The 288,358-nt window shown below is 44.6% G+C and overlaps 1 protein-coding gene and 1 pseudogene across 1 annotated transcript; both read right to left on the bottom strand.

Annotated features, from left to right (window-relative positions):
* Window positions 1–102,388: 102,388 nt before the first annotated feature.
* LOC144825145 (uromodulin-like) lies at window positions 102,389–237,828 on the bottom strand. The gene is made up of 8 exons (XM_078684014.1): window positions 237,704–237,828; window positions 203,563–203,664; window positions 203,085–203,290; window positions 188,665–188,807; window positions 173,014–173,259; window positions 150,314–150,464; window positions 149,068–149,117; window positions 102,389–102,743 (listed from the first exon to the last, which is right to left on the bottom strand). Exons 1-7 carry the CDS (start codon window positions 237,750–237,752, stop codon window positions 149,097–149,099), a joined length of 918 nt encoding a protein of 305 aa, XP_078540140.1. The 5' UTR covers window positions 237,753–237,828; the 3' UTR covers window positions 102,389–102,743; window positions 149,068–149,096.
* Window positions 237,829–260,829: 23,001 nt separating this feature from the next.
* LOC144824314 (GPALPP motifs-containing protein 1 pseudogene) lies at window positions 260,830–261,817 on the bottom strand (annotated as a pseudogene).
* Window positions 261,818–288,358: the final 26,541 nt, after the last annotated feature.

Below are 288,358 nucleotides of genomic sequence, written 5' to 3'. Positions count from 1 at the left end.
TCGCTGAGGAGCGATACAGCCCCCACCTGTATCCTCGACCCTTCACTTACTTCCTGCCTCGCAGTGCCCGGTCCAGCCTGGCTCAGTCTCTGAGTCTGCCAAGAATATGTTATGATTCCAGTTATCAGTTCAGTCCTCCTTCTCTGCATTCCTAAGCTACTGAACTGCATCAATAGTTTCCGTCATTGTCTAGCCTTCACGTCTCCACGTTAGAGAAATACTGCATTTAATGGTCATTTAATATTCTTCATCACGTACTACATGTAGAATAATGCATGGTCCAGTCTTAGAATCAAGTTAGCCTTTCCCCTCCTAACTTCTAGTTTATATCAACATGTTCTCTAAACATCAGATACTAGATACTGTTTAGGTACATGTCGCCCTGACTCTCCAGACTTCAGTCTCTGCTCCTAGCACAGAGTTCATAGCCCCCAGCTTCTCCTAGTGATACGTCATTGCCAGTTTGCGCGCACCATCAGGTTAGAGGTCCCGGCTCCTTAGGTAGCCCCCTCCATGGTTTCCGCCCCATTCATGACATATTCTGTTATGTTTGCATCACATGTCCATGTATACGCCCAGTTACACCTACTTTCGCCCTTATCTTTCGCGACTGCTACGCGTCACGCCTTCTGCTCCACCCACTGCTACGCCTACTGCAATGTAATGCTATGTGTTTGCGTTATGTATATATGCTCATGTATTGTTATTAAAAGTCAGCGCGCTCATCCCAGATCCAGCCCCAGCAGCTGCTGGGCCCTGTCATCCTATTCCTATGCAGGTTGTCCTGTTCCTGTCCTTATGCTGTATTAAACCTGCAAAACTCCTACTACCTCGAATCTTGACTCTTATTTATTGAGCTATCTGTTATGATATATGTCTAGTCAAAAAGAGAGGTATTATTTATTTATTTACCACAGCCTGCAAGGTCATCTGCCTCCGGACCTGCACCGCACCCGCCAAGCCGAGCACCAGCAGCAACCACCTCAAGTGCATCCTGCTCAACACACGCTCCGTCCACAGACACGCCGTGGAACTCTGGAACCTGCTCGACACAACATCTCCAGACGTCGCCTTCCTCACGGAAATCTGGATGAACGCCTCCTCAGCTCCCGACATCGCCACAGCCATCCCGGATGGATACAAGATCACCCGGAGGGACCGCACCAACCAGACTGGAGGAGGCATCGTCATCATACACAAGGACACCATCCGCATCTCGACCAACTCCAACGACACCTTCACCGCCGCCGAACAACTCCACTTCCAGATACACACCGACCCCAAGACGACCCTCAGAGGCACCCCCATCTACAGACCCCCGGGACCACGCACACAATTGAGCGAAGACATCACAGACTTCATCAGCCCGCACGCCCTCGCCTCCTCTGACTACATCCTCCTAGAGCTATCTGAGAGATATCCCCACACTAAGAACCGTTATGCGTGTTTTAGGTAGCGATATAGGAAGACAACCTATCCTACCTGGTACTCTCCGGAACCATTAATCAATCGAGAATACTTCCTGAGTGACCACCCTTGCTGGACCAATATAAAAGTGAATGCCATATTACCCATATATACCCAGTAAGTAGATCTATGGTATTGCTTGAACCCTTGTTGTTCAATTAAATGTATTGGACCTTTATGTAAAATAGGTAGTTCCTCCGCCCATACAATGGTGTTTAGGATTTCATTTCCTGTATTGGCCCACTCGACTGACAAGAAGAGAGATGAGGGAAACCATGGTGGCCTATACTATCCTCTCTTGCCCCTCCTTTACCTGATGAATTCTCAGAAATGCGAGGTTTAGTTGCCCCCCATAGTTTATATTAAGTCCAATGGATGATATATCCAAATACAATACAGGAAGCCTCAGATGACGCCCGTATAAATGGTGAAAAGCATCATATAAGACGATGGATGAATGCGTGAATGAGTGAATGTGAAGATATCCACCCTAACCCTGGTCTAACCCGGTAGATCGTTGTCTTCCCCATTCTTGGGAAGCCCTACACTTTGGGAGTGACGCTGCTACATCAGAGCCTTGACTAATTGATTTAAAGTGATGAATAAACTCTAATGAAAGAAATGTTATGTATAAATATATATATGTATGGTAACTCAATGAACTTCCGAACGCTATAATGAAAAAGTGTTTTTATTCACAGCTTGTTTGTTCCCCTCTCTGGTTGTATACATCCCTGCCCTGAAGAAGGTGTGGCCTACTCTGGCACCTAACACCGAAACGCGTGTCGGCGTGAACTTTTTGGACAGCAGTTACCTAGTCCCTGTGGACTATATTTTTTCATCTACCCTGCATCCATAATTCGCACCCCTGTCCAAGCAAACCATTATTCCACTCTATGGCAGCAGTGGGTGTTCCCCTGTATGTCACTGTATGAATGAATGAGAAAGTGAATGAGTTAGCGAGTTCTGGATTGATTGTGAGTTGCCCCTGTGTATATGGGAGTGTGAGGAACATTTGTGTGTATTTTATCTATATTTTCTATATATCCACCTATTGTTTTCTGTTTTATCAGATTTGAAAAATGTATATATACGGAATGTGTTTCTTAAAAACAATGAACTTGAAAAAATCACAAAATCACAAAAAAATTAATAAAAGGATTATGTTTCCAAAATACCAGTAAAGTCTATGGCTCAGATGGTTTGTTGATGTCACCCCATATATAATCTTGTGGATCCCTATTGGTACCGTTGATATCTATTTTGGCAGGGTGTGCTGTTTTCTATTTTGCTACATCCTCCTAGGGGACCTCAACTTCCACCTGGAGAACAACAAGGACAGCAACACCACCACCCTGCTGGACAACCTCGCCAACCTCAGACTCAAGCAACTGGTGAACACCCCCACCCACCACGCCGGTCACACGCTTGACCCCGTCTTCTCCTCCAGCAAGCACATTTCCTTCAGCCACTCCACCGGACTTCACTGGACTGATCACAGCTGCGTCCACTTCAGCTTCAGGAGGAACACGACCCACCACCACCCACAACAGGCTCCTCGCCGGAGCTGGAGCAAGATCACCGCCGAGCAGCTCAGCACATCCCTCCACAAGAACCCTCCGGCCAGCACTACGGACCCTAACGAAGCAGCCAGCAACCTCACACAGTGGCTGACCGCCTGCGCCGATGACCTCGCACCACTAAATAACCCTCCCAGCAGGCCCGGCAGCAAGAAAGCCCCCTGGTTCACCGACGAACTCAAGGACTCCAAGAAGGACTGCCGCACCCTCGAGAAAGCCTGGACCCACAACCAGACCCCAGACAACATGACCGCCCTCAAGCACGCCACCCGCAAGCACCACCAGCTGATCCACACCACCAAGAAGACAGCATTCAAAGAACGACTGGACAACAACGCCCACGACAGCAAGGAACTCTTCAGCAATGCCAAAGAGCTCTCCAACCCCAGCGCCGGAAACAACAACATCACTCCCTCGTTCTTCCATCGCAAGATCGCCGACATACACAACAGCTTCAGCGCATCAACCACGCACCCAACCGCCGAACCAACGCCCCCCACCACCACCCTCTGCAACTGGACCCCGGTCAGCACCGAATACACCACCCGCACGATGAACACCATCCACTCCGGATCACCAACCGACCCCTGCCCCCACCACGTCTTCAACAAGGCCGACTCCATCATCGCACCCCAACTGCGGGACATCATCAACACATCCTTCCACACCGCCACCTTCCCGGAGAGCTGGAAGCATGCCGAGATCAGCACCCTCCTGAAGAAACCAATAGCGGACCCCACCGACCTCAAGAACTTCCGCCCCATCTCGCTCCTCCCTTTTCCTGCCAAAGTCATCGAGAAGACCGTCAACAGACAGCTCGCCGCCTTCCTCGAGACGAATGGATCCCTCGACCCCTCGCAGTCCGGCTTCCGAGCCAACCACAGCACCGAGACCGCCCTGATCGCAGCCACTTATGACATCAGATCCCTGCTCGACAACGGGCAAATAGCAGCCCTCATCCTCCTGGACCTCTCCGCAGCGTTCGACACTGTCTGCCACCGCACCCTAGTACTGCGCCTCAGCAACATCGGAATCCAAGAGAAGGCACTGGAGTGGATCATCTCGTTCCTCGCCGGAAGAACCCAGAGAGTCCGCCTCCCCCCGTTAAGATCCGAGGCCACCGAAGTCATTTGCGGTGTACCACAAGGATCATCACTCAGCCCAACCCTCTTCAACGTCTACATGAGCCCCCTAGCAGCCATCGCACGCCAACACAACCTCAACATCATCTCCTACGCCGACGATACCCAGCTGATCCTCTCCCTCACCAACAACCCCGCCACCGCCAGTACCAGCCTACACGAAGGGATGAAAGACGTCGCCGAGTGGATGAAGAACAGCCGCCTGAAACTGAACTCAGACAAGACGGAAGTCCTCATCCTGGGATCATCGCCCTTCGCCTGGGACGACTCCTGGTGGCCCCATGCCCTGGGCACCACTCCCAAGCCAACGGACCACGCGCGCAACCTGGGCTTCATCCTGAACTCATCCCTCTCGATGACCAGACAAGTCAACGCCGTCTCCTCATCGTGCTTCAACACCCTGCGTATGCTCCGTAAGATCTTCCGATGGATCCCCACCGAGACCAGGAAGACCGTCACCCAGGCACTCGTCACCAGCCGACTGGACTACGGGAACACCCTCTACGCCGGAACCACAGCCAAACTTCAGAAAAGACTCCAACGCATCCAGACCGCCTCCGCACGACTCATCCTGGGCATCCCCCGACACAGCCACATCTCCAGTCACCTGAGAGACCTGCACTGGCTCCCCGTCAGCAAGAGGATCACATTCAGGCTCCTCACCCATGCACACAAGGCTCTCCACGACCTGGGCCCCAAGTACCTCAACGCCCACCCGCCAGCTACGATCGACCAGCCTCGCCCTCACCGCCATACCACGCATCCCCAGAGCCACCGCCGGAGGAAGATCCTTCTCCTACCTGGCAGCCAAGACTTGGAACTCCCTCCCCATCCACCTTCGGCTGACCCAGGACCATCTCTCCTTCAGGAAACAACTCAAGACCTGACTGTTAGAGCAGTAACGTACCCCTCTCCCCCAGCGCCTTGAGACCCTCCCGGGTGAGTAGCGCGCTATACAAATGTCATGATTGATTGATGGTCTGGTTGGCATATCCCAGAGGAACTTTACATGAATGAGTCAGTAGGCTGCATTCCTTTGAGCAATCCTGGCTCGCAATACTCGCTGGGAGCATGGGGTTTGTTCAGGGGGAAAAGGGTGGGGTTAAAAGACAAAATAAAACTTACCTGACCGGGTCCTGCACCGCCTCTTCTCCTGGGCTGAGTCCCACAGAGCAACAGGAACAAGAACAGGCATGCTCCCTTCCCTCCCGTAAGCCAATCACAACGCTGCAATGGCAGCATTGTGATTGGTACAGACAGCATCCAGCTGGGCACCTGTAGGGAGGCCATTTTCTCTTTGTAGGTAGAGTGCGCATGACTACTATGGTCGGCCCCAGAAGGCCGACTAATCAGTCAGTGTACTCAGAGTGGTGCAAGCCACTCCTCTCAGACCCGCACCCCCAACCAGGCATACCCTACCTTCTGCTTTCTCGCAGCATGAGGAGCAGACACATAAAATGGTATTAAAATATAATTTTATGTTTCTGCATCAGGCACTGCGAGAAATCAGTGGTGAGACCCTCCTTCGCCCTAATGGAGGAGCCACCCCTACCTCTGAATAAGACAAAGAGACATGGTTACAAGGAGTTAATGCCACTAGAACATGATTTTTTTCGATGTTCTGGTGGCGTTAACTCCTTCGCTTTATTTATAAAGTGGAGTTAAGCCACTTAAACTGGCTTACCACTGTCTTGTAATTAGTTTTCCTATTCACTGCAGCACTTAGCGTGAAAGTGGTGTTGTTAGATTTGGGGGTCTTTAGTTGGCAGAGGAAGGTACCTTTCACCAAATAGGGACACTTGCGTCTAGTCAGGGTAAGGGGGTACACTACTAAAATAACCCCTGCTCACCCCCTTGGTAGCTTGGCACGAGCAGGCAGGTTTATCTCAGAGGCAGTGTGTAAAGCATTTGTGAACACATACAGTAATCCAGTGACAAAACTACAGATGGACACCACACAGGATTTATATAAAAAATAAGTATTCTTTATATAGGTTTAACACAAGACCACATATGACAAAAATCCACAATACTGTACTTTAAAAATGGTAGGAACAGCTTTGTTCTCTTATATGGTAAGTGCGACACTTTAAGTTCAATGTGCCTTAGGATGCGTAATGCTACACAATGAAAGTGTTGCAGGGAAGGTGATGCGTCGGTTCCTTACACGCAAGAATGGTAATGCGTCGGTTCCCTACTGCTGTGTAGGGGACGGTGAGGCGTCGGTTTTTTTCGGCGTGGGGAGGTTTCTTATTACGCTTCTGTGGCGATGCGACCAGCAGCACCGTGATGCGATGAAGATTTGATGCAATGAAACAAAATGGCGTCTTCTTCTTGATTTAACAACAATGAGTGCATGCCCAATGGCCGTGCGGCGGCTCAACGAACCTTCTGAGCCGCGGTAGGCCCGCTGACACACTTCTCGGGTGATGCAATGGCATCTGCTGCAACGGCAAAACTTTTGTCGAGGGCTGTGGGGCGCCTCGGTGATGGGATGTGACAGCGGTTGGGGCAGCGGCACTTTTCTCCGGGGATGCGATGGCATCTGCTGCGATGGCAACACTCTTCTCCAGTGATGCGAGGCGGCAGCGGTGGTATGCTTCTCCGATGATGCGACGACAACAGCTGTGGCAGCGACACGCTTCTTCATCTTGAGTTGCGCTCCCAGCGACACGCAGTCTCTCAGAAATCCCAGCTCAACAGCAGCCACTTCAATTCCCAGCATGGGAAGGCAGGGGAGCATGTTGGTGAAGTCTGTTGTCCCTGAGACTTCAGCAGGAGGCAAGCTCTATCTCAAGCCATTGGAGATCCCTTACACATTGACTTGAAAGTAGCACAAAGTTCCTTTCTCCTTTCTTTGGCAGTCAGGCAACCACTGCAGTCCAATCTCCAAACAGCCCTCAGCTTAGGGATAGTCTCCTCTCCAGATTCTCTGGTTCCTCTCCTCAGCAAAGGTTCCTCTTATTTCCCAAAGTGATCCGACATTCTGGGGTCTGGGTTCCACCTTTTATACTCAATTTCTCTTTGTTCTCTGAAGGCAGAGAGGTATTTGCCTAGTCCAAACCAGTTCTGGTCAGTCCTGGAGCACTCTGTCTACATGACTCCTTCTTTCCTTTTACAGTGTAGGCCAGGGACATCAGACACACCACAGGAGGTGGTGCCAGCATTGTGGAGGGAATGCACAAACCTATTCAGGTCCCATGTGCAACTCCTCCTACCCATATACATGCAGATCTCTCTATTCAGCCTTGTGCTGACTCACCCTGTCTTCTGGAATCTCACAGCCCCTGTCACTCAAACCCCAGACAAGGAATACACAACCCAGCAGAGGCAGGCTTGGATAGTTAGGCAAGAAATTACCTACTTTCTAAAAGTAGTATTTTCAAACACAGAATATTGAAACTAACTTCGCTAAAAGATGTATTTTATCATTCTGAGTTCAGGCTTAGTCGAATTCCTACCTAGTTCCCTGAGTCAGTTAGGATTATAAGATGGTATAATCAAACTGCCCATTCTGGCCTATGGGGAACAGGTAGCCTTGCAATAGTGACAAACAAAAGTGGCTGTAATTCACAATTAGGACATGCCACACACATCAGGGCTTGTCCTACCTTTTACCTTTTTTTATTAAATTCTTTATTCATGAATGTAGATACAAGGCATAACATACCTATAATCATCATATATTTAACATTCACGGTTTTCTATTTTCACCCCAACAATAAGCAACACAGTGGTAATCCCCTTCAGTAGTCACGGATCTATGTAACTTCTATACCTTCAACATGGCCCCTTGGCGTGTGACAGCACACATCTATCTATGGGAAGGTTGATACGGAACGTCTATATTCATACATATGTCTGAAGAAGAAGACCCATCCCCTCCCACTCCCACCCCATCTATCCCGCCCCCAACCCCCCTTTCTCCTGGGCACGAGGGTCTCACATTAGTACAATTCTCCGGTCAACAGTACCGACTACTATATTACTGTGTTCACACTAAAACATAAACTCCAAATCTGGCATTGGTGTGATCTGTCCCCAGACCTCTCTACTTAGTGTGTATCCTGTGGTCTATCTTCCTGGGATGGTGCCGGGTCCCGTCTATCTAAGTCCAGTAGCATGACTTCCCAATCCATGGCCATGGGATTTTTCCATCTCCCAGTGTCCTCCTCTCTCTTAAGGGTGACGCTCTCTATCTGGCCCCATTTTACTACATCCCTCCTCCATGTCGCCACACTAGGCGCTCTTTGGGATTTCCACCTCATTGTGATCACTCTGATAGCCAAGAGAAGCGCTTGATCTAGAAATCTCAGTTTGGCTTTCAGTGTTTTAGGGCGGTGGTGGGCTCCCACTAGGCAATACAAGGCGGTCTCCTCTATCCGCACGTGTGTAACCTCTCTTAGTGTCTGGCATACCTCCCCCCAATAGCTCCTCAGTTGTGGACATGTCCAAAGCATGTGGCGGAGGCCTGCCTCGTCTGCTCTACACCGAGGGCAACAGTGGGGAGAGTCTGGAAACATCTGGTGGATCCTCTCCGGGGTTAGATACGCCCTCTGAAGAACCATGGTCTGAATAAATTTAAATTTCACATTCCGTGAGACTCTTTTAGGGTGTTCAAGTACTGTCTGCCATATATTATCTGGTAGTTCTTCCCCGTTGTCCTGTGCCCAAGTGTCCCGTAATGTGGTGAGGGATATCGCTGCGTGTGTTCTGATCCCGGTATATAACTAATGCACCAAGTGACCCCCAGTCCCCATGTAATGCAGCAGGTGTACTAGCTCGTGTCTAGGTGGTTGGGTCCGTTGTGGCGCCCAAGTTGTCCGAATATAGTGGGACACTGTGGCATGCAACAAGTACTGTCTGTCAGAGGTCCCTGTAACTTGTACAAAGGTGTCGTGGTCCAGAAGTGTGTCATCCCCGAAGAAGCTCCCTCTCTCCTCAATCCCATTCTCTGTCCAGTGGCGCAGTGTCTGCCTTGTGAGTCTCCCCTGTGGCGTTGAGATGCCCAGTAAGGGGATATTCCCCACATATGGTGTTACTGACGCAGTGTACGCTAGTGCATTCTTTTAGCAATTGAGGGCCGTGCGAAGCAATGGGTGACATGTCTGTGGTATCTTACCTTTTGGCAGCAGTAAACTATGTAGTTCTCCCCGATCTAATCGGTCCGTCGCTAGTCCAATCTCGTGGAGGTTCCTACCTGCCAACCAGAATGACAACCACTGGAGCTGGCTGGCGTAATAGTAGCCTTGGAAGTCTGGGACTCCTAGGCCTCCCAGTCTGGTGCCAAGCTGGAGTTTGCGTAAACTTATCCACCGTCTGCCCATCCCCCATATGAGAGTAATCAGCAGAGTGTTTATCGTGTTAAATACCTGTTGTGGGAGACATACCGGCAGGTTAATGAAGGTTAAAGAAAAAATACAATAGGCGAGGGAGCATGACCATCTTGGCTATTGCAACGCGACCCATGACGGACAGGGGTAATGAGGTCCAGAACCCAATGCTGCTGCGGAGACCAGTAATGGCCTTAGAGATATTGCCATCAATCTGGTCCTCCATTGTCCTATATATTCGAATCCCCAGGTATCTAAAGGTGGACTGTGCCACGGGAATCTGATAGGCCCCGAAGGGTATGGAAAGGGGTGAGGCGCGTCACAGAAATAAAAGCCGACTGATTTATATGGGTTTATGGTCAATCCCGACACTATTCCGAACCTGCGGAATGTGTCGCACAATAGTGTATGGTCCGCGCCACTGGAATGCCCAACTGTTCGGTGTGCATCCGGATGGCAATATCCAGTGGCTCAAGCGCCAGAACAAACAGCATTGGGGATAGGGGGCAGCCCTGCCGGGTACCCCTATGCACTAAGTATTCGGCCGACACATACCGCCCCGTTCTTGCCCGGGCGGTGGGATCGGTGTACAGCAACCAAATCCATTGCAATAAAGAAGCAGGGAAACCAAAGCGTTTCAAAGCTCCGAACATAAAGGGCCAGGAAAGGGAATCAAACGCCTGCTTTAGGTCCAGTGCAATGCACCCCACTCGGTCCAATTCTTTTGGCGATGCAGCCATCAGTGCGTGCAGGCGTCTCGTATTCAGGGAGGTATTACGCCCAGGGAGGAATCCACATTGGTCCCGGTGTATAAGAGCGGGCAGGTGGGGTTAAATCCGCAGGGCAATAGCTTTGCTCAATATTTTATATTCTGTAGACAGCATGGATAGAGGTCTATAGTTTGCCAGTTCTAAGACATCCCTGTCCGGCTTAGGTATGGAGATTACCAGGGCTTGCATGGTTGACTTCGGCAAGTGTCCCTCCTCAAACGCTGTCCTGTAAATCTTTTCCAGGACCGGTACCAGAATCTCAGCATAGGTCGAGTAAAACTCCACCGGGAGCCCATCCATGCCCGGCGTCCTATTTCTGTTTAAGTGTTTAATCGCAGCGCGTATCTCATGTTGTGTGATAGGCCCCTCAATCGCCTTTTGTGCGTCTGCTGCTAAGGATGGGAAGGGGAGATCACGCATAAACTCAGCTATCTGCGTAGAGTCCTCTAAGCCTATAAGAGCATAAAGTGCCTTCAGGTGGTCGTGAAATGCCAGGTTAATGTCGGATTGAGTGTGTACTAGGGCGCCCATCGGGTTAAGTATTTGTGTAATTGTCGGTGGGTCCGGTCTATCCCACACCAAATGGGCCAGAAGAGCACTGGAACGGTCAGCTTCAGTGTGTTGTCTCCGCTGGTATGCCTTAAAATCTACGTTTCGCAAGGACTCTAACATTTCTGCGTGATCAATGTATACTTCTTGTAATTCCTTTTTTTCCGCCGGATCTACGCTCGCCTCTCGCTCAAGCCCCTTTAGTCGTTCCTCCACCTCGCACAATTTCTTGTGAATTTCTTGTCTGGCCCCCACGAATTGACCTATCGCTACCCCCGTACTACTACTTTCATTGCATCCCACACCTCCAAATTAGAGGAAGCGGAATCCCAATTGTCCTCCAAGTAGTGTCTTAGGGCGTCCGACAGGGTCGCCCGAAATGGCCCGTCCTCCAGGAGATGTGGGTTTAAGTCTCCAGGTTGATACCGGGGTCAATACTCTGCCCCAGTGGAGAGTGAACGCTAGGGGCCTATGGTCCGAAAAGGTTTTCGCCAGGTACTCCGAGGAGCCTACCGACGTGACCAGAGTGCGGGAACACGGGAAGCGGTCCATGCGGGTGTGTAAATCATGCACCGGGGAATAAAAGGAGTATTCTTTATAGGAGGGGTGTAGTGTTCGCCAGCTATCAGTCAGTCCCCAGCCGTCTGCCCATGCAATAAATGTGTCAGTCAGCTTCGTAGCACAGGACGCTTGAAGGGGGTGGGTGTGACCTGTCTAGGTCCAGATCCAACACGGCATTCCAGTCCCCCCCCCCGAGTACCCAGGGGATTTCGGCCCAGTCTGATAATGCCATCCCCACCTTGTGCAGGAATTTGTCCTGTTCATAGTTTGGGGCATATATACTACCCAGGATTATCAGTGTGCCATCTAGGGTGCCCTTAACTAGGATATACCTGCCCTGATCGTCCGCCCTCCGTTCCAGTTCTACGAAAGGTGTCCCGTGGCAAACCCAAATAGTTGCCCCTCTAGAAAAAGCAGAGTATGACGTGGAATAAATAGTGCCCCTCCACTTTTTTCTCAGCTTGTGCACTTCTGATGTCGTGAGGTGTGATTCTTGTATGAAGGCTGTTTGTGTCTACTGTCTGAGGAGGAAAGAGTGGACTCTGTGCCGTTTCTGCACCCCTCCCAGACCCCGCACATTCCAAGTAATAAGTTTGTACGATCCAGCCTTCTCAGCCATGATCATCCGTTGTCAGATCTATCAGTGTCAGTAGTCTTTTACTAGGATCCCAACAGATAAGCGCCCAGGAGAATGCATACCCCAAAGTGTCTAACAAAAACAGAACCAACTCGGCACAGCGGTGCAACCCAGCTGAGCCCAACATAAACAATCGTAACATAAAAATCCGGAGTCTTGTGCATTCGCCACTGGGGGGGCGGCCAAGCACACACAAGTTCATGGTGTTGTTGTCATCAGGCGCTGTCGGCTCAACGGTAGTCCAGCCAGAGAGTCTATCTTACAAAGAATACCAAAGCATAATTCGAAACGGTTGCCGCAGGGCACTCAATGGGTCTCTCTCAGCACCTCGTGGGAGTGTCCCCTGTATACACCCTCTGTAAACAAGGTGGGCTCTTGGTAGAGCTACCCAGGTGTTACTAATTCCTGTGGCCACCTCCCACCTCACAATCATATAGCCACTCAGAACTATTACAGGGTCAACACTGTACAATATAAGAAAAAGGATACGGTGAAGTGCATTCGAGGGAGACAGTTCTAAGATGCCTCAGCCATTCAGTCAATTATCCATTAACTCATCTGCAGCTCAGGGTGTGACCGTGGGGAATAGGACCACACTGTTCTCCGAGTCTGATTGTAGCGTGCTGTTCTCTGAATCCGTAGTTATTTTCGCTACATCTTCTCTAAAGTTGCCAGCCATTGACAGCGCCTCTAGCTGGTCCTTCTGCTGTTGTGCCCGGGACAGGCTTTGTCGATTCCTCTCCTTCCCGGCTCCTGGGGACCGTCGGTCGTCGTGGCCCGAATCTTCTTTCGAATTGTCGGTAGCAGCCATTTGGGAGCTGTCCTGGCTGCCATCAATGCCCATTACTTCCAGCCACTCATCTGCGTCAGAGGGGCTCTCAAAGAAATGAGTTTTCCGCCCATGTATGACTTTCAGGCGGGCGGGGAAAAGTAGAGCATATTTCAGCTGTGCCTTCCTAAGTTTCTTTTTGACCTCCAGGTACGACGCCCGTCGTTTTTGCACCACGTATGTATAGTCTGGGTAGAGGGACACCCTCTGGTTCTCGAAGTGAATGGTAGACTTCTCTCTGGCTCTCTGTAGAAGGACATCTCTATCCCGGTAATTTAGGATACGGACTATCAAAGGACGCGGTGCGCGTCACGATCCAGGCTGACCGGATGGGATCCTGTGCGCACGTTCCACGCAGAAGTGTGGGGATAGTCCTTCGGTCGTAATCTGGTCGCGGAACCAGTTTTCCATAAACTCCGCAGCCTTCGTCCCTTTGCATTTTTCCAGCAGGCCAATCACCCTTATGTTGTTGCTGCGATTTCGCCCTTCTGCGTCCTCCACTCTATCCATCAGGGAAGTGACCTGGGTCTGCAGCTCCTGTATAGAGGTAGTGTGTTCCGCCACCGTTGGTGTAAGGTCTGCAACCGCTAGTACTTGGTCCTTGACCCTCTCCGCCAGTTTGGCGTGATCTGCCTTCAGAAGAGAAAAGTTAGTGGTGAGGGTCCCCAGTTGTTGTTACATCGCTATCCTAGAGTCTCTGATTTCCTGAAGGATAAGGTCAAGCTTGTCCATTTGTTGTGCACCCGGTTGGACCATCTCAGCTGTCCCCGGAACGCCTCCGCCATCTCCCGCCCCAGTCTGCTGGTGGGGCACATCCAGAACTCCCTGTCCTTCCATAGTTTTCGGGCCTCTGCGCACCATGTCCTCTGTGTACCAGGGTCTCCTCACTTCAGGGTGCAGTCTCAGTGTCGGTCCCACTCCCGTAGGATAGGTGCCACGACCCGGTAAGTGTAGGTGTCAGTCCCCCGTAGCGTTCAGCCATGTGGCAATGCGGGGGCAAGGGGGGAGGCCCCAGTGCCTCCCTCACCAGGCCGAGCTGAGAGAAGAGCGCCCGGTGTAGGCACCTACTTCTCCGGTGTCTCCTCAATCCAGAGGCGCCCTCTCCGGAACCCACTCAGCACACGATCCGTTGAGGGTAGCTGACAGATCCACAGCGATCCTCGGGTGCCACCCCGCCGCACGTCCGGCGATGTCAGGGAACGTATTCTCCACACTGAGCACTAGTGTCCTTCCGTTGCAGTTGGGCTCCTCTCACCTCCAGGGCCTGTGGCTCCTACATTACACTCTCCGTGCACCTTGCTGTCCCTGCACACCCACCGCGGCGCGATGGGTGATTCTCCAACTGCCCCTCAGGGCCGTCAGTAGGAGGGAGGGGGAAGAGGGGGTGGGAGAAAGGCTACGCCACCTCGAGCTCGCATTGTGTCCCTCCGATAGCGCCGCCTCACCCCCGGACGTCTGGGTCCCAGTCCCCGGCTGTCCGCTATGCGTTTAAAATGGCGCCGGTGGGGGCCCTCCGCCGTCCTCCAGTGCGGTCCCAATCCACGCGGCGTGCCTTCGCCGCGCTGCCGCTCCTCGCCTCCTCAGTCTGGTCGGGGACTTGTGCGGGAGGAGAAACGCCTACACCAGTTATCACCACCGTGGCTACCAGGTCCCAACACACGGCCGTCTACCGCACAGCAGAAATGTCGCCGACAGGGTGACTCAAGCGCCCTTCAGGGCGGCCGTGATCAGCGCGTCTCTCCCTCTTCCGGCAGCCCGTCTCCCACACACCGGGTCTCATCCAAGTTCCAAGCAGGGGGGGAGCTCCAACAGTATTTTATGTTTCGCTGCCGAGGGAGGCCCACAGCCCGTCCTCGGCGATCCCCGGTCTAGTCTCAGAGGTCCTCACCCGACCGCACTGCAGGCCGGCCGGGCGCCGCCACCACGCCACTCCCCGGCTCCGATAACTCTCGCCGCCTAGGAGGCCCCGTCCTCTTCCGGGCGGAATGAAGCTCGGCTATTCTCGGGACCGGGCCCAGAGCGGCAGCCCAGCTCCGTCCGCAGCTGCCGGTCCGTTTGCACTTCGGACAGCCCCTGCAGCCCCGCGTCAACAGGATCTAGCTCTCGGCCGGGCCCTGAGCTCTAACAGTCGCCGCCCGCCATTGTGGCTGCTCGGCCACGCCCCCTCGTCCTTCCTTTTACCTACAATGGACCTTGCCAATGGGCCTACCATAGGGATGACTAACATGCAGAAAAGGGAAGGTTTAGGGACATGCAAGTGGGTGCACTTGCCCAGTCTGCATGGCAGTACCAGACTGCACTCAGGCTCTGCAATGGCAGAACTGAGACATAATTTTACAGCCTGCTTCTGTGGGTGGCACAACCAGTGCTGCAAGCCCACCTGCAGCACTTGATTTACAAGCCCTGTGCCCACTCAGTGCACTGTACTAGGGTCTGATAAGTAAACCAAATCAGCCAATCATGGAGTCACTAATCCATACATCAATTTACAATAGGGAGAGCATATGCATTGGTAAAGTGCCCAGAGTCATAAAACAGGTCAGACAAAATACAGGAGGAAGGCAAAAGGTTCAGGGATGACCCTGCAAAAAGGGCCAAGTCCAACAGGTGTGCAATGGGTTTTGCAGTGGTGTTCCGCCGTAACACCCATTGCTTTTTGATGATGCCCCATATTTACAAGGTATGGGGCAGCGCCAAATATTGCCAGGGTATACCTGCAGGTGCATACATCATCACGTCATGCACTATTTGAGCATCACTGAAAGTCAATATGAACTTTCCACAAATGAATATGGGTGATACAGTAATGCAGCCATGTGTAATGGCAAGCCTTGTGCGAGATTTTAATTATGATTGCATGACTCCCAAAAGTCCTGAATTTTGCACTTCATAAAATTCAAGACATCTTGAAATTACGTATTAAAGGGATATATTTATCAATCTTTCATGCAGTGCAATGCTGCAAACCACCTTGCCGCACTGCGTGAAAGGGAAATGCAGGAATGTGCTGGATTTAACATTATACGGTGCATTTCTGTCCTTTCCTAGCACTAGCCCACTTTTGGATACCCTACGCCAATTCAGGCACCCTTACGTCATGGTGCAATGGTGCCTACATTGTAGGCAGGATTGTTTTTATGCAGGCCTGCACAAAAATAATCCTGAGAGCCATTTTCCTCTTTAACATGTAGAAAGAGAAAAAACAAGGAGAAACAAGGATATTTCTCCGCATTGCTCATCACTTGGGAAGAGTAGCATTTTTAAGCATTCCCAGGTCCACACTAATGTGAAATCTGGGAATGCACCAAAATCCATGAGTGGATGTGTGGGATCATCCATGCTGCACCCATGGAACGCCTCCCTGCCGCAGAGTAACACAAGGCAGCGATTTGCTTTGCCTTATGTTACTTGATTTATCAAGCCATGCAGGGTCACGCACGGTGGCCTGCCTTGCGTGGCATGATAAATCTCAGTTAAGGTTTAGCATCTCTCTTACGCCCCCTTGCAAAGGCAACGCAGAACCTTGATAAATATTCCCCAAAGATGTTTTGGGTGAACTTTTTAGAGTATGCATGAACCTAGCATGAAACATTCTCGCACGATTGCAGCGGGAGACTTGTTCACAGGAAAAATGTTTCACGGAGGCATTTCTGCTCAAACTGTTCTTCTGCTGGTATCTCGAGTTTTTTTTATTTTTATATGCGAGGTGTCCGATCGGTTCGGGGAAAAAAAGTCATAAATGTTCTCTAATTGTATTACTTTTGTGTAGTTTTGTAAAGAATATATGAAATTTCGTGAAATTTTGTGATAGAAAATGGCACGATTGCTCACACATTTGAATGTTCAAGGCAGTAAATCTGAGTCCATTCATAGATACACAACCTGTGGCATTGCAAGTCATTGCAAATGCGTCTCGCATTTTGACAATGCAAGGCACACTGACTATAATGCACATACACACATTCAAAACATGCCATTTTTATGCATCCTCAAATTAACATCTGTGCACTTCCTGAATGTGTCTTTTGCACACATCTTGAATTCTTAAAAGTATTGTAAATGGGTTATCCTGAATCCTGGATGCGACTTCCATGAGAAGCCCAATTTCACATACCATCATGTGTGCTGGATGTGACATTGCCATACATCCTAAAAGTATAATTCCACCCTGAATATATTATTCACAACCATGTGTAATGAGACATTTCCTCCTGAAGTGAATATGGCATCCTTGATCATTCTAGTACGTAATTTCGAGTCTCATATTCTATGCCATCCTGCATGCAAGATTCCTACACGTACCTTGCAAACGCACATTCCCCCACTGTCAAACTCTGACCCATTCCCAGGTTTCTTGAGTGGAACATTCTGAGCAAATAAAATGGGACATTCCATTCCTCCTGATTGTAAAATTCCTTGGCAATCTCATGAATACCGACTATGGCATGTGTAGATAAGCTCAATATGTCATTTCCCCTCATTCTGACTATAACATTACAAGGCAAAGAAGAGCCCAATGTGTGGTTGACCTGTGCCTACAAGAGCTCTTTAAAGCTGGCATCTGTTCATTAAGGCAATCGCTTCATCTGTGATGGGCGGGCTTATAAGCAGGCAGGTTCACCGCTGAAATGACCCCTCACAGACCACTGACTATTAGACCAACTAAGCCCGCAATCCCCCTACCAACCTCTAGCTATCTTGTGTTACCAAGCATCTTGCAGAACCCTCGCCATGGCTTCCATCCACCTCAGGCAGTTTTTTATTCACTGCTTTGAAGGTAAACATAGTCCCGTAAAATTAATAAAGATTTGGGGCAACAGTTTATTGATTTTTATGTCAAAATTTTGTAAAATGCCAAGAGGTGCTTTCGGTTTTGAGAGAAATAGAATGCTGGTGGAAATTCCACTTCTGGCATCCCGTCCACATTTTGAGCTTCTGCAAGTCACTGGAGTTTTTTTCCAGGACCGCTTGTGCTTTACCAGAACCTCTTTCATCCAATTTGAAACCAGGCTCTCATGTGTATGGTGTGCAGTGCAGAAAGTCCTTGCATAAGGCAGTGTTGAATGCACCCCCCACGAGGTGACGGACACAGGTCAGTTCACATTTACTGGAAGAACAGGTTCTCTGGCATTTGCTGACGTGAGCCATGTATCTACTTACTGGAAAGAATGCTTTCCATCTGTGCTTTGTTGTTCCTAACACCGGCCTTAACTGTCTGAAACTCTCAATGTGTCCATAGCTACACGGAGGCCCCTGCTTCACACTTCACCTATTCTCTAACACACAAGTTCATACACCATGGGAAACATTGTACATCCTTTCTAAAGGTATCACGTCTAGGGCTTGGTACATGAGTTAAATGACACCTTTAATCTTTAACCAAACACATGGCATGAGTAGGATGACATGTGCACTCAGTTCCTGTAGATGCCCCTAGGTTTCCTTTCAGCTTGTATTCTCAACCATGTTGAACCCCTCACCACTCACCTGCTCTTCAACTAAAGATTTCCTAATCTAGGGCGGATGTACCAAAGGGGTTCCTGGTTCTGGGCTTAATTCACAAAGGTAAACGAACACTTCTGTGTATGGTTACGTTTTTTTACTATTTACAAATGACTTTTATAAGTATTATATTTCTGAATGTGGAATCTCAGCATAAGGGCAGAGGGGCATATTATCAAGACATGAGATAAAATTATCGCCGCTTTATCAGCAGTTTTCTGCGATAAAGCGGCGATAAGTTTATCTCCTGTCTTGATAATATGCCCCCTAGTCTCTTCACTCGGGCTAAGTCTCTGCACTCGGGGGTAAGAGTTCACATTTGGGACTGACAGCCCGCTCCCGGGGTGGAGGAGTCAGCATGGCGGAGAAGGTGAGAACTACACATGGTAAACTAACGAGTAAGTTCATACACCTAAAAATCAATTGATTACGTCGGAAAATCATGAATTCAAACTACATAAAAGCTGGTCACAACCAAGCCAATGTTTCTTCACACCTTATCTTGCTACCTCGCTGCTCCCCTGACATTGATCCACAACGAATGCTGCCTGTGCTGAGGAGGACGAGAAATGCTTCAGGGTAGAATTGTGTCTCATTTGTAGTAGCTCACTAAATAAAGGCCAAGGGTTGCCTCTGTATTTTGTTATTGTTTTTTTCGTTCCTTTCTATCACACTACAAGTCCCAGAAATCTTTGCAAAGCAAAAACAAAGGGGCATATTATCAAGGGGGTTTATCTCCGCTTTTTTGGCTTTAAAAGCCAAGAAAGCGGAGATAAAATTATCTCACTATTACCTAGCTGTCGCTAACACCAGTTAGCGACAGCTAGTAGGAGATAGCGACCATCTTGGGCCCCACTTTGCATGTCAGTGATATTTATCACTAATGACATGCAAAGTGGGCGTGCCAAGATGTCAGCGACTGGAAACAGTCGCTAACATCGCTATCTCCTATTACCAACTTTTGGAGATATTCGCGCTAAGCGCGAATATCTCCAAAAGCTAACACCTTCCCTGAGCAGTTCTTAGCCATGTTATCCAATGGGAGGTGGATAACATGGCTAAAAGCATTAGCTCAGTAATGCATGAATATCGCTGACTTTTCAGCGATATTCATGCATTGCGGCCGTTTTTTATCGCATTTGCGATAAACCTTGGTAATACCAAGGTTTATCTGCGATAAAAATCGCCGCAGCTCAGCGGTAAAAGTTTGTCTCTAACCAAGCAATAGCGATAATTATCGCTATTGCTTGGTAATATGACCCAAAGTTTCTTGTTTATCATGTGTAGATGGTGTCACTGTTCTACTTATCACATGACTTATTAAGAAATAATGGCTTATGTTTTTCCATATTTGTGTTTCTATCATATCACCATTGTTTAGTGTTCTACAAACATATGTTTATTTATAAAATTAAACATATGTTTCGAAAAATAAATCCGTATTTTTTATAAATTGCTCATGTAAGGCCACAGTGAATCCTTCCACTAGGGCAGACGTCCATGCACCTGCTGGAGCTTGACATAAAGGGCCTGTTCACCAACAACAACCAGCAAGAACTTCTAAGTACATATGCTAACAAGAACTGTTTCACGTGTTGTCCCGAAATGTTATTCATTCATTAAATATGTTTTGCCATGTCAATTACTTGGTTTTGAACGCAACATATACTAGTATATATGTGTTTGACCTGCTGAATGTTGAATTTATTGGAAATGCACTCATATTCTTATAGACCCTGTGATGTTGGCCCAGGCCCCACCGCGGCAAGAGTGATTCCTGTTCCTCACATTGAAATCACACCTCGCACCACACAGCTAGCTAATGGTACACAACATTAAGTTCACCTACATATTACTTCACAAATGACCAATCCTCTGATATAATGTTTGACATGTTGGCAGTATGTGTTTTGTGACACATTCCTGTTGTCACCAAGCTCAATATGCATGATAATGGTTCAAAAATTATGAACCCTTTTAAAAATGTTCTCCTATGTGCGTGTATTTCAATTATAATTTTAATTCTGTTTTCAAAGTAAGTAATATTGTGTTTTCAAAAGAGGAATTTCTCAAACTTTTTCAGAGTGTTTTCTAATATAGCCTTAGAGACCGCTGTGGCAGGCTCAACCGGCCCTTAACGGACCAATCCAGTGTTTCGGCGAGGGTGGTTAACAAGAGAGTGGGCCTTTAATGGCCAGTAGAGCCCTCTATGGAAGGCTCTAAGGTTATTAGAACATTTCACCCCTAGAGGGCAGAATGCTCTAATTTGTAAAACAAAGGCCTCACAGAGGCCCGAGGGGATTAAAATCCCCACGGGCTCAGTGAGGTCTTTTGTTCACAGCAACAGCTGTGAACAAACATTGGACTGTTGGGGCTCCGGGCTTCTACTGGCCATTAGAATTTAATGGAGTGCTCAACAGTCCAGTGTTCTAATAGCACATACACTTCATTTAACCCTAGGCCTGGGAGGAGTTTGTGGGGTTCTGCTATGTGGAACTCCATGAAGTGACCCAAAAACTCTGCTGCGCTACTTGTAGTTCCCCAAGCGGTGGAGTGCGTTTGGTCACGCCGTTTGCCTTGATTTTCAGTGCTGGGTGTTTGTCCTGCCTTGTAAAATCAGTGGAAATGGTACCATCCACAAGTCAAGAGGGTGCTGCTCCTTTTCTGTGGCTTGAGTAGAGGCAGCTTTCTCAACGTGAATGGAAAGTTTCTCAATGCGAGCGGTCTCAACCATCCTCAACTGCCCGCGATGAGAAATCCAACCACACGCGTCAAGAAATCTAACTGAGAGATTAATCTTTCTCGTTAGCGCTTGCTCACTTGATGTTGGCGAGTGAGGAAAAATCCCTCTGGGAAGTGGATTTTCCACACTTGTGCATGCAAACTTGACGTTGACGAGCAAGGAAAAAACTCTGCTCCGTGAGTTTTTTGAAATTCCACATGCTCCGCGGAGCGCGGAATGCAGAAAACTCCGCAAACTCTGCAAAGAGAGCGGATTTCACTGCCCAGACCTATTTAAAACTTACACTAAAGGCCTGATTTAGATCTTGTTTGGTGTGACACCTGGTGGTGTGCGAGACAGTCCTTCACTTTTTGTGAGATGCCAGCATCTTCACTTAGGATTTAAGGGAGTTTTCGGTCAAAGCCTTAGGAGCAGCTTCTGATGTGTATTCATATTAGCTTGGAGGCCAGGTCGCTCCAAGTGGCCCGCACCTCTAGTTCCTCCCCCTAGGAGTTCCCTTGGGTTAGTGTCTTGTTGCATGATATGTTATTCTGGCACAATGTTGAAGAATATCCCATCTGACAAAATATTAATCCCATAGGACATAATGGGATTTATATTTTGGTGGATTGGATATTTGTCACCTTTGAGATGGAGTAACCCATCTGCCAATATCTAAATCAGGCTCTAAGTTGCTCAAATATGTTTGGGCTGCCTTCATTACAGATGCTGTTAGGACCAAGGCAGTGATGATAACCACAGAAAAAGCTAATCTCTAGGATCAGAAGACATACTTGCAGCAGCAGTTAGGCCCTCTACCATCTGCCCATCACGTAAGTTTGTAATTTCTTGTATTTTATTTAAAAATTACATATTTTACACAATATCTTTCTCTTGTAGCAAGGATTTTACAGTGTTTGCAATTGTTTCAAATCATGCTATGGTGATTTGTAATTTCCACTAATGCCTTGTGTAATGTCTCTGCTTTTGTATTCATGTTGGTACAAAAGGGGGTGGAGATGGACGGAGCATCTGAATCAATCAAACACTCACACCCAGTCAAAAGATCTGGGTTTAATCCATCACCGTTCTTTAGCCCACTCCGCCACCCCAGTTCAGACATGGCTATATGCAAATCAGTCGGACCCTGTGCCTCATGGGAACAGTCCAGCCCGAACTGCCAAGCCATGTCTTCCCTGGACCGGAAACAAGCTTCCGAAGACCAGTTTCTGGCATTCCAGCCGTCTTCAGCCCGGCTTGCTTGAATCCAGTGGCAAAGTGAGCAAGGGACTCACGTCTGAGCATACCCTGCCACACTAACGGCGGCCAAAAGCGGTACAAAAGGGGGTGGTGGTGGACGGAGCATCAGAATCAATCAAACACTCACACCCAGTCAAAAGATCTGGGTTTAATCCATCACCGTTCTTTAGCCCACTCCGCCACCCCAGTTCAGACATGGCTATATGCAAATCAGTCTGACCCTGTGCCTCATGGGAACAGTCCAGCCCGAACTGCCAAGCCATGTCTTCCCTGGACCGGAAACAAGCTTCCGAGGACCGGTTTCTGGCATTCCAGCCGTCTTCAGTCCGGCTTGCTTGAATCCAGTGGCAAAGTGAGCAAGGGACTCACGTCTGAGCATACCCTGCCACACTTATTGCAGCCAAAAGTGGTACAAAAGGGGGTGGTGATGGACGGAGCATCTGAATCAATCAAACACTCACACCCAGTCAAAAGATCTGGGTTTAATCCATCACCGTTCTTTAGCCCACTCCGCCACCCCAGTTCAGACATGGCTATATGCAAATCAGTCTGACCCTGTGCCTCATGGGAACAGTCCAGCCCGAACTGCCAAGCCATGTCTTCCATGGACTGGGAACAAGCTTCTGAGGACCGTTTTCTGGCATTCCAGCCGTCTTCAGTCCGGCTTGCTTGAATCCAGTGGCAAAGTGAGCAAGGGACTCACGTCTGAGCATACCCTGCCACACTTATGGCTGCCAAAAGCGGTACAAAAGGGGGTGGTGATTTACGGAGCATCTGAATCAATCAAACACTCATACCCAGTCAAAAGATCTGGGTTCAATCCATCACCGTTCTTTAGCCCACTCCGCCACCCCAGTTCAGACATGGCGACATGGCTATATGCAAATCAGTCTGACCATGTGCCTCATGGGAACAGTCCAGCCCGAACTGCCAAGCCATGTCTTCCCTGGACCGGAAACAAGCTTCCGAGGACCGGTTTCTGGCATTCCAGCCGTTTTCAGCCCGGCTTGCTTGAATCCAGTGGCAAAGTGAGCAAGGGACTCACGTCTGAGCATACCCTGCCACACTTATGGCGGCCAAAAGTGGTACAAAAGGGGTTGGTGATGGACGGAGCATCTGAATCAATCAAACACTCACACCCAGTCAAAAGATCTGGGTTTAATCCATCACTGTTCTTTAGCCCACTCCGCCACCCCAGTTCAGACATGGCTATATGCAAATCAGTCTGACCCTGTGCCTCATGGGAACAGTCCAGCCCGAACTGCCAAGCCATGTCTTCCCTGGACCGGAAACAAGCTTCCGAGGACCGGTTTCTGGCATTCCAGCCGTCTTCAGCCCGGCTTGCTTGAATCCAGTGGCAAAGTGAGCAAGGGACTCACGTCTGAGCATACCCTGCCACACTTATGGAAGGTGATGGATTAAACCCAGATCTTTTGACTAGGTGTGAATGTTTGATTGATTCAGATGCTCCGTCCATCACCTCCCCCTTTTGTTCCGCTTTTGTATTCATGTTGACATAAATAAATCAGAAAATGAATAAGCTTTAAACTTGATTTTCTAGCTGCTGGATCAAGGAACTCTTTGTCTGTTCCAAACTCAAGGACCCACGTTCAGCAGCTGACCTCACGGGGGATATCCAAACAGGCCTAGGTGATACGTGGAGATTCACTCTGTGTAATTCTACAGACAAACAAACTCTGAGAGATTCCACAGAAATCTGCAAACAAACAGAATTAGGCATGTTGCGCTGCTCGTACTGTAATTTAGCGTGGGAGCTCATTCCGCACTAAAAAATCGGTACAAACAGTACCACGCAGCATGCCAGAGGGCGCATCTTCTTGAGTTGATTTTACTGCTGCTCAAGTAGATGTTCTACTCGAGTGGCAGATTTCTGACTGCGAACGGCAGCGACTGCCTGTGACAGCTCGTGTTGGGAAAATCTTTGTCGGGTGCCTTCCTAGCAACTGAAAATCATGCTAGTGCATGCAAAATCTCACTCGCGCTTGCTTTTTTTATTTTTTGCGCATTTTACATTTCCATTCTTATCATGTTTTAGCTGCAAGATTGTCAGCCAGATAAGCAGGGGTGCCAGTCTTGATAACTTTGTTCATGAAGTAGCTGGTGTTGCCCATGGTGTGTACAGGAAAGAGTCAGTGGAGTTCCATCAGCGTTAAGAGGGCATATTTCTTCAGGAACTTGATGAGGGGTGCTGTGGCATAGGAGATGCCATAAAGGGAGGACATTGCGGAGGTTGGGAGAACTTTTGGCAGTAGAGATCTAGTATTAGGCCTGTAGTGTCCTGCTGAACACGTTCTAGTGTCTCAGCAGGTACTTGTTTATCAGCCACTCCTTCAAGAGCTGTCCATACACCCACCCTACACCCATCCGACATAGGCATCACGAGTGATGTGTGTCTGTTAATAAACTGGCCCGAGCACTTGAACTAGTGGCTAGTTCAGTAAGCATGCACACTGTGTCTGTGTCATGATTTACTAAGTATGTAGCCTAGAGCTCACAACTTTAAAATGGCAACGAGGAGTCTGAACACCAATGCTGTGCCACCTCTCGCATCAACTGGAGTGAAGGAGGAGGGGACATGTCCACAGGCACTGTGACCTACCGGCAGCCCGGGGAAGTGGTTATGTCGCCCCTGGAGGAGGGCTTTACGTTTTTTGGTTTTGTTGTATTTCTATCTAGGACCCTAATTCGATATTCACGATTTATGTCCTTATATGGCTATAACAAACAATATCATTATAAAGGCATAAGAATTCTATCCATATTTAGTAATAGCCCATGCAGTCCAAATTAGGCAAGGCTACTTCCCTAGACTCCTAGAAAATACAACGAGTTCTTTAAACAAACCAAACCTCCAGCAACCTGGGAATTCCCCATGCTTTTGTTTTGATTTGTCCTAGAACTCCTGCGAACACTGAAAGAACGGCCAGTTCTTAGTGACATCTTTTATTGACGTCTTATGTCCAACCTTACGTCAAACCCGGCACCTTTCAGGTATAAATATACCAACGTTGCCTTAAGCAAACACACGGTGGTTTGGAGCAGAGCGGCTATCTACTTGCCCAAGAGCCCAGCTGATGCGAGAGCCCACGGACGCCGCCCCTCCCTTTTGACGCACTGAGAAAGACGCTGTCTTTTTCTCCAGCCGAGAAAATCCAGCTCCGGTGTTTCCAGCCACCCTTGCGGGTTGCTGGGAGATCAAGTCCTGAAGAGAGAGATACAAGACCTCCCACATTCTATTACCAAGGTACAGAGCTGACTATAACCCTTAAGAGAATTCTTGATTCAGATTCTTGGCAAAACCAACTTAACTTAAACTGCTACTTACTTACTCCTTCCCACGTATTAGGCTTAGGTCAGGTACACCGGGGTAGTCGTATTTAGAAGCACCAGTTGAGTACGTTAGTCAATGTTTTTATGTATGTATATATTTTATCTATTTTAAAGTATCATATGGCTAAGAAACCATATCAATGCTTTTACAGTATTATTTCATAATACTACTTTTACTGTACGCACTTTACTTCATGTCAAGTATTGCAATTGTGCCAATTCATTTCTCTTGCATGAGAAAGAAGACTGCTCAATAAATAACACCTTTTATTGAAAACGCCCGTCTCTCTATTTCTCTGTACTCTGGTGAAACTAAGTATGCACGATTGACTGAGTAAAATAGCTGTTTATTGTTTTTACACGACTCTAGAGATACACTCTTATTCTGAGGGAGCAAAGTTGTCATGTTTATGCGGTTGTCAGAAGCTAATCCCTTCTTGTCTAAATCAGGAGAGTTCACTCTTTTCTGAACATTCGAGAAACTTTCTAGTGACCTCTGAGCTACCTGGCGAAACTAATTAAGTCTAATATAGTCAGTAGAGACCTAGTCGACCTCAGTCCTACGTCTACTCTACTGTTTATATTATTCCAATGCGCCTATTGGGAATATAGGAACTACACTACATGGCGCCCAACGTTTGGTAAGGCGATAATGTAACGCAAGACACTAGAGTAACTCAGTCGTGCTTTTTCACACAGAACCCTTTTCCCGTAAAAAACTCCAAAAGACGTCTGGAGTGGGTAAAAGGTTAAAAACCCACCAGAACTTAGTAGGAAGAGATTCCTAAGTTTAGTTTTTGGTTTAGTCAACGTTGAAGGATACAGTGTTCCAAAATATTGTGCACCTAATCTTTGTTTCCTTGAAACTTGATCTGCAACAAAACTTTCTGCTAGTAAAATGGTGGAAAGTGACGATGAAACGGAGAGAGCAAGAATAGCAGCTCAACTCCTAGCGGATGACACAACTCTCCAACAGAATGACCCGGATGCTATTATCATCCCGGCAAATATAAGAAGAACTATAACTCTTAAACTTATAGAAAATGGACTGACATCACGAGGTGGTACAGTCATATTCGTGGTAAAGGCCCATGAATATCGGCAGACAGAGGTATTCTATTCATGAATAAACTTTCCAGCAGCAAACGCTGTAACACACAAATTCCACTATTACAAAATAGAGGAACCTCCGGATGAATACACTCCTTTCGAAGACGTTGAAACCCCACTAAATTACCAAGAGCACCTGCTCTGGTTTAAAGGCGCCCTAAAACATCAAAATCACATCACCAGGCTAGGTCCACTAGGTAGACCAGGAGCCACGTGGCCGGTTCTAGCCAGCTACACACCACATCCAGACATTGATAAAATGTCAAGCGAAGAATCTTAGTTAAAATAAAAAAATTAACAAAGGCATATAGAGAGTTAGTTCAATTGGCAATGGAGGATATAACTGACCTCCAGACATTGAAAGAAACAGATATAGCAGAACAACCATTTGAACTTGCCAGAATCATAGAAAAATCCTATGCATAACTAGGTAGAGATAGTTTGGGTGGGAAACCAGTAAAACCCCAACTAACTGAAAAACCTGAAAAAACATTTATTAAAAACATTCTAAATACTCCAAAAAAGAGTTGGGATGGTAATAAACTATCCACTCCCAGAGAAAAATGATTCCAGTCAGAGAAATGTCTCCTCAACGGAGAGAAAGATCTCCGGACTGAGGAAACAAGTCTCCCCAGAGGGAGCCCTCTGAGAAAAGATACAACCTTAGAAATAGGGATCATTTGAAAAAACCTGATAGATATCAAGATATTGATACACGTCCCTCTCGATCTTTTCAGACTTCCTCACAGAAATTGGAAAGAAGAGACGGTCAGAACACAAAGAGAGCACGTCAAGTCCAAAGACAAGGAACCTGCTCATCAAAGTAAAAAATTACAATTTCCAAGAAAGAAGGTAGCCAGCATTAAAATTAGACATGCCGAGGATACTGAGGACACAACTGAAAAACGGAGAGTGGGCCCAGACAATGCTAGACAGCGCAGCAGAAGTGACCATAGCTCGCAAGATCCTGATGAATCTTCTGGAGACAGTGGACACGAATGAATACATTCAAGTAGAAACTGCAGATACCAGAGTTAGCAAACCTCATAAAATATACGAAATAACATTGCGTATAGAGGGGGACAAGACTAGGAAAGTAAGGGGTCTCTTTTTGGATAACCTTTCGAAAGGCTATGACATCCTGTTAGCTGAGAAAGACTGGCCACCAGAGTTTGTCAGGGAGTGCCCTCATGGCGAAGAAATGATTATGCCTGCCTTCTCAAATCATATTTCAACTCATAAAAAATCCATATATGCAAGAAAATGGGCAGTGGCCCAAGCTCCTGCATTATATAAAAATCATGTAGGATGGGATGAGGATTCTCCTCACCATAAAATCCAGTTAAAAAATCAGCCCACTGCACAAAGGCAGTACCCAGTTAAACAAGAAGCTAAAAAGCAAATCAGGGAGATCTTAGATCAACGTGAATACCAGAGGGTGATTGAAACATGCACCTCACAAATGAACAATCCTTTGTTTCCTGTCTCCAAGCCAGACGATTCATATCGTCTAGTTTTGGACTACAGACACCTAAACTCCTGTTGCAAAACATTTGCAGTACAAAACTCACACAGTGCAGCACTAATGAATAACATCGTGCGCAAAAAATACAAAACGACATTAGATGTCTCTAATGGATTCTTTTGTCAAAACATTGCACTTTTACTTTGTACTGCTGCCTTTAGTTTTTACGCAGCCTGTTTATTTACTTGTATTAGTGTACCGCTTAGGTACAGAGTTATACCTTTCTAACTATTTAGACCATTTATGACGCTGCCATGACCTATATTGTCTACAACAATTAGATAAACATTTGCTAGCAGTAACAATTAGTTACTTCTTTACTAACATAACTAGCCCACTTTACCAGATAGTTGTCTTACCACAACCAAGATGGCCGATTAGATGTAATCCAACAAGGGCTCCACTACCTGTCGAGTGCAAAGTCTATGCATGGCAATGTGATTCAACTGTTCTCATGGCCAGACAAGTGGCATATGAGAGATAGAGTTGGGGAGGCACTGCCTGGGCAGCGTGATTGCTCCTTGGGATAGCAAGATGGCACCAGATTTCATTTGTCCCAGGAACTAAGTGGCGTTGGAGAGAAGACCAAACACCGGGGGCTGGCACCAATGGCACCTTCACGTAACTGACTGGCCCTGGCCCCCCTCCGATGACAGCGAAGTGCAGGAACAAATTGCTGACCCAACAGAAACAGACCCCCAGGCAAACCTTATGGTTCGGGATCAGAGGAGCTGACTGGTGCTAGTTTGCAGGAGGGGAAAACCTACTAAGGGGTACACCTGTAATCAACTAGGGGGCAACAGGTGCTGCTGAAGACTGGCAGGCTGGTGATGCTGACTCGGACTAATGGGAGTGGTCAAAAGAAGTGACTGCCTGACCCTAAGACTAGTGGAGCAGGGCCAAACGGGGTCAGCCTGGACTTCAATGAGCAGAGAGTTAAACCCGAGCCCGACCGACAGCCTCCGAGTGATGAAGGAAAGGAGAGACCCCTGGCGTCCACGACAATGCCTGACTCCAACATGGTGGTACCACATGACAACACACAGATAGATGAGGAGTGAAAGCACACTCCATGCGAGCACCCTAGGCCCCACGAGTGACTACTACCCAGCTGAGGAGCAGGCACTGCCTCAAATTGGCAACAGATGCTGACTGACTTGCTGAGATCTGGCCCCTGTCGGGACGCCTTAGTTGGTTTCTGAGAGTGGAGTCCCATAGCACCCAATATAGCTCTCTCCTGAGCTGCAAACCCGTGGGGCTCTGAGGTCTTTCTATGTGGAAAGCCAAGGACTTGACCCTTCAGGAAGACAAAGGGCAATGCCTAGAGTGGTCGATGGTGCTTGAACTGGGAGAGACCCTTCCTAAGACTGCACATAATGGGCCTGGGTGGTACACTTGCAGGGATAAATGCTGAATTCTCCGCAGTACAGAGCCTAGCCCATGAATAAACACTTCTTTTCTAGGCATATGGTGATGGCTCAAAGGGGGCCTGAGCATCGGTTTCACCCATTTTAACCCAGCAAGTACTGCTTCCTCAGAGCAGCCAGGGGAAGCCTGTGAACCTCTGAGTGGGAACACCCATGTGCGCATGTGGACCTCCATGGTAAAGGAGCAGAACCTGTGCCATGCGACGCCATCTTGCTTTGAACTTACTGTGTGGTAAGAAAACACGTCCACTGTACCCATGCTATTTGAGCGAAGTCCAACATTAGCATAGTGCCACTCCTGGGGGTTGTGCCTGTTGACTTTATGCTGCCTAAAACATCACAAGCAAATAGAATCTCCAGCTGCATTTTACCCACAGAGGCATGAGGGCGGCTCCTGCAGTAGGTTCAGAAGGTAAAATGGAGCTTACAAAAGAGGACCTTCTTGCCTCCTTGTGGGATTTCACGTGGGAGCTATGGGAGCAACTCAAATATGATCTGAACACTTTCCTGGAGGCTCTTCAATCAGATATCCAGGGCAAACTAACATCACACCATCAAGATGTTGACTCAGTAGGCACACGCACACTGGAATTCAAAGCTAAGATTCAGGAGCAGGACACCATGAAACTCCTCCATACACAATTCCAGGCTTCCATCCTGAAATGTGAAGACCTCGAAAACAGGTCTCGGAGAGATAATATTGGACTCTGCAACCTAGAGGATGGAGCGGGAGGTCCAGACTTAGAGGCATTTGTTACAGGCCTGTTGTTGGAGCTGCTGGGATCCACCGGTATGAAAGCCAAAATTGATAGAGTTGATAGAGTGGGCCCCACGACTCCTGGGGAAAGAAAATGACCACAGGAAATCTTTGCAAAGCTTCACTCCTTTAAAAAGAGGGGATTCTCCAGGCTACATGGAAAAAGGAGAATGCTGTTTGTTCTCTTTTGGAAGATGCTGCTCCCACTACTTCGACATGCTGCCAACAGTTCAGTCCCATATTTGTCTTACCTGAATATAGATGAAGCAATAACAGGGAAGGTATCATAACTTCACACGCAAGGTCCCACTTCCAACCAGGTGATCTCCAATTTTAGGATTACTTGGAAGGATTATTCATCTCCGGCAACTAAATGGAAATAAAAACACTGAGTAAGTAGATCATAAAATATCTAAGCTTTAAAAAGAATTGAGACCAGACTACAACATGATGACACAATAAGAATTCCTGCTAGTGATAAAATAACAAAAAAATAGCAATGGCTGTAACTTGAGCAACGGGGAGCTACTAGTAACTTACAAATTCCTAGAGTCATAAAAACGGGACTCAGAGTCTGGAGTGGACAAGTGTTAGAAATGGGATTTCTGTTTGGCTAAGGTTTGCACCAAAGCCAGGCAAACACCACCACCCTAGTCAGGATAAGGGAGTTACACTCCTAAAATAACCTCTGCTCACCCCCATGGGAGCTTGGCACGAGCAGTCAGGCTTATCTCAGAGGCAGTGAATAAATTATTTGCACATAACCAACAGTAACACAATGTAAGCACTACAAAAGGACACCACACCAGTTTAGAAAAGTATGCAATATTTTTATATACAAAAAAAACCCAATTACGATAAAAATCCACAATACAGCACTTTAAAAATAGTTGCTTCACCAGATGTCTTTTAAATGTCAAAATTGCGTTGAAAGCACAATTAGTACGAGTCGGTAACTCGGTCCGAGTCTACCGCGATGCTGAAAACAACAGAGTCTCACAGTTCTAGCTGACCGCGTCGGTACGGGCCAGCAACAGCGGGACAGACTTGTTTACAGTACCTTTCTTAGGGCTGCCCACAAGGAGGTGCTAGTCGGTCTTGGCATCCGTCGCGGTTGCAATACAAAGTGGCAGTGGTGCGGTGTCCCTCGATGCAGGGCGAGCAGCGGCTCGGTGACGATCATCCAGATGACGTCAGGGAGACCAAGGCGGGCGGTGCAGGGCAAGACGGTGCTCGATGTGGTGCTGGCAAGTTGTGATGCAGGTGACAGAGCCAGTTGTGGCGTCCATCGCGGGTACGGTGCAAAGTGGAAGCAGTGAACGGTGTGGTGTCCCATGATGCGGTGCGAGCAGTAGCTCAGTGACGATCATCCAGACAGCGTCGGTGAGACCAAGGCGGGCGGTGCAGGGCGAGACGGTGCTAGAAGCAGTGCAGGCAAGTTGCAATGCAGCTACAGAGCCGGTTGGCGTGAATCGGTGCTGGCCGAGCCGGACAGCTGTACGTGACGAGGCGGTCACGGGTGTCCAGCCAGCTGCGAGCGTGTCGGTGATCCCAGGCCAACAAAGTGAAGCGAGGCGATGCAGGATGCGGTGCCCGTCGATGCGGTGCGAGCAACGACTCGGTGGCGATAGTCCAGGACGACGTCAGTGAGATCGAGGCGGGTGGTGCAGGGCAAGACAGTGCCTCGTTGCGGTGCCTTCAGGACACAAAACCAGTGTCGGAGTCGGATGATAGAGTCGGTTGTGGTTCCCTCTCCTCTGTGGCAACTGAAACAACGGTTCCAGAGGCGGTACCCAGAGGTTGGTGAAGTCTTTGCAGTCCCTGAGACTTCTTAACAGGAGGCCAGCTCAGTTTCAGGCCCTTGGAGAAATGGGCACTTATATCTAACAGGTGCTCGAGCGACTATATGATGCTGATTATAGAGACCGCCCGCGAGGTCTTGGACACTTTAGCCAAAGAGATTGAGGAGCTAGAGGAGAAGCTAAGGAAAGAAAATCAGGTAGATCTAGGCAAGCAAAAACTAGAGGAGATTAGTCTTGAGATTGACTCGTTTACAGAATATCTCCTTAAACGGAAGATGGAAAAATTAAAAAAAGATGTCAGGTTATTTTCGCAAGAAAAGGCATACCCCTATCTAGCACCCCAGTTTTACACCAATGCTGATAGTGGAGACCGTTATCAGGGGAACCCTCGAGGTGGGAATACGAGAGTTCAAACCTTTTCTGATACTACGGACTCTGACGGTGAAGGTGGCATAAACAGTGATCCTAACTATAATGGAGGATTCCACCAGCGCCTAGATTCATTTGATAGATCCAATGGTCAAGATCATTTTTTATCCAACCGCAGAGGCAACCCCAGATCACGGAATCAGACATCTCAAGCACCGAACTTTCATCAAGACCAAGGCCAGGGCTGTCCTCAAAGGTATATTCAGACCCGGAACACGCAGTATTGGAGAAGGTGAGTGATATTCCTGTATTTAATCTGTCTGAGAACCATATATCGGATGATTCTATGGCTCTTCTATCTCACGGCCTCTCTTTTGTTCCCTCAGTTAGTCTTAATTGGTTTGAACTTCTGAAGGACATCCATGCATTCTTCAGGAAAATTTGTTTAAAAAAATTCTTTTTTTCTAGACTGAGAAGACCCTACAGGACCGGTTCCACTTGTCACTCTGGAACTACATAGAGGATGTTGGATGAGTGTTTAGCTTGGTGTTTGAGTGTATGTGTTCTTTGACTGAATGATTGACTTTGAATGTGTGAGGAGCATGGTACCAGGGGCTAGGTTAGAGATTTTATGAAATTCTATTGTGTATTAGATATTACTTTTTAATTGTTTTTTTGTAAAGCAAAAAATGATAACAGTGATTCGCAATTTAAATACAAAAAATAAATAAAATGAAAATAAAAATATGTTGTGTCTATGACTGCCGCATGGCTGATTCTGTGTTTTGGTCCTAGAATATGGTGAGCTCAATTTTGCTAAATATATCCTAATGGACTCTTAGTGAGCCAGCTTTATTAATCCTGCTGGGTAGACACTATCTGTGTTTGGTTTGCCATGATGCGGTGCGAGCAGTGGCTCAGTGACGATCGTCCAGACAGCGTCGGTGAGACTAAGGCGGGCGGTGCAGGGCGAGACGGTGCTAGAAGCACTGCAGGCAAGTTGCAATGCAGCTACAGAGCCGGTTGGCGTGAATCGGTGCTGGCCGAGCCGGACAGCTGTATGTGACGAGGCGGTCACAGGTGTCCAGCCAGCGGCGAGCGTGTCGGTGATCCCAGGCCAACGAAGTGAAGCGAGGCAATGCAGGATGTGGTGCCCCTCGATGCGGTGCGAGCAACGACTCAGTGGCGATAGTCCAGGATGACGTCAGTGAGATCGAGGCGTGTGGTGCAGGGCAAGACAGTGCTTTGTTGCGGTGCCTTCAGGACACAAGACCAGTGTTGGAGTCGGATGATAGAGTCGGTTGTTGTTCCCTCTCCTCTGTGGCAACTGAAACAACGGTTCCAGAGGCGGTACCCAGAGGTTGGTGAAGTCTTTGCAGTCCCTGAGACTTCTTAACAGGAGGCCAGCTCAGTTTCAGGCCCTTGGAGATACTCAGCACAAGTAGAGAAAGTTTAGTCCAGCCCTTTCACTGCCCAAGGCTGAAGCAGCAGCTGCAGGCCAACCCAACAAAGCAACAACACAGCAATGGGGCAGTACTCCTCCTGGCAGCTCTTCCAGCTCTTCTTCTTGGCAGGTTCCTTGATTCCAGCGAGATCTTTGAAGTCTTTTCTATCCTTGAGACTTCCAAGAGGAGGCAAGCGCTACTTCAAGCCCTTGGAGAAAATTCTAACAGCAGGATGATGAAAGCACAGTCCAGTCCTTTCCCTGCCCAAGACAGAAGCAACCACTGCAGGCAAACCCCTCAACATGCAGCATAGGGGCAGTACTCCTCCGTCAGCTTTCCCGGTCCTTCTTCCTGGCAGGTTCCTTAGTTCAGAAATAATCTAAATCTCTGGGGTCTGGGCCCCAATATTTATACCAAAAAACACAGTTGATGGACAGAATGTAGAACAATGTCATACATTCACCCCAGTACAAGGATCTGGGCCTAAATCCATCATTTTTTTACACTCCACACCACCCTGGGTTAGACACTGGCTATATGCAAATCAGCTCTGACCCTGTGTCTCATGGGAACAGTCCAGTCCGAACTACCAAGCCATGTCTTTCCCAGACCGGAATCAAGCATCCAAGGACCGGTTTCTGGCTATCAGCCTTCCTTCAGCCTGGATAGCTTGACTCCAGTGGTGTGGAGAGCCTGGGACTCACGTCTGAGCATGAAAACAATGGATTTAGGCCCAGATCTCTGTACTGGGGTGAATGTATGACACTGTTCTGCATTCTGTCCATCACCTGTTGTTTTGCATTTGTCACCCCGAGTGGGACGGGTGTGCTCAGACGTGAGTCCTGTGCTCTCCATGCCACTGGAATCAAGCTATCCAGGCTGAAGAGGGCTGAAAGCCCGAAACCGGTCCTTGGATGCTTGTTTCCAGTCCAGGAAGGACCTGGCTTAGCAGTTCGGGCTGGACTGTTCCTATGGGGCACAGGGTCAAGACTGTTTTGCATATAGCTGGGTTCAAACTGGAAAGGCATGGTGAGCTAAAAAACGATGGATTTAGGCCCAGATCTCTGTACTGGGGTGAATGTATGACACTGTTCTGCATTCTGTCCATCACCTGTTGTTTTGCATTTGTCACCCCGAGTGGGACGGGTATGCTCAGACGTGAGTCCCGTGCTCTCCATGCCACTGGAATCAAGCTATCCAGGCTGAAGAGGGCTGAAAGCCCGAAACCGGTCCTTGGATGCTTGTTTCCTGTCCAGGGAGGACCTGGTTTAGCAGTTCGGGCTGGACTGTTCCCATGGGGCACAGGGTCAAGACTGATTTGCATATAGCTGGGTTCAAACTGGAAAGGCATGGTGAGCTAAAAAACGATGGATTTAGGCCCAGATCTCTGTACTGGGATAAATGTATGACACTGTTCTGCATTTTGTCCATCACCTGTTGTTTTGCATTTGTCACTCCGAGTGGGACGGGTGTGCTCAGACGTGAGTCCAGTGCTCTCCATGCCACTGGAATCAAGCTATCCAGGCGAAGAGGGCTGAAAGCCCGAAACCGGTCCTTGGATGCTTGTTTCCAGTCCAGGGAGGACCTGGCTTAGCAGTTCGGGCTGGACTGTTCCCATGGGGCACAGGGTCAAGACTGTTTTGCATATAGCTGGGTTCAAACTGGAAAGGCATGGTGAGCTAAAAACGATGGATTTAGGCCCAGATCTCTGTACTGGGATGAATGTATGACACTGTTCTGCATTCTGTCCATCACCTGTTGTTTTGCATTTGTCACCCCGAGTGGGACGGGTGTGCTCAGACGTGAGTCCTGTGCTCTCCATGCCACTGGAATCAAGCTATCCAGGCTGAAGAGGGCTGAAATCCCGAAACCGGTCCTTGGATGCTTGTTTCCAGTCCAGGGAGGACCTGGCTTAGCAGTTCGGGCTGGACTGTTCCCATGGGGCACAGGGTCAAGACTGTTTTGCATATAGCTGGGTTCAAACTGGAAAGGCATGGTGAGCTAAAAAACGATGTATTTAGGCCCAGATCTCTGTACTGGGGTGAATGTATGACACTGTTCTGCATTCTGTCCATCACCTGTTGTTTTGCATTTGTCACCCCGAGTGGGAAGGGTATGCTCAGACGTGAGTCCTGTGCTCTCCATGCCACTGGAATCAAGCTATCCAGGCTGAAGAGGGCTGAAAGCCCGAAACCTGTCCTTGGATGCTTGTTTCCAGTCCAGGGAGGACCTGGCTTAGCAGTTCAGGCTGGACTGTTCCCATGGGGCACAGGGTCTAGACTGATTTGCATATAGCTGGGTTCAAACTGGAAAGGCATGGTGAGCTAAAAAACGATGTATTAAGGCCCAGATCTCTGTACTGGGGTGAATGTATGACACTGTTCTGCATTCTGTCCATCACCTGTTGTTTTGCATTTGTCACCCCGAGTGGGACGGGTATGCTCAGACGTGAGTCCCGTGCTCTCCATGCCACTGGAATCAAGCTATCCAGGCTGAAGAGGGCTGAAAGCCCGAAACCTGTCCTTGGATGCTTGTTTCCAGTCCAGGGAGGACCTGGCTTAGCAGTTCGGGCTGGACTGTTCCCATGGGGCACAGGGTCAAGACTGATTTGCATATAGCTGGGTTCAAACTGGAAAGGCATGGTGAGCTAAAAAACGATGGATTTAGGCCCAGATCTCTGTACTGGGATGAATGTATGACACTGTTCTGCATTCTGTCCATCACCTGTTGTTTTGCATTTGTCACCCCGAGTGGGACGGGTATGCTCAGACGTGAGTCCCGTGCTCTCAATGCCACTGGAATCAAGCTATCCAGGCTGAAGAGGGCTGAAAGCCCGAAACCGGTCCTTGGATGCTTGTTTCCAGTCCAGGGAGGACCTGGCTTAGCAGTTCGGGCTGGACTGTTCCCATGGGGCAAAGGGTCAAGACTGATTTGCATATAGCTGGGTTCAAACTGGAAAGGCATGGTGAGCAAAAAAAAACGATGGATTTAGGCCCAGATCTCTGTACTGGGGTGAATGTATGACACTGTTCTGCATTCTGTCCATCACCTGTTGTTTTCCAATATTTATACCAGCAAATCCTTTGTCCTCTGAAGGCAGAGGGGCCTGTACCTAGTTCAAACCAGTTTTGGGTGCATTCTGCCAGGGTGCACCTTCTTCCTTTGTCAGTGTGGGCCAGGGTGCTCAGAAGCACCACAGGAGGTGAAGCCAGCATTGTGGAAGGCGAGCCCAGCCCTATTCAGACCCAGGTGCTACTCCTCCCACCCATCTAAGTGTAGATTTGCCTATTCAGCCCTGCTGACTCACCTTGTCTCCCCCAGCCCCAGTCACTCCCAAACCAGACAGCTAATACTCAATCTTGGAGAGGCAGACTGGATGGTTAGGCAAGCAAATACCTACTTTCTAAAAGTGGTATTTTCAAACACAGAAGGTTACAACCAACTTCACTAAAAGATGTATTTTAACATTCTGAGTTCCTATCATGTTCCCTGGGTCAGTTAGGATCATAGGCTTTAACAATCAAACTGCCCATTCTGGCCTATTGAGAACAGGTAGCCTGTCAATAGTGAAACATGAAGTAGGCTGTAATTCACTATCAGGACATGCCACACACACACACCAGGGCATGTCCTGCCTTTCACATACAATGTACCCTGCCCATGGGGAACCCTTGGTCCTACCTTAGGGGTTACTCACATATAGAAAAGGGAAGGTTTTGGGACTTGCAAGTGTGTGCACTTGACAAGTCGACATGGCAGCCCCAGGCTGCGCACAGGCTCTGCAATGGTAGGCCAGAGTTACACTTTACGGGCTGTTTGCATGGGTGGCACAATCCAGTGCTGCAGCCCACCAACAGCATTTGATTTATAGGCCCTGGCACACACAGTGAACTTTAGTAGGGACTGACACATAAATCAAATAGGCCAATCATGTAGATACCAATCCATAACACAGTTTACACTTAGAGCATATGCACTTTAGCACTGATAAGCAGTGGTAAAGTGCCCAGAGTCCTACAATCAACACACACAGGTCAGGAAAGAATAGGAGGAAAAAGCAAAACGTTTAGGGATAGCCCTCCAAAAAGGGCCATTTCCAACACCAAGCTTACTGTTACACAATTCAAGGCCTGAATGAAGATGCTTACGACTGATGTTCTTCATTCTATATCTAAGATATCGATCACTTTTATGTGCTGGTGGGCATCGGGCCATGTGTGTTATTGCTTAGAAGAACCTGCAATTAGTTGGTGTTGCTTTCACCACACTCGCCCCCAAGTGTGTGATCCATTGATGATGTAAGTTAAGCCACACCTCAATAAATCACACTGCTCCGGGGAAGATGGTTACCACTTTGATGAATAGACGGGAAAGGGGATTTGGGGAAAGGTTATACAAAGACAAACACTACACAAGGAGAACATTAACCTGGTCAATGAGCAGCAGATCTTTTGTCATCAATCTGTTGTGGGAGGAAACAAAGGAATGAGTATTACATAGTACAGTTAAATGCATTGCAAACATTCCTTATACCCCAAGACCCAAGGTATCAGATATCAAAATGTTCTGTATTATAGGTTTGAAGTATACACACCCACCTAGTTCTCCAAATATGATTGTTAAAATAAAAATGATACTGTATTTCTAAATTATGAAGCGCATCTGCATTCTGCTTAGGAATGTTCATCACTCTTGGGTGCCTGTTTGGCTGAATTGGTCCAATAGGTAAGAGAATTGTTGAGCTCAGATTTCACCTGTTGCTCATGCAGGAGACTAGAAGGCCTGAGGATTGTAAAAGAGAAACTGCAATTTAGAGTCAGGGAGAGGGACAGCAGGAAGTTAAGCTTCATGAGGAGTGTATCAAGAAGACTCAGAGACAGAGCAAAACAAGCATTTACAATGCAATGGTCTCAGCATTATTAAAGGTAGAGCTATTGGCATTGCTTAAGATTTTTTTTTTTACATCATAAATAAATGGCATTGTCATTTACATTGCCAATAGCTTAATCGTTAAATAAATGGCATTGTCATTTAAAATGCCAATAGCTTAATCGCTCGCAAATGCATGATCTATTGCATTTACACCCACACAGAGCCACCCAACAAAGTCACCCACACACATACAGAGCCACCCACACAGAGCCACAGAGCCACAGAGCCACCCACACAGAGCCGCAGACAGAGCCACGCACACAGACAGAGCCACGCACACAGACAGAGCCACACAGCCAGACAGAGCCACGCACACACCCAGACACGGCCACGCACACACACAGACAGAGCCACACACACACACACAGACAGAGCCACACACACACACAGACAGAGCCACACACACAGACAGAGCCACGCACACACACAGAGCCACGCACACACACAGACTGTGGTAGGATGGCGCAGTGGTGCTGTGGAAGGATGGCGCGGTGGTGCTGTGGAAGGATGGCGCAGTGGTGCTGTGGAAGGATGGAGCAGTGGTGCTGTGGAAGGATGGCGCAGTGGTGCTGTGGAAGGATGGCGAAGTGGTGCTGTGGAAGGATGGTGCTGTGGAAGGGTGGTGCAGTGGTGCTGTGGAAGGGTGGTGCAGTGGTGCTGTGGAAGGATGGCGCAGTGGTGCTGTGGAAGGATGGCGCAGTGGTGCTGTGGAAGGATGGCGCAGTGGTGTGTGGAAGGATGGCGCAGTGGTGCTGTGGAAGGATGGCGCAGTGGTGCTGTGGAAGGATGGCGCAGTGGTGCTGTGGAAGGATGGCGCAGTGGTGCTGTGGAAGGATGGCATAGTGGTGCTGTGGAAGGATGGCGCAGTGGTGCTGTGGAAGGATATCGCAGTGGTGCTGTGGAAGGATATCGCAGTGGTGCTGTGGAAGGATATCGCAGTGGTGGTGTGGAAGGATGGCGCAGTGGTGCTGTGGAAGGATGGCGCAGTGGTGCTGTGGAAGGATGGCGGAGTGGTGCTGTGGAAGGATGGCGCAGTGGTGCTGTGGAAGGATGGCGCAGTGGTGCTGTGGAAGGATATCGCAGTGGTGCTGTGGAAGGAGGGCGCAGTGGTGCTGTGGAAGGATGGCGCAGTGGTGCTGTGAAAGGATGGCGCAGTGGTGCTGTGGAAGGATGGCACAGTGGTGCTGTGGAAGGATGGTGCAGTGGTGCTGTGGTGGGAGCTACACTAGAAGATTATTCCCATGTGCTCATTCATTAACAACAAGCACAACTATATGTCAGTACTTCAAAAGCTAAGCAGCATGCACCTGTATCTGCAAAGGGACGGCGCTCCACACCCCGATACCATGGAACACCTTTGGCTCCGGGCGCCTCAGAAACATAGGTCCAAGCCTCGGGGTGCCCTGAGAGGTGGAATATATATACCCCTGCCTCCTGGTGCCCCCAAAAGCTGAATATGCCCCCGTGTTTCCTGGCGTCCTGTGCGGGGTGGGGATGAGGGCTGGCTCCGCTTATCTCTCGCTTCTTAGTTCCCTTGCAAGAGGGGGGCGCTGCTGCAGCGCTGCTCTGCCCCCTCGGTTCCTAGAGCCCTGAGAGGGGAGAGGCTTCAAGGCGCTGTGGGGGCGCACCTGGCTCCGCTTACCTCTGCGCTTCCTAGTTCTCTTGGAAGGGCTGGGCATGGGGTGGAAGGAAGTGGGGGATAGTACACATTGAGACCCGGGGAGAAGGGGGCTGCAGGTACGTCGGCTCCCTGTTGAAAGCCCTGCTCCCAGCCCTTACTCACCCGCACCAGTCAAGTGTCCAATTCCGTTAAGCCGCAATCCGCTCCCGGGTGCAGATGGAGAACAGTGCATCACGGGAGCTCCAACGTCTGTGCCACGGATCCGTGCAAGGTCGCCTCATTCACAGGAGACACGGAGGGCAGCGCACTCTACCTTGGACCGCCACTCCGCCGTGGCCCAAATTGTGAATCCGGCATCTCTGCTGTCCGAGCCTGTGAGATCCCTATAGCCCGCGGGGAAGCTCTGCTGCATTCTGGGGCAGCGTGTGACTTTCTCTCTGCAGCAGTGACTGGGGCAGGCGGGTGTTAGCAGGAGTGCTACAGGACGAGGCCCCGGGCACTACGGACTCAATAGCGAGTGAACAAATTAAACAAGCATTTACACTTCAAAAGAAAGCAAAGCGTTGCATGCCAGCTCCATATTTCAAGTCACGATCCTGGAACTGCTGAAGGGCAGAAGTGCACTGATGTATCTTAGAAGCAGGGTCATTGATGTGCCTGAGAGGACGACTTCAGCTGAACATGCCCCCGTGTTTCCTGGTGTCCTGTGCGGCGGGGGGGGAATAAGGGGTGGCTCCGCTCATCTCTTGCTTCCTAGTTCCCTTGCAGGGGGGGGGGGGGGGGCTGCTGCATGGCAGCATTTACTAATGAAGAGGCCGGGGAGTGTAACGAAATAAATGCGCGAGCGCTTATACAGTAGCCAAACAAAAGGGAATATAGAACATGAGAAGCAGAAGGGGAAACAGGATTAAACTAGAATTACCGGCACTGCAGAGTTTTGGGAAAGCCTGTCAAAGTGGCAAATCCCACTGGGGCATAGTCGGGTGCCATAGGCCATAATGCGATCAAAGAAAATGGCTACCGTGCTGTCCTGTTATCGAGTATACTCGGCGAGAGGTCTGGATCCGGGTCTTGGAGAGAAGCACTTCCGGGTCGCCGCGGGCAGAGCGGCGGCCCCTTCAGGTCACTGCAGGTGGTGTCAGAGCACTTCACAATAGGAACAGAAATTATCCATGAGACGAGTGAACACCTTAAAAAAGCAGACGTTAAGTTACATTAGGCAAAAGTGACAATTGTGAGCAAACAAAATACAAGTGGTAGCAAAGGGTACATTACAGGAGAAATAGACTGGGGCCTCGGCGAGAGGGAGGGTGTAACGCCCATCACTAGAAAAGGGGTGGGGCTTAAAAAAAGAGAGAAAAACGCCCCCGAATCGCGTTAAGACGGGGCATAAACTGAGTGACGCCCCTCTCCTCCAATGGCTGGCCAGCATTTACGAGGCCAGCCAATGGAGAAGAGGGGCGGGGTCAAGCCCCCATACTAGACAACATAAAATCTCGGACTCCGCCCACTGCGTGGGACGCTAGTCCAAGACCTAAAAACAATAGGGGAACTCAGAGTTTACTTTAGCCACCAGTGCAACACACACACAGACACACACACAGCAGCATTTCACAAATCAATGTACCTCTCTCCATTCCACATAGCTGAGCACTAGGCCTCAGAATCACCTTTGAAGCCAATAATTTCTTGCTTCTACCTGTTAATAAGGTAGTCCCGTTGCTCCCGCCATGAGTTCTGACATCCTCCACCTGACTCCGAGTAACTCCGTCTCAGCCCAGTCATGACCCAAGCAAGATAGACCAGTAGTGCTCTGCTGTTGAATAACAAGTAGAGAATTGCAGTATTTTGTATATGTTTTTGTTTGTTAACTAAAGTGACTGTTCTGGTCTCTGAAGAACCAGAACAAAGGAAAGAACCCTCCAAGTAAGTATTGTAAGTATTATAAGTGTGAAAGAGCCAATCACCTCTAATAAAAAATAATCACCCATCATTCAGGCCTGAAACATTGCAAATCATCTCAAGCAAGTTCCCAAATTACAATTCAATACCCTCCCTCACTAAATAATATCAAATGAATCATCAATCATCATTCACCATCACTCAATAATCAGATCACTTGTTGGTGCATTGGTTACCTGTTCCGATCCAAGCACAGTGGTAAGTACAGTATCTCACCTTTGATGCAAGCACCAGATTCGAATTTGGCAGTCCTGCAAATCAAACTATCTATGGAGCAGTCAAGTCAAGTCAAGTCAAGTATTTCTTTATTCGGTTTTTTCTCGTAAACAAAACCATAAAAGCATTACACAGATAAATTTCATTTTCACATTTTACAATTAAAAAAGAAATACCGCTAAGATAAAACTGTTATTTACAATTCATACTATATATTTTGTGCAAGATTTGTTTTACAAAATTCATGCTGTGTACATGGAGTCTCATAAAGGAACATCATCTTACATTTTAAATGCATGATAGGACTCATCAACTCATATTGCATGCAGAAATTATTGTAGGTTTGGTCGATGTCGAAAAAAAAATTTAAGAAATTTGACGATGTGTTTGATATCCACTCCTCGCCCAAATACTGTAAGTAGAGCAAGGCCGGACGGCATCTTCTGATTCCCATAAGTTTTAATATTGTAATCAGCCAAATCTTTCTATGTTCACTGTAATAATTACAGAAAAAGATGGTATGAATGGTAGCCTGAATAGAAATGTCATCATATGGACATGGTGGTAAAACTAAGTCCCAGTTATTTCTCGTAGGAAAGGCGACCAGACGGTGAAACATTTTTGCCTAAACCTAATCAACAGAAATCTCTCAAAGGTAGTAAAGTCGTGAGTTAAATAAGGCTGGATAGAAAAAGTAGTTTGTACGGCCATACAGTGTTGTACAGATGGTTTAAAGGCCTCTTTGGTCAGTCGTATTTCTTCTAGGTGTGTAAGGCACAGAGTCTGGAATGCCTTCCTTGACAGTGTCTGGATTGAGGATGGTACAAGATAGTATTTTTCCAGCCCAAGATCTTTAAAAAACATTTTATGTATGATAACCAACCAATTTTATGTGCATTTTCCAACATCATACAATCTGAGATGATTCCCTGTGAAAATAGATTTCTATCAGAGGACCAGATTCAATGCCACAAGAGGAGTGGTTGTATTTTGGCTAAATCAGCTAAATGTGAAATCCCCAATTCCATATGGCATGAAAGTGTGGCTGTGCTCCTAGGTACAGCTAAAAAGAACCTCAGAAAGGAACTTTCGACCACTTGTAGGGTGTTGGTATTTGGGTACCCCCACACGCCAGCAACGTACAGTGCTACTGTTTGACATTTAGCCTTGTATATCTGTAAAAGCTCTAACGGAGGCCTCTTTCCCAGTTTTTTTGAAAAATTAACGAGGGCCGTGGTGGCTCTCATGAGGTGTAGTTTCCTAGACTCAATTGCAGGTTTCCAATTAAGTTTACGATCTATAATGATTCCTAAGTATGGATATTGTTCTGTGGTTGGCAATTTCTCTTTTTCTAAATAGATGTCCTTTAACCTTTTAATACCCGACCCTGCTGTCATGACAAAAGTTTTTTTGATATTAATGTGCAAGTCCAGCTTACCCATGAATTGGGAGTATCTGTTTAATGCCTTCTGTAATTCTAAGAGAGTCCAGGCCAGTATCACTGCGTCGTCGGTGTAGAGTAAAACTGGAATCGGACGATTGTTTATTAAAGGGAGGTCCTGGCTCCCGTTCACCATGTCCCTCTCCCAGCCTTTGGTGTAGAGTGAGAAGAGGAAGGGAGCCAGGACCAACCTTGTCTAACTCCTCTGTCTACTCTGAACGATGCGGTTAACTCGCCCTTTACCCCAAACCTCACCCTAGCTGTGGCGTCGGTGTATAATTCTCACAAGAAATTAACCAGAGGCAACTCCACCCCCATTTCCAATAGGATGGACCAAAGTTTGGCATGGGAAACGCAGTCAAAAGCTGCTGACAGATCTACGTATACCATGTACATGGGACCTGCCTTCGCACTTACGTATTTGCCTAGCAGCATTGTCAGGTTTAGGGCTTGTTCAACTGTCCCCAGGCCCTCCCGGAACCCAAATTGAAGGTCTGAGAGGATCCTGCCATCGTCCGCCCACTGCTGGAGGCGTTCAAGAATGACTCTGCCTGCCACTTTGCCCAAAGAGTCCAGCAGTGATATTGGGGGATAGCAGGAAACCTCCTGACGGTCCCCTTTTTTAAAAATTGGTACCATAATTGATTTGGACCATGAGTCCAGTAGCCCCACCTCGCATGTTGCCTTGAGCACCCTAGTCAGGAGCGGGGCCCATAAATCTGGATTTGATTTAAATAGATCTATTGGGACCCCGTCGGGGCCGGGGGCCTTGCTGTTTTTGCTAGATTTCAGGGCCTGCAGTACCTCGTCAATATTAATGTCTAGAGCTATTGGATATGACGGCGGGGGTTGGGCAAAAATTGTATTTTCTTGCTCACCGTCATCGACTGGACCCCTTGCAAAGATCTTTGGAAAGTGCTCCACCCAAACCCTTTCGTCAATAGCCACGTCAATGGTAGGTGAGTCTTTGTTATCATATAAATATGGGGATTTAACCACAGCCCAATAGGCAGAGCTATTTTTTGTGTACAACTTTTATGAAGTTGATCCCAAAGTGCCTGTTTTAATTCGGATTTCCTGTCCTTAATCGCTGTGTAGTATTCCCTCCTAAGGATTGCTATTTCTTGAGAGTCCCTGTTTGATTTTTGTAAGGCTCTTTTCAGTTTAGAGTGTGCTGCTGTGCACCTATGATTTAACCAACCCCTCTTATTTACTTGGATGTTTTTTAGTTTTACAAATAGTGCTTCATTTATTGCATTTAGGACCACACTGAAATTACTTAGTACTTCCTCATCTGCCATAGACAAATCTAGGCATTTAGGAATTGGAAGGTATGCTGTAGTTATACCTCTCCTGGTGATCTCTGGAGGATCGACTTTCTCCCATTTTATGAAAAATCCATTAGATCCATCCAGGAGTAGAGTATTTTGCTTCAAAGCGCTGACTATGCTTTGCGTGCTATGTTTGTAAAGAGATCGGAATGTTATGCTGAGCAGACAATGGTCGCTTAGTGCGTTAATATGTGTTACAAAATTGGTGACACGTTTATCAGGTGTATTGGATATGAGGATAAAGTCTATAGTGCTCTGCCTGCCCCTTCCATAAAAGGTTGGGTCAAGCAACAAAGAAGAAGCATTTTTTTCGTTTGCGACTACAAGGTCCAATTTGAAAAGTGTTTTGTTTAAATAATTTCCTATTCTGGAGTGGGAAAAATGAACTATTGGGTCGTCCTTTTCATCTGTTATACCGCAAGAATTTTGATTACTATGTTGGCATGGATGCTGGTTTAAATCGCCGCCCCAGATGATTGTGGCACCTTTTACTAGTCCCCTTGTCGAGTGGGACAGTTGGAGATGCAACTGTCGCAATACGATCAGCAGTTCTCCATCTGGAAGATTGTTATAAAAATTTACCAAGAGGAGTGTGTCCACTTTGTTGAAACGAAGACTAAGTATCTGGAAATTAGGTTCAAGTTTTATTGGAATTATTTCCAATCCCCCTATCAGATTGGAAACGTATACGATTAGACCACCTTTTGCTCTACCGGATACTGAAGGTAATGCAGCAGAAAAATAAGTTTTATAACCTACCAAGTGGATTTCAGTGGTGGTCCATGTCTCCTGGAGACATAATATGCCAAAGTTCTGAATGAAATTCAGCCAGGTGCTATTATCTACCTTGGGGCGAAGTCCAGCAATATTCCAAAAGTGTAACGTAATTAAAGAGTTGTCTTTATCTGGGTTGTTTTACCGGTGCCACTATGGCCAGTTCTGCTAGAGAATCGGCAATCAATCTCAGGTCCACGACCTCTTCATGAAGAGGAAGGGCCAGCTCTGTTTCTACTGTCCGGATGCCTGTAACAGATTGCACACTCACTAGTGTTTTACCATGATTTGACAACGCTTCGGGGTGATCAGGTGTAAAGTTGTGAGGGTTTTGATCCCTTCTAGCTCCCTCTAAATTCCCCGTACTAGATTCTGATAGAGCTGGAAGTCAATCTTGGTTTGCCGGGGTAGATAGTGCCTCAAATCTATTATATGTTGTGAACTTGGATAGAGTGTTATAGGATGGACGATTGGTCTCCCTCCTTTGTTTATTCTGCATGCCCATGGGAGGACAGTGAAAAAAGCCTAGAGGGAGTACATTTATTTCATCCTTCGTTATACTTTGACTCCCTCTAAGTTGGAGTATCCTTCTAACCTGTTGGGGCGATCCAAAGGTCAGAACGATTGTATCACCTTCGAAAAGCCCCCCGCGTGGGCCCAGTGTTTTAACCGGTCTGGCCATTTTAAATTCAGTAAACAGTGGTTTTGTTATGCCAGTTCTATTGCCTAACCAATGGAGAGATTTATTTCTCAATGCTTCCCAGCTTTCCTCCTGTGGAAATTCCGTCTTTGGGACATTTGCCAAAACTATGACAAACGGTGTGGCCGCAGGAGGAAGTTCGAGATGGTCTCTAAAGGTAGGCGTTAATGGCAGGGGGTTAGATTTTATATTGTTTGCATTATGGCTAGTGCACAAATCTCTATGCAGATTTACTGATGAATCCTTTACAACTGTATTATGACGGAACCCTGCCCCACGGACTGTTGGATTATCCAACGTACGAGAGTCCACATCTGACCTTGAAGTTTTATTTTGTCAAGTATGGGGATTATACATAGGATGAGATAATGACCTGCTATCCGTGTCATGCAATCTAGAGGGATGTTAGTTTATTGTGTCTTGGGGTCTAAGGGCTGCCATCTGAGCCAGCATTGATAGGCCTGTATCTGGTGGCATAGAGGCCACTTTCAAACTAGTGGGAGTTACAACTCTATTTATATGTTCCTCTATTGCTGTTAGTCTCTGGTCCAATTTGTCAAGCCTAACTCTCGGGCCTCTTCTCTTTGTAATATTCGGCATGAAATAATACTTCCGTACATGCGTTTCATTGCTTTTTTCTAAGTTTGACTGGGACGTTTTATTTAGAACAGGCAGAGAAGTGGTCTGAATTTCATGAGGCAATTGGAGTGCTGGTTCTGGATCGTTTGGTGCTATTTCATCTAAAGTATACTGTATGCACCTGTTAACAGGTTTCTTAAACAATTTGGCCTGACCGGAAGAATCCAATACCCTAAAATGGGCCCCTCCCCCTCTTCTCTTGAAGGTGAGGTGGAGACTTCGAGCGATTCCACAACCGAGTTTATCTGTTTATCGAGTTCCCCCATAGCCCCGATTAAATAGCTTAAAAGTGATTGCTGCGAATCGGTGTGAGCCCTTTTTCCTGCAATTACTTTAGGGCTAGTTAGCTTCCTCCTTCCCATGTTTTACTTTGTTTTACTTTGACATTTCAGAGGTGGGTTTGGGTCAAAACTGTGAACGACATTGAGTAGCACAGAGCAATAGGAGAAAATAAAAGTTTAACAAAACAGATTATGTAGATATTCACAAATTGACAGTTGCACAGTATAATACTAATTGGTAGTGAATGCCATTACATTCTGTTATTTAACCAACAATGAGCTCTAATGGACGAAGTGCAGTCTTACCACTGTTTATGAAATGAAAGGGGGAAGGGCCGAGCCCAGCCACATCCAGGCCCAGACGGGCATGGACGGGCCCGCCCTTGTCCTGGGCTTAGCCCGGCGTCGCCCGCGCGCGTCCCGCGACGCGAGAGGACGGGCTGGAATTTAAGCGTCACCGGACGCGTAAGGGGGCGTGTTCCTGCACTGCAAGCTCTTCTGGGCAATGTGGTCTCTCTGCTCGGCGGCCGCGCCTGTGATGTTTGTAGGCGGCGGCAGCGGGGAAGATGACAGTCAGCAAACAGGTGTCCAGGGCAGGAGTCGGGCTGTAACAACCAGGGGGAGTGCTTGAGTCACTTGTGTTTGTAAGGCTGTAAGGAGCAGTCATCATAGGACATGAAAAATTAGAAGTAATATAGGAATGGCCCATTCAGGTCCATTCATTTTCGCTAAGTACGTTTGTAAAGGCCTGGGGGGCGGAGCTAGATCGCAACCGAGATGACTGCTTGAGCCGAGAGCTCCACTGTCTCACCTCCTCTCCGACCAGAATCCTGCGTGTTGCATAGTGCTTCACGACTTTGCCCCAAAGAAAGGCGCTGAGAGTCTGTTGTGGCCTGCTATCTGGCAGAGTGTGGCCCCCTGACACCCCCAGTTCGCATGGATCACAACGTGCGGCCCGGGCTTGCTGGAGGCAGTGCGAGCCGTGGGACTGTGCAGGCCGTCGGGGCCGGGGACACGGACCAGATCATTGCCCTGGTGCTTCCCCGACGTTGGAAGAGGCACGAGTGATAGGCGGAGAATAGCAAGAGGAACAATGCCTGGACGCTGCCGGTACCCCGGTGAGGAGCAGGTTGAAGGGCTGCCCGGGGACCGCCGAGCAGCGTGGTGCATAGAGCGTGGCTCGGCTGGGCCTGAAGTGCGGTCGCCGGCGGATACCGGGCCCTGAGTTGTGGGTCTCCCTTGCTCCGTCTGCGGAAGACGTCGCTCGGGGCTTGGGAATCCCGCGCCTATTGCTGGGCCCTGGTGGCGAGAGGGATCGGACGTGGCTCGGGGGCGTCCTCTGGACCCCCTTACCCCCGGCGGCAGGCGAGCTCGGAGACACGCTCCTGAAGTTCAGAGGCCCAGCGGTGAAGCTGGCCTGGCCTGCGGCAGCTGAAAGGGAGATCGGGGCGGCTGAGTAAGACGACCTGCATGCTTTGAGGCACTGGGACTCCTACAGACCTACAGGGGCCTACCCCACTGCCAGAGTGACACACTGAAACGCTGCTCGAAGTGGTGAGGTGCGCGAGAGCACTGCTGCTGAGTGCCATAGGAGTTGTGACACAGTCCAATAGGCATCACGAACCTGGAAGTCGCCAAGTGCCCAGCAATACCACTACAGGGGCACATTAAGGGGCTCATCTTGATCTATAGTGAAGCTTGGAAGCCTGGGGGCCATATTGAGGTACTTGTTGACGGAGGAGACCTGCTGGTAGCCCTGACGCTACGTTCTTCTATACATGCCTTCAAGGGACGAAGCTTGATATATCAGCAGGCAGTCTGCTGCTTGCGGTAATTGCCAGCACCCCCCTCTTGGCAGGGGGTTTGTCCTTGGACAGGATCAGCTGCAACCGCCGCCACTAGACACTGTTATCTGGGTCGCTGCTGAGATTGGGGGACGCTCAGCGACAATACGATGGGTCGGACGGACAGGACCCAGTCAAAGCTCTCGTTTGACCCGAAGAGGCCCAGCCCTGGCGAATCTGCACCAGAAGGCGGGTCTGGGGAGACGGAGAAAGCCGTAGAACACCCGCAGCAAGACGTCCGCAGCATATTACTCATTATGGAGTAGAGCTTACAGGGTGGAATCGCCTCCCTGGGGTCCAAGATGGACGCGCTCACCTACCGCATGGACCGAATAGCGGAGAGGCTCGATAAGCAGGCAGAGCGCATCGATATGTCCGAATGATGCCTAACAGAGGTGGAAGGGGCACATACATCCCTGGACTCGGAACAAAAGCAGCTGGGCAGGGTGATGAAGATATTACAGGACAAAACAGAGGATTTGGAGGCCTGTTCTCACAGATGCAACCTGCCTATCACGGGCCTTCCGGATACCACACAAACCGGTAATATGGAGCTATTTATTGAACATCTGCTAAAAAAGCTACTAGGGGACACAGCCTTCTCCGGAATGTTCGTGGCCAAGGGGGCACACCGATCCCTGGGCCCGAAACCTGGGGCGCCCCCACGGCCTATAATAGCGAAGCTGTTAAGCTACAGAGAACGGGATAAGGCACTCAAACTGGCCAGGAGAAGCAGCCGCTACAATACGAGGGTCCGGAGATCTCATTATTCCCAGATTTTACGGCTATAGTGCAGGAGGCAAGGCGGCAATTCGTACCAATGAAGAGACAGCTTCGTGAAATGGGCATGGACTACGCGATGCTGTACCCCGCGAAACTGAGGGTCAACAGGCAAGGGAAGTCCATGATCTTCACTGACCCTAAGGTGCTGCAGAAGGCCATTAGGGAATGGCTTAAGGACTCGCGCTCCTCCCCGAACAGAGCTGTTCTGAATGAGGCGGTGGGAGGCGCCCTCGATGAACAGGACTAACTACAACGCATGGCTACGGATGGCTGAGTATATGTTTTGCCTGTTGCGTGGTGCGGGCGGTTACATTACAGTCTAATAATGTGCCAGGGCTGCGGTGGCGCCATCTGCACTGTTGTCCACGAAATACTCAGCTCTGCGAAACGGGAGTGGGCTGGGGGAGGAGAGAGGGTGACGGTCTGTTTTCTTTTTCCTTTGGATCTAATGTTCATGTTATTTTGAAGTTTTGATATGCCACTTTCGGCGGGTCCCACTATGTGCGTCTATATCACTTGCAACGCTGGGGGGTGGGGGGGCCACCAGTTGGGGGGGCAGAAGCGACTGCAGACTAAGGGGCTATGTTGGAAGATGCATAATATTGACTTTGGTCTGAGGTACACTCAGACACAGCACTGTTGCACTCGAGCTAGCATTGCTGTGAGATGGGGGTGTGGGTGACCACGTGGAATAGGAACGAATTGTGTTTTTTCTGTCGGCTACTTCCACCCCGCGGGAATCACACTTCTCTTTCTTTTGTGTTCAGACTTATTGGAGAATGGGGAAGGGAGAGTTCAGGATGTAGAGGAGGAGGGGGGATTTTCGTGGCCGAGTTGGGGTTGGGCAGGCGTGGGAGGGTGTTGGGAGGGGGGGGGTTGAGAACATTGCAAGAGGCAATTGAATTGCGATGAGGAATTGTGTTGGGTTTTTCTTGCCAGGAGGGGGGTTCTCATTGTTGGTTTTTTGGCACAGATGCGACAGGGCATGACATGATTGTAAAAGCATACGATATATCGCCACAGCCCATATACAGATAGTTAACCCAGGAATGACGGCTGACGGGGGTCCCTGGACACATTGACGCTGATGACCTGGAACGTTAGGGGTCTTAACGACCACCGAAAGGTCAGGAAGATCTTGCAATACCTCTCCAGACATGGAATAGACGTTGCTCTCTTACAGGAGACGAACCTCCACCCAGACAGCCATATTTTACGCACCAGGGGACTGCAGGGTAATGTGGGTTTCACATCATATGCGAGAGGTGTGCTGACATGGGTCGACCCTAAGGCCTCTCTGACGCTGACGCCATTAGAGACAGACGGGGAGGGACGATACACCATATCGAAATGTTGTGGGAAAGGCATGGAGGTCTGTATCGTGAACACTTATGGCCCTAACTACGACTACCCCGCTTTTTTTGCAGCTTTGACAAATAAAATTCTAACACACTCGGAGGGTTCTGTCCTCTGGGGGGATGATTTTAATATGGTACGACAGCCCAGTATAGATAGATCGGACGGCCCTGACAGATGACCCTCGGCCTCAGCAACGGCACTAGAGATATCAATGACACAACTGGATCTGAGAGATTTATGGAAACACAGACACCCTTCCCAGGGAGGCTCTACTCATTATTCTGCACCATACAATATACACACTAGGATTGACTATTGGCTGACCTCTACTCACTTAACTCACAATGTGCAAGCTTGGTCGATATTGCCTCGCACCTACTCAGACCATTCACCACTGCTGCTGACGATTGCCGCACCCTAGAGGGGATCCCTCCGTTTGCTTGGCGTTTCCCACCCTATTCCTTACTGGATAACTTCAAGGAGGAATTAGCCACCTCTATCGAGATGTTCTTTGACACAAATATGGGGTCTGTTGACTCATTTCAGACGGCCTGGGAAAGTACGCTATTGCTAGAGTCTACGGTGAGGGAGAGCACCCGGGGGCGGTTCTCGCACGGTTGGCCAAGCAGCGCAGGGATGGAGTGGTGGTTCCAGATATAAGGGCCTCGCCCTCGGACACACCACTACCAGAGGACCAGGTAGCTGAAAGGTTTAGTGAATACTACGCAGCTCTGTATGCCTCTCGTGGCACGGCCCCAGACGGACGCATACTTGACTACCTTTCTCACATCAAACTACCCTGGTTGTCTAATCTCCATCAGGAATTTTTAGTACGACCGATAGAACGGGAGGAAGTCATATGGGCATTGTCGGCTATGCGAGCTGGGAGCGCGCCGGGAAGTGATGGCCTAACCCACGATTACTTACACTGTTTAAGGACATAGCTAACTCGGGAGTTATGCCACCCACTATACGTGAGGCAATACTGGTTGCCATACTTAAACCGGGGAAACCGCCGGGAGACTGCACCTCGTACCAAACTTTATTGTTGCTAAATGTTGACGCGAAAATATTCACCAAACTGATAGCTAACCGACTCAGCCCCATGGTCACCACAATGGTCGCGCCCGAACAGGCTGGCTTTGTGCCCAGTCGTAACCTCACCTATAATCTTAGGACGGTTTTTGCAGCTCTACAGCACACGCGCCCAGAGGTCCCCGCAGTCGCAGTCTTTTTAGATATGGAAAAGGCCTTTGACTCTGTTGAGTGGCCTTTCATGAGACAAGTCTTAAGCCGAATGGGGGTGGGAGAGTTATTCTTACAGCTCTTAGCGACCCTGTACAATGCTCCCACAGCTCTCATTCGGATTGGCTCTTTGACCACTGACCCCATCCAAATCAGCAGGGGTACGAGGCAAGGCTGTCCCCTATCTCCCATACTATATGCACTCATGGGCACAGGGGCATACGATTCCCCACATACAACCTGATAGTGTCCACGTATGCGGATGATACGCTATTATATATTCGCGACCCCGAAACCCACCTGTCTGCCGTGCTGCGCGAGGTGGTCAAGTTCAGCTCCCTCTCAGGCATCCAGGTGAACTGGAGCAAATCGCTTATGTTTCCGATCACACCTGCCACAAGGAGGGTGGTTCCGGAATACCCACCTCAGTGGACCACAGAGGCGGTGCGGTACCTTGGGGTCCGCCTGCATACGGACTCGGAGACTGTATTGCGGGAGAATTACGGTGTGGCCATCTCAAATTGGAAGATGACATAGACAGGTGGATTGCTCTGCCGTTGTCGCTGGTGGGGCGAATCTCTCTCATGAAAATCTTCGTGCTGCTCCGCTTCCTGTTCCTGTTTAGTAATATACCCATGGTGCTGTGTAAATCCTTCTTCCTACAGCTACACTCGATGATGATTCGGTTGGCCTGGGCCGGCAAGCAGCCGAGGGTTGCATGGAAAATTCTTACTCGCCTGTATCAGGAGGGTGGCTTGAGTGCTCCTGACATTGAACTTTATTATCAGGTGGCACAAGGCTCGCACTCCTACCACTGGATCCATGGTCCGGCGGATGCCCCGCATGTGCGTATAGAATCCATTGTCGCGGCACCTGTCCCTCTACCTGCGTTGCTATCTAGGCCTCAAGATCGCCGTACCGGAATCCTAGACTCGTTGACTATGGTCACGCACCCGTGGCACTACATGAAGGACGTACAGGCTTGCAGCTTGCTCTATGCACCGACTGCCCCCCTAGCTTGGTGTACCTGGTTGGCGCCGTGCAGAGACAGGGGGATGCTGGCTGCGTTGGAGTCCCTGGGCATACGAAATATGGGAGATCTTTTCTCGGACTGCGCTGTACGCTTATGGGAGGAGATTGCTGACACATTTTCAGTACCACAGGGTGCGGCATGCCCTCTGGGACCTTCTCGGGGAGGACATGATGGAACCCCTGAGGTTACGGCTTTCACTTACATTATTAACGATAAGTCACCCGCCAAGCTGGTAACCAACCTGTATCGTATTGCCCTCTCAGAAAAGACGGCGGAATATACTAAACCCCGCCTGGAATGGCAGAGAGACTTGGCGGTCGATCTGACCAAAGAGAAGTGGAAATATTGCTGCTTAAGCACAAAGCGAATATCTCTCAATGGACGTCACCGACTGATACATTTTAAATTCCTGAACAGGGTCTATTATACCCCGGAAAGACTCCACAGATACGGTCTCCGAGAGAGTCCCCACTGTGGAAGATGCAGAGCGCAGGTGGCTGATTTCCTGCATGTAGCCTGGTCCTGCCCGGGGATTGCAACCTTTTGGAGCGGGGTTTATGAGGACTACTGACTTAGCGCTAACTCTGGACCCTCTGTTGGCTATTCTGGGTTATTCCAAACCCCTCCGGAAGGATCTTAGAAGGCTTATCGATATGGCCGTCCTCCTAGCTAGAAGGTGCGTGGCTCTCTCCTGGATGCGCAGACCCGTGCCAACGCTGGTGCAGTGGAATAACAAAATGCTATATTGTAGCACCCAGACTGAATTATATAGCGAATTGCTGCCCCTACGCAACAGACCTAAGAACTATTGGTTGTTATTCAAAAGGCCACACCAGACACACTGGAGGTGGAGAGTACGGATACACATACACAGGTGGATGATTTACTGGGAACACATAATTGCCCCCTGGATGGGTCCACACCATAGACTAAGGACGGTCTCTGGATGGGTTGCACACATGGGGTGGAGCAATGTGACCTCAGATGGGGCCTCTTGCCTTAGCGTGAAGGGAGGTGCACGCAGGGAGTGTAATTCGGGACATGTGTCCCTCTGTGGGTTGATGGAGGTCAAATTAGGTTGTACTACTCTTGTACTGTGTTTATGGACCATGGGTCAGCTGCCGAATGTTAGCTCTGAAACACAAACTGTATATGTATCTTCTATGCCACGAACTCTTGCCTTTGTTTTCTGTGTCTGTATTTCTTCTTAGCAATACCAATAAATACGTTAAAAAGAAGTTTTTAAAGGCCAGTCACCTCCATGGAAAAAATGATTCTCCAACGTTCAGGCCCAAAACATTGCAAATCATCTCAGGTAAGTTCCCAAATCAGAGTTTAACATCCTCCCTCACTGTCTGACACCACAAGAATCATCAATCATCACTCACACAATCACTCATTCACTGCTGCAATAGTTGTAGTAACCTCTTCTAATCCAAGCACGGATAGGTTAGGTATTAGGTATTCATCTTTGATGTGGCAACACATTGGAATTTGGTATTGCCACTGTTGTAAATCTTCTCCGGCAGCCCTGATAGTGCTAAGTGATGCAGGATAGGATAGGCATGTTGGGGGGGGGGATAGGCATTGTCTCCAATGTCATGAAGGAATTGTGAAGGCTTCTTCAATGCACACTGATCACAGCAATATCAGTGACTAAAAAATAGTGGGGCAAAATAAATCTGACACAAAAAATAATGTTCCACCAGCTACTTTTTGTTTTTTTACAAAGACAGAAGTTCAATAAGAAAAGTTTTCTATGGGGCACTGGCATACTCAGTTCAGGAAGTAGCGATAGTTCTTAAACTCAGGTGGTTCACCCAGAAGTTGGTCAGTTTACACACATGATTCTGACCAATCATCCTCCTCCTGTGCTGTTTCAGGAACTGTGTATTTGTGTGATATGAAATGTTGGCTCATTTTGATCATACTTGTATCAACAAGAGAGGAAGGGAACAGTCATAAACACTCATACTAACCTTGAGATAAATCAAAAAATCAACAAAGGAGTGTATCTAAGAAATAAAAGAAAAACAAGCATGTTTGAAAAATCACCCAACTAGGGGGCCGATTAGGATCGCGGTTTTCCCGCATCCTCCGGGCCGGCGGAAGCCACCGCCGGCCCGGAGGATGCGTGAAAACCGCTGGGGAGGCACAAAAGACCCACCGCCGAATTAGGATGGCGGTGGGTCTCAAAATCGGTCCGCAGCTTTTCCGCCGCGGTCGCCTTCCGACTGCGGCGGAAAAGCTCTAACATGGCTGGCGGTGTCTATCAGACACTGCCAGCCATATTAGGATGGGGGTCAACAGATGCCATTCCGCGGCGGATTCTCCGCCGTGGAAAGGCATACGGTGATTTCTTTGGGGGCCCGTTGCGGGCCCCCAGGTTGAGTGGGGGGTGGTGGGTGCACATGGGGGTATCTATGGTACCCCCCTGCATTTGCGTGCACAGAGCGGCAGGCACCGCGCGGTGCCTGCCGCTTTGTGCATGCAAATGCACTGTCATTTTTTACATTGCGGCGGGTGCTGCTTCAAGCAGCACCCGCCGCAATGTAAAAAATACAGGATGTGACCGCCAGGGTGGCGGTCACATCCTAATTGCCATGGAGGTACCGCCGCTGCCCATGCGGACGGTCCCTCATACTCAGTGGAGGCGGACCGACGCAAGTACGAACGCCATCATAATCGACCCCATGGTTGGTGAGCGAGGGCCTTATAAAAAACTTAACTGGTTCTCTTCACAGGAAAATCTCACAGTGATTTGCAAACATGCTTGCCCTTCTTTTATTTCATAGATACACTCCTTTGTTGTTTTTTTCATTTTGATCATAGTCAATCTCTCCATGTTTTGAGGCAAGGGACTGGTCCTTCTCACTGTAACAACTACAGCAGCTGCACTGAACACATGCTCAGCAGACACTCTGTCTACAGGATAAGATAGATACTTTATTGCCAGCCTGCTGAGCTCTGCCCAATGGTGCGTCTTCCCATGCCAATACATCAATGGGTTTTGATTCCCATAGACCATTTTTTGGATCATCTAGATAGTCTTGGAACATTCTGTGGATGGTCACTGTTGCTACTACTTGGTCAATCTCTTAAACCATTGCCTCTGCATTGGACTTAAGCACTGCCAATTGAAACCAATAAAATGCAGAGGTTGGGTCCCGTCCTTTAGTTGCTGTTCTTGCTGGTGTTCTAGTTGATGTTGTTGACAGCTGTGAGACAAGACTGCCTTCTCTTGAAGTTGAAGGCAGAACCCCAGAACTGTGGAGTGGGACTCCAAGTTCCAGCCATTCTTCTTCCAGGTGTCTGGCTTGATCAACAATCAACCTCTTGTATTTTGAAACATCCCTTTCAGAAAAATGAATGAAAGTAGGCAGATTTTGTTTGTACCATGGATCAAGTTGAGTGGCACTGATGTTCTCCTTGGACACAATGATGTCATGTTGCAGCCTTGTATTACAAGTCAAACTAAGGATTAAGCTCTCAAACAAGGCATGTGCTTCTGTGTTTTCATTAAAACATGTGGGTGGCAAACCTTTCAGACACCTTTTTTACCTGGTCCTGTACCAGATGCAACAACGGGATAGCCTGGCCCATCGTGCTGTCTTCCTTGCTAACTTCCCGTGTGAAAATGGTTCACTGACAGAATATCGACACATAACATTTCCCCATACCACAATATTTAGTTTTAAATATCGATGTCAAAAATATCTACATCCTATGTTTTGTAAGTACAAAAGTATTGTGAAAAAATGTATCAATGTCAAAAATATACTTAAACAAAATATTGTTTTTTAAATATATATATATATATATATATATATAAACCCCACGCTCACCCTCAAAAGAAAGAATGAGCCCGACATGTGCTGGCTCCCACCAGGATTTATTCCGTGTAAAATAACAGCAAAGTCCAGGAAACGCCAGGCAGACGCGTTTCTAGCGAGTGTCTTAGCTTTCATCAGTGCCGGTTCTCGTTTCCTCATAGTTCCTCACACCTGGGGATAATCAGGGTCCGGAGCATAACTCTGGTCACTCCTTTTGTAGATGTAGATCCCCCACCTCCGCTTTCAGCAGTAATGCCTCCTGTGACGATGTCGAGACCAAACGCATGCTGGTATTTCGAGTCCTCGGTTACAGCTCATACAGTGATGGCTGGCCAAAGCCCAGTGGCTTGACTCGAAGTTTCACACACCCCCGACCTCGTCTTCAGGGATAATTTTTGCGGTACCAGGTGGGGCCCCTGCAGACACGCTGCAGCCTCTTTCCCCAAAGCAGTAAGTCCCAGCCAAATACTGTGAGACCTATATATATATATATATATATAATAAAACATTTTATATAATATATTCGAATAACATAAAATCTATAAAAAAATTCTATTATAAATCAAAACATTAAACTATTTAAAAATCTTTAAACTTACATTTCCCACTCCAGTCAGTGCAAGGGTAGGGAAAGTGTTGAATAACGGACGGGTAAAAATTGCTATTCCCACTCCAATGAGTGCTACATTAGGGTAAGTGTTGGCTAGCAGAGGGGTAAAAATGACTATTCCCTCTCTAATGAGAGCAACAGTAGGAAAAGTGTTGGATAGCAAAGGGGTAAAATTGCTATTCCGACTCCAATGAGTGCAACGGTAGGGAAAGTGTTGGATAGCGGACGGGTAAACTTACTATTCCCACTCCAGTGAGTGCAACAGTAGGGAAGGTGTTGGATAGTGTAGGGTTAAGATTTACGATTCCCACTTCAGGGAGTGCAACAGTAGGGAATGTGTTGGATAGCGGACATTTAAGATTTACTATTCCCACTCCAGGCAGTGCAACAGCAAGGAAAGTATTAGAAAGCTGAGGGGTAAAAATTACTATTCTCACTCCAATGAGTACAAAAGTAGGGAAAGTGTTGTACAGTAGAGGGGTAAAAATTACTATTCCCACTCCAATGAGTGCACAGTAGGGAGAGTGTTTGTTAGCGGAGGGGTAAAAATTAGTATTCCTCCTCCAATGAGTGCAACAGTAGGGAAAGTGCTGGATAGCGGAGGGGTAAAACATACTATTCAGTGTTGGATAGTGGAGGCATAAAGTTTACTATTCCCACTCCAGGCAGTGCAACAGTAGGGAACGTGTTGGATTGTGGAGGGGTAAAAATTAGTATTCTCACTCCAGTCAGTTCAAAATTAAAAACAAACAAAATATCAACAACATAAAATATTTAAATATATATATATATTCACTGAAAAAACCATAGGTTTCACACCAGTTATAGTGATGTCACTGACCATGTCATGAGTGATGTAATATGTGACGTCATCAGCAGTGCATTGCACGCGCAAGTTATAGTGAGTCCAACTAACTATAACGTGGGAATTTCATTGGTTTTATGCCAGTAAAATTTCCAGCTAACTATAACTGGTGTGAAACCTATGGTTTTTTCAGTGAATTTAATAGGTTTTTTAAATGCTAATTCATAACTATAACTGGTGTGAAAACTATGGTTTTTTCAGTAAATTTCAATGGTTTTTAATAGTAAATCTCTATAGGTATGAAAAGTAATATTTTTTATAACAAATTTTATATTGTATAATTATGTAATAGTATTTTTTTTTTTCGCCCCGGAGCGCTCCCGGGGCGCATACCGATGCACTCACCGGTAAGCTCAGTGCTTCGGCGTGCCCCGGGGCGCGTACCGGTGAGCGTCCCGTTAGCGCTATTGCCGCAAACGAAAACATCGTGACTTATCGCGTAGCCGCGTGATGCCTCATATGACGCACTACGTAAGCGCACCCGGAAGCAACCGAGCGCATACGATTGCGCAACGTAAGCGCAGCCGGACGCGCCCCGGGGCACGACTACGTGCGCGCCCCGGGGCGCGTAGTGTAAGCGCGTCGGGTCATGTGACCTGAAAATAACACTTTTCATTGGTTCAGAACACTTTTGGTTTCCAAATGATGAGAAGGCCCAGGTCACGAGACCTGAAAATAACACTTTTGATTGGTTCACAACAGTTTTGTTTTCTAAATGATGAAAGACCCCACCTTTTTTCCTCATTTTCACTTTGTTGTTTGAGTGAAGAAGACCTGCATTCATTCTGTGAGAAATGGCTTCACTAGTACCAGCTGCAGGTGCATCTGCACCACCACCACCTCCACCACCACCACAAGGACCACCACAAGACCACATTGGTGGTCAACAAGAAGAGGAGGACGAAGAGGAGGAGGTGGAGAGGGACTTTCTGCCTGAGGACAATCCCCCATACAGACCCAAGGAACATTTTATTTGGAACTTTTACAAGATGCCAAGGGGTGCAAAAAAGGTGAATGCAGCTAAGGTGACTTGCCTCATCTGTGGCCAAGAACTGTCAAGAGGGAACCCAAAGAAGAAGTATTCTTTTGGGAACCACACGATGATTCGACATATGCAGAGGAAGCACCCGAACAATTATTCGGCAGCAGAGGTCAGGGAACTGACCAAGAACCCTTCCCATCCTTCTTCAAGCGCCTCCAATCAACCCACTCTATTGGATGCAGAGGCTAGGGAGATGGTCCCTAATGTACAAACCAGGTTTGGAGATTTTAAATTTGTTTGCAAATATTGCAACAAAACAATTTCATATGGTGAGCAAAGCATCACTTTACTCAATCGAGCTGCAGACAACCATCACTGCAGCCGGATGCATCGCAATCGCTCGGTCAGACTCCCCGGATCCGAGGCGTTCGAAAAGCATTCCAAGATTAATTTGGTCGGATTGCTTTCTGGACGAGATCGTAATCGGACCCTAATTATTAATTAATAAAATTAATTACTTCCTACCATTTACCATGATAACCCCACAACCCGCACCTAAAATTAATGAAACACTTTCTATATTTATTTCTCAATTAATTAATTATTATTAATAAACAATTAAATATTAATTAATGAAAATGTATTACTGACCACCCTTTACCCCAATACATCCAACAACCCACACCTAAAACAAATAAAAAAAATACCATAATTAATTACCAATTAATTAATTAACAACAAATTATTAATTGATTAAAAATAAAGTAATTCCCACAAGTTACACTATAAAATCTCAATTAAATAAATATTAATTCATAAAAAATAATCAATAATTTATTATTATTAAATTACTTCCCATTCTTTTCCCCTATAAACCCACTACCCACTATGGAACTAAAAAACACAAACTGTAATTAATATAAAACTGATATGCTACTAAAAATCTAACACATATATTTAAAAAACATAAATAATACTTATTCAAAAAATACCTCACATACAATTAAAATATATACTAAAATGCATAACACTAATTAAAAAATCGATATTTTAAACAACTATATTTTTGCAAACAATATTAATGACTTCTATATTTTTAAAAACAATATTTCTTACCTTAAAATCGACATTTTTAACCACAATATTCTTGCTATCGATATTTTTGTGTCACAATGTTAGCAACTCAATATTAGTGTAAATCGACATTTCTAGCTCAATATTTTGTCTAAATACCTGTGAAAACCTCAAAAGGAAGTAACATCTGCGTCAGGCCCATTTGTCCACATCCATGGTCATACCGTTCCCAACTGCATCCCCTCCTCTTAGGATGCCATGGTCATTGATATGTTTGTACTGCTCAAACAGATGTTGCCAAATGTAATAGGTCGAATTACAACATGTTGACACCTCCTGTATCAGGGCTTTAACTAGTTCTCAATTAGTCTACTGAATAATTTGCAATTGTTTCTGGGCTTTAAAAGAATGGCTGAAATAAGTACAGTTCTGCAGCAACCACGGCCAGTGGTAGGTGTAACTGCAGGGCGGTGACATAGGGAGGGGGAGGGGCAGGATGGGGGGTTGTAATGTATGGATTACGGACTTTAACAGGTAAGTAAACATATAAATAAATAAAACGAATTACGTTTTATTTATTTATATGTTTACTTACCTGTTAAAGTCTGTAATCCATACATTACAACCCCCCACCCTGCCCCTCCTCCTCCCTACGTCACCGCCCTGCAGTTACACCTACCACTGGCCGTGGCTGTTCTGCAGCTGGTCAGTATGTTGCTGACTATGGGGCTCATTATGATCGCGGGCAGACATAAGTCCGCCCGCGATTGTTGCGGTGCTGGGACCACCCGACAGATGTGTGGCAGTCCACCACACATATTAGGATGCTGGGCTTTTAACATTGCGGAAGGTGCTGCTGGCTGCAGCACTGTGTGCAATGTTAAAACTGCTTGCACTGAATTTTCCTGCACTATGTGGCAGGCACCACACGGTGCCTGCCACTTGGAGCATGGAAATGCAGGGGGTACCATGGGTACCCTCCCAGTGCAAAGACACCTCCCAAACAAGGGGGGCCTGCAACGGGCCTTTCAGTGGCAGCATCACCACCATGGAAAGGCATTTCTAAACCTACATCCTTATTTGGTGGTCGGTGCCTGCTAGTCACGGCCACCATTTTAGCAGCCCTGAACCGTACACCAGGCAATCGGTGCGTTTGCTGTTGGCGGTGACGCGGCGGACGGACTTTGTGTCCGCTGCGGTACCCACCGCTCTCCTAATTTGGCAGTGGGTAATAGGCTTGGTGATGGTGGCATGACCGCCACCGCCGGACTGGCCGTGGTGGTCCTTCCGCCATCATAAGGACCCCCCTATGACTTCTTTTTTGAGAAAGTCTTGCACCACCAAGTTGCTGCAATGGGCCAAATACAGGACCCTGAAATAGCCTCTGTCTGATATGGCCCTGACAATGTTACTGCCAATGTCTGTGGCAGCAAATCCAAATCTGAGACCTCTGGGTCGCAGACATTCATACACCTTGCTGCTAAATTCATCCAAGATGTTAACAGCTGTATGTGAATTCTCCATGGTGAACATGGCCACTGTTGTATGCCACTGGATGCTCTTAAAACTTTCTTCAGGGCCAAGAGATGCAGATATTTTTTGCTTTACCCCTGCAAAAGAGATCAAGTGTGCAGTGATGCACATGTAATCAGTCCCATGACAACTGGTTCACATGTCTGTTGTCAGGTGGATAGTGTGAACAACAGTTTGTTGCAAAACGTGTCCAACAAACTGCAGCACATCATTATGAAGTGCAGGAACAGCAACTTTTGCAAAAAAGGTTTGACTTGGTTTCTTTCATTTTGGGCGCAGATGGCTGCCACAAATTCTAACAATCCCACTCCTTTCACAAAAGAAAAAGAGAGAAGTTACAGCGCTAACATTTCGCCAGCTTCACACTGTTGGTTGGTTGGGTCATTCCGTTCATACAACCCCTCCCGCCTAAACATGCCCATATTAGAAGTCTGGATTTTCTTATTTTCAGGGGCTACTGACAGAGGCATATTTTGAGAAACAGATGGCAGTGGTAGACTCAATGTGCATCGTGGAGGGGAGTCGCTGTATGCTGTGGTGTCTCCATCTCCCTCCGAGTCTTTAGCCGTTGTGAAGTCATGAGGTGGGTTATTCTGCTGGCACACTGCTGAGGACAGGGCAGATTTGCATGAAGATGTCACCCTCCTCTACCTCATCATCATGTTTCCCACCTCTCCTCACCACCACAATTACATCCAGCAATATATTTAAAGTGCTAATCCCACGTTATTGTGGTTTTTTTTTTCACATGGGTCGTTTGGCCTCCAGTACCATAATTTTTTACCAGGCAAATGTTGCATACTGCAATGTGCTCCCCCTCTTTGCAATCTGTAAAACAGTCCCAAACTTTGGAGAAGTACTTTTATCCTGTGCCACTGCCAATGCTAAAAGAACTGGAGGTAGGTGGGTGTGTCATTGATTGCCTCTCTGCTTCTCCTGAGGTAGGTATGGTGGAGGTCTCAGCTAGGGCTTTGTAAATATGGGAGTTGGCAGTGCTACCTGTGCCATATCCCTCGGAGCAGGTTGAATAGCAATGTCAGACTCCCCTGTGTCACCTCCCACAATGACTGCCTCATCATCATCATCCTCCTCAACATCATCCCCTTTCATAAGCCTAAGTCTTTCAGAAACTTTTCTTTTTCCTTGCCTCTCCTGGACTCAGCTGGGGTCTACTCCATGCCCCTGTCATCATCATCATCAGAAGTGGTGCTTGGAGAAGATGGTTGAGTAGTGTCCTTCCTTTCCTTGTTTGCGATCTGGGAGCCAATGATTCTAAAACAGAAGGTTCTTGCTTGGAAGGAAGCTCAAACTCCTGATCTGCTCCAACATCAGGAAAACATACTATTACTGGTTGCGGCTGCTGTCCACTTTGCTCTGTTTCCTGAAATGACGGTGTACTACTTTGTCAAAGGGATAAAACCAATTGAACATCACTTCTCATCGGCGTCACCATGATTGCAGTGGCTGTCTCACTGAAATACACTGTCCTGGTTGGTTTGGGTGGTGCTATTGATGCAGGAGTGATGTTTTCAGCTTATTTACCAGAGGCCAGTGCAGCAGGCACATGACATGGTGGTCCAAAAAAGGTTTGGGGCAACACGCCACTGGTGGGAAGCTGTTTCTTACCACTGACCACTGTCTTGGAAACATCTTTCTTAGGGCCCATCTTAAAGCCCTCAGTTGGCAGCGGCACTAAGCTGCACAAGTGGAAGAGATTGGAGGACTGACATGTGACTACCAGGCCTTCTGTATGGCAGTACTGATGGTGATGTCTCTTCTCTTGTGTATCTAAAAGCAAACAAGCAAGAAATTACAATGTCAGTCAGAAAGCATTCTGACCGAATCGGTCATGGAATGATTTCCGACTGACCCGGATCCCGGGAGTCCGACCGACCGATTACGATGCATCCGGATGCTTCCAGGTACGATTCGGTCGGACTCCCATTGAATTCAAAGGGAGCCTGTATTCTGACCGAATACGCAGGCTCCCTTTGAAGAAAGGGGTGGCTGGGAAAAATCGTGCACCCTGTGGCAGGCACCCCATGGTGCCTGCCACACCATGCATGGTCTAAAAGGAGGATCCTTGGGTACCCCCACGGGCCCGAATCGGAAGGGGGCCATTACAAAATAATGGGGTGACCCATACTAGTACAATGACCTGGGTAATGCTCGGTATAGAAAACAATGGTCCTGTACTAATTGCCTCAGGAAGGTATTCATTAAGTCAAAATCTATGAATATGATCCACATAGAACTAAAGTTACATCAAAAGTGTACCCCAGTAGTTTCTCAATTCAATTAAGTATATCCTCAAAAAGACACACCATCACCATAAATAGCTTCAATAGTGACTGTTTAATCTCACAGTTATTAGAACAGAACACTGAAGGGAACGTTTCAAATAAAAAAAACAGAAAAGAGGGTTGCTTCAGAGGGAGTGTGGAAAAAGGATTGTGCTCGTGAGAATAGAACAGATGTATTGGGAGGGAAATCAGAGAGTAGTTAAAACAATCAATTACACATTGGTAATGTGCTTAGTAAACTGGTTGTGGTTTACAGTAGCACCAATTTTACAATGGGGCCTGTCTCTCATGGATACGAAAGTATTGTCTGGTTCTTGATGTTGCACAGAGTATAATCTTCTGTAAAAAGGTAGGGATGGGGTTAAGTAGGGTATAGGCTCCCTAGGGGGAAGTGTCGACGTTTCGAACCTGGCGCATAGAGGGTGGTTTGTATCCTCTGCAGGTGGATCTTCCTCAGGATGGGGAGGGTGGAACAACCTGCATCAAGCCGAAGTCTGGGTTCCAGCCCCTCAGGTGGTGGTCCGCATAGTTGTAGCGGTGATTTAGAATATGTATTGAAATACAATGTGCGGTTTTCAGGACAGCAGTTTCGATTGAATCCTAACACTAGTGGATTAAGGCATCTTAGTAAGCCTCCATAGCGCAGTCCCGGTGATCAGCGCTGCACTCCTCCAGTCAAGGACAATCCACCAGTGTTAGCCACGTCCGGACCTAGTATTAGGTAGGATGCGGAGTAATCCCTTCAATGACATGGGTGATCTGAGTTGAGGGTGGTCCATTGGACCTAATACTAGGTCCGGACGTGGCTCAGGGTCACGCATGGAATGCCCATCCCTCATTACGCACTGCTCCGCTCCCTGCTCTTAACGCAAGTTAGTTACAGGCAAAATGTTTTCAGGTTCTATATTCTGAAAGTCCTGATGATGATCCAATATCTATGTTAAGGATTGAAACGCCGTCAACAAAGTTGTCAACCTTATACACTGTGATTTATGTGCTACATTATGTGTAGAGGTGACCTCCCACATTTGTTGTCTGTTCCATTGTCATGATTCCATACAGACAACCACATGCTGCCTGAGCCTTCTCTAGTTTTCTCTTGAAATGTGAGTTTATGGATACAGGCTTGTGTCCCACTGTGATTAATTCACATGTTTTGTATATTCTATATAATTGCATATCAAACTGCCTTTTTATGGCTAGATCAAAGGCTCAAATATAGTACTGATTGGGGGCTATATTTATTTGATTTCTAATCTAATCATTGTTTACTCAGGGACCACTGTCTCTCGAAAGGATTTCCAAATTGGGTGCATGCTTCTTACACCAGGAGAGTGAGAAAGTCGTCTGAAAGAAGAGCAGCAGTGGTTATACCATCACAAGCTGAACCTCAGTAAAGAGCAATGATCCAAGATCACAACGGCAAGGAGAAAAGAAAGGTGAAGACTGCAAACTGTTGCACAGAATCAAGTGCCTGTTATTTCATAAAGTGACATTGAAGTTGTTGATAAAGAAAAAGAGAATGAAAATCAACTCAAGAGAACAAAGTGTGGGAATTAGTAGCTGTGAACATACATTTTAGTTAATGGGAGGAAAATGGCAAATTTTGCAGGGTAAAGAAAACACATTTCCAGAACTTTGAGTATGGACAAGACGCTTACTTCCAGTTACCTGTTGATTGGGTTGGCATATGCTACTTAGCTACATTGTTTCCTAAGATGTATAATGTATATAGTACTGATGCATTAATAATGAAACCTTCACACAGACACACCTGCAGTACAGAAAATGGAAACCTATTAGTAGGAGACATTTGTGGAGCAGATATTCCACCTGTAGGCGTCATAATTAATGATGGAAACATTAGAGAACTGTCAACAGATGTTGACAAACTGGCAATTAGCACTTTCAGAGCTTTATTAATTGTAAACACTGAGCTTGTAGCAATCAGATCAATGATTTTGCAAACTCGTCTAGCATTAGACATTTTACATGCAGGAAATTTGGAGTCTGTCGGATGCTTAAAACTCAGCATTGCTGCTCTTACATACCTAGTAAAAGTTGGAAAATACAGGAATTGCAAATAACATTTCAGACCTGAAACCATAATTAGAAGAATTAGAGACACTTAGGAAACTTTGGAAAAGGAATACGCACAACTGGAAACTGATCTGAAAATACAGTGGGAGGAATTCTGAAAGCTAACGTTCTGCCCATACTAATTTTAAGACTTTGTTTACTTACCTCATTTGTATTATTCAAAGGCTTTAGAAATTGCATTAGCAGATGAAGGAGCAGAGAAATGAGCAAGAGAACTACAAAATAATTTGAGTTAAATGACCATATACAAAACAAATGTAGAAAATCATTGAAATGATGTAAAGTTGTAAATGAAAGAGTCAAGTCTCAACTGATGATGAGAGTGCCCAATGAACGGACATTACATGTGAAGGGTGGTGGTTAAGATAACCATCAGATGGGATACTGAAAATATTTTTTTTATTAAAAATGTTAAAGTAATAGTTAAAGACCAGCATGCAATGTTAATATACAAAATATTTTGTAATGACAGACCATTAAAATGTGCAATTTCGTAGAACCCAGTCATACTTATTAATGAAAGACCTCCAAAATACTAAAGCAAGCTTCATTATATTAATAGCAAAACTGAATGTGCTGGGACGTGCATAAAATGCTTTATAGTTGACCATATCCTGATTTTTTTTTTTTTAAGCATCACACCACACTGCATTAGAGAATATATCTACATAATAATGTTTTGCTAGAAACAAGTTATCATTGAATAGAATAACTTCATACTATGTACAAATTTAATACAATGCATCAAAAGAAAATGTTCATAGTTTAACCTATTTCTTTTCCAATTTATAAAGAAGAAATGTGGTGCTGAATAATATTCATTGCTGCAAATGTTATGTTTACATAAGTATATTGTTTAGTTTACTGTACAATTTACTTTATGAGAAACATATAATGTGCTAATTTACATGGGAAAGGAGGTTTAAGAATTGAAAGGCCTCATATATATTCCCTGCTTGCAGGTCAGGCCCCTCCCCACGCCACACAGCACCCCCTGTGTGTCCTTGCCTCTCCCCCGCTGCTGCCGTAAGTTTGCTGCTCCTCCACATCATTTCTGTGCATGTGACTGTTGTACATGTAATTGTGGTAATTGTTGCCTGCTTCTCTCCACTTTCCTTGCTGTGCCCCTTTTGTGCCCCTTTACTGTATTACTTGTATTTGTGCTGACCCCGCTTTTGCCTTCTGTATCCTGTTTTTTCCTCCATTCCCATTCCCGCTGCTGCTTCCCCGCAGCTCCACCCCTTCACTCATCCCCGCCTCCCAGCTGCTCCTCCCTCCCACCTCCCCTTATAAGGAGGCCGCTGCGCGGCTGCGCAGCTGTCGCGCCCAAGGTGTGCCTAAGGCAACCCTGTCTGCCCCCGTCTGCACCTGGACCGCGCCTTAACCCCTGGCCCTCGAATATGCCACGATGCACGACGCCGCTACAATGCCAGCACCATCCATGCACTCAACACCGGACGAAAACACACCTGCTACAGTGCTACCCTGAAGCGCACCCAAGGACCCTTCACATGCCCGACCTGCAGCTTCACCAGCATCTGCCCCGCCAAGCCACCGCTCAGGAAAGAACCAAACTACCTCAGATGCTTCCTCCTCAACACCCACTCCGCCCGCAAACACGCCATTGAACTCTGGGACCTACTCAACTCTGCCTCCCCAGATGTCGCCTTTCCTGACGGAGACCTGACTAAATCCAGCCTCAGCACCCGACATCGCCATAGCCATCCCGGAAGGCTACAACATCACCCGCAGGGGTCGCACCAAGGGAGTAGGAGGAGGAATCCCCATCGTCCACAGGAACACCCTCAGAGTCTCGACCAACACCAACGATACCCTCGACAACACCAAACACCTGCACTTCCAGATCCACACCGACCCTAACACCACCGTCCGAGAAACCCTCGTCTTCAGACCCCCCGGATCCCGACCACAGTTCAGCGACTCCATCACCGACTTCATCAGCACACATGCCCTCGCCTCCACAGACTACATCCTCTTAGGGGGCATGAACTTCCACCTCGGGAACAACAGCGACAACAACTCTACCACCCTGATCGACAACCTTGCCAACCTCGGACTCAGACAACTCGTCACAACACTCACCCACACTGCCGGCCACATACTCGACCCCATCTTCTCCGCAAGCCCCCACGTCTTCTTCAACCACACCACGAACTCCAATGGACCGACCATCGCTGCATCTACTTCACCTTCAGGAAGCCCACCACGCACCACCGCACCCAACAGATGCCTCACCGTGGCTGGATCAAAGTCACCGATGACCAGCTAACCACCACCCTCGCCCAGAGCCCACCTGCCGACCCCACCGACCCCTACACTGCTGCAAGCAACCTAAGAGAATGAATCCACGACTGCGCCAACACCCTCGCCCCGCTCAAGAAACCCTCCAACAGTCACATCAGCAAGAAAGCCAGCTGGTTCACCGAAGACCTCCAGGCTTCCAAACGAAAATGCCAAAAACTGGAGAAGAACTGGCTCCGCGAACGAACACCGGACAGCTATGCAGCCCACAAATACGCCACCTGCAGACACCACCACCTCATCAGAGCCGTCAAAAGGACCTCATTCAAAGACAGCCTAGTCAACAATGCACACAAGAGCAAAGAACTCTTCTACATCATGAAGGAACTCTCAAACCCCAGCTCCAATACCAACGACATCCCACCCTCACAAGACCTGTGTGACTCGTTGGCCAATTCTTCCACTGCAAGATCGCCGACATCCACGACAGCTTCAACGCCACGACCACCTCGACAACCACTGAGACCGCCACCCCCGTGACCAACACCTGCACCAACCGCCTACTCTCCTGGACCAACATCAACGAAACAAAACCTGAAAGATCATGAACTCCATCCACTCCGGATCACAGTCAGACCCATGCCCACACCACATCTTCAACAAAGCCAGCACAGCCATCGTACCCCATCTCCGGAAAGTTATCAACATCTCCTTCAAGACAGCAACCTTCCCGGAAAGCTGGAAGAACACCTTACTCAAGAAACCCGAACAGACCCCAAGGACCTCAAGAACGTCCGACCCATCTCCCTGCTCCCGTTCCCGGTCAAGGTCATCGAGAAAACCATCAACAAAGAGCTGACCCGCTGCCTCGAGGAGAACAGCATCCTGGACCCGTTCCAGTTCGGGTTCCGCAGCAAGCACAGCACCAAAACCACCTTCATCGCCGCCCCCGACGACATCAGGTCCCTGCTGGATAACAGAGAAACAGCGGCCTTCATCCTCCTGTATCTGTCAGCCGCCTTCGACACGGTCTGCCATCGCACACTATGAGCACGCCTCCACAACGCCAGGATCCAAGAGATGACCCTGGACTGGACCACCTCCTTCCTCTCTGGCAGAACACAGAGCGTCTGCCTCCCCCCATTCTGCTCTGAGGCCACCCAGATCATCTGCGGCGTACCCCAGGGCTCATCCCTCTGCCCAACGCTGTTCAACATCTACATGGCACCTCTCGCCCACATCGCCTGACAGCATGACCTCAACATTATCTCATACGCCGATGACACCCAACTAGTCCTCTTGCTCACCAAAGACCCCACACCGCCAAAACCAACCTACACAAAGGAATGAAGGTCGTCGCTGAATGGATGAGGAACAGCAGGTTGAAGTTGAAGTCGGACAAGACAGAGGTCCTCATCCTCGGATCAACATCTTCGGCCTGGGACGACTCCTGGTGGCCGGCCGCACTGGGAACAGCTCCAACACCCACCGACCACGCACGCAACCTAGGGGTCCTCCTCGACTTTACCCTCTCCATGTCTAAGCAGGTCAAATATGTCTCCTCCTCCAGCTTCAACACCCTCTGAATGCTCCACAGGATCTACAAGTGGATCTCCACTGCAACAAGAAGAACGGTCCCTCAGGCCCTCGTCAGCAGCAGGTTGGACTACGGAAACCCACTCTACGCAGGAGCCTCGGCCATACTTCTAAGACGACTGCAACGCATCCAAAATGCCTCTGCATGTCTGATCCTCGACACCCCCCACCGCAGCCATATCACACCCCACCTGAGAGACCTGCACTGGCTCCCCGTCACCAAAAGGATAACCTTCAAGCTCCTCACCCATGCACACAAAGCACTCCACAACACCGGACCAGCGTACCTCAACGGACGACTCAGCTTCTACACCCCCACCCGCCAGCTCCGCTCTGCCAGCCTAGCCACAGTCCCCCACATCCAAAGAGTGACCTCAGGCAGTAGATCTTTCTCCCACCTCACCGCCAAGACCTGGAACACCCTCCCCACCTATGGCAGAACCAAGACCTGCTGGCCTTCAGAAGACTCCTCAAGACCTGGCTCTTCGAGCAGTAGCAGCACCCCCCACAACCAGCGCCTTTAGACCCTCATGGGTAAGTATTGCACTTTACAAATGCTATGATTGATTGATTGATATCATTTTAGTGGTCTCACATCCCTCGCTGGTTGTCCAACTCGAGATCAAGATGGGTCCTTCATTCTCTCACATCAGGTAATGTGGTTGGCTCTATCCTAGGGGGGTTCTTGGCTATACACCTACAAACATTCTAGGTACATCTAGTTAGGGTTAGCATGGTAGGAGTGCACATTATTACTGTCATGTACCTATGTACCTGCATATATCTATTGTATTAGCACTATGGTAGAATTTTACCATCTTTTTACTTTGTTGGTGCTTATAACGTTATATATTTGTGTCTGTCTTATGGTTGTTGTAGCACACGTATTTTAGCATCTATTTACTCTGTTGGTGCTTATAACCGTATATATCTGTGTTTATCTTATGGTTGTTGTAGCACACATATTTTACACTACAACAACGCTGATTCAATTAATGATTATTGAAAACGTCCCCATTGTTTGTTCTGTGTACCTCCCTGGGACGAAGTGAGCATGAGTGACTGAGCGAAAAATACTGTATTGTTTCCACAATTTCTGAGTGGCCAGGGTTGTCATGAACTATAGTTGCCAGAAGCTATTTTCTCCTCGGTAAGAGGGGTTCATAGTGACACTGTGAGCTAGCTGGTATACAGGCGAACATTTCCGGTGGTGGTGTCTGCAATCAATCTGGACACCAATCCCATAGTTTAGGTTGTCTAAACGCGCAGATCCTATATAGATTATATGAATATTCATTGCTGCAAATGTTTTGTTTACATGTATATTGTTTAGTTTACCATATAATTTATTTCATTAGAAAGTTAGAATGTTCTCATATCCATGGGAAAGGAGGGCTAAGAATTGAAAGTCCTCATACATAATTTTAGTTTTCATTATTGTTTCATAATTTAAGGTAATCCTTTGTAAGCATAGTGAGAAAGATCCTTAGAAAGAACAAGACGGTGTTATGATTTCCAATGTACCCCAATATAGGCCTGGGTAGTCATCTAACCTTTCACCTACATTTACCCTGCCATGGTACTACATAACGGTTTTGGTGCTGACCTTTTACCTAGTTGGTGCTGCATAAATGTCATGTGGTTTTCTCCGAAAACTAGCCTCATTTATTATGCATGATGATTCTCAGACACACAGCAGGATTACCATCTTCTGCATAATAACTGTGTATAAGGTTTATCACTATCTGCAAGTCCAAGAACAGGCACTGCCTGATTAGAAGTGATATTATTATGATATCAGGTCTTAGCCCAACTGTTTGATATTATTGTATGATATGTGCTATGAGACGAATATTTTCTTTTAAAGAGACAGGTCAGTCATCTGTAGTTTGCTGGTTTTGAATGTATGTGCTGCTTAGCAGAGCAGAAATGTTATTCACGCTGCTTTTCTGTTTTTGAAAATCTAATGCAGAAATAAAAAAAAAGAAAATTATAACACCCCCCAAAAAAAAGGTTCATTACTATCGTCATCCTCAGCCTATATGACACAGCAAGGTAGAACACCTGACACAATCCTTTCAAGTATATACGTACCACATCTTTAATGGACAAACAGAGGAGAAAGACTTCCATGCTGACACACTAACACGAGACGCTGACGTCGCTGCATGCTGATACTCCAGCACATAGAGGTCTCACATCCCTTGCGTAGTGTCCGACTCGAGACCAAGACGGGGCCCTTCATTCTCTCACATCAGGTAATGGGGTTGGCTCTAGCTCTATCCTAGGGGGATTCTTGGCTATACACCTACATACATGGTAGGTACACTTAGGTACATCTAGTTAGGGTTAGCATCGTAGGAGTACACATTATTACTGTCATGTATCTATAAACCTGCATATATACATTGTTTTAATACTATGGTAGAATTTTACCCTCCATTAACTCTGTTGGTGCCTATAACCGTATATGTCATTTTATGGTTGTTTCAGCACACGTATATTACACTAGAATGGTGCTGGTTCAATAAATGCTTATTGAAAATGTCCCCATCGTATTTTCTGTGTATCTCCCTGAGACAAAGTGAGCACGAGTGACTGAGCGAAAAGTACTGTACTGTTTCCAATATTCCTGAGGGGACAGGTTTGTCAGGTTCGATAATTGCCAGAAACTATTTTCTCCTTGGTAAGAGGGGTTCATAGTGGCACTGTGAGCTAGCTGGTATACAGGCAAACATATCCGGTTGTGGTGTGTGCAATCAATCTAGACACAAATCCCCTACTTTATGTTGTCTAAATATGCAGATCCTATATAGATTTATAGGAACTCAGTGATACGATGGTGCTCAAGAAGAAAAGAGAAGATACAGGCCGACGTGCAACATTGCTTTCAGCTATTTACAATAATGTATGTTCCTAGAGCAGGAAATGCTCTTCACTGCCCTTCCCTGATCCTTCTCTATGCCCATAACATTTATCTGCATTGAAGCTGAATGCTAACGGCTTGCTGATCATGGCTGAATGAAGGGTGTTACCCGGAAACCGGTCCCAGGATGCTTGTTTCCGATTCAGGGAAGACCTGGCTTGGCAGTTCGGGCTGAACTATTCCCATGAGGCACAGGGTCAAGACTGATTTGCATATAGCTGGGTCTGAACAGAGGTGGCGAAGAGAGCTAAAGAATGATGATGGATTCAACCCTGATCTGTGACTGGGGGTGAGTGTCTGAAAAGATTCAGCGCTCCGTCCATCATCTCCTTGTGCTTGCTTTGAATGCAAACCTACCTGACCTGTTTTCTGATTGCATTCGCTACTGCTGCTGCATGATTATTTAGCTTTGTGTTCCTCTCTCTATAGAAAGTTCAGCTGATATTGACCAATTAATCTTTGAACATCACACTCACTCTCACTCTTGACTCTCGGACTTGAACTCTTAACAGGCTCTTGCCAGGGGCGTAACTCAGGCCCCTGCAGCCTCCAGGGGGCCCCGTCAGCACCTCACTTATGCTGGGGAGCTCTAGTTTGAGTCCGGAGGGGGCCCATTCTCTTACCCAGCAGGGGGCCCCCCTCAAGGTTCGTTACGCCACTGGTTCTTGCTAATACCCACTATTTAACCCATTCTTTAGAATAGGGATTTCTTTCCTTTATGGTATGCTCTGTATTGCTTATTAATGAATTGTTCTAGCCAATATTTTGGCAATCAATTCTGTAATTTGATTGATGCCGTTTGACTAATTGAATAAAAAGAAATAGAAAACTTACAGGAACTCTTAAAGAGAATAAAGTACTCAAAACAGGACTAAACTCTCTCTATTGAATACATTTTAAAGTATTATTGTGATTGTTGATTGTGTGATGTATAGCTCCCGATCCTCTCAAATGACAGCAAAGGTCTGTTGCAGAAAAGTGAAAGGAAATCCATTAATAAATAATAAATAAAACACGTGTAATCTGTATCAGGGAAATACCCTGTTTTGGTGTGAGGGAGAGATGTTAACATTTTTTTATTTAAAGTAGATTCCCGCTCTACCAACGGCATTACACATCTCTGTGGAATGTGTGTTGGAGGGTCAGGCAGGAGATGAAGCAGTACGCATTGCTTTGGCAAGCATGCTGCTTCTGCTGGCAGCATCACAGGAGCTGTTTATTTAATACTTGGTTTTGGCTGGTGTAATGAGTTGCCTGACTTTTGCATGGAGGGGCTTCAATAGAGTAAGATTGTTGGGGTTTCTGGGCTTCTTCCACTTTTATTCTGTTTATAGATGGAGCATCTGTTGCCTGTTATCTCTTTGGAATACCAAGGGGCTGAAAGTTTTAGACTGTGTTTATAGCTAGACCACACATGTTCACTTGGCGTTCCGGAAATGCTTATTTAAAACAGTAGTGATATCAGATGTAGAGGTAGCAGAGCGAGGACTAATTTCAAACTTTAGGTTGTTGATGGAGTGGTGTGGCTCACTGGTTAGAGGCGGCAGACCCGGGAGTAGAGGACGGGTCGGGACCAGGGTTCAATTCCCGACCCGGCAGGGTGTTGGACCAGGGTCAGCGGACTCGATAATTCTCGCCTCGGTGCCTACTCTAACTAGGAATCACACTTGGCAACTCTGGGCATTAGCTTGCCTCATCTCCACAACGGCCCCCCACATACACCGGGGATGCCTGGTTTCACCTTGGAGATACCCTAAGGGACCATCTCACAGGGAAAGCCAGGACGGGTTCCCCAGTGGTCTATAGCGCAGAGATACTCCTTCGGGAGTCGATTCTAGCGCGTTAGAAACACACAATTAAATAATGGAGAAGTCCTTGAAGGACCAGAAGATTTGTTCTCTTTTGAGTTGATCTGTATGTGATGATTGGACCCTGAGTGGGGTGATTAGGAGAGTGGGGCGGTGAGCCTAGTCCAGTGGGTTATGGGAGGTTTGCATTTTTTAGTTGGTGAAGTTGAGAAGAAAAAGTTGAGGACATTGCCTTTAGAGTATGTTGTTTTGGTGATATGCTGTACTACACTGGGCGTGTCAATGAGATTAGAAGGGTGCCTTTCATATTTCCCTTAGTTGAGTTATCTGTGGGTTGAAGTCACGGAGTAGCCGGTGTGGAAATATCAGTTGAATGAGGTGGTGATGAGGTCTGGTAATTTAAAGTCCTTGTTCTCTGGGAGACCAGTGCCTGAGGTAGAGGTGATGGGCTGGTTTGCACATAATAGGAAGTGGCAGGAGATGAGTTTCACAGATTTAGTGTTGCTTACTTGTCTGGGGTGCAAGGTGAGAGGACTAATGAATGGCATCCAGGCTTCATCCCTTCCTAGGTACACAATTTGCACGTGAATGTTCTAGCCTATGTGAACAAGAACATATGGAAAGTGAATGATATAGGGTGACAGATGTTTCTGTGATGAAGAGTGTGTTAAGCTTGGGATAACCTATGAGGACTGTGATAAGTTTAGCGTGGAGGCCTGCAGAGCCTATGTAATTTTTCATTTTGCATGTTTTCAGTTTATTGAGGTTGTGTGGTGGTTACTGGGATTTGTAAGGAGTTATGTGTACATTTTGTGAGGATGGACAGCATATGTCTGTGTGGTCTAGGCTTGGGTATTACTGTGCAGATGGTGTTTGATTATGATCTGTAATGCAGCTCTGGTCATTAAACTAAGCATGCCTGAAGACAAAAAAGCTGTACATCTTGGATGCATGAGGGCTAGACTATGAGAGCTCGTAGGCACCTAGGATTTGTCTCTATGAGATTGGAATGGTCTGATCCAAAGATGGCTGCCAGACTTCTCATGAGTTTGCATCTTTTGTTGCTGATTTTGGGGCACCCAACTTAGGCTCAGTCCATCCCGATCATGAAAAATAAGCCAAGAAGTGAGCCATGTAGGGTTAGGCGTGCACTAAAGTCCTGAACATGCTCTCAAAATGCTTTTCTTTCATGTACTGCAGTGGAAAAAAGATTTATTTGTGTATAAAATGCATGCAGGATTAAATGGATTAAGTGTGACCAAAAGGGCATACATTCACAGATAGAACTTCCTAAAATGCGGAATGACACACGAAGCATCAAATAGCTTGAAGCGAGAGGTATTTACTTCACTAAATCCCATGGTATTTATATTTTTGGAGAAGAAAAGTGACAAAAGGTATGAAAACACCTAAAGCTGTTAGGACAAGTCTAAAACAAGCATTTGCAATGCAATAGGTCTCGCATTATGAAAGTTTGAGCTATTGGTCTTGTAAATGACAATTTTTTTATTTATGTGTTGATTTTGAAAATAGCTAAATTAATAGCTTTGTCATTTTCAATGCCAATAATTATAACTTTCGCACATGTGACGACTATAGCATTTGTAATGCAACATGTTTTGTATTTACGTGACTTAGATGTATTGATATTACAAATAGCAAAGGCTTTTAATTTTTTTAAATAATTAATACTTAAATAAAAGTGATTGTAATTTATATTGGCAATAGCTTAAACTTTTGTAATTAACGTTTGTGAAGATTATGTTCAGTGTATTTTATTGTGATAAAAATCCAAGAACAGAAGTGAAATAACATCTTTTTGTGACATTTGTAATAAAGCTTGAAACATTGAGAGAACATAATTGAACCAGTTGTTGTTGAATGGTTGCACAGATTGATGCTGTGATGTCGCTGAGTGATGCTGTGATTGCGCTGAGTGGTGCTGTGGTGGTGCTGAGTGGTGCTGTGGTGGTGCTGAGTGATGCTGTGGTGGTGCTGAGTGATGCTGTGGTGGTGCTGCTGAGCACTCTGCAACTGCACTCTGCAACTGCACTCTGAATCTGCACTCTGAATCTGCACTCTGCACTCTGAATCTGCACTCTGCACTCTGAATCTGCACTCTGCACTCTGAATCTGCACTCTGCACTCTGCACTCTGAATCTGCACTCTGCACTCTGCACTCTGAATCTGCACTCTGAATCTGCACTCTGCACTCTGAATCTGCACTCTGCACTCTGAATCTGCACTCTGCACTCTGAACTCTGCACTCTGAATCTGCACTCTGAATCTGCACTCTGCACTCTGAATCTGCACTCTGCACTCTGCACTCTGCACTCTGAATCTGCACTCTGCACTCTGCACTCTGAATCTGCACTCTGAATCTGCACTCTGCACTCTGAATCTGCACTCTGAATCTGCACTCTGCACATTACTTTGTTTGTATACCCTTTTATGCTGCTCTAAAGTTATTTCAATGAGTGAAATGCGGAGCCTGGCCGAGAGTAACAAGGCAGTGCTGGGAGGGGGGGCTGCGCACCAACTGAAGTGCTCTGGTTGCACGGCCTGCGGCCGTGTGAAGTGATAAGCCTTTGAAGTATGTAAAGGCTGTGTTTGCGGGGAGAGAGAGGGGAGGTGCTGGTGTGGGAGGAGTGCTGCTACGGCCTGGGGGAAGCTGGCTGGGGAGGGGGAGGAGAAATGAATGTAAGGCTGTGGGGAACAGAGTTTATGGCCCAAAAGCACGTGCCTGTGGCCACGTGAACTTCAAGAAAACGCCAAGGAACGAAGCCCTTGGTTTGAAGAGGATTTCGAGCACTTGAATTCTCGCTCCTCAATGCGCTTGCGCGCATTTAAGGTCACGAGACCTAAAAAGCACACTTTAAAGGGGATTGATGTTGCGTTCTGCTAAAGTTGGTGAATGTCATTCTGCTATTTTGGCTGTAGCACTGTTAAAAGATCCGTTTCGAAATTGCACGGGGAAAACACATTTTGGACCCCTCCCTTTTTCTTGCCCCCATACCCCTTGACAGATCACCCTGAAACTTTCTAGGTAGGAGCTGCGGTGGATTAACCTTTTTTTGGAACGTTTTGTGAACCTTTGTCAACCGGTGCCAGAGTTATTAGGTAACCAAAAAATAAATTTCCTATGGAAAGACGGTCTGATGAAAAACATAAATCTGGTTCTCGTAAAATAAGTTCTAGTGACTACCACATGAAAACAATGACCACATGAAAACATTAAGCATTGTGCTGGAGGCTGGAGAACTTTGTTGTGTGTTAAAATTGGGGCTCCTGTCCCAATATAATTTGGTGAAGGTCTAAAATGTAATTGTGACTATCCTTTTAAAGATAATATGTGACAGTGGTTCGAGTGGGCACATAAAACTAAATTTAGGGCTGTCCACCAACATAAACAATTCTGAGGAACTGTTAGATTAGGGGGGTTAATCTGGAGAGAGTCTCTGACTTTCACTATCTGGGAATACATCTGTCCAACACCAGCTCATGGAACAGCCAGGTTATCAAGAGTGGATTACTTCTTAATCATATGGCAGCTGCCTTACTGAATTTTGCTAAGAATACATCTTTCCATCCAATGTACCCACTACTGGAAATCTGGAGAGCCCAAGTCATGGATGCGGCTACATGTGGTTCTGAACTATGGGGCCATAGCAATGTTAATTTTTGGGGTATTGCTAAAAACACGTTTTTTAGACCAACACTTAGACTTCACCAAGTCACGCTCCGGGTCTTTTTCAGATATTTGTGTTGTAACTTAAGCTGGTATGGTAAATGCTTTGTTGGTTCAAAGGGAGATGTGTTGTAACTTGTGCATGTTTATCAAACTTTAATAAAGTGGTACGATCCATCCCCCCCCTCCCTGCCCTATCCACTTGGTATCTTCCCCCCAGTCATCCTTGGAATGTGACTTATTCCTGTCAGTGTGGAGAGCAGGGTGACATCAATAAAGAAGAGTTAACTTACCTTGGTCCACGAGTCTTCATTGTAACACTGGCGACGAGGCGAAGAACCTGGCGCAGGGGGCCCAGCTGTCACCTCCCCTTTCAGTACTCTCTCCAACCGGTGCTCAAGTAATGCTGTGAAGTTCGTGCTTGGTACAGATGAGGTGAAAAGTTCCATTTGTGATCTCTGTTCGACGGACTAGTAGCCTAAGGATTCAGGAAGGTCTGTCATCTTGTGATTTCGGGAGATTTAATTGAAGCAGAAGCCGTGATTAAAGCCAGTCACGTCCATCTATAAGTGACCACAACAGACCTTGCAGCTGTCGATATGGCGGAATGACAGTCGGCGCGGTGCTACACTGATTTATGAGGTACCAGCTAAGCCGAGAGACCTTCGAGATCTGTGCCGTGAGTAAATGAAGGCATAGGGAGTGTGTGACAAACTCCAGCCAGCGCAGAAAGAAGGAGTGAATGCGACGTGATAAATTAGTAATATCATTTTAAACGGGTCAGCATAAGAATATAAATGCTATAATAAGAAAGAGACCCTTATTCTAGAAGCGTATTATAAGCCTGGTGACGCGCTTGCCAAAACTATCTTCAGTTGGGAAAGAGGAAAAATTGCGATTCTGACTGACTGGAACGTGTATACTTGCTAACATCTTTAAATTGGGTGGCGTGATATCAGCGGGCTGTGAGGAGACGAAGTGCCGCTCTGAGAGACGTTTTTGGTGTTCTTGTGTGAGACTATATTGTGTGCTTCAGCAAAGCATTTCTCGTGAGGAAGAGAGGAGCGCGCAGGCATTCACTGAAGTGATTAATTACCGGCAGCGGCACTGTCAGGTTCTCAGTGAGGCGTGAAACTCCTCTCAGCTGTTCCCGCCTCAAGCGCGGGTGCGATGATGTGAGGAAACCACAGGAGGGCGCATGGCATAGTGACGGCGATGCAAGTGATTAATAGGAAATAAAGACTTTTAAGTGGAACATAAGACATTCAGGCTTTGAAAGAGAGAAGCGCTATTGAAATTTGAGGCGGAGTGTAACGGCAAGAGAAATTTCGAGCCTATTAGCATCTTTCATTTCCTACGCTGATAGGCACAGCTGTTCGGAGTTGAAGAAAAGGTTGCGCATGTAAAAAAAAAAAAAAAAAAACCAAAAAAACTAATAAGTGAACTGTTCCTCGCGCTGACAGGCACAGCATTGTAAAGATTATAAACCTGTTAGTTGTGACAGCCTGCAGAACATTTTATGGATTGTGGTGTTATTAATATTCATACCATTTTTACAAGTTGCAGGCGGAAGGAAAGGAAGTAAAGCCATAATAATAATTGTGGGGAAGGAATTCTCACTTAGAAATTCCATATCATTGAATGCATGGTAGAATATGTGCAGATTTCATACTGTTGAAATATCTTAAGTGAATCTATACCTGTAATCTAGTGCCCTCACTTGTCCAGTGGTGCTCAAGTCAGGAGTTGACGTCGAGCATTTTACCAACTGCAGGTCATCGGCATCAAGTCAGGAACCTACTTAAATTGATGTAGTTCATAGCTGTGGTATATTGTTGGTTATTTCACAAGCAACGTTTCTTTCATGCTACACCATAATTAGAATTTCCTAAGTGAAAATACGACCATGTTTATATCCAGGCTCTGAGGTCATCTGTGCTTACTGTGTGCGGTTTTACAAGCATTAAGTAGCTCTAACCTACCATTTCCTGAAGTGCATTGCTACCCGTCCATGCAGCGTATTACTAAGGGGAAAAAGGGTACTACCGTAAATTCTATAGTGCACCGTGCAATGTTCTAACAGTGTATACATGGTACATGCGTGATAGATGTGAGATTGTCCATTTGCACAACAGTCAAATCAGAATTATAAGTGCAACCTCCTGACTGCAGAGGGGGAGTACTGAGGTAGCGGATATAATCAGCTCATGTATGGGTTTTGGGGGGGGTGAACATTGTAATGGTGACAACTGTGCGTTAGTAATTCAACTTAATTAAATTGTTGACTTCTGTGACTTTCCACTAAGCAGCGTAGGCATAGGGGAACCTCTCCATCAGCTTCAGGGTACTGTGTAAGGACACCTGCAGTTTTCTTAGCTTCAGGTGTAAGTAGTATTTTCTTGTTCGATGTCCTAGGTCATACAGCTGTTCTCCTCTACCTTTAGTATTGTTGTTTCACCTTGTCACAGGAAGTTCATTTACTGCTCCTGGGTGACGATCTTCCCCTCTACATAACTTAGTTCCCTGTCTTCTGTAAGTAAATATTTCTAATATCTGACCATCTGTAAGGACCTTAAAGGTTCCTCTTCACTCCTTTCTAGTGCAGTGGTGCTTCCAGCTGCTAATCTTCCACATGGCGGCTTCATCTATGAATCCCCCCCCCTCCTTCCTAAATGACATCGGCGATCCAGATATACACTGGAAGGATTGGATCAACTTGTTTGACTCATATCTAATAGCCATAGGGGGGGGAAAATTCTCAGCGGAGCGGAAGCAACATGTTTTGCTTCATAATCTAGGAGTGCAAGGGAGGAAAATATATGACACTCTCCCAAACCCAACATTGGAAGACGACGAGTTAGATTCTGATGTCTTCAAAATTACAATGATTAAACTAGAGACTCATTTTGGGGACAAGGTTAACGTTGTGCTTGAGCGTCACAAGTTCTTTTCACGAGTGCAGGCAAAGGGTGAATCCATAACTAATTACATTGCCGCCCTCCGAGGTCTCACACAGCTGTGTGAGTTTGGGGAGTTGAACGATTCCCTCATTAGGGATCAAATGGTGAGGTGCACCCACAATCCAAAGATAAAAGAAAAACTTCTGGCAAAGAATCCCTCGTTGAGGGAAGCGGTGGCCATCGCCCACTCCATTGAGCACACCGCAAAATGCATCCAGGAGATGGAACAACCTAAAGAATCCATGGGTTGTGTGAATAAAATCAAAGGGTTGGTGTTGGAAGATAAAAGAGAAGGAGAAGGTAACAAGATCAAATCTAAAGAGGTAAAGAGTGATAAGCCCTTTAATGTCACAGAAGGGTTGAAATGCTTCAGGTGCGGAAGCAATAATCATCTTGCTAATAGCATGCATTGTACGGCTCGAAATTCTATGTGTATGAAGTGTAACAGAAGGGGCCACTTCGCAAGGGTGTGTAAGGAAGGGGAGAGGAGTCAAGTAAGAATGGTACAAAGCGAAGAGGTACAGGATCCAAACTATGTGTTCTAATAACCTTTTTCTACCTGTTCTAGGGTGAGGTACTTTGCATACAGATTGTAAATGAGGGTGGGGAGGTCCTTGTTTTTTGACCAGGGTTATACCCTCCTTAGCCTCTCCTACCGCCCCTTGAGGTGTTGTGTTATTAGGGTCCTCATCCCTGTGTGTTACTGTTATTAAGTGCCAGTTTCCCCCCCCCCCACCCCTTTGCCTTCCCTTTCCCCTTCCCCCCTTTTCCATCCCTTTTTCTCTTCGGTCCAAGGGAGATGTGTTGTAACTTAAGCTGGTATGGTAAATGCTTTGTTGGTTCAAAGGGAGATGTGTTGTAACTTGTGCATGTTTATCAAACTTTAATAAAGTGGTACGATCCATCCCCCCCTCCCTGCCCTATCCACTTGGTATCTTCCCCCCAGTCATCCTTGGAATGTGACTTATTCCTGTCAGTGTGGAGAGCAGGGTGACATCAATAAAGAAGAGTTAACTTACCTTGGTTCACGAGTCTTCATTGTAACAATTTGCCCTTTCGATGCCATAGTGAGGTTAAAACCAATCTTACAGTGGCTGAGATTATGGCTTGTTCCCGAGCTGGAATGTTTTAGCAACGGATTGAAGGACATACTTCTAATCCCAAGGTGTTTAAACACTATGCCGTGGCAGATTTATATCAAGCAATCCCTTTCTGCATTGGGGGCCTCTGATCTTTGGCAATGTCCAGAGGGCATCTCTGCTTCCTCTTTAAAGGGGGTCAAAGAGGCCGAACGAATGGAGGAAGGTATTCAAAAACACCTGCAGTGGTAGTGGTGCTGATTTTTTACTGCATCAAAAAACTGAGACACAGTTTGAAACTTTCTTGGACGAAATTGACCCGACATTTACTAGATCTCTGTATACACAATTTAGGTTTGGTACTTTGCCACTTGCATCCTTCACCAGAGGGCAGTGCAGTCTGCTTGGCATGTGGAGTTGCGCAGGAAGCAGATGCCCACCTACTCTTTTTTTGTCTAACATACACCAGACAGCAAAGACGCTGAATTGTCCCCTTATTCAGATACCTTGGATTACGGCTCCATAAACAAGCTTTGTGTGTTTGCAGGTCCGACGTGGGGTCTTGTGTGGTTTTCTCAACAGCTAAGTTTTTGAATCAGTCTGGCCTATTTGTAATAGGATACTCATGCAAACTCCACAATCTAACCATTGAGCATATAAATCGACTGCAATTATGATAGTTTAGCTACAGTTGCACACTTCCTTTTGGCGAGCTATCAAACATAACCTGCAGAGAAAGCAATTATGTTTAGCAAAATCATTTTTTTGTACAGCTTCGCTTTCAAAATTGTATCCTAAAGTGTGGAACTGACTTTTTTAAATACAGATTTTCTCAAACAAAAAAAAAAACCTTTAATACTGTGGTACTGCCTCTTGGGAATTCCAGTTTTTTTTAAAACTTATTTTTATTGCAACGCTTCACAAGTAGCCCTGGACATGGTCATCATAAACATTTTTCATTCGCCCCATAAGAGCTATACAATAATTTACATCTCAGCGGTCTATGTAAGCAATCACGCTCTTCGCTTTGTGGTGCATAGTTACAATGTGGTGATCTGATAAAGTTCACGCCTAGGAGAAATACATGCAGGGAATTCCAGTTTTTAAGATGTATTTATTCACCTGTTAACACAATGTGTTTCCAATTTTAGGCTGCTTTTATGGTCACTGACCGAAATCAAGTATTGATAGAAAAAAAAGAAAGAGTGGGCACAGCAGGAGCTAACGGGCAAATGTTACACCCGTAGTTTCTTGGGTTCAACCAGGGGAGTAAGGTAAAATGGTGCCCATCATATCTCAAAGATATTACTTTGCCTGGTGCTAGCAGGGTGGGGGCTTAAAGTGCCCGGGGGGCACCCGACGGGTAGCGAAGACCAGGGCCGGACTGGGAACCAAAACGGGCCCCGCAAAGTGCTCGGCTGGCCCCCCGGGGGAAGGTCTGAGCTCTTTTCTGGGGCAGGTTTTCAGCCGATTTTGTTGCAGGGCCGATCTTGCAGCTATGCTGCATAAACGGCCCTGTAACAAAAACGCCCCCCAGGGGCCCAAAACCGGCCCCCACCCTTGCGGCGCACCGGGGGATTGCCCGGTGCCCGCAACGGCCAGTCCGGGCCTGGCGAAGACACTCCCGCCCCACACCTACCGCGCCGCAGGAACTGCAGCGTCCTCGTGCGCCCCTGATCTGCCCCGTCTACGGTCCAACATCCTGACATGCGACTTAGCTAGGCACAATCTGTAAATTGGTCTTTCCCTTTTGCTCTGCCACCAGTTGCGTTTGTTTTTTCAATCACATCGTTTTGGCAGGAGTAAAAAGCACAAGGTGACGCCCCTTGAACTTGAGAGCACCCTTGACTCACGCAGATGCGTCCCCTTCGCGCCAGCTCCGGCAAAAGTCGCAGGTGACACAACACATGACAAATCACGAAACTAATACAACGCAGTTAGTTTGTCATTAGATGGGAGTGGGTGTGTGCCACCCTCGAGTTGCCACAAGCGTATCTCTGAGTACGGCTTCCAGCCGGAGGGGTGGAGGGGATGCCGTGCCACAGCAGTGCCTATGCTGCCAAGGGACGTGCCAACGCCGCTGCCACCCTCGGCTGCGCCAACTCACATCTGCATTCCTCAGAGGAGGGGCGAACAATTGGGAGGGCAGATTGCGCAACTGTTGATGGTGCTGAATGCAAACCTGGGAGAGGCGCGGGTCCTCGGGCCCCTGGGGCATTGGTGGATAAGGGGCATTCTGTTTTCTGCAAAGCCACGGGGTCGTCCAAAGGAATTCCTCACAGTAGTACGCATCAAATCCTATCCGGAAGCGACATGCGTAGTGAGGCTCACGCATGCCTGCAGTGCCCTCCGCGAAAGCTCTTCGCTGGTTTTCCAGAAGCCTCATGGCATGCCTGGCACTGCTGAAGAAATGCTGCGCTGTGATAAAATGCAGGGTCAGAAAAGGGGGCGCCCCTCTGCGTGTGAGGGGTCCCCTGTCTTTCCAGCAGCAGGGGTACACATGAGTTGCAATGGGGTGGCGCTTCCCGGGCAGGCAGTCTGTCTGTGATGAGGGCATGTTTTTATCCCTCCTGTTATCAGCCACTGCCGTGTTATGAAGGGAGGAAAACGCAGGCGGCGGGGCCACCCCTTTTCGGTGGGGAAGGGAACGACTCTCGGGCTGAGTTCCTCCTGGAGAGCTTTAAAAACAACAAGTCGCCAGAGTGTGGGAGAGCAGGGCGGAGTGACAGCCGCGCGCCACCTGTAAGTACTGGTGCACCGCCGTGCCCTCTACCTGGGCACTGCACTGTGACCCCCTCGCCCCCACCCCACCCAGCTTGGACTCTGCGGTAACTATTTTAGTACCGCGTCCTAACTGCGCAACACGCGCCGAGGCTGCAGGGGCAGGTACATGCCGCTGCACCGTGACCGCTCCTGAGCACCAGTGCAGGAACCACTGTGACACTGTGCCCCCCACACCCCCACCTGGACCCTGCATGCACCAGAGCTGCAGGGACGGCTGTGCCAGCGTGCATCTGCTTTGACATTACTCTGTGCCTGTTGTGGCATTTCCCATCCTGCCTGCCCGGACTCTGCACGCGCTGCTGTGGTTTGAAGCCTTTTCCTGGACAGAGCAGGGGCTGCTGTGGTCTCGCGAGCCCCCACCTGTGCACTGCATGCCCAGCGGCTGAAGGACCGTCTCCTGCACCCAGTGCCAGCTTGCTTCGGATACTGCGTGCCACCATGCCGCAGGGACGGAGCCGGAATTGTTGACCTCCACCTGCCACAGCCGCCGTTATTAACTGCGCGGAGCTGCAACAGGAGCCCGCCTGCGCGTGGGTAAAGTTTATCGCGCGCCCCCTCCTTCCCTGTTCCCTTCAAGGGCAAGGAGCCAGCGTAGAGTAAAACCCCTCTCCCCAGACCTGCAGGTTCATAAGCGGCCGGGAGGGCAGGAATTATTTCTCACGCCTGAGCGCTCTACCTTATTTGTTCGGCAGCAACGAGAACCAAAAGGATTCTGCATACAGCTCCCAAGTTATTAACAAAACAAACAAAAGCAGTTAATGTTTCACTGCTGCCGGCCGTGGAGGAGTGGGAGGGCGGGGGCTGCCTGCGCGCCACGCCTCAGTTTCGTTTTTAGGTCGGAGCGCGATCCCGGAGAAGAGAAGTGCCGCATGAAGTCCCGGGTCCCAGGAGGGGGCCCGGGTGAAGACCAGCGTGGAGACTGCGGGGCCCCCATGCCTATGGGGAGAGCTCCGCTTATAGGGAGAGTGCCAGAGGACCTCGAGTGCTCTGCGGGGCTCCCTGAACAGATGGTGCGACGAGTCCGTCTCCGGTGAGTTAAAGGGAGGGGAGGGAGGGAGGGGCTGTGTGCCGTGTGCCTGTATGTGTGCTGTGTGCCGTGTGCCTGTATGTGTGTGCCTGCGTGTGCATGCGCTCGCCTGTGTGTGTGTGTGTGCGTGCATGCAGAGGGGTGGGGGCTGCCTGTGTCTGTGTGTGAGCAAGTTACTCTGCGCATGCGCGGCTCAGACGCGCGCTCACGTGGTCAAAACTGGAAAAGAAAAGCTCGTGTCAGATTGGTGTCCTCAAAACTAAATACGGGCAGCATTAGGTCTGAAGCAGACACCTCAATGCTCACGCATTGAGAGTACGTCTGCTCGACCTAATAAAAATGGTGAAAAATAAATGATTTCTCCCTATTTCCTATGTAAGTTAAACAATTGCTCTCTTGAGCAGCAGTGTATTTGTTTTGTTTTTTTAAAGTAAACGACCAGATAAAGCAAATCCTTGCCCAAAACTTATCAGTAAAAAAGCCACTACATGTCTCAAAAGTAGGACTACATTTGGTTAAAAGTTGGTAGTCACTTTCACTTACTTGCACATGCCGCAATTATCTAGTCTGAATTGAAGGTGCATTGAAACAAGACACCCAAACATGCAACAGAAAACTGTGAAAGAGTTGAGTGTCTTCATTACACTCCTTTTAGCTGTAGAAGCGTTTACACTTCATTATTTTGTGAGTGGAGAAGTTGCCTCAAAGGTCCATGGCTAAATGAAACACTTGCACACCATGAACAAATTCTATTTATTCTGGTCATCGCAAAAGAAAAGGGTTCCAACATAATGACTCCTCACATCGTAACTTTGCAATACCCTTTCATTAGCAATATCGGACCTGTTTCCGGGTCAAGCCACTGTTCTATTGCATTCTAATTCTCTAGCATGAATTGGGTATTTGTTCACCTGTCCTGCCACTCTTGTACATATTGTCAGATCAAGTGCCTTGAAGAAAATGTGCTGCGTAAGTCTCAAATCCCAAGCATTGCTATCGGCATCAGAAGAATATGATAACACACATTTTAATAACGAACAAGGCTCATATAAACATTATCAAAATTTGGCATATTTATGTTTCAAAACGTGAAAGATCAAAGCTAGGTAGGGAGGGTTCTGCTTAAATTCAGGATCTAAAGAACCTTGCAATATCAGTGCTTAATTTGAGCTGGTAGTTTCCGGTGCTCAGCAAAGCACCTAATTTGTTTCCAGTGCTCGGCACCGGCACTTAATTGTCAACAGGGAACTTAGGACATCGTGGTACTGCTCAGCTAATTTAGAGATGACCAGTAAAACAGTTGTTTATGAGTACAATAGATTAGAAAGTACTAATATCCGCCAGCCCTGCCATTCGTCTAGCTTGGGACCCTGGAATAATCTGAACTGTCGCACTTGCAAACAAGAGAGATGGCTAGTAGTTGTTTTGGCAGTGATGAAAGGGGAAATGGGTGGTGCAAGCTGCAGTGGCCTCCTGGTCAGGGCCCTGTCACTTACTATTTTACAAATGAAGTACTGTCATCAATATACTAGTATGGTGTGTATTACATCAAAAGAGTTACCGACAAAATTAAAAAAAATTGAACTCCGTAATATCCATGCATTGAAAGGAACTGTTATCAAGTCAGTTGCCATCAAGGTACAAAATGTTTGGTGGCTGGCTGCTATCGGTTTTGATGCCCATCTACCTAACTTTTAAAATTTGGGGGCATATTAGCAACAACATGCGATAATTATCGCAAACTGCGCTTAGCATGATTTTTTTTTTCGCCTCCTATCGCTGGATTTTATCGCAGAGATACTGCAGTATTACCAACGTTTATCTCCACTGCGATAAAAAATCCATGATAGCGGGGAATCGCATCTTTAACGCGAGATTTCCAGCGATAGAAATCTTATCGTTAAGGAAAATCTTGCTAATAGGCAGGTGAGACTTAGCCATAGAATCCACCTCCCATTGACCAATATGGCTAAGTCAGGTTTTTACAAGGTGTAAAATCCTGGCGATAATTGTGGTTAGTGCGTGTTTTTTTATCGCTTCACAGGTATTGCTAATAGGCGATACCCGTGTTAGCGACTGCTTTCAGACGCTACCAGTTTGGGTATGCCCACTATGCATGTCATTAGCGATAAATATCGCTGTCATGCAAAGCAGGCCCCAAACCGGTCGCTATCACCAGAAAGCTGTCGCTAATGCCTGTTAGCGATAGCTTGCTGATAGGGCGATAAAAAAATCGCCACTTTTGCGGCAAAAAGTGCCTCTAAAACAGCGATAAAACCCTTGCTAATATGCCCCTTTGTTTTTTCAAAAGCAAACTTCCAGAGTAGCAGTTTGTTTTTGGAGATGAAACAAAAAAAGCGCATCATACCTCCTCTCTAACTTGAGCGGGTGTAATGCCCTTACTTCGCCGGCCCAGAGTCTGAGGGCCATCGATGGAACCTTTTTTATCAACAGGTACTTTATTGGTGGAAAGTTTAGAGTCTGGCCATCCCTAAATGAGGCGGACAGAAGAGAGTTCTCAAAACTACAATCAGCATCAGTAACACATAATAAAGCCTTATGTTAAGTATAGGCAGGCTTCCACCTACTCAGTATCCCACACCGATTTTAAATAAGGAACAAGAAATGCACAATTATTTATTTGTATATAGCGTATTTTTATACTACAGTCTCTATGGTGGTGCTACAAAGTTTTCTATTTGCACAGATTATGCACAAATCATGAATTGTAAATACTCTGTACACGTATGAACAGCTGCTAAAAATCTGTATACTTATCCGTTTGTATATTACTTTTTTAAATGTTCAGTAACTTGTATGTATGAATTTTCTGATGCTGCTTTTATGATTTTAATTAATCGAAATAAAGACTTTTGACTGACTGACTGAATATGAAGCACAGTCAGAAGACCTCAAAGCGACAAGAGTGTAGGGAGCAACTATAGGTTCACTTGTCTGTCAGAATAATGCCTCTTGCACAAGTATTCACTCCATATAGTTACAACCAGAGCCACGTGTGGTAGCAGCATATTACTGACAATGGATTCCAAAGGTTCAAGTGCATGTATGTTAGATACGAGCATGCAACGGTCACCAATATTCTCTTTATGAGTCAATCTACAATCTACTGAAAGACCACCTTGGCACTTTTCCATTTGTCTTTGATCCTCCTGCTTTTCTTCTGGGATTGAGGTATTTGAATTTTCCAAGACCTACTACACCTCGTCCTGTATAACTTTATTGATCTCATCACTGTACCGCTCTGCAGGCCTGTTTGACCAAAATAGGTGTGTGGCACCTCAGTACAACTGTAGAAAGAAGACCGAAGCTGTTGAACGTGCATAGGTGTGATCTTTGCCTTCCTAAACTCCCCTCACTAACAATGGACAACTTATGATCGTGGGGGAGCCGTTCATTGCATGAAGAAGAAAATGTTTAACTGAATACTGGTTATGCTTACTGTGATATTAGTTAATTTTTTAACAATAAAGTATTCAATAAATAAGGCGCACCTTAGCAACTTAACGGACTGCATTGCAAAACTAACTTTGCAAATCTGATGTGAGGAAAATGCATTTTTCATCTTCATGAGGAGACTATGTAAGGAAAACCGACATAGTAGACCCATATCCATGAGTAATTGTTATGCTAGCAATGCTAGCAATACTCCAGCCAACTCACCGTCCAATTGCATCTATTCCTATTGCTAGGTGGAGTTGATATCCTGGAGGTATTAAATAAATAAAGGTATAGGCCTCTCTGGTCCAGTTTTCTTTATAAAATTGCATCTCTAAATGGAGTTTTTCACACGGTCCTGATTAGGATAATTTAAATTGAAAGCAGCCCTACAATTGCCAATGGGCCACAGTTTTTAATGTAGTCTTACAATTCTGACAGCAGTACATATGTACACTAACAAGTTTATTCTAACATTGAATATTGTGCGCAGCAGTGTGGTTTTCTTTAAAAAATGTTGACCAGAGGGGGCGTGGCTTGCGCGCCGCTTCAGCATGGCGGTTTGCGCTTGAGCTCCGTGGCGAGAGGCTCCCGTCCGGCTATTTCTCCGTTCCCCAGCTGCCCCTGTGAGCGGAAACGGCAGCCTTCAGCAGCGGAACATGCAGGGAGCGGGATGACGAGGTTTTCCTGATGTTTTTGTCACCGGCTGCATGATTTCTGTCTCACGCTCCAGAGACGCTCATTCTCCTCACGGACGGCCGCCATTTTCCAGCTCCTGACGCACTTGGCATTTCTCCTCAGGAATGCCGTCTTGGATACATTCTTGCAGCTCGTGGGGGCTGTCCTGGAAGTTTCTGCTCTGATGCCTGCATTTGGTAATATTTTTTCCTTTTTTCTGTTCTTTTCTTGCTACTTGGCTGGCACTTCAATTGGCCTCGCGCTGTTTTCTCTCAGTGCAGTTTATATTATACAAGTGTGGATCTTTTTCGCAAGAACTCTTTGCTGTGCCCTCCTGCTCTACTTGTAGCTATATAACTCATTAGCTACCTGTCTGCCCTGCATATAAGTCCGCCGCTATTCTCTCATTTGCGCCTATTGAGCTCAGTGTGATATATCTCTAGTTTTTGGACATCAGTCTGCGCACTTTTTGTTCTCCTCTTTCATTCAAGTGGTTATTTATTTTTTCTCAGTGGCTACTCCTTCATGGCTGCCAATATGGGTCGTTCCTCGAATAACAAAGACCCTAAGGATGTTGGCACGTCGCTGAAAAGACTTAAGTCGGTGTCTCCTACGCCTGAGTCTGCTCAGTCAGATACTACTTCCACGCTGGACACCATACTGGCACGCCTTAATGAAGTGCATGATATTGCACAGTCAACAAAAACTAATACAGATTTACTGCAAGTGGAGGTGTCTGCTATCAGGAATGACTTTAAAGCCCTCTCTCTTCGTGTTTCGACTACGGAATCACGGATCAGTTCTGCAGAGGATGGTATGCACAAACACTCCAGATCCCTCAACCACTTGGAGCGCTCAATGGCGGCATTGCGCAGAGATCTTACTGAGCAGGAGGATCGTAATCGTAGATCTAATCTACGCATTTTTGGCCTGCCGGAAGATTCAGAGAAATCATCTTCATCTATGATAGAGTTCTTATCTCATTGGATTCCGGACACCTTACAAATCTCATTCCACAGAGAGTTTGAGATAGAAAGAGCACATCGTGTTCCAACGTTTCGGTCTAAATCGGCAACCCAGCCAAGAGCAATCATCTTTAAGCCATTGCGGCATCAGCATACTGAACAGATTCTCTCTCATATGCGCAAAGCTAAACAAGTTATTTGGGATGGACATCGTATCTCAATTTCTCAAGACTTTGCCAGAGATACGGTCATAAGAAGAAAGGGCTTCCTCAATCTTCGAAAACGTCTCTCTGAAATGGGCATTCCCTTTTCGTTTTCTGGTCCATCGAAGTTCCGCATTACTTATAAAGGACGTTCTAGAATTTTCGATGAACCGGCTGACTTATCTACATTCCTGGACAACCAGTTGGAGATAGAGATGGAGATTCAGAAAGCGACTTCGCAGTCTTCTGGTGCCTCGGGCACTTGATCTGTCTTCTTATTTTTTCTGGATGTATTTTCTTGTCTGCCTGGATCTCTTCTCTCTCATGTTGAGCTTATATGTTGGTTTTAACTTCCAAGGCTGTTGATAGACTTTTTCTGACTTTTTCTGTTCTTCTGGTGTCCATAAGGGTTTCTGTTCTCTCCTTCTTTGTTTCTTCTGTTTTTTCTCCGCTTCTATCTATTTCTCTTTTTTCAAAGTTATGTTCTTTCCCTTGTCTGCAGCTCTTCTGGCCTTTACCTTCGGTCATTGTTTATCTCAAGTACTATTTGCGCTCTCTTCTTCCTTTCTTTCCTATCTACTTCCACTTCAGATATCTATTGTTATTATCTACAGTTAGAGTTTGTTCAATTACTATGTCTCTATTTTTCGAATATGCATTTTGATCTTCATGAATTTCTCTACTGTTCATGAGTTACCTCTTGCGTTGGTTGTTTCCAATCAAGTTTTTCTGATAGTATTCATTACTATAGCTGTGTCTTTTGATATTAGACTGCTAACTATAAGTGATTATGCAAGTTTTCTTAGTTACGTTATGCCTATTTACATTATTTAGTTGCTTTGGGTTGCTACTTTTGTCTGTTACCAATCCCTATTTTACTGCTATCAGCTTGATATGTTTTGCTTTAGGTCACTGTTTATTTCAAGTCACTCTTCTCTTTTCTTGACGCTTATATCTTCATAGTTACTTTGTTTCTTCTCATATGTGTCGTTTTCTCTATTTCTTTTATCTTTCTATTTCGCTATCTTTCCTCCTTTCTTACCTATCTATTTCCTCTTCAGAGATATATTGTTTTATATACAGTTATAGTTTGTTCATTAACTATATTTCTATTTTTAGAATATGCATATTGATCGTCATCCATTTATCTATTATTCATGAGTTACCCTATGCTTTTGTTGTTTCTAATCAGTTTTTCTGACAGTATCCATTACTATTGATATGTCTCTTGATTTTAGATTGCTAACTATCTGTGATTATAAAATTTTATTAGTTACATTAAGCTTATTTACATTATCTAGATGTTTTGCGTTGCTACTTGTGTCTGTTCCCAAGTCCTATGTTACTGCTATCAGCTTAATATATTTTGGGGCTAGTGATATCACTTAATTTTCCTCCTGGTGCGGGTCCCTCATTCGCCCTCTTCCACGTTCTCCCTAGTGTGATGGTGGTCTTTTTTAGGCCTCCCCTTCTGCTTCCTCTCTCCTTCCTTTCTTTTTTCTTTTCTTCTTCTCTTCTTTCCTCTTTGTCTTGGATTCCTCACAGGGCTTCTCCCTCAGTGTTTCTTAGGCTTAATGACTGGTTCCTTATTTGTATGCGGTTGCTTCTTTGTTTGTCATCCGTGTCGTCTTTTCTTTATCAATGTGTATTTCCATGCCGGGTTTAAATGTTTTATCCCTTAATGTTAAGGGTTTGAATCATCCAGTAAAGAGGTCGAAAGTCTTAGATTACTGCAAATCTTTTTCTTCTGACCTGGTTCTTTTTCAAGAGACCAAGGTCACAAGTAGAGAGGCGCTGTTTTTGAAGAAGGAATGGGTTTCGGATGTCTGCTGTTCTGATGCCTCTGGCAAACGAAATGGGGTTATTACATTAGTTTCAAGAAATTCTGGTTTATCTATCCTTTCTTCTGAGCATGATTCTGAGGGTCGTTGGCTGTTATCTAAATTGTCGGATGGTCATCATGATCTATACGTGATGAATCTCTATGCTGCCAACGTTGATGATCCGACCTTTTGGAAATCGGTTACCAAAAAATTACATGACACCCCGCACTCTGGCAATCTTATTGTAGGCGGAGATTTTAATCTACCAATGGACCCTCTTCTAGACAGGAACTCTGCATTTAAGTTTCGTCCTCCTAAATCTCACAAACAACTGCTTAATATGTGTTCCTTTACTCATCTTCAGGATGTATGGCGTCTCCATAATCCCACTGGTAGCGATTTTTCTTTCTTCTCTTCGCCTCATTCTTCCTTCTCTCGTATTGATTATCTCCTGGCTTATTCTTCTCTTGTTTCCTCTTCTTCTTCTCCGCTTATACATCCTATTTTGATTTCTGATCATGCTGCGGTCACTTTTACTCTGTCCTCCTTTGCCCCTCAATCGCGCGCTCGTTCATGGAGAATGAATACCGAAATCTTGCAGGATGCTTCTCAGGTTGATGAGTTTTCTAAAGCTATAGATACTTTTTTTCATGAAAATGAAGGCTCTGTCTCCTCCCCAATCGTTCTATGGGATTCCTTTAAATGCACTTTTCGTGGTCAAGTGATTAGATGTATGTCCAAACGGAATTCTGATATTAAACAGGAGCTTCTAGATTTATCATCTCAAATTAAAACTCTGGAAGCCACCTTTAGACAATCTAAGGATTCCTCTTGTTTACAGCTAATAAAACAACTAAAATACAAATATAATACTATTGTTACTAAAAGAGCTCATATTGGTGTACAAGCACAAAAATCTAAGAAGCTGTTGTTAAAAAATCGTGCTGGGAAGATTCTGGCTGCTACATTAAAATGTCAGGATTTCTCTTTTAAGTCCTCGCAAATCTCGTCTATCACTGACCACACGGGTTCTAAAAAGTTCCAAACAGGAGAAATACTTGAAGTTTTTCGGGATTTTTATAGTAAACTGTATACTCCCTCTAATGTTTCCTCTTTTGACCGGTGTCAGGCTTTTTTACATTCGGTCCCGATTCAGTCGGTCTCTGATGATGATCGTACCTCTTTAAATAAGCCTATTTCCCCCGAAGAAATTGTTTCTGCAATTAAAGCTACTCGATCGGGGAAGGCTCCAGGCCCTGATGGTTATCCAATTTTATTTTATAAAACTTTTATCCCTACGATTGTTCCCAAATTACAATCTCTCTTTGACTCTTTTGTTAAGGATGGGTCTGTTTCGGGTACGGCTGCTGAAGCTACCATAGTAGTGATTCCGAAAGAAGGGAAAGATCATTCAGATCCCAAAAACTTCCGTCCTATTTCTCTCCTTAACATGGAAGCTAAGATTTTTGCAAAAATTCTGGCACAAAGATTAGAATCCTTTATCCCTCATCTTGTTCATCCTTCTCAAACTGGTTTTGTGAAAGGTCGTCTTGCGCGAGACAATGTACGCACTTTTTGTCATATTCTCGGTGCTGCCAAAAGATCTCAACTTCCTGCCGCGGCCTTGGCCCTTGATGCGGAAAAGGCCTTCGACAAGGTATTTTGGCCATTTCTTCGTGCTGTTTTATGCGCGCACAACCTTGGCGACTCTTTCATTAATATGATAATGTCCTTATATTCTCAACCTAAAGCTAACATTAGAGTTAATGGCGCTACGTCGTAGTTTTTTAATCTTCGTCAGGGTACTAGACAGGGATGTCCTTTATCCCCACTTTTATTTTTATTATCTATTGATCCTCTTCTTCGATTGATTGAGTTACACCCTGATATTAAAGGTTTTTCTTTCGGGCCTCACTGTATTAAAACTGCTGCATATGCAGATGATGTTCTTATTTTTTCAGACGATATTGCCTTAGCAATTCCTGCTATTTCAAATACCATTTCCCTTTTTTCATCGGTTTCGGGTTATACCTTAAATAAGGATAAGACGGAATTGTTCCCTTTGAATGCCTATTGTTTCCCTTCTCATATCGGTTCAGCGGGCTTTAAGTGGCAGTCTACACACCTAAAATACTTAGGGATTTATTTCTGTTCTACTCTTTATGCCACCACTGCCTATAATGAATCTCAGACTCTCCTTAAAGTCCGTCGTCTTTTGGATACATGGTCTCCGAAACATATTTCATGGTGGGGTCGCCTCCAGACTCTTAAAATGATGATCACGCCGATTGTTAATTTTCTTTCATCTATGCTTCCGGTTAAATTATCAGATTCCTTTTTTCGTGAAATTGATATTCTGACTTCTAAATTTCTGTGGAATGACAGACGTGCTAGAATTGCATACAAATTTTTGCGTCGTCCTTGCGACATGGGGGGTTGCAATTTTCCTGATTGGGAACAATACCAAACTGCCTTTCTGGCCTCTCAAGGTGCTTTATGGTTCTGTCCTCCGTCTCTTCATGTCCCTTCTTGGTTGCTCATAGAACAGGAACTTGCATCCCCTTTGCCTACTGCTTCTTTTTGCACGGCATCTAATTTACATATCCTGTTTTCTCGCTCTATCATTATTGATACAATTGCAGCGGTCAGGAAAATAGACAAGAAGGTGGCAATCCCTTTACATAAAACTAAGTGGTCATCTATCTGGCGGAATTCCAAAATTAAACTCACCATTACTCCTAACCTCATGTCTTATTGGGCAGATAAAGGGGTCTCTCTTGTTAAACATCTGTATGATACTTCTGATGAGCCCTTACCTTTTTCCACCTTGGCTCAACAGCATTCTTTAACAAATCTTGATTTTTATACCTTTCTTAAAATCAAAGTGGCCCTTGCCAAAGTTCGTCTTCATCCTACCTCTGCTACCATATCACTTTTTCATATTTGGATTAAATCTGGTCACGTTGCCTCCAAAATTTATAAATTTCTGTCCTCTGCTTCTCTACCTGCACAGACGGTTACCCAACAAAAATGGTTACATCATTTTGATCCTGCCATCACGGATCATATTTCATCTGAGACTTGGCAATTAATTGGTAAACTTTCTCTTCGTAATAAAATTGCACCATCTGTAATGCAATCTAAGTTTTTCTCTATGAATCTCCTCCATTGGACGCCTGTGCGTCTTCACTCGCTAAGTCTTAAAGATGACAACCTATGCTGGAGTTGTGGTTTGCTGCCAGGTGACTTTCATCATATGTTTTTTGGGTGCTCTTTGCTTCAATCTTTTTGGAACCTAATTCATAAACATCTATCTCTTATTTTTGGTATTGAGTCCCAACTCTCTTTTCCTCTAATTTTACTGGGCCCGCTGGCTGCCCCTACTCCTCTTCCATTGGATCCATTGGAATTACAGTTGTTGGATCTTCTTCTTTCTTATGGCGTGGAAATCCTTCTCGTTGGTTTCCTATCATACATGGTGGGCTTGGGTTTCCTTTTTACGTAGTGCTCACACGTCGGTTGCTCGTGCTCATCTTTCTCCATCTATATCTAGTGGGGTTTGGAAAGCTTTGGATGATTATATGGAGTTGCCCTCCAAAGGGTTGGTTCCTCAGTTTCCTTTTGGTCTGTCTGTCTGAATGTTGTCTTCTAAGTTTCTGGGTTGATTAGTCCTGTGGGTATCCTTTTTCTTTTTCTTCTTTTCTCTCTTTTTCTCTTTTCTCTTTCCTGTCCTCTACTCCCTTTCAGCTTTTCTCTGCTCTCTCTCTTCTTTCCTCTCTTCTTTTATTCTCTTTCCTCCCCTGTCCCCACCTCCACATTTGATAGTGATACGGTTGTTTAGTGCATTGATAGTCGCTTTTATCTAATCGGATTCTATGCTTTATAACAGGCTATTTTTAATTTTCTGTGCATTTACTTTGTTTATTTCTCGAATTTAGCCCCTGATTGTATAGTTCTCTTGCATTAATTGTATCACTTGCATTGTATTTTGTTCCTTCTACTCTTTATCATTACTTTCTAAATAAAATTTTCTTGAACACAAAAAAAAAAAATGTTGACCAGCTTTAATGACTTTAACAACGAGGCAATTAACCAAATGTGAAATGAATAAAGAAAGTGCCTATCAGGAGTCAGTTTCTTCAGCGCTGCGCATTAACAGTGGTATTTATCTTTATGGAGGGCAATAATCAGTGTTAAGTGCTCAGACCAACGAACATAGGTCAAGCCAAAGGACAAGATGTATAATGCAAGAGCTGTTAAGGCACGGAGACCTGAGCAGTCAAGCTATTAGCATCCACCAACCCTAATTTCACATAACACAGGGGAAATCCACGCGACCACTCCTTCTGTCTGCGTTATGTCCACGCCACTGAGCCTGGAATGCAGTGAAACAAGCATTACTCATACCCGGAACTATAATCATTCTGATTGTCCTTGACAGTTTCAGCCTTTCCTAAAGGGTGCGAAACAGGTTTGTGCACATTTTTTCGTTGGCCTCTCGCAATTTCAAGTTTCATGCAATTGTGGATATTACGTCAGCGTGTGAGTGTGCGCTTTTTTTCCCTTCAGGAGCTGGTTCGAGTGGGAAATGCCTCACATATGATATGCATGCTTCACGCAGTAACTGCGTCACAGAAAATACTTTGGGGCTTATTTATGAGCCCTTGCGTTACTTTTATGGAGAAGTGTGGCTCAAATGGTTAGAGTGGCAGACCCTGATGCAGAGGTCTGGTCCGGGACCAGGGTTCAATACCCACCTCGGTGGGTCTTGGGCTCAATTTCCTCAGACCTGATAATTCTCGCCTCGGTGCCTATTCTAATCATGGGTCCCACTCGGTGACTCTGGGCAATAGCTTGCTTAATCCCCACAACGGCCGCAAAAGCGCTGGGATGCCTGGTTTTACCCTGGGGGTGCCCAGGGGTGGACACTCACACGGAAAACCAGGAAGGGTTCCTAAGCGGTATACGTACAGCGCCGGGACACTACCTTCGGGAAGTAGCTGTGCGCTCTATAAATATCGGTACATTTTGCGCCGCTGGTGCGTCACTTTTTGTGGCGCACCAGCGGCGTAAAAAATGCACCATGTTGGGTCATATTTACAAAGTGATGCATCTAGGTAGATGCGTCACTTTGTAAACCCCTGCGCCACATTATACCTGCACCAGGTATAATGTATGCGGGGGGGGGGCGTTCTGACGTAAGTAAGCCTCGTAGAAGTGACGCAGTGAAATCTATGAGATTTCACTGCGTCACTTCTAGGATGCAAATGCGTCAATAGCTTGGCTTAAGACTGAAGCAGGCACATTTAACATGGGACTTTCCCATGTGAAATGAGTCATTGCTGGAGTTGCCTCACTTTTGTGACACACTCCAGCAATGCGTCATTTTTGGGCCTACAGATATGTCAGAAATACTGACGCATCAGTAACTCCTTGCGACATGATACGTCATACTGTAAATATGACGCATCCAGCATGTCGCAAGGAGGGCGCAATGAAAAGTGACGCATCGCTGTTTTCACTCAGCGATGAGTCACTTTTCATAAATGAGGCCCTTTCTCCTCAAAACAGACCCCTTGCCCATGTCTCACATGGCTTTTTTTTTATTAGACTCATGCCCACACGTTCAATTTTTACTCAAAATAACCTGAAGTGTACCTCTCAAAACGTACATGCAATTTCATGTAATCTTCTCAAAAGTTCACATCATTTCTAAAAATAGGTGCTTTCAATCTATTAATGCTGACGTAAGTCTCTAAAACAAGCAGAGATAAATTGACCCGAGGCATAGTTTTAGGATTTCAGTATTCTCCCCAATGATGTGCGATATAAGGTATTACACCCAAACATGATTCAAATTAATATAGGAAGAGCGAGAGTCCCCTTTGAAAGACCTCTACAGCGAACAGTGCTCAAAATTAAAAGACTACCAAAGTGAGTGTAACTGAAATAGAAACAGTGAAATAAAAACGGGGCCCAAGTGATGAGATTCACATAAAGCACATCCTTCTGTCTTTATATAGTGAAGCCCTTACATTGCAATTATAACTGCGTCTCTCTGTGGGGCAGATTTACAAGCCCATTGAGTCATTTTTACGCCACCTTTGCATCACTTTTTGTTACGCGCTGGTGGCTTAAAAATGTGGCCCATTTACAACGTGATGCATCTAGGGAGATGTGTCACTTTGTAAAGCCCTGCGTCACATTATACCTGTGTCAGGTATAATGTACGCAGGGTGAGCATTCCCACGCAGGAAAGCCTTGTAAAAGTGACGCAGTGAAATCTACAACATTTCACTGCACAACTTCTAGGACGCCACGGCGTCAAAACCTTACGCCTGCTTGAAGCAGGTTTGAGAAGTGACACAGCACAATAAGGATAGGCCTCAACATGCATTGCTGGAGTTGCGTCACGCTTGTGACACAACTCCAGCAATGCGTGACTTTTGCACCAACAGATGTGTCAGAATATCTGACACACCTATCAATCCTTGCGCCAGGGTGCGCCGTATTGTAAATAGGTTGCATTCATGGTGGCGCAAGGGTTTCTCAGGGTGGCATAGGGAAAGTTACGCATTTCTACAGATGCGTCACTGTCTCGTAAATCTGCCCCTGTGTTTTTTTCACGAATAAGGTTTTACTATATATAGACTCTGCTTCCATCAACAGGCACCGAAAAAAAATAATCAAAGTCTTCCAGATCCATGTTTAGGCAATAAGTGAGATACAGGTCCGTGTACAATCTTTGTGAAATTCAGGGAAAATCTTGTAACTCCCCAAAGCTACGACGTTTTATGTTTTCCCCGATGCTTGCACGAATATGGCTAACTTTGCAACAACTTACGTTTCAAAAGGTCAACTGGGAGAGAAGAAAAATGCTTACATTTGCTATTGTGCAGAGAAGCACTAGGCAAAAGGTAAACCTTTATTTTCCATCTTGGTTGGGTTTGATCAGAGATAAACTTGACTGACAAACACGGTAAAAAAAACACATGGCAAAAGTGGCAATGCGCAGAAAAGTTTACTCCAGTGACAGAGAACATAAACAGGGAAACCGTTTAAATTAAGTGAGAAGACAGTGTTAATGTCTAAAAAAGTGATGGACATAATGGAGACCTCAAGTAAATAAGTAATTAGGCAGTGGCGGCTCCACGAGGGTGTGCTGCGGGGCGGTGGGTGGCAGGGGGGATAGTAAACTCCGCATACGGCCGAACCGAGTTAAGTACATAAATAAATAAATAAAACAAATTACATTGCACGTGCTATGTAATTCATTTTATTTATTTTTGTACTTAACTCGGTTCAGAAATTGACCCCACATATCATAATCAGGCCATTCCATTTTACAGGCAATGCCTTTGGAAAATACAGAAAACACTGCTATGTTTACACATATGGCAACCAAAGCTTGCTTTCCTATTGTGTGATATACAACATAAGTTCAACTACATGAAAGTGCATACGTTTAAATGCCTCCTTTTTATCATTTATAAACTTGATGGCTATGTGTTTTATTCAGATTACACTGACTGTTTTCATTATACTTAATCGAAATGTTCAGTTTTATATTAAGTTGCAATATCTTGTGAGAGTGGCAAAGTAGGCACTTTTAGTGAAAAATAGAGGCTGATGGCCACACTGGCCTTTTGTGTTGGTTGATGGCATTTGTTTGCATCCCAAATATATGTCAAAGAAGAAATGTGTGCCAAAGTCATATAAAGAAAATTAAATTGTGTAATTGCTCAGCAAGACATGAGATGATCAAGGCAACAGGCTGGAGTTCATCATTCACATCAGATAGTTCTGAACAGGTTCTTCTTCAAGGTAGTAGAAGGACTTCCAAGCAAGGCAGTCTTTGACAGGTATCTGCAGCATCCATGGTCCAGCGCCTAGCAACAAAACACATCCTTAGTCAGACTCAAGTACAAAGGACATTCATTATAGATTTACAAGGGCTATGAGGTGAACTGTATACAGTGAAAATGCAGACAACAAAAACAGACTATAACAAAGGAGCGTGAGTAAAGAAGCCTGCAAAAAATATATCGACCATTGAAGAGCTATGAATCATCAACAATATCTGAATGGAATCAAACATTCGTCCCTAAATATGACAGATAGCCCTCGAGCAACAACAACATTCAATTAAGTTCTACAACAAGACGAAGTTCCTTCGGCTGAGTACGGGTATTTTGAGCAGGTAAGTTTTTGGGGAAAATGAAAATATATTGCTGATATTCTGGGGCTAGAAATCATTGCATGGTCGATATTTTGTAGATTATACGACTAAACTTGGCACATTGCAATTGTATCACCAATATTTTAGGGGGAGGATATTATGGCATGGTTAACATTTTTGCGATTCAATGTTATAAGGCTGATATTTTCAGGTAGATTTTGTGTGGTTGGTATTTTTATTTTTGGGCGTTACTGCATGGACGACATTTTTGTAAACTGATTATCTGTTTGGTTTTTGCAGGTAGATATAGGTTGGATATTTTTTGGAGTAGATATTATTGTAATTATAAAATGTTGTTGATGCTTATCATATGGCTGATAACTGTAGTCAGATAATTTTGGGTGGTCTATATTTTTGCAGTGTACATGTTGCATTTCCTTCTTCAGGTCATACAGCAATTCCTAATAAATCGGACTGGAATTCGTAAAGTTTGCTAGTATATGCACACTACATGTATACACGCCAGCAACACAAAAAAACACAAGTAAATAATATTCTATTGTTACTGTAGTCTTCACACTAAGACAACACACCTGACTGACAGTGTTTTCATCTTTTGCGTTACATGGAAAATCCCTGTCTTTAATTTATCTCAGGAGAATATTCGCGCGTTTATGTATTTCTATGTCCACTTACTAAAAGATGACAGTGAAAGGGAAGTTGTGCAAAACATATAACAAACAGAAACTAAGGGTGTCATTCAGGCGTAGAGAGGTATAACAAAAGAGTCCCCAGTGTCCCTGCTTGGAAGCCCTTTGATTGTACAAACTAAGAAAGTCTAAATATATGATCACAGGAGCTGAATCCAAGTGACATTTTCAGAAAAAAGCATGAATTATATAAATATGTTCGATGTAGGCCAATTGTAAACAAATCTGTCTTATGTGGATTTTCTGAAAACCTCAGTCAACAATGAATAACTGAATGACATAATTTTAAAAAGTGCACAGCTACCCTACAGAGTGTCCAGTCACTAGGACCAACCATAGACTGACCGCCCTAGTCTTCAGCAAAACAATGGGTTAGTATAGACTTTCTAAATTGTGATTTCTGAGAAATAGGCCAAAGGGCAGGTGGAAGAAGATCTAATTGCTTGCTTGTGAGCACTAAGCAGGAGCTGCCAACACTCCTTTCCACCCAGAATCAAGGCACTGTTACCAATAAGGCTAATGTAGAGCAGAGGGTGAGTGTAGGATGGTAGTGCTAGATCGTGTTACTCAAGTACTGTGGACCCGATTATAAAAATCCCGGTGCATGCGGATAACAGCCTTAAAAATAACCCTTTTCTTTACTGGGAGACAGCGTAGTCCCTGAGGCGTGGTGTGATGTGGTTTCTGTGTTGGAGGTTGAGGATGAGTCGAGCTGATGAGTTCTAAACGGTTTATAGTCTTCTAGTGTGTTGCTTGGTGATCCTGGCATAGAGTGTTCCTATAGTTCAACTTGCATAGTGGATTTTGCTCTACCTGAACTTTTTGTTATCCATCCGTCAGGAATACCTGGAGATAGGATGTCACAGTAATCCAGTCTGGCGGTTTCATTGCGTGAACAACTGTCCTTTATGCTACCTGAGGGAGGAGGTCCTAGGACTTCCTAACAGTACGCAGCAAAAAGAAACAAGTTCCAACCATAGACAGAATCTAGTGGAGGATGGAGAGCTTATCATCAATTATCAGACCCAGGTTCTTTGCAAAAATTGCTTCAAATCGTGTAGTCGTCCAGTGTAGTGTCGGAATGGCGTAGAGAGGAAGGGCATAGAATCAAGTGGTGTACAATTCTACAGCAAAGGGTGGAGTGGCTTACAGTGGAGTGGTGTACAGTGGAGTGACATCCCATGGAGTGCCACACAGTGGAATAGCGTAGAGCATGGGTACTCACAAACATTTTCCATGGGGCAGCTGAGGTTCTACATTTGTCTTCAATTTGTGTTTCCTTTACACAGGCTGCTCTATTCATGAAGATCTTGTATGTCCATATTAGGTATTAGCATGCTTGCAAAAGCTAGGACTACCCCTTTCTTTTGTGCTGAGTTTGTAACCCTAAGCATATTTCAGCTTCTGTGCCAAGTTCTTTGTATTAGTGAGACCCCTGAGATTGAAGACTGAAGTTCTTCAAATGGCGCAGCCAATGTGGGCTTCATCAGAGAAGTGACTTTCTGAAGGAGTGATCTTGTCAGGAGACTGAAATCTACTGAGGAGGACATGACAGGATTCTACTACGAAAGTACTCTGTGCATGGAGATTCTGGGGACTCCTTGTCTCAGCAGCCCAGTATATTTCTGATCTTCCTGATTTCCTCCACATGATGTCACTCCTGAATGAGAACCTTTTTGGCGTGAGTATTCTAAAAAAGGACCGTTAGGTCATTTAGAACTTGGCAGTTAGAATTTGGACAACCTTTTGATTGGTAAAAGTAAGGTAGTTTAGTAACGCTTACTGTAGCTTTGGAATTTTGTAATTTGTGTTGGCCAACTTTTGGTTTGTATGGATTTGATATGCAAATTGCAATTTATGTAATGAGGAGATTTTTCTCTATTTCGTTTTGTTGAACGGTGCACGTACGAAAAGTACATTAAGCACTACTTTGATTATAATATTGTATATTCTGCAATATTTTTGGCATGCCTGTTTCAAGCTCACATAGAAGAATGTGTTGCTTTATTTGGAAGGTACCATAGTGTGATGTGCAATTTTATGAATGAAGATATGCAGAGCGATTTTTGGTGTTCTGCTAGCCAAATCTAGTGAATTGAGTGTATGTTTGCTTCTTGGACACACATCAGTCTGTTGGGCTGTTTTTGCAGTCTTTTGGAACACAATTGAGATGCGCTTCTTGTAAATATGACTTACAACTAGTATTTACAAATGGTTTGGTTTAAGTACAGTCTGTGGGCTGTCCTTTGTTTCTGTTCTGAGTATTGGTTTGTGGGTTAAATGTGTGTTTAAATGTCTATGTGGTTTTCCATTAGTGCAATTTCTGTAAGTGAATAGTGATGGCGCTATTCACGAAATAAATGGCTAAAGCGCGCCGTATTGTGTGTCCTGAGTGTTTGACCCCTTTCTGTTTATGTCTGAAATGAGCTCAATGTCTGTTCGTGGTTTTTCTTGATGTTTTCAGTCTATTAAGCAAAATGTCTAAATGATTAAAAACAAAAATTTAAATTCACATTCACTAGGAATAAAAAGCCCCCAAAAACGAAATTGGGTGTTTTGCGAAAAAATAAATAAACTTACAGTATTTTCCTTAGATACATTGTATTAGATATTAACAGGCAAACACTTCAGCTGAAGTAAATTTTTGCTGAATTCAAACGCATATTATAGAATTAATATGTTTTAGTTTTAAATAGATTGCCACCGTGCTCATGTTACAAACATTGAGAGACAAGCTAAATAAACAGGAATATTTACCAATCTCAGGACTTCGCCCTCAGTTGCACGGGTGAATCTTTGCATTTCAGAATGTTGTTTTAAAAAAAGGTTCCAAAACTAAGGTTCATTATTTTGTATTATAGGAAGACATTTCAATTGAGGGTTTTCCTCTCTTTAAGCATTTCTCTAAGCATATTCTTGGCTCTGCTGCTAAATAATAATCAACCCATATAATGAAGAATCATTTAAAAAAAAAAAAGAAACAGTAACAGATGCTGAAACAAGATAAGGCATGTGCAAGGAAACTAAAAAGTTAACGATGTCTTGAACATTGATTGGAAATCTTAGATAAAGATCAATCGGGGAAATTGGCTTTGCGAGGTCAGTTTCGGGTGGGGAGGTCAGTTTCTTACAGTTCATTTCAGAGTAAACCTGGTTAATGTGTAAATGAACTGGGGAGGCAAGGCCACCTTGTTCACCAGGCTACCTTTGCAGGCCTACGTGGCACAGAGCAAAAAAAAAAAGAAGAAAATGAAGTCAGATTCGAGGAATTACAGAACCTTAATATGTGGAATTATCAAAAATGATTGGGTTTATTAAAAATAATGATTAATTAAGGAAATAATTATTAAAAATAAGTGCTACAAAATTCGTTTTTTACTATTCATGAAGCTTAATACTTATACTGTGACCTCCTAGCATTATAATTTAATTTAAGTTATGTTATACTGCATAATGAGGAAATTAGCATATAGAATTTCACTTGGCGCAGGCGTGAAAAACTCATTTTTCTCAGGATTTGCATGGGATATGTCTAATGTCCAATCTCTGCAATTTGTAAAGAACATTCTGATGATGATTAATATGTCACTAAACCAAAATAAGCACCAATATTGCCACAATGCTTGTATGATGGATCTAGCTTGATCGCTCGAATTACCGACTTAAACAGTAACTCTCAGGAGATCTCTTTGTCCGGAATCAATCCAACAATTTTTATTAATTATGCATCAATAATCTCATGTAAATGAGCAATTTTTTCTTTTTGAAAACGAACAACACAAATATCAGCTCCACATCATGTAATAAAGTACAATTATTTACAATACAAACAGACGATTTGGAACAAGCTACAACCTTTCAATCTAACACTCATACATCACAAGACATAGAAAAACATACAAATACTAGTTTACAATTATACAATAATATTTACAAATTCCTGAATTGTCGAGAAAAGCATTGGAAGCAACAAATAAACAATTATTGAGCTTTTTGTTAAATCAACACGATCTTCCTAATGCTGGGTAGAGGGGTCTACGCGTTTCGATAACCCCTTATTGTGGGGAAATCTCGTCAGGACCAAATGCCTGTGGATGGAGAACAAGAATAAATCAACCAAAGGGTAGAAAAACCAAGTCTCCGACACTTCAGTGGGGGGCGGGGGGCTAGTCCTACCTTTTAAGTGCACGGGTATTCTCTTGCTTGGAGAAACTGAAAACAGAAATAGACCATCTTTTAGACTCTCATTAGGGGGAGCTATTACACTCTGCACATACTCACACTCTTACGTGAGATACTCACAAAATGCATGCCGCGTGTTCAGGCGGGATCCAAGTTAGTTCGGAAGTGGTGGAGGCAGTGATCTATAAAATTAGAGGTATTTGTGTAAGACACGGGCGTGTGTGCGCTTGCTCTAAAGACTAATGCTGGGAGGGGGGTCTCTTACTTGTTGACAGCGTGTGCGTCGGTCAGCTTCTGTTTACCGGGACTGTCTTCTATTAATATTGTTCTGAAACAGAGGGGAATTCTCAGTCACACTTCTGCCTGGGTGGCTCGTAGTTTAAATCTAATGGCGCGCAGTGCGGATGAAACATACCTGAATGTTTGGAAAGAAGCGAATCGGGGGTTCACGCTCTTCGGTCTCTAGCAACAAATGCAAGGGCCGGTCCCATCCAGTCGATAGTGCTGGTCTCGTGTGTGTTAGATGTACCTACTTCCTGGTTCCGAGGATTGTGGGGATTGTGGTTTGTTAGTCGTTGTCATGGAGACGGGGTGCAGTTGAACCAAGCCGGCGCGCAGCCGACCTCATAGTTGACAGCAGAGGCAGCGGACCTCTTCGGGCTCTCTGAAACCTCCGCGGGAGGTATTTACAAGCGATCAGTATTTATACAACATCGTCCCGGGGACGGGGTGGAGTGGTGACGGGCCGGCACGCTTACGACCACGTAATGTCCCACGGGCCGTTTGTGGCTCAGTATCTATTCATAGCGGGGTGTTTATAAGCGATAAATCTCTGAAAGTTCATTCAGACCGCATATCGCGGTGTTGAATTTCACAATGAGCATGGCCTCATTACGAGATAACTTTTCTTCGATGTCGCCTCCTCTGGAGTCTTTATCCACTTTGGAAATGACTGTCCATTTGAGGTCGTCCAACGTGTGGTCGTGATTTGTCCAATGATTCACTAGAGGGGCAGTTGTGATCTTCTTCTTTATCCGGGATTTGTGCTGTGTGATGCGGCATCTGACCTCCTGGCTTGTTTTTCCGATATACAGCATATCACAGGGGCACTTTATGCCATAAATGACATATCGTGACTTACAATTTGTAAATTTTGCATGTTTCCAAAATTGTTGCTTGTGTTGAAACAAGCTCCCTTCTTCAGTGCTAGAGCAGCAGATGCAGGATCCACATTTATGGTGTCCCTGGATCGGTGGTAGGCCTAGCATCGTACCTATTGTTGGTACAGTCTTCTTTATTGCTGCGCGCACCAAATGGTTGGCAATGCTCTGGTCTTTCTTGAATGCAAACAGTGGCTTCTCTTTCAATGATGCATCGATATTCTCAACCAAATGCCAATTTTGTAGGATGGTTTTTTTGAGAAGGTTGGAGTTAGGGCAGAATGTGGAGACGCATACTATCCTATTGAGTGTTGGTTTCTCTTTTTTCACTAAGAGTGTATCACGAGGAATCCACCACACTCTCTTCATTGTTCTTCTCAATAATTTCCTGGGATAGCCTCTTAACGTTAGATTGTCTGTCAGATTGGTAGCGTGAAACATATATTCATCCTTAAAATGGCAGTTTCTTTTAATCCGTAAGTATTGCCCAAATGGGAGGTTCTCTTTTAAATTCCGCGGGTGGTTGCTGTTGAAATGTAAAGCCTTATTTCTGTCTGTCTGTTTTTTAAATAATGTCGTCACCAGCCCTTCGTCTGTTGGATAAACTTCTACATCAAGGAACGGCATTTTGATTTTTGAAAAACTCATACTGAATTTAATTTCTTCCGTTCTTGAGTTCAGCCACTCGTGAAATTTTTTGAGATCTTCTTCAGTCCCTTTCCATGTCAAGAAGACATCGTCGATATATCGACTCCAGCTAGTAATTTGTTCCGCGAATGGATTTGACTGATAAACAAATTTTTCTTCGTAGGGCCATAAAAAGTACGGCCAATTCTGGGGCGAAGGGACAACCCATGGCTACTCCGCTTGTCTGGTAAAAAAATTCCCCATTGAAGTTAAAGTAGTTCTTTTTTAATGCCAATGTCGCTAACTGAATGATAAAGTCCGTTGGTACTCTTATTGGTCTAGGTCTTTGGTCCAAGAAGAATTGAATTGCGTCCAGACCGTCATTCTGAGGAATCTGGGTGTACAATGAACAGACATCCATTGTAACTAAGAAATCTTCATTTTGTTCGAAGTGAATGGTGGGAAGTTTATTAATAAAATCAGTGGTATCACGGAGAAATGATTTTACTTCGGGCATAAAAGGTTTCAAAAAGAAATCCACGAACTTGGACACCGGTTCCAACAGTGACTCACAATCCGGAGTAAGAGACCCCCCTCCCAGCATTAGTCTTTAGAGCAAGCGCACACACGTCCGTGTCTTACACAAATACCTCTAATTTTATAGATCACTGCCTCCACCACTTCCGAACTAACTTGGATCCCGCCTGAACACGCGGCATGCATTTTGTGAGTATCTCACGTAAGAGTGTGAGTATGTGCAGAGTGTAATAGCTCCCCCTAATGAGAGTCTAAAAGATGGTCTATTTCTGTTTTCAGTTTCTCCAAGCAAGAGAATACCCGTGCACTTAAAAGGTAGGACTAGCCCCCCGCCCCCCACTGAAGTGTCGGAGACTTGGTTTTTCTACCCTTTGGTTGATTTATTCTTGTTCTCCATCCACAGGCATTTGGTCCTGACGAGATTTCCCCACAATAAGGGGTTATCGAAACGCGTAGACCCCTCTACCCAGCATTAGGAAGATCGTGTTGATTTAACAAAAAGCTCAATAATTGTTTATTTGTTGCTTCCAATGCTTTTCTCGACAATTCAGGAATTTGTAAATATTATTGTATAATTGTAAACTAGTATTTGTATGTTTTTCTATGTCTTGTGATGTATGAGTGTTAGATTGAAAGGTTGTAGCTTGTTCCAAATCGTCTGTTTGTATTGTAAATAATTGTACTTTATTACATGATGTGGAGCTGATATTTGTGTTGTTCGTTTTCAAAAAGAAAAAATTGCTCATTTACATGAGATTATTGATGCATAATTAATAAAAATTGTTGGATTGATTCCGGACAAAGAGATCTCCTGAGAGTTACTGTTTAAGTCGGTAATTCGAGCGATCAAGCTAGATCCATCATACAAGCATTGTGGCAATATTGGTGCTTATTTTGGTTTAGTGATTATATTTGAGGCTTGTCCTTATTGCCAGTGAGCCCAGACCCTGTCTTGGTACCGATGATTAATATGTATCACAATTATAGGATATTTATTTTTAAGCACCCCAAATATCAAAGTTGACTTTGGGTAAAATGTGGGCATTCTTGCCATTTTCAATAGCTTTAAAGTGCTATAGGTTTCAGTAAATGCATACATTTGGGTATAATACAGATTTGCAGGTTGTTCCCATTTGGGTTTGCTTTTAAATGGCTTAGTGAGCCAATGTGCCCGGTGCAGAGGTTTGAGTTTAATATCAGGGTGGAAGGTTTTAACTTTGGCTGAACCTAACTGAGACCTTCATCCATTTAAGGTTGATGAAATGAGTACCATTGCAAACAAGCATTTGTTCTCAAAACTGGTATGTGTGTTATTATGTTCTGCAAATTATTCACAGTAACTGTTCTAATAATCTAAGTATAGAAATAAATTGTAGCCCCTAACAGGAGTAATATATGTATCATGTGTTTTTAAATAGGGTTGGTTATTGCAGGTTAGAAAGAGTTGGGAAGGTTTTTGTCTTTTTCAGCCTTGGGGTGAGGAAGAGGGAGAGGGCTGAGGAGCCCGCAAGGCAGATTTTTACCTTAAGGTCAGTGAGGTGGGAGTTAGGAGTAAGTGTAAACAGATGGAGAAATCATTGTTTGGAAAAGCAGGGCCTCAAAGGGTGTTGGCGCACGTGTCAGAAGTGACACAGTAGAGTGTATTGACAGCCGATCACAACTGACTAGTGACCAGCTGTCAAAAGGAGGGTAAGGAAAGTAAAAGAAAGTGTGAGGAAAGTAAAAGAAAGTGCGTAAAAGAGAGTGTCATTTTGATTTTAAGCCTGACAAATTAAGCAGGCCTGAATATTGGGTTTTGGGCTGCAGGTTCACAGTGCATAAAGTGCATACAATGGTGTTGTGTGTCACCGCTTATTTACATATGCTATTGTACTTTGTCTATGCTTTTTGTGCTTGATATACAGCGCGTATATCTGATGGCTTGGCATGTGTGTGTTTTTTTAATTATTTTATGCATGTTTTTGTTTTATGTTGCTGCTTTAGATACTATTACAAGTTCACCTGTGTTGTGAAGGGTTCTACATGATGATGTATATCGCTGCACAACAGTTGGGTGAATTTGTGCTGATACTAAATTTCACAGATATGATTTTTCATGCTGTAAACAAGAGAGACAACACTTCACCAGTGTATGTCAAATTTGGCTATATAGTATTGAAGTAAAATAAAAGAGATATACAGGATCAAAGTGTGTCACCTGCAATTAGTCACGATACTGTCCTCTTCCCTTAAGGAACAGGCAGCCCAAGATTTATGTTTCCTTGATTGGACCTAAGGATGAAATTATAGATTTGTGGCTCTTGCTAAAGGTGACCTAAACTTTTCATTTTTTTCCCTGAAAAAGGAACTGGAACAATAGCTGAGATTACCGTATATGGTGTAGCGGCCAGCGGTAGAGATAACATTTGTGTACTATTTTGACTTTTGTGCATCACCCATACTCTTGGTATTATGTCACAAACTTGACTATCACCCGAGTAATTTTTTTTGTTCTTCCTATAGATTTTCTTTTGCCGCTTCTCCCCTGACTGATGTTGCGTTGTGCCTAGTTATTGGTGATTTTAGCTGTATCCTACTCACATTTCCCTTTTCCGTATTCTTTTCACCAGTCAGCTCATTTATTCCTTTTGTATGACCAGACTGGTTTTCACGAATTTTCTTTAGGCCTACTTTGATGTTTTCCAGTCTGACTGTCAGGGTATTGATGGACTGGTTAACTGACTCAATACTATAGTAAGACAAGTTTTCCACCTCAATAGGAGACACCTTACGTTTTTTGAATATGACAAATTCAATGCCTATTCTAATTTGGTTTTTAGTTCCTTTTTTCTGCTGCTTTAATTTTTGGTGGATCAGATATGTTCTAAATGATGGAAATACCAGGACTCTCTAGTTCTTGTTTTTTTGTTTCCACATTTTGATCATTAGCTTTTGTATTGCATAGTCCACCTGATGCACAATTATTAAAGGGAGGTATCTACATGTCCCTGATAATATGTATTATACGATTTCTCTTTTGAGGTGTTGTAGATAAGGAATTTAGGAACACCTAAATGTAATTATTGAGAAAAAAAATGTGTTTACCTCATTAGACGATGCCACCATATGTGAGGACATCAATTCAGATAGAATTCCCATGTCGCTATCTACCCTTAGATGGTAGAGGATATGCTCTCACATGGAAACCAATTGAAGAGGCTAGAGGCACTGTTTTGCCTACTGCCTTTGTCTTTGTATTGCCTTTGAGAATGATAGTGTATTCTAGACCAGAAATGTCCCATGACGTATGGCCACTCCTTTAAAGATTGCAGGCCACCTGCTTGCAGTCCCTGTGTTATACAATGAACTGTTTTTGTACTTAATTGAAGGAAACTAACAACTGTGTCACATTTCCTACGTCACTAGGTTCTGCGGGATTAAGTCATAATAACCTGCGGAACTCACCCACAATCCCATCAGTGACAGCTATAGATGAAAAGTCCCAGCACCCAGAAAAGTAGCAAGACTGGACAGCGATCACCAGCATGCCATCAGTGGTATCTCCAAAATATTGTGCTTGCTTCATCAGAAGGCGTTGAACATCAGAAAAGAAGGAGGAGCTGGTTTTGCCACAGAACCAGTTTCAGTGCAAAAGAGAAGGATCTCTGCTGTTTTGAGGCTTCAGTTTTCCACCTGTCATGTGCTGGTAACCTCTGACAGTGTGCAGTCCCTTGAGCCCCTGGGCCTGAGTTTTTGGCCACACACCCCCTTTTCTTTGCTCCAACGGGAAGGCAGTGCACCGGAGGATCCAAGATTGGCAAAAGGCACTACATTGTGGTACCTATGATTAAATGAAAGAGCAGCCCGATCATCCTCTGACACTGAATAGAGAGTGTTGCAGCCTGAAAGTGTTGCTGAGTGTGAAAGTCTGTTGCTCTTTCCCGATTAATAGTACTTGGGTCTGCATGAGATGATCTGTGCCCATGACTAACGAAGAGCACAATATCTGTAGTGCCTGCAGCACAGGAAATATATTGGTGCACTGCATTGAGACATTGAGACTTTTAAATGAGCTGTGAGTGTTTGCCAGGAGGGCACTCCAACGGATACTGAGAAGCACCAGTTTCATGTAAGGCCTGAATGAAGAGGGCCATGCGGAAGAAAACAACAGAAGCAGATTTGATGGACAATAGAAGCCTGCCATAGAGGCTTGGACGGAGTCTGGGTATTTCCCGTGCGATTGGATTGGATTGGATTGGTTGGATTGGAGTGGTTTTTATAGAGCGCGATAGTTACCCGCAGGCGTCCTAGCGCTGGGAATAGAATGGGTGTTTGGAGACTGATTCTTATTGTTTTACTGGCATTGTCAATAGTCGCTGAAATAACTAGGAGCCCTGAAAATCTTTGCAAAATAATTTTAGGATTTGCTTTTGCCTAGGGTTGTGAAAAAAAATGATAAACATGTTTGTAATAGTGGTCATTACTTTCTTCTGCTATCTAAATGTTAAATGCTTTGTTCTCTTTGTATTCCTGCTGATAGCTTACATATTCTTGTTTTTATAAAAATGAGTAGAATGGTCACCTAGAAATGAATTAGGATTTGCCTGTGTAATGGCAAAAGGAGGGTCTGAGGTTCTTTAATTTTGACTCCATCTTACATTTGTCGTCAATTTGTGTTGCCTTTACACAGGCTGCTCTATTCATGAAGTGTCTCTGCCCTTTGGACTGCAACGTGTTAAAAACCCCCTCTGTTCTTGTTTTGAAAACCAATCTCAGACACCAGCTGGCCTAACTTCATACAGACATGTTCTGCCATTACTGATTGACCTATAGGTGCTGTAGTTTATTGACTTATGGGTTGGGCAGAAACACACTTAAGGGGGACGTTCTGGTTACATGATGCCTTGTTCTGAATGTTTTCCTATTGGCTAATATTTTGCAGATCTTGTATGTCCATATTAGGTATTTTGCATGCTTGCAAAAGCTAGGACTGCCCCTTTCTTTTGTGCTGAGTTTGTAACCCTAAGCATATAAAAGCCTCTGTGTTTTGTACTCTGTAGACTGCCTCATTCAGTTGTTAAGGCTCCTGTGTGACGTAGTCTCACTTAATTAAGTTTAATAAAGATGTCTTTTCATATTTCAGCTTCGGTGCCAAGTTCTTTGTATTAGTGAGACCCCTGAGATTGAAGACTGAAGTTCTTCACAGCAAAGTTTGGGTCTTTGGTGTGACCGAGGACCACACTGATGCCAGTGGGGGCTGTAAAGTGGATGTGGTGGAACGGGTGTAGGGGAAGCAAAGCATGTATATATTGTGGCTGAACTCAATTGTGCACTGTGAAACCAGAAAACATGGCATGAATCCTGGCTTCTGCACTTGACCAAATTGTGTGACCCTGGGGAATTGTTTTATTTCAATTTCCCTCCTTTCACATAGACGAGGAACTCTAATTACATGACTTCAGGATGCGTGCTGTACAAAACGATCTACTGTGCTTGGATGTAATCACTAATGGCATATTTGTCAAGGTGGGAGGAGAGTGTAAAACATGAATGTTTCTAAATTAATGTTTGAAAACTATCACTTAGAAAATACTTCTAAATGCACTGCTATATTTTGATTTACTAAGGTGAAATGGTTCTACAGGTGAATGAAATACACTTTTGAATTTTGAATAGACTATCGTATTTATACACATTTGCTGTCTTTAAAAATGAAGGTGAGTGTGCATAGAAGGAAATAGCGTATAGTGAATTAGCATACAGTGGAGTGGCAGACAGTGGAATGGCATAGAGTGGAGTGGCACCGACTGGAGTATTGGAGAGTAGAGTGAACAATAGTAGAGCGGCATACAGTGGAGTGGCATACAGTGGAGTGGCATGCAGTGGAGTACCATAGAGTGGAGTACAATAGAGTGGAGTGGAGTACGCTGGAATAGCATAGAGTGACGTGGCATACAGCAGTGTGGTGTAGCGTGGAATAGGGTACAGTGTTGGACATACAGTGGAGTGGCATGGAGTGGAATAACGTAGCATGGACTGGTGGAGAATGGAGTGATGTGGAGTGGCATGGAGTGGCAACTAATGGAATAGCATACACTATAATGTTGTAGAGTGGAATGGTGTAGAGTGGCGTGGCATAGACTGGAGTGGCACAGACTGGAATAGATTTGCGTGGACTAGTGGAGAATGGAGTGGTGTGCAGGAGTGGCAACTAATGGAATAGCATACACTATAATGTTGAAGAGTGGAGTGGCGTAGAGTAGCATGGCATGGACTGGAGTGGCATAGAGTGAAATAGTATATAGGGTTGTGGTGTAGAGTACAGTGGCATAGAGTTGAGCAGAGTGTAAAAGCATAGTTTGGAGTGGCGTACAGTGGTGTGGCATAGAGTTGAGTGACGTACAGTGGAGTGGCATACACTGGAGTGGCAAACACTAGAACAGCATAGAGTGGAGTGACATAGGGTTGAATACCGTACAGTGTATGCACACAGTGGAGTGCCGTCAAGTGGAATAGCATAGCGTAGACTGGCGTAGAATGGAGTGGCTTGGGGTGGCATTGAGTGCAGAAGTTTAATAGAGTTGAATAGCTTACAGCAGAGCTTTCCGAACTCTGTGTCTCGACACACTACTGTGTCGCCTGCCATGTGTGGGTGTGTTGCGGGACGGTGACGTCTGCGGGGGACAGATTAGGGTGAATGCTCTCTTGGACGTTTGCATTCAGTGACGCAGAATACGGAGAAAGCAGAGGTGTTAGGTGAGTGCGCTGCCTCCTTCCCTTTGCGACGGGCGTTCAATGCCCAGTCAGTCCACGGAGCCTCCTTTGCTCTTCATCTCAGGCGCTCGGAATGGTAAGTTTATAAATGTAATAACTTGCCATTAAATTGTATCCCCTGTGCCCCATAGAAATGGGGAACCTGTGGGTGGAATGCGCTGTGTGTCTCTGGGAACAAGGTTTTTTTCTGTGACTCCATGGCCCAGGGTAACTGGGGTTCAGCTCAGTTTCTACTCACACACTATCTGAGCGTTTTGCCTAATTCTAAGCCCTCTGGCCCTCAATCCCATCTTTGCAAACCAAGAGAGCAGAGTAATTAATAACTTGTCCAATATCACACAATTTGTTAACACGGGGTAAACTAACACCCTAACTGAGGTTTCGATGGGCCTGCAATTTAAGCACTTTTAACCCAAAACCCCATCCTCTGTCATGAACAAGCTGGGGCAGTAGCTTGGAGATTGAGGAAGAAGCGTGATTGTCTTTCAAAACTAAATGCAATTGCATATTCACAGCACCCTCCCCCTAAAAAAACTGCTGCCCCTCCCTCCCTCATACCTTGAACTCTTGTTACCACCTGTGACATCTGAGGGAAGCCCGAAAAGTAACAGCTGGAAGAGAAATGTGTGCCTGCAAGGAATATATTAAAAAAAACAGACCTTGGTTGCTAATTGTAACAACCACGAGACCACAGTTCATGGGCCCTGCCTACATAAACTAGAAATTCACCCGCTATTATACTCATCACCCTCCATGACAAGACTCCAGCGAAAATGGAGCGCTACCTATATTTCCTACACTCTGTTGATATGAATTAATTTTCAGCCTCTCCCTTTACTGAGCAGTTTACGAGACCACAGCAGGCTTGTGCTCAGCACTGGGGTCCCAGATAGTTATGCTGCATGCTGGGGGGCGGTTTCTCACTTAATGTCGGATCGCGAGGGTCTCAACAAGATAGCTGAAAAACTGCATTCTGACAGAAACAATTTGAAATCCCCTCTTAAGGCCCATTAGGATCTCGGGTGGATCACTACTGCCCGCATGGCGGTGGCGATCTGCCCGAGATCATTCCCCGCCCGCCACCCATTTCCCTCCCGCCATATTACTATGGCGGGGGGGCAGCGGCGGACGGAAAGATCGTCTGCCACTTTTCAAACCGGAGTTGACGGGGCGGAGAAGGGTTTAATATTGTGGCGTGTCTGTTAGACACCGCCAGCCATATTACCATGGGTGCGGAAAGATGCCTCAATGCCGCCACGGAAAGGCATGCGGGAATAGACTGTGGGGGCCCAGTGCAGGCCCCCAGGTACTCTGGGGGGTGGGGGTGCACATGGGGGTACCTATGGTACCCCCCAGCAGTTCCATGCACAACATGGCAGGCACCGCGCGGTGCCTGCCATGTTGTATATGGAAGTGCACAACATGCCTTCCTGGCATTGTGGCGGGCGGTGCTGAGTGCACCGTCCGCCTCAATGTTAGGAATGCAGGATGCGCCCGCCACTGTGGCGGGCGCATCCTAATGGCAGCCATGGGACCCCCGCCCTTATGGCGAGCGGTCCCTTTGTATGATGGAATCCTAATGGGGCCCTAAGACTTCTCAAGATGCTCACACTGAAAATTCGTGATCACCAATCTGTTTTAAATTATTGTTGCCTATTGACATTTTAAATAGGGCAAACAGTCTAAATATCGACTTTTTTTATTTCGACAGGCAATAATATCGAGTCCAAAATTTCGGAGGGACAGAATATCGAAATCAAGAATATCGACGACCAGAATATCGACCTGAAGGTAAGACATATCATTTTTGTTAATATTGAAGTTAGTAATATCGATGTTACTGCTATTGATATTAATATTAGTGTTATGTATTTTATTTTATATGTTTATTTTTATAATTTATGTTAATCATTGAACTAATTTTAAAATATATGTATCACATCTTTGAAGTTAGTAATAATTTATTTAAGTAAATTATGCGTTTTAGTACCGTAGTGGGTTGTGGGTTTTTTAGGGGAATAGGGTGGGAAGTAATTTAATTATAGTAAATTAATTACATTTTTTTTAGGAATTATTAAATATTTTTAAATACATTTTGCGTTTTACTTCTGTAGTGGGATGTGGGCTTATAAGGGAATAGGGTGGGAAGTAATTTAATTGTAATTAAGTAAATATGTAATTTGTATTTATTGGTATAATACTTTTATGTTGATTAATTATTAATTGGTAATTCATTTTTGTTAATTGGTAATTCATTTTTTCAATTGATTAATTGGTCATTTTATTAAGTGTATTAATTTATTATTGAAGTGTGTTGTGAGGTTTTAGGGTAATAGGGTGGGAAGTAATTTAATTGTAATTAAGTAAATATATTTTTAGTGTTGAGTATTGATAATTAAATTATTGTTAATCAAATATTAATTGGTAATACATTTTTACACATTTTTAAGTAATTGTTTATTCATTATTAATTGGTAATACATTTTAGTTTTTTTTCAATAAATTTGTATTTATCAATAATTTATTGTTAATTAATTATTAATTGCTAAAAAATGTAATAGTTATTGTTTTTTATTGTTTTTTTATTATTTGTTAAGAAGTTTTTAACAATTATTATTTAAATGTCTTTATTTTAATTGTTAATTAATTATTAATTGGTAATTATTTGTAAATAATTATTTATTGGTATTGTTAATTATTTAGTTGTAATTTAATAATTAAATTGTTATTTTTTTTTATTATTATTTTAATTATTAGTACGTTGTTTTGACCACTATGCTATCCAACACTTTCCCTACTGTTGCACTCTCTGGAGTTGGAATAGTAATTTTTACCCCTACGCTATCCAACACTTACCCTATTGTTGCACTCTCTGGAGTTGGAATAGTAATTTTAACCCTACACTATCCAACACTTACCCTACTGTTACACCCTCTGGAGTTGGAATAGTAATTTTTACCCCTACGCTATCCAACACTTTCCCTATTGTTGCACCCTCTGGAGGTGGAATAGTAATTTTTACCCCACGCTATCCAATATTAATTGTTTTTAAAATTTGTTATATATACTTTTGATTTTTTTATTTATATTATTGATGTATGTGTGTGTATGTATTTATAATTTATAAATTATTTTTTACCAATTTATAAGTTATTAGAGTAATTAATTGTAAATATTAATAATTAGTATATATATATATTTTATATGTATATTTTAGATTTTTGTATATTATATGTATTACTTATAATTTTAAATATATTTTAACTATGTTTATTTTCATTATATGTATTATTTATTTAATTTTATATTCTTTTTAAATATTAAGAAAAAAATATTTTTTACAGCGATATTCTTTACGATATTATTTTTCAATACTTTTTGTACTTACCTTAATATAGAATGGAATTAGATATTTTTGATGTCGATATTCCACCTTCGATATTTTTTACGTCGATATTTTCAATGTCGATATTCTGTCAGTGATTCGTTAAATAATAGACATTTTGTGTGTTGCCTCCTAAATTATGCATAAAAAAGCCAAATACAAAATGTAACATTTTAATAGACTCTGTAAATATGAAGGAATTTGAAATTGGAAGCTAAAAAAAACGCTGCCAACCTTAACTAGATTTATGGGAGCAACAATGTTCAGGAAAGAGATTCTAGTATGAAACATTGGTGTGCGCATTGTGAGCATAAAAGACAGAGTGATATGCTAGAGCAGAGCTTTCCAAACTGAGGTTCTTCCTTGCACAAATATTCAAATTTGTATTAGAAGCCAATCTGGAGGGGATGCTATGTGCTGTTGCGGTTGAAACCTATGGTGTGTTGATCTCTCCGCAAGGTTGTGTAGCTAAGCTTGCAGGGCTCTTGTTCTGAGATCCTATCTGTCCCTTCCTGAACGGATTTTTGTATTACTCAGATTCAGCAAGGCAGCAGGCGGACTTTGTGCATGGTTGAAAGGGTTGGCAGTGCGTGCACCCCCTTTTTGTGCCGTAAATCACTGGGGCATGTGTCAATGTGTGCATGATTACATTCTTGTTTCAGGCACAACCCTTACCTTGCTTTCACCCAGTTTTGCCAGTCACTGTCACAGATTCACAATTGCTTTAATAACCTTCCTGCTTTCTCAAATTTGCTTGAAAATTGTCTAAAGGGTGTGCCTTACAGTGTAGTGGCATAGACTGGAGTGGCGGTGAGTAGAATAGCATAGAGTGAGTGGCATAGAGTGGAATGGCATAGAGTGGAGTGGCAGAGACTGAAGTTGCATAGAGTGGAATGTACACGGCTGTGGTGGAAAGTGTAGAGGCATAGAGTGGAGGGGTTTAGAGTGTAATAGAATAGTGTGGAGTGGCATACAGTTGAGTGGAATAGAGTGGAGTAGAGTACAGTGGATTGGCGCACAGTGGCAGACAGTAGAGTGGTGTAGGCTGGAGTGGGGGTACACTGGAGTGGCATATCCTGGAATACTGTAGAGTAGAGTGGCATAGGGTGGAGGGGAGTGCCATAGAGTGGAGTGGTGGACAGTGTTGGGCATACAGTGACATGGTGTACAGTGGAGTGCATAGAGTGGAAATGCATAGCGTGGAGAGGTGTAGAATGGAGTGGTGTGGAGTGGCATAGCGTGTAATAGATTAGAGTGGAGTGCCATATAGTGGAATGCCATAGAGTGGAGTGGTGTAGAGGGGCATACCATGGAGTTGAGTGGCGTGGAGTGTGCAGAGTCCAGTAGTGTAGAGTGGAGTGGCATAGAGCAGAGTGGTGTAGAAGAGAGCGGTATATAGCTGAATATTGTAGATTAGAGTAGCTTAGAGTGAAGTGGTGTAAAGTGGAATAGTGCGCTTTGTAGTGGCATAAAGTCGAGTTGTATAGAGTGGAATAGTGTAAAGTGGAGTGGCATAGAGTGGAGTTGCATTGAGTGGAGTTGCATTGAGTGGAGTTGCAAAAGTGGAGTGGCATAGACTGCAGTGGCATAGACTGGAGTGGAATAGACTGGAGTGGAAAAGACTGGAGTGGCAAAGACTGGAGTGGCAAAGACTGGAGTGGCATAGAGTTGAATAGTGGACAGTGTTGTGGCATGCAGTGGAGTGGTGTGGCGTAGAGTGCAGTAGCATATGATAGAGTGGCATACAGTGGAGGGGCATCAACGGGAGTGTAGTACAGTGGAGTGGTGTAGAGTGGAGTGATGTAAATTGGAGTGGTGCAGGGTAGAATAGTGTACAGTCGAGTGGCATAGAGTAGAATAGCATAGTGTAGAGTAGAGTAAAGTCGAGTGGCATACAGTGGAGTGGCACACAGGGGAGTGACACAGTGGAGTAGCGTATAGTGAATTAGCATACAGTGGAGTGGGAGACAGTGGATGTTCATAGACTGGAGTGGCATACAGTGAAGTGGCATACAGTGGGATAGCAACAAGTTGAGTGATGAAGAGTGGAGTGGTGGTGGTGCAGAGTGGAGTGGCATACAGTGGAGTGGCATATAAAGCAGTGGCATACAATGGAGTGGCATACAGTGGAGTAGATAGGGTGGAGTGTCATAGAGTGGAGCCTCACACATTGTAATAGCGTAGATTGGAGTGGTGTAGAGAGGAATGGCATACAGTGGAATAGCACAGTGTGGACTGGTGGAGAATGGATCGGTGTGGAGCGGCATGGAGTGGAATAGCTTACAGTGTAGTGTCATAAAGTGGAGTGGAGTAGAATGAAATGGCATAGACTGGAGTGGCACAGAGTGGAGTGGGGTACAATGGAACAGTATCCAGTGTTGTGCCATAGAGTAGAGTGTACTAGCTGGGTGTGGAGTAGTGTACAGTTGTGTGGCGTAGAGTAACCCTGGGCGTAGGACTACACTACGTTTGCGTAGTTTGCGTACTTTGCGCAACTTAGCGCTACGCGTATTGCACGTAGCACAGTGCAAAAACGCGTAACGTAGCGGGCATTTTTTGCTTTCTCTGGGTCCTCAACGTCAAGTTAGCGACCGCGAGCGAGTAAAATGACATCACGGCGAGACTTTTTCCTCGTTCGCGATCAGCAACTTCAAGTTGCCCGCGATGAGAAACTACCAGTCCGCTAGCAAAAACTGCCGCTCGAGTACAAATCTACTCGAGCGGCAGAAAATGACCGCTTGCACTGTGCAAGATGCCGTTTGCAATGATTGCACAGTGCGGACAAGCATCCGGCACTGTTATGTTATGTTATGTTATGTTAGGGTAAGTTTTATATACCGCTCAGCTACTCTGAGGAGTGTCCCGGCGCTTCAAACCCAAAGTGGAACAGAGGCAGGCGGCAGATGACAGGCACTACTGAACAAACAACCAGGACTTAAGATCTTTCCTGAAGGCTAACAGGTTGACATCCCTTCTCAGAGACACTGGCAAGGCATTCCACAATTGTGGCACCAGGCGTCTGAAAGAACGGCCACCAATGCGTGCTCGCCTAGTAACAGGAACAGACGCCAAGGCCAGTGAGGCTGACCTATGCGATCTGGATGGCTGGTAAAAAGCCAGCCGATTCCTGATGTATTTGGTGCCGGTGTCATGAAGGGCTTTGAAAGCAAGCATGAGTGCCTTGAAAGCGATTCGTTTTCGAATCGGAAGCCAGTGGAGGGCTTTCAAAAGATCTGAGGCCCTGGCTCTCCGATGAAGGCCAAAAATGGCTCACGCGGCCGAATTTTGGACTATTTGCAAGCGTGAAAGAAGATACTCCGGAAGTCCGAGATAAAGCACGTTCGCATAATCCAAACGAGAGCCTATGAGAGCCTGCACCGTAATTTTTCTGTGAGCCTGTGAGAGCAGAGGGAGAAATTTCCTGATCATTTTGAGAAAACCGAAGCATTTTCCAGCCAGGCCAAGAATCTGGGGCTTCAGGGTGAGGCCATTGTCGATCTTCACTCCAGGATTCTTGGCCATGGATGAAGCAGCTGAAGGAGGGAACATGGCAGAAGGCCACCAAGAGTGCCACCTAGGGTCAGACGGGCAGCCAAAAAAGAGCACCATGTATTTATCAGAGTTGCACTTGAGGCTGTTAAGCTGGAACCATTCAAACACAGCCCCAAGGCAACTTCGGATACTCTCACCATTGAAGTCGGAACCCTTCTCGCAGGTGAAGAGGAGCTGGGTGTCATCAGCATATGAAATGATCTGGGCACCATACGACTCCGCCAGTGCTGCCGGGGGGCCATATAGATGTTAAATAGGGTAGGGCTCAAAATTGAGCCCTGAGGGACCCCTACCTCCAATGGCGGCACCGCTGCTGAGAACGGAGAGGCCCAGACCGTTTGACAGCGGCCTGCTAGAAAGGACTCAAACCAGCTGAACACCGCCCCCGCAGACCAATCTCACTGAGTCTTGAAAGAAGACCGCAGTGGGGGACGGTGTCAAAGGCCGCCGATAAATCCAGCATCACCAACATGGCCTTGCCCCCCTGATCCAGGACCTCCTTTATTGCCTCTGTAACTTCCAACAGCGCCGTCTCTGTGCTCATATTAGCACGGAAGCCGGACTGGGTACAATGCAAGATGTTATTAGTCTCAAGGAAGTTGGAGAGGGAAGAATGAACATGCTTCTCCACGACCTTGGTGAAAGCTGGGAGAAGAGAGATGGGCCTGTAATTGGCGTGTGCCGTAGGGTCCAGATTAGGCTTTTTCAGAAGCGGCAAAATAAGGGCCTGCTTCCAAGCCGGAGTGACCACTCCCGTGCTGAGTGATAGATTAAGCACGGGATTAATGAGGGGGTTGATCACTTGTGCAATTTTTGCGAAAAATTTTGCCGGACAAGGATTCAGAGGGGAGCCAGACTTTAGTTTGGTGAGAAGGTCCAGCGAGGACGAACAGGACAAAAAAGGGAATATTGAAAGGGTGGGACCCCCGATATTCAAAAGCGGAGAAGGGAGGGCACTAGTACAGGGAGCTACCACAGCACCGAAGGGCGGAAAGGAGTCCTGAATGGACTTAATTTTATTGGCGAAGAAATCGGCTAGTTGGGTGACCCAAGATTCAGAATGAGAGCATGTAGACGTGCTCATAATGGGAGAAGTGAATTCCTTGACGATTGAAAATATTTCTTTACTGGTGTTAGTGGCAGCTTCGATTCTTCTAGCAAAATAGGCTTTCTTCTCCAACGTAATGTCGCTATGGTATGATTTAATAGATTCCCTATAAGCCAACTTCGCTGAAAGATCATAATGGTGATGCCAAGCCCTTTCAGCTTTCTTACACTGCCGCCGCTTCTCAGATAAGGCAGCAGTAAACCAAGTGGCAGAGGCCCGGCAGGCGAGCTTGCGAGAAGTCGTCACAGGGGCTAGCTCGTCCAGTCTCTCCGCAAACCAAGCTTGCAGGAGATCCAGATCTGCCTCAAGCCTGCCTGACAGCTGGCAAGGATGGGATATGAGTGCTTGTGCCAGCATGTCAGAAGAAACTCGGTGATAGGCTCAAGAGGTCTGAAAAAGGCGACCATGTATACTGGACGCAGGTTTGTCAGAATGGAGGATATGGAAATTCACAAGGTAATGGTCCGACCATAGGACAGAGACTGGGGTAGAAATGTCTATCGAGATAGTGGGAAAAACTTGATCGAGCGTGTGGCCTTTGTTGTGCGTGGGGATGGAGAGATAGGGGATGAGACCCAACGGAGATGTGGTGTCAGAAATTTTAATAGTATCAACATCGTTCTGCATGTCCATATGAATGTTAAAATCCCCCAAAAGCAGACAGTGATCAGTTTTTAGGCAAAGTGCCGAGACCACCGCCTGGAGTTCTTCATGAAAGGAGCCAATAGGACCGGCGGGTCTGTAAATCAATAGTCCTGCTCAGGATTGATGAGAGGACACGGATAAGGAGAAACCCAAGGACTCACACCCTTGAATGTCGTCGGTTTGACTGATGGACCATGTGAAGCGCTTGTCCACCACCATCGCGATGCCACCACCCCTTCCGCTGGCCCTATCCTTCCTAAAAATAACATAGTTAGGAGGGATTGCAGTGGCTATGTCAGGGCCCGAGTAGTCACCCAACCATGTCTCAGTAAGGAAGAGACAGATGGGTTTGGACTCGGACAAAAGATTATACAGGTCTAAGCCATGTTTACTCACAGATCTAGTGTTCAGGAGTAAGCAAGAGCTCACCATAGACGGGCTATTGGGGGTGAAAACGGGGGCTTTGCCCAGTAGCCAACCGCATCCTGGACATCGCCTTCTGCCTTTTGGTCGACAGGGAAGAACAGTACAACAATTACCCGCCTTACCCCTAACAGTGGTAAGCTTGTCTGCCGTATATTTCACCATATTGCCAGCTAGATAGGAGCGGCACTCCAGTCCCGCCCTCACCGGACCGCCTCCGGGACGCTGACGGGCGCAGACGGGATTACCTTAGGCGCTCCTTTGGCGCGAAAGAGGCGTGTCCGCAATGCGCGTCTGCTGCGCGAAGCAGAGCGTCTCTAAATTTATGGCGTCATAGGCGAGAGACCGCACCACTAGTCAGCCGACCAGCGTGCCTGGCTCCCCTCAAGATGGCCGCTACCAATGTGAGGAGCTTACAGGTCCCAGAATACCCTACGGCCCCAATTCGGCCGTGAGGGGAAGGGACAGTGAAAAAAAGTCCTGCGCGGCTCAACTGCCAAGAGGCAGAGGGGTACCAAAGAAGATCGTGCAAAGAAAGCAAAGAGCAAGATGTTACCCGGCTTTCTGCCTCAGGTAACGAAATAGAATGAAGAATACACAGTTAAAAACAGTACAATGCAGGTTCGATGTTTAAAAGCGCTAGCGGTCAGCGCAGAGCACACAAATGTAAAATGCAGCTAGTAGTCAGCTAACAGTCAGCCGATTAAGCACCCACTCGCCCGCACCCGGCATCCGCCTCAAGCTTAGCGGGCAATCAGTATGAACAGCATTTTACCTACCGCACTACGCAGCACGTGCAGCTACGCATAGCTTGCGTAGTGCGAAGTGCGCTTTGTGTAGCGTAGCACTACTACACAAACTACACCCAGGGTTAGCGTAGAGTGTATTAGCATACAGTGGAGTGGTGTACAGAGGAGGGCAGTAGAGTGGAATAGCATACAGTGGAGTGGCATACAGTGGAGTGGCATACAGTGGTGTGGCATACATTGGAGTGGCATACACTGGAGTGGCATACACTAAAATAGCGTGGAGTGGCATAGGGTGGAATACCATACAATGTGTGCATACAGTGGAGTGCCGTAGAGTAGTATAGCAAAGTGTACATTGGCATAGAATAGAGTGGCATGGGTGTATAGAGTGGAGTGGCATAGAGCAGAATAGCGCACAGTGGCATAGAGGGGAGTGGTGGTAAATGAAATAGCATAGAGTGGAGTGGCGTAGAGTGGAATGGCGTAGCATGGAGTGGCATAAAATGAAGTGGTATAGCATGGTGTGCCATACCATGGAATGGCAGAGACTGGGGTGGCATAGAGGGAAATATTGTACAGTATTATGGTGTATAGTGACGTGGCCTTGAGGGGATTAAAGAGCAATAGCATAGTGTGGAGTGACCCAAAGTTGAGTGGAATAAGTAGTGTACAGTGGAGTGGTGGACAGTAGAGTTACATACAGTGGAATGGCATACACTGGAATAGCATAGATTAGAGTGGCTTAGGGTGGAGTGGTATAGAATGGAGTGCCATAGAGTGGAGTGGCATATAGTGTTAGGCATAGAGAGGTGTCTCGTACAGTAGAGTGGAATAGCATACTATGAACTGGCGTAGAATGGAGTGGTGTGGAGTGAGGTGGGATGGAGTGGCAAAGAGTTCAATTGTGTAGAGTGGAATGCCATAGAATGGACTTCTATAGAATGGAGTGCCATACAGTGGAGTGGCATAGAGTGTCTAGAGTCCAGTGGTGTAGAGTGGAGTGGCATAGAGTGGAGTGGCATACGGTAGACTGGTGTGGAGTGTCATAGAGCTGACTACTGTAAAGTAAAGCAGTCCAGAGTTGAATGGCATAAAGTGGAATAGTGTACAGTGTAGGGGTGGAACAGAGTGGAATTGCATTGAGTGGAGTTGCGCAGAATGGAATAGTGTGATGTGACATACAGTAGAGTAGAGTAGCATACAGTATATTGGCGTATGGTGGAATGGCATTGACTTGGGTGGCATACAATGGAGTGGCGTAAATTAGAATAGCAGTGAGTAGGGAGGAGCGCTGTAGAGTGAAGTGGCATACACTGGAATAGTGCTGGTGTGGCACAGAGTGGATTGGCACCAAGTACAGTATTTGGGCATATAGTAAGGTGGATTACATTGGAATGCTGTATGGCGTGGAAAGGTGCAGAATAGAGTGGCATTGAGTGAAATGGCATAAAGTGGAGTGCCATAAAGTGGAGGGGATAGAGTGGAATAGTATAGAGTTGAGTGCCATAGATTCTGTAGCGTCCAGTGGAAAGAGTGGAGAGATGTAGAGTGGAGTGGCATATAGCAGAGTGGAGCAGAGTCCAGTGGTATAGAGCTGAATACAGTAGAGTGGAGTTGCAGAGAGTGGAGTGTTGTAGACTGGAGTGGCATAGGGTGGAGTGGCATACAATGGAGTGACATATAGTGAAATAGCATCCAGTGGAGTGGAATAGCATCCAGTGGAGTTGCATAGAGTGGAATAGTGTACAGTGGAGTGGCTTAGGCTGGAGTGGCATAAAGAAAAGTAGCATAAAGTAGAGTGGTGTAGAGCAGAATAGCATACATTTTTGGGGCATAGAGGGTAGTGGAGAGGAATAGTGTAGTTTGAAATGGTGTTCAGAGTAGTGGCATATACTGTAGTGGCATAAACTGGAGTGGCGCAGAGATCAGAGAGAGGTGGTACAGAGTAGAGTGCCATACAGTGGAGTGCATACACTGGGTGTGCAGTGGAGTGGCATAGAATGTTGTAAGGGGAACCGTTGTGTACCAGACTGGTCAGAAATACCAACCGCCATGCATACGACAGGCTCCTTGAGCCCGCCGGTGCGGCAGAGGGGGTTGTATTCCCTACAATGATGGTGGTGCCTGCCAGGCACTACCATAGGGATTGCAATGTCCCTTTCAGCCCGCCTTTTCATGGTAGTAACTCGCCATGAAAAGGCCGGCCGAGAGGGATTTTGGGGCCCTATAGCATGCCAGACATCCTAATCAGCTCCTTAGTTACCATAGGAAAACTGTTTTTGACTTGCTTATAACTTTGGCGCCATTTGACAAATGTTCACATAATTTTCCAAAAACAGTGGCATGGTATGTCTAGTTCTGCATGTAAAGTTTCAAGGTGATCCATCAAGCTGGGGTCAAGAAAAGGGGGTATGAGTGTTTCCTATGCAATTTCCCCATATGTATTTTGAACACGACTACAGCCTGAACTACCAGACAAAATTACACCAAATTTGGTAGAGGTTGCTGTTGGTCCAAAAACAGCCCTTTTGTGATTTGATGTAAATCAGTTTAGTAGTTACGGAGTTATTAAATGAAAACTAAAAGTAAATCAAATGTGAGTTATTTTGGCTTGTTTTCCACCTTTGGGAATCCGCAGATCCCCCATGAGGCTCAGTGTGCCCCCCAAGTAAATCTATGATGGATCCCAGAATCTTGTCGTTGTTTGGAAGAATGAAAAACACTTTCAGAACCACTCAGACAACCACAGAGGTACTCTCACACCCATTTACAGACCCGCACAGGCAGTCACTCACCCACTTACAAACCTATGCAAGCATTCACACACCCCATCACAGAGCCATACAGCCATACAGGCACTCTCAGACCTGCTCACAGAACCACGTAGATCCCTACACACCCATTCACAGATGTATGCAGGCATTGGCACATCCACTCACAGACACATGCAGGCACTCAAAGACCCACTCACACAGCCATGTAGGGACTCACACACATACTCGCAAACCTACACAGGCACTCACACCCAGTTACAGACCCACACCAACACTCTCACACCCACTCACAGACTTACACAGTAATTGACACACCCACTCACAGTTCTGTTCTGGCATTCACAGACCCACTCCTATACACATTTAGCCACTTACACACCCACTCAAAGACCCACACCGGCATTCACACACCCACTCACAGACTCACACAGACACTCAGACACCAACTCACAGACCCACTCAGATACTCAAACACTGATTCACTGACCCAGACACTCACACACCCACTCACAGACCAACTCAGACTCACATACCCACTCAAACACCCACTCACACACCCACAAACCCCATTCAGACATTCACTCCCACTCACAGACCTACTCACAGACCCACACAGATACTCATACAGCCTCTCACAGATCCACTTTGTCAAAGCGCCGGGACACTCCTAGGAGTAGCCGTGTGCTATGAATGATCCGTTTTAACATAACATAACATAACATAACATAACTCTGATATTCACATACCCACTCACAGACATATTGAGACATTTACACACCCATTCACACACTCACAAACCCACTAACAGAGCCAGTTAGAAGCTCACACACCCACTCACAGAACCACACTGACACTCACAGACCCACACAGACACTCAGACACCCATTTATAGACCCACTCACAGGCCCACTCAGATACTCATACACTCAGTAACAGACCAATGCAGGAACTCACACACCCACTTACATAACCAGTCACAGACCCACACATACACTCACACACCCACTGGGTAATCTACACAGGCACTCACATACTCCCACAGATGCACACACCCACTCACAGACTCACTCAGACCCCCCACACCCACTCACAGACCCATCCAGACACTCACACAACCACTCAGAGACCCACTCTTACTCTCTCACACCCACTCACAGAATCACACAGCCAGTTACAGACCCAATGATAGAGCCATGCTTGTACACAAACATCCATTCACATACCCATGCAGGCCCTAACTAATCTACTGAGAGACCCATTCATAGATCCATGGAAGTACTCATACACCCAATCACAAACCTATGGAGGTACTCATATACCCACTTAGAAACCCATGCATCCACTTATACATCCACTTACAGTTTTGTGCAGGCACTTGATCTTCTCACACTACTTTGCATGCAGTCACAGACCCACTGTTAGACATTTACAGGCAGTCACACACCTACTTACAAACCCACACAGGCACTCGCAGACCCACTCTCAGACCCTCACAGATCCACAGAAACATTCACACATCCACTTACAGACCCACACTGGCACTCACATACCCACTCAGCGATCCAAACACACGGTCCTTCATCCACTCACAGACCAGTAAAGTGAATCCTAAATATGCTGCTTTGTATTCAATGTGTGCTTTTGGTTTGTGTATCCGCAATGGATCTGTGGAGTTGAATAAAAATGTAAAAAGAAGGATTGAAAAGAAAATGAGCCAGTGTTAGGAAAAAAGGGTGGCTCGAAAAGGAGCCTGTGTGTTTATGGTGTGTAGATGATAACTACACATAAAACAGGATGCAGTCCTTTAAGTTATTGAGGAACACCAAGTTGCCTTTCTCTTTGAAATTAACCCCATCATCTCTATATATACACCATCCATTTCAAATAAAAATCTTGTGGTATATGGAGCCTATGTTGTGGTCTCTGAGGAATGCAGAAACAGTTGCAATGACATGTTTCCTGTTAAATATGATGACAGTAAAGTAAGAGCTATTCCAAGTTGTGTGAAAGAGTAGAATTTATTAAAAAGTATGTATGCTCCTCATTTAGGACAGAATCACAAGTATGAAAAACACATCATCTGTCCAAAGCAAAAGCTTCCAAAGTAGTATAGCGATGTTGTCAGAAAGAAAGAAATGATATGTAAGAAATAAGTTGTTAAGAAAGAAAAAAACTGAAAGTGAGTGAGATATTCTTAGTGACCAGCTGTCAAACCCCTCCGGTGTCAACTGCTAAGCCAATGTTTTTTTATACATATTCTTTCAATTACCTTTTCTTGTACATGCAATGGAACAGAAACCACAGAGCAGAATGTGTTCTGCACTATGTTCTTTGTTGCAACATTTACCTATCAATAGGACTACACCACATTCTGCCTCACACATTTGAGACCTTGTTAGATATATGTAGTGGATCTGTACAGTTTACTCCAAACACTCAACAGGATGGCCAGGAGTTTATAATGGTGATCTTTGGAGTATTAGAAGAAGAAGAAATATGTATTGATGAGTTATTTTGATTTACTTACTCATGGAACCATGAGTGTGAAGATTGCTCATTCGCAGCAAGTACAGAAATATATTCCTGATTTCTTTATTTAACACTACCAGATTGGACAACTGTGTTTTTTTTACAGATTGTTCAAACAAACTACACAAAAAATACCTGACAAAATTGTCGATCACATCTCAGGTCAACATTATGCCTACGAAGAAGTGGGAAATATCATATTTTAGCACTACAACATTACACAGAAGATGAAAGTGAAATGGAATCAGAATCCAAATTTCAAAGCTGGACAAATATACATTTCTGGAAGAACATACACTACTATGGCTATCATATTTCATGAAGGAGTTACTGTTACATCTGATCAATATACTGTTTATATAAAAATTAAAGTGGACGGACAGGATGTAATAATAAGAACCTCACATTTAAGCAAAGACTTCCTTTTAAGCTACTGAACTCTTATCTTTTTATTTTGGAACCGAAGTTCGAAGGAGGATTAGAGTTGTAAAAGAGGTATACTGTATTTGTTCTAGATCGTCAATGGAAACTAGGTCCTAACTATAACTACATACTGGGAACTGCCAGTAGGTAATACATACATATATATATATTTATGAAAATATACTTACCTTGTGTGGCAAAGGCGCTAAGTGGTAAAAGTTGTTGCCCGGTTCTAGCTACACCCTCTGCTCCACTATACCTGGGTCACTCTACAGATGACCACCTTCCCAACTAAATGGGACAAGATCATTGTCAAAACAAACAAGTGGGATAGGTTTAACAATAGAAAGGGGGATATTTGAAAAGTTAAGGTTCAAGATATGTCATACGTTGTGTGTAACATGTGAAACCAGCTGTTGCCTATTGAATGCGTAGAACGATTCCACCAAAGCCAGTCCTGGTCTCTCACAGGGTGCATCTGCATACAAATTAAAGCCTTTAAACACAGTGAGATTGGACTATCATGGAGACCCTGGGTAAATGGCTTCCTTCCAGCAATAGATCAGAACCTCGGAAAATGGTATCTTGCCAGATAGGAGAATACAAAATCCAAGACTGTCTACCCCCATCCCCCTTAAGTTGTTAGGCTGGAAATTTGAGTACTGGATGTCCCTTCGTACAATAATAGCTAAACCTCCCCCTAGCTTCTTTGCCCTATCATGTCTGTGAATAACTAACCCAGAAGGTACTGCTTAACATATATCAGGGCTGGACTCAGGGTGAAGCCATGTTTGTTTCAGTAACAAACAGAGCATAAGTAGTTCCAAAATATGCAGTGCATGTTTTCAGGGACATAACTTCAAGAACGTGTATGATGTGAACCACCCAAATGCTTACTTATGAAATCAGAGGCAAGAGAGGCAAGTCTGTTGTCATGTGTAACCAGTATATTGCGTATATTCTTGTTATAAATGGAGAACATGTAAAGTCGGTTGAATCAAAAACAAGTTTCTTTCATAGCACACTTCCTGTGCTCAAGCATTTGAAAGCCCTCTCATATGTGAGAGGTGTAAATAATAAATGTTCTTATAAATCGGGGCACATGATAAAGACAACTGCTGAAGTCTCATTTACATGCGTGGCCTTAGAACTGGAAGCTATATGTCACCAACATGTTGTACATTATTCTTAAATGATCCACTGCCATTATTTCTGTCATAGGCATCTCCTACAGCCAATAGTGGCCCAGTCACAGTATCATATCAAAGTCATCATGTTTGCTATTGTAGAATCTCCCAGTAACTGTGCAGTGTCCGAATTCTTGATGAGATTTGGTAACAGTGCTTCACCATCACAGAGATTGTTAGCCAGCAGGTACATGTTCATTCCCTTTTAAGTCTCTACCTCCTTTTTCAAGCTCATCATTCGCACAAGGGAACCAGCTTCAAATGCAGCAGCATCACAGTCATCATACACATACATGCACATATACATTGTCTGGGCACACACACACACGAAAGAACCATCATGTTGTACACACATTCATGCATACACCAGAGGCTTCCATGTATTCCCTGGAGCACTGGAAATATGCGGCAAAAAAGAACCAAATTATGTTGTTGTCTTGACTAAATTATGCGGCAAGAAAAAACTAATTGTACTGCATAATGTCTCCCCTGTTTGTTATAGTATTATTTCATTATTTCGGAATTTGCATACATAGTAATACTGTCTGGGAAAAGATGTCACCTCATTAGTATCAGTTTAATACCCAAATACAGAAATAAGCAAGTGAAAGATGACCATTTAACCTTTGTCAGGGGCCTTCCACTGCACGCAAACACATGTTGCAATGTTTGAGTAACTTTTAATCCATTTGCGATAGAAACAATTTATGTTTGTTAAAATTGGCAGATCGTGCAGCAGATAATGGATTTTGCGGCAAATGTGGCAAATACACAATTATGCTAAAAAAGCAGCAGCCACAGAAACACATAATTCCAGTGGATATGCATATAACCAATGCACAAAGTGACCTTTAATCACTCATACACACAAAATAACCATCAAACATACTTGCAAAAATACCCATCAATCCACAGACTTTTTCTTCATGCAATCTCCATCCTCATTCTCCATTTATATACATATCTACCTGTCCACACAAATTCAACATTCATCAAAACATGAGTTCATCCTCCCACTCACCCAATTGTCCACCAACTGGCACCTTCTCCATCCATTTACTCAGGCTCATGTATCAATACAACCATTCACCCCACTACACACCACACAACAGGCCCGATTAAAAAAGTAAACTGAGACGAAAGTCTAACTTTACGACTTTTGATATTCACAAAGTGCATTTACTACTTGTAAATGCCCTTTGTGAATATCAAAAGTTGAACGTTACGACTTTCGGTATTCACAAAAAGCATTTACGAGTAGTAAATGCCCTTTGGAAATACAGAAAGCCGTAAAGTCAGGCTTTCATCTCATTTTACATTTGTGAATCGGGCCCAACATATGTATTTGTAAGCAAACGTTCACCTCTTGGACGTATTGGCACTAAAATAACAGATGGGTATTCAAAACCATTCATACCTAACCATGTTACTTACCAATCCATACAGAAGCATGTGGAGCAAATAGGCAAAGGTGTTTTCTGCAGACTGTGCTGTACCTGTTATTTGAGAGTGGAGGTTTCACTAATACTTCCTGATTTTTACCTATTCTGCAACAACAGGAAGCTTGTACTGCTGCTGTAGCATCAGGGTGAAAAGCTTACACTGATGATACCAGGGTGTACCTATTTCCTGAAGGAGGGAAGAATGTACTTTTACGCCTGCTGTAACTATTCCATGAGAAATAGAAACATGCACTGTTAAACCCCAGTGGCACCTTTTTGTGTGAGAGATGATGTGGTGTACTTTTTATGTGAAGATGAAAAGCTTATCAACTGATGCAGATGGTGTTTCTGTTCTGTGAGAGAGGGAAACCTGTACTGCTAATACCTGGATGTGCCTGATCTGTGAGTGACACTTGCACTGCAGATAGCGTGCTGTACTTATTCGGCGAGGAAGGGAAGCTTGTACTCTCTTGTTTCAGAAGTGTTAATCACACACACTGTTCTATACCGGTCTCTTGATGCCATAGGAGTACATGTACCTGAGTGTTTTAACCATGATTCCCCGTCTAATTTGAAGACCTGCAGGAATGGTTGCCATATTTCTAAGGGGAAAAATACTCAACATTTCTGTGTATGCTGATGATATGGAAGCGCCAGGCAGGCTATTTGAGTAGCAGTTGGTGACAAGTCTCTGTGCAGATTTACAATCATTTTGCACTGGGTTTGCATCACAAAAGCAATGCAAACCTGCACAAAATATTTATTTTGGATTTACTTTCCAGTGCAAAACTGAAAAGTTGGCTGAAAGTAATGCATGCTGCTTGCAATTATTTTACATTAAGGATGAGTTCCATGGAATTTACATGAGCATTCCTATGCAATCATCCACAGTTTCCTGACACAAGGCCCTATCAACTAACATTAGTAGACGGGACTTTGAGCCAAAAAATAGCACCTCTTTGAAGCTGGTGTAACAAAGGAGAAAGCCTTTATTTTGCCTACCTTTTTCCACTTTGCACTGTATGGGACACATCCAAAGTGGGAAACGTTTTAAAATTAGTCTAAGCATAGTATCTTCTACTAGAAGGCTCTTCCAGTACAAAACGTATGCCAGACAAGACACAAACACCTCTGCAATATGGTGCAACAGTGTGTGTGTGGCACTAGGCAGCCTTATTTAATGCCCAGAAACGCCAACACATCACCCTACAAAAACAGCACACATTAAACACAATTCCTGAAACCATCATATGCACAATACCTCTCAAAGTAATACAGTTGTCTATGTGTTTGCTCCTTCAGTGGTACATTCCTTCAAGTTATACTGGCAAATGATATCCTATCATTCAACAAATTTAGTGTTAACAAGTTACATCAAACCTACTACTTCCACAGACAGTTAGAACTGCATCAAAACCATATAATTAGGTAATTAGGAAAGGTAGCTCAAAACTAAAATAACACTTGAAGCCAAGCAATGGATAATAGTACACCCAGGCAGAACAAAACAAATTGGAGTGTCCTTCGTCACACAAATCAATGCACATATTCTTCAAATCTGTAATACCATTTCTATATTTTCTATTAAAAGATTAAATAAATAGGGATCACCGATTCTTTGCTATGTAGATCACCACACTATACATTGTTTTATGGTTCAATTACTTTCATAATTTGTGAAAATCCATGCAAGAGGTTGAAGGTGGTGGGAACAGCCACTCTTTGTTTTAGAGATGGATACTTATATTCCGTCATCAAAATCGGATCATGAACTAGAGAAAGAAAATCAGAACTAAGATAAAGAAGGGGGAAGAAAAGGATAGGAAAATGTAGACCAAAGAACAAAGAGCAACCATTAAAAAGAACCGACAAGAGTGGGATACAGGATAGGAAGTGTAAGAGGGAGGAAGAAAGAGGTATGCATGCAAATCAAAACTAGACAGCTTTCATATTCTCACCCCCCCCCTCCCAGTATTTGTCGGCGCAGGCAGTGGGTTTCTAAGAAAAACTCTGGACTCCTTCACTTTTATATGTTTTTACAAAGAAAGTGCTGATATTAAAATGCAGCACTTCAAAATATTTTTAAGTACAATGGCTATATTTTAATTCCTGTTGATCTCTGCCCATCAGGGCAGCCGTCAACAGTATGCATTTGGCTGACCCATCGCAGCTACATTGGTAATCTTCTGTAAGGGGGCACACCAAGAGACAGAGATCAGGGTTTTTTCATTAGTGTAGCAAGTGCAGTGGCACCAGGGCTCTAGAGTGAAGGGCCTACCACATTCCAATTCTTTATGCCTTTACTATCCAACCAGGGGACAAGAGAGCTTCATAAGGTAATTTGACACACTTGATTAGCCACTAATGGAGAGCAGCCGCTAAGTTCACTATATTGAGAACCTAACGGTGAAGGCAGTGATATTAGGGTCGAGGTAAATTCTTAGGAAGACAAGGGCAAAACATGAGGTTCTCTTGGAGAACTCTAGATTTTATGGAGAGATGATAGGGAGGCACAGCTCTGTGAGGAAGACTTGTGACTGATGGGGAGACACAGGGAAGCCACGTGGTTGCATTTAAGGCCATGTCGTTCGATGGGGAGGCCATGGGATTCCATTGGTAGGCCATGATGTTCCATAGGGAGGCCAAATGGTTCTATGGAGAGGTCAGGTGGTTCCAAAGGAAATCTATGTGGATCCACATGAATGCCCTGTGGTTCCACAGGCAGGCCATATGGCTTCAGGGTGAGGTCATGTGGTTCCACTGGGACGTCATGTGGTTCCATGTGGTTCTACAGGATGGGTATGTGGCTCCATAGCAAGGACATGTGTTTCCATGCAATCCACAGAGAGGTTATAGTATTCTATCGGAAGATCATGTGGTTCCATGGAGAGGCCATGCGCTTCTACAGTAAGACCATGTAATTCCATGGGGAATCCATATTGTTCCATGGTCCATGCCATTCAGTGGGGAACTGATGAAACAAACAAGGATTGAGGGAAAGATAGGGTGAGATAGTCTGGGTGGAATATAGCTGAGGAGGAGAAACAAGTAGACCTGGGAGCTTACAGTTATATTGGAGTCTCAGGGCGAGAGAGGTGAGGCTAAGTGGAGATACAGGGACTGTGTGTGAGATATGGGAACCCCTAGGAGAGATCTGGAAATGCTCAAACAATGGATTTGTGGTGATATAGGATAGTAAGGGGGTTTACTTATGGTTAAGGGAGAGAATCGGCCAGTCTTAAATCAGGCTGTGACTTACATTATAAGCAAGTTAAGAATAGGGCAACCTGGTATCCCTAGAAACCTGGGTATTATATGTAACAACCACAATGGCTCCTCCAGAGTCACTCATAAGTTCATTTAGCAACTCTTAGGAGATCAGTGAATGTATGCTCAATATAGTACATTTATGTCAGGACTAGTATCAAGCACAGGCAATATAATTGAACAATTGGTGTGCATCGTTAATTATTTATATGAGATTACTTAACCAATATGTACAACATGTACAAAAGGTGGTCCAAGTGAAAAAATGGCACAGTTCATGTGGATTGCAAAAAAGGGAAATAAGACACAGAAAAAGGCACAGCAACTCTCAAATATGTATATATTGGCAGTCCAAAAAGTGTTCCCATTAGCAAGCTTTTAATCACTTACAATGCTCATTGCACAATTATTAACAAACACAGCCCAAAACGTCAATACCGTTGAAGCTTTGACGCCCCTCAGAATAAATTTCATCATCAGGACAAGATGGTAATAGAGGAAGCAGCACCACCCAGAGAAACATAAATGGCACAGGACATAGAGTAGAAACCACTCACAATTCAAAAGAAAAGTATTTGGAGCTAATTAATAGGGGCGTTGTATAGCAGTATACCCAAAGGCTCCACTCTTAGGCTGGATGACTTTCATCAGAATGGGCCACCTCCATGTTGCTAGAATTGCACTTGCCTGTGGAGTGTGAGATTGGGGGGGGGGTCAAGCAGTTGTTTGATGCAGTATCGGATTGAGCTTTTTGCTTATATTGGTGTGTGCATTTATGGTTTTGGTGGAGTACTTTGCTTTGGCTTATGTAAAGAGGAATCAGTGTGTTATAAAGAGAGATGTCAGTCTCATTGAGTCATCAGTAGTTCTGTTTTTCTTCCATTTTCCTTCCTGTCTGCGGTTGGAGCATCTATTCCAAGCAAGATCTTTAGAGCATCAGGGTTCTGAAGGTTTTGGCTTGTACTTGTATATTTTAGTTGGAGCTTGAAGGTTCACATAGTTTTGCCAAAATGTGTTGAAGTTGTTTAGAAAGGTGCTTGTGTCACACAGGACGTAGGTAGGGTAAGAGATTATTAGATTGTTGATGGAGAAGTTATTGTAGAACTTGGTAATAAAGGTACTTTATTTATTGCCAAGAATTCACCTTATCCAGAGAGGGCAACTCAGCATCTCCAACTTCTTCTCTTTCCTCTCATCATATCATGTGGAACTTCCTTACATCACACTTCTTCTCCTTCCTCCAGCCATCTAACATGGGACTTCCTTACGCGCTAACACTGCCTTACCATTCTATAGTTTGCTACCACAGCAAACCTCAAACTATCCAACAATTCAGAGGATAAAACAATCCCTTGTGTTCCATGGATATGCATGTCAAATGGAAGAGATACATTGATTTACAACAGTTAGATAGTTGTTTACCTTAACCCTAGCCTAACTCTCCCCTTCAACCTTTCACTTACTTTAACTCTAATATTAACGCTGATCCGTACTGTAACGCTAATCTTAATCCCAACTTTAACCTTGAAATTAATCTTGTTACTTTAATATATCTTTTCATGAAACTTATTAAGAAAAATACTCATTAATTAGAAAACAAAAAAACGGTTTGTTGTAAAACATTTTTCTTCTCGTTTTTGAGATGTTCTTCCTTGAGATTTCGTCCTTATGAGAAAATACCAATGAATCCTTGGTAACGCAGTAGTGGGAGACAAAGTGGTCTTGGGTGATACAGATCTACCTTTTGTACAAAACACAAGTATTGCAGCCCGGCCTCCGCAGGTAGGAGTGGTGGGGCTGGCTGGGGGGGATTTCGAGAGACGACCATGAGGGAAAATGAATCCCCACTGCTTTACCTGCAGCGACCGCAGCTGAAGTATTGTCTACACTTACATATTCGTAGCTGACTAATAATGGAGGTGGAAGGACAAAGAGGTGCTCAAAAGCATGTCATAGCGCCCTTTTCTGTCATCGCTCTATACAAGAGCCCTTGGTGAAGTTATCTCTTCCTTTAGCTCTTCCAGTCACCTTTTAGGTCTGGCCTTTTAGACAACTTTAGCTGCCTTGTCAGACTTTCGCTTTAAAATACATATAATTATAAATAAAAACATAGAGGGACATTGAGTCATCCTTGCTCATGCATTGGTCTGCTCAGTGGGCAATCACACGTTGCTTCCATCCACTAAAGCATACAGCATGGGGCATTGTGTCCGACCACTTCAGCCATTAGTCTCTTGCATTGCATCTACATAAAAATAAGCCACATTCAGTGCCAGAATTGGCGGTTCAGTCTTTCCTTTTATTTAGGCCTCTTGTGATGCCTCATGGGTGGTGGTATGCAAGTGGTCCATGGGACCAAGAACTCGATGTAACATCCCCTGCACACACAGTAACAACACAGTCCGGCATATGGAAAAGACAGGATCAGCACCTGGGGCACTTTCTGTGTTGGGTGCTCTTGTATTTGCTCCTTCATCAGCTTTGGGCTTCCATGGCCATGCTTGAATCGTGATATTAGCTCATATACAGCTCATTCCATTATTGGCATCCGTGGGAGGGCTGCATAAATGTAGGCTGCTAACACAGACAGCCCAGTTCAGTGCTTCGTCCGGCACCATGTGTTGTTATGGACAGCCTTGTGTCTATGTCTTCATGTATTCATTTGGGTGCGAGTGTGTCTATGTTAACATATGGTAACATATATGCTTAGCTGTCCGTGTATTTGTTTGGAATTAGCTATGCTTGTTGGAATGCTGGTGTTAGCATGTTAAAATATCTATGTGATTGCAGGCCTGGCTGTGTTTGTATGTCTGTTTTTGCGCTTTGTGTTCGTCTGTAGTAATACCAGTTATTTCCAGTGCCTAGAAACTGCAATAACTGAATTTGTAGTTTTATATAGAAAGAATATTATATCTCATCTCTTGAAAAAAATGTCCACTATGCTATAAAAACATAACCCTACAGCACACACACATCTGGCAAACAGAATATCTTTTCCCAAAACACCTCGAAAAACACCCTCTGTAACACTTACCAGGACATTATATTTGAACATGCTCAGGCACACTTTCCCCAACATGAACTGTCTCCAGCACCATATGCAGTACACACTGCAAAAAGACCCTGCTTGTGCCCACATCACACTACCCTTGCCCTCACACACTGAGTTTGGTCCCACACACCTGAATTGCTTTATCCCTCTCTGCTGTTGACCCACTTACTGCCTATGCCATCCTTGTACCTTTATTATCAAAGCTAATAGCTCAGCAGGACTCAATTGAAGGGCAGACCTATTGGCTTTTTCGATGCTTGTTCGAATTCAAATCTTCTTTAACTTCCGCTTCCTTGCCACAGGTCTCAAACACTAAGTGGCCAACTGCATGACTGCTATTCAACAGGTTCTACCCATCTCCATCACCCTAATTCTTTATTCTATTACTGCCATGTAGTGAACATTCAGAGACCCTGAGTTCATCTCAAGTCACACACAGGTTGCTGAGCGGGCCTGGCGCCTTCAATATGACGGGGAGGCTAAACTTGCCTACAGGTCGGCTGTGAAGGCCTATCACCGTGACATTCTTGGTGCCAAGAGGGAATACCTTGCCAGGAGGATTGAGGCGTCGGCGAACTCCTGTAAGGAGATCTTCACGATAGTGAAGGAGTTCACGACCCCGAGCTCCTACTCACCCCCGCCAGTACCATCAGATGCGTGGGCGTGTGACCTTGCCACTTTTTTCACCGACAAGATTAAGGCAATTCAGGCCTCCTTCTTGGAGAGCTCGGAGGAGGGTTGTTGCGGCCCCGGGGCAGGACATGGAACATCGTCCACGTCGACGGCAGTGCTGGTAGACTTTCCCCCGGTCTCCAGTGATGCGTCCCGGGTGCTGTTGGCCAGTCTTAAATCTGGCTCGCCACTTGACCCTTGCCCTGCCAAATTTTTGGCTGGGATGGCGGCGGTGGTGAACCCTCTGGTCAACCCGATCCTCAATGCCTCCTTGAGGGAGGGGAGTGTCCCACGCACCTGGAAAAGGGCGATGGTTATCCCCCTTCTGAAAAAGCCTGGTCTTGATGCCGAGGTTTTGGCCAATTACAGGCCAATTTCACTTCTCCCGGCTTTGGCGAAGATCACTGAGAAGCATGTTCATGGCGTCTTGTCGAGCTTCCTTGAGTCCAACAATCTGCTCCATCCATCCCAATCCGGTTTCCGTCCCAATTTTAGCACGGAAACGGCGTTGGTGGAGGTCTCAGAGATCATCAGGGAGACCTTGGATGCGGGTGGCAAGGCCATGTTAGTCATGCTGGACCTGTCGGCGGCCTTCGACACCGTCCCCCATGAGGCGCTCTTGGCCAGGCTTTATGACATCGGCCTAAGGGGGACGGTGCTCAAATGGTTTACATCTTTTTTGGATGGCCGCCGCCAGACGATCTGGGTTTCCCAGAGCTCCGCCGAGATGCCGTCATTGGGAGTCGGGGTTCCACAGGGTTCTGTGTTGAGCCCGTCGTTGTTTAACATCTTTATGTCCCCTCTGGCGGCTGCGGTGGAGGCTTACGGAGCCCAGATCGTGTCCTACGCCGACGACACGCAACTCCTCTTCACATGTGGTAAAGATCAGCCATTTGATGGGGAGAGAATTCGGGACTGCCTGGGTATGGTTTTTGGATGGTTCCAGCGGAACAGTCTGAAGGCCAACTCCAGCAAGTCGGAGGTTTTATTCTTTGGCTGTGCCACCAACCCCGAGTGGCGGCAATGGTGGCCGGCCACTATGTGTTCCCCGGCACAATCCTCTTTGGTTGCCAAGAACCTTGGCGTTAAGCTGGATAACAAGCTCTCAATGAGAGCGCACGTTCTCGGCCTGTCCGGCACCTGCTTCGGCATTATGAAGATGCTCCGCAAGTTTCTTCCTTTATTATCTGCGGAGCACAGGCGGATTACGGTGCAGGCGCTCATCGGATCCAGGTTAGACTATGCCAATGCCCTTTTCTTAGGCCTCCCGGATTACTTGGTCCAGCGCCTGCAGGTGGTACAAAACTCTGCAGCCCGTGCGATTTTTGGTCTGCATAGGCGAGCACGAGCCTCTGGGTTGCTGCAGACGCTCCACTGTCTGCCGATCCGGAAGCGGATTATGTTTAAATCCCTGACGCTGATGCATAAAGCATTGTTTGGCTCAGGTGCAGGATATTTGCAGAAGAGGCTGGCTTTCTATCGCCCTGCCCGCTCACTGCGTTCTGAATCCCTCTTCACTGCTGTGGTTCCACGTGTGAGGAAGGCCCGCATCGGGGGGCGCTCTTTTGGCCTCAAGGCCCCCCAGTTGTGGAATTCGCTCCCATTGGCACTACGCAGCACCCCCAATCTGCTCCAATTCAGGAAAAATCTGAAGACCTGGCTTTTTAATCTTTCTATTTAGTGGGTGTCTTTTTCTTTTGAGTTTGCCTTTTCTTGTTATGTTGTTCTACACTTGAGCTGCCTGTGGAAAGCGCCGGGACACTCTTTTAGAGTAGCCGAGCGCTATATAAACGCAATTTAACATAACATAACATAACACTATTATAAGCTTAACACCCTGACCCTCAGCAAACTGGGCTACTGCACCAGCCTCCTTCTGGCCTACCAAACAGCTCATGAACCTTGAAGAAGTCCTCTGAGTTGTCGCCAGGACCTTATTCAACCACCCCAGACCATCCTGCTCTTCGTTTATCAGGCACAAGATTCTCTGTATACAGCAGGACTAACTAATGTGTACACTTTTCTCATCCATATTTTGCAATAGTGCCAAGGCCCTAAACTACAAATTACCACCGAAGGTTCCAAGCCCAGTGCTGCCTCATAAGCACAAAACCGAAGTCTATCAATGGCAGTGTCTGGGATATCTTGCCCTACACTAAAATGCTTCTTACTGTGAGAAGTGGGAACCCCTATCCTCCCCCAGCTTTACAGAAGCCACTAATCTGTGCTTTAAGAACCTGTTTTTGGGGGAGGGAAGTTTTATATAGCGCGAACTGGACCCGAAGGTATCCAATGCATTACAGTAGGACACATTCATTTTGTTAGGCACATGGAGATAAGTGATTTGCCCCGAATCACAGGATGTTGAGAGTCCTGCCGACACGCGAACCCAGTTCCCCAGCTTCGAAGTTGGCCGCTCTAGCTGATAGGCCACATCCTGATTAGCTATACAGATGACCACATTCAGCAGCATTGACACCAGCAGCCTGTGATCACCAGGATACCACACTGGACTAGTACTGCTGACTGCTTAGTTCAACATTGCCCCACTTGACTCCATGTATTCTCATTTACAGAACCATGTTTTATGCCAACATCATGCCTCCTAGTGCTCATGTATAATTCATCATTTTCAGTCGAAATGCGTGAGAATTCAATATAAAATGACTGGGTTCGGAGGCTTGAAAAATATGCCAGGGATTTTAAAAAACAAATAAGAACCTTTAAGAAAGCAAATGCTTGGAATGGGATTACCTCTTCAAAATCCTAGAACAATTTGGATTGGGTGAACAGTTTATAAATAAAGTACGGCTATTATATGAGCAACCTACTGCATTAGTTAATTGGGGAGGATTTGTTTCTGATACTTTTCCAATCTGTAGAGGAACTCGCCAGGGTTGCCCCCTTTCACCTCTTTTGTTTTTATTGACCATTGGACCTCTTGCAGCACCAATTGGCCAGTCAGCCGCTGTTGTTGGTGTCCCGCTTCCGGTGGGAGAACCTAAACTTTATCTCTACACAGATGACATCTTACTGACCATTACTGATTTATCCATTCATTATCATCGCTGCTTCAAATCATAGAAGATTTCTCTTCTTTTTCTGGGAATAAAATTAATTGGGACAAGAGTGAAGCACTTCCCATATCACATGGCACCTCAAAAGATGTGATACAGACTACCCCTTTCATTGGCAATCCTCTCGTTTAAAGTATTTAGGTATTCTTGTAAACAAAGGGACAATAGCAATGGTCTCAGATAGTATAGGTCCCTTGGTTACTCAGATGCAACGTGACTTCGATAAATGGAAAGCATTGGGTTTATCTTTGTGGGGTAGAGTCCAAGCTATAAAAATGGTTACACTTCCGCGTTTCCTCTATACCCTCGGAATGCTCCCTTTTCCTATTCCGTTATCCACATTACGCCTCATAGACTCTAAGATAAAATCTTTTGTATGGGGCTCCATAAAACCTCATTTGGCTGTGAATAAACTAAATGCTCATCACTCCAGTGGAGGTCTCAGTCTTTCCTCGATAGAACATTATTCACTTGCATTACAATTATCTCAACTTACATACATGCTCCAAGATAACTTCAATACACCACAATGGGTACATGTTGAGAGATCCCTGTTATCCATGGAACTAGGTCTTTCAGCCCTATATGAGTCAGGCACAAGCCGCCTGGATCCCCGTAATGCTATACTATCAGCAATGAGCAAAACATGGCTAAAAACACACCGTATATTGGGCTTTAATCAACGTTTACATGCAAAAGCCCCAATATGGAATAACTCCAGTATTCGCATTAAAGGGAAGACTTTCTCTTGGCCCCAATGGAAATCAGCAGGTATCATTACCTTGGATCAGATTCTTCACGATGGGAATCTCAAACCCTTTTCCCAATTGGTGGATGAGTTCAATCTCCCCTTTACACAATCAATTATCTACAACTCAATAATTCCATTATTAAGGCTTTAGGTCCGAAACCCTGGATACTTCAAATTTCGCCAGTAGTGTCTTATATTCACATTTGGGGGAGACAAAAAGGAGTTATCTCCGGTCCGTATAAAACACTCACAACACAACTATTTTTATACCTTTTATCTTGTGATCTTCGTTCTAAATGGCAATTATGTTTAGGGATTTCTTATGAAGATGAAGAATGGGTGGAACTACTGGGAAACTTGGCTAAAGGTGCCCGGGAAGCTCGTCTAAAATTTTGTTTATTTAAAATACTTCATGACTGGCACTGGTCACCGGTTAAATTACATAAGGCAGGCCTGCTACCGCATACTAATTGCTGGAGGTGTAACGCCTCTGGCTGTGACATAGTCCACATCATATGTACTTGTTCTATGGTTAAACAATATTGGTCCTACATAGATCAGGTTATACATAACACTTTAGCTTTACATCTACCACTTTCGCCAGCAACTATTTTACTGCATGACTTTCGGGATTCCCCTACTCTCTCCAAACCACCATGCCGTCTTGTACATACCATGCCAAGAGAATTGGTTAACAACAATGATTCAAACTGCCTCACATGAGAGAGTTATATATATCATTCAAGAACAAACAGAGTTGTTTTTACAAGTGTGGGATCCTGTCCTCAATATAGAGAATGTTTCCACAACTATTTCCACTACTTAATCTGTTTTAGCCTCTTTTGCAAAAGGATAATTAATTTTTATTTTTTATTTTTTATTCTATCCTCTCTAAACGGCCTAGTTACGACATTTACATAATTTAGAGTCTTGTACACTTTAGATGTCCTTCTTAGTTAATACTGTTACACTTATACTTTCAATTGGGTGTTCTTGTATTTTTATCTATATATTACCTTTTTGATATTTAAATGTATTTATTTAATGAAATGTGTAACTTAATGTACTAGCAAATTAATACCTTAATAATTTCAGATGTTAAAATTGTTTGCATTACACTAGTTTGTCACTTCAGTAATTTCATATTTATTATTTAATGATGATTGTTCTAATTGTACTTAGTGTACTGAGTTTTACCCTTTATCGTTCCTCATTTATATTATTCTATATATTCTGAGATATTTGTTTTTTATAAATAACTGCATTTATTAATATTTCTCTTCTGCTAAGTATTTTTTTTTTGTCCTCATCTCACCTTTGCTACTTGCAAAAGAAGACACCAGCAACCCTTTCTCTCTTGTGCGCCCAGGGTCGGGGTCCTTGCTGCACCCGAAGCTGTCCTGGCTACCCCTTTATCCCGGGGCCCGGTGTAATCATTGGACAAACACGGAATCGGATACCAGCCTCAGCTCGAGTGCCCATTCCCACAATGGAAGCCAAACTATGGTATTTCTATTACGTATAGCCCCCAACTCTAGCCATGCAGTTTTAAGAACAGACTGTAGCCACTTATCATGTAGTGGGGGGGCTGGATCTTTCCATAACATGCAGATTTCTCTACGGGCGATGATAATTAGAGTGAAGGCTAATGCTATCTGTTCCTCACTGAGCTCATTAGTATTTTCCAAGTCTAAACCAAACATTACCCTCACCCCGTTCAAACCAATATTTGTTTTTAAAACATTATCAAGTGTCTCTCCCACTTTTGTCCAAAAGGGGCCAATTGCCGGGCAATCATAGAACATGTGTATATCATCGGCTTCTACTGAATCACACCTTGGACACAAAGGGGGGGGGGAAACAAACTTAGCTATTTTTTTTGGCGTAAAATACAACCTATTTAATACATAATAGTGATTCTTTTTCAGTGAGGCCGACTTAACATACCTATATAGAAATTTAAGAGATCTTTCATAGAGCTCAGCGGCAGGGACCTCAAAGACAGATGCGCTCCAAACCTGGTTTAGAGGCGTGACTGTGGTGACTTCCGAATTCAACAATTCACTATACCAGAGGGCTACCTCTTTCTTCCTGACGCCAACAGACTGGAGAGCTGCCTCGATTTCCCAATTACCCCCTATATTATCTTTCTCTGTATCGTACCAGGAGCAGAGTTGGATGAATTTGAAACGGGAAAAAGAGTCCCCAATCTTAGCCCGCAGAACTTCCCATGGAAGAACACCCTCCGACGTGACAAGATCTGACCAGGTGACTACACCTGCGCTTCTAACAGCTTGGGAAAGACTGTCTTTTAGGCATTGTGGCGTGCCAGGGGAGTCCCAGATGCGGGCCAGGTCTGAATAGTATTTTACACCCCAACATCGCTTCAGTCTGCACCACAACGTCAAAGCAGATCTTAAAACCTTTAGACTGACTTTTTTGAAGAATCTTGGAGACCCGTATTTATACAAAAAACCCGGACCTCCCCCTTCTAAGTCTTGCATCGCCTTTAATATCCGACCCCAATGAGAATTGTCTGGAATGGTTAAGAGGGTACGAATGTTTTTTAATTGGAAGGAGAAAGAATACCAGAGAACATCCGGCAGTGCCATTCCTCCCTTCAACAGACTCCTTTTAAGTTTTTTCCATGAGAACCGAGCGTTCTTGTTTGCCCAGATGAAGCTACCTATCTTCCCCTGAATATTCCCCAGAACTTTATTTTGAATGGTTACAGGTATAGCATTGAATATATATGTTAGTTTGGGCAAAATAACCATTTTAACCAGATTAACCCGCCGTATATCGTCAAAGGGATATTCTGCCACTTCAAAAACAACAAACAAATATCCTTCATAACCTTCGTCAGGTTGACCTTTGCAATATCCTTAAGGTCGGACCTTTGCAATATCCTTAAGGTCGGTCTCTTCTGCTAAGTATTATAGAATCTGCTACTTTATGATATTCTTTCTGTATTTTATTTATGAAATGCTAATAAAAAATGTCAACACAAAAAAAAGAATGCACACTACCTGAAGCAGTTCAGTCTCTCCATGTACAATCAGGCAGTACTAGGGCAATCCTGTGGAAAACACAAAATTAACAAGATTACATTTTCTCTCAAATTGTATGCATGATACACAATGCCTGAAAAGGTGGTAAGGAACAATTGCTGAAGTTGTAGTTTTAGTTGCCCACTTGCAAAAATGGCTAAAAAAAGACATAGAGAATGCAATTAAAGTGAGCGGGATCTGCCAGTTGGGATCTAGGGATCACATATTACTAACCGCCACCGGATCTTGTTGTCAGAAGCGCATGTGAGGGACCAATGTTGATAAAATAAAGTACAACCTGGTGTAATAGGAAAGGCTATGTAGAGGAAAGTATTGAGCCATAAACAGAAAGAGACGGAAATCCAGATATAGGGTATGATTATGATGCCGGCGGATGTACTGGTGCGAAGCAGGACCGCCCGACTAGGAGTCGGAGGTCCCACTGGCCACATTACGATGCGACTGCCTTAACAGAGTTTGCATTGTGTATCTTTTGTATTGCGGCATTTGCTGCGGGCTCTAGCACATTCCACAATACAAAAAAAAAAAACCTCTAACAAATCCCTGCACCATGTGGCAGGCACCATGTGGTGCCTGCCACATGGTGCAGGGATATGTAGGGGGCTCCATAGGTGTCTCCTAGGGCCCATATTAGAGGGCCAGGGGGGAATGGGGGCCCACTAGGGCCCCCCAAATTCACTTTCTGCCGTCAGAAAGGGTCATTGTAATCCCTACAGCGGTGCATTAGCAGGCACCGCCACCCTTGTAGGGATTGCAGACCGTCTTACGATCTGGAAGGCTCCTTGAGTCCATCGGATTGTGGCAGTCGGTCTCTCCGACAGCCCTACATCCACCCACCATCATAATGCAGTGGGCGGACCTGCAGGGTCTGATGATGGTGGGGCCGCCACTGACGGCCTGATGGTGGAGGTCCCACCGCCATAGTAATGAGGCCCATTGTTTGGTGGAACTCTTTTAGTCAATGAAATAGAAAACAGAGCTTCAAAAAAGACACAGGAAATCAAATACCCCCAAATTTGGTACTTCCAAATTCATCGAATGTGTTTACTCAGTGCCACTAGTTCCACTTGCCCAAGGTAGGGAACAAGATGATTTATGCCGTTATCATGTTTTTGTTATTGATTTGAAGATATATGAATTTGTTTAATATTACTAAAGGTCTTAATCATTAGAGACAACACAAGGCTATACGAGGGATTCTTACCAGAGAGCAGCTACTCTCACATAGAAAAAGATCGGCAAAGAGGACAAAGGAGTCGTAGTTCACAAGCTTAAACATGCTCATCTCAAAGCTCGCCAACTTAGAGCGGCCATTTTGTTGTACGACTAATCTGACTCCCAAGTCATTTGGGCATCTGCAAAATAAAGAAAAGAAAATAGAGTCAATATTACATTTTTATATCAATCTGGAATGCAAATCCTACATTCAAAAGGAGCAGCAGGCCAGTGATGCTACCTTTAGGCATCACTAAACGCACAATGTTTATCTCAGCCCTGTGGCCCGTGAAATAGGCCCACTAACCAAATGTTGCACGCATTCTCTAAATATACTACATCAACTTGAAATATCCCTCACACCTTCCACTCTATCTGAATACGCACTACAGTCATGTGACCCGATTCAGAGAACTAACTTAAGACAAAATCCTAAACTTACTACCATTTTGGTATTCACAGAAGGCACTTACTCATTTTGGTATTCACAGAAGGCACGTACTCATTTCGGTATTCACAGAAGTTATGAGTCCTAACTTTAGGACTCCTAAATGCCTTCTGTGAATACCAAAAGTCTTAAAGTTAGGATTTTTCTCAGTTTAGGAGTAGTAAAGTTAGGACTCTTAACTTTAGGACTCCTAAATGTCTTCTGTGAATACCGAAAGTCTTAAAGTTAGGGTTTTTCTGAGTTTAGGAGTAGTAAAGTTAGGACTCCTAACTTTAGGACTCTTAAATGCCTTCTGTGAATACATAAAGTCTTAAAGTTAGGATTTTTCTCAGTTGAGGAGTAGTAACGTTGGGAGTCCTAACTTTAGGACTCCTAAATGCCTTCTGTGAATACCGAAAGTCCTAAAGTTAGGATTTTTCTCAGTTTAGGAGTCCTTAAGTTAGTAGTCCTAACTTTACTACTCCTAAACTGAGAAAAATCCTAACTTTAAGACTTTCGGTATTCACAGAAGGCATTTAGGACTCCTAACTTCTGTGAATACCGAAATGAGTAAATGCCTTCTGTGAATACCAAAATGAGTAAGTGCCTTCTGTAAATACCAAAATGGTAGTAAGCTTAGGATTTTGTCTTAAGTTAGTTCTGTGAATCGGGCCCATGGGTCCCGATTCTGAACCACTCTCTCTCTCCCAATCACGTTGCACGGAGACCCAGCATGACAACCCCAATGTGGCTCTACAACCTTTTTAAGCGCTTCATCTACTGACTCCATCCTCCACCCTTCTGGCTTCTAACGAAACCCTGAACCCCTGTGATTCAACCCTGCAGCTATCTAATGATAACCCATAGTCCTTAACGAAAGCCTATATTCCTGTCCCACCTCTTCAGCCCTCTTACTAAACCATGCAGCCCTCAGATCCAGCTCTTGAACTCCACTTTAACCCAACTCTGTACCTCTAACTCAGTCAGAAAGTCTTCAGACACGATCCTGCAGCCCTCTGTCCCACCTATAGTCCCGAGGCTGTGCTCTGGAAGACTCTTATGCAATCCTGCAGCTCTTTAACAAAACCCTATACCCTTCTAGGGAAGCCATGTAACCCTTTAGCCATACAATCAGGCAGGCAGTGCCGATGGGCTGCTCTGACAGGTCAGTGTCTAGGCCGTTTTTTTTATGTTTGTGGGCCTGATTTCCGGTTGTTACTGTTGATTTCCCTCATATTAACAGAAACATTGTCTGCAGCAAGCTCAAACCCATGCAGTCTTGCATATCTTTAAAATAACATATACAGCATATCTTTACAAGTTCAGAACTGCCCTAATTTGCAAACCTTTTTTAGCTATCTAATTCAATAATGAGGCCCACTTTTATTTTGGTACCTGGCCTATTTTCTGTCCCAGTGTGACTCTGAATGCAGCCTTCAAACAAAGCCCTGTACCTGTCTCAAGAAAAAAATTCAGGCCTCTGGTCCGACCTTGCAGGCATGTCACTCAGCATTAAAACACAAACATTTAAGAATGTGGGGGGCAATGTGTATAAGAGGCATCTCCTGTTGTTGGGCCTTACCACTGCCAAACAGGATATAGCCCAGCACTGGAAAAGTACGAATGCACCCCCATTGTCGGTATGGAAGAAGGGCTTGGACTTTAGTATGGGGTTGGAACGTCCTATCTTTGAAGCACGAGGATGCCCTAGAAAACATTATAAGATATGGAAGAGTTGGGCGGACTATAGGGGCCTTGACCTGGATCCACCAGCAGAACCTGAGGATGTGGATGAGGGAGATATTGGGGGAGGTTCTTAAAGGGATGTTCGCACAGAGTTATTGGATGCTATACCTTGGATCGGAAACACACACGTGCAGTGGGCGGGGGTGTGACCCGGGTGGGGGGGAACGTTGGGGGGAGTTGAGTAGGGTGTGGGGGCGGGGGAGGGGTGGGAGGGGTGTTCAGTGGTGATCAGTGATGTAGATTGACTTATGTCTATTGATTTGCTTGCAGTTATCTCCTGACTGTGGAGTGCTGCTTTTGTGTTGCACCTGGTCATTGCCAGAAATACAATAAAAAATATGTTTTTAAAAAAAAAACACAAACATTTAGGGAATGAGAATGTCATGTTCACAGTATGAGACGTCAGTGGGCCATGGGTCATCATATTTTCAAAACCTACTGAAAATCCGTTTGGAACAAAAATAGAGCTTTTATAAGGGACACATAAAAAACTCAACCAACGAATTGCCCCCTACTGGTGTCACATTGCAAGTGGCATACAGAGCATTACTAAAGATGGTATATATAATTTCTAAATGTAAGCAGGTCACCTGTATGTGAAGCCAAGGAGATACTGAAAAGAAATAAACCTTACATTTCTTATTATTGCAGTGCCTTTAACCTGTAAGAAAAACCAACTTCCAGGTCAAAACACACTGTATGTCTTTAAAGCAAAATAATACTAGGCGGCAATGAAGGGAGCCACTCCTCACAGAGTGTCAAACGCCCAAAAAAGCTCAATTGGCCGGGGAAAATGGCAGAAATTATCTGTGCCTGGAGTATAAAAAAACCCTTGCACTCCCTAATGAGTCAGATTTCCCTTCTCAGTAAAGAAAACTTCTCCTATGTGAAAACAGGTCCTGTGCGAGGTTTTTTAGTTGTTATACAGGTTTTTGTAAAGTGCTACAACGTCGAAAAATCCTCTTGAACCTAATCAGTTCTCCAGAGGGAAAATTCCATATGGCGTTTAGAGGATTACTTCTAGCATGCGAGATGCTATTTCTAGCTGTCTTTTTCCTAAATAATGCAGTACTTCAGTTACCTCCCTCAACCGTCAATTTGATGTAAAAAAAATGCACTTCGGAAGTGCTGTGATTCATAGTGAATCTGAGATTAAATCCACTATTATTCGATAACTCAAATAATGTAATCAACTCCTACTCACCAAACCAAATTAAGAAAACGATTGTCAATGTAGCAAAGCCGCATCAGCTCCTCCCACCCCCATGTACAAATCTGCAAAGATGGGTGAGAAGCACGTGCTCCTCCTGCTCCACTTCATTTGTTTATAAAGGGCATCTGCAAATAGGAAGACTTTCTCATTGAGATGACAGCCTTACCGACTCGGTTTTGCCGAGACCAAGCGGCTGTCGGAATCGGTCTTAGGGGGACCGTAGCAGGCCCACCTTCACCGTAGGCCGTCCAAATCAGTCGCATCAGGGTACCCATGGGACCCCACTTTCCATGGGATGTCCGCCATAGGGTGCACGCTTTTTCCCTCCCACCCCTTTTTCAATGGGAGCCTGTGTTCATGTTGGGTACACAGGCTCCCATTGAATTTAATACAAGTCTGACTGAACCGAGTCCGTACACATACGGACACATCGTACTCAGTAGGTGGGACTCTCGAAGTGCAATTCGTACAGAAAGCATTCTTAACCCGAGTTGGTAGGAATGCTTTCCTAACGAGATCATAATCTGCCCCTTAATGTTAATATTCCATGTCCTGAAAATACAAAATAAGGTAAATGGAGGCAGGTTGGGGTATCCTGGACCTTGCAGGGTGCAGGGCGCCTCAAAAGGATGGCATCAAATAAAAAAATAAAAAATTTAGGGGGAGGGGGGTGGCTGAGATCCCTTGGGACACAGCACTGGCCCCTAGACTCATGCAGGAGCCCTAAGGGAGCCAGAGAGGCCTTCCCTCTTGTGAGTCATGGTCCAACCCAACCCACGCTAAAGAATGGAAATAAAAAGCATATTACCCTCTGTGCATCTTCAAATGTACTATAAATGCCATGGTAGGGAAAATAAATGGGGCCCAATAATATATGTTATTTGAAACAACTGTATTAAAAAATACACATGTTTATTACCAAAGTAAGCAGAAATGACATGGGAAAAACTATTTTACTGCCTTGCAAACTGCATGTAATAATTACTTTATACAGAAAAACATTTTTCCTAATTGTTCTGATGCCTGTTCAATGTGATTTTAATATACTGCACTCCTTTGCATACTGGTTAAATGCACATGAAAACTATCATGGCATAAACCATGTACGCAACAGTATAATATGCAATACTTAATGATAAGAAATGGCATATGTAGGAAGCTGGCTCGTTATATGGTATACCTCTAGGTGCACCTTCAGTATCTATCTCATCTGGGACACTATTGGGGTTACTCCCAGTGGTATTACTAAATTTTATTAGGCAACAATATTGATTGGGAAAATAGAGGTGATCAGGGATCCACAAGGTAGCTGGATATGGGTCACAGCCGCAATTAAAGGGTTAAGCTTAAATTGTATTAATTATTATGGACCAATAACCCCCGCACTCTCCCATACCGTGGGAAGTATCTACCCAAAGACCCCAACCAATGTTATCCCAATACATTTAGCCAACAAGGTCGTAATTGTTGTGGTGGTTGTTGGCCGCAGTTTTATTGGGATCATAAATCATATCTGGGTCATATACATGTCAACACAATATCCCATAAATTATATCTGGGTCATAAACGTGTCATACAACATGTCTGGGTCATAAATCATACATGCCATCGCCGTGGTCATAAATCATATCTGGGTCATAAATCATACATGTCATCATCATCATAAATCATCTCTGGCTCATAAATCATACATGTCATCATCATCATAAATCATCTCTGGGTCATAAATAATACATGTCGTCTTCATTGTCATAAATCATATCTGGGTCATAAACATGTCAATCATCATATTGTGCAGATCATATCGTGGTACATTCAGTTCGTAGATGGCACGCCTACCAAACCAGTTCTTTTGTTGGTCCGTTGGTATTCCTCATTGTCGTGTTACCTCAGGGACCGCCATTTTGGCCGGTCACCCACGCCCTTTGCGTGTATGGAGGGGTAGCTTCTCCAAGGAGTTAGGCCCCCAACTCGCTACCTTTATGTGCCCTGCCGTCCGGCCGGGTCTGGGCCGCGAGCGCCGTCTCCGTTCGCTACTCCCCTCCTTGGCCAGGCCACCTCACCCTGCCGTGCGGCATCCCAAAATGAGTGGCCTACTTCTACACACCGCCCTGTTGGTGTGTCTCCTTAGCCATCCGTTGTAACCATTCCCGTCAATGCTTGTGTTGCTGTCCAGCACTGCGACAACTGCTGGTTCCTAGGTGTGGGTGGGTGGGTCCAAAAATTCAGGTGCGCCGCTTCCCCCGCTCCGCAAAATTAGGAGCTAACTGGGGGAGCGGTGGCTTATATCCCCCCACTTCTGCTCGTCCGTTCCTTGTAGCTGGCCCCCCATTGGTGGGTTTGTACCATGCTGTCCCCCCGATTGGCTGGGGGTTCCTTGGTGTCCACAGGATGTTCCCCTGCGAGGTGTTAAGTCCTCCTGCCGCTTCTGGGCGCCCAGAACCGGTTCTTCCACTGGGGCTCGGCGTGGATTAAGGCGCCGGCCCTTGAGCCTCCCCCCCCCCTTCGGGGGGGGTGCGGCGGCCTCTGCAATAACCCCCGCACTCTCCCATACCGTGGGAAGTATCTACCCAAAGACCCCAACCAATGTTATCCCAATACATTTAGCCAACAAGGTCGTAATTGTTGTGGTGGTTGTTGGCCGCAGTTTTATTGGGATCATAAATCATATCTGGGTCATATACATGTCAACACAATATCCCATAAATTATATCTGGGTCATAAACGTGTCATACAACATGTCTGGGTCATAAATCATACATGCCATCGCCGTGGTCATAAATCATATCTGGGTCATAAATCATACATGTCATCATCATCATAAATCATCTCTGGCTCATAAATCATACATGTCATCATCATCATAAATCATCTCTGGGTCATAAATAATACATGTCGTCTTCATTGTCATAAATCATATCTGGGTCATAAACATGTCAATCATCATATTGTGCAGATCATATCGTGGTACATTCAGTTCGTAGATGGCACGCCTACCAAACCAGTTCTTTTGTTGGTCCGTTGGTATTCCTCATTGTCGTGTTACCTCAGGGACCGCCATTTTGGCCGGTCACCCACGCCCTTTGCGTGTATGGAGGGGTAGCTTCTCCAAGGAGTTAGGCCCCCAACTCGCTACCTTTATGTGCCCTGCCGTCCGGCCGGGTCTGGGCCGCGAGCGCCGTCTCCGTTCGCTACTCCCCTCCTTGGCCAGGCCACCTCACCCTGCCGTGCGGCATCCCAAAATGAGTGGCCTACTTCTACACACCGCCCTGTTGGTGTGTCTCCTTAGCCATCCGTTGTAACCATTCCCGCCACGCCGCAGGGAGGCGCACGTCTTCCTGCGGCTCCCCCCAGCTCCCGTGATTCTTGTGGCTTACGTGCGCAATTGCGTCACCGGACGGCACCTCGCTGACTCTCCTCCCCCCTTTCCGCCAGCTACACTCGGTCGTGGCCGCGAGGGTCTGGGCGACCTTGGCAAGCCCCAATGTGCAAGCCGCCACACATATTCTGAGCCGGCCTTGTGTACTTGTGCGCAGCTGTGCTTTTCCCTTTATTTGTGAGGCCGGCCCCCCTTGTCCACGCCGAGGTGGGCGCAGGATCCGCGCTCGGGGCCACTCGCACCCGACGTGACAATCACCTCTTGTTTCCTTGCGGTAATCAATGGCAACACGTGCCCGGCAGCCCTCTGCCTTCCGCTCCCCGTTTTTTTTTTTTTTTTTGGGGGGGAAATCGCTGCTTGGCTCTGTCCGCCGCGTGAGAGCGGCCTGTGTGCATGTTTATCATCACATTCCTCTACAAATCGATTAACCACTCTGGTGCATTAGTTGTACGCCTGTACACAGCCCTTGCCTGGCGGTTAGTCATTTCCTTTGGCCCGGGAGACTAAGTGATTTGCCCAAAATCACAGGATGTTTGAGCCTCCTTGTCGAGGCTGGACTGTGGTTTATGGTATGCTCAACCTGCCCACTGTCTGGATTCCTTCCCTCACGCTCGTGCAGCGCTCCCCTTTTTAACAATTGCCTACCTCAGACTTGTAGCGGACCCGGACTGCCGGAGCGGGCCAGGCCAGCCACTCTTTACCGGGCATGTTAATTAAAAGCATTGTTGATCAAACGATATCACACATCCGAATGCAATATGCATGTCACTGATAACATTTCTCTGAGGCGTGGGAGCGCTTTGCATGCGCACCTTGTTTTCATTACACATTAAGGCACAGGAGGGTTAACTTGTTAGTTGTAGGGAAATAAATAAGGACGTGTTGCTACTCTGTTTTCTTGAGGCTCAACCATTCCTCATGGTGGCCTAGGCCACTCGCTCTGGTTCACATATGTGGCCACGGCTTGCCGGCCGGGCTGTACCTGACTTGTTAGCTCCCTGGCCTTGCTAAGAGACTCGAGCAGGGAAGGCTGTATGACTGCATTTCTTGGTGGCATTGTGTGTACCCAGTTGCTCCAGCTGCACTGGCTGGGACCTCGATGTGGCCTCTGCCTAGAGAAAACTGGGGCCTGGTGCTTATTCCATCTATCTCTCAGGCCCAGTGCCATCGCTCTAATTTAGTTCTTTATTTATTTATTTATTTATTTATTTATTTTTTTAATTTGGAAAGAATTCCTGACTGTATTCCTACCTACTGCTATGCAACGTGCATTAGCGAGGGCCCGGATATCGTTCTGTGTTGCTTTTTTTTTTTTTTTTTAACACTCCTTTGTCTTTATTATCAAGTAATAAAGCACTTTTTACTATGTGACTTCACAATACCAGTTGTATAAAACATATTGTGCTTGGTTAATAGACTGTGGTGGTGGTCTGTACTAATCTGGACAGGTTTTGCAAGATGTCTATCTCGCCTCTTAGCTCACTAATGCTTAATGTTTTAAACTATCACGTTTAATGGGTACCTTTCAGTGCAGCGCTATACCGTGACAAAGCGGTACCAGAGCCTCCGTGTGTTGACAAAATACCCTCTTTGGGACCTTGCAGAGGCTTTTACTTATACTTTTTCTTGATGCCTTTTGTATGGCTACATAAGCATTGGCTTGGGCTCTAAGATTTGAGCCAAAACCCCTAGCGCGGCTCTGGGTATCTATGTTAATTGCTGGCTGTCCCCCCTCTGTTCAGGCCCTTCATAAAACAGGCTTCGGGAGTGAAAGCACAGTACTTCCAGCAAGTCAATATTTAAGATTGAGCAACATCTTCAAAAACACTTTTTTTTTTTTTTTTTTTTTTTTAACTGTACCCCAGTGCAGCGATGTCTATGTCCAGTGCGTGGTGAAGGGGGCTCTTATATCCCCATGGCCCTTACTCGTCAGGGGCTTATGTCGTGCTTGGTAAGCTGGCCTCGCGAGGTGGCTACCCTGGGTTGCGTGTCTGTAGAGAACATGTTCCCCACGGATATCTCGGCGCTATGTAAAAGGTGGTGTATATTGTTATGAATAAAACTTTTTGCCATCACGGAGCTAGCACGAGTTCCACATGAGTATCCCTGACTGACTTTCAGCTTCCACATTATACCCGTCCCCACCCTGCTGGCCTTTTCATGAAAGTCGGGTGGCGATTATTTTTTTTTTTTTTTTTTTAATTGCGGGCATGCCACTCCCCCCGGTCCTGCCTGCTTGGGTTCCAATCTGTGACACCTACTTACCTCCTTCAAGCACTCCCTCTGCCAAGCATGCTACTCACTCCCTTGGGGGCTCTACTTGCTTTAATCCATTTGCACAGAAACCTATTTACACAGTTTTCCGCGCCGGGTGCTCCGTTGTAAAAGGCCCTCATATTGCCATATCGTTACCCAGACGCGTCGGTGCTATATACCACCTCCTCTTTCTAAGAGACACCTCCTCTTTCTAAGAGAAGTCCTCGTGAAATTAAGTCCGCTGTACCCGGAACTCCTGTGGTACCGAGGGAAAAGCCCGTCTATAGCCTACATAAGCAGACAGCTGCTCCAGGTTATTCACTCTCATGCCATGTGATTTATGTATTCTTTAGAAAAAACGCTCTGCAACGCGCTGCAATTGGTCTCGCCTTAACACTCTGGTGTACAGCTGAGGAGGTAATTCCCCTTTGCCCGTGAGTCATCAAGGGCAACTCCTAAGTACCGCTTGACCGGCGCGGTTTCCTGTGTTTCTTTTTTTTTTTTTTTTTTTATTAAAATCCATAACAAGGAGCGCAGCTCTATTCACCCGAAGTTCCCGCCTTAAAATAAAGTGCCTTGAGGTTATTTCGCTTGCAGAGAGGCGCTGCGCCACCACATAACAAGGAGCGCAGCTCCATTCCCCGAAGTTCCCGCCTTAAAATAAAGCGCCTAGAGGCTATTTCGCTTGCCGCGAGGCGCTGCGCCAGAACATTCTGACAGTGAAACCCTCTTGGTTTGATCATCATCGTTCGAGTTTACTTTCTTTCCTGGGCCTAGCTTCCTCGTGTCGAATCAGACAGACAGGGAGAGGTGTGTTTTATGCTTTCCTCTTAGCTGCTGCAGGAAACCTTTCACTCTATTGTATATAAATTGCGGAAGCAGTAATTATTGGCCCTTTAACTGGCAGGCGCTGCTCTGTGTATTATCTTTAAAATGAAAACTCTTACTTCTTAACTAACTCTGACGTTCCCATTCTCACCCCCAAAAATTGTGTAGGAGTCGCATGGACGGGGTTTGAGCCTGCAGTTTACCCTCAGCTGTCTCTGTTTGGCCCGCGTGGCCGCAGGAGGCACACAACTCACTGAGCTATAGCGCCCTGGATTATAAACATTTAATTTTAATTTCTCCCCAGATTCTTCAGCCTATGTAACGGTGCCCCTGAAGGGGGGGGGATCCTTACCGGGGACTCGTGCTCCATCTTGTAGGGTGTCGGCTCTGGTCCTTGTTCTCCCCATCGGCCCGTGGCCCCCGCCGCTGCTCCTTGGCACGCTCGCGCTCTGCTACCGGTGGGATGTCCCTTTTCTTCTCAGTCGCTCGCAGCCGAGCTGGTAACCCACCGAGCCGGTGAGGAGTAAAAGCTCTTTTCAAACTGAACCGAGGGGCCACCGCCGCTCAGTACGTTCGCAGGAGCCGATCGCGCCCTCTGACCTCCTGATGCAGCGCCTCCTGCTCACACGGTTCTTGTTAACGCAGGTGACTGTTTGTGCACACATCATAACATACCGTCTATTTTTAAAGCGACGTTCACCCGTGGACATCTTGGAGCTAGGTATCAGATGTTAATTGTTACCCAACCCCCTGGTACTCACTGTTTCGACCGACTAGCTGAAATGCTGAGTGATCTTCGGGGATTTGTACCTATGGCCACGAGGTCGGACACGGTACCCCGCAAGGGGGGCATTAGTCCTGTAAGCCGCCAGGCCCCGCAGCTACCCCCCAGCGGCACAGTGCGCGCTGAAAAGGTGAAACGAGAAACCGTAGGCTCTACCGGGCTTGTGGCGGCATAGCCACGTGCCGGTCCCGGATTCGTGGGAGCGTCTGGGTGAATACTTGCTCTGCTACCGAGAGCCTTGCCGGCGCACCGATGATCCTTTAAGTCCAGTGATGGTCCGTCGTCCGTCGATGGTCTGTAGTCAGCTGGTCCCTCCGACATAGCTTCGCCTCGTCTGCAGAAGTCCAAAAATTCAGGTGCGCCGCTTCCCCCGCTCCGCAAAATTAGGAGCTAACTGGGGGAGCGGTGGCTTATATCCCCCCACTTCTGCTCGTCCGTTCCTTGTAGCTGGCCCCCCATTGGTGGGTTTGTACCATGCTGTCCCCCCGATTGGCTGGGGGTTCCTTGGTGTCCACAGGATGTTCCCCTGCGAGGTGTTAAGTCCTCCTGCCGCTTCTGGGCGCCCAGAACCGGTTCTTCCACTGGGGCTCGGCGTGGATTAAGGCGCCGGCCCTTGAGCCTCCCCCCCCCCTTCGGGGGGGGTGCGGCGGCCTCTGCAATTAGTGATGATATTGATTCTCACTCAGCTTTACAAAATGACATTGGGTGCAGTAGGGCCGCTGATTTTTGGAGGGGTTTTTAATCAGATTCGGGTCTGGCCAAAGGTACATCAAATAAGAATAAAAAATAACAAAATCCAAAGACAATAATTAGAGAGGCTTTTAAATCTAATTATCAGCTCTGGACCCTTGAAGAGAAGACCATCCAAATTCCAAACAATATACATGCCTATTACAGAGATATAAAATGGCCTCACGCATCAATTTTGTTTTCGAAAACCTTGAAGAGAGGTCAATCGGATATCCAAGCAAATGCCTTATCTGACCATTCATTTGTTTTGGTAGCAGTAGAGCTTGATTTGAGGAAAAGGGATAGACCAATGTGGAAGCTTGACAGAACCTAGCATTCCAATCCTCAATGGGTTAAGGAAACAAAACAGTTAATTCTAGTGGTTTTTACTATTATTAATCAAATTGTCTCTCTTTTCAATCTGGTTGGCTTTTAAGGCAACATTGACGGGAAGAATCATTGTCTTTAAGGCGCACCTTAATATAGAATGCCTACAACAGAAAGCGAATTTGCAGGCAGCACTAGATAATGCAACTGAAGCTGCTAGGGTGCAGAACTCTGGTATAGAGCCAGTGGAGGGATTAATAGCATCAACAAAACATAACCTGAGGGATGACTATACTTTAGAGGAGATTAATAAATCTAATACCTATCAACAAAAAATATATGAAGAAAATCAACATATCGGCATGTTTTTGGCATGGTCCACCAGGACCAAAATCCATCAAGAATCCTGATATAGGGCAGTTAGCAACAGATAGGAAAGAGATTGCTAACACGTTTCTCCAGCATTATAGAGACACCCATCAAACACAATATAGGAGCCCATTAGGATGGCAGGCGGATTGCCACCGCCGGGCTGGAGGTAGCTACCGCTGGCCCGGGAGGGGGCAATCCGCCTGCCATCCTCAACAAAATGCCCCCCCGCCACATTAGGATGGCTAGGGGGTCCGCGGCGGACGAAAAGTCCATCCACCGCATTTCCGCCGGTTGACTTCGCGACAGGCGGAAAAAGTGCTTTTCTATGGTGGCGGTGTCTGCGAGACACCGCCAACCATATTACAATGAGGGCAGTCCGATGCTTTTCCATGGTGGCGTTGCCGTTGTGGAGAAGCATGCGGTCTTTACTTTGGGGGGCCGTTGCAGGCCCCCAATGGTGAAGGCGAGGTGGGGGGTGCACATGGGGGTACCTGAGGTACCCCCCTGCATTTGCATACACAATGCGGCAGGCACCCCGCGGTGCCTGCCGCTTTGTGTATGCAAATGCATAACATGCATAACATGCATTTTTAACATTGCGGCGGGTGCCGGTGTAAACACCGCCCGCCGCAATGTTACAAATGCATGATGCATGTGGCGGGCGCATAATAATGTGCATGGCGGGACCGCCCCTCAGATCGCGGGCGGTCCCGTTTTCCACGAGGATGATGGGTGGACAAAGTCCGCCCGCCATCCTAATGTGCCCCATAGTGTCCCAATGACTGATATTACACAGTATTATTATCCCACCATTCAGCTCCCTAGCTAATTCACTATCCCAGTCCCTTCTAAAGCCTATAACACCTGCTGAAATTCAAGAGGCGTTAAATACAATGCCAAAATGCCAAAGCATGTGGAGATAATGGGCTGCCCAGAGAGTTTTTTAAGACTTTCTCTGATGAACTTGTGTTTTTTTTAGTACACCTATTTAATCATATCACAGAAGGAGGAGAGGTCCCCTCAATCTTTCAAGAATCTATAATTGTGTATTTTTCAAAAAAAGATAAAAATCCACAATTGGTCCACTCATATAGACCACTTAGTTTACTTAATATAAACTATAAATTACTGATAAAAATCTGGGAAATCTGTATAACCCCCGCAGCAAAACACCTAATTCACAGAGTTCAAAGTAGCTTCATGGCAGGCTGCTTAATGTTGGCCAACACTCAATTTTTAATTCAGGCAATAGACTATAATTTGGTTTTCTATCACGGTTTATTGCAATGCTTTCAAATTGATACACTGGGGCTCAGGCCAAGGTCAACTCTAAGATGGCAGGCACAATATTAATCAAAAGGGGTACGCAGCACGAATGCCCTCTTTCCCCCATTTTATTAACTTTTTTATTGAACCCCTGGTGGAACAACTTTGCAAAGACACCATAAAAGCGCCTGTGGAAGGGATGACTAGATTAAAATGATTTGCAGATGATGTTTTCTTTAGTCTGAACAGGCGAATATTACGATTAATATTAAGATAAATCCAACTAAGACCGAATTATTGCTTTTTAATGTATCAGCCTCCAACCTCTTTATTCCACTACAATCTTCAGCGAGAAAGTTGTCTCCAATAAGATACTTTGGCATATTAGTGACTAACGATTGTTAATTCCACATAAATTATGATAAAATGTTGCAAAAAATAAAGTGAATGCTCGAGAGGTGGTCACTGCTTTCCTTGACAATAATATGGTGTATCTCAATTATCAAAATGTCAATGCTACCATTGTTAATAATTCTCTTTTCTAACATTCCAATAAAAATCCCTAGCAGTTTCCTTCGGGAACTAGAAGCAATCTTCAGAAGTTGTATCTGGAATAAAAAGTAATCAAGGCTGCAGCTTGGGGTTCTACAACCCCCAAAGCTGCTAGGAGGGCTGGCGCTGCCCAATATGCAAAGGTATTATCAGACCGTTGTGCATCATGAAATTTGAGGAAGTGTATGCAAAGTGTGTGGAGGTGCTTAAAAGATGTAATACTCTCTGGCAATATTTCAGAGTGATTAGGATCGGGATGAAATTACTATATGGTTCCCCTCATTTATGTGGTATATTAGGCTTTTAGCTAGTCATATCTTTGCTCTGCACTTCATTGCATAGTTTTTGCATGCTAATGCACTTCATTCATAAGGCACTCATCATCTAGAAATAATACATTTTATAAAGTAAAAATACTGCTAATTCGAAATAAATTGAGTAGTATTACGAGAAGGGATAAGGAGTGAAGAGAAGGGCAAAGACGGGTAAAGGAAGGTAGGAGAAAAACGGCAGAAAAAAAGGAAATTCAATGCAAGATATACATGTTCAGTAATCAGTATTTTGTAGTAGCACAATGGCACTTTAAGTCTGATTTGCACGTGTCTTTATACAAATGTAATAGTAGATGTGTATGAAACAGAACAAAGATTTTAAAACCTGGTGTTTTCATCAATACTGCCCTTTGCATTTTGTGTAAAGATATGTGTAGCAGTTGATATTTGTGAGTGGTACACTTGCATCTTTAACTGTCAGTTGCACATGTTGCTCTAATAAATGCATTATTGTTTGTTTCTGGTGTAGAACTAATGCTATAAACTAGGCCAAGCAGATAAATATTGCACCTTGCACCTTTAATATTGCTTGTTTAGTTATCGATATTTTGGACTAGTACGTTTACACCATAATTGCTATTTGCACATATCAATATTCAAGGTTTATGGATTAGAACAGATGTTTTTAACCTGATTTTATCGCTAATATCACACTTTCTTCTGTGAGTAAACATGTTTAGTCATCGATATTTCTGAGAAGCACATTTACTTCCTTAATTGCATATTATACATGTTTCTCTTAAGATTGTGATAGTCATCACTTCCAGAGTAGAACAGATGTTACAAGCTAGGTAATGCCATGATCTCTGATTCTATGGCGGTTTCCAACCAGGATGTATCTCCATTCCGGCTGAGTCAGTCCCCATTTGTTGTCCCAGTCAGAGTGACAAATTCTGTTTCCTGCTCATCTATGGAGCATGAACCCAGCCTTGTTAAATCTAAAGCCACAACTAGCGGGCAGAAAGCAAAGATGAAGTCAACTTGTACCAATAAATCGCCCTCCATAAAAAGGAAGACCCGAGGCCTACTGAAATCAAATAAATCTGTTCAGGGCACATCTGGAATGAAATCATTAGCTGTCCCTACTACAAATGTTTGTAAAGAGGGTCCCCCTATTCCCACGAATCAGACAATGCTTGGGCACTTCTCTGACAGTATACAGCAGGGGAACTTCTGGGGCATGCTCAACACTATGATGTCCACCCTACTGGATCCAATCCTTCAAAAAATAAGCTCAGTAGAAGTTAGGTTATCAAAACTAGAGGGGCTGGCTAGCTCCAATTCGCTGGTTACACCAATAGCTAGCACAACCACTAGTAAAGGCCTTCCAACTACTGGGGGTAATGGAGCAGGGGTAGGCTCCTCTGTGAGGCCTGCAGTAAATAGTGTGGTGCTAGATAAGAGCAGCTCCAATAGCATCAGGCCCAGTAATGCAGATGCTCCAGTAACCGTATGCCAGTCTCCTCTACGAGTGGGGCCTTCTGTGCCTCACAGGGCTTGTAAGACAGAAGGGAGGGTCTCACAACCAACGAGTCTCCCAACTATTGACCTTCCACCCGAATCCACCCCATATGTAGTAGTTTTGGGGAGTATTCCTTCCCTCCCCAAAGGGGCTAAGGAAGACTATGGGCAGCTGTTAAATAAATTAACTCACTGGTTTATACACACTACTACCCTGGGTGCCCACGTGTCTAGTAACATTTATGGCATGCAGGGTTAGATGGATTGGGAGCTCATGCAAAAAGGGTTCTGGTGACTGCGTTATTGTAAATGTTGACAATCCCTACACTGCGGGCCGTATTTTACCCAGGGATATTAGCCTCACCCCTTTATTGGGATCTGTTATCCGTGCTTTACCTCTGGGCTACTTTTACAAGCCAGCCCTTTAAAGGGATGTGTCAGAAAATGTCCCCAGGATAGCTCCTAGAGGTGGGCGGACAAATAGTCTAGCATCTAGGCATCAGCGACCGCTATGAACTTCAGTATCAGACAGGCAGTTTGACACCGACGCCTCACTGGCGTTAAACAATAGATTTGCTGCTCCATCAGGCCTAGAGGATTGTGATTGACTAAGGGATCTCACACCCCTTGAGCCGGAGCCTGCTGCTCTTCTCCAGTCCCCAGTGGAGGAAGTCGAAAGGCCTCCAGACGTGGGGCCAAATAATTTCCTATCCTGGAATATTGCAGGGCTGGCCAACAAGCTCCAAGATCCACTATTGGTGAAATATGTGAAGCAATTCTCGGTAATTAGCCTCCAAGAAACTTGGTCAGTGGAGTGTGATCTATTTTTGGAAGGTTACAAGGCATTTTTTTGTCCCGGCAGCTCCATCGGGGAGTGTAAGACCAAAGGGTGGTCTAGTTGTATACATCTCTGTGGCTGTTGATTGTAAGCTCCAAATGATGCCAACTACATACCCGGGAATTTTGGCGTTGTCAGCCAAAAGAGGGGATACCAGATGGGGAATTGTTACCTTTTATAACTCGATGGCTTATCCACATGAGGTCTCTAGCATCACTACCTTCGGAGCGATTATAGGACACTTTTTGGGCCAGAGTCTTCATAATCTTTTGATTTCCCGGGATTTTAATATACACCCTTGTGGTAATCCTAGAACTTCTTGTATTTCTGAGTTGGGCTGCCCATGTATGAGGGGTTTTCATTTTGAGCATCATGTTCAGGTGAAACTATTGAACAACATGCTGAATGAACTGGATATGTTCACCCTGATGGCTCTAGCTGACCCGTACATTACGTTTCCAGTGCCAACTTTTAAAGGGCACGTTAGGGGGTCATTTATTGACTTCATTTTAATTTCTTCTTCCTTGCAATCTTCTTTCCATGGTTTTAAAATTGTGGAGAGTGAATTTAGTGACCATACTCCATTAACAGCTTATATGATGGGCCCACTAACAGTAAAGATTGGTGATGTTTCAACCAGGGGTGTTCTGAGAATGACAGAAATGTGTTTTCTCTGAAGTATTCTATAATAAAGTAAAAACATCCTGTGCTCATGAATTAACAATATGTACTACCGAGGGCCCCCCCACTAATGAGATCCTTGGAGCATATGAGCTAATAGCGAAAAAAGTGGGTACAATTTTAAGTGCTCCAGCCAGAAGAAATGCCTCAAATGGTCCCAGATGGTTTGATTCCACCTGCTCTAAAGCAGCTAAGAGGTTGAGGGTAGCTTTGTTAGCCAAACCAAGAATTCAATCAGAGGTATGTGCTTGTCGAAAGGAATATAAGTCAGCCCTAGCCAAATGGAAGGGTGCCCTTCAGGAAGAAGCTTGGAGGGAGCTGATTGACTCAAGCACTCTCAGAAACAGCTTGAGGTTCTGGATTGTTGTGAATCGGCCCCTTTTTGATCAGGAAGAGGGGGGCCTTAGATTCATACATTACAGAGGAGTAATGGGTTCTCCACTTTAAATCTATGTTTGATTACCCTCTTGAGTTTAATCACAGAGTAAGCCAGGACATGAAGGATCATGTAATAACTTTTCATAGGGGTGAGATTCTGGATGGTATTATAGGACTATCTGTTAACAAACCACCAGGTCCAGATCCCCCCAGATTTATTCAAATCAGACTCCCCGTTCTGGGCCCGATACTGGAGACAGTATTTAATGCAGCTTCTAAGAATGGCTGTCCCCAGTCTTGGGCCTCTTCGACTATAGACCCTGTTTTTAAGAAGGGTACCAGGAATAGCACCAACTGTTATAGACTGATTTCACTTATTGACCCAGTGGTCAAAGTGATAGGACGCATTCTTTTACAGAGACTATCAACATGGGCAGAGGAGCACAAGATTATGTCGGATGTCTAGTATGGATTCCGACCGGGATGCTCTACTGTTGCTCAGTGTCTTAATTTATCTTTGATACTGAGCAAATATATTGTTGGTCGCCCCGCAACTATCCATCTTGCCTTCATGGACTTGTCATCTGCGTTTGACTGTGTAAACAGGGTTAAACTGTGGCAGTCCATGAGGGCAATAGCATCAGGCCCAGTAATGCAGATGCTCCAGTAACCGTATGCCAGTCTCCTATACGAGTGGGGCCTTCTGTGCCTCACAGGACTGAGAACAGCATTGTTAATTTTCTTGAGGACCTACATATGTCAACTAAAGCCAATGTTAGGTTCTCTCAGGATCTACAGGTAACTAGGGACTTAGGGCCATATGTAGGTAAACTACATTTACCGATTCTAAAATACCGAATTTTACCGATTCGGTATTTTAGAATCGGTAAATGCTATGTAGGTAAAATTTCGGTAAGAATTACCGAATCGGTAAATACCCATTCGGTAAAAGGGGGAACACATTCAAGGGTGGCAGGGTGTCACTTTGACACCCTGTTGCACCCCTGAATAGTACATGGGTGCCCATGTGGCACACATACATGCCCTAGGGCATGTATGTCTGCCACATGGCACTGTTATAAATTGCAAAAAATTGCTTTTTTTAAGGGTTTTTGATATTTACCACCAACTTGTAGTTGGTGGTAAATAACAAATCCTGAAATGGGAAACGCACTCATTTGAGTGCTCCCTACATTGCAGATTCGGTAATTTACCGATTTCTTAAGTTACCGATTCGGTAAAATACCGAATCCTACAATCATGCCACCTACATTCCAAATGCCAAATACCGGTCGGTAACGGGCGAAATTACCGAATTTCGGCCGTTACCGACCGGTATTGGGCGACCTACATCTGGCCCTTTGAGATTAAGAGGAGAGTTCAGAATGGATGCATTCTGGCACCTTTTTTATTTAATTTTTATATAAATGAACCGGTTAGCGCATTAAGGGAAACTGGAGTTGATTACCCTTATGTGAGACAGTGTGGTATCCCCGTCCTGCTATACACGGACGACAACGTCTTCATATGCAGGACCGAAATGGGTTTGCAATCCCTTCTATCCACATTCTCCAGATTCATAACTGATCGGGACTTGGCAATTAATAACTCCAAGTCCTTCGTCATTAAAGTGGGGCATAAATTGAAAAAAAGTTTTCATTTCAGCATTGGTCCCACCAGGATCCCCTGCACAACTGTATTTTCCTACTTAGGGGTTCTCTTTGATAACCAACTAAATTAGGGTCCCCTAATTTTAAGGAAAAAAGGGGATCTGGCACAGGTAAATACAGCATTTTTTAAGTTTGCTACCAAAATAGCCAACAGGGGCTATGTTGAAAGTTTACCAAGCCAAAAGCTTGGCCATAGCCCCCTATGGTAGTGAAATATGGGGATATACTGCCGCAGATTCCCTCCAGGTAGTGGAGAATGATTTTCGGAAACGCCTACTATGTGTTCCACGTGGAACCTCTAATTTAGCGGTCCATGAGGAACTAGGGGTCCCCTACTTAAGTAATGATCTTGCTCTGCGGCCCCTGATCTTCTGGCTAAAGTGTTGGTTGAACAAAGATCTAACTCCGAACCACCTCACTTTAAGAGAGCGTATGTCCCTTGATAAGTTAGCTCGTATTCCCTGGCTAAGGTATATCAAAAGAAGTTTTGAAGTTTTAGGGCGGGGTGACCTATTTTCCAAACCTGATATTATTGTCAAGAAGGATGTGGAATTAACTAAGATAGCCTTCCTGACCCTAAGGAAAGCAGATAGGGAAGCTGAAGAGGTGCTAAAACCTAATGTTCAGATGTATTTAACACTCAAGACGACTCAGTCGACGGAACCTTATCTCATGGGGTCTCTGTCAACACATGAGAAATTCTTGCTAACCAGGTTTCGGTTGAACCTCTTCCACCTTTTGCTAGCCAGACCGAAGGGTTCTCACAGAGGTCAAGTGCTAGTTCCCTGCGGCTGCAACGGACAGTCGCCGCAGGATTTGCTGCACTTCTTGTTTTTATGCAAACTGTATGAAATTCCCCGGAGGCATTTTTTGGTTCCTATTTTAAAAAGATTGAATTTTAGACAGGTTCGACCGGCCCCTGTGTATCTTCAACTGCTGAAAGAGGATTGTATCTTTTTTATAGTAGGGTTTTTAAAAGCTTCTATGAAATCTAGGACCCGTCAGGATGTGTAAAGTTCGTTTATCTAGGTTTTTTTTTTAATTGAGCTGATTTATATTGCGGTAAAGGATATCTTTTTAAATCATGTATTAATGTATAATTGTTTTTATGTATTTTTATCTGTGCAACGTTTATGGTTTTGTGAACAAAAACTGAATAAAGTCTTTTTGATTGATTGATTGAACAGATTTTACAAACTAGGTCATGCCCATATTACTGCACTCTGCATTTTAAATACTGACTGCACCATGTACCCTCCCAAGTCAATTCCTAGGCAAATTGACTTGGATTGGATTGGACTTGAATTGGATTGAAGTCAATTTTGAAAACTAATCATTGTATTTATGGTTTTTTTCTGCTCAATAAAAATATTAGAAAACAAAAGTTAATGCACTTCAAATAAATACATGAGACTTACATTATACCCCTAGAGAATTGCTCGTTATGTTCAAAACATATCAACAACCTGACTTAGATGTAATATAGAGAATGCAAATTTCTTACACCCTGCATTGTCCTGCCCAGGAGTTGCAAGATTGGGGAAGGGAGTGTCAGGTTCGGAAATATTTGAAACTGTAAGGGTAATGACAAATTCGAATTTACCTAGAACTTAGCTGGTGAAATTGCTGGGATATGTTGTAGATGTCCCAAAACAGAGGGCAATGTGTGTCAATTATCAATGGCATTGCTACGGCCAAATGCAGAGTCACTATGAGATGGATGGGTAAATATTCCCTCATGCAGACAAATAGATCCTGGACTTGGTTCAGTGCAACGAATTATCTAAACACACTCGGGCATGCTACACCCTGCTTCTACACCACATGAATTTTGGGGCCCATTGAAGTCATTGATGTGATGGCAGTAATATAGAGAAAATTCATTATTCCATAATGATGAAAAACATGCTAACCGAAAGTGCTGTAATAGTATGACAGGAGGGACATCGGAGGCAATAGACCATCTATATTATGTGAATGAATTTTGATACAGCACAAATGATTGGCTACGGTAATGCGATAGGTTGACCATTAGAAGCAATAGACTCTCTATGTTATATCAATGAGTTAGGAGATAGCACAAATCATTGGCTAAGGTAAAATGATAGGATGACCATTGAAGGCAATGGATTCTTTATGTTATATGACTGGATTAGGAGATCACACAAAATCACTGACTACGGTAATGTGATGTTTAGGTGAAGGGGTATTTATTGAAGTAAGATTCAGTCTGAAAGGAAATTCCTCTTTGGATGGTATTGTACAATTCATTTGTATAAACGTGTAGACAGGATCCTTTTTCAAATTAAAATGTGCCAGATTAACAAAAGGGTTTCAATAACAGGCCTGTGCCAGCAGGTTTTTCACTGGTGGCCAGACTGCCACTTTCATATTGATGATGCCGACATCTTATTTGATCCACTTAGACATTCCTACATAATTCAGTCAAATTGTTATTGTTTCACTGCTCCCTTCCTCTTAATTAATTAATCAATTTCAGAAATCACAAAACACTCATGGCTGGCATAGCGTGCTTTAAAATGTGTCAATAAAATAGCAATTTAGTATTGGCCCAGTACACTACATAATGCTAGAGACCAGGGGTCGAAGTGTTTTGTGTTTCAACTTCAGTTCACCATTTGCGATGGCTGATTCACATAATAACAATTTCCATTTAAATTCATTATTTATAACTTTATTTCATGCGGGTTTCCTGTAGCACTGATCATACCATCGTGGGAGTTGGACAACTGTAGCAGAACAAAAAAGCTTGAGTTGCTTGAGCTGAAAATTGCTCATAATTGCAACATAATAACGTACAAACTGTATCAATGAGGAAACATCTCAACAAAAAAAAGGTGAGAGTACATTACGCGCAAATTGTCCTCGCAAAAATGGTGATTACCTCATATAGTAGAATTTTGCCAAGATCAAAGATGGCAAAAATTAAAGAAAAATTGACTTTTGATAGGCAAATTATATACAAATAAAGGTCAAATTTTGCTTAGTAATACCAATCAGCAGGGCTTTTAATAGTACCATCATTGTCCAGGTCTCCAAATACCCATCAGTTAAACTTGGCTCAAAGGCCTACCAATTTTTCACTGACCGTCTGACAAAAGCTGTAGTGTTATTTCCCTTAGCTTGTGCAGAGTCAACCATTTGGAACATTGTGACATAAAAATGTGCCCTTGTAGATAATAAAATATGTAATTAGTACTAACAAATGAATTGAGCAAATATATCACAGTCACTTGTGGCTGCCAAACTCTAATTATATTGACTCTGTCTTGACTTCGTAGTTCAATAAAAAAATCAATACTTTACTATATTTAGCCCCTTTTGTACTTCTTAGTCAATTACATGGTGTATGTTCATATTTGGTCATTTTGAGGCATTGCTTATCTATGCATTATCTTATAGAATATACGTGGAAATGGGTGTACATACCCTTCTGTAATCAGATTGTATTGAGGAACTGAGCTGAGATTGGCAACTGGAGCGGCAAACAGTGACTTCACCAGCATTGAGAATTGACTCTCGTCCAGATCTGGCACCTCCACGACGAGGAACACCTGGTCTCCCACGTACAGAAGATCTGATGCCAGCACAGGATCTTGCTGAGCTGAATCTCTATACAGAGACATCTGGGCTGAGAAACTTCCATAGCCTTTCAGTTGATTTGAGAATGATGTGCTGAAAGGAGGGAAAGAAGTGTATGGTTCAGCAAGCACCAAGTGGGAAGATGGTAGACGGGGCAACAACTCAGGATATAGCCATCTAATAATGACCACAGCCACCAACAAAATGTCCATAACCCTGCAACCTCTTTAAAGGTCAGACTACATAGCCCGGCTTTTCCAGCAGCTGTGTAGAGAAACCCAATAACAACTATTCTCTAGGTGGGTGGACTGGATTTCTTCCTGCTCACATTAAAAACAAAGGGCTGCTGTCGTACTTCATTTTAATTTATATGAAGCCAACATGTTTCATTGCCTAACACTACTTATCGGCAACTTCTTCAGGTAAAGGGGTCAGTCCACGCCACACTGTGACTTCACAGCTCTAATACCTTAGTATTAAGCAATGAAAAATGTCGGCTTCATATAAATTAAAACGAAGTACGACAGTAGCCCTTTGTTTTTAATATGAGCAGACACCCAGCAGAGAATAAAATTGACCATAGTGCTAGGGGTTGTCTAGCTCGTTTTTAGTGGGTTAGAACCATACAATTCATGAAGGGAGCTCTACCTTACGGGTCAGGTTTATTCGATTTTTCACCAATTGAGTTGGACACATTATCTGCACATTTATTTTTCAGTGGAAAGGCACCGATGATGATTAGTGGAACACACTGATGAGTACCTATCAGTAGTTCCCTGGCGTTTGTTTCCGTGAGGCACCTTCCCACTTTTCACACACTTTTTTACACACTTTTCATGATGAATGGTTGTTAAGAACCGGTGGTGGAGTCATAAACACCCTGTAAGTACAGCAGAAGTATTGCATGTACTATACGTATACTCACCAGGAAGGGAGGCAGGTGATGTTCAGGACACTCTATCTCTCAGATACATAGCAGGTTTTTTGTTATGAATACTTGTGAGTGGAGGGCAACCTGCGTCTGTTCCCTCTTAGCTCCTGTTTGTAATGGATCAGAAAAAAGGTACCAGAACATTTTGAGGAAACTTTTTGAGAGTAGGCAGGTAACTCTCTCAGGGAGGTTGCAGCGTCCAGATTTTAGAGTCACTTCAGCCTCCAGATTGCACTGCTTGGAGGAAACAGTGATGCTGTTAAGTTTCCAAGCGTACATCAAGGAATGGGAACAGGGCACGCCTCCAAGCTGTTTCAGCCTGCCTTAACAGAATGAATCTCGTGTCAATAGCTGGGAGCTGCCATTATGTTTCTGTGCCACTTGAACCATACAGCGAAACACCAGTCACTCACAGTCCGGCAAGTTTCTGGTTTTCTTTATAAGTGACTGTTTGATTGAAGATAAACACTCCACGTTATGTTCAAATATGTTTAATCCAAGAGAAAGCATTTACACAGCCTGGCAGATAACCAGTCAGCATCAACTGAAGTAAATTACAACACATATGTAAGAACACTGTACACTATGTTCCAGAGAATGTAGAATGAACACAGGTAAAGGTGTATTACACAACATAACAGTGACAGCTACAACATTAAAAAACGCTTAAGAGGGTGGGGTAAGGGTGGCCATAGTGAACTGCTCACATGAGGAGGAGTCCAGCCTGGCCCTACAATCCGTGCCTAATTGCCAGATCCGTTACCTTGTTAACTCAGAGCACAACATTTTCTCCCTGTGCCTGGCCTGCTGCTCGGCGGTCAGTGTCGAACGACTGAAGAGTGATCACGTTCTTAATAAAAAGGCATGCACACAAGTACCCTTTCAGACGGGGCTCTAAGCCTAGATTTGTCCAAGAGGCTAATGCAATGCTATGCACTGAAACTGACTATTCAAAAAACGCTGTGGCTGGGTCCAGTTGCTGACTACTCGATCATTCACTCGTATAAGTTTGAGGCTACTGTAACCTTGGTTCATGTCTTAGCTGATCTTGTGTTTTTTCTAAAAATAAATGTATGACTGACAGGCCAAGGCGCTGAGGATAATTTTTTAGGAAATGAATTTGCCTATCTAGGAATAACCATAACTCTTGTAGGACGAACTAGTAGAAAACAGAAGGGAAATTTCAGGATGAACATTAGAATACGTTAATGACTTCAACAAATTTAAAATCATTTTAGATAAAATTCAGAGATTAGGGGAACAAATTGATATATGATTAAACAAGAGCCTTTCATGAAGGGAAATTAATGACTTACAAAATGTCAGATTAATGTCATATACAACCACAAAATTCATGGTTTATATGTGGGGAGGGTAATTTCATGAAATTAATCCGTTTATTTAGGAATCAACACACATATGAACCATTTAACACTGTGTACTTTGTAACTATAACATAAATACACAGACAATATTCTTGTTCACAATCACACATTTACAAAGCGTTGCACAGCACAAAAAACATACAATGAGAGGCCCTTATTTCAGCAACGCCTTTAATAAAGTGTGAAAAAGTCTATAGTGCAACCATAAACAATCATCACATAAAAAATTATTTCACAAAATAGTGCTACAGGAAAGAGGTGTCAGGCGATGTTGGGGTAGGAGGGGCTTCCAAGAGCTCTGAGTCGTGTTTGTAGGCAGAGACCCACGAGAGGGCGGAAAACTCTTACCTGGTGGTTAGAGGACCTACCTGGGGATCTGGAAGTGGTGAAGGAGTGAGACGGAGATCCGCGAATCGCAATATTGGTGTGGTGGTAAATTAGGAGAGGGTATATAGGCCACTGTGCCTGGAAACAGTATTCCACACCCCTCCCATGGCTGGTGAGAAAGCCACGATCACCACAGTGCCTGTGAGGCGCCGTACAGCAGAAAGGCTTACAGCAAGGAACGGAGCACCAAGAGGAGCTACCACTGCACTCCTGAATCATGCAAGGGAGATACTGGGAAAGAGATGTGCCTGAGATATTGATTATGTAGAGTCTGACAGCCCACGGACCTACGATGTCACCCATGGTGTCTTTCTAATCAGGCCAACTGGGAATGAGGAGGCCACAGAGACAGAGATCCTGCTTATAGTAAATTATGGTGGCACTGTAAATGGTGTCATTGGCATACTGGGTGCTGTGTTTCTCTGTGAGGAAAGTAAATGCAAGCAATAGAGGACAGCGAGCAGCCTTCATGAAATTGAAAGTGCTAAATGGACATGGACTGAGTTAAAGGCTGCGACCCATTGAGACATTTAGACGTCTGATGACTGACATGCCCAAGTAGTGTGAGGGTAGGCAACCCAGTTAAGCTTGCTAGACGACAGTGACTGCTCAATTGTTTACTATGTACAAGTATCAGTTTCACAGGTAATTAGAGCACCATAAAAATGGAAACCTATATTTATTGCAAAGAATCAACTATTAAGGGAAACAAGGGAGGCTGTTTGAGATAAAGCTATAGCTATCAATAAAAGCCCACAGCAGACAAAAAATGATCAATTGTCTAACAAACCTTTAATGTTGATTTGGAAAATCACTGGCAGATGGTCTGGCTCACCTTAAATCCAACTTGGGGAGTAAAACCATTCAACTGAAAAAATGAAATGCAGGTCATAGGACCTGGATATGAGAAGCAGATCAAATGATTCAGTCAGATAACAGCTATGTGTGACAAACTCATTTGTGACACTGAAAAACCCAGGTCAAACTTTCCACAGAGAAATGCGAAGATCGGGCGAATAGGTTGTGATGAAAAAACATCATGACCATGAAGCTGAATGAGCAAGCAGAAGAGGAGAATATCAATGCCTGTGTCCAGGTCCACTTCAGAAAAGTGTTAGAGAAAGATGACTCATTTCCAATAAGTCTCAAGCATAACGGCCAAAGAAAAAATCAAATAAAACCACTAACTGCCCCTACTTGTAAAGTAGTAAATTCTTGAAGCAGCAAGATAACAAATTTGAATATTTTTTGAGGGAAGTAAGGTGCAACTCTTTCAACACAGCTGCTTGTAAGTTGATGAATGGAGAGCTTACTGGCCACAGGTAAGCATTCATGGAAAAACAGATACAAAACCAATGAGCAGTGGCGGCTGCTACCAGGCAGCAGTTGTGAGGAGGGTTTTAAAAAAAAAAAAAAGATCACTTACCTGCAGGTCGCCGGGTGGCCGGCTGGGTCAGCCGCCGCCTCTCCTCTGTTCTCTTCCTTCTGCATCAACAAGAAGCGCCCAGGCTCCCCTAAGCCAACCACAACACTGCAGTGCAGAGTTGTGATTATCTGAGCACCGTGGTTCGGCACTCACACAGGGACTGAAGGCCTGGGGATGTTTTCTACCCAGGCTGTACAATACAGCCAGTAGAGAACATGTAAAGTGCTTATGATTGTTTGGCCGGCATAAGACAGTCATGTGCACTTAAAGAGTGCCCCAACCCCTCCTCCCAGCTCAGCCCCGCCCCGCAAAACTGCCTTAGCACAGAAAAATCAAATTATAATAACCTTTTGGCAGTGCTGAAAAGAAGTGGGGTGACGCTACTCTGCCTTAGCAGAGGAGCCACCCCTGCCAATGGGCCTTCCGAAAGGTTCTGAAATTTAAATGGATAAAAGCAGAAATTGCAGTCTCATCTATGGACTTGATTAAGAAGATAATGGGCATCTGTAATGAAGATGAGTTGGCAGTAAGGAATCGCATAAAATTCAAGGCCTTATGCATTGCCTTCAAAGCTTCTCGTAACATAGGCCCCCAGTTCCTTATAAATCAGTTATCCACATACTGCCCCAACAGACAACTTCGTTCTTCCACCGCACACCAGCTACTTGTCCCGCGTACAAAGACGGCGTCTTGGGGAGATAGGCGCTTTGTTGTAACAGCAGCAAGACTGTGGAATGCCCTCCCTTTGAAGATTCGTTCCTGTCAGTCACTGGTACACTTTCGTAAAATGATAAAGACATGGCTGTTTGATCAATAATCCAGCTTCAGATATCTGCTTCGTCCGCAGCGCCGAGACGCCCAAGGGCATTTGTTGAGCTTTATCAGTTTAAAAAATAAATAAATAAAGAAATAAAGAAAATAAGCTTATCGACTGGGTAGCAAGTGGGACTTCATGTCAGCAGATACTGAAGTACAATCACATTAAATGACTGGGAGATACAGCAAAAGAGACAATATGACATGTCATGAATCCAGAAACATGAACATGAAGCTGTTCGAACTCCCAGGGAGACTTTCTGTGTTGAAAAGAATGAGACCTACCAAATGAGGTAAGTATAAAGGCAGATTTGAAATGTTGATTACAGATGCCAGCATCTTGGGGAAAAAAACATTGTAATTATGGCTTGGTCATAATGATTACTCGAGAAGGGATGCCAGAAGTGAGACAAATGGTTTGCATCTTGGCAAAGACAGCAGTATGTCCTGGTACATCAATGGATACATGAACTTGGGCCATAAAAAATCAGACCTGACTCCTTACAGGCTGTGGCAATAAATAAGATTATAAAATCCAGATTTTTTTTCTTACAGGATAAACATCTAAGGAGATAAGATCAGAACAGTTTGAAGCATAGGTACTACCTCCTGTTCTTTGCATCACATTCTTCGAAGACAGTCATTGTAGCCATTTTAGTAAAGAAGAATGTTCACCAACAAAGTATCATATCAAACAGGGACACGAATACCAGAGAGATGCTTGTTAAGAACTGCTGCTTGGCACAACTGATCAGTGATCAATATATTTATCAACCGACCTTACCGACCGATACATACAGGAGAATCCTGTCTGTGCAGTTTCAATTGATGGAGGCCAAATTAAATATAGGGGGGTACTTTTGCTTTGTCAGGAATGTTACACTAATTCAATCCAGTTGCCTGGGTCTGGGGGCCAGAGCAGCCAGTGGCAAGTTTTGTAGAGTAAAGGGTGATGAGGGTCTTTTGGGTATATGGTGCCACCTCCTTCCTGCAGATATTGATTTTTGTTTCTTCAGTCTGTTCATAGGTTATACATCAGAACCCATTACCTTTGTGACAGCAAAAATATACTGGGAGCATTTAACAGACAGACCTGGGCACATAAAGTCAGGAAGCCTACCAACTTAACCCCTTCCACGCTGATGACGAGCTCAGCTCGTCATGAGGTACACCTCTCGTACGCTCATGACGAGCTGAGCTCGTCATGTAACGCGGTATTTTAAAAAAGTCAGCGCACACCGGGAAAACCACTAGCGCTGATGCGGTTAAAGACCTGCTCCACAGAAAGGAGCTTAGCACACAGGCACAGGAATTTCTTGATCGCCACCATCTGGGATGCCTTGAAGGTATATATTAGGGGTACAATCACAGCTCTTAAGTACAAACCAATAGAGAGTAGCTTGTAATGATGGACAAAGTACTGAGAGAACCTTGCAAACGTGAAGAAACCACAGTATTGCGAAAGTGAAGCAATGGCAAAGACAGTGCTAGAAATTAATAGGAGGAAAGGGTATACAACCCTTCTGGAAGTGAATAAGGAAGAAAGGACACTTTTTAAGCTTAAACAAAGATGTTATTACAATGAGAATAAGTTCGGCCATAAACTGGCTCAGTAATTGAGGATACCATAGAGTACATTTCACATACAAGAAACTAGGACAGCAAAAACATGGTTGTAAAGAAGAGGAGGCTAAGGCAGAAGCAGTCAGACAATTTTACTAAAGGTTGTAAGGGAAAGGGAAACTGAGGGCAGCAGGTTCTTAGAGTGCTGCTAACTTGAGAAGTTGATAGATGTGCAGAGGCCTAAAGAAGAAGCCGAAGTAGGAGATGCAATAAAGTCTCTTTAAACAGGGAAAAGTGTCTGGTGCTGATGGACTTTGCATGATTTTGTAAGACTTGTAAGGAGTTCAATCTTTAATGCTGGTACTGAAGAGTAGGAGTCACTCTCACTATGGTGGAGGCAAACGTTTGTCAGCATTGAGTACTCCAACCACTATTTGGGGATGTTATCCATGCTGAAGGCTAAAATGTGTCCAGCTAAAAGTAGCCCTTAGGAGGGCCAAGACCAGATGAAAGGTACTAGAGATAGAGACTGACACATTCCAAGACTCATTGTCTAAGCATTACCTGCCCTGATTCCTAGGGCAGAAATAGGGCAGATGTGAAAATAACTTCAGGACTTTATTGGGGGATTGGAGTGTATTCAAGAAAATTATGAGGGCTTCCACATCCCACAGAGGATTGTAAAATGGACATGCAGTTCAGTTAAGATTGTTGCAGTCAAGGACCATGCAGGACACAAAAAATGGGGTCTTGTGGATAGAGCTGTGGCAGAGCAAGCATTGTGTGACTACTTAAGTAGTGCAACCATTTCACCTGTTGCTTGGATATGAATTTACCTTAAAGAAATGAAAATACAAGAGTCATTTTGCAAAACAGGAACATTTTGGTTTAATTAAATGCATAAGCAGGAGAGTCTCGACAGACTGCATCTGAGGAAAGATTCTGAGTGTACAAAGTTTTGACTCGTTTTATACACATTTTGCGAGGTACAATAAAACCATTTCTGCATTCTTGAAAAGCATCTCAGTTGTAAATTAACAGGGTTGGGCATATGAAAAGGACACAGCTGGCTCTCGGCCTCAAGGAGAGCTAGGGTGGGCCGGTGTGATTGTGTCCAGATGTCCAGCAGAACGAACTCTTGATCACTTCGTGTGGTGTACATGTTGTGTCCTGGTCTGCTGAGCGTTGCTATCTATATGTGTTATCTAGCCTTGTGGTATTTTGGAAGAATGCGAGCCTCTGGCCAAATATGTTTTATTGGGGCAATTGCCATGGCCCTCTTTATGGTGCAACTAAATATCTGTGGGATCAATTAGGGTTTTCCCTGGGGCGAGCGCTTGTCTATAGTTTAAGAGAGACCCTACCTGTGATCAGTTATTCAATAGACGTGGGTGTGAGTCGCATGGCCTGTCCGACCACGAATCTCTGACTCAGGAAATACAAAATTCCTGTTCCAGGTATTCGCGCTGATTGCCGCAGCACCAGCAGTAGCAGTTTGGCGGTCGATTGTGTGGGGAGAAGCCAAACCACTGGCTGACGGCTCTTGGTTACTGCCCTCCCTGCCCTCCACTGCCCTCCGCAGCCCGCAGCCCACAGCCCGCTCCCATTCTGCAGCTGTCTTCACAGAGCAAATTAGTGGGTCCACACAACATCAGGCACACCCTGGGAGACCCCAGTAATCACCAGGAAGCTGAACGGAGGCGGCAAAGGCGGTGATTTTGGAGAAGAGGCTGGAGGGAATAAGCACAGCAGGCAAGCAAGCAGTGCGCTGCGAGGCACACAAGCGGGCCACTTGTAGGTTTCAAGAGTGCAAGAGCGCGGCCTCCCTTAACAGGAGGCCACAGAGTCAAGTGCCTGGGAGTGTCCGTGGAGGCAGCCCAACTAGGTTGAGTGCAGCTTGCGGCCCCCAGCATGCCCTGCTCTTGCACCTCCCCCTCCTCAAACTGCTACCCAGCTTGAGACTAGTTCAAGCTGCACCTGCTCCACTCAACTTCGCATAACCCCCCCACCCCAACCGCAGTCTTACTCATCCTCCCTCTTCTCCCCACTAGGGGTGGTGGCAATGGGGAAAGCAGTCAAGGAAAGTCAGAAGTGCACCCCAGCCAAAGGACAAGGAAAAGGCCAAAGAGGCTGCACCCAAAGATCTCCCAGGTATGAACTTCCCATGCTCTTGTCCTTCAGTTAAAGAAGATAAACACCGGTGACTAGAATCGGGAGTCTTAACGGACGCAACCACAACAAATGCCAGCAACTGGCCAAAGGCCATATCAAAAACACCCATAGCGGCGACTTCAGAAGCAAAACGGGGAGGCAGTACCAAAGCCACTTCTGTGGTCTAAATTAGGTATCACTCAGTACCAAACAGTAGCATACAGGCACTGATTTCAGACTTTTTAAAAGTTGTAAAAAAGTCCACTTCAGTTAATCGCCACTGCAATGACCTTACAGCCCCTAAAGCAAGAGATTAAATCAGTATCAGCTCAGTTTCAGTGAGTGAGGCCACCACGAGCGCTCCCAGTGAAAAAAGACCACGACCTGTGAGTGCGGGAGGAGAAGTTCCCAGTCACCTCAGCGATTGGGCTGGGAAACCCCGCACAAAGCAACCAACGCAGTTCCAAGCCTCCAACTCTTATCATCCAAAGCCCTCCTCCCGCCAGAACTCAGACAATACCAAAACAACCAAGTTTTCAAGGCACAAATACACCACCACATCCCTTCTGTCGACCTTCTCAATCAGCAGACATTATTTTTCAATTTCACCTGATAACAACAGCCCCCAAAGCCTTAATGAAGGGGCCCCCACCAAGCAGACAACCACAAATGCCTTGAATTTAATTGGGAACTCGACAAAATCTCAAGGCGCCCTACACACCGAAGCTCGGGAGTCTGACTTCTCTAATATTAACACAAACAATTGCGATAAGCCCAGCTTCTCTTTGTTCTTGTCGGAAGTGCCAGCATAACAACAAAAGGGTAGAACCACTGCCAGGCCAATCCACAGGAGGAGTGGTTTCTCTACCCTGATATGCAAGGTTTAACCTACTTGTCGCAATCCTCCCAAACAAGGGAACAACTTAGCGGGACCCCGGGTCTTTCACAAGCTCCCATGTCAGCATGTTCAAACTACTGGGAACACAACGCCCAGGTATTTATTTACAACTGAGTCAGGCAGTCTTCCAGCCCCACCAGCCTGGCAGCTTTTATTACAAACAGTGGACACAATCGCCAAAGCAATGACTTACCATGCTGATAAGCTGGACACCCAAGAGGACCTCCAAAACATCCTAGCAATCAACGTTCAGGGGGTAGAACAGAAACTGCAAAGTTTCAATGAGATGATTTCAAGGGTGCAGCGAGACCAGGAAACATCTCACCAAACGTGCCACTGCACCCAAATTGTAGACAATTAGCGGTGCTCCCCGCCCTTCTGTCAGACCTTTTCGTCACAACTAGGGAAGTTCCAATAAAGAATGTTCCACAAGCAGAGACAGACCACGAGGCACTATGGGTAATGGACACTGAACAACCCCGCCCCACGGGGAGGCACATCATTAGTGGAGCGGAATGTACCTTAGTCCAAACACAGACAGATTCAACTGCACCCAGCCCAGCAAAAGCGTTTGATAATCTAAATGTTTTGGCTCCTCAATTAACTGATCAATGTGAGCAATCCTTAGATCAGCCATCAATAGCTACCAAGATATTAACCAAGCGTGAGAGAAAACGCCTAAGAAAAACAAAAAACAGAAGACATTCAAGACAGGCAACCAACTTATTTCCCGTCAAAACTGACCAGGGATTGAAACAGAGTGACCATGATGTGGCTTTACCTCTCCCGGGATAAAATTATAAACAAGATCAACCAAACCCCCATCCATCTTACCTACAACCCCTAGCTGTCTAAATGACACCAAAAGTGAACAACAGCAGTTTGGGAAAGCATACAGCATATTTAAGCCTCCAAGGAAAGAGAAACACCTTTTATTCACCCAGGCTACACAAACCACACAAACAGCGAAACCCTCAAATACACCAAGGAATGTCACGAAGGAGATCAGTACAATCAGCCTACGGGTAGTTAACTTGGTTACTGACAACGAGAGGAAAGAAAATTGCCACTCAGATTTAACCCAAGATCTAAACCTGGGAAGCAATAATGCAACTTGAACAAGGGTCAACAAACAACGTACACTAAACAACACCAACGTTATTCCGACTATACCCTCGTCAATCACAGAGCTGATACCGGCCGACAAAGTAATGGTTAGGGGTGCACATCAAGAGTCGCAACGGGACACTTCATCACACACCAACAAATTGGACTTCATCCCTCACTATGTGTCAAGGGGAAACCATGACATCTTAAACAGAAGCGTCCTGCTTACACTCTTAAAAGCCCTGCCTCCTTTGAGCCACATAAACACCTGTGACATCATTAGTATAGAGTTTAAAGAGAACTCGCACTTCATGGGCTAAGAAACAACAATAACAACGTTCTCAGTCACTTCTCTTATTGAACACATTTGGCAGCAGAGGGACCAATTTGCAAAGTGGGGCATTAAGTTAAAAAAGACAGACCCCCCCCTTGCTACCCCAACCTGCTTCAACCATCCAATCAACCAGAGGGCCTGTTAAAGGGAGCCAAAGGCCCAGATCATCAAACTCCTCTGAAGAGGAAAGAGTCCACAACCAGGAAAATTACCATTACCTTTGCTCACCTAGAAGCCACTAAGCCCCCAGGATTCCGGGATTTAATCTCGACTGGAACACCCCCAGACACGGCATGAACCAAATCTCATGTAGCCAACAACTCACTCCCAGGCTGTAACATCTGTTCCTGGAATGTGTTCAGCCTTAGTACCAAATTAGAAGATCCAGGCTTCATGGAATTCATCACAAAGTACAATATTCTCCTCTTTCAGGAAACCTGGTTGATAAACTCTTCACCCATAATTGGTTCTAAGGAATTTCTGAAGCCGGCCAAAAAGTGACTAACCTAGGCAGAGCTAAGGAGGGCCTTTCAATTTTCATTTAAACCGATATTCCCTGGCAAGTTTCCACTATAGACCTTGAGTTCTCATGGTTGCAATGTGTCAAACTGAAGCTCTGCTCCTCAATTGTTTGCTTATTCTTAATATCTATTTTCACCCAGCGTTCAAACAAAAACGGACAAGAGTTGACCATTTACTAGCACCACTGGCTACATTAAAACTTGACCAACTGGATGCGAGCATCATCCTGTCAGGGGATTTTAATATGAATTTACTGCAAAATGGAAATAAAGGTATCAAAGAGCGTGCACAGGCCCCGAACTGACAAGACACCTTTGGTAAGAGATGCACGACCTGTTTGGTTGATCTTCCCATGAGCATGCTTAACGGGAGCAGCCCGACAGACAGCCCTGCAGCATACACTAGGATTACCCAAAAATCAGCCTCGCCTTCAACCATAGACTATACCGTCACGGATTAAGATCTCTTTCCATCCATCACGAACTTCCAAATAATGGATAGGACACAAAGCGACCACCAACCGCAATGCTTCACGTTGCTAAGAAACATCATAAATTCAGTGCTAGCTAATGCATCATCTCAACAAACGCACTGCTACAATTTAAAATGCCTTGTATGGAAAAAGGATACGATCGGCGACATCATGGGGACATGCACCAACTTCCTGCTAAGATTTCAAACTAAAACTATAAATACACAGGCTTGGGAGCGCTTCACTCTAGAACTAAACCAACAATTGTACAACCAGGCCACTGGTAACAAAGTGAGAAGACATCAAGGGGGCGATTGGTTAACCAAACATCTCAGGACACAAAAACAACAACTGAACAAACATCTTAGACGACTACGCACCCAGGGCTCTGCCCTCTCCCAGGATCTCTTGCTATTAATCTCCACAGCCAGAAAAGACCTAAAAAGAGACACTAAGGTGGCAAAAATAGTGTTTCAAGAACATCTCTGGGCCAAACTCCACCATTCCTGCAAACAAAGGGATTCCAGGCTCTTTTAGGAAATTATCAACCAGTTAACAAACAGCAAGAACCAACATCATAACTCAGACATAATGGAGGACACCTGGAGAGCTCACATCGATTTCCTATTCAATGAAACTTCCATTGTCGGCCCTGCAATTTGTGGTTCTCAACTAGGCAAGGGGGCACTTGTTGCAGGTCATATCAAAGCCACCTAAAACCCAGAAGCAATCGATTATTTCCCGCAGATCTGGAAAGAGCAAGTTCTGAACATCATTAAAAAACTAAGATCCGAGGGAGCCCCAGGGCCCAACGGGTTGCCAAATGCCTTGTTTTGGCATGATCCTCCATTCTGGTCCGGCCTCCTCACGCCACTCTTGTCCTCCATCCTAGCATCCAGTACCATCCCAGACTCTTGGAGGGGTAGTATTTTAAACCCAATATAAGGATCGGGCGCCTGTTCCGATCCCTCCAACTACCGTCTGATAGCCCTAATTGACGTGGAAGCAAAAATGTATGCATCAAACCTGTTGGTCGATTTGGAGGACTTGGTCAGTGGACATAACCTCATTCCCTACACTCAAACTGGATTCAGGGCACACTTACGAACATCTCTGCAGTCACCCTGCTAGCCAATCAAGCCCTCGCAAAATCTAGGCCTCTGTATGCATGCTTTATAGACCTCAAAGCAGCCTTTGATAAAGTCCCGAGAGCCAAGTTATGGGCAAAAATGCAAAACTGGGGTGCCCCTAAGAAACTCCTGGAGGCCATAATCAATCTGTATTCCCAGACATGGGTCCCCATCAGGAAAGGAGACAGGCACAGCATAACTAAAAAGTTCCAAACCCTTAATGGGTTAAAACAAGGGTGTGTGCTGGCACCCTGCCTCTTCAACATCTACATTGCCGACCTTGATAAACAACTCCGGTCAAGCCAATCTGACCCCCCAAAATTGGGCAAAATACCCACACCCAGTTTACAATAAGCGGACAATATCGTGCTCCTTGCACAAACACCTGTAGGCTTGCTGTGATTCATCACTAAACTAGGAGCTTTTACCATCTCTACTCAACTAACCATCAACCATTAAATAACAAAGGTGATGTGCAGCGCCAGGCAGCTCAAAACAACGACAAATCGAAAATTCATCTGGTACTTAGATGAGCAACCTCTGACCCGGGTTGACTCATACAAATATCTAGGTTTTCAAATAGACCGCAACCTTAATTTTAAATCTCAACTGGGACAAGGACGTACTAGAGCCAAACAACTGCAGTTCGCTTTCAAAGTTCTAAGAAACAAACTTACAGGTTGTTCTACAGGACACTTGCTAAAAGCCATTTCAGCAAAATTTCTACCTTCCATCTCATACGGCTCAGATTGTACTTTCTAAATACAGTACAATCAACCTTTTTTAAGAACCTGTTTTCAATCCCCCGACACATTTCACAATCCCAAATCCGATTAGAGTATGGACTAAGAAACCAGATTCCTGATGGACAAGGGGCATTAGCCAAGTTCTACTGAAGAATAAGGGATGCAGAGGACAACACCCTTGCGCACCACTGTTGGGTGGAAATTGAAACCCAAGCCAGGCTAAATAATTCAACATTCAGAGCTTTGAAAGAATCCCTTGCGGCACTGCAGCTAGAGGAGGCCTGGCTTACTCTTACCACCTATTCCAGTTTCAAAACTGCAGCTAACAAAGCAATCAAACTGACCTCTTTATTAATAGACAAAACAGCCTTTACCAAAAAAGCCCATGCTTGGGTAGTGATCCAAGCCTATCAGAAGCTGAAACCCCAACCATATTTGCTAGACCACTTTTCCCAGCAGAAAAAGCACTACCTGACGTTACTACCGCTGGTGTCATTTCCATCAAAGGACCTGATGCCATAATGGAAACCCCCCTTTCAATCCAAGGAATGCCGCTTATGCGGAGGTGGGGACAAATCTCTTTTGCATTTATTATGCATCTGCCCCTTCCTAGCAAAAACCCGAAGAATGGTCCTTCAAGAAGCCTTTAGGAAGGAACAAATAAGGTCATGGTGAGTAGCCATTATCCAATGCCTTGAAGGACCACCAATCCAACTGTCGTGTAGAGCTATAAATGTCTTGAAAATTGTGGCAATAGAACAGGAAAAAAAGAAAACATTAACTGAGTTAATAAGTTTTAGCATAACTAGTCTTGAAATCCACTTATGGTATTGATAGTATGTTTTACATTTTTAACTTAATCGCTGTAGAACGCACCCTAGTGTGCTTTCATTTTATATACGTTTTCAAAATGTGCATTTTACGTATGGTGGTTTGCCACCCTTTTATGAAATCAAATAAAAGTATCTATCTCTCTCTCTCTCTCTCTCTCTTTCTCTCTCTCTCTCTCTCTCTCTCTCTCTCTCTCTCTCTCTCTCTCTCTGACTCAGGGTTGAAGGGGAGGTCACCTCAGACAGCAATGGATAACTTCGGGTGGAGAAGGATAGACAATTATTATTTAATAGACTGGGGACGGCATTCCAGCCCAACAATAATATATCAGGGACTAATCCAGGAGGTGTAGGAGAAATTATGATAGTATGTACAACAGTAAGAGGCCCCTGCGAGAGGCACTGCAGTGGTATTTTATTTTGTTATGCCATTGATGACTTGTGCACTTTAACAACTTCTTAATAAATAGAAGTTTGAAAAAAACAACACCAGTTATCACAGTCAAGATAAATGAGCTGGTACTAATTTCACCATTCTTCCAAGGATCTCTTGAGATAATAGGAAACCATAATTAACAATCAACAATCCAAGTTAACTCCGTAGATGGAGTTGCAATCCTCGGATGATGGACTGAGTCATTCGGATTGCTGATTAGGATGTCACTTCATGGCAATTTGTAGCATATTTCACTACAATTATATCAATTTTTGAGAGAATTTCATAATAATCTACAATCATGTATTTAATCTTTGTAATGCTTTACTAAATGCAAGTCCTTACATTTGAGTAGTATACTTACAGGAGCATTGGCACAAACGTGGTTTGCTCACTGGTGCTATAGCTACTGTCATACGTGCAGGAGATGTTCACCGTTTGGCTGAACCCTGTCACATAGGTTGCAATTGTGAGGGTGTTGGAGATTGTCACATGAGTCCCATTGTCCTGAAAAGAAGCACAAGCTGTAGTAAATTGTGAATCATGGTTCCTGTTTGCTCTTGAAGACAACGCTTGGAGTGCTGCTGGACCAACCATCACATGTCTGAAATCAGTGACCTTCGACAAATGTACAGAACAACATTTTAAACACTGCTACATGATTCCCCATCTTAAGCATATCAGAAGACCAAATAAATAACACTACAAGAGTTGGGTTTCATTCTATAAGCATTGCCTATTGGCTAGAAGACTGCCCAACAGGTCACCTTGCACTTGCCCCTGTTAGGTCTTATTAGAAGGTACTCTATTTTTTTCTTCTTTAGTCAAGGCTATAAACAGAGTCCGCTGATGTCAAAGAATGAGTCTCCGTCCATTAAAAAGTGTTGGAGTAAACTGATTGCGCCTGAGTTTTTAAATAAATGGACACATTTAAAGTCGATCAAAATGCTAAATAAGGTAATGTAATTCAGAAGCATTGATCATTCAGGAAATATGCCTCATTTGCGATATAAGCTGGTGAAATTGCCGTACTAATTATTGTAATTTGCATCTTGATGCCTTGTTTTTCATGTATATGTTTCCTCTTTTGCCCCAGATGATCTCTCCTGATCACCCTAGTCTTGTCCTCATTTCAGTCTTTCCCTTCTCCTTAGTGAGTTGCTTCTACCCACAGACATGACAGTTGGTTCATGATGATTCTGAGGCAATGAATGTGGAAATAATAAAAGGAAATTTTGTATCCCACCAAAACTGCATCTTCTTCATAATCACTACAGAGATTCCTGTTCAAATGATGAAATAGGAATAGAAATTAGGGGCCCGATTCGTAGAACTAACTTAAGGCAAAATACGAAACTTACTACCATTTTGGTATTCACAGAAGGCACTTACATAAAGGGGCCTTTGGGGTAGTTAGTGATAGAAGTTTCTGGCAACAGCCCACATTTTGGGGAGCATACATGGTATTAACGTACAGGTGATAATTGTCTTTCATTCTGACTGCCTCTTGAAACTAATAAATAATTTGAGTGCCAGACTGTTCCTCTGTCAATTCCGTCACAAATGTGATCGTCTGGAAAGAGTGCAATAGAGATGGTTTGCTGTTGCTATGGAGGTGATGTGACCAATTCAGTAAGCTGGAGGACGTGTGATCTACTGCTTATTTTGGAGATGTGGTGCATTGATTTATTTGGAAGTGAAGCAGTTTAGTGGTCCATTAGATGTGATGTGGTTCAATAGTTACATTGGATTTGTGGCCTAGAAATTAAATAGCTTATCTAATCTACTTTTTTTAGGTGGACATGTAGCTGAGTGACTACAATCGACAAGATAGGTTTTTGTTGTTGAGTGATGTTGTTTAAAGGTTAAGCTGGAGACAATGTTGTCAAGTTGTTAGGTTTAAGATGAGTCATAGAGGTTCAGCTGAAGGGGATTTGGCCTAGCTGCCAACTTGGAGGCCATATAGTATTGTTAAGGTGTGGATGATTAAGCCATTAGTTGTATTCGAGGAGATGATGTCTAGTGGTAGATTGGTGGAGTCGTTCCCAAGGGATTGAGCTGGAGGAGTTGTGATCTAGTGGTTACCTTGCCAACTATGACTGGATATTATGACATATAAAATGAGCCAGTACAACACACTTACTGTACATAATGTCCCAGTTCTCCTATTTTTAAAACCAGCCCAAGACTAGAACTAGGCATACATAATTATAAAGCACATTCTTGTATGGGTTTCAGAGGCTGAAAGGTGTTTTGTGCCTCCTAGCAATTGCTCTCCTTGCCACATAGCTGGGTGTGCCATGATAGGGGTCTGGCTCTACTCACCTTAAATAGAGCGGAGACTAAAGATTCTCTTTAAATGCACCCTAACCTTCAAATGGCATCCTATCTGGATTAACAATCTTCCAAATGTTGTCCACTTTGGGAAAATGGTAAAAGAATTATGCTTTTCATTCAATAGATCATTGGTGAAGTTTCAACTCAATCTTAATCCAATCCAATCCAAAAATTCTTTATTTCGGTCTAAAAGACCATAAAAGATACATGATATATACATCTAGCAACATTTAAAATAAAAAAATAATTACAAATATAAAAACACATGTACATTAAATGGGTAACACATCATTCCAGGGACGATGAGGGAAGAAGTGAACATTTCTTAATCAGGAATAAAATAGACATAAATTGATAAAAGCACAGTCCATAGTATAACGACAAGTTCATAGTTTAGGGTTATGTGCAGTTAACAATTTTTTCCTGATGAGCCACATAGCCATAATGAATTTCGCCACAGCAAAAACTACATGAGGCAGAGTACTGGTTCTTAAAACTCTGTAGGCATCTATATAGCTCCTAAAACCCAAATTCCTGTAAAGAGGGACCAACCAGTATTTCCTTGGTCTGTAATATACAGGACAGAAGAAAAAAAGATGGGTTTCTTCCTCATCGTGGGAGTTACAACCTGGACAGGATTTATCATCCCTCTGAAGCCATTTGGAGGTAAAAGTTTTAATCGGTAAAGTGCCAAACCTCCACTGTGTAAACAGCTTCCTGGCCAGGATTGGGAAAATAATATCCATAAAATCCTCAAACTCATAGGGATTTTTGGATTGTAGAAAACGTTCAGTTAGGGTGCCGTTGTTGGTCGAGGTCAAAAGTAAATCGAGGCTTTTTTCCTTATAGATTTGAACAAGGCGTTTCCGGGATAGCCTTGGACAGCCTACTGCTGGGGCTTCTCAGAGTTCGGACAGATGTAAACGGTACAGTTCCTTCTTAACAAAGGCCAGCCAGGGGATTCTATCTCGTTGATTCAGGGCCAAAACGTGGGTGAGATCACTCCTGTAATGTTCAAGCTCGCTGGTGGACCAAAGCCTGTGCCAGAATCGTACTGGCTTAGACTCCAGCTCAGCAGCGATAGAGGGTAAACCCACGTCCAATCTCAGGGGAATCAGGGGTGTGCCACGGGGGAGAGCCAGTAGGCGTCTGAGGAAAATGTTTTCTACTCTGGCGAGATCCAGACCTGCTCTGTACCCCCAAAGCTCGCTGCCGTACATTGCAGCCGCCTTGGCTTGCGTTTTGTACCGTTCTAGTGCCAGACTTATAGGTTTGTAGGTTGAAGTATTTGCAACCTTCAGGATTGCACCAGATAGTTGGGTCAGCTTTAGCTGAGATTTCACTATCTGGGGATCCAAAGATAAATTCTCGTGCAGAGTCACCCCCAGATATTGAAAGGTTGTAACCCTTTCTAAGCTAGCTGTGCCCAGAGTGGGATTTGGTCTTCTCTTTGGTGAGGGGTTAAAAATCATGAATTTGGTCTTCTCTGTATTGATCTCTAGACCATGTTGTCTACAGAAAAGACCAAATCCATCCAGAATCCTCTGGATCCCCATTGGGCTTTTGGAAAGCAGGAGGGTATCATCAGCAAACATAATAGCTGGGACCCTCCTGCCTGCCAGAGAAGGGGCGTCATTATGTTTTACTTCATCAAGGTGAGATATAACACTGTTCACGAAGAGGCAGAACAGGGTCGGCGCCAGGACGCAACCCTGCCTTACCCCCCTGAGATCAGGAAACCTTGAGGAGAGCGCTCCATCCCTCCCACACCTAACCTGCGCATAGTTGCCATCGTGCAGCCTGATTATGGCATGCAGCAGCTCGGTTGGTACGCCCAGCTCCTTTAGGACCTCCCATAGTTTTTTCCGTGGGACCAAGTCAAAGGCTGACCGCAGATCCACGAACACCATGTATAGTCTCCCGCCCTCGATCCTCACCCTTTTCCAGTATAGGAGGATGAGGCGGAAGATCTGGTCCATGGTGGACGTGTTTTTTCTGAAGCCAGCCTGGAGAGGACTAAGAATTTCATTCGCCTCCATCCAATCAAGGAGCTGGTCCAAAAGGAGACGAGAGAAGAGTTTCTGGGGAACGTCTATGAGGCTAATCGGCCTGTAGTTGGCTGGGAGCAGAGGAGAGCCCTTTTTATAAATTGGCACTATCTCTGCTCCCAACCAAGCACAGGGGATTTCCATACCCCCCAAGATGGCATTAAATAGAATAAGGAGGTAGGGGCCCCAAATTTCAGGATATTGTCTGAAAAGATCACCGGGCAACCTATCCAAACCCGGGGCCTTCCTCATTGCCAATCTCTCTACTGCACCCACTACCTCACCAAGGGTGAATTCCAACCCGGGTACAGGAGTGATTGTATCATCGGGAGCCACTTCACAGGCAGGCAATACGATGTCCTGGTAGAGTTTGCCAAAATGGGCCTCCCAAACAGATGGTGCAATATTTGGCTCCACGGCAGCTTTAACCTCTCCGGTGCCATTATTCACCAAAGACCAGAATCTTTTTGAGTCTCTGGTTTCTAATGCAGAGGAGAGATCCTGCCAGTGATTCCAATCCCACTCCCTTTTAGCCAACGCAATGGCATCCCTATGATCCCGTCTGAGTTTGGCGATCGTACCCTTATCTGACCCTGCCTTGATATTAACAATTAATTCTTCCGTGGCTTTTTGACAAGATGAGTTGTACCAAACTGAGGTGCGTGTCTTTTTACGCCGTGGGGCTGCCACAGGATGGAAAACCTCTGCTAGGGAACCTACTAGATTTGCATGTATCTGTCCCAGTTTGGAGTTAAAGTCCGTGGACTCAGGCTGATTAATTAATTCATCTAATTCCACAAACTTCGGGAGTGCAATATCAAAGATTTTCCTTATGTTTTCTTCAGTACTGACTATTTTCCCCCATTTTACCCTGCGTCTATTGGAACTAAGGGCCAGATTTCCCAGGTCATCCTTAAGGTTGGTAGATAGCGAGTCAGCAGAAGGTGCTGGGTGTTTCAGGTCTAATAAAAGAGCGTTGTGATCGCTATCAGTTCTAGGGGATACCCTAAAATCCTGGACCCGGGACCATGAGCCAATATCGACAAGGATATAATCCAACCTGGATTCATGACCCTGCCTATTGAAGGTACACAATGAGGGGCAATCTGACGGAGTGCGGCAGTTGCAAGCCCTCAATGCATAGTTTAAGGTTAAGGACATGATTTGCACAACAAGTGGGGACCAAGATTTGGGATGAGGGGATGAACATGGTGGAACACCCCAGAAATCATCTTTGGTGGTAAGGGCACCCTCCCTTAAGCCTTCCAGGGGTTCGAAGTGGCAATTGAAATCTCCGCCCAACACGATTTTATAGTCGTTGGGCAGTGAGTCCAGAAAGGACGCAAGATCTTCTAAGGTAGGAGATTCCTTGGTTGCGCTGACTGGACGAGAATATACATTTATAATTGCCAGTTTTGCTGCATTAGGCCACCCAATAAGTACACACTGGATGTCTTCAGAGAACGTGGGAACGCTCTCCGCAGTACAACCAGTGTGACTCGCTACCCAAATCGCCAAACCCCCTGAGGGTCTTCCCTTTCCACTCCATTTAGCCTGGGTCTCAAAAACAGCAAAGCCCACACTACTCACTGGTTCCCTGGCCCATGTCTCCTGGAAGAGACAGATATCACTGGTACTAATTAAAAGATCCCAGTCTGGTGTAAGTATTTTGTTTGCAATACCTGCCACATTCCAGGAGAGAACTTTTAGAATTTCGGTGGTCAATTTGGGAGTACACCCTTCAGTTATTTCAGGAGTAGTGCCCGTTGGTGGAAGTGCGGGGGGCCGATCTTGCATTCCCGGGGTGGATTTAGCAAGAGGTGTTACATTAGGGGCGCAAAGTGCTTCGGAGGGATTCAGGGATACACTATCTGCAGTGACCCTAAGGCTGGGGGATTTCAAACCACCGCCTTGGTGTAGTTCCAATTGTCTATTCGAAAAATCAGACCCTTCAGTTCCCGTCTCCTTCCCCACAGGTTCATTGTCATTGACTTGGTAAGATTGTGAGGGAGGACCCCCTCGAAGTCAATCTACTTCATCAAGGCAATTAAACCTGTTGGGATGTACATAGTTTGTGTTGGCAAAGTGGGTGTTGTACCTAGGCTTATATCTAGACCCATCCACTGCAAAGCCCACCTTTGTCCATCCTTCGTCCCTTCTCATAGATGACTTACTGGTGTTAGGATAAAAATATGAGAGAGGGACGAGTTTGATTGATGTATTGGCGGTGTTACCAAACCAGTTACAGATGTAAGAAACAACCTGGGGATTCTTAAAACTAACAATTACACAGTCCCCCGCGCTTTTCTTGGTAGTATAGCCAACCCACGTAACCCTTCTGACCATAAGGACTTCTCCTTTTAGGCTAGATGGAAGGGGCCTTTGTATGTTAAGCCAGCTGATTACCCTATTTCGTAGGGATTCAAAAGACTCTGCTACCCCACTAGCCAGTTCAGGTACCCGCATCAGTATAACGGTGTAACCCGCTGCCTCAGGGGGCAAGTTCACTGCCCTATGCCGTATTTCGGGACTAGGCCGGTGGGTAGAGCTACTAGTTGGCGTGTTTGGTGGAATCCCCTGTGTGGATGGATTAGCAAGGAGTGGTTGTTTCGACCTCCTAGGTGGGGGAACCGGAGTCAATAGCCTGGGCAATGGTACTGGTACAGTTTGAGGCACCAAAGTTGTACTATGAGTGCTGATTTCCCCATAGGAAGTTGTAGATGTAGGATGTAAATTCCCGGCTCCCCCTATGGATAGCCCTTCTGTACTTACTCCTGTACCAGACCGGCCTAGACTGCCCACACTGAAACTCTCAATTGCAGCTAATCTCGACTCTATTGAATCCAACTTGATAAAAATAGGACTCAACAGGGCACTAAAAGCAGCAGTGAGTGAAGCAATAATGGGATCTGTGGCGTTAGGGCTAGCCCCACCAAAAATAAATGGCTGAAAAAATGCGGCAGTGGATACAGAGGAGGGAACATTTAGCAATGCCCTCTCCTTCCCCAAACCTAGAGTGTCTTGTGGGGCCAATTGTTCGCCAGTAGTCAGTGGAACAGAACCAGTCTTGGCCCTTTTAGCACCTTTGGGATTTCTAGATCTTTTCCTTTTCATTACACGATCCTCTATTAGGGCCGTGTGCTCCGGCAAGATATCAACCACACCCTGTTCCCCTGATGATATTGACTCTGCAGCAGGGGAGAGATCCACATCGCTAATAATACGTGATGTGTCTCTATCTCTTGGCAGAGATGACGGTGTCCTCAACTATTGGAGTACAGACTCTATTGTTAGGTCTATACTGTCCAATAGGGAAAGGTGGGTAGCATCAAGCAAGAGCGGTGTGCTGGTAGACATTGAAGGGCCAGGCGATGTTAAACACGAGTTTTCCACACCCTCCTCATTGGTTTTGTCGACCAAGGTGATACCCTTTGTAGTCACTAGATTGGCCTTGCATAGAAATTTGTCCAATGTTCCAGAAATCACAGTAACAGACTTACTTCCGGTTTCTCTTCTCGCCATAGTGAATGTGTCTGCTTGAAGTGGCCTCGGGATGAGGACGTAAGAGGGATGGCCCGGTCCGGTCTCTGCCGTTCTCTAACGGCCTCAAACGGCCCGCCCTTTGCCCGGGCTTAGCCCGGCTTCCGCCCGCGCGCGTCCCGCGATGCGCGTTCCTTGTACTAGTCTTGTAGTTAGTAATGGGGAGGACCCCCGGGATAGGGGCGGGGTCAGGGGGGAAGAGCCTCCAGGTGCGGCAGCTGGAAAAGCCGCTAAAGTTCCTGGGACTCGCAGTCCCACCGTTCCTGCCGCCTACCGCTCACACGCACTCCAAGTATCGGTGCTCCCGCTGGTGTAAATCCAAAGACAGGCAAACTGCTCCTCGGTCCTCCCTCGCAACTACGAGCGGCTCCCGCGGAGCGGGGGCCGCGAGTCGCGGTTTTGCTGACCCGGGAGGGGGGCGGGGTCAGGGGGGAAGAGCCTCCAGGTGCGGCAGCTGGAAAAGCCGCTAGAGTTCCTGGGACTCGCAGTCCCACCGTTCCTGCCGCCTACCGCTCACACGCACCCCAAGTATCGGTGCTACCGCTGGTGTAAATCCAAAGACAGGCAAACTGCTCCTCGGTCCTCCCTCGCAACTACGAGCGGCTCCCGCGGAGCGGGGGCCGCAAGTCGCGGTTTTGCTGACCCGGGAGGGGGGCAGGGTCAGGGGGGAAGAGCCTCCAGGTGCGGCAGCTGGAAAAGCCGCTAGAGTTCCTGGGACTCGCAGTCCCACCGTTCCTGCCGCCTACCGCTCACACGCACTCCAAGTATCGGTGCTCCCGCTGGTGTAAATCCAAAGACAGGCAAACTGCTCCTCGGTCCTCCCTCGCAACTACGAGCGGTACCCGCGGAGCGGGGGCCGCGAGTCGTGGTTTTGCTGACCCGGGAGGGGGGCGGGGTCAGGGGGGAAGAGCCTCCAGGTGCGGCAGCTGGAAAAGCCGCTAGAGTTCCTGGGACTCGCAGTCCCACCGTTCCTGCCGCCTACCCCTCACACGCACTCCAAGTATCGGTGCTACCGCTGGTGTAAATCCAAAGACAGGCAAACTGCTCCTCGGTCCTCCCTCGCAACTACGAGCGGCTCCCGCGGAGCGGGGGCCGCGAGTCACGGTTTTGCTGACCCGGGAGGGGGGCGGGGTCAGGGGGGAAGAGCCTCCAGGTGCGGCAGCTGGAAAAGCCGCTAGAGTTCCTGGGACTCGCAGTCCCACCGTTCCTGCCGCCTACCGCTCACACGCACTCCAAGTATCGGTGCTCCCGCTGGTGTAAATCCAAAGACAGGCAAACTGCTCCTCGGTCCTCCCTCGCAACTACGAGCGGCACCAGTTCTGGTACAACTCCTCCATTTGTCAAGTTTCATAGTATTATGTGGCCTTGTGACCTACATGATGCCTTCATCCAGCCCTAGTTTATGAACAGATAACACTTTGCATGCTAGAATATTTGAACTCATCCCCTTAAATTGTTAATTGAAACGTGAATAGTGCAGAATGTAATGTGCTTTTCTGAAAAAAATAAAAAGACAGGACTCTTAGAAGATGTAACACATGGCATGGTTGTACATGGCTGCAAAGGAATTTGTGTACGTTTTTTTCTTAAATTCTGGCTCCAACAAACAATCTACTTCATGGACTGCATCTTATGAATAGCCAACTAACTCTATCAAACTTTAGCTTAAATTTATATTTCTAAGATTTTAGTAGAAGTTGTTCATCCTTAGATCAAATATTTCTGCAGGCACATAGCTTCCTTTCCCCTCCACAATCTAGAATCTTCACCGACACAGGGCGTTTTCCAGGTCAGTCATAATTTCCAGAACCAAAAACATCCCTTTTAGTACTTTCACGTGTGTCTGCAGTTTTGCTATACCATAATCACACTGCAGTACAAATTGTACATCTAAACAATCAACCTGTTTTTGCATTCTATATTGTCCCAATCTTCTGTAATAATTTTACATCTGTCACATGTGCACATCACTTTTAAACACAGGATTAAGAATGTTGCACATTTCTCTGCTAAACTGCTATTACAAACTTCAATTTTAGTATGTCACAACTGAATGATGAGTGGTACTGAGACAAGGGAGCAGCAACATACCATCAAGCATACCTGTGGCATCACACTACCACATCACTCTGTCACCTGAGCTGGTTAGCTAGCGAGGAAGAATGAAGGCATCAGGCTATCAATGTCTTACCTCCTGTAGACATGTCTCTGTACTACTGTACAAAATACGTTCTTTCCCAGTCCACACTGGCACCCAATACCCCAATTAGTCCATTCCCTAAAGGGCACAGAAGCTCCACACACCCACATTCCCATTACTCTCCAGTATTCTTTTGTGGCTTTTACAACCCATTGCCATTTTACAACCCATTTTTTACAGGACTGATAGCCTAATGGGCTAAACTACATTATTCCATAGCTCATTTCTAAAATAAACAGAATAGCTTCTTACAATCATCTTATTTGCGTAATCCTTTGGTTAACAAAAGCTCCAACAGCCCCTCTTTTCCACAAATGTTATCATGCGTTCCACATGTATTGCAAATAATAATTTTATTCAAGAGTGTATCAAGAAACCATATCTGTGCAGCCATGATCAACAAATGGTGCCCTGAACGTTGCAGAGGTAGGCTGTAAACAAGCATCCAAGTAGTACGGCGAATGTCTCCACATTCGGGAACTTGTTTAGTATATCCCTGAATTATAAGTACTGGGAAGGCTTCTGGGGCGTTCTCTAAATTTCAATAATGCCAATAAGAATACCCCCACAAAGATCCCCAACCATCTAGCAAATAGCAGCCACAAAGTGAACCACGGCGTACAGCATATGTCAGCAGCTCCAATGCAAGGATACTTGAAGAAATATGAAAAAATTAAAATTTTGTTCTTTGGCAACTCTCCCTCGCCTATAGCAACACGACTTTTCTTTTCAATCTGAAGCCGTCTTGTTCCCTTTTTGTGGTGGTAGTTTAAGATACCTGTGAACAATGTCCTTAATGTAGAATGCTTCCTGAACATCAAGCACTTGGGCTTCTTCAATTCCCAATTCAGCACAGAAAAGCAGGCGAATACACAGATGACAGATTGTTTTGTGCCATGGTGTCTTAACTTTGATGAATGTTCCATCTCCTTCAACAAAATAAAAGATCTGCATATGTCCATTTGACAGCACACAAATTTGCATGTCCTAGTCATTATCGGGTGTCTTTCCCAGTTAAATTCTGGCAAAAAGGCCTACCATAATTTAATGGAGGTGCAAATATAGTGTAGTTAATGGGTGTAATAAACTCTGCAAAATTGATAATTCCGACCCCAGCACAAACCGGAATTTTTGCAGGGTTCTCAATTTTCCAGTCCACTAATAATGTTATGTTATATTGATTTGTATAGAACACTAATCACTGAAGACAGTCTCCAGGCACTTGGGCAGGTGTGTAGGTTTGTAGTCCCAGGGTGCTTATAGGAAGAGCAAGGTCTTCATCTTCTTGTGAAACTTAGAAATGAGGAGGAGGCTTTGATGTGTTAACGGAGGTCATTCCATGTCTTTGGTGCGATGTAGAAGAATGAGCAACCTTCAGTTTTGCTTTGGAGATATGGGGAATGTGTGCGTATGAGAGCGAGACATAGTCAAAGTCAAAGTCAAAAGATCTTTATTCGGAGTAAAATACATCCATAAAAGTACATAACAAGTGCAAAATGGCAAATAATACAATACAAGAATGATCAACCAGAAATGTAGTCTGTCTAAACCACAGTAAAACAAGTATATGTTTAAAAAAGAGATAGTATATACAGGTTTTTTTTTAATTTTTAAAAATGGTATAAAAATAGCGACAAAATCAGACAAATATATGTGCAAAATACAGATGTGACTGATAATAAAAATATAAAGTGCAATAGCAATGTGCAAATTCCTATGAATCAATGTGCAAAGTAGCTCGGGAGCGGACTGCAGCTTTGAGGAAACAACTCACTCTAAATATAACTTCATCTGTACCTAACAACAGTAGGTTCCTCATCGCTATCTTATAATCAAGCAGATCATGTTTCCGACAATATGGCATTAAATAGTGCACCGTAAACAGTTTATAAAAATTACAAAAAAACATAAAATGCATAAGGCTTTGTTTCATATTCCGGTTACATGGACAATCTAAGGTTTCCAAATGTTTAATATAGCCCAAGGGGAAATTTAATAAATTTACGATACTCCCCTCCCGAAAGCGGAACAGCAAACTTCTGTTCCATCTACAGAGGTTTAAACATAAGTATTTCTGGGGTCGGGCAAAGTGGCTAGAAGAGGGCTCTAAATGGCCCATATACTTTGCGACTGTACATTTTGAGAGGTTTGTTCTTTCTCGTTCTTCACTGTAGTGTTTATACAGAGCCCTTTGGATACATTTCTTGTGTGTGCGATCTATAAGGTTTGGAGATGTAAACAATTGTCCTTGCCCTACATGTATTAGGCAATCATTTACTGCTTTCAACCATGGTATACAATGAGCTCTGTCACATTTCAAACAGTCTAAAATTATATCTTGAGTCAATTTGGCTGCCGGGTTCATCCATATTTTTAACCAGAAAAGGGGAGGCCTTGATCTAATAAAATCCTCAATATATGGTATATTTAATTCGCTGTGACATACATAATTTGGTGCACAGATAACGCCACCCAACACCTTCCGGCAAAATCTGTTTTCTTCTGTCTGGATGGGGAGACAATTTGAATGTCCCCATACCTCTGCGCCATAAGTACCTGTAGGGATACATTGTGTTTGATAAATCTTCAATAATGGCGTAGCGAGACATAGCATAGGTGTCTTGTGGGTTGGTAAAAGTGTATGCTGCTGTTCAGGTACTCTGGTCCTGAGTTGTGTATGGCTTTGTATGCGTGCGTGAGAAGTTTGAATTGGCTGTGCTTGTGAATGGGGAGCCAGTGAACCTCCCTGAGGTGGGGTGTGATGTGGGTACAACGTGAGAGGTCGAGTATGAGTCTTGCAGCGGAGTTCTGGATGGTCTTGAATGAATGAAAGAGCTTTTGTAGAGCGCAGGGCTACCAGGAGGCCTCCCAGCGCTAGAGACAAAAAGTACTCACCGAGCTGTAGGTATGGTCATTGAAACAAGAACGTTTTTAGAAGTTTCCGGAAAGACATATAGTTGGTTTCCAAGGGAAGGTTGGTGGGCAGCTGGTTCCAGCGTTTAGCGGCAATATATGTAAACTGGCGAACTCCACTCCGAGCTTTGTTTATCCTAGGGACAATTGCAAGACCTTTGTTTTCCGAGCACAGAGTTCTGTTAGGAAGATAGGGGGGAATGATAGATCGTAAGATCGGTAGGCCTGTGTCTGAGAGGGATCTGTGAACCAGGCACATTGCCTTAAACTGAATCCGTTCAGCCACTGGGAGCCAGCGGAGGGAGGCCAAGAGCGGCCCTGCAGATTCCCGACTGTGGGCCTGCATAAGAAGGCGTGCCGCACAGTTTTGAACCGCTTGTAGTCTTTTGATAGTTGAGCCTGGGGGACCTAAGTAACGTACATTGGCGTAATCAATCCTAGAAAGAATCAGGGCTTGAAATAGCAGTCTTCTAGCTCTGAATGGCAGCAAGGGAATTATCTTTCTGAGCATCTTCAGGATACCATAACAGGTACCTGCAACCTTGCGCGCTTTCTCTTTGAAGTTAAGGCTCTGGTCTAGTCAGACACCGAGACTTTTTATCTGTTCTTTAGGGGGAGGCATTTCCCCTAGGCAGTTGGGCCAGAAGATATTGGCATCCAGGATAGTGGGTTTACCTAGAAACATCAACTCCGTTTTAGTACCGTTGAGTTTCAGAAAGGATCCTTCCATTCATTTAGACACCCTGACCAGACAGTCAGCCAAATTGGAGCCTGCTTTGTCAGATTGATTGAGGGACACAATCTGCTACATGCCGTCCGCATAGGTGACAATCTGAATGCAAGAGAAGACTCCTACATAGAAATTGAGTCTATGTAGGAGTTGTTTGGAGTCTCCTGAGTGGAGAGTGATCAGCCTCCTGGTGAAGAGTGCTTGTGTGAGGGTCCGTCTAGTGTTCAAAGGCAATCGTTTGAAGATTTGTCACAGCATGTGTAGAATGTGGAAGCAGGAGGAGCACACTGTATTGACTTGAGCAGTCCGGTTGAGCTTGTCATTTAGGATGAATGATCCCTCCATTTCATGCATGGTCTGTGGTTGTGGGTGTTAGTCCTAGCTATGATGGCCACTAAGTGGAGTCCCTTGGGAAGGTCTTGTTGCCGAAGACCAATACTTCTGTCTTGTCAGAGTTGAGTTGCAGCCAGTTGATTCACATCCAGTCTGATACCATGGTCATTAAGATGGTGAAGTTGGTTCTGGTGGTGGTTGTTTTGTCCGTCAGATAGAGGATGAGTTGGGCATCATCGGCCTAGGAGTTGGCGGTGATGTCTTGTGAGTGGATGATCTTAGCAAGTGGTGTCATGTATACGTTGAAAAGAGGGACATAGGGCCTTGGAGACTATTCAAGTCTCAAAAATAGATCAATTCTATCATCTGCCTATACCTCAACTATGAAATACAATGTTGTGTCTGGAGATCTTAGGAAAAGATCAACTTAAACCCTGCACTTTGATGAGAGAATTACTTTATATGATTTTATGTCACAACAGGCATTACACACCATGACGTTAACCACCCAAAATCCACAGCAAATGTGTGTTATCATTCAAACTAATCAGATTTTATAAGCCTTTGATATTTATGTGAAAGTTATATTTTATCAAATACTGTATACAGTCAAGACTGTAGTTTAAGGGCTGTTTTCTTCTTCGCTAGTCCTCTCTCTGTTTTAGCCCCCCTCACTTTCTCACCGATAAAATGTTGCCACATGATCCATTGGTGATTTCATTTTTCAGTACGATCACGGCCTGGGATCCACTTATCCTTATTTGTCCTTGGCAGTCAGTATACGAGAGGTGTAAGGTGTTGGGGTCATACATGTCTTTCTCCAGCTGACATGTGGCCAGGACTGCTTCCATATAATTAGTATTGCAATAAAGCACAAACTTGAAACCCCCTGAAAGCAAGACAAAAGTCGTTAGGAAGAACAACAAGGGGTATGCAAAGTTGTGAAGATGTTGCTACGTAAACTTGGTAACGTTTTGTGTAGTGCATTGTAGGAAATAACAGGAATAAGAATTGGACAGATTGTTTATCAAAATGTGCTCTGGTATTAATTGCAATCTTGACTTTAGTATTAATCAATATGGCTTTAGCATAGTACTAAACATTATTTAAAATTGAGAAACTTAATAGGTAGTAATGTGATTGCACCATTATATACATTACCTAAAGGTTCATATTTGGTCTGGTCACAATCACACGTCCCAGCGTCAATGTTGCAGATTTGATCAGCTGCACAGGCAGGACAGGTAATTGGGGCTAGAAAGGCTGAGAAAAGGTTTGGATTACTTTTATGATCAAGCCGTGTTGGAGTGCTGCCGTCAACCAGGTTGCAAAAGCCAAAATGTCACTCTGTGTGCCAAGTCGAACAACATGGCCAACATGGGGAATCACTGACCGTATATTCATTCATAGTTCCACACAAGAAAGATGGTGGACATGAGACATCTGTGTGGATATGAATATTTATTGCACATTCAGTGGAGTGTTGCAGCTGTAGAAATACAGGGCCATGGAAAGTTGAAGTTTCAGTTTTTGGCACATGAAGGGCAGCCAACTAGAGACAAGCTTGTTGTTGTAGTTAGGCTGCACCAACATATGTACCTATAGAATCACTCTGAGGATCCTCACGCACTTATAAATTCATTATACACTCTGCTTGCAGTACTCTAATGATGCAGTCTCTACGTACGTACTTGAACAATGACCGAGACAAAGTTACATAACTAAAGTTTTCCCCCACTGGCAAAGGTAAGATGGTTGCGTATGCTGTGCAGAGTACTATGTAATGTGGTAGGGCCCAGGGGCAGCATGTTGCATACATAATGAACACACGGACACAGATAGATAGTGGAACTGGGTACGGGCACGTGCCCTCGACTCCTTTTTATTACCAGAGTCACATGTCCAGTAACGTCTGTGGTGGATGAGTGTGGGGTGATTGTAAGTCAACCCTCCGGGAATGGTTGGTGCTGGCAACAAGTATGACAGTAATCATTGGATCAGACACAGAGATTCAATCATAAAGGGTCAATGATTTATGCTGCACTGAGTTACGGGTAACAGATATGAAATAATACAGAAAAGATCCTATTGTAAAGAGTTCATGACTTGTGATACACTGAGGTAGGACAGCAGATGTGAAATTATACACAAAATATTATATCAGAAAGGGTGCATGAGTTGTGCTGCACTAAGAAAGGGGCATCGATAGCATTTAGCATCTGTGCAGCCAGCGATGATGTAAGTGCGGGCGAACCACAATGGAAGCAATGCCTGTTGCCTACTGGACTGCGTTATCTGCAATCACAATTCGATCTGAATTGTGAGCCTTGCTATCGGTAGTGTACATCGAAGGCAGTAGTCAGCACAGACATCGAAGAATGTTTTTAGTCACTTCCTCTTGACAAAGTTTGAGAACATAGAGTCCAATTCTCTCTGTGATAAATAAATCATGTTTTAATTTAAATTGTGAGCTCTGCTGACCGTAGTGTAGGTATATGGAAGAAAAGATAAAACATTTATGGAATACACTGAGGAAATCTTGGTTGTTCTGAGTACAGTTGTAAAGTATGGTATTCTGAAGCTAGAATCTGAACTGGTCGTTCATTACATCGTCCACCTTTTCCAGCAGGGAACAGCTGTGGAAAAGAACAAGCTTCCAAACTTGTTTCCCACACACTCATGGGAGTTCCTTTTGCTTTTTTAATCTGGAACAATTCAATAGTATCTCCCATCAGTTATTTTGAATTTAGAGGATGTATAGTATAATGTTAATAAATGTCTTCTTTTCTTGAATTGTCCACTTGAAATATGTGTTTCAGCTTCTATGTCATTTCTTCTTCTTCTAAATTTACAATTTTATAGTAAATATTGTTTTGCACTAGATATAATGTAGCCTTTTGGTCTTTCGTGACATGTACTAACTCTTGACATATATTCCGACTCTTTGTGGGTACACCATTAACAAGAATGACTACAGGTTCAGTATCCTCTCTTTCTACACTAACCGTTTCAACATTTTTCTTAAAATCTAAAAGTAAATACACAACTCTTCCTTTTAAACCTCTTTGCAAATCTATTGGAAGCAGCTTACCTGTTTTAGGCTGCATATGAATTATAGCCTGAAAAGGGTGCACAGATTGTATAAGGATGGCCTCATGTATTTAAATCTGTAAGTTTAGGAGGTATAGCTACTAATTCTAAGTCATTATGGACAGCTCTAGCTGGCATTTTGTTCTCTTCTAATTTATTGTAACAATATATACAAACACATTGTACAGTACCTAACTCAAAACGAATCTCCACAAACAGAAAAGCAGCAGATTCTCTCCATTTATCATTATTTTCCTTTTACTTTTTAAAAACACATCTACATTCCTAGTTTGAATTTTATAATGAGTTTGTTGGCAACAAATACAAACATAGTTGGGATTTTCAGCAGAAACTACGTTGAACTTTGTTATTTCTCTTTCAAACTTAGCATTAGTCGTATCTTCCATCTCTTTTTCAACACCAACACTCTCACTTTCTCTACACTCCTCTTCACCAGCATAGAAACGTAATATCATCACAAACTTAGACATAATGCAGGACTTTCACATAGAATAATCTTAGCAACTAATTATAAGTCATTATGGACAGCTCTCTCTTTTGTCTATTGAATTCTGCCTAATTACGCAAAGTGGCGCTGACATATGGTGCAGTAAGTTATTGGCACCTGAAGCACTCAGCATGTGCACACCCTGCGATGATGGGTGGTCCGAGAGTGCCGCACTGGGAGCAATGTGTCTTGCGTACTGGACTGCGTCCTCTGCAATCGCTACTCCATCTGAATTGTGAGGCCTGCTGTTCGCATTGTAGATCGAAGGCAGTAGTCTGTACAGACATAAGTCTGCGGTGCTGTGCCACTGGGTTCGCAAGGGGCCTGTGTCGAGGAGGCCCGAGGTCATGGCGGCAGCCAAGTGGCAGGATGAGGTCCGCCGCTCTGGCAGACTCGTTGGCCTTCACACAAGTGAACCATGCCCAGAGCCCCGGCTTATTTATTCATACTACTACGCTGGAGTGGTGTACGTTGGACCAGCCCACTGCACTTCCACTTCCAGGGGAGGACAACACAGATACATGTCTGAGATCTTTCCCACTGCCTGAGGTAAAAGGGTTGCGTCTATTGTGCACAACACTACAAGCAGCAGCAGTATATGTACACATGGAAAGGTTTGTGCTCCGCATAGGAGGTCTGTCCAGCACAACACTGCTACACTTGGTATTGTGTGCATTATTATTATTGATGGGTGAGTTGCATTCGTCACACATACTTGCTTGCCATATCTGCCAACATTCAAGTATTGTGTGGCTGAGGGACCATGCCGTTTTCGGAAGGTCCGCTGTCCTGTTCTGCACAGCCTCGGTGGTAGTAGGGAGGGGGGTGGTCTGGGGGGACGTCCTGAGGCTGGTGGCAGTGATGTTGTGGCCTTCATGGGTGTTTTTAGCTGCGTGATCAGTAACTCTATTATTATTTTGCGCTTCAGATGTGATTCTGGGCTGTGCTCCCTTTCACATTGTAGGTAGTCATCCTGGTTTACACCAGCAAAATGCAGATGTTAGATTCCTAATGCAAACATGGCTTATTGCCTGTTTTTGGATCGCACCCCAGATTTGGCTGCTCGATGAAAATTCCAGGAACTGGTGATTTTGTGTAATTTTTGCACTGAGATGTCTACTTCACATATTATTACCATTAGTTGTTGTTCTCACTTGTGGCAATTTTTTGGGGGGAAGCTATTGCTGTTTTCACTATGAATAAATGAAGTGATAATTTAAAATCACTGGAAAAACTATATGTTTAAAGAAGAAAATAATTTGAAATTAGCATTTAAAAAACCTTTGGAATTCACTGAAAAAAAACGTGTTTCAGGGATGTCATAGTTAGAAATTCGCATTTAAAAAACCTTTGCAATTCATTGAAAAAAACATAGGTTTTAGGGATGTTATAGTTAGAAATTAGAATTTAAAAAAACATAGAAATTCTGTGAAATAACCATAGGTTTCATTGATGTTATAGTTAGTTGGACATTTCACTCATACAAAACCATTGAAATCCCGCCATTATAGTTAGTTGAGCTAACTATAACTTGCGCCCCCGCAATGCACTGCTGATGACTTCACATATTACATCATTCATGACATGGTCAGTGACATCACTGATGACATCTCAAATGACATCACAGATGACATCATTGATGGCATCATCCACGTGAAAATCTGATGCACCTTCTCATACCTTAATAACACCTTTGATACACCAATTCTAAAATACAGACTACATTTTTGAAAGAGTAGAGACACCAATACCAGTTATTATGTACGCATTCAAGGATTCCTAGGTCTACACACAGATCATCTCATTTATCCATACAGTTAGTCATAGATGCAGTGACTCATCAATTCAACACTATAATAGGCACTCATACACCTATACAAACACTCACACACCACCACTCATCCAGAGTTACTCAAACACCTAGTCAGTCATGCAAAGAATCAATCACACTTCTATGTACTCACCTATACAGTTATACACACACAACCTCACTTATTCATACAGATACTAACATATACTTACTCTCTTATACAATCAATGATACAAATACACACTGATCAAATACAACCACTCTCACAATCACTGGCTGTCTTGTACAGTCATTTATATACTCCAACTCTCACAAGCACTGTGTTTTACATATGTAGTTACTTGTAAGTATGGCCGAATTTTGCGGATTTGCGGTCCGCGAAATCTTGCGAAATGGCAAAAAAATCTGCGAGTTTGTGAAAAAATTTGCAAATTCACGGATTTGCACAAATAGTACTGTTTATACTTCTACTGGCTAATCAGTTAAGTGCTAGCTCATTAGGTAAATGTATAGTACTTTTCCTACACTGTAGCTGCGTAAAGGCCAAAAGAGTTGTGTCCAGTGACCACGCGTGTTTATAACTTTGCCACCACGCTGAGGTCCCTCGAGTGAGCTGTCCATCACAGTGGGGGAAAGGGCGGGAAGATGTTGCATACCCTAGTGTGTGTGTGTGGCGGGGCCAAACGGGCGGGGCTTCTATGCGAGTTCACATGTCTCTTGTTTATGAAGGGTCCGAGACCGATCAGAGCAGCAGATGAGGAGAAAGCAGCCTCCTGGTCACAGGAAGTACATGGGGATTGCGCACGAGAAACTCATGGATGCAAAGACCTCCATCAAGGATTACAGCTGATTGTAGACGGTAGATCTGGGGAGAAAGCACACCTGCCTAGCCTCGACCGTGCTCACTAGTTTTTTGGGCTGATTATAATGCGTTACTGAATTTGAGCTTCAACTCGAGCACCTGCTTTATTTATATCTGTAAGTGCTTCCTGTTGAGGTTTAATTTTTGTGACAGGAGCATCGTGCCAGAGTGAATCCTGTCTGCATATGTATCCACGAAGATGCCACCGTGTTGTGCCATACCTCTACTCAACTGGAGTACTTTTTACTGGCTAATCAGGAAGTGCTACCTCGTTGGGTAAATGTATTGTACTTTTCCTACACTACAGCTGCGTAAAAGGCCAAAAGACTCGAGTTGTGTCCAGTGACCACGTGTGTTTGTAACTTTGCCACCGCGCCGAGGTCCCTCGAGTGACCTGTCCATCACAGTGGGGGAAAGTGCGGGAAGACGTTGCATACCCTAGCGTGTGTGTGGCGGGTTCAAACAGGCGGGGCTTCTATGCGAGTTGACATGTCTCTTGTTTATAAAGGGTCAGAGACCGATCAGAGCAGCAGATGAGGAGAAAGCAGCCTCCTGGTCACAGGAAGTACACGGGGATTGCGCTCCAGAAACTCGTTGATGCAAAGACCTCCATCAAGGATTACAGCTGATTGTAGATGGTAGATCTGGGGAGAAAGCACACCTGCCTAGCCTCAACCGTGCTCACTAGTTTTCTGGGCTGATTATAATGCGTTACTGAATTTGAGCTTCAACTCATATGCAAAAAAAAAATACAAATCCGCCCACGAGCGGATTTGCGGATTTTTCTGCAATTTTGCAAAATTCGCGGATCGCGAAATTGCCGAAAATCTGCAAATTTCGCGAGAGGAACGGATTTTCGGCCCATACTTAGTTACTTGGACATGTAGCACTCAGATATGCATTCACACACCAACACACCCATACACACACTCACTCACTCATACAGGTGTTTCCACATGTACACTTGAACCAATACACTCAGTGAATGAAGCACTCATATATCACTGCAGAGAGTCACACACCTCCCATCCACCCACATATGCACTCAAGGACCCATACAAATACTCATGCAACCGAAGAATAATCCATATAGACACTCATGTAGCTACTCACCAACCAATGCAGCAGCTTTCATAGTAATAGATAGACTGATACAGACATTCACACAGTTTAGTCACTAACCCATGCATTTACTAATATACATTTAATCACTCACTTGTACAGTCAGTCACACATCTACTAAATCCTCCACCCAGACACTTATACACCCACTCATTCTTCAATACTACTTGGCATATATATAAAACATATCTAAACTTTAAAGAAAAACACAGTCACTGGATGATGTCATCAGTGATGTCATTTGAGATGTCATCAGTGATGTCTTCAGTGGTGTCACTGACCATGTCATGAATGATATAATATGTGACATAATCAGCAGTGCATTGCGGGGGCGTGAGTTATATTTAGCTCAACTAACTATAACGGCGGAATTCAATGGTTTTGTATGAGTGAAATGTCCAACTAACTATTACGTCAATGAAACTTATGGTTTCTTCAGTGAATATATATATATATATATATATATATATATATATATATATATATATATATATACATACATATACATGTACACACAACACACCTTACATTTGTCTTTGAAGACAAATCTATACACATTCGGTAAATCCCACTTAAAATGATATTGTCTAGAATTTTAGGATTTTGAGATTGTATGGAAAACAGGAATATTATTTTATTAACACTGTACTTCCTAGCTTCCAAAATAACATGTACAATTTTGTATTTTGTTGTAATATATTTTGTGATGCGAGTAAAAAGGACACACTTTTAAATGTCTACAAGGGGCAATCAAAATTTGAAAGGTGAACAGTTAACTTTCTTGATGTATCAGACAACGATCTTCACTATGTTGCAGTGCTAATAAGATCTGTGATCTGTTTGAACTAAGAACAATTTTTGTATTCAAATCTCTGAATTATTTAGCAGACGTTGCATTTTGTGCCAACTCTGTTAATTTCATATTACATAGAAAAAGTTGCAGCCACAGAATTGAATATTCTTAGTGACCCCTACTGTAACCAACAGGCCCTTTTCATGAAATCAAGCCAAGTAATGATGTAAATTCAAATCTAGAACAACCACCCAAAGGCTCCTCCCTGGATTTTCGCATATTAAGGCTGTATTTTATATATTAATGGGTTAATATTACACTCAAATGTTGAAAAGGTCTGGAAATTGAAAAGAAACAAGGTTCGGTTCGATGCTGAGGTTTGAAGGAAAATGTCATGACACTTATTTTGTACATCTAAAGCTGCAAATACAATATTTTTTTATATTTAACTAATCTATAATTCTGCACACCAAAATTGGGAGTGATGGCACTGTAAATGAAGCCTTCAACAAACAATAAACCACATTCTCAAAATCAATTACGTCTGACCAGACCTACTGTAATTAGAGATGACAGCTCCTTCAATAACAATCAAGAAATACCAGAAAGCTTCACTATAATCCAAATATTAAAGCTGTGAACCGTTAGAAAATTTTAAAATGCAGATAGTACCGCATATAAAATAGTGAACTATTCTGTCTTAAAGTCATATATTAGAACACAATAGGAACAAGCCGTTTAAAAATAGTTGGTATCCCTTGAGAATATATCATCAGAATGAATTAAGAGCTTTGTGAAGTTGGCGAACCTCTGTTTAGTTCAATTAAGTGCACTTCACCCCTACAAACATTATGTTTTTCAAAGGAGAACCTATTGTATCATTGTATTTCGTAATGTTATATTAGGTACTGCGGCAGTATGTATTTTAGATCTTCAAATTCCACTCCCCATTTCTCACAGTTACATCCTAATATATTAACTTTAAATTTTTAAACCTAAAAAAACACAATGCAGGAATTATTTATGATAATAGTTTTGGCAAAATGATTACAGTGATTTAGCGTGCCCATTTGTATTGGAGCTTGAATAAAATGAATATAAACACAACAATAAGATATTGTTAGGTAAAATAAATTGGGATTCGTGAATGCTTATGGACTATAACTGACAACGATGACATGGGGAAAAAAGAACATATAGTAATATGTTTACCATAAAGTGAATGAAAAACAGTCGGACGAGTAATAACTAAGATGATGCTCAAATTTCTGAAGTAGAAATTAATATGCTGTTGGACAACACTTGCTGAGTTGTGCGAAAGCAAAGGCCGAACACATAATGCAAGCAAGGAAAACACCCCCTGCCATCCACCTGGCCAGTTAACAGAAAACCGTAATTGGAGTTCAGCGGGCATCTCATAACTCCTTGTTCACAACGACTGTACTTGATGAATCAATAATAGACACAACATTGTAACTAATGTAGAAGAATAAAAGGTTTTAGTAGGTTCAGCAAAGATTAAACTGCTAAAATGTCTAAAAACCATAATATCGCTCTTTAAAATCAGCTATAATATTTTATCAAAAAAGCCATAATTTGCAACCATCAATTTTGTACCTACTCTATTTAGACTTAGCTAGAAGTTTGGTGGCCTTTGTTTGCAGTGAAGTGCTTCTGTGGCATTTAATCCTGGTGTTTATGTTGCTGTGAGGGTGTTTCAAACAGCCGAATACTTGTATTATCCCAAAAGTCAAATCAGTGTTCCCGTCACATGTAAATGAGGTGTGGGGATCAAGGTTTGGGTCTCCATTTTGAAGTGGCCCACTCATAATTCTCTTTTGCTTTTCAGAAAAACACTCGAAATAGCGTGTATCTGTTTCCGAAAGATAAAAGAAAATTGCCCATCAAGCAAGAAAATCAGTAAAGTCTAGCCCACTCTGAGTTGAGCTGAGCGTCCGCAGGAGGAAATTCGGTGGTCATTTAGAGGAAGGGGCACAAGACAGGAGTGTATGGCCGTAGGTGCTGGAAGTAAGAGTTCAGGGGTGTGGGGAGGGGGGTGCTACCGCAACCATGGGCGTCCGCAGAAATTTTTCCAGGGGGGGGGCAAAATGTTAACACCATCACCATCCTCCGACATGCTGTGTGCCAGGTGGGGCACAAGAAACACTGGGACGCAGGAGGAGCCATGGGGTCAGGAAGCAGGCCGCATATGATCTCATACACCATAGGGTTGTTGTGCCACAGCCATCTCTTTCTTTTGTGGTACCCCAAAATCCATACCTGCCCTGGTCCCCAAATTACCCCTTAGCACCCCAAAACCCATACCCACCCTGAACCTTAAAATTACCCTTGCCCCCCAAAACTCATACCCACCCTGAATCCTAAAATTACCCCCCTGTCACCCCATAACCCATACCGCCCTGACCCCTAAAATTGTCCCTCTGGCACCCCAAAACCCATACCCGCCCTGAACCCTAAAATTTCCCCCCTTGCACCCCAAAACCCGTACCCACCCTGAACCCTAAAATTACCCCCCCGGTACCCCAAAAACCATACCCACCCAGAACCCTAAAATTATCCCCATGACACCCCAATCCCTAACCCACCGTGAACCTTAAAATTACACCCTGGCACCTTAAAACCCACACCCACCCTGAATCCTCAAGTTACCCCCTGGAACCCCAAAAGCTGAACACTACATTCTGATTGTGTATTGTGCCGTCTCCCTGCTCAGGGAGGATCTGCTGATCCTGATCGGCTCGCCCTGGTCCGGTTCTGCTCGCCCTTCTCTGGAGCTGTTCTGCCTGCCCTTTTTCCTCTTCCGGACCCACCGAGCCTGCCTCCATGCACACTGCCTGGACCTACTCTGTCTGGCCTGGTTCTTTTTCCTCTGGACCTGCTGTCTTCGCTGGCGGAGTTAGAACACAGGTCTCCCTTCTCTGAAGCTGCTCTCCCTCACCCAGACCCCCCACTCCCTCTCCACTTGCTCTCTCATCTTCCTTCCTCCCTACTTCTCGGTCTCTCTTTCCCCACGGCTTCTCCCTCTCTTTCTCTCCCCCCTCTCTGTCCACTCTCACCCCCACCGTATCCGTCTCCCCGACCCCATCAAGTCTTCCTCAGTCCTCCCTCTCTCTTCCTCCTCCTCATGTCGGTGATAGGGAGCCCGGGGCCCTCTCTGAAAATGCGATCTGGAGGTGACGTTTAAGTGTGAAAGCACCAAGGAGAAGAGGCGGGGGAAGGGGTGGGCTGCAGGTAGAGGGTCAAAGGGGGCACTGGCTCTCAGAGAGGTGAGACGGGGCGGGGAGCAGCCTGAGGACAAAAACAACACCAGAGCAAGAGGCAGACGCTACACTTTAATTCAAATGTGACTATTCTTTCTGCTTAGTAATTTACCTAACAGCAACTGTTCTAGGCAGTCAATCACTATAATCCAATAATTATTTGAAAAGACTTTGCCTCAATCTTGTTATTGTGTCAGAGCTTGCTATAAAGTCCGAGGTCTTCAGGCGCTTCTGACTAAATTATAAGCTGGAGGGGGGAGGGGGCAGAGGGTACTCAGAAGGATCTAGAAAAAGAGCAGAGTCTCCAGGTGTTGTCTGGATGTGACATGCGATGAGATGCACAGGAGTTCACCTAGAAGAGAGTGCCAAAGGGACGGTGCAGGAAAATGAAGCCCACGTCTTGTCCTACTGAGCACTGAAATGCAGAGGAGCTTCAGAATAGAACAGAGAGTGCGAGCTGGAGAGAAACTGTGGTTGGAGCACCCTGTGTAATGCATAGTGGCATGGGCGTCCGCAGGGGGCAGGGCCGGCTTTAGCGCTGGTGGCACCCAGTGCAACAATGTTAGTTGGCGCCCCCAATGACCACCTCCACCACGGATTCTCTCACTAGCACCCTTTAACAGTGACCAAGTCTCCATAACCACTCTCTCTCAGATGCATTGAATTCGTTATATAGCGCTCCTCATACCATTAAAGTATGTCAGAGCACTTTGCATCACACACACATTACACAGACAATCAATCATACTTGTGTAAAGCAGTGTATAGGAAATGTTTCATAAGCAAAAGGACAAAGGGGCATATTATCAAGGCCTAGCGATATTTTTATCGCCGCGCTTGCTTCAGTTTTCGGACAAAATGCTACGATAAAAATATCGCTTTATTTACAAGAGCACGCTAACGTGTGTTCAATGGGATTAGCGCTGGTTTCAACATCGCATCGCCTTGCATCGCTAATGAGATGCAAGCGAGGCGCTTCCCGTGAAACAACATGGAATATCATCACTATCTCTGATTCTCTCAATTTTCAAGTGTATCGCTAACACACATAGTGATATTATAATCAGCGCTAACCGGGTTTTTCGCCGGTTTGTAACGCCTGCTATTTTCCTTACTGAGCCATATCTATAATGGGATATGGATTGTTATGCTGAGTCCACGTCTCCCATTATAGATGAGGTTTTCCCTAACGCGGTTTTCTATCGCTGGAATTTCGGCGATTTCGACTCTTTCTGCCGCTTTTACCTGGATTTCTATCGCCTGGGCGATGCGCCTTGCTGCGCTCCCCAGGCGATAGAATAAGGCGATATGCGGCGTTAATTTTTTACATGCTACACAAGGCCAGCGATAATTATCGCTGGCCGTTGATGATATGCCCCTAAAAGTGTAGGAGTCACATGTCATACATACTGGTAGGCAGTATAGTTTAGGAGTGCTTGGTGTGGAGAAGCACAAACTCAGAGTCGAAAAAGAAACAGCATAGTTGGGAGTTTTCTTTAATAATAAGAATCCATTTCTACCCAAATTAACGCTTTTTGCAACATTAATCAATGTTCTATACTTAGCAGAGTGTATGCACTTCTATGATGAAAGTTAATTCCTCACTATTCTATATTAGGACTTTAACTTATAAATTGCAAGAAAGAAAAGGATAGCTCTTTTAAAAGCAGTAACCTGCTGATCTATTTACATTAAAGGCACTCTTTAATCTACTTGGTACACGTTCTTTGCAGCAGGCATATTAACCCTCTGTACTACCTTCACACAAGTCAAAAACCTCAACTACACAAAACTCTGATCTCTGGCCAGGAAGAACCTTATTCACAGGAGTTATCTTGACATTTTTGTGATGCCCCTTAATTGCAGGAGGAAAAGAACATGCAGCAGGTGCTTTTAAAATCATAATTAAGATGTAAACTAGGCACCCCCAGGAAGCCAGCACCCCGGTCACACCGCCCTAGAGCCGGTCCTGTCAGGGGGGCAAGGAGGGGCGCTCCAGGGGGGCAAGCGCCCCTCCTTGCCCCCCCCCGCAGACGCCCATGACCGCACCCCAAATATATACGTGCTGGAGTTTAAAAGGTAAATGAACAATAAAAATGCCTTTACATTTTGTGTTTATCTTATCACATTTGCTGTGAATTTAAAGACAGATGTCAAATGTCAACCTATGTCTTCTGACAAATATCAGCTTATTTGAAAAGTGGAATGTACTTCTATTTCTCTATCTGCAAAGTGAGAGGATTTTTCTAAAATTACTTATGGGACAAATTTGCTTGGGTACAAGAAGTAAAAGGAAAGACTGTAGGCTGTCATTTTTTTATTTTTTTAAACACGCAACAACATAAATTTCTGTGAATGAACTATACATGTTTTAAAACATATTAGAAATTTGGAAAGAACAAATGAAGAACATTTTGTTTCTTATTCTGACATGATGTAATCAAAGATTTAAATAGGAGCCAAACAAATGAAGACACTTACTCTGGTGTCGTGTAAATGATAAATATTCACTGAAACCGGATTTCCACACATTATCATTTGTGCGCTATATAATTTTACCAGTAAAGCTGCATGTCTATGCAAATTTAGTGGCCATTTCGGTGGAAAATGTTCTGTCTGTAAATGACAGAGTGCTAACACAGCAGTGTTCCAGAATGCACCACCGGCTTCATACTACACCCTTACCACTCGCCTCATGTATGGACGTGACACATTTGCAAGATTTGTTTTTTGTGTGACGCTTGGATTTTTCACAATCCCTATGATTTCAGTGATATAACACTGATGGCATCACCTCCTCTCTGAAAATTGTTCCAGTGCCACTGTGAAACACAGGCCCCTGCAGCCTCAGCGGTACAGGTGTGGTCCATCGTTTTGCATTACGCCACTGACGCTAATGCCATCCGGTCAAGGACCTGCAGCTGCAGAGACGGCTATAACCACTGAAAACCAAGCTGTTCTTCACCTCTAAATGTGTTAGGATAACCAAGAGTTTGGCAAGGAGGGAGCTCTACCAATCAGAGGCTGAACACCCAACCCCCCAACTCAAAATGAGGCCATAAGGAATTTAAGCAAATCACATCACAGGTAATAAATTCCAGAGGTAGAGAACAATAAACTTACATGAAAGAAACAATCCAAATCAATATACTTTCCTGTTGCTTTTAATCTGCTGCTTACCAAGAGTGAGAAAGTGCAAATACAATGGAAAATGATTAATCTCCAACCTTGTGAAGTAAAGCAGCCAACAGAGCTATAGTACAGGTGTCATCAACTGAAAATGACCTAACGGTCAAGTATGGCTTACAAATATGTATCAAATACATATTAGGCTCATTTCAGTTTCACTTTCTACGTGCTTAGGGAGATATCTCAGCCCCCTGAGCACTTAGAAAGATGGGAGAGGTATCATTGGAAAATGGATCCCTGCTTGGGGATCACCCAGGAGAGTGATCCCTAAGCAAGGATCCACCACTAGATACAAGGGAGGGGGAGAGTCCCCTTGGGCAAGGGCCTTTGCTCCCCCCAAAGTTATATTGGCCATATTCAGTCTTTCTGGAAGATGGGGGCTGTAGCCCCCAATCTGCCCCCCCAGGGGGGAAGAAAGCCCACTTGACACCAGGGATTTTTTTATTGAGATATGTAATTAGGGTGGGCGCTGCCCAAAACGGGCACGCCAATGCACCCACTCCCCCACCACCATTACAGCCTTTAAGCTCCCCCTGGGGGGCATATGGGGGCAGTAGCCCCCAATCTGCCGCCCTGGGTGGGCAGAAAGCCCACTCGATGCCAAGGATTTTTTGTTCCCATATGTAATTAGGGTAGGGCTGCCCAAAACAGGCATGCCAATGCCCCCACCCCTGCCACCATTACAGCTTTTCTGCCCCCCGGCGCAAAAAGCCCACTTGACACCAGGTTTTTTTTATTGGCATATGTAATTAGGGTCGGGGCTTCCCAAAACGGGCACGCCAATGCCCCCACCCGTGCCACCCTTACAGCCTTTAAGCTCCCCCTGGGGGGCATATGGGGGCAGTAGCTCCAATCCACCCCCCCCGAGGGGCAGAAAGCCCACTTGAAGCCAGGGACTTTTTGCTCCCAGCTTGTGAATGCCCGATTTGGGCAGCCCCTAACCTAATTAAAATTGCCCCCCACCAATCACTGCCGTCAAGTGGGCTTTCTGCCTGCCGGGGGGGCAGATTGAGGGCTACTGCCCCCCTATGCTCCCGGGGGGTAGAAAGGCTGTAATTGTGGTGGGGGTGTGGGCATTGGCATGCCAGTTTTGGGCATCCCCCACCCAAATTACATATGGCAACAAAAAAATCCCTGGCATCAAGTGGGCTTTCTGACTCCCGGGGGGGCAAATTTGGGGGCTACTGCCCCATCGGGCCCCCGGGGGGGCAGAAAGGCTGTAAACGGGCATGCCAATGCCCCCACCCCCACCAAAATTACAGCCTTTCTGACCCCGAGGGGGAAGATGGGGCAATAGCCCCCAATCTACCCCCCCCCCGGGGGTGGCAAAAAGCCCACTAAATGCCAGGGATTTGTCTTTGGGCAATTTGAATTAGGGTGGGCATACCAAAACGGGCATGCCAATGTCCCCACCCCCACCACAGAAATGACAGTTTTTGTGCCCCCCCTGGAGGCAAATGGGAGCTGTAGCCCCCAATCTTTTACCTCAGGGGGGCAGAAAGCCCACTAGAAACCAGGGATTTTTTTTATTCGTGTTGGGGTAGGGGCTGTCCAAAATGGGCATGACAATACCCCACCCCCCCACACAGAAATTCCAGTCTTTCTCCCCCCCCCTACCCAGGAGGGCATATGGGGGCAGTGGCCCCTGATCTGCCACGCAGGGGCAGCAGAAAGCCCACTGGGCTCCAGAGATTACGCTGACTTTTTATGCATGTGGGTGGGGGCTGCCCAAAATGGGCATACCAATGCCCCCACCCCTACAAACAATAGCCACTGTCATTCTTTCTCCCTTGGGGGTATATTGGGGCGAACCCACCATCCCATGAAGCCCCCCCGGGCAGCAGAAAGCCTACCAGGCACCGACTTTTTTTAGCAATGTGCCTACTTGTGGATTTTGGGCCCTAGTGCAGCTGGCACATAGGGAAACCTAGCAAACCTGTACATTTTTAAAAACTAGACACTAAGGGGAATTCAGGATGGGGTAACTTGCCTGGCTCTCGCCAGGTTCTGTTACCCAGAATCCCTTGCAAACCTCAAACTTTATAAAAGAAAACACATTTTCCTCACAATTCTCTTGCGGGAAAGTTCTGGAATCTGCGTGGATCCACGAAATTCCTTCTCCACAGCATTCCCCTAGGTCTCCCGATCAAAATGGTACCTCACTCCCGTGGGTGGTTCAAGTACCCGCGACAGGCAAGGGCCCAAAACCTAGTGAGACGACATCAAAATTACCTATCACAAATTAAACTGGTTTTGCAAGCGGTGTCACCTGGGTTTTTGGCCCCGTGCTCGGCGGCGAGCTAGGGAAACCAACCAAACCCACAAATTTCTAAAAAGTAGACTGCGGGGGGATTCAAGCAAGGTATGGATTGTGTGGATCCCCCAACTTTCTCTTACCCAGAATCCCCTGCAATCCTCAAATTTAGCGGAAAAGTACCATTTTTTTCACAAATTTTTGTGTGGGAAAGTTGTGGCATCACTGCGCTGAAACAAATTTCTTACTACCCAGCGTTCCTCCAGGTCTCCCGATAAAAATGGTGCCTCATGCATGTGGGAGGCCCAAGTACCCGTGACAGGCAAAGGCCCAAACGTATTGAGGCGACATCAAAATTGCCTTTCACAAAACGACCTGCTTTTGCAAGGGGGGTCACCTGGGTTTTTGGCTCCGTGCTCGGCGGCCAGTAAGGGAAACCTATCAAAAACACATATTTCTCAAAACTAGACATCCGGGGGATTCCAGGGAGGTATGGCTTGTGTGGATCCCCCAACGTTTTCTTACACAGAATCCCCTGAAAACCTCAAATTTAGCAGAAAAAATCGTTTTTCCCTCTCATTCTTGAGTGGGAAAGTTGTGACATCAACGGACTGACATACATTTCCTATCACCCAACGTTCCCCCAAGTCTCCCAATAAAAATGGTGCCTCACTCTGGGAGGCCCAAGTACCCGTGACAGGCAAGGGCCTTAAAACATATTGAGGCAACATCAAAATTGCCTATCACAAAACGACCTGTTTTTGCAAGGGGGGTCACATGGGTTTTTTACCCTGTTTTCAGCAGCCAGCTAGGAAAACCTACCACGCCTACACATTTCTGAAAACTAGACACCCGGGGGATTATAGGGAGGTATGGCTTGCGTAAATCCCCCAACGTTATCTTACTAGGAATCCCCTGCAAACCTCAAATTTAGTCAAAAAATTCCCTTTTTCCACACATTTTTTGTGTGGGAAAGTTGTGCATCACCGGGCAGACACACATTTCCTACCACCCAGCATTTTCCCAGGTCTCTCAATAAAAATGATGCCTCTCTTATGTGGGAGGCCCAATTACCTGCGACAGGCAAGGGCCCAAAACGTATTGAGGCAACATTAAAATTGCCCATCGCAAAAGTACCTGGTTTTGCAAGGGGGTCACCTTGGTGTTTGGACCCGTGTTCGGTGGTTAGCTAGGGAAACCTACCAAACCCACACAATCCTGAAAACCAGACACCTGGGGGATTCCAGGGAGGTAAGGCTTGCGTGAATTCCCTAATATTTTCTTACCCAGAATCCCCTGCAAACCTTAAATTTAGCTGAAAGAATAATTTCTTCCACACATTCATGTGTGGGAAAGTTGTGACATCACCGGGCTGACACAAATTACCTACCAACGAACGTTTCCCCAAGTCTCCCGATCGGCAAGGACCCAAAACGTATTGAGGCGACATCAAAATTGCCTTTCACAAAACAACCTGGTTTTGCAAGGGGGATCACCTGGGTTTTAGGCCCGGTGCTTGGCGGCCAGCTAAGGAAACCTATTAAACCCACACATTTCTGAAAAGTAGACATGCAGGGAATTCCAGAGAGGTATGGCATGCGTGGATCCCCCAACTTTTTCTTACCCAGAATCCCCTGCAAAGTTCAAATTTAGCTGAAAAACTAAATGTTTCCAAACATTTTTGTGTGGGAAAGTTGTGGCATCACCGGGCTGAAATAAATTTCCTACCACCCAGCTTGCCACAACTTTCCAATTCAAAAATGTGTGTGAGAAGTGATTTTTGTCAACTAAATTTGAGGTTTGCAGGGGATTTTGGGTAAGAAATCATTGGGGGATCCACGCAAGCTATACCTCCCTGAAATTCCCTAGGTGTCTAGTTTTTAGAAATGTATGGGTTTGGTAGGTTGCCTAGCTGGCCGCCAAGCACGGGGCCAAAAACCCAGATGACCCCCCCTTGCAAAATCAGGTAATTTTGTGAAAGGCAATTTTGATGTCACCTCAATACGTTTTGGGCCCTTGCCTGTCACGAGTACTTGGGCCTTCTGCATGAGTGAGGCACCATTTTTATTGGGAGACCTGAGGGAATGCTGGTAGGAAATTTGGGTCAGGCCGGTGATGCCACAACTTTCCCACACCAAAATGTGTGGTAAAGTGATTTTTTCAGCCAAATTGAGGTTTGCAGGGGAATCTGGATAAGAAAAAGTTGGGGATCCACACAAGCTACACCTCCCTGGAATCCTCTGGGTGTCTAGTTTTTAGAAATATATGGGTTTGGTAGGTTTCCCTAGCTGGCCGCCAAGTTCAGGACGTAAAACCCAGATGACCCCCCTTGCAAAACCAGGTCATTTCGTTATAGGCAATTTTGATGTTGCCTCAATACGTTTTGGGCCCTTGCCTGTTGTGGGAACATGGGCCTCCCTCACGAGGGAGGCACCATTTTTATTGGGAGACCAGGGGAAATGCTGTGTGGTAGGAAATTTGTGGCAGCCTGGTAATGTTACAACTTTCCTACACAAAAATTTGTGGAAAAAGTGATTTTTTAAATTTGAGGTTTGCAGGGGATTATGGGTATGAAAACATTGGGGGATCCACACAAGCAATACCTCCCTGTAATCCCTCCAGTGTCTGGTTTTTAGAAATGTTTGGGTTTGGTAGGTTTCCCTAGCTGACCGCCGAGCACAGGGCAAAAAACCCAGGTGATCCACCTTGCAAAACCAGGTTGTTTTGTAACAGGCAACTTTGATGTCACTTCAATATATTTTGGGCCCTTGCCTGTCGCGGGTACTTGGGCCTCCCACTTGAGTGAGGCACCATTTTTATTAGGAGACCTGGGCAAAGGCTGTGTGGTAGGGAATTTGTGTCAGCCCGGTGATCTTTCACAAATGTGTGGAAAAAGTGATCTTTTCAGCTAAATTGAGGTTTGCAGGGGCTTCTGGGTAAGAAAATGTTGGGGGATCCACACAAGCCATAACTCCCTGTTATCCTCTGAATGTCTAGTTTTCAGAAATGTGTGGGTTTGATAGGTTTCTTTAGCTAGCCGCCGAGCATGGTCCCAAAAACCCAGGTGACCCCCCCTTGCAAAACCAGGTTGTTTTGTGATAGACAATTTAGAAGTTCCGTCAATATGTTTTGGTCCCTTGCCTGTCGCGGGTACTTGGGCCTCTCTCACGAGTGAAGCACCATTTTTACCAGGAGACCTGGTGGAACACTGGGTGGTAGGATATTTGTATCATCCCAGTGATGCCACAACTCTCCCACACAAAAATTTGTGGATAAAGTGATTTGTTTCAGCTAAATTGAGGTTTGCAGGGGATTTTGGGTAAGAAAAAGATGGGGGATCCACGCAAGTCAGATCATGGTCAGATCATGACGCAGTCATTTTCTGTATTAAAGCACATAACCCTAATCCTGCACAATCTAAATCACAAACTGCACAGAGTATCCGTGACTGGAAAAATTTAGATCCCTCTCTGCTTACCCAAGTACTCACGACTCCCCCTTTTGATACTTCCACCAACCCTAATCAGGCGTCTATCAAATATCATGATTGGCTCCTGGAGGCACTCAACAAGGTGGTGCCCATCAAGTTAGTTTTTCCTAACCGTTCTACTAAATCCGCCAGATGGTTTTCAGAGGAACTTAGACTGCAGAGGCAGCACTGCAGGAACCTTGAGAGACATTGGCGAAAGCACTATAATTTTCACGATAAACAAAGCTACAAAGCTGCCCTAGCTATTTACAAGCGTGCCATAATCTCTCATAAAAGGGCCTACTACCTATCTCAAATAGAGCTCGCACACAATTCTTCTAGAAAACTGTTTCAAACAGTTGACATTCTATCCACTCCCCATCTGTTTCTGTAATTGAGCCATCCCAAGATCTTTGCAACTCCTTAGCTGATTACTTTACTAGCAAAGTCATTAACATCTATGCTACTTTTTCTTCATTGGCCCATTCCAAAGACCCTGACCCTCGACCCATTTTTCACCGGCCGCTGGTCCAACGTTTTCTTTGTTTCACCCTGTCCTTGCTGAGACAATTAATAAATATACAGCAACCATCACCTCAGGCTCCCCACTTGACCCGTGCCCTCCATCGGTACTTAATTTACTCAGAGAAATTATTACACCTCCCCTCACTGAGATTTTCAACTCCATGTTCCTTACGAGTGAGTATCCACAGATATGGAAGAAAACAATAATTAAACCTCTGTTAAAAAAACCTTCACTGGACCCGCTAGAACTAGCCAGTTATAGACCCATAGCCTGCCTCCCTTTTCCAGCAAAAATCTTTGAAGCACTCATGAACCGTCAACTTTCAGAATTCATTGATCAACATCATTTGCTGGACGATACACAATTTGGATTTAGAAAAGGCCATGGGACAGAAACAGCACTGATAAAGGCGGCTGGTGAGATCAGAACAATTCTAGACCATAATGGGGCAGCTGCACTCATATTGCTTGATCTCTCCGCTGCCTTTGACACGGTCGATCACACCATCCGACCGTGTCTCAGCACTGGGGGTTAACCATCTAGCCAGAGACCTCATAGCCTCCTTTCTGGCCAGCTGCTCCCAATCTGTAAAACTTGGTACCTTCTATTCGCCCACATCCACACTACCTTGTGGAGTACCCCAGGGATAATCGCTAAGTCCGACACTATTTAACATCTATGTGTTGGACTTGGCGAGGGTCATAAAAGCTTATGGGCTGAGTTTGACCACCTACGCAGACGACACCCAATTGGTGTTGGCGGTCCATAAGAACGGTTTGGCAGTTGCATCAAGATTCCAGGAGGCTATGCTAGCCATAGGCTCCTGGATGCTGATGAACTGCCTAAAATTAAATTCGAATAAAACAGAGGTGATGACCTTTGGCAACCTGTCCCAGGTATGGTCTGACATTTGGTGGCCCACTGATTTTGGCCCCCCTCCGTTACCGGTTGCCAAGGTGAGGAACCTTGGAGTCATATTTGACACCAAATTAACATTTATCCATCATGTTAATACCGTGACTTCATCCTCCTTCTTCACCCTTAGGAAAATTAAAAAACTACTTCCCTACCTACCTCCAGCTGCAGGAATAACATTGATAACCACACTAATATTTTCAAAATTGGACTATTGCAATGCCCTCCTGCTAAATGCCCAACAGCAGGTTGTGGATAAATTGCAATTAGTCCAAAATGCAGCAGCCAGAGCACTTCTTTCTATCCCCAAATACCAATCTGTTTCGGCGGCCATACGTCAACTGCACTGGCTTAGAGTCAGAAGCCGCATAAAATTCAAAGCCCTCTGCATTGCATATAAGGCCATCCATAATTTAGGCCCTCAATTTCTAATAAATGCTTTCAGGATCTACACCCCCAGCAGGTCTCTCCGTTCGGCATCCAACTACCTTTTTCCTCTTCCTTGCACTAGAACAGTTGCTTGGGGAGACAGACGCTTTTTGGTAGCTATGGCGAGGCTTTGGAATACTCTCCCTCTCACCATTAAGACCAGTCCTACCCTTTTAATTTTTCGAAAACAGCTGAAAACATGGCTCTTTGATCAATAATCTCATTTTCTTTTTCTTGTCATTGTATAATCCTCTGCGCCGAGACACCTTCGGGTATTTGTTGCGCAATACAAATTCAATAAACATAAACATAAACATAAGCCATACTTCCCAGGAATCCCCTGGGTGTCTAGTTTTCATAAATGTGTAGGTTTTGTAGGTTTCCCTAGCTGGCCACCGAGCACGGGCCCAAAAACCCAGGTGATCCCCCTTTCAAAACCAGGTGGTTTTCTGATAGGCAATTTTGATGTTGCCTCAATACATTTTGGGTCCTTGCATGTCGCGGGTACCAGGGGCTCCTGCACGAGTGAGGCACCATTTTTATTGGGAGACCTAGGGGAACGCTGGGTGGTAGGACATTTGTGTCTTGCTGGTGATGCCACAACTTTCCCACACAAAAGTATGTAGAAAAAGAGATTTTTTTCAGCTAAATTGAGGTTTGCAGGGGATTTGGGGTAAGAAAAGGTTGGGGATCCATGCAAGCCATACCTCCCTAGAATCCCCTAGGTGTCTAGTTTTCAGAAATGTGTGGGTTTTATGGGTTACCCTAGCTGGCTATCGAGCACGGGCCAAAAAGCCAGGTGACCCCGCTTGCAAAACCAGATTGTTTTGTGATAGGCAATTTTGATGACGCCTCAATATGTTTTGGGCCCCTGCCTGTAGCGGTTACTTGGACCTCCCATACGAGTGAGGCATCATGTTTATGGGGAAACTGGGGAAACGCTGAGTGGAAGGAAATTTGTGTCAGCCAGGTGATGCCACAACTTTCCCACAGAAACATATGTGGGGAAAAAGGATTTTTTCATCTAAATTTGAGGTTCACAGGGGATACTGGGTAATAAAACATTAGGGGATCTATGTAAGCCATACCTACCTGGAACCCCCCCGGGGTCTAGTTTTCAGAAATGTGTGGGTTTTGTACCTTTTCCCTAGCTGGCTGCCAAGCACGGGGCCAAAAACCCAGGTGACCCCCCCTTGCAAAACCAGGTCATTTTGTGATAGGCAACTTTGATATCGCCTGAATACGTTTTGGGCCATTGCCTGTCATGGGTACTTGGGCCTCCCAGATGAGTGAGGCATAATTTTTATCTAGAGACCTGGAGTAGGGATGGGTTGTAGGACATTTGTGTCATCCCGGTGATGCCACAACTTTCCCACAGAAAAATATGTGGAAAAATTGATTTTGTCAACAAAATTTTAGGTTTGCAGGGGATTCTGGGTAAAAAAACTTTAGGGGATACTTGCAAGCCATAACACTCTGGAATCCCCCGGGTGTCTACTTTTTAGAAATGTGTGGGTTTGGTAGATTTCCCTGGCTGGCTGCCGAGCACAGGCCAAAAAGCCAGGTGACCCCCTTGCAAAACCAGGTCATTTTGTGATAGGCAACTTTGAAGTTGCCTCAATACGTTTTAGGCCCTTGCCTGTCACAAGTGCTTAGGCATCCTACACGAGTGAGGCACCATTTTCATCTGGAGACCTGGGGGAACGATGGGTGGTAGGACATTTGTGTCAACCCGGTGATGCCACAACTTTCCCCCACAGAAATGTGTGGAAAAATTTATTTTTTCAACACAATGTTAGGTTTGCAGGGGATTCTGGGTAAGAAAACGTTAGGGGATACTTACAAGCCATACCTCCATAGAATTCCCCGGGTGTCTGTTTTTCAGAAATGTGTGGGTTTGTTCGGTTTCCCTGGCTGGCCGCCGAGCACGGGGCCAAAAACCCAGGTTAGCCCCTTGCAAAACCAGGTTGTTTTGTGATAGGCAATTTTTATGTTGCAGGAATACATTTTGGGTCCTTGCCTGTCGTGGGTACTTGGGCCTCCCGCATGAGTGAGGCACCATTTTATTGAGAGACCTGGGGGAACACTGGGTGGTAAGAAATGTTTGTCAGCCCGGTGATGCCACAACTTTCCCACACAAAAATGTGTGGAAAAAGTTATTTTTTCAGCTAAATTGAGGTTTGCAGGGGATTTTGAGCAAGGAAAAGTTAGGGAATCCATGCAAGCCATACCTCCCTAGAATTCCCTGGGTGTCTAGTTTTCAGAAATGTTTGGGTTGGGTAGGTTTCCCTAGCTTGTTGCCAAGCACAGGCCCAAAAACCCAGGTGACCCCCCTTGCAAAACCAGGTTGTTTTGTGATAGGCAATTTTGATGTTGCCTCAATACGTTTTGGGCCCTTGCCTGTCGCGGGTACTTGGGCCTCCCACAGGAGTGAGGCACCATTTTTATCAGGAGGCCTGGGGGAAAGCTGGGGTGGTAGGAAGTTTGTGTCAGCCCGGTGATGCCACAACTTTACCACACAAAATTGTGTGGAAAATATCATTTCTTCAGCTAAATTTGAGGTTTGCAGGGGATTCTGGGTAAGAAAACGTTGGGGGATCCACACAAGCCATACCTGCCTGGAATCCCCCGGTTGCCTAGCTTTTAAAAATGTATAGGTTTGCTAGGTTTTCCTAGATGCCGGCAGAGCTAGGGTTCAAAATCTACAGGTAGGCACTTTGCAAAAAAAGGGTCAGTTTTTACTGTGAAAATGTGGTGTGTCCATGTTGCATTTTGGGCCTTTCCTGTCGCCAGCACTAGGCCTACCCACAAAAGTGAGGTACTGTTTTTCTCGGAAGACTTTGGGGAATGCGGGGTGGGCGGAATGTGTTGTTTTTACAATTTTTGAAGTTTGCAAGGGATTCTGGGTAACAGAACCTGGTGGGAGCCACACAAGTCACTCCATCCTGGAATTTTGTGGACCCACGCAGATTCCAGACTTTTCCACCACAGAAATGTGAGAAAAATGTGTTTTTTTGACAAATTTTAAGGATTGCAAGGGATTCTGGGTCACAGAACCTGGTGAGAGCCAGTCAAGTCACCCCATCCTGGATTTCCCTGGGTGTCTAGTTTTCAACAATGTATAGTTTTGCTAGGTTTCCCTAGGTGCCGGCAGAGCTAGGGTTAAAAATCTACAGCAAGGCACTTTGCAAAAAAGGGTCAGTTTTCACTGTGAAAATGTTGTGTGTCCACATTGCGTTTTGAGCCGTTTCCTGTTTCGAGCACTAGGCCTACCCACAAAAGTGAGGTACTGTTTTTCTTGGAAGACTTTGGGGAATGCGGAATGGGTGGAATTTTTTGGGATCCACGCAGATTCAACAAAACTTTCCACCACAGAAATGTGAGGAAAATGTGTTGTTTTTACAATTTTTGAAGTTTGCAAGGGATTCTGGGTAACATAACCTGGTGGGAGCCACACAAGTCACTCCATCCTGGACTCCCCTGGGTGTCTAGTTTTCAAAAATGTATAGGTTTGCTAGGTTTCCCCTAGGTGCCGACAGAGCTAGGGTTCAAAATCTACAGTAGGCACTTTGCAAAAAAAGGTTCTGTTTTCACTGTAAAGATAAAGTGTGTCCACATTGGGTTTTCTACCGTTTCCTGTCGCGGGCACTAGGCCTACCCTCACAAGTGAGGTACCATTTTTATTGGGGGACATAGGGTAACACAGAATTGTAGAGCAACTGTTATTACCTATTGACTTTCGATGCATTTCTGCCTTCCAAGTTAAAGACAATATGTAAAAAAAAAATCATTTTGAAAAATTACCTATAAGTCTCATGCTAGTATGGGTACTCACAATTTAGGAAATGTCCAAATATCTACTGTTTTTAAACTCTATATTTTGTTCCAATTTCAGAAATACATTGCTGTCTTTCATACCGATTTTTCCATGTGTATATTTTCCCAAATTAATTGCTATATACTCGGAACATATTGAAAAAACATTGCAAGACGCTGCTCAGTTATTTGCTCTGGATTCGTCAGGTTCTTGGTGGAACTACAAGTCCTATATATCCCCACAACCAGAATGGTCTAACGGATGTAACGGTATATTGCTTTTAAACAGTTCTCACAATTAGAAGAAGTGACAGGTGAAAACGTTGTCACAAATAGCTGTTTTTTTCAACTAATTTTCAATTGTTCCTATATTTAACTGTTAGTTTCCATAAAGAAACCTTGAAGGATCTACACAAATGACCCCTTGCAAAATGTAGAATTTTGTCTACTTTTCTAAAATGTATAGCTTTCTAGGATCCATTACTGCTTTCATACCCATTTCTACCATTAACTAGAAGGAGGTAGAAAGCACAAAAATATCAAAAATAGGCTATGTCCTAGAAAATGGCAAAACAGTGTAAAAAATGTTGGTTTTCTGACAGAAGTCTGCTTGTCCCTGAAAGCTGGGAAGATGGTGATTTCAGCACCACAACTCTTTTTTTTATACCATTTGCAGGGAAGAAACCAGATGCTTTCATCTGTAGTCGTTTTTTCCCATTTTTCCCCCAAAAAACAAAATGTTGCTGTATTTTGGATAATTTCTGGGTCCTCTCCAGGGAAATCCACAAACCCTGGGTACCTTTAGAATTCTGATGCTGCTAGAAAAAAAGGATGCAAATTTGGCTTGGATACCTTATGTGGTCAAAAAGTGACAGGGGCCTAAGCACAAACTACCTCAAATTGCCAAAAAAAGGCTTAGCACGGGGGGGGGGGGGAAGGCCTAGCAGCAAAGGGGTTAAAATGGTAGGAAATAGCTCAGTTCTCTTAAGATTGTAAATGTGACACTTTACTATTATTGTACCTTGGACGCGTAACACAGAACAAACAAAAGGTTCGCAGGGAAGGTGATGAGTCGGTTCCTTACACTCAGGGGATTGCATGCATTGGTTCCTTACTGCTGCGCAGGGGAGTTTTGATGCTCACTTCCTTACTGTGTGGGTAGGTGATGCGTCGGTTTCTTACTGCTCTCCGGTACGATGTGACACGATGGCGCCTGGATGGGATACTTCTCTCTGGTGCGATGCGACAAAATGGCGTCTTGATTACGATGCGACAACGTTGATGCGATGTGTGCACGCCCTACGGCCGTGTGGCGACTCTATGACCTCATGAGCCATTACAAGCCCTGCGGCACGCTTCTCTGGTGATGAGACGCAACCTCTACGGCGGCAGCACGCTTCTCCGGTGATGCGGTGAGCTTCGGTGATGCGATGGCCAAAGCAGTGGCACGCTTTCTTGGCGATGCAAGGGCAAATGCTGCGGCGGAGACACGCTTCTCGTTGTTGAGTCATGCTTCCAGCTCTTAGCGACACGCAGTCTCTATGAAGGCCCAGCACAACAGCAGGCAGTTCAATTCCCAGCGAGGGAATTCAGGGAGGAGCTGGGTGGTGAAGTCTTTTATCCCTGAGACTTCAGGCAGGAGGCAAGCTCAAGTTCATGCCCTTGGAGATTCTTCTTCAAGTTGATGAAAAGCACAATCAGTCCTCTTCTCCTTTCTTTGGCAATGAAGTAACCCCTGCAGGCCAACCCCCAAATACACAGCACAGGGGTAGTCTCCTCCTTCAGCTTCCTGGTTCTTCTCCTTAGCAAAGGTTTGCCTAAGTTCCCAGAAGTGATCTAAAGTTCTGGGGACTGGGTCCCCCCTTTTATACACCAAAATCCTTTTTCTCTGAAGGCACAGAGTGTCTGTACCTAGTCCAAACCAGTTTGTGCAGTCCTGGAGCACTTTGTTTATAGGACTCCTTCTTTCCTTTGACAGTGTGGGCCAGGGTCATCAGACACACCACATGAGGTGAAGCCAGCATTGTGGAAGGCAGGCACAGCCCTATTCAGACCCAGGTGCTACTCCTCCCACGACTCTACATACAGATAGGTCTATTCAGCCCTGTGCTGGCTCACCCTGTCTCCTGGAGCCCCCCAGCCCCTGTCACTCACAAACCAGACATGGAATACACAACCTAGCAGAGTCAGGCTTGGATAGTTAGGCAAGAAAATACCTACTTTCTAAAAGTGGTATTTTCAAACACAGAATGTTGAAACCAACTTCACTAAAATATGTATTTTACCATTCTGAGTTCAGGCACACGGAATTTGTTTTTCTACCATGTTCCCTGGGTCAGTTAGGATTATATAATGTGTTATAATCAAACTGCCCATTCTGGCCTATGGGAGCAGGTAGCCTTGCAATAGTGAAAAACGAAAATGGCTGTAATTCACTATCAGGACATGCCGCACACATCAGGGCATGTCCTACCTTTTACCTAAAATGCACCCTGCCCTTGAGCCTACCTTAGGGGTGGCTAACATGTAGAAAAGGGAAGGTTTGGAGACTGGCAAGTGGGTGCACTTGCCAAGTCAGCATGGCAGTACCAGACTGCACACAGGCTCTGCAATGGCAGGCCTGAGACACACTTTACAAGCTACTCTGGCGGGTGGCACAATCAGTGCTGCAAGCCCACCAGCAGCATTTGATTTACAAGCCCTGGGCACTCGCAGTGCACTGTACTAGGGTCTGACAAGTAATCCAAATAGCCATTCATGGAGTCACTAATCCATACAACAATTTACAATAGAGATCATATGCTCTTTAGCACTGATCAGCAGTGCTAAAGTGCCCAGAGTCATAAAACCACCAACAACAGGTCGGAAAAGATACAGGAGGAAGGCAAAAAGTTCAGGGATGACCCTGCAAAAAGGGCAAAGTCCAACAAATACGCTCTGGTATTATTAAAATCTACATTTTGGAAGCACTGTTTTATCGTAAAACTATTTGCACATTTCCAGCATTCTATCTCACACTGTGTGTTATGCAAGTATAAAATAATAACTTACATATTCACAGTGCTCCCTGTCACAGGCTGTGTGCCCATAGCACTAAACAAGGCAGAAGTCACTGTTCTCCACTGCACCATTCAAATGTAATTCAGTGGCTCTATGGTTACACACAGACCTCTGCAGTGCATTAATTAATAGAGGTTTCTTACAGCCTGATTCATGAAGCGAAATAGCGCCCGCAATGGCTGCGAAAATGCAATTGCGGGTGCAAAACACGGAATCGGCATTCAAGTACAAAATAGCGAATTCGCAAACACAGAATAGCAATCAAAATTGCGATTACGCTATAATAGTCGCAGAGTCCCTGTAGTCGCGCATTAGCGATACGGAAATAGCGACCAACCACGGAATCTGCGAAATGAATAGCGAAACGCAATATATTCGCAATCGGCATTCATGAAAAATATACAATAGCGGAAAACCCCAAAATCGCAATTTTGCGCGGCGCAAATTAAGGACAACTCAAAGCAGGTGGTAACCATAAAAGCCATGATTAACAAAAATTTGAAAAACAGTTGGCCAATCACCAACAGGTCCAGGCCTGACCAATCACACATAAGGACATTCAGCAGCAGCATTAGGCGTTCCACAATGCCAGGAATGTACATGGTGGTGAGGCGGCGAAGGCTACAGCGAGCAGCACGGAGGAGACGCATGAGGCAGGAAAGGATTTACCGGCAGCGGGTCACCTTGCTGGGCCAAACCAGAGAACAGATATATGCTAAATACAGGCTGAATGGGGAAATGATCATCTGGCTGATACATGAACTTGACCCCCTCATGCAGCACCCAACAAGGCGGAACAATTCGGTGCCTACACATGTGCAGGTATTGTGCAGCCTGCACCTCCTGGCCTCCGGCAGTTTCCAGGGCATAGTAGCGGCTGCTGGGGGGATATCCCAGCCCACCATGTCACGCTGCCTCCACACTTTCGTTGACGCCATGCTCACCCAGCTCCACCGCCACATCACATTTCCCACGAGCCAACAGGAATTGGACCTGACTAAACTTCAATTTTACAATGTAGCCCATTTTCCCCATGTCCTCGGCTGCATAGACTGTACCCACGTCGCCATCTGCCCACCAGCTGCCACGGAGTATATGTACCGCAACAGGAAGTCCTACCACTCCCTCAACATACAGATGGTCTGCAATGCCAAGACCATCATCACTGACATTGTCGCCCAGTACCCAGGGAGTACCCATGACTCCTTTATCTTCAGGCACAGCGGACTCCACACACGACTGCTCAGGGGAGAGTTTGGGGAAGGACACCTACTTGGTAAGTACACTTTGTCGACAATGTCACATTGCAATGAAGGCACAGCGCTGCACAGGCAATCAACATCTGCTCCTCTCATTCAGGTGACAGTGGCTACGCCCTACGGGAATACCTCCTGACCCCTTACCTCAACCCTGCCACACCTCAGCAACGGCGCTACAATGTTGCGCACATCCAGACAAGAACTGTATAGAAAGGACATTTGGCCTGCTCAAGAGCAGGTTCCGTATACTGCACAAGACAGGTGGGGCCATGTATTACAGTCCTGCTGCCTGCTGCCGCATTGTGGCTGTCTGTGCAATGCTTCATAACATTGCAACCAAGCGCCGGATACCTGTTGAGATCTCAGGCAGTGAATCAGAAGGGGACGACCGGCCACCAGCACATGCGCACCATGCACGCGGGGAGAACCCAGCTGAAGGCCACAGACGTCGCAACCACATCACAGCGAACAATTTCTAGCCCACCCTCTACCCCCACCCCACATATCACAATTGCATGCAAAATGTAATGATCACACAAGGCTAATGTGTGCAGCAAAATAAATATATTTGTTTCATTCACAAGAAAAAGGTAATCTGTACAACTATTTACAACCAACAGTATTCCTCCATACTGCAGTGTGCAAGTACATGGTAGGCTTATAGTCAGCCTGTGCCTGTGTTTTTCGGGCAGAGTCAAGTGCGCCTCCTGCGCGTTATGCCCAGCCGCCTCTGAGGCTCATCCTCCTCCGGGGCACCTGTACCAGGCGTTGCCCTGGTGCTGCGCCTAAGTGGCGGGACTAGTGTTGCAGATTCGCTGCTGACGCTTGAAGCCCCCTCACTGCCATCGTCACCCCCTACAGTGGCAGGTAGAGCTGGAGGGTGTAGTGCCGTCACCGCGGTGGTTAGGTGCTCCAGGACCCTGGTGATGTCCTCACAGCACTGAACTAGTTGGTGCTGCTGTGTGAGGGACTGGCGTGACAACTGGGAGGTGGCATTTGCTGCCACATAATTTGACCGGCTGTAGGAGGCCAGCCGGCTCACGAGCTGGTGGTGGCGCCGGCTTGCTGCCCTGCGCTGCTTGCTCATCGCAGCAGTGTTTGCCTCCATGGCTGCAGTCATGCGGCCCATGGCCGCCGTCATGCGGTCCATGCGGTCTCCCACTCCCGCCACATTGCGCCCAATTTTGTGCAGCTGGAGCTGTATGGCACCTTGCTGCTGTGACTGGCGCTGATGGATCCTGAGCATGCGCCTCTCTACGCTCATACAGGCATGGAGATGTCCATTGCCCCTCCTGCTGATTGGAGCTGTGGTGTGACCGTGAGAGCTCCCACGCCTGCTCTGCTGGCCTGTCACAGTGGCTGGCTGCTGTGTTGCCGCTGTCGCAGGCACAGATGACGTAGCACCAGCTGCAGGTGGTGTCACCGCAGGCGTTGCTGGTGTGGCAGGGACTGGAGGCACATTAGTGGGGTGCCTGGCTCTGGCTGCGGGTGGGATGGCAGGAGCAGAGGCCACAACGGTGGGGGGCCTGGCCTTGGCTGCGGGTGGGATGGCAGGAGCAGAGGCCACAACGGTGGGGGGCCTGGCCTTGGCTGCGGGTGGGATGGCAGGAGCAGAGGCCACAACGGTGGGGGGCCTGGCTGCTGGTGTTGTTGCAGCGGCAGGGGCTGGTGCCTGGGTTTCCGGTTGTGAATCCTCCTCCTGGGCCTCCTCATCTATCTGCAGCCTCTCGCTGTCACTGCTTTCTGCGCCACCTGTGAGGGTAAGTGGATACTCATTAGTTGTATGTGACTGCCAGACGTGCTGATGTTACATGCATGCTGGGTGACATTCCCTGGATGGCTGTGGATTTGCGTACTTTGGGACCTGTCTGGCTGCATTGTGGTACTACTACATTGTGGACATACTACATCTCCCACAATGCTTCAGGGCATACCCTGATGCGCAACAAAGGCATGACTAAGGGCCAATAAGTGAGCCTATTTGGTCAGGGACGGTCATAGGGGACAGGGTCGCAGTCGCATGCCACTTACCTTGGGTGTCTTGGGTGGGGCGGGAGGAGTCCAGAGGGGTGACGCCAATGCACGCCTCCCTCTCAAGGGTGTTCTCGACCTGGTCCTCCAATGGTGTGTTGGGTGGGACTGTCGGTCCGCCACCTCCAGTGCCCGATGCCTCTCCAAGGCGCTCTGCCACCCTCTCCTTGGCACGACCTCGGAGGTCGTACCATCGCTTCTTAAGCTCCTCCAATGACCTATCGGCCACACCCACCGAGTTCACGCTGGAGGCTATTCCCAGCCAGATCCTCCGTTTGTCTTGCTCTGGGACCTTCCTGGAGTTGATCCCGAAGAGCCTGTCATGGTTGGCCACCACCCCTTCAATAAGGTTCTCGAGCTCCTGCTCTGAGAACTTCAGCTTTCTCTTTCATCCTGCGCTGTTGCTGGGGCCAGGGACAGGTTCCTCAGACATGGCAGCAGTTAGGTCGCTATTACAGTCGTTTGTGAAGTCGCTATCGCTGGTTTAGCGTCTGCTTTCCGACTTGCTCCCTCGAAGGTTTGCCTCACTGTGGTGTTTGGGGGTGGGAACTGCCTGCTTCCTGGTTGTGATGTCATCACTGTGCTCGGAAAGCGACTTCCCGTTTTCCCGATCGCGCGAGAATGCGAGTCGCATTCCCGATCACACGAGATTGCGAGTCGCAATCCCGATCGCACGAGATTGCGAGTCGCAATCCCGACGCAGGTAGCCGGGAATAGCGATTTTTCTGCATTTTTAGTTAGTCGCAAACGGATTTAGCGCCCGCGTGCGAGTCGCTATTTTTTCTACGAAAAGTACATGAATGCCGTTTTGCGTTTCCTCAATAGCGAGTCGCTATAATTCGCTATTAGGGACACGCAAAACGGCCCGTACATGAATCAGGCTGTAAGTGTACTCAGTGCATTTCCCACACATTTTTACATTTATTTTTGAATTATGCTACTCATTATCTTATATGTAGATATCTGATGGTGAAAGTCCTAAAAGACATACAGAATATTTTGGTGTTTATTTATGAAACGCTTACAACTCCAAAGCTTCACTTTTATTGATGCTCCAGTATGATGCTCCAGTAGCGCAAGCGACTCAACCACACCTATGAGCGGTGCAAAGTCACCGAGCATGGCTTTCCGTGTCCTCATACATATAGAGTAACAAATAGAAACGCATGTCACTGCGTTCCCTTACTCTGTGTCAAGGAAATTCTCATGCAACACCCATGGATTTTGATGCTGCCCCATATTTACAAAATCATGTAAACCTGGGGCAGCTCCAAAAACGGACGCCTCCCTAGTGGCGGCATAACGAGGAGAAATGTTTTAATTTCTCCTCATATTTTCTTCTTTCCATGCATGCTGCATTCTGCAGCTCACATCGAAAGAGAAAAACGCCTCTTGGGATTGTTTTTGTGAACGGAGGTGCCCCTTCCTTTATAAAAAACAATCCTGCCTATGTTGGTGCTAGGCAACAATTTGGGCGCCAAAGCAAGGGAATAGGACAGGAATGCACCCTTTCATAAATACAGCATTCTTGCCCCTTCGCATAGGCATAGCGCAGCGCCACAAGACAACTTTCAGCACTGACCTATGCCAATTTCTCATAAATGAGGCCCTTGGTTTTTAGCTATACCTTTGAGTATATCCCCAGGCTCACTGACCCTTGGTTTTCTAAACACTGTTTAATATTATTTCCCCACCGTAAAAAATTTTTGCTGTGGGAATTGGGGGTGTTTATGGTTGTCAATTGTTGTCGATGATGAGGAGTACCAGGTTCTAGAAATTTTTGTCAGAAGGGCATCCTTACACCTAAAAATGTATGAAAAGAGGGTCTTGGCATCAACAAGTTTGTGCCTAAACATTGACAGCTAATGGGTGAACTGTTTGCTGTTGTGTATAAGCAGTTGTCATTCTATCAGGATAGCCTTATTCAGTTTAATCATCCGAGAATGGGTTTACCCTGCAGACTTAATAAATGGGAGGCGTATTACCAGAGGCATGCATAGGTACCTTTGGAGTAGCGTCCATTGGCTGCGGGGCCCAGAGACCTGATAATTACCATGTTTCACTCTCCCAACAACAATCATAGGGGGGCGTTTTTCTTACTTGCACCAGGTATCATGGCATCTTTTTTAAGCTAAGCACATTAAATCAAGAGGTGCATGCTCCTGGTCTACAATGTGGGAACACCCCAATTATAGTTGGAGTAGTGCGCCTCCATGTGAAAACAAAATATGCACTCCCCAATGAAAACACAGCAGTAAAAGACAGAGATGCTTTCAGATTAGCTGTGCACCACTTTGCACACTGTTATTTTACCTTCCAAATACCTCTATGCCTGTAAACCTGCGTAAATAAAACAGCATTTATGCACGGGCAAAGGTGGTCCCTGATTGGCAAGAGGCACACACCCATGCAACTGAGAGAACGCTCCTGTGACACTGTTTGATGATAAGTGTATGCCTGAGAAATCGTTCTTACAAAGCGGCTGTGCAGGTTTCTCTGGCCCTCTTATAAAACAAAAGTGTCCAATGGTTCAAAAAAGTGGGTGCAGCTTTTTTGTTGTTATTTTTTGGTTTTATATTGTGTGAACTAGACACGGAGGTATCAGAGAGCTTTACATGAGCACCAGTTGCATTACAGATGAACACATTCATTTGTGTTAAGTACGGGGCAATTATGTGATTTGCCCAGAATCACAGGATGTTGAGCGTCCCTGCCCAGGCTCAAACCTGGTTCCCCAGCTTCGAGGTAGACCGCCTTAGCCGTTGGGCCACATCCTTGAGCCCCTACTTACCCTCAGGGCAGCACTGACCCGGTGAACAAAGCCTCTGTTTTCATTTACTTTTTGCCCTGAACCCACCTAATTCAAGAATCACTTATGGTTCATTTACCAGGCTGTAAGAACCCGCACAGCACCGACAGCAAAAGCAGTGACATCATGTTTCAGCGTTCTCCCTCCCTGGGGTCCCTGCAGTCAGAACAAAGGGCATGCGTGGGCAGCTTCCAGGAGGATCCCTGCAGAGACAGAAAGAAAAAAGAAGTCATCTTTGGTGTTTACAGTAAAACTCACCATCTTGAGTAACAATGTTCTGGCAAGATTACAGTGCATTTATACAATTAGGGCGCTGGGCCCTTTCCAGGAGCATGATGGAAGCATGAAGTGCTGGGTCTCTCGCAATGTCTAGTGTGAGCTGAGCTCGGGGATCCATATATTGAGTGTGGCCTTCTGCCAGAGAGCAACGAAGCTGCAGCCACACCATGAAGATACCATGAGCCATTCCTTTCCGTACTACGGTATCTAGGGGGTGAGTGCCACCTACCATTTGCAGAACAGAAGCTGCACTCGTGGATTCACACACACACACACAGGAGTGACATTATCCCAATCCAAAATGGAAGATACGCTCCGGGTTACGAGATAAAGGGCGAGGACCCTTTCCCAGGTCACAACTGAAACTGCACTCAGAGATCCCGGATACTTAGTGGCTGGCCCTCGGACAGGCCACAAAAGAATCAGCACTCAGGGATGCAGATGCTAAAGCCCTCGTGACAAGTAGTCTCTTAATTCCAATGAGGCTGGAAACTGCATTTATCGCCATTTTTAGAATTATTAGATCCTCAGTGCTTGCGCGGATCTGTTTACTTTCACATGAAGACTTCAGCTTATGAAAGCAGGTGAAATCTCAGTCAGAACATTCAGAAGTAAAGGAGGATTTAGGGGTGGAATCGGACCCGAAATTACCAGTTCCCCATATTTCTGATTTCAAAGAGGACACTAAGCATCCCTCTTGCATTTTCCCGGATTTTCCCCACTACTGGAGTTACCAATTTCAGCGATATCAATTACTCCAAGGGTGGGAACATGAGGGCTATGTTCTGGGCCAATCATTATGAGGCCCTAAGTGTTGGTCTTATCAACGTGAGCAATAGAAGATGCTCTCTGGGGTCCCTGTTGCTTAGTACTGCCTCCCTTCCAGGTCACAGCAGAAGCAGCACTCAGTAGCCTCGGGTATTTATTGGCTCTTGGCCCACTCCAGTTCACTGAACATCCAGACACCGACAGAGAGTTTACATTAAACTGTTTCAGGTGCAAATAGCAGTTCATGTTCAAGCACGTCTCCCATACCGTGACTGAACTGCACTAGTCCTGCCAGAACCCACTTCAAAGTTTATAAAGCATAAAACACTCCACTTGAGTAGCTTTGATTATGTCGCTTGTAAACTCGATATGTTTATTAGTTCCTGCACAACTAGAACTACTTTCTAGGCCAGGCTGTAATTCCAGAAGACTAACAAAGAATGCACAAACTGTCAGACCTTCTGGCCACATGGACCAAGACCTTGGCACCTCCGACTTGCCTCTTAGTTGGTCCAATTAAGCAAAGTTCTCAAAACCCATTTCTTCACAATATTTGTACCATTCTAGACTGCATCTCTTCCTTCCCCAAATCAACTCACTGTGGTGTTGTCTGTATGCATTTAAAAGTGCTTCCTGTTATGAGTCACATTTTTAAGGTGTATTCATCTTTTTATCGTCACATCTTGACTATGCAAAGCTCTTGCTATTTCCAGTGCTCCTTTGCCGACTGCTTAATTATTTCCCCCAATAAAAATAATATAAAGTCACTTCATGTTATTGTCTTCGCCTTTTGGAAGTCCCCAAATATTTGGCTTATAGTTCACTAAATATTTGAATGTAGGATTAAATACAGGTATACAATTGCAAGTAAAAGCGAGAATTGATAACGTGAAGAGTTGAGGTTCTTATGTATTGAAAAGGTTTATCCATGTCTTTGTAACACACACAGAACCCATACTGCAAAGCCAGTACTCTTCCCTCAGTACCAGTGGAAACTATATTCAGACACACATGGTTCAACAAGGACACAGTCTCCGCGGGGCCGATTCACAGAACTAATCTGAGACAAAATCCTAAATTTACTAATTTTGGTATTCACAGAAGGCATTTAGTAGTAGTAAAGTTAGAACTACTAACTTAACTACTACTAAATGACTTCTGTGAATACCAAAAGTAGTACGCTTAGGATTCTGTCTCAAGTTAGTAGTAGTAAAGTTGGGGAACAGGGACATGGCAGCCATGTAGATATAGCCATTAAAGTTAATGGGGGTGACCCTGTATCCCGCAGAACCTGGGTATTTATGCTTTAACCGCATGCGTGCGGCGCAAATTCCCCGCCCATGCTGACTCCGCCTTGCGCGGGCGGAGTCATGACGGAACGGTTCCGTCATCAGCACAGCTCAACCGACGCTCATGACGGAACCGTTCCGTCATCAGCATCGAAGGGGTTAACATACAATTGGTTCTGTTGGGTAGTGCAATAACAGAGTTAGCCTATATTTAATAACAAAGCAACCTGAATATTCAAGATGCTGGCCAATTTTCATAAAGTTTCAATAAGTCTTTATGAAAATTGGGCAACATCTTGATTATTCAGGTTGCTTTGTTATTAAATATAGGCTAACTCGGTTATTGTACCACCCAACAGAACCAATTGTATGTTATGTAGATACAGACAGCAGAATTCACAAGTTTCTTGTGGGGCTGAAGAAAGTTCCATTTTAGTTTTGCTGCCTAGAACTAGGTTCCATATAAAAACAGTTTGAAATTGAAATTTAAAATACAACGCAGGTTTCAAGCGATGAGGCTTATTGCGGTTGAGCAAGTTACCAAGAAACATCAGTATTGCAACTGCAATAATAATAGTTGCTGTCCTAGGCATAATAAATTGCCATTATAGGCGTACCTTGCCTAAATTAATGGTATATGTGTTTTCGACCTCAGAAGGATGAAAGGCTGAATCATCCGTTCCAGGATTCAAACCATTTCCCTCTTGGGTTTAGTTTGCTGCAGCATCTATGTGCAATGGGCACCTTGCAGTCACATATTCAAACCCAGGAGGTGGACTCTAAATTAGCGCCACCGACATTTCAAAGCAGTTATTCCTACCTAGAAAGCATTTGCCCTTGTAAATCGGTGCAGCATCAAGCTACATAGCTGACACAGCAGGCCTGTACATGGACAAGGAGTTGCGGTTGTTACAAAATCCCAAATGCACAGTAAGATCACTGAAAACAACAAAGTATTTAAAACATATTTATTAAGGCAGAACATTTCGAAATCATACAACCTTGCATTTCGCTTGTGGTGTTATTGCATGCAAATAACCATTGTTGGGTGTCGGTCTAACCGGTTCCAGGTGCAGCTTCACTGTGTGGGGTATGACTTCCCAGACCATTCCTAGAATGCAGTAGCATGCACCCAATGTAGCTCAGTGATGTTGCTGTTTACAATGTATGTTGATATGAAACCAGAGATCTTAACAACTATTATTATTCGACCTCGATCTCGAATACAGGCTACTCACTGCCAACAGTGTGTCCCTCTTGTGGGCCGCTCTGGCCCCAGAAACATCAGGGACAAAATCATGTACTTGTTTAGCTTCAGAATACCAGATGGAAGTATGTGGAATTTGGCATATTCACATTTTTACAAATGTATCAAAAGCAAATTGAAGGAACCATTCTGGCCATATAATGTAAACACACAGAAGTGCCAGCATGAGAAAAATAACGTCAAATGGTGCGCCTTGAAGAGAAAACAACAACACACCAGGTATAGCGAGCGTCGAGTCAATAATGACTGAATTTACACTTACCGCAGCTATATTTCAGTGTGCAAGTGTAAGGTTAGAAATGTATGGGATATTTTCAGGGAATGTTTGAGAAGAGAAAATACGCATATCACGTGAGGCATGCTGTTCCTTGTTCCATGTCATCTTGATCTGAGATGCCATTTTTAGAAGAACCTGGCTCTGACATATGTTGCTGTGAGCTGGGGGCACACATCATACCTACCAATATTTTACAGGTATAAAGTAGAAGATTTTGAGAAAAAAATCAGGGGAATATATTTTCCACATAGATATATATACGTTGAAGCATAGGCGATTTTAGGTGGGAGACACCTGCAATAAAGACTTTTTTGGCTTCAAACAATTGGAGCCTACCATTTGAATGGAGTCTGTCAGCATTTATGTACACAGTAACACACGTGTAAATAGCCAATCATTAAAGCAAATAACATATCGTGAAATGCAGATAAAACGCTCAATAAATAACCACCACATGTGAGAAGGCTTCAGTCATGCTTATTGCTTACACACCTCAGCCGCTGCCTAGAGCACTCTTGGTCCTCTCAGAGAGGCTGCATTGGAATTCTAGGGACTCTTGAATTCAATGGACTAAGGCCATTACCCAAAGGCTGCGGGGTAAGATGTCCCACTACTCCCTCTCTATACAATAACAACGATATATACACTAATAGAAATGATAAGAAGCATCCAGCTTATTATAATGCTAACAGTAAGATTCAATATACACTAATAACAATAATAAGAAGTATAAACCTTATTATAATATTAACAGTAAGATTCAGAAATAGTGAGAGAATCACTCCAGATCTTGGTTGAAATAAAACACCTACATAAAGTTAAATGAGGAATACAAATGTTTGGATGTATGACGTTACAACGCATACTTTTACAATGACTACCATTACAGCAAATTTTTTACAACGCTAAAACTTTTACAACGCATACCATTACAACGCAAGATTTTACAACGCAAGTACTTTTACAACGCATACCATTACAACGTAAATATTGGTAAGTATATAATATTTTTTTTAATATAAATTATTTTAAATTATTAAAATATAATTAAATTTTATGTAATTTTATTTAATTAATTTAATTTAAATATAATTTTAAGTTATTTTTACAAATTAACCCTGTACCCCAAAAACCCAAAACTGACCCTGAACCCTAAAAATATTTTTTTTAATTTAAATTAATTTAAATTATTAAAATATAAATAATTTTTATTTAATTACATTTAATTAATTTAATTTAAATATAATTTTAATTTATTTTTACAAATTAACCCTGTACCCCCAAAACCCAAAACTGACCCTGAACCCTAAAAATATTTTTTTTAATTTAAATTAATTTAAATTATTAAAATATAAATAATTTTTATTTAATTACATTTAATTAATTTAATTTAAATATAATTTTAATTTATTTTTACAAATTAACCCTGTACCCCCAAAACCCAAAACTGACCCTGAACCCTAAAAATATTTTTTTTTAATTTACATTAATTTAAATTATTAAAATATAAATAATTTTTATTTAATTACATTTAATTAATTTAATTTAAATATAATTTTATTTTATTTTTACAAATTAACCCTGTACCCCAAAAACTAAAAACTGACCCTGAACCCTAAAAATACCCCTTTACCCAAAAACTGAAAACTGACCCTGAACCCTAAAAATACCCCTTTACCCAAAAACTGAAAACTTACCCTGAACCCTAAAAATACCCCTTTACCCAAAAACTGAAAACTGACCCTGAACCCTAAAAATACCCCTTTACCCAAAAACTAAAAACTGACCCTGAACCCTAAAAATACCCCTTTACCCAAAAACTAAAAACTGACCCTGAACCCTAAAAATACCCCTTTACCCAAAAACTGAAAACTGACCCTGAACCCTAAAAATACCCCTTTACCCAAAAACTGAAAACTGACCCTGAACCCTAAAAATACCCATTTACCCAAAAACTGAAAACTGACCCTGAACCCTAAAAATACCCCTTTACCCAAAAACCCAAACATATAATATTTTAAAAATAATTATATACTTACCAATACTTACGTTGTAATGGTATGCGTTGTAAAGGTACTTGCGTTGTAAAATCCTGCGTTGTAATGGTATGCGTTGTAAAAGTTTTTGCGTTGTAAAAAATTTGTTGTAATGGTAGTTCGTTGTAAAAGTTGCGTTGTAAATGTTGTTTCCCCAAATGTTTCAACACACCTTACTTGGGAATACAACACTTACTTGATGAGGAATAAAGCCTTTCTACTCAGTTGAACAATTTCCAAAGAAATATGTGAAACTCAGTTAAACTCATAATCTTTGAAGTAGGTAGGGGGCTGTGTCACTTGCCCACTCTTCCAGATAACGACTTTGGACTTGCCTGTTGCTTGGCTTAGCCAATTTCTCACTCCTTGAGGAATTTCCTAACTGACGCTCATCTGTGTTTTCTGTGTCTATCTCATCCTGTCCTGAGAATTCCATTTCCTCATCATGACGTTCTGGCACCACACATTTGACCAGTCTACCCAAATTCCATAACCTCCCATCTTGTGTTTTTATTGCATTGCAAAACTGTTTAATTATCCTCATTGGTTCTGTGAAATTGGATCTCTCTTTGTGACCAGTGGGATATATCACTTTAACCCAATCACCTATTTAGAAATCAATTAACTTGGTCATATGTGTCTGGTCATAATGTTTCTTTCATACATTTTGTGGCTCAAGCTCTTTTATCCTCCATGCTTGGTTAGTGTCTATCCTTACCCAACCTTTATAGCACTTTATTCACCCATGCACTGATCAGGAGTTAGGTCTCCAACTGTTTAACAACTCAGAAGGCATCATGTCAGTAGATTGATGCAGAGTGAGACGATAAGCCTCCAACATACATATTACCTCCTTCTTCAAACATAACTCATTCACTTTTGGTAGTTGGATGATTTTCTTGGTACTTTTATTAAATGTCTATATTGCCACATTAGTTTCAGTGTGGTAGAAAGCAGAACGTTTGTGTTTTATACCATTGCATTCTAGAAATTCTCTGGAGCAAAATTGTGTCCTGGTGTATGTCAACGATGTGCTGGGAAGAGCTTCAGGCATGAAAACTATCGGAAATTTGATCACTATATTGGAACTAATATCAGAGACCATTTTAATTTCTGGCTAACTGGAGAATAGATCCTCTAATACTAAAATATATGAAAGCTCTTTTCTCCAGTCAACAGCCCAACTATATCCGAGGCCACATCCATCAGCGGTCCTTCCGGTAATGAACAACACACCCTCGGTGGGGTGTACGAATTCAAGACTTTGTCACTAGCGGCACACAATATACAATCTCTGACAACTGTCTCCACTGCTCCATCTATCCCTGACCATCAGATGTCGAAACGTAACCTCTTTTTAGTCTTGGAGATTTTCATGGGCCAGTTCTATCAACCTCATCCTTAGATTGCTAGGCAATAATAATTTAGTACCCCTAAACAGACATCATCCAACTCAGATAATTCTTCTCTTACCATCCAGTATGGTTGAACCTGTTCCTCAACCTTCCCTTGTGCGTTCAATCCCATATCTATTTTTTTCTCGCACTTTTATTAGAATGGGTTCTGCTAGTAGTTTCTGTTTCCAACAAACCTCTTCTATGGCTCACTTGGTTATTACACAGATATCTTCCTTGGGGACATCCACATCTTTCCTTTATTTCATCTCTCAATCATGCTCTGTATTTATTTCTTTCACAAGACATGATAGATAATCAGCAGTACAAACTCTAACCCCTGGAACATACTCAACATCAAAGCCGAACTCCTGGAGATTTATCACCCGCCCCTTGTTCCTACTCTGAGACTACCATCAAGCCTTTCTTTGTAAATATTCCCTTAAGTGGCTTGTGGCCCGTTCACACCTTACACATGGTTCCCCAAATGAAGTCTCTAAACTTATTTTGAGCCCAATATACAGCCAATACTTTCCTCTCAATCACAGAGTAATTGACATAGACTTTTCTAGGTGTTCTGGAGGCAAAGGCTTACGATTGATCCCCAGAACTGTAGCAGAACTGCCCCTAAATCTTTTGAGCTTGCATCAGTGGCTACTATTGTTTTCTTTTTTGGTTCAAATGCTTCTAAACTAGGTGTGTTAGCCAGGGCTATCTCAATGTCTTCAAATTCATTCTCACACATCTTATTCCAGGTGTAATTAACATTTTTATTTAGTATTTTCCTCATTTGAAATGTGCAGCCTGCAATGCTGACTAACTATACATTTACTGTACAACTCCACCATTCCTATGAACAACTTTAAGTCATCCTTGTTCTCAGGAGTACCTACGTTCATTATTGTGTTTACCTAATCAGATTCAGGTTGTATGTCATGAGATGAAATAGTGTGTACTCAATCATTTATTTGTGCACATTTAAGCTTATATTTTTCATTTTTGATTATTACACCAAACTCATTACATTTCATAGGAAACTGTCTCATTCTTGTGTAATGCATTGTATCATTTTCACACATATAGAATTATAGATAGGTAGCTGTGAATTAAAGGGATGATTTCCACAGAGGGGTTCTGAGTAACATCAAATAGAAAACAAGAGCAAAGCTAGATTTGACTATGGTGTTACTCAGAACCCTGAGATGAAAAACATCCCAATAATTCATTTTTAACCATCTACAAATGTATATTATATATGGCACCCAAAATCATCTGCCCCTGCTTTCAAGAGCTATGCGATGGCAGAGGAGTAATGGGGGAGCCATATATATCATGACCTCTGTTATGTATCTGTTGGACCTGACCCTTATTGCAGGGTTATCCCCAAACCTTTTTCCTTCTTTCTCCTATTTTACCCAGACCTGTTTTGTTGGCTTTAAGACTCTGGGCACTTTACCACTGCTAACCAGCGCTAAAAGGCATATGCTCTCTATCTAAAATGTATTGTTGATTGGTTTATCCATGAATGGCATATTTGATTTACTAGTAAGTGCCAAGTAAAGTGCACCAGGTGTGCCGAAGGCCTGTACATCAAATGCCACTGGCGGGCCTGCAGCACTGATTGTGCAACCCACATGAGTAGCCCTGCAAACATGTCTCAGACCTGCCACTGCAGTGTCTTTGAGTGCAGTTTTAAACTGCTATGTCGAACTGGCCAGTGCAACCACTTGCCAGGCCCAAATCTTCCCTTTCACTACATGTAAGGCACCCCTAAGGTAGGCCCAAGGAGCTCCATGGCCTGGGGTCAATGTATTTTTCAATATTGCAAGGACTATTTCTCCCACAGGTTATCATGGAGCTGCCTTGTAACCTCTGTAACTTCCCATTGGGAAGAAAAGAGATCTGGAGATTGGGGTCCCTGAACTCACAACTTAAAAAGTTAGTGAAGTTGGATTTTAAATTGCATGTTTGAAACTGCTACTTTTAGAAAGTGGGTATTTTCTTGCTTTACCACCCTGTGCCTCTGCCTGGCTGTGGAATGTACCTCTGAGGGAGGAGGACAGTTGGGCTGTCTGTTAATTTACTCTAGACATTTACACAAAGGGAGCAGAGGTGTGCCCTGCATATCCTGCTGGCCCATCACCAGGCTGATGAGTCTTCCTGAGCTAGAGTGGTGGGAGGAGTTGTCATTGACACCTAAATAGGGCTGTGCCTGTCCTCACGCAAAGCTGTCTCCACCCCCTGTAGTGTGTCTGGAGCCAGGTCAGAGAATGGCAGAGTCTTGTGCACTACCAATACTTTTCTTTGAACTTTGCCTACTTCAAAGTCATAAACTGGTAGAAGTACTCGAGCTGTGACACCATAACTTCAGAACACTTCTGGACTAAGAGGACATTCTGATAAGAAGAGCTGGAGAAGCTGTCAGAAGGGACTACCACTTTGCTGTGTGCTTTGCTGTGTTGTGCCTGATGCGTGCTGCTTCTGTCTTGGTCAGTGAATGGACTTTACTTTGCTCTCGATATCCTGCTGGCTAAGGTTCTGCTAGGGCTTGTGGTGCCAACTCCTGTTCTGGGCTCTTGGAGGTGGTTTCACTGCAAAGGACTGGGAAAATCCATGCATCGACCTTCAACATCTGTTTTTCCTGATGCACCACCTTGTGGCTAAAAAATACAAAACATCGCTGTGGTGCAACTAATAAATGGATGCATGACTGAAAGATCGCCACAGTGCAAGGCCTGAGCACCATATCTCCGATGTCCAAGGCACCAGCTCTGACTCTGACGCAGGCCATGCTGTGCGGCTGAAGAAATTGACGCATCAAATGATTCATGGCTGGAAAATAGACAAAGAGCCTGTTTGGCTTCTGATGCATCGACCCAGTGCATCCGGATTTTTGATGCATCGCACCTGTGCGCCAAGTTGTTAATTGAATAAGCCCAGCAGTAAGGAACAGAGACTGTGTGTCCGGAGATTGACACATCAACTCCCCTCATAGTAAGGGATCAATACATCACCTTCCCTGACAGGAAGGGATCAAAACATCAGCTCCCCTGCAGTAAGGATTTGATGCATCACGTCCCCTGGCAATAAGGAATCGACGCATCACTTTGCTTTTCCAGCACATCATCTCCCCTGCACTTATTTTCATCTTTGATTTTGATGCATCCCAGGTAGTTTGTGATAAAAGTAAAAAAAAGTAAAAATATATAGATTCCCACTTGACCTGTATGTCTTCAAAAGTGGCTCTCACTGCCTAACATCCTGACCATCAATCCATGCTATGTACAATACAGTTTGATAGAATTAATATATTTTTATTCTGATTAATAATAATTTTTCTCTTGAATTATTTTCCAAGCTCATTTGTTTTCTCCAGAGCGATGTGAATACATAGTTTATAATTTTATAAAAAAAATATTCTGTCCATAAATACATGACAAAAACAGTTTAGTCTATTATACAATAACATTTAGACATATTTCATCACCAAGTTTAATATATATTGCCCATACCAACTCTCACTATCTACTTCAAATCTCATATGTACACATTTATACTATAATCTCACATTCATGCCCAAGCCTTATCTCACATACATCTCTGATTGAATCCAAGGATATTTTTATTGTTCCGAGCTGGGGTATTCCAACATACAGTCAATGCATGTTTTGGCGCTAAAAGAATATGTAAAAACACCTTCCTCAGGACCACAAAATAAACGTCATAGATTATGGCGAGACATTATGGGGTAGTCTAAAAGGCAACATAAAAATGCATAACTGTTATGGTCAAGATATATTATTTCTATTGTATTAGTAAAAAGCTCCTTTATATATAACTTCGGATTTGCCTTTATCCAAAGTACCACACCATAACCATATGTAATGTGTGTGTAGTTTGAGGTATATGAGTGTTAGCCTTATAGTCCTTATGTTCCCTGTGCATCATCCCCCCATCCACCGCATCATTCCTGTGTCATAATATAACAATCGGTTCTTTAATAGAATTGATATCTAGGAGGCTTGGTGGAAACCAAGAGCATTTTAAGTAAGAAAAGACTACTTAGAGAGCAGTTATATATAAAAAGAACAGTGAGGTAAATAGAAATAGTATATCTCGCCTTTTTATGTTGCCTTTCAGACTACCCCATAATGTCTCGCCAGAATCTATGGTGTTTATTTTGTGGTCCTGAGGAAGGTGGTTTTTCCATATTTTTTTACCACCAAAACGTACGCCGACTGTATGTTAGAATACCCCAGCTCACAACAATAAAAAATATCCCTGGAATCAATCGAATATCAATGTGGGATAAGGCTGGGGCATGAATGTGAGTTTTTAGTATGAATGTGTACATATGGGATTTGAAGTAGAGCGTGAGAGTTGATATCGGGCAGTATATGTTAAACTTGGTGATGAAATATGTGTACATTTTATTATATAATAGTTTTTATGTATTTATATGTACAGTATATTTTTTGATACAATTGTAAACTATGTATTCAAATTGCTCTGGAGAAAACAAATGAGCTTGGACAATAAGTCAAGGGAAAAATGATTATTAATCAGAATAAAAATATATTAATTATATAAAACTATATTGTACCTAGCATGGATTGATGGTCGACATGTTAGGCACTAAGAGACACTTTTGAAGAAATACAGATCAAGTGGGAACCTATATATTTTTTGGTTGTGTACTCCCCCCTTTTCCCATATTTTTTAGGGGTACCTTTTCTCTTTGTTGTGGCCCTGTGATAAAAGTAGCACATCCATAGTTTCCTATAGACTGAACTATTTGGAATCTTTTTATAGTGATATCTTTACTTTTGTATGTTGATTTTGTGTCATTTTGGTCTTGTTTTATTCAGATAAATATTGTTTATTTTTCAAAACTGGTGTAGTGTCCTTTTGTAGTATTTTTATTGTGTTACTGTGTGTGTATGTACAAAAGCTTTACACATTGCCTCTGAGATAAGCCTGACTGCTCATGCCAAGCTACCAAGGGGATGAACAGGGGGTTCTCTTGGGTGTGTAACTCCCTTACCCTGACTAGAATAAGGGTCCCTACTTGTACAGGATGGAAACCGCTGCCAATTAGAGACTCCCACTTCTAACACTGGTGGCAACGGTGGAATTTGAGCCCATACTCCAAAGAGACTGGAGCCTGACTTCAAGGAGGGGGATAACATACACCAAAGGGTTCAGGTTCATGAGGTAACTCCAGAGATGTTCAGGGTCACTGAGGTTGACTGGGGAACTGGTGCAAGGAGTAATATTCCTAGTGGTGGGAGGGACACTCTACCTACTCTAAAAGTTGGAGAAGAAGTGTGAGTGGCAGGGAGAGGATTCTACCCATGGTAGAAGCCCTGGTACAGTAGTATGGAGACACCCCAGAAGAGTATGGGTTGAGTTTCAGGGACAGTCCGATACTGTCTTACCAGTCTTAAGAGGGTAATGTGGGGTACTTTTTCTAGGCCCTGGGTGGTGGGGCTAAGGGTAGTATGGTTAACACATATGAGGGGCTGTACAATTTGATTGCTGGAGAGCATATTTTCAGTCACAGTTTTCCAAAGCCATGCCAACACCAGGTGGTATGTGAGCTCTCTGACCCTGGCCCCAGGGAGCTTACACTGGAGGAGACCTTTTGGTGAATGCCAGAGGGTCTGAAGAGGCTTTTGGCAGTTAACCTGGAGGGAGTGGCTCAGGTTTCTCCCGTAATATCTCGTCATAATATCCCAGATAGGTCCCAGGGTAGTGGGATGTGTAGAGGGTCTCATGTCCCTTCTCAGGGTAGGAGGAGAAGTGGGAGTGTGCAGAAGTCCTGGTTGCCCACAACCTAGTCCCAGAAACTGGATGGTTCCCAGAGGGAGCATCAGAAGAGGGAACTAGTCTATACCCGGAGCCAACCGCTGAGAGGGACCTCATTGTGTCAGAAGAGCTAGGGGGCGGGTGTCACAAGTGTCCCACCAGTTCTCATGTCTGGCAGCACAACTCTGGAGAGGAGGGTACAGAAGTCCAGATGGAGGGGCGAGACGGGGAGGCAGTCCCCAGTGGGAGTACCAGTGTGCCAGGCGTTATCAACTCTGAGGTCATAGCACACTAGGAATTAACCTGGCGATGCCACTTCTGGCTTGAGAGGGCTCCATGCTCCATGATAGTGACAGGGGGCTGGTGACCATTGTCAGGCATACTCCTGCACAATACTTACAGTAAGTGTTCCCTTCGGGGGGGAGATGGTTGTATTACTCTGGAAGCCCTGGGGTGCCAGGAACAGGATCCGCCTAAGCATACAGACCCTGGGTTGGGGGACCAGTTGCAGGATAGCACTTCTGAACTGTGAGAATTGTGTAGGACAGCTGACATAAGCACCTTGACAGTTCTGGAGTTTGGGGGCACCCCTCCATAGTGTAAGGGACAGGACCCCAGAGGGGGAGGACAAGGTGCGAGAGAGACCCCACCCCATCCCGGTCTCCTGTTGAGCCTCAGGGTACAGACCCTATGCTGAGTTACCAGTATCAGAATACCACCCCTGAACTGGTGGGAGGGAGAGTAGACAAAGGTTGCCAGTCAATCAAAGTAACTTTAGTAAGGCCATAAACGTACAATAGACATAAATAAATACACACAACTCACACAAAGAATAAAACATTCCAGATGCTTTGGCAATAAGCCCCTTACATCCCTAAAAATATAAAATTCATAAAGAGTACCAGGAAGTTCATCAGTAGGTGACTTATGTCAATAAAAATTGCTTTAAAAAACTACACATCAAATCTAAAAGATTAAAAGAAACACAACTTAAAATATATTTTACAAAGAACAATAATTACATAAATTACATATCCATACGTGACTTGTTCCCAGAAAGACTAGCAGCAAATATATGTCGACACTCCCTTTCTTAACCTCAAAGATGAGGCAAGAAATTGAGTATTAGCATACATAGAAAACCCGTCCGGGAGTGACTGTAAATATAATAATGCAGTTTTTACTTGTACAAAATGTAAAGCTTTTAATAATGGGATTAGATACATTCTTTGGGGCGTTTCACAATAGCCGCAGAAAAAAGCAAAGTGTCATAGGTCCTGGGGAGAGAAATTATCACAAGGAGTTAACTTTGTACTCCAGTCAGCAGTTTTAGAAAAAGCTAACAACATATGAAAATGGTTAAACCTAAATTTGGTAAAGAGAAATCTATGATGGACATTAATAGTAGTGAGCAAATCAGTAGCAGGACCTGTTCTTATTAATGCATGGTCGCGTACCGTAGGTTTCTCCAGCATAAGCATTTCCCTCTCAGATGACCTCTCCATTAAAAGTTAATCCTGGTCCAGGCAATATCAGCTTTAGAGATAGAGGAGAGTGAGTCAAACAAACTAGGCTTACCTAACCTAACTAAAGTATCCCTAATATAAGTCAGTCATTTAATTGACCTCCATCGATCAAGCTTCAAGAAATCCTGAACTATTTCCAGGAAATTTTCCAGCCATACCCAAATGTTAAGCCACCTAATCACGGGGTGGAGAGCAATACGATTCAAGAGATAGGGCTGCCCAAGTTCCTCATGAACCATAAAAACTGGTTACTACAGGTAAAACAGGCACCTACAAAAACTATTCTCTACCACTTAAAGTTCCTGCAGATTGACGTAGCCCCAGACATCACTACCATAAGTGACTACTGGGACAGACTCAGCCTGATGTATCTTAATCAGGGTGTTCAAAGGTATATGACCAATACTAGAGGAAAAAGAGAAAAGAGCAGATAGAGTTTTCGCAAAAGCTAGTCTCTTGGCTTTAAACAACAGAGCCCACATAATGTGGTTATCAAAAACTACCCCTAAGTAAGTGTACAGCTGTACCCTAGACAGACTGTCACCATGTACATGAAAAGATCTTAACTTAGTCTTTTCAGGCCCAAACACCATTATCTGGGATTTCCTATAGTTGGTGGAAAGGTCTAATTGATTCATGTAACTCACAAAATCATCTACCAAGTCTGCAGCCCCAGTGCGATTCTAGCCAATAAGATAGTATTGTATAACAATGCATGGACTCGGTGAGAACCAATACGAGGGCAGTCCGCCTGTTTATCAAGTAATCTGGGCCCTAGGTCATTTACGTGTAAGGTAAACATAAAAGAGGCCATTATATACTCCTACTTAACTTCTGACCTCAGAAAAAAGGAGTCTCTAAAAGGCCTGTCTGTGTTAAACCGAACAACTGCCTTCATATCCCTATAAAACTCACTAAAAAAACAAACAATCGCTGGATCAAGGTCCATGACCAGCAAGATCAGCCATAGTTTAGATCTATTCACCTTATTGTAGGCAGAAGAAAAATCCATGTACGCAACAAACAATGAGCATGTATTTGCCACTGTGTACTTGTTGATCACCATGTGAAAATGTAAACACTGACCACAGGTCACCGAGCCTGGCTGAAAACCATACTAAAGATTAGATAGGACAGACTCATCCTCTGCCCACGACATGACTCTCTCAAGGACCACCCTGCCCATTACCTTGACGGCTGGGTCAATCAGAGCATTCCTTGTCAAACCAGCCAAGTTTATTTTTGGGTGCCTTAGTAGGGGGAAGGGACAACATAACCTTAACACCTGCCTCAATCTTGTGATAGGCACTCAAAAAGGCAATGTCATCTGGTAGATCCCTTAAACATTAGGCAAATTCCTTGCCCCTTGCAAACACAATATCCTTCATAAATACCTCTGGAATAACCTTGGCCCACTTGATTCTTCTACCCTGGTTACTAGTTTAAACATACAACATATGTATGGTAACTGGAACAGAGGTTTGTATGAGCAGGCTACTGATGCAGACAACAACACAATAATGGTTACTAAAGCCAGAAACACTTATATTAAAAAGTCCAAGCAGATTCTGCAAGAAGGCAGAAGCAAAAATAAAACCTATGGTAGTGCTCAACCCACGTCCAACAAAAGTAGGGGGCGAAGCAACCGTCAGATTTTTTAAATGCTTTGGTCCTGACACATTCCAGATTAAACTCCACCAAAATGTCATTAAAGCATCCTCCTGCGTGACTATGTTCTGAGTGAAAAACATCCTCCCCAGGAAATTGGTCACAGAGGGTAAAAGAATATCAACACTGGTGTATATTAAAATTACTCACTACAATAAAACGAGCTCTAGCAATACCCTGAGAATTGAACTCTAAAAGCTGGGCCTGCTTGACAGAAAATGAGTTACAATCATTAGGGCCCTGAGTCGCATTATAAAAATTTCAAGCAAAACAACTACCAACTACAGAAGAGGAATACAAGGTACCTTGAACATTAGGAGAGATTGTAGCCAGGTTTCTCATGCTACAGTCCAGTGAGAGAGAAACCAAGGTTAGTAACCCCCCTTAGGTCTACCCTTTGGTGATGCTGTGGAAGGGATGAAAAAAGACTTATAGCTATCTAAGAAGAAGTAATTGTCATCTCCCACTTCTCCTGAAGACAAAATATAGAAAAAAGATTTGAGGTAAGATAGCCAATCCGTGTCCAATCTTTTATTATTTAGAAATTACACCTGGCACATTCCAGCAACCCAGCCTAGGGCCGCTAATAGTATTATTATGGGTCAATAATATATGATTCCCTGCTGTGCCAACAGGGTTCAGATCCTCCCTAGCACTCAAGGCATCTAACCCTAGGGAGCTTATAACAGAGGCACTATGCATATTATTAAAACCTACAGTTCTCAAAAGACTGCAATCCTTAGGGGTGATTAAAGCAAAGGAGTCACCCGTGGGTGGCCCCCTGTTCAGTAAAGATGGTGATAACTCATCCAAAGTAGACATGGCATGCTAACCGGTGCGCCTACACCCCCAATAGACACTTCTTCATGAACAATCCCATTAGAACTGCAGTCTCCAGCAACGACAGAGGAGTTAAGAACCCTTGTTCGATATAGCCATTTAACAAGGGCAAAAGAGAATACTAACGTGGATTGCGGTTGGGTAGTGACCTGGCCATTCTCAGATGTATTTTCAGATTAGTTCTCAAGTTTGGGGGCAAGTGAGTCAATCAAGTGCCTCTGAACCCAGGGCCTCGAGCCATTTAAATGTTTTTAAAACGAAATTATTTACCTCGGGATCTCTCATTTGTCTGTTGTGGGGACAATTAATATTCTAAATGGCCCAGGGGGCATTGCAACAACAGGCGGCCGATAAAAGTAGCCATGGGGCAAGGTCTGAATGATAGAGGTGTGGGCTTTCAAGTTGTCAACATTCAGGACAGTGGTAACTACACTTGGATGGTCAAAATAACAACATCGCAGTCCCCACCATGAGCTTTGGGTGAAAGTCCTACTGTGTCAGCCCTTCTTGCCATGATAAGGCTATGTGATAATCTATGACCTTCATTGCCAAGTAAGGACAACCAATAAACCATTTTATCCCTAAAGGTGTGATAGTCCTTATTAGTACAGGAATCAATACATAAGGTACCATAGCAGGAGGAAGATTCAATGAAAAATAGGATGAAAGTGAGCCTTCCTCACTTTTAGTGGTGCCACTGCCAACCCTTCCCACTGGAGGCCCTGGGACAATCGAGTAACCAGCACATTTTTGGTTAATAGGAGCCTCAGGGGGCCCACATGAGATCAGGCTCTATAAGTAAGATGCCACTGGTTCCTGACTGAATATCAAATTAATAGAAGGCACTACAGGCCCACCTTGCAAGGGCACAGTGCAGCTGTGGGACCTGACTCAAGCTCCCTCGTGGGCTTAAAACCTGCGTGCCCCACCGCCCCTGTCCTTCTGGGGCAGGGGTCACATTGATAATATTAGGCAATGTCTGAGACAAGTTGGATTTACAAAACTCTTACAAGATACTGAGACAAGCCTCAGTTGAGAAAAGTCTGTTCAGACATTTGGCAAGATATTTTCCCTCCCCTGCCTCAGTCATTGACTGCAACAACGGAATAATTTCCACATTATTATTAGTGGTTTCAGAATCTGGACTGTAGGGATAACCTCCCTCAGAAATCTGACAATCCCTAACCCCTATTCTCCTAGTCCCAGACCGACCAGACACAGTATCTGTCCTTTTACTTTTTTTGCACTTTGGGGCTGGGGGACCACAGTCCTCAAATAATTAACTCAGACCTGCCACAACCGCTGGTTAATAGACTTCAGTGGTGCCAGTCATGCGGGCAGATAATTAGGTCAAGCCGGACCCTCCTGGGGCACCAGTCGATGTATCATTGTGGGCTACGATAATAGGGTAATCGGAAATAACAATAGGGGTTACAACTTGGGCACTCGGGGCAAAACTAATGCCTATTTTATTTTTGCAGGTGCTTAATTTCATCATTGATTGCCTCCACCATCAAAGATAGATAAGAAAGGATTGATGATTTTGAAAGCCCAAACGTGGCAGTGTCTTTTCGTGCAACTACTAGATGTGAAGTCCCCACTTCAATGGAGGTGTTTTTCTGTTGACCCATCACATTGTAATTAGAAGTGTCCCAATGTTCCAACCAATACAGTCCCACTTACCCAGCTATGGAACACTCATGCAACAGAAAAGAGGTCAGAACGTGATAGAAAAATTCAGTCCTATCAGATAAAAACTTACCAAAGCATAGGAATCATATCCAACCACATGGACCAAGAGGAGTGGCCCTGCCCGGCCTCTGTCTGTCGGTGACAGGCGCAGGGCCGGAGAAGGACGGGCCACCCAGGCACGGCTCACACATGGCCTGCACTGTGGGACTACAGCATGCCATAAATGCCCAATGATGTCAGGCACAGGTGTGCAGGCAGAAGAGGTTGTGGGACTCGTGGTCTCCAGTGGCAGCGGGTGCATCCACAAATGTCAGCAGGCACTTCCCCCGGTGCCAGTTATCTGGGGCTACTGGCCCCCACTCTAACAAACCACAGAGGTTGGAGAGCCCTGAAAGGCTGAATGCCTAGCTCTTGTCACTGGCAGCTGTTGGTGACCACTGTGTGTTGCTATCCTCATGGACAGAGTTGCCCTAGGGTTGGGGACAGAAGTCACACCCTGGGGGTGGAATGGGCTACACCACATTGTTGGCCATGGAGGTACTGTCTGCCCACAGGGGTATATCTGTGAGCAAAGTAAAGTCAGCTGCTGCACATATGAGATCCACAGGTGAGGGGAACGATTGCCCATGGGTTAGCTTAGTGGGCCCTGAGAGTATGGACTGAGTAATCCAACTGGGTTAGAGATGTATAACTGGAACAGGCCCCCGCTGTTGCGAGCCAGGATCCATGTTCTATCGCACTAAGCAGGGAAGTCCATCAAGAAATTGATTAGTGTAACCTGGCTTTAGGCTGGAAGGGGGTTGTGTTGCACCTGTCCCTTTTTGTAAGGTTATACCCAAACTTTTTGCCTTCTTCCTCTTATTTATTCTGACTTGTTTCTGTTGGCTTTAGCACTCTGGGCACTTTACCAATGCTAACTAGTGCTAAAGTGCATATGCTCTCTGTTTACATTGTATTGGTGATTGGTTTATCTAAAATTGGCATATTTGATTTACTAGTAAGTCCCCAGTAAGTCCTACAGATACGAAGAGCTAGAGCTGGAGGTCGCTGTTTCGCCTATAACGCATCCAAGCTATGGAACTCTCTCCCCTTCCATCTAAGATCCAACCCGAACCTGCTCACCTTTCGTAAACAACTGAAAACCTTCCTCTTCAACCAATAAATATCTAAATGTAATCATCCACCAGCGATCCACCCCAGCAGAAGTTCCTCTATCAGCGCCTGGATGCCTCAGGGTAACTGTCCGCGCTTTATAAAACTCCTTTCCATTTCCATTTCCATTCCATTCCCAGTAAAGTGCACCAGGTGAGCCCAGGCCCTGTAAATCAAATGCTACTAGTGGACTTACAGTACTGATTGTGCCACCCACATGAGTAGCCCTGCAAACATGTCTTAGACCTGCCACTGCAGTATCTGTGAGTGCAGGTTTAAACTGCCATGAGGACCTGGCCAGTGCACCCATTTGTCAGTCACAACCCTTCCCTTTTACTACATGTAAGGCACCCCTAAGATAGACCTAATGTAGCCCTATATGCAGGGTGCAGTGCATTTAAAAGGGAGGGCATGTACTGGTGTCGTTTACTTGTCCTGATAATTAAATACTGCTTATTTCGTTTTTCACTATTGCAAGAACTAGCTCTCCCATAGATTATCATTGGGGCTGGTGTTTAACCTCTTGCAAGTGTAACTTCCCATTGGGAAGTGATAGCGATTTGGAGTTTGGGGTCCCTAAACTCATGATTTGAAAATACATATTTTATTAAAGTTGGTTTTTAAGTTGCATGTTTGAAAATGCTACTTTTAGAAAGTGGCTATTTTCTTACTTTACCATTCTGTGCCCGTGCCTGACAGTGGAAGCCACTTCTGAGGGAGGGTGACAGTTGGGTTGTTTATGCATTCACTCTAGATAGTCACACCAAGGGAGCTGAAGTGTGCCCTGCCTATCGTGATGGCCCATCACCAGGCTGATGGGTCTTCCTGAGCTAGAGTGGTAGGAGGAATTGTCACTTACCCATGAATAGGGCTGTGCCTGCCCTCATACAAAGTTGTCTCCACCCCCCTGAAGTGTGTCTGGAACCAGATCAGAGAAAGGTAGGGTCTTGTGCACTACAAAGACTTTCCTTTGAAGTTTGCCTACTTCAAAGGCAGAAACTGGTATAAGTACTCGACCTGTGACACCTTAACTTTAGAACTCTTCTGGACTAAGAAGACATTCGACCAAGAAGAAGAGTTGGAGAAGCTGTCAGGAGGGACTACCTCTTTGCTGTATGCTTTGCTGTGCTGCTTACTGCTTCTGTCTTGGGCAGTGAATGGACTGGATTTTGCTTTCTACATCCTGCAGGCTAAGGTTCTTCAAGGGCTTGTGCACGCTTGCATTCTATTAAGAAGTCTCAGGGCCATCAAAGACTTCACCTGCAGCCCCGGAACTCCTCTGCTGGAAGTTATGACCTGCCAAGTGGTAACAAAGTAGGTTCTTCTGGGCTCTTGGAGGTGCTGCAAGGGGCTGTGAAAACCACGTATCGACCTTCAGCGACCATCTTATCTGAAGCAGCGCCACCGTGCGGCTAAAAATACAACAACGCATTGCACCGGTGCGGCCGAAGAATTGATGCAGTGCCTACCATGCGACTGAAAGATCGCCGCAGCCCGAGTCCTGAGCAATGTGTCTCTGACATCCGAGGCACCTGTTCTGACTCCGACACTGGCTCTGCTGTGCGCCTGAAGAAATCGATGCATTACCTGCTTCGTGGCTGGAATGCGCATGCGCAGGCCCCCGTGCATGCACAGTTTTCAAGAAGAAGGCGCGATGGAGGAAGAGGTGTAGTCCAGTGACTCCCCCGATCAGGTAAGGTGTTTTAAATTGTTATTTTTTAACGTTTTAATAGTGTGGGTGGAAGGCGGGCGGTGCGTAGCGGAGCTACACAGAGTGTGCAGGGATTGGTTCTGTCTCTGTGGCACTCCGTGTACCCCCGCTATGCCCACTACGCCCACCCCTAGATTTTTGTCTTTTTGGTCTTGTTTTATTCATATATATATTGGCTATTTTTCTAAACTGATGTGTTGCCCTTGTGTAGTGTTTTCAATGTGTTACTGTGCGTGTATGTACAAATGCTTTCAACATTGCCTCAGAGATAAGCCTGAATGCTCTTGCCAAGCTACCGAGGGGGTGAGCAGTTGCTCCCTTTAAGACAAAATAAGTTACAATCTTTTTTTTTATGAAATCCAGATTTGAAGTAGTACTGCTAAGATTAGTCTCTTGTATTGAATTAATAGCCACACAAATCCAACTGTTACTACATCTGAAGGTTGAGTAACAAACTGTTACTAGAACCCCAACTCTGCACACAACCTTGTATTTTTAAAGTATGAGTAAAATCTGCATTGTAGGTATGACATTTTTATGTATCAAAATGAAACTGTGGGTCAGGCTATAGTTCTGGGGTGTAGCGATTCACATAGAGCAAGGTATACTTGGCATGACCGGCTCCCGTCCAAATCTTCTGGCCTTTCTAGTTACTGAGTGATATACAATTGATTTTACCCTAATCCAGCCAGTGTTTTAGAGGTGACCCTTACATGTGAGTGACTGGTCCCAGCTCTATTAATCTTTAAATTACATGTTACTTAACCTAATACAGTCCTACTGGCCTTTCAGAAGCAATCGTACTGGTCATTTACAGCTAATAATGGCATTTGACTAACAATTCCTCATGCCAGTTGTACTGCCAACACGTGATTAACGTTCATTCAAATCAGAGAAGATCCTGACATGTCACTTTCAGAATCTACCAGCTTTTGCAACCAGTAACACACTACCTTCTGGGGCTTGCAAGTATGCATGTTCTACATTTGAGTCCTGACTCTCAATGTCATCATCTCAAGTGCTGTTGCTAATAAGTGGGAGCAGGTTGCAGCGCACTGGACATGATGTAGGTGACTATATTACTGACCCCGCCCCCCGTTCTCCAACCCCTATCCCTACCAACTTTGTAGAGGCCGCCTAACCAGTAAAATATTGTTACAAAAAAAACAGTAAAGCTAAAATCATTGATGCTGATCACAAATAAAAAACAAATGGATTCTTACAAGTAAGATTTATGTTCTGTTCCGTGACAAAATAAAAGATCAGAAAACATCGGTTATTTGGGACTATAATTAAAAAGAAAAACCATCAAACATCAATCCAAGATTTGGTTGGAAAAGGACAATCTAACAAACTCACCAACACTAGTTTCTGCCCGCCCCCATTTTAACAAATAAATATTTAGTTTCATACAAGAATCAAAGTTTGGTAACATATATTGACACTTCTTACATTTATAAAAATAACCCTCTGCACCACAAGCTGTCTTGTAGTAGTACTATAAAAACATGTTACTTTTCCCATGTGAAAACCTGGTCACTAGAGCTTTCTTCTGAGCGTCATCAAATCGTATTCACTTGGAGATCTTGGTTACGATCAAACTACCTTCTCTGTAGAGGCTTATTTTTTCTTCCTTTTCTTTCTGCTTTAACTTCTTATTATGAATATCCATCAGAGATTCCAATCTTTTTTATTCATTGTATGTTGACACCTTCTCAGCTTATCGTTTGTCTCTTTGCGAAATGGCAATTCCTCTTCAACTTTAGTGATTGGGGTCTTTCCTTCTTGTTTCTCTTTAGCTTTTTTACCCTCTCTGCTGGAGTATCTGTCCAAACAGATTGGTCCCCTGACTTTTCGTTAGTCCGTCTCTTGAAAGTTCGTGGGCCAAGCCCAAAGTTTGTCATCCAGATTTTTCTGTTAACTTGCTGGGATTCATCATCGTCGCCTGAAGTAAGCTCTTTTTTCATCTTCTGTGCTCTGCATACAAAATCCTCAGCCACAGAATGATCAACTGGACTCTTTGCAGGAGAAGGCCGATGCCTCCACTTTCCTCCTCACTGCTGTCCTCCATCTCAGAAGTGCTTTCAGAGAGGCCATCATCATCATCCTCGCCATCAATATCCTGATTTTGTTTTTAAAATCCTGGTGGTAAGGCAGGACCAATCACAACTCGTTCTGGGGACTCTGCCTGCGTTTTAAATCCAGGTGGAAGGGCTGGTCCAAAAAAAGCCATCGTCATCGTCTTTTTTGGCTATCTCCTGCTTCCTGCATTTAAGGCAATGGCCATTTTCACCATCAGAGTTTTGACTGCCTTCTCCACATAGAGGAGAACAATCTTCCCCACTATCATCTGATATTCCTGAGCTGCGACTGGGTTTAAAGCTGGGAGGCAACACAGACCCTTAAACCTGGTTCGCTTCATCTGGGTCCCTGTCACGAATCCTAAAGCCTGGGGGCAAAGCTGGGCCAATAAGCTCTCGTGACATTGTCAATTCGAGGAAAACAAGGATGTCAGAAATCATGGTTGGTGTCTCTGTAATCCTAATTTATAATCCACATTTTTTGTGAGGTCAGATTTTAAAGTACAAGTCTGAAAATGCCACTTTTGGGAAGTTGGGATTTTCTTGCCTAAGTCAAATGAATAATTCAGCTTGTCTCTGGGTCACATGACTGGGTGTAGGTGACAGTTACGCTTTTTCTATGCCTCCTAGACAGCCACACCCAATGGGAGCATAGGTGTGACTGGATGGGTTTTCACTGGTAGGATGGGAGGAAGAAGTTGGTCTCAGCCCTACTTACATGTGAATAGGCTGTGTCCTGCCTCCACATAGAGGGATGCATAACCTCTGTAGTTAGTCTGGAACCAGGGGAGAGAAGATAGGACATCTGTGCACTTCTGGGCATGCCTATAGAAGCTTCTCCTCACTTTAAAGGCACAACTGTATAAAAGAAGGACCATTGATACCAAGAAGAGGAAGAAGAGCGGGACCAGCAACTTCATCTTGAACCCAGGCCCCTAGAGTGACTCAAAGGGCTAGTCTGCAGGCTTCCTGATCTGGGCCTCTGGGACATAAAAGCAGTAGCTGCCAGTGTCAGAGTAGTGGGGCTCGGGTGGGGGGGGGAGACAACAAATAAAATGGAGAAATAAAAAGAACTTACCGGCAGCCTGTGCTTCGCAGCTCTTCTGCTCCTCTTGTAGATCCACTGCAGGCACAGGCTCCCAGACTCCCCTGAGGCCAATCCTGAAGCTGCTCTCATACCCGAGAGCAGTTTCATGATTGACCTGAAAGCCGATGATTTTCAATCCCAGGGAGACTGAGAGACTATGCTTGCTGTCTCCAACCTGGCAACGCTGCTCGGGTTGGAGACAGCTTCAGTACGCATGACGGTTTGGCCGGCCTAACCATCATGCACACTGATAACAGTGCATACCACTCCCCGTCGGTGCCTGTCCCTCCCCTGGCCCTGCCATCAAGACTTCGGGAAACCAGGGTTTATTATTGTTTTCTTCTTTTTTTCAACGAAGCTGGAAGGAAGGGTGACGCTCCTCCGCCTTAGAGGGGGAGCTGCAGATGCATAAAAGACCCCCCAACAGCTCCTGGACCTGTCTTCAGCAAGTTCCTGACCCCCAAGTTGTGCCTCTCAGGTCCTAGACCCTTGGTGTGGCTCTTGAGCTCTTGAAATGAAGCACTCTTCGGGACTGCAAATGAGCCCATTCTCACCAGACCCAGGCTCCTTGTACTGAAAATCAACGCGACGCACCTCCAGCATGTCTTTTCACACAGCTGCATCTATAGCCCACAAGGGACCAACAACGCAAAGCTCCTGCCCATCCATTCACGACTCTTGGCCTCTTCTTCACACCAGGCTGACTGCCAACTCCCACACTCTTCTTGCTGCTCATGACTGGGACTCTTGGCACAAAACGTGAGAAGTAAAGCTTCTGCTAGATTAACCTGGGAGTGGGTCTGACTTGCGTTCCATTGTGGTTGGCATGAACTTTTGAATTTGGCCCTGTCCAGCACAACCAGATGTCCCTGGTTGGTGCTTTATGTTTTAAGGACTATGTTTCACTTTAATCTTTAAAAATTCAAACCTACTGTTCTACTGATTGGATTTTTATCATTTCCATCTTGTTTTACTTCAAGATACTGGCCAGCCCTACCACCACCCTCGGAGGAACCCTCATCTACCGACCCCCTGGACTTTTTGCCAACTCCATCACGGACATCATCTCCCGCATGCATCACGTCCACCAACTACAGCCTACTGGGAGACCTCAACTTCCACCTCGACAACCAACTGGACCTCAGCACCAAATCCCATCTGGACAACTTCCACAACATTGTACTCCGCCAAATCCTGACTGAACCCACGCACTCAGCAGGACACACCCTTGACCGCCTCTTCACAACAGGTAACTCCATCACCTTCAGCCACACCACCGAACTCCCATGGACTGACCATTGATGCGTCCACTTCATCCTCAGAACACTCACCATCCACAGACACCTGCACCTGCTCCCATGAAGAAACTGGACCAGAATCACTGACGACCAGTTAACCTCATCACTCAGCAACTCCACCTCAACCATTGCGGAAAACAACGACCCCAAGACCGCAACCTGAACCCGGCACAAATGGATCTCCGACAGCGCCAACACCATAGCCCCCCTCAAGAAAAACAACAACACCCATGCCAAGAAAGCCATATGTTTTACCACGAACTTCGAGAGTCCAGACGCACTTGCCGCCGCCTCGAAAAGGCCTGGAGGAACACCAAATCCCCAGAAGCCTACAACAACTTCAGAGCCGCCACTAACGCCCACCACCAACTCATTAGAAAAACAAGGAAAAAAGCGATTGAAGACAGAATCTCCACTCACACACACAACAGCAAAGAACTCTTCACATCATCAAGGAGTTTGGCCAACCCACCAGCGAGTCCACTGAGATCCCTCCCTCACAAGACCTCTGCGACAAACTCAGGACCTTTTTCCACCACAAAATCAAGAGCATCTACGACAATTTGTATGAAGACAACCAACACACCGAACCCTCACCAAGCACCCCCGACACCCTGAAGCCAGCGACCACAGTCCAAGTCAGGACTCGCCTGACTGAGACTGGCAGGAGACGAACATGGAACGCGGAGAGCATTAACCTTAAAGCGATTTATACGCTAGAGTGGAGTCTCTTTATTAAATTCTAAATTCAAGATACTGGTGAATTTTATGGTAGGATCTTGAGTCGCGTGTAGAATTTCAACTTCCGGCTGGAATTGACTGATACGATGTGCAACTTGTCCGTCCTGATGATGGTCCCGGGAATTGTATAGACCAACGGGGGACCGAAACGTCGACAGCCAAACACTGTTTCGCAAAATATAAGAATCATTGTTATGATCTTAAAATGGGTTTATTGATATTCTAAAGACAATGTGATGTATGGTCTTTTCATTTGTCCATGTAGAGGAGCGAAAAGTGTTCTATACTACTGATAATTAGGTGTTAATATCTGAGTAGTATGTATGTTGCCATTTTGCATTATTAATTGTGAATAAACAACACGATAAATCGTATTTCCTTGCATTTGCTGACTAAAGATCACTGTTTTGTGACTAAGTAAAATTTATTGAAGTATTGTGAAACAATTCCTGGGAGGGCATTGTGTTTTTGTAATCAAGTCAGGACAAGGCATCAGCAATCTTCAAATAAATGTGTGCTCATCCCCTGGTAGCTTGGCATAGAGCAGTCAGGCTTAACTTAGGGCAATGTGTTAAAAAGTAACCAAATTCCTAACACCGTCTTTGTCTTCTCATAATAGAAAAAGTTGTAGAACTGCCTCTGCTTGCCAGACAGTAGAATCCCTAGGCTTAGGTTGATGCATATCCTGATACTTTACAAAGATTTACATTCCACTTTCTAATGTTCTGTTGACATAGCTAATCTATATCTATAAAGAGTTCTATAAGCCTTATATGCCCTATATGCAATGAAGGATGTCAGAATATTTAGAACATTTGTGGCATGAGAGAAAACGAAATTGAGACTTGATCCCACACACCAGCTACTCCAGGTATCTCATGTTGACTTATAGATCCTTGTTGTATCGTTTGCCTAGGATGCTGTCATATATGAATAAGTAAGAAAAAACTACCGTGGATTGGGGGTCTGCAGGGACAAATTATAGACCTCTAGGTGTATGTTCCCACTAACAGTCTAAATACAAAATTGTACACCTATGGTCTCTTAACATGTGTGTATGAGCAAATAGGTAGTGCCTCTCTCAAACTAAACACTACAAGAAGAAATTGTTAGCTGGGGAAGACATCCCTTAAGGATAAGAACTCTCACTCACCCGAAGGTGACATGCTTCATCATATGGGTCCTCCTTACCAGTGTTGAAACCTAGTCAACACTGGGAGCTACTACTTCGGTGTTTAAAGAAGGAGCTAAGTGATGTTTTAATAAGATAAGGATGGTAATCCCATACGTGAGATGATGGATGTAGAGAGGTGTGCAGCGCTGTAATAAGGAGTGAGTGGGTGAGATTAAAACTGACTAATTAGAATCACTACATAACTTTATTGATGTGCTCTACTTGACAGGGTTAAAATGAAACAGCACAGTGGTATGGATATAAAACCACTGTCACTTAATGGTCGACATGTTTCAGCCTATTGATCTATTCCAAAGTATCAGCGGCTTTCTTCAGGACCAGATGTATTATGTGCTAATGCTGCTGCAAAAGGTGAGAAATTGTACTATTTGAAAAATAAAGTATTATACAACACCAGTATTCCTGCGTTTCATTTGTCTGTCAGGTCATACTCAGGTATCTATAAATAAACACAAGAAAATAGAGAGAGAGAGAGAAACCCACACAAATCGCTGAATTATCACATGTAATGCTATGCATACTAAGTGCATTAGTCACTGTATTGCAAGTTATTGTGCTGTGGAGATAGTCATAAATGACATGGACTTACCCTCAATTGTAGGATAATCCTGCCTCACCTCTACCTGGCTGGCTGCTCTGGAGGGAGGCCCCGCTCTACGGGAAATAATATTAGTGTCTAAATAAGTACACTATTCTCTAGTTTCAGCAAAATTGTAGCTTTGTCAAAAGGGAGAGCAAAAATACTCCTGAGTGTAACAAGATAGTAAGGACCCACATGTGCTTCAGATAATAACTATGGTAATACAGGTTAGAACTACAAGATTTTAAGCTTCAAAAATGAAGTAAGGTACCCTGTTAAGTTATAACATACATAGTAATATATCCAAAAGGATTCCTAAGGTCCATAGCAGCTCAATGTCTTACCTGTCCGTCGGTACATCGATTCCCACTAGAGCTCGCCCCGGGAGGTACCGAACGGGAGGTAGACTGCTATCTTTATAGTCGCCCTCTCATTGATTGCAGCTGTGCGCCGAAGGAGTGGGGCCTAATGGTAGGTGGTCTCACCAGGCACCTGTATTTTGAGAGCGCATGCACCGAGAGAACGCTCTTCAACTGTGCACATGCGCGAAGGATACACTATTCCTTCGCGCATGCGCGGTAAGAGGAGGAAGTGTTTCAATACACGATGGCTAGACGCAGGATACGCTAGTGTTCCTAGCACTCCTGGTGGTCTAAAGCGGCTCAATTATAGCTGTCTGTTAAGCAGGGATATGTTCTTAAAGCCCCCGTAAAGTGAAGAAGACATGGTAGTGTAATGTTTCTGTTCTTGAATTAATTTTGTAGTAATATGCATGGAAAACATTACTAAACATATATGATAGTGCTACATATGATAGTGCCAGATGTTACTGGTATCGTCACATTTATAGCCAAATACCCAAAAATAGGGAATAAAAAAGGCTTATGTAGTTAAGGTGTCGGTTTTCTATTTTATTTTTATGTTGTTGTGTATACATGGACCTTATGTATAAAACTAAATGGTGGTCTTTAGATGTTTGGTAATCATACAGATGATATCAGTATCATCATACAAATAGCTAAGTAGAAAATAAGAGAGGCTCATGCTATTGGTGTGATGCCCCACGTACGCACAGGATTTTAATTACTGGGGTATATGTACTGCACCAACCATAGGTTCCTGCACCCGAAAAAATAAATAGTAACTGAGAATGAGTGTATGGTCCAACTAAATAACTCACTTTTCTATATGGGAGAGGAACCACCTTTATTCTCAACTAATTTGAGTGGTTTATATGGAAACCCAGGGTATATCATCATTTAGGCCCACCGCATCAGTTTTGAGTTATCCAATCCTGTCAGAAGTAAATCCTAGAGAAGAGCCTGTGTCGTCTCACCACCATGCCTCTGCTCCTAGCTTCTCTTTAGAGATTCAGTGATGAAGCCAGGCTCATAGCAGCAGCTCAGCACCTATGGCCTCAGTTACTGACAGTGAATCGCAAATTGACAGAGCAAAGTTTCACCTGATTATTTTTTTTTTAAAAGAGGAGACATTTCTTATTAATATTGATTTGCAAGAATAAAGTTACAATGCTCTTGCTGCCTATCCTCGATACACCATGCAGTATGATGAATGGGAGGGACGACTCAGCAAACTTGTTCAAAACTATTTACTTGAAGGTACTTAATCATCATTAGCTGTACCCTCCATTGTTTCTATTTGTCTCTTCCACTTCCACTGTCTGTCTCATCATTCCAATACCTTTCTCTACCATCTCACTAGCTGTCTTATCATCACATAACCAGTCTCCTGCATCTCCAGTCTCTTTTCCAACATCAATACCTGTCTGTTCCATTACCACTTCTGGTCTTTTTCTGTCATCACTATTTGTCTCATTTTCCGTATCTTTTCCAACATCACTATCTTTTTTGGATCTACCTAACTGTTCCACCATCACTTCCTCTCTCCTCCACAATCATTGCATGTTTCTTCCTCAAATGTTAGCTGTCTCTTCCACCACTACTTCTTTGCTTCTTCTGCATTGGATGTCTCTTACAAAATCACTGGCTAGCTCTTCCAACTTGGTGCTGTATCTTTTCCAACTCTGCTACTATTTCCACCATCCTTCTAAAGAGTTTTTTTAAAGATTGGTAGGTCACAAGGTGTCACCTCATGCAATATGTGACTTCAGCGAGCCCCAAAGATAAATTAATTCCCAATAAAGTCTGATTTTGGGTTTAAAGAGTTACTAAAATATTGAACTCTACCACCTGCCTTCAAAATAGCTACTTATGCGCATTCTGGCTTTATTGGTTGGAGACCAAGGGTATCATGTGGAGTTCATACTATGGGATTAGTGCCTGCTGTGCTTAATTTGTGCCAGTGGTTGCAGGTGGTGGGCGCTGACTTTATTTGTGGAGACTGCAACTTATTTATCATCAACAGGCTTGGCCCAGAGCAAGGGTGATAAAGTCAGAAAAGGGAGAAAGACGGAAGTAAAGCAAGGTAAGAAAACAGACACAAGTTGGAAAAGCAGGGATGGAAAAGAACCCATGGGTGAGTTAAACAGACAGGACGTACTTGGTAGTGGAAGGGAGAAACATTTGGTGGAATCAAGAATAGGCAGCATTTGTAGTGGGCAACCCCAGCATGTGGGAGAGCTGGCAACAGCTGCCTACAGGAACTTTTTTTGTTTGTTTTTGAAGTTTTACAAAGCGCGAACTCGACCAGAAGGTATCAGGGCGCTTTACATGATAATAATAATAATAATAATAATCCACATTTGTAAAGCGCACAATCACCCGTAAGGGTCTCTAGGCGCTGGGGGCCGTCGGAAAGATTAAGCGAGCTATTGCCCAGAGTCACATGGTGCTGGGCTAACCTGCCGCCGGAGCCGGGGATCGAACCCTGATCCCCAGATTCCAGCGTCAGTCTCCCTGGCCGCGGCGCCACACCTCTCCCTCTCACCAATTTTATTACAGATGGACACATTAACTTTGAGATTAAGGCCCAGATGCATCAAAGGAAAATCTGGTAGCAAAGGGGCAGATTCTCAGAATCTGCCCCTTTGCGACCGGTATTTTTGCATTTGGGATGCATCATCCCAAATGCAAAAATAGCAAATTGAGAATTCGCTATATTGCGATTACTTGCATTTAACTGCTTCCGTGCGGCGCGAATTCCCCGCCCATGCTGACTCCGCCTTGCGCGGGCGGAGTCATGACGGAACGGTTCCGTCATGAGCACAGCTCAACCGACGCTCATGACGGAACCGTTCCGTCATGAGCATGGAAGGGGTTAAGGAATCTCAAATTGAGATTCCTTAAATGCAATGCATTAAAGTTTTAAAAATAGCGATTTCGCTAATAGGGCACGCAAATTACCATGAAGTACAACTTCATGGTAATTTGCTAAAACTTTAAAAAAAATGCAATAAAGTGCATTTCTCAAAGTTTCATGTTGCGCACACAGTTGCCCCAAGGGCATGTGTGTGCGCAACATATGTGCACAGATCAATTTCAGGGGTGCAACAGGGTGTCCTGTGGACACCACTGCACCCTTGAAATCGCATTCTTATTTTGCGATTCGCTAATTGCGATTCGCAAATTGAAAATTCTTCCCATTCATTCCTATGGCCCTCTAGGCCCATAGGGATGAATGGGGAGGTATTCCTTAATTGCGACTCGCAATTTGCGAATCGCAATTAAGGAATTTTAAGAAATCGCTATTTTTAAAGTGATTTCTTCTTGCATACCATTTTGCTATTCCTTATTAGCGATTCCTTATTTTTCGCTAATAAGGAATCGCAAAATGGATGCTTGATGCATCTGGGGGCAAGTGACTTGTCCAGAAACACAGGAGACTGAGGGCAGACTAAACCTGGACCCATGGATCCGCATTTCAGAGAGATGCAAAGATGCCAAGACAAAACTAACCCATATTCCACAAAATCACCACTGACCTGTTAAATCTGATCTTTCCCAACCTCAAATAGAAACATACTTCGTAAAATGTATTTCAAGGCTTCAATTGCTGCTAACCAAGCCAGTCTTGGCATCAGAGCGCCGCACACATATAAGTGATCAGACAACAGGCCCTGTACACACAAGATGTGTAATAATAGCTTAAATCCGCTCATCTTCTATAAATACAAGTGGGAGAAGCTGGCCTGCCTCTCCATGTCCCGCATGACATGCAGAACTTCAGCTGCAGCTCACAGGGAGACGAGCGTGATACCCTGAGCCCCTCTCCGCTGCTCCCACACTCGAAGCCCCCCATGCCTCTGTGAGCCCCCCTCCCCTAGAAACAGGGAGCATAGAGTGACAAAGACCTAGGCTACGAGGCCATCAGAGCGCTTAACATGCGTACCACACGCTATAGAGTCTTAACCTTAGGCACTGGGAGGTGAGGGGATGTGTTTAAAATCACACTCTGTTGAGCTGTGTTCGGGACTTGAACGGGGCTCCCCCGGCCAGGGCCGCATCGCCCCGGTCCTCACCGTTGTACATTCCCATGGCAGACGCTGGCCACACAGGCAAAGTGCACAGTGACCCACTTATTTTAATGAAAAAAACAACAGTTTCTTGAAGCAGTCCAAAGACACGAGGATGCAGGTGTGGCAGCAGTGGTGCCCACAAGCAGTGCTTACCGGGTCCTTGTAAAACTCCAGGCATATGGGGCGAGTGGCGTCAGCCTTTAGACTGTGCAGGGGGCTTGCAGCAGCCATGGTGCCTCTGGAAGCGAGAAATGAAACTTGAGGTTCACTTCACAGCAAACGAGTTTCAGAAAGTGCACAACTACCATGTGATCTAACCCTGGTGAATGCCAAGCACCACCCAAAACAATGTGTGTGAACTATGTGAAATGTGACTCCAGTGAACGGGAATAGTGGAAAACACAGCAAGTTCCTGCGCACCCTAACAACGAGGAAGTGACTGGACAGAAAAGTTTAACAGTAGTTTGAGTTCACCTTGTGACGCAGCAGTCACAGCAGCAGTGGGTTGTGCTAAAATATATTTATATATATATATATATATATATATATCCTCTCAAATGTCCCCGACACAGTGGAGTTTTGCTGACCTGAGTACCTGCCAAGATGTGTGCCGCGTGAACTTTTTTGCTTTTGGATATATATATATATATATATATATATATATATATATATATATATATATATATATATATATATATATATATATATATATATATATATATATATATATATATATATATATATATATATATATATATATATATATATATATATATATATATATATATATATATATATATATATATATATATATATATATATATATATATATATATAACCAGGCACTCCAGGCACTTCTGCTTTCTCGCAGTGCGAGAAGCAAAAACATAAAATGGTAGTTTTACCATTTTATGTTTCTGCTTCTCGTACTGCGAGAAAGCAGTGAGGTGATGCATGCATCTGATTCTCAGAAAAGACCTGGGTCTGTAAGGAAGATGGCTCACCCATCCCAAGCGTCTGCATGAATTAGCCACCAATTTATCGCCTCTTTTGACTATTTAAATAAAGGTACTATTTGTAAGGATTCTATAACTCTCTGGAAGTGTCTTATCTTCACTTGCAGGAGAGCCCTCTAGTAAATGAAAAATCACTTGAATTAAGGACAAGAGCAGGTCCAATGGCCGTACTAATTGGAAGAGTTCAATCTGATACTGTGACATCATCACCCTCAACTCCTTGTTTCTCACCTTTAACTTTGCTTCTAGTGACTGAAGAATCTATTTTTTAGGATCTACCAAAAATTCCAAGAACTCCATCCTTCATGAGGGCACAACTCGGATTTTTCCACATTGATAATGAAACCCAATGACTGAATCAAATCGTAGGCACCCTTAACTTGCTTCACCAACCTCCCACTCTCCTGTCCCAGGAATTTATTTTGACGTTTTTATATAGTTCAAACAAGACTCTTCCGAGTATCAGAGCTCTTTACAAGACAAGTAGAATATATATATACAATATATCACGATAAAGTCTTTCACGAAATAAGTACGTTATACATACATCTAGATCAAGAGAAGACAGTGCTAAGCTAGCGCAAAACAACAAAGATAAACAGAAGGACAAATATGAGCGAAGAAAAGCAAGTAATACAGTATAGTGAAAAGACAGAGTTCTTGTGAATTGAGCCATGAGGATAGCTTTCACTTCTCTTTTGAAGGAGGCAGAGGAAGGGTTCATTCTAGTTCCACTGGGCAAAGCGTTCCATATCCTCGGATCCATACCAGAGAAGAACCGGTTACACGTTTTTTACTTGGCAAATCATTGAGGTTGTAGGAACAGAGTCTTGGCACTCCTGGAGGCTCTGCTGCCCACTGAGAGCACCAGTTTCTGAGCTAGGTATTGTGGGGCGCTGTGGTAGAGGGCCTTGTGTGTCATACAAGCGATTTTTAAATGAATTCTGGCTTCAAACGGTAGCCAGTTGAGTGCTCTCAGGTCTGTGGATATGTGGCCGTTTCTCTTAGAACATGTGATGAGTGTCGCAGCTGAGTTGATCGTGGCTCTTAGGGGGGCTGTTGATGACCTAAGGAGTCCGCATAAGGTTACTGCTCCGTATTCCAAGCTGGGGATAACTAGGGCTTGAACTGCTTGTTTGAAATTGAAAGCGGGCAGATAGGGGTTCAGTTTTCGCAGGGTCTTTAGGTGGAAGTTGTCTCCCTTTGTTGAGGCGCTGATATGTTTCTTCATCTTAAGGTTCCTGTCCAGCCATACCCCTAGAGATTTTGCTGAGTCTACTATGAGCGGTTGTCCATTGAGAGCTGTTAGGTGCTTCATCCAGTCTATAATAGTGTGAGTTTTGTTAGGGGGAGCGATTACAAAGAATTCCGTTTTGAGGGAGTTAAGTTTCAAGTGGTTTTCGGCCAGCCAAATTTGGGTTTTTTTGTAAGTTGAGTGATTAGATGTCTTCCAGAGAGTGGATTTTGAGGTATATTTGGGTGTCGTCAGCATACATGTGGAAGTGTATCTTGGAGAGGTTGAGAAGATCAGTGAGCGGTTCCATGAAAAGGTTGAATAGGGTGGGAGAGAGGGAGGAGCCTTGTGGAACTCCCAGAGTGACAGACGAGGGGATGGACAGGGATTGGTTGACCTTCAATCTTTGGGATCTGTTATGGAGGAAAGAGGCGAACCAGTTAAATACGCTTCCAGACAAACCCATTCTGTGTTTCAGGACATTCAGCAGGTTGTCGTGTTTGATGGTGTCAAAAGCTGATGACAGGTGGAGTAGGATTAGAAGACAGGCTTCATTTTGGTCAAAGATTTTTAGAGCGTCGTCTAATACATGTGTCATGGCTGATTCTGTGCTGTGACCTGCTCTGAAACAAGATTGAAATTGGTTCAGCAGGTTGAAACGATCAATGTGACTGTTCAGTTGTATGTTAACGCATTTTTCCAGGAGTTTGACTAACATAGGGATGTTAGAGATCGGACTATAGTTATTAGGGTCTGAGGGGTCTGCTGTGGGTTTCTTTAGGATAGGCGAGACCTGCCCCGTTTTCAGGGTGTCAGTCCCTATGCTCTGAAGGATGTCATCAGAGACCTCATCAACTTGGTGAAGAATCAATGAGCAAAGGAGAGACTGAATGGAAGGGATTTAAATATGAAAATCTGTCCTTGACACAGACACTTACTGCAACCTTCCGTGCTTTTGACATATTGGCACTGTGAGGTAAATATCTTTTCAATCCAGGCGCACATCTAGTCCCCAAGAAGAAATGTAATTGTCAAACATAAGATGCTCTCTATTTTGAAATGGGTGTACAGAGCAAATTGATTGAGTTCCTTTAAAGTTATTAAAGGCTGAAATGTTTCTGTGTACTTCTGCAATAGGAAGATGTTGCTGACAAAAACCTTGGGGTGTAAACAACATGGTTCTATAGCCCCCTTTGGCAACAACTCCTGTACCTTTACAGTGACTATATACCAACCTTCCTGTGAAAATGCATATGCAAAGGACACTTGGGGGTCGAGTCCGATTCGGGAAAAAAAACATCCATACGATTTGTATCCGGAGCCCTCTCCGTACGAATCGTACCCGTCCGTCCGAGTCGCGAAGTACGATCCGTATCCCGTGAATCCGTCCGAATCATCGCGATCCGTACGTATTGCAAGGCTGAAACCGTGAACTGTACGACTCGTACACATACCGTATGACTCGTACACATGCCGTACGACCCGACGAGTACGATCCGGACCGGGGTATGAGGACGCGATTTGTACGGTCCACGTCAGGTAAGGGCGAGTCGTACGGAAAAGCACACAAACACATACACACCGTACGGTCCGTACCCCCCATAATCGCAGGGGTACGCACCGTACCCCTGCGATCATGGGGTGTACGAGCCGTACCCCCATTGTACGATTGGTGTACGAGCCGTACCCCCATTGTACGATCGGTGTACGAGCCGTACCCCTATTGTACGATCGGTGTACGAGCCGTACCCCATGTACGATCAGTGTACGAGCCGTACCCCATGTACGACCGGTGTACGAGCCGTACCCCATGTACGATCGGTGTACGAGCCGTATCCCCATGTACGATCGGTGTACGAGCCGTACCCCCATCGTACAATGGGGGTACGGCTCGTACACCGATCGTACAATGGGGGTACGGCTCGTACACCGAGGCGCGAACTCTGCTTTTACGGCTGTTTTCAGCTCCCGTAGAAAAAGGGTCGTACGGTGCGTACCCGACACGTATCGTACTTGCTGGGTCGTAAAAACCAGCCGCGAACCATACAAATGTCGCGTACAGCGGGTTCCGAGGGAGAATCGTACGGAGATTAGAGTCGTACGGTGTCTTGTACGACTCGTACGGAGTACGGCTCCTGGTACGAATCGTACTTTGTCGTACGTACGAGAGGTTTACAGGTACGATTCGTACGGGGAAAAAACGCTCCGTACGACGTTTCGGAGCGCTTTTTACCGGATCGGAATCGACCCCTTGGTTTGTATTGTGGGTTGCATAGAATTCTATGAGAATCCCTCCTATTGTCTGTACGGATCACTGACATAATATCGACAGACACAATTTCGACCTACCAAACTATCGAGCTAAAAATATAGAATGCCAGAATATCGACTGCCTATCTACAAACAGGTAAGTAAAAAAATATCGAATCCAAAATATCGATTGTAAAAAACTATAGACTGTCAAAATATCGAATTTTTTAAATGGCTTAAAATTTATTTAAAAGTAATAAAATAATAAATATAATTAATTTAAACATACTTAAAAAAAATAATAATAATAATAAATAATTAATGTAACTTGAAAATAATACATATATATATATATATATATATATACATATTATTAACAAAACATATACAATATTTTTAACGTAGGATAGCGAGAGGGTTAAATTTAATATAACCACTCCAGTAAGCGCAACTGTAGGGAAAACATTGGATAGCGTAGAGGTAAAAATTACTATTTAAACTCCAAAGAGCGCAACAGTAGGGAAAACGTTGGATAGCGTAGGGGTAAAAATTACTATTCCCACTCCAAAGAGTGCAACAGTAGGGAAAGCGTTGGATAGCGTAGGGGTAAAAATTACTATTCCCACTCCAGTGAGTGCAACAGTAGGGAAAGCGTTAGATAGGGTAGGCGTAAAAATTACTATTCCCACTCCAGTGAGTGCAACAGTAGGGAAAGCGTTGGATAGCTTAGGGGTAAAAATTACTATTCCAACTCCAGAGAGTGCAACAGTAGGGAAAGCGTTGGATAGTGGGAGGGTAAAAATTACTACTCCCACTCCAGAGAGCGCAACAGTAGGGAAAGCGTTGGATAGCGTAGGGGTAAAAATTACTATTCCCACTCCAGAGAGTGCAACAGTAGGGAAAGCGTTGGATAGTGGGAGGGTAAAAATTACTATTCCCACTCCAGAGAGTGCAACAGTAGGGAAAGCGTTGGATAGCGTAGGGGTAAAAATTACTATTCCCACTCCAGAGAGTGCAACAGTAGGGAAAGCGTTGGATAGCGTAGGGGTAAAAATTACTATTCCAACTCCAGAGAGTGCAACAGTAGGGAAAGTGTTGGATAGTGGGAGGGTAAAAACTACTATTCCCACTCCAGAGAGTGCAACAGTAGGGAAAACATTGGATAGCGTAGAGGTAAAAATTACTATTCCAACTCCAAGAGCGCAACAGTAGGGAAAACGTTGGTAGCGTAGGGGTAAAAATTACTATTCCCACTCCAAAGAGTGCAACAGTAGGGAAAGCGTTGGATAGTGGGAGGGTAAAAATTACTATTCCCACTCCAGAGAGTGCAACAGCAGGGAAAGTGTTGGATAGCGTAGGGGTAAAAATTACTATTCCCACTCCGGAGAATGCAACAGTAGGGAAAGCGTTGGATAGTGGGAGGGTAAAAATTACTATTCCCACTCCAGAGAGTGCAACAGTAGGGAAAGCGTTGGATAGTGGGAGGGTAAAAATTACTATTCCCACTCCAGAGAGTGCAACAGTAGGGAAGGCGTTGGATAGTGGGAGGGTAAAAATTACTATTCCCACTCCAGAGAGAGCAACAGTAGGGAAAGCGTTGGAAAGTGGGAGGGTCAAAATTGCTATTCCCACTCCAGAGAGTGCAACAGTAGGGAAAGCGTTGGATAGCGTAGGGGTAAAAATTACTATTCCCACTACAGAGAGTGCAACAGTAGGGAAAGCCTTCGATAGCATAAGGGTCAAAATTACTATTCCCACTCCAGAGAGTGCAACAGTAGGGAAAGTGTTGGATAGTGTAGGGGTAAAAATTACTATTCCCACTCCAAAAGAGTACAACAGTAGGGTAAGCGTTGGATAGCATAGAAATTAAAATTACTATTCCAACTCCAGAGAGTGCAACAGTAGGGAAAGCGTTGGATAGTGGGAGGGTAAAAATTACTACTCCCACTCCAGAGAGCGCAACAGTAGGGAAAGCGTTGGATAGCGTAGGGGTAAAAATTACTATTCCCACTCCAGAGAGTGCAACAGTAGGGAAAGCGTTGGATAGTGGGAGGGTAAAAATTACGATTCCCACTCCAGAGAGTGCAACAGTAGGGAAAGCGTTGGATAGCGTAGGGGTAAAAATTACTATTCCCACTCCAGAGAATGCAACAGTAGGGAAAGCGTTGGATAGTGGGAGGGTAAAAACTACTATTCCCACTCCAGAGAGCGCAACAGTAGGGAAAACATTGGATAGCGTAGAGGTAAAAATAACTATTCCAACTCCAAAGAGCGCAACAGTAGGGAAAACGTTGGTAGTGTAGGGGTAAAAATTACTATTCCCACTCCAAAGAGTGCAACAGTAGGGAAAGCGTTGGATAGTGGGAGGGTAAAAATTACTATTCCCACTCCAGAGAGTGCAACAGCAGGGAAAGTGTTGGATAGCGAGGGGTAAAAATTACTATTCCCACTCCAGAGAATGCAACAGTAGGGAAAGCGTTGGATAGTGGGAGGGTAAAAATTACTATTCCCACTCCAGAGAGTGCAACAGTAGGGAAAGCGTTGGATAGTGGGAGGGTAAAAATTACTATTCCCACTCCAGAGAGTGCAACAGTAGGGAAGGCGTTGGATAGTGGGAGGGTAAAAATTACTATTCCCACTCCAGAGAGAGCAACAGTAGGAAAAACGTTGGAAAGTGGGAGGGTCAAAATTGCTATTCCCACTCCAGAGAGTGCAACAGTAGGGAAAGCGTTGGATAGCGTAGGGGTAAAAATTACTATTCCCACTCCAGAGAGTGCAACAGTAGGGAAAGCCTTCGATAGCATAAGGGTCAAAATTACTATTCCCACTCCAGAGAGTGCAACAGTAGGGAAAGTGTTGGATAGTGTAGGGGTAAAAATTACTATTCCCACTCCAAAGAGTACAACAGTAGGGTAAGCGTTGGATAGCATAGAAATTAAAATTACTATTCCCACTCCAGTGAGTGCAACAGTAGTGAAAGGGCTGGATAGCGTAGGGGTAAAAATTATTGTTCCCACTCCAGAGAGTGCAACAGTAGAGAAAGCGTTGGATAGCGTAGGAGTAAAAATTACTATTCCCACTCCAGAGAGTGCAACAGTAGGGTAAGCGTTGGATAGTGTAGGGGATAAAATTACTATTCCCACTCCAGTGAGTGCAACAGTAGGGAAAGTAAATACTTCATATATATTTAAACATAAATTAAATATTAATACCAATTTAAGATAATATAATAATTATTCAATTTAAAATAATAAAATTAATTTAATTACTAAAAAAGAATTAACTATTAATACTAACTATTTACAAATAACAATAAATTATTAAAACATTTAAAAATAAATAACAATTAATTCAAAATAAATACCAATTTATATATTAATAAATTTAATCAATTACAATTAAATGACTTCCCACCCAATTCCCCTATAAACCCACAACAAAAATTAAATACATAAAATTAACATAATTATCAATTAATCAATTAATAAAAATGAATTACAATTAAAATTAAATATTTACCAATTACAAATTAAATTTCAATTAAATCTAAATAAATACCAATTAAAAAAATATTCTTTAATTATTTATAATTACATTACTTCTCACCCTATTCACCTATAACCCACAACCCGCTCCAGAAAATAAACGAATAAAATTAACATAATTATCAATTAATCAATTAATAAAAATTAATCACCAATTATATTTTAATTAATTGGCAAATAATAATTAATTAACAATTAATTGTACATAAATACAAATAAATTAAAATATTTAATTAATTATAATTAAATTACTTCCCACCCTATTCCCCTATAAACCCACAACCCGCTCCAGAAATTAAATAAATAAAATTCACATAATTATCAATTAATCAATTAATAAAAATTAATTACCAATTATATTTTAATTAATTGCCAATTAATAATTCATTAACAATTAATTGTACATAAATACCAATAAATTAAAATATTTAATTAATTATAATTAAATTACTTCCCACCCTATTCCCCTATAAACCCACAACCCACTCCAGAATTATATTACGCAAAAATTAAATACCATAAATTGACTTAGTTACTTACCTAAAATTCGATATTTTTGTTGTCTATATTCTGTCCCTCTATATTTCTGTTGTCTATATTCTGTCCATTCGATATTCTGTCCATTCTATATTTTTGATTCGATATTATTGTCCTTCTATTCGATATTTTTGTAGTCTATATTCTGTCTTATCTATATTCTGTCTACTCAATATTTTGAACTCGATATTTAAGTACCTCGATATTTTTCTTGTCGATATTATGCCTGTATACCGTATACCGTCTGTACTACCCAAGGGTCTTTTCATATTAAACTCCAAAATGGCCAACCTGACTCCCACTGTCACAAGGGGAAAGGACACTACATTTATCATGAGTACTCCCCTCCCCTTGTTTGGACTCTGATGATGACAAAGCATCCTTCTCTTCTTTTTCTGCGTGAAGAATATTGGCCTGAAGTGTCCATACTGTTGGTGACAGATGAGTCTTAGCATAATGAAAGACTGGGAAAAAACTAAAGTTCAAACATATACCATGCAGTTTTCTTGCAGCATGTTAATGACAGTTAATTGGTCACCGTAATATATTAGGTTGTAACTTATGAACAGCAAGTAGCAAACGGATTTCAATGACAAAAGCAATAACCCAGTAGCTATCCACATTAAATACAGTTCTGTTATCTGCATGGTACACGTTCTTTGGAGCAGGCATAGTAATCCTCTGTGCAACTTTATGATGAGTTAAAAGTATCACTAGATAAATCTCCAATCTCTCTCCAGCAGGAATATCAATCAGAGTTTTATTGTGACATTTTTATTGTTGCCTGAAAACTGCTGAATGCTCAAGGAAAAAGCAGCAGGTGCTTTTAGCCCTTTCCGTGCTCATGACGAGTCCAGCTCGTCATGCTGCACCGTGGTCGTGTGTGTGCTCATGACGAGCTAGACTCGTCATGCTGCCGTGGCGCCTCCCACGCGCGGCGAATTCTCCGCCTATGCGGGCGTTCTAAAAGAGTGGGTGGTGTCATGTGACTCGTCATGAGCACAGCTCCACTGTCCAGCATGACGAGCTAGACTTGTCATGAGTACCGTGGTGCCCTGTTCCCCCCCCCCCCCCCCCCGCACCACAGGGGAATTAGCCCCGCACGGAAGGGGTTAAACCCATGAAATATTTCTAAACAGGTCAGCACCAGGTGCAGCTATGCTGGTTGCACTATGGAAGTGCCTCTCTTATCCAAAAAAACAATATGATGCTCATCCCCAGTGTTGATGAATAGCAAGTATGGATTTGTATATGTTTGTACAAAAAAACAATAAATTACGTTTTCAAAAAAAAAATGATGCTCATCCCCAGTTTTTATCTTTTCCTGGACATTGCTACCATCATCATTATCACTGTAATAAATATAATTTAAATAGTATTCATCAAAATTCTGTGAAGATAAATCATAATGAGGCCTCTTACTTTGTCCCATTTCACCCAAAATAGGGTTTTGCCACATGGATATCAAGTCATTATCTCATCACCAAATGCATATCACTCACACATACCCATGAGAAAAAAAAAATGTCTTCATCCTTTTGTTGCAGACATGGGTACATAATTCCCCTTGCTGGGCATGTAACCTTACCTCCTAGGAATTAAAGCGCTTGTAATAGCATTCGCTGCAGAATTTCCTATATCAGTGGCCACAATTTTAAGAGATGACAAGACCGCTCATGAATATAATTAGAAACTCACAACATTTTCTTTGAACACGTTATATCAAGTATATTAAAACAGAAACACAGAAGAAATGATTTGTGATCTTTAATGCCATTCTAACAAACCCAGGCAACTTGCATAAATACAATCCAAGCGTCTGCCTTGCAACAAATAATACAATGTATCTGACCATGAAATAAATAAAGGCAAAAATCCCCAGCAGCCTTTTACTGCAACAATCACAATTATTTACACATGTACCTTGAAAACAGACGAAATCCTCTTTAGGTGAAAAAAACTGGCACAGCACGCTGTACAAAGTAACAATATTAGAGGCAAGTTTTAAAAGCAGGTCTATGTAAAATTGGCAAATACCTTTGGCCTAAATAAAGCAAAACGTAAGTTTATACACCAAATAAATAATAACTAAGGGGCATATTACCAAGGGTGGCGATAGGCAATTATCGCCGTTTTAGCGGCCGTTTTCGGCCGCTAAGCGGCGATAATTCTATCGCTCTATTAGCAAGCTGTCGCTAACTGATGTTAGTGACAGTTTTTAGGCGATAGCGAGCAGTTTGGGCCCCTCTTTGCATGTCAGCGATATTTATCGCTAATGACATGCAAAGAGGGCGTACCCAACCTGTTAGCGACTGAAAGCAGTCGCTAACGTCGCTATCACCTATTAGCAAGGCTGGCGTAGCGATGGAAATATTCCCGCTGTCGCCAAAAACCAACGCCTGCTCATACCAGTTCTTAGCCATGTAATCCAATGGGAGGTGGATAACATGGCTAAGAGCATTTTGTCGCTAATGCGTGGATATCGCTGTATTCTCAGCGATATTCACGCATTTCGCCACTATCGCTGGATATTTTAGCACAATGGGGAAAAACGATTCTAATAGCATGTTTTCTCCGCTAACATATCCAGCGATAAAAAAATCGTCGCTAAGCCTATTTAGCGACAATTATCGCTACTTGTTGATAATATGCCCCTAAATGTGCAGTCTGTCACAACCAATGGTAATCTTTTAAGTACTGTGCAAAATAAAGCAGACTACATAACAGAGGCTTCTGTTTTGTAAGAAAGTCCTGGGGTGATTAAGGTCGTCCTGTTCATGGTCTGTTATGCTATGTTTGAAAGGGAAGTTTGTATTTTTTATGTCTGTGCTGTCTGTTCAGCATCCGAGACAAGTCTACGTCTCTGCCACCATGGCTGTACCTTGTGAAGAAAGCTTGCCGTCCCCTGCTGTTGGCTCTGCTGACTGCCCTGTGCCTCTTTCTGTGTGAGGTAGCCTGGCACTGCTGCTGCCAAAGATACCACATGGTGTGTGCGTGGGGTTGTCCAGCAGTGTTAATAGTGTTGGTCGTGTAATCATTCTGTACATGTATGTGTGTAGATTCGTGCAGTCTTGTACTGCTGCTGCAGCTGCTGTTCCTGATTTCTGTGAGTGAAGGAAGGTGCTTCAACTGCTGCACTCAGTATTGCATTTGCTCTGTGTGTGTAGGGAGATATCACTTCTATGGCTCTTCTTCTGCACCTTTTATTTGTGTAAGGATATCAAAGCCCACTACTGCCTAGTGGTACATGATGAGGATCATGATGATGATGAAGGATGATGGATAATGGATGGAAGATAAATGGATGATGTATAATGGATGGATAATGGACAGACGGATGGACGGATGGATGGAGATGATGATCATTATTATTAAAGGCTATTTGCAAAGCACACATGTACTGCCATGGAATCGCTCAGTGCTGAGCAACATAAGGAACAAGTCTAATAAATTACTTTGTGGATTAGTGGAGAGTTGAATGAGTGTATTTCCTACTAAACAACAAAGACTTTAGTTTATTTCTAAAGTTGTATAGAGATGGGGGCCTCCCAAATCTCCAGAGAGATGACAATCCAGAATATGGCCACAGCCACTCTGAAAGTTCCTCTACACTACTAGTTTGAATTTTGGGTTAGCTACCATCACAAAGGATGCTTAATCGAGTGATCTCCTTGGTTCATATTTAAGTCATTTTTGTAGGAGAAAAATTGGCCCAGCACCTTGAAAGGCACGATAAACTATGGATACTACTTTAAACTGTACCATTGCATTCACTACAGCACTGCCCTCCAAGCTGCGACAGTCACTTAGCACTACAGATTTGACTATACTCTGAAAGCCCATTCAACACAGCTATGATTGTTCAGATTGTTGGGTATCAACGAGCTCACAAGAGCACACATGATCATAAAAACATTAAATAATATACCACCCTTGATTGGTAGCACACAAGTGCTGCACAGGGCTGATGTGCCTGGTATTTGGATATTGCTTTGTGCACAAACTTCCACTAAAAAGCAACACCCAACATCCAAAATAAAACATGAGCCAGAATCAGTGGCGGCTCCTCAAGGGAGTGCTGCGGGGAGGTGGGCGGGGTGGGGGAGGGGCAGGGTGGGGGTAGTAACTCCGGAATAGGGCCGAACGGAGTTGAGTAACTAAATAAATATATAAAAGGAATTACATTGCACGCTGCATCGCCGATTTGGCGTTGCGGCACGCGTAATGTAATTCATTTTTATTTATTTATGTATTTACTCAACTCTGTTTAGCCCTATTCCAGAGTTTACTACCCCCACCCTGCCACTTCCCCACACTGCCACTCCCCCGCCCTACCACCCCACAGCACTCCCTCGAGGAGCCGCCACTGGCCAGCATAGTGACTTCATAAATAGAACAGCACAGAATTGCTGTATAGTTGGGTAGTAACATGCTCACAACAGTACTAACTGTAAAAAGCAATCAGATTCTTCAACAGAAAGTTGCATATACAGCCAACACTGCTCAGCGTTGTACTGCAGCAGACTCAAAACATCACCCCACTGTTCATCGAACAAAACTCAACCCACACTATGGCACCAACACCCCACAGTTAGTCTGGTTAAAGGGATACGCGGGACCAAAGCAAGACACCTTACTCTCAGGTACAATGACATATAACATCCAGCTGGACAAAGCATAGATCATTTTTCCAAGAAGCCAAGTACCCAAATGGTCAAAGATTTCTGACTACACACACCAAATGTTACTACCTAGTATACCACATATACTACAAAACAAATATTCATACACAGTCTATTGTTCACATCAAATTTCAAGACGTCCGGAATAAGCAATAAAGGAGAAAATTGTGAGCCCTTATAGGACTCCCCAATTGACTGGAAGAAACTCACACCTAAACGTTTCTATCAGGACCACCTGTGATCAGTTCTGCCAGTAAAGAGGATAACCATTCAAGGGCATTGTCCTTGATGTTGAGGCCTTTTAACTATTCTACAAGTATAGTATGAAATGCTGTACACAGGTCTACAAAACTTTATGCCCAAATTCTGCCTATATCTGCTGTAATTCTGAGGTACTCAACTACTGATTCAGCCACTATGTATTAACTGGAGCCCATATCCACACAGTTCAATACGTTTACGGGCCTCATTATGAGTTTGGAGGGGCGGGAGTGAGACTGCCCCACTCCTGCACCACCAAATCTATGGTTGAAACACCTGCCAGATTAGGAGTATTCTCCTGTCTGGCGAGTGGTTCTATGGCGTTCCCACTGGGGTGTATGCGTACGGGTACTGCACTCGGGTGCCATAAAATAGAAACTGCAATTGGAATGCCAAAAGCAGTACCTGCACAGCATGGACTGCTGCAGTCCATGCCATGCAGGTACTGGGGTGCATGCACACAGGGGGGCTCAACATGTGCCCTCCTGCATACATGCCCATGGCATAGAGGCACAAGGGGGCCCTGTAGTGCCTCCTTTGCTTCCTCACCACCACACTTTTCATAGTGGTTACGCAGCCATGAAAAAAATGGCATGAAGAATCTCAGAATATGCTTGGTGGGGCCACAGCGGTCAAACTAAGCATATTGTGGCATATGGTGGCCAGGCCATGCCACCACCAGGATCTCTGATTTCTGGCAGTTGCAGTGGTCCCAGGGCAGCCCGACCAGCCTGGTATTATTAGGGCAGTCGGAAGACCGCCGCGCCCCCGCGAGTCTGGCAGTCCGTGGTCCGCCAAACTCTTAATGAGGCCCTACGTTTTTTTCCATTTATTACAGTTGTTAAGTGACTGCATTTACTAATAGTTATCATCATAGAGGATGCTGAGCAGAGTGATATCCGTGGTTCATATTCATCAGATTTTTGTTGAAGAAAAATCGGTCCAGTGCCACAATCAACATGCTCCTTAAAACGGTACTCTTTTACTCAGTAGCAACCAGTGGAGGCTTTGCAGTTATCTGATATACAGTAAAAATGTTGTTAGCCTAGTTGCATTTGGATGTGTAGGAGGCCATTACAAATACAGACAGACATGCCAAAAAAATTGTGTTCCCAACGTCTACTCTGGACTGAACAAAGCCATTAGTGGCGAGAGTTGTTGTGTGAAGTACTGAAAGATGAAGACTCGACGGAAGCACCTTAGATGGAAAAAGCAGATTTTGATAATATGGCCATCTGGGTATCCAAAGAAAGATCTGGATCAAGTACAACACCAAACTTCCTTACTTGACAAGTTTACACTGGGGCAGTACCAAAATAATGTAGCCTTAATGATCATCCTCATGTGTTCAGTTTGTTGTTAACCATCAAAATATCTTTCTTAGCTAGGCATAATTTTAAATAGTCAATAAACATTTACATTGGATGTATTGAACAGCATGAGTAATAATCCAAGTGCAATTATTCTTCTGTGACAGGAGATTAAAAATAATTTGAACAGCATTCGCACATAAATATGGGATTACACTAAATGTCTGCAAGGGTAAGGCCGTGGACTAACATAAAGATTGAATAATAGAGGGCTTTCGGCAACACTTTGTAGGACTTCTCAATTGACTGGAAGAAAGCCAGACCTAAAATTTGCTATCTGGACCACCTGAGATCATGTCTGCCAAGAAAGACTATAACCATTCAAGAGTCTTGCCTTTTAGCCATTCTAAGAGTAGGGCAAGATCAATAGCATCAAAGGCTGCACAAAAGTTTAACAACATTTCTGCTTCTACTCTGTGCCTATTTGCTGTCTTTCTGAAATAATGAACTATTGATTCAGCCACTATATATGACCTAAATCCCATTTATTCACAGTTCAATAACTTTCAGTCATTCTCCAATTATTGAGTTGTGAAGTGGCTGTGTTCACTGGAAACTTTGATAGATGAGCGATTAGCAAAACTAGATCTAAAGCTAGGTCTGTAGCATCCAGTGTGGGATTTTTCAATAATAGTTGGACAATAGTTTGCTTGAAATCATCATCTTCTCAATGAAGCATTTAAAACTTCTCAAATCAAGGAAGTTATAGTGTCTTCAGTCCTTTTAAAATGTTAACTGTGGAACCTTATTTCAAACGATTCCTCATTATTTTCTTCAGTTCCCTTATTGATAGTTCATGAAAATCAGTAAATAGATGTAGATTGTTTACTGGATTTTCCAATGTGGGGTGTTAGGCACTCATCCAAATAAGCAGGAACCTGCCCCGCATTTGTCCACTGTAATACTGTGTATATGTGGCACACGTTTCGTAAGACCTAAGAAGCGAATCAAATATAACTCTATACTTATTTGTTATAAAAACTATTTATGGTAATTTGCAGATTGATGTGGAGTTACTCCACACCTTGATCACTAATATCTGCCCCTTCCTATTGTTTTTGGCATTACCACTAAAGCAGATGAGAGTAGGTGGCGGCTCCTTTTAGGGGTGCTAGAACTCGAGGTGTGGAGGGTGCAATCCCAGAAAACTTGAAAAAGTTTAAATGGAGAATGGACAGTAAAGGAGACCCTCAAAAACTTTTCTTCCTGCAGCTTTTTTTTTTGTTTTAAAATAAACATAGTCAAATATCCTCTAGTACTTTAGTGAGGTGACAATATTGGACACCGCTCCCACTCTTAAATTAATTCCAGAACCATTGGTTCCTTCTCTTTTTGAGCCGATAAATTGTGGCACTCAATACCATTTGCGCAGCACATCACTTCCAATTAACCTGCTCTCAGAAAAATTCTAAAAAAGTTTATTTTAACATTATTAAATATTATCCTATGGCAGGAGATTACTAATTACTAATAGTTTTTAATGTCCAGATACCCTGTTGAGTGTTTCTACGCTTTACCAAAACTATAAATCAGTTACTTCCCATTGCTGCTGCCCAATACTCAACTTTTTTTGTTTTGGTGAGAGTCAACCGTGCTTCCTAATCCGGCAAGAATAGCTTTTAAAGCTTTATATTTTTGCTACAGAAAATTAAATCAAAGGGGTCCTCGGTATCTTTTTCCATTGATCAAACCTTACAGGCCAAGTCGTTGCTTCAGATCCCCAGGTACAGCCAGGCTTATGATACCCAAAATGCATTGAGCTCATTTGGGTGGTAGCTCTTTCAGCTTCCATGTGTCAAAGAAGTAGAATTTCCTCCATGTGGACGTTAGAATGCAACCTTCTGAAATTTTCTTTCACAAAAAACTAAAGACCTGGTTCTCGGGCAATCAGTGGTAAATTAAATGCCATGTCTGGCTCACGGATTGCTAAAGAAGAAAACCTAGCGTGGGTACACTATTAATTGGAGTTACCAGGTGTTTTTCAAGCTTCTAACATAATTAGCTTCTAACACAGATGCCAACTGGCCTATGCCATTAAGGTGACCTTCTGGTGGTCACAGTTTAGAATAGCGCTTTGCATACTTTATAAGTATAGTCCCCCAAAGTCCTGCCATGTTACGTGCTATTGGATAACAAAGCAAGATTAGCCCAGGAGTCCTTCGTGTCATGACAGATATACCAATGCCCAGATGGCCACTGCCCACTAGCCCCACTCAAATGCAATACCAGCTGTGTGTCAAAGTCACAGTGATGCAATGTGGTATCTTCAGTAGCTTTTATTATCCAACTAGGGCACAAATTTAAAGTCTTTATTCATTTTGATGTGTTTTCACTCCTGGCCCAAAATGTGACCTGAAGAGGTGATTGACATAATCATGACAAACTCATCTTTGAAAGATAATTTACAAACAGCCATGCATAGCTATGGCATTGCGTTCTCCATAACATAATTGGAGAACACCTCGATCCCTCACACATGATACAACGTGGCCTACCCTATAAATCTAGTGTTCTAATCCTGAGAACCTTACCCAATCACTGAAAGCTCTCAGCATATCATCAATGGCATTAAGCACTACACAAATGACCTACAAAACAATACACTACACTACCTAGCAAAATGCCCTCAAAATGAGGTCATTTTGTTGAAAATGCTAACAACTAACACATTCCAGAACTAAATCTATGTAGGGAGGGAGAACATCCTTGCCTCCC

The sequence above is a fragment of the Lissotriton helveticus genome, chromosome 3_1 (assembly GCF_964261635.1).
Source record: "Lissotriton helveticus chromosome 3_1, aLisHel1.1, whole genome shotgun sequence".
Lineage (NCBI taxonomy): Eukaryota > Metazoa > Chordata > Amphibia > Caudata > Salamandridae > Lissotriton > Lissotriton helveticus.
This window is presented reverse-complemented; position numbering and strand designations above follow the sequence as displayed.

Coding starts and splice junctions, on each gene's coding strand:
- LOC144825145 (XM_078684014.1), bottom strand. CDS start 237,752: ATGATGTCACTGCTTTTGCTGTCGGTGCTGTGCGGGTTCTTACAGCCT. Junction 203,291..203,562: donor GACCAAATATGAACCTTTAG/GTAATGTATATA, acceptor TCTTGCTTTCAG/GGGGTTTCAAGTTTGTGCTT. Junction 149,118..150,313: donor GTGAGAGTAGCTGCTCTCTG/GTAAGAATCCCT, acceptor TGTTTTCCACAG/GATTGCCCTAGTACTGCCTG.